Genomic DNA, 230,803 nt, shown 5'->3' with positions numbered 1-230,803 from the left:
CTGCCACTAGAACGGGGCCCCAAAGTGTGTGGTCTGCCTCCTGCAGCTTCACGCACCCCACCAGCGTCAGGTGACCCTGCATCCGTGCACCGGGACAGCCCTTGGGTTGGGACAACGGTCCCTCTAACACCTCCTCTTTCCCCAGTTCCATCTGACCCAGCCCTGGAGAGCAGCGCCTCCGTTGTAGCTCCACGGAGCCTCCCAGGCCAAGTTCAGGGTTGGAAGGGCCCCCCTCCCGGAGGGCTCTGCCTACTGGGACCCTGTCTTAGTTTCTGGGGGCTGCCGTAACAAAGTCCCACAGACCACAGGGCTTAAGCAACAGAAAGGTATTTGCTCCCAGTCCTGGAGGCTGGAAGTCGGAGATGGCGGTGTGAGCAGGGCCGGTTCCTGCTGCGGCTGTGGCGCAGAGTCTGCTCCAGGGCTCCTCCCAGCCCGCCTTGGGCGTTCCGTGTACGTGGTCGTGTCTTCTCATCATTCCCCTCTGTGCACGGTTTGTGGTGATCCTCGGCCCTCCCTGCCCTTAGACACATCACCTCGATCTGCCTCCATCTGCACGCGGCCTTCTCTCTGTGTGCCTGTCCATGTCCAAGTCCAAATTTCCCCTTCTCATAAGCACACAGTCATACCGGATTAGGGCCACCCTAATGACCTCATTTGAACTGAGTCATCCTATTTCCAATAAGGTCACCTTCACAATGCTGGGGGCCAGGACTTCAGCACCTTTAGAGAGGACACAATTCAACCCACCTTTCACAATTCACCTGCAATTCAACAGACACCTTCAGAAGGCCCCATGTGCCTTGTCCACCCCTACACAGCCCGGAGGTGGAGAGCCCACCATGTCACCCCCTGACTAGCCTGTTCCCCAACGATCTACTCTGTGCCCACCCCACCTGGCTCCTTCCTCAGAGCTGCCCTCGCATGTCACAGCCCCTCACAGGGGAACCGAAGCACAAGGACCTAGAGTGACATGCCCAGGTCACACAGCCAGCAGGTGACTTCAACCCTGGCTGTGGCCCCATGCCGGCACTCCCCACCACTCTGCTACTGGACACTGGTCACCCTGCGGGGCACCAATGGATGGCTGGAGGCCACCCCACCAAGCCACATGCACTCACACTCCTGACCTGGCCACCTCTCCGTTCTGGGGCTGCAGATGGTGACCCAGCCCCTGGGTGACTCCACAGAGGCCTGAGGGGACAGATAAGGGAGCATGGGCTAGGTGAGCACTACTGACCCCATTCTGCCCCTCCCCACTCCGACAGCCCAGAGAGCCTGTCCCACGGTGGGGGTGGGGTGCTTCTTAAACTGAACTCTGCTTGGCCCCCAATCCCATCTCTCAGAATCCCCACGGCTCGCAGGGCAGTGCCGCAAATGGAGACCGTTTTACTCCTCTCTTTCCAATCTTTGTGTCTATTGTTTTTCTTGCCTTATTGCAATAGCCAGGACCGTCAATATAATTTGAATGGAAGTGGTGAGACTAAGTCCTTCTGTCTTGTTTCTAATTGTAGGGAGGAAGTTCCAATAAATTGACCATTTCGTACGTTATTTAGTAGACAGAGGAAGTTCGTTCTCTTCTATTTTAGTTTGCTTACATTTAAAAAAAATTATCAGTGGTTACTAAATTTTGTCAAATGCTTATACTACATCTACTGTAAAACCATGTGGGTTTTCTTCTTTATTCTGTAAATACAGTGAGTTATATTAATTTCCAAATGTTCAGCCAACCTAGAATTCCTGGATAAACTCCACTTGGTCATTGTGTCATACCCCTTTATATTCCTTTATTTGGCTTGCTAATATTTGCTAAGTATTTTTATCTTTATGTTTAATGAGGGATATTGATCTATAGATATTTTTCTTTGCAATGTCTTTGTCAGACTGTGGTATTAAGCAAGCTGGAAAGTGTTCTCTACATTTTGAAAGAGCATCTTTATCTTTTTCAGAATTCACCAGTGAAGCTCTCTGGGCCAGGAGTTTTATTCGTGGGAAGTTATTTTTATTTAAAAATTTTAATGTACTTAATATACAGGGCTATTCAGATATTATATTTCATTTGTGTCGGTTTCAATTAATTTGAATTATTCAAGGAATCTTTCATCTCTACAACGAATTTTTGGCATAAAATTGTTTATAGTATTTTAAATTATCATTTTACTATCTGCAGACTCTAAAGCGACCATTGTTTTCTCGTTCTATTTTTTCCCTTCTTCTTCTCCCCACCGCCCCCCAGTACATAGTTGTATATTCTAGTTGTAGGTCCTTCTGCTTGTGCTGTGTGGGAGGCCACCTCAGTGTGGCTTGATGAGTGATGCTATGTCTGTGCCCAGGATCCGAGCCCATAAAACCCTGGGCCACTGAAGCGGAGCACGAGAACTTAACCACTCGGCCACGGGGTTGGCCCCTGTTTTTTCATTCTTAGTTTGTGGTTTCTTTTATTTTAATATGTCTAGCAAGGGGATGATGAATTTTATTTATCTTTTCAAAGAACTAACTTTTGACTTTGTTAATTTTCTCTATTCTTGTCTGTTTTTTGTTGTTTATTTCTGTTCTTTATTATTTCCTTCCTTCTACTGATTTGCATTTACTTTGCTCTATATCTATACCTATACGTATACATATATGTGTATCTATCTATATCTATGTCTATATACCAGATTGGCCCAGTAGGGTGAGGAGCTCACCCCTGGACCATCAGCTGTGGCCAGAGGGTGGAGTCAAATATATCTCTCGTTTCTTAAGGTGGAACATTAGTCATTGATTTAGACTGTTCTTTTCTATTTTTATTTATTTCTAACCTAAGCATCCAGGTACTACTTTAACTCTGTGTCCCAAATGGTGACATTTTGCATTAGTGTTCACCTCAAATTATTTCCTCCCTTCCATTATGATTTCTTCTCTGATACATGGATTATTTAGTAGTATGGCCCCTTTTTCTTTCTTTTTTTAAAACATTTTCATATATTTAGGTTTTTCCTAGATATGATCTTTATTGCTAATTTGATTTCATGGTAGTCTTCATGTGATTTCAATTCTTCTAAATTTATTGGGCTTTGTTTGACGCCCCAGAATCTGGTCTACATTGGTGACAGTATCATGCGCGCTTGCAAAGAACATGTATTCCCCTGCTGCCGGGTGTGGCACTCGGTAAAGGTTAATTAGGTCAAGGTGGTTGGTAGTGCCGTTCCGATTACCTGTGACTTCACCAACTCTTCGTCTGGTTGTTCTTTCAGTTGCTGCTGTAGGAGCCTAAAATCTCCAACTACGATCATGGGAACGTCTGTTTATCCCTTAAATCTGCCGCAGCCTTTTTTTTCTTCATGTATTTAAAGTTCTATTATTGGACGCATTCCCATTTATGATGGTTACGTCTTCTAAATAAACTGACCGTTTTATCATTACAAAAAGGCCATCCAGGCCTAGCGACACTCTTCGTCTCAAAGACGATTTTATCTGTGATTCATGTGGACACCTCGACTTCTGCTGCTTCCTGTGTGTGTGGCACACATTTTTGCATCCGCTCACCTGTGCCCCATCTTTGTACGTAAAGTGCACATGGTCACATCCTGCTTCTACATCCTTCGACAATATCTGCCTCTTAACTGTAGAGTTTGGTGCATCAACATCAGAGATAATTACAGTTGGATTTAGGTTTACCGCCTTATTATTTTTTCCTGTTTGCTTCCTCTGGTTTTTTGTTCTCTTATTTATTGCTTTCTTGCCTTATTTTAGATTTTTAAAATATTTTTCAGAATTAACTTTTACTGCATCTATTTTTTAAGCTCTATCTCATTGCATTATTTTTTAGTAGTTGTTCTAGGAATCATAATATACATCCTTTCCTTTTCCGTTTACTTAGGATAACTATCATACCACTGCATGTCACAGGTAGAAAACCTGAAACCACAGAAGTCCCCTTACATTGTACTTCATGCTATCATTGTCATATTCATTACATCTACATATATTATACTCTATAAGACAATATTATAATTTTTTTCTTTAAACAGCTCTGTTTCTTTTTTTCTTTTTTTTTTTTTGCTGAGGAAGATTAACCCTGAGCTAACATCTGTTGCTAATCTTCCTATTTTTTTTTTTTTTGCTCAAGGAAGATTAGCCCTGAGGTAACATCTGTATCAATCTTCCTCCACTTTATATGTGGGTCACCACCACAGCATGGCTGACGAGTGGCGTATGTCTGCACCTGGGATCCAAACCTGTGAATCTGGGCTGCCAAGGCAGAGCGCGCCAAGCTTAACCACTACACCATGGGGCCAGACCCCTTGCTTATTTCTTTAGAAGAGGAAAAAGTACTCCTTTATATAATTCAGATACTTACCATTTTCAGTGTTCTTCATTACCTCCTAAATATCCAAGTTTCAATCGTCAGTTCCCACCACCTTGAAGAAATTCCTTTGGCATTTTTTTGTAGTGCAGATCTGCTGGTGAAAAAATTCTTCAGTTTTCTTTTACTTAAAAAAAAAGCTTTTATTTAGCATTCACTCTTGAAGAGTATTTTTGGTTGATACAGGATTCTGTTTCAACACTTTGCCCTCCTTTGGGCACTTTGCTTTCTTGTCCCTTTATTGATGGAAGATAACGTTCCACCGTCTTTCAGCCTTCATAGTTCCGGCAGACAAGTCAGCTGACTTCAGTTGTTGGTCTATTGTGTGAAGCGTTTCATTTTTCTCTGCAGGGTTTCAGCATTTTCTCTTTACCTGTGGTTCCCAGAAGTTTCAGAATAGTGTCCCTAGGTGTAGTTTCCTTCGTATTTTATCCAGCGTGGGGTTTCCTGAGATTATTAAATCTGAAAATTTAAGTCTTTCACCAAATTTGGGATATTTTGGGTCATTAACTTTCAAATATTTTTTGTCCTGTTCTCTCTCTCCACCACATCCGGAGCTCTGGTTATGTGTATGTAAGATATTTTGATATTGCCCCACAGGTCTCTGAGGCTCAGACTTTTTCAATCCTTTCATTCTTTGTTCTTCAGATTGGGTCATTTCTGTTGGTCTGGCTTCAAGGTCACTGATTCTTCCCTGTCATCTCCATTCTCTTACTAAACACAGCCAGTTTGGGTTTTTTTTAAATTTCAGATATTGTCTTTTGCTTTTCCAGAATTCTTCTGTGTTTTTTATGATTTCTATTTTTATTTTTTATTTGGTTTCCTATCTTTCCATTTATCATAAGCATATTTTTCTTTATATATTTGAGGATGCCTGTAATAGCTACTTTAACATCCTTGACTGTCATTTCCAACATGTACATCATTTGAAGTTTGTTGTCCGTTGATTGTTTCACAGTGGGTTACATTTTCCTGGTTCTTCAAATGACAAATAATTTTTAATTGCCTCTTGGACATTGTGAATATTGTGTTGTAGAGATCTTACGTTCTGTTATATTCCTCTGAAGAGTGTTGGTTTTGGTTTTCTTCTTTAGCAGGTGTTTAACTTGGATAGACTAAGATTGCAAACTCTGTCTATGGGTAGCTCAAACCAGTTCAGCTCTTTTATCATAGCTGGTGTCTGTCCCACATGTGTGTGGCTCAGAGACCAGGCACAACTTTGGGCAGAGTTTATGCACAGAATTTGGCTTTCCTCTATGGCTTTTTCCTGTCTAGAATTCCCTGGAATTCCCACTTTCTAGAGCCTGTAGTTGTCCCAAACTCTGTCCTCTGTTCTTCAAGCCAAAAGGCCTGTGACTTTCTGTTGAAGACATGGCCACTCCAGCAGAAGTGCCGGCTTTGGCCTCGTTCAGGTCAAAAGCCACATAAAGGGAGCGCATCCTGTGCCATGCCCTTTTCCAGTGTGGACTTCCCTCCAGAATCTGTCCTTGTTCATGATCCAGTGCCTTCAGGTCACTGCTGAAGTTTTTGTTTATTTTTCTTCTTTCGTATTTTGTCCAGAGCTCATTGATGTTGTCCATGGGAAGATCCAGTCCTGTAGGATTTCTTCAGCTGTAGGGGAAGCAGAACACTTAAGTACATTTCTTACAGACATAAAACACTTCCAAAGTAGTTAAGGACCCTTTTGTCCCTCTTCTCTAGGAGGAATTTGGCATGTCTCCTTCCTATTCACTTAATTTTTTTTTCCACATATATTGTTCAAAAAGAATAATACTGCTTAATTCATGAACAAGGTACAGGACTGAGGAGTTTCAAAACATTGAAAACTTTCAAAAACTTTTTAAAAGTAATGAAACAATATCATTCTGCACTGTTTTTCCTTCTCAGTGTAATATTTTGAGATCTATCCATGTTGAAACATATGGACCCAGTTTATTCATTTTAACTGCAGGACACTATTCAATCATACGGATGTAACTCCAATTCATCTGCTATTTCTTCTGCTGATGGACACGTAGGCTGCATCTAATTATTTCCTCTGACGACACCAGCACATGATGCCCTTGTGCCTACCTTTGGGGTTATTCCCCTAGACAACTGCTGGACCAGTGTTAACTTCACCAGCTTGCCAACATCACATGGAAGCGCCCGTTCAAAATATTAACGATGGTCATCTATGGGTGTAAACGTGATTTTCATTTTCTTTTAAAATTTTTTTTCTTTGAAAATAAGCCCGCAGCTTCCCCAAATCAACCAATGTATGCATTTTTCTAAGTTCCCAACTGTAAACACACGCAATCTTTGACAAAGTACGCGGAAACTTTGTGGAAAGTGCCACATAATCTCCAAGGAGAATGTGTCAGCTGGGCGTAGAGAAGGCGGAAAACTCAAGAGAGAAACTGTTAAGAAAAACATAGCAATTCACACACAAAAAATGCTTTCACAAAATACTTTTTTTTAAATGGACAATTCAATTTTAAGTGATATTTTCAGTCACTGAATTTTTTTTCCCCACCAGCAGTTACTGTTCTTATAACAAAACAGTAATGCTTTTTGTTATCAAACCAACAGCAGACCTTGTCCTCTCCCGACCCCCCCATCTCAGAGGAGGGCACGACCCTCAGTTGCCCACATATCTCAAGCCAGAAAACCGGGAGGTGCCCGTGACTCTCTGCTCTGTCTCCCCTCTCCCTCCCGCACCTGCCTGTGTCCTGTAGCTCTGAAAACTCTTAAGCACCCTGCTCACCTCCATAACTGTGACTGGCAGCGGCTGGCACAAAGCACGTGGAATTGCCAAGTGGACACTGCCTTTCCCGTTATACAGATGAGAGAAGCTCGAGAAACTTACCCGGGTCACACACCCACCACGGAGGCCAGAAACCTAAGCTGAGCCTTCTGACTCTGAACTCTCCCAGCCGGGCGAAATGACTTGCCTACAGCCGCACAGCTGTGACTCTGAGCTGGTACCAGAAGCGGGGTGCCCAGCCCTGCTCCCCCAGCGATGGCTCTCTCCGGAGAGACCATGTGCTTTGCTTCTGACTTTTGTGTTCTGGACAGGACTCAGTAACTCACCGTAGATGTCAGCGACAAGTTCTGGGCAGCCCGCAAATCTCTGCAGTCACTTAAAACCTCTGTCATTTCTGCAGAAGTGAATGTTTGCACAATTTATTCCACACGTCCTGTCAACAGAGACACCCCGGAGTCCTCATTTCCGCATCACATTTCATTGTTTTAAGCTGAAATGCGCCGCGTGTGCTTCCAACACGTTAATATTACCATAATCGCTTTCTCTTGCTGGGGAGGCGATCAGGAAATTGTGCTTTGATACGAGGGAGGGTGACCAGGTCCCGCTGTGCTGAAGCCAGGATTCCACGATTACCGGTTGTGAAAGGGGGTCTGTTACCAAAGGCCCACAGGAGAGCATCTCGGGGCCACCTCTCGGAGCCAGAAAATTTGAAACATCTATTCCAGAAGCGTGCGTCACGCTGTAAACCTCGCTGCATAATGCATGAGGGCTGACGTAGTGTCGTCGTTAATTCTGGTGTTCACAGTGGTGTGCTCTTGAGGGGGCCGTCATTTCTTGCTCAGGTTTTTTTTTCCTTTTTTGCCCTGGCAACAGATCTCCGAGGCCGTTTTAGGGTTGTTCTGAATTGTGTGAGTACAAGACACCTTCCCCGGCGGGGGCAGAGGCCAGGCGGCCTTCTCAGAGGCCGTGGCTGGGGGGGGGCCAGTGGCAGGTTTGCCTCGGGCTCTAAACGGAGCCCCCTGGTCTGGGCTCCCTGTGCCTGCTGGGGTTAGTCAGAGATGGAGGGTTGCATTTTTTAAAAAAAGAAACAAGAATGAAAAAAACAAAAGAAAAAGGCTTTGGAGCAGGAAAGAAATGAACCAATAATTGCTTTTCAAGCTGCACAAGACACTCGTTCTGGTCCAGGTTAACTGGAGAAAGAGCAGGAAGGAACAGAAGAGACAAGTAAGGAGGAATGGTGACGGAGTGGGGAGGAAAACAAGAACTGGGGAGAGAGGGCGATGCGGAGACGAGGAAAGGGACCGTGAGGCAGGAGGAGCTGGGAGGAGACAGGTGAAGAGTCCAGAAGACTCAGCTCAGATCAGCAGGCCCTGACGGCCCCCTGCAATGCCCAGGGCTGGGGGCTGGAGCCCTGGGGCAGTGAGGGGGCCATGGCCGTCCAGCTCTGTGAGGCTGGCCTGGGGTGAGCCTCTTGAAGGCCACCCCAGCAGAAGGCTGCCCAGGGTCCAACGTCTGCGAGCTCCAGGGGCCCTTGCAACCGATGTCCTCTGCTCAGGGCAATTGCAGTTGCCGAAGAGGTGTGCCCGGGGAGCCGGACAGAGTCGAGGAGCGTGGACGGCCATCTAGGGGACCAAAACCTGCGCTAAACTCAAAGATCTGGACAGTTCCTGTACAACCAGGAAATGTTCTACTGTGTGGCGGCAGACAGATGACGTCCACGGTGGGTTGTTCAACTCTGTTCAGATGGGAACAGGCGCGTGGAGGCTGCACACGCTCCGACTGGGGTGGAGCCGATGAAGCTCAGCCTCCTGGCTTCCGGGCGGCGTGCTCAGAGCTGGACGGCAGCGCACAGCATGAGTCTCCCCACTGCAAAGGTGGGAGGACCGGGGCCCAGGTGGCCCCCTTGGCCCCCGCAGCTTCCTGAACAAAGGCGGAGGAGCAGAGGGATGCGCAGGGCTCACCCCAGCTCCGCCAGTAACCAGCTGTGTGACTCTGACAAGTTCCTTTACTTCTCTGGGCGTCCCTGGGTGGGGGTGTGTAGACCAGGAATGAGAACTTCAGAGAAGAGAAACGTCATCAGACGGGATGAAGACTCCGGTCGCTCCCCCGACCCCCACACCCCCTCCCTCAGGAAGAGGAGGAATATTCTGACTGGCGCATCTGGGAGAGGGAGCCGAGCATGGCCAGCTGCATCCCCAGGAGCCAGCTGCCTGCAAGACTCGTGAATTCCAGCCCCGACCTTGCCGGGGGCCAGGGACCAGGCGGGGAGTCTGGCTCAGTCAGAGCGACAGTCAGCAGACGCCCTCGGCCACAGATCTGAGGCTGTCTGTGGTCCGCTCCAGGGGGACATTTTGACCTCTCTCCATGGGCCTCCGGAGTCTGCCTCTCTCTGGATGTTCTGAGCTCTGGCGGGGACGAGGGGTGTCGCTGAAGCCCCCGCATGCCCCAACCGAGAATGCCTCCCCAGCGGGCTGCATGAGGCTTACGCGGCAGGCGGGGCAGGTCAGTCGGCACCACCCCGGGCCCACAGCAGGGACCCAGCGGAGGGGGCAGTTGTCCCCTCGCCAGCCTGTGGCCCCACATCGACCCTTGTTCATTGTCCACTGACCCCGCAGGAGGGACCCAGCTCGGCCCCCACCACGTCCACCCTGACGCCGCCGAGCCCTCCTCTCCAGGGAGGGCGTGTGCAGTCAGCAGCGGGGGCTCCCGCCCCAGCGCCCTGGCCCCAGCGCCAGCTCCTCTGCTCCAGAAATTTCAATAGGATCGGTGTCCTTACCACCCGAACGGCCAGGACTCAGGGACGCTGTGCTGCGACCCGGACACGGGAGAATCCGCATCAGAGAAGGACGCAGAACAGCCTCCTGCTCTCGGGGGACGGTCCTCGGGGCGAGGTGCCGTCTGTTCACTGACAGGCCTGGGAGATGGGTAAGCGGTCGCAAACCCTCCTTCAAAGACAGGGCGCAAGTCCGCACACCAGCAGATCAGGGAGTGGGCCCAATCACGGGGAGACGAGAAGCGAGGAGGTGAGCAGGGCGCCCATGCCCTCCAAGTCCAGGGAGGAGCCCCGGGCGGCCCCAAGGGTCCACACGGGCACCCGGGGTCACTGCCCAGTTGGGTGTAAGCGCCCCATGCCAGGCACGGAGAGGCCGGCGGGCTCCTGCAGTGGACTCTTGTCCTTTGCTCCCCTGCCCCCTGAGCAAGGCCTGGGGAGCTTGGCACGGCGTCTGACACACGGGAACCCGCGGAGGGTGCATGAGGCCCGTTATTAGGGCCTTATGAGTGTGGTGTCCTGGACTAAATGCTCGTGCCCCCCAAATCCATATGGCGAGGTCCTGAACCCCCAGAGTGGCTGTACTTGGAAAGGGGCCTCTATAGAGGTAATTAAGGCTAAATGAGGTCACTAGGCTGGGGCCCTGATCCCACAGGGTCAGTGTCCTTACAAGAAGAGACTCCAGAGAGCTCTCTGCCCCACCCCCTAACCACGTGAGGACAGAGCAAGAAGCCGGCCATCCGCAAGCCAGGAAGAGGGTCCTCGCCAGAAGCCGACGGTGCTGGCGCCCCATCTCCAACTTGCGGCTCCAGAACCATGTGACGTAAACGCCTGCTGTTTAAGGCCCGAGTCCGGTATTTGTTATGCGGCCCCAGCAAACCAACACACCTGGGGCGCCACCCCTCCCTCACTGCCAGGCCTGGGTGGGGCTTCACCCAGCCCCGGGGGCACGTGACTGACCCAAGCCAGGCAGCGCAGGCCCTGGCCACTGCGACTGGTCCAGGGTGGGCCTACACCCTAAGCTCGGCCAATCTGGGCGCATCTCTGGGCTTTTTGCAGAACGTGGAACCACGACTTCTCATCCTTACTCGCTGTGCTTGAAGCTGGAAACACGGGGCCCATCTTGCAACACTGCGGGTCGGCCCACCTGAGACCACAGGGCCACACACGTCCTGGAGCCCTCGGGCAGGCTGACTGCTTTAGGGCCCCAACTCTCCACCCACCCCACAGTCACACCCTTTGCCAAATGATGTTGCAGAGCCCTCCTGCTGTGACCCGGCCTTGGCTGTGAGAGTGGCTCTGACCAACGGGGCACAAGCACACGCACACCAGCCCAAAACTGTGCACACTTCAGCTGGCACCTCCATCTCCGTCTCCGTCGTGGGAACGTCCCCGTTCAGCCTATTAGAGGGACATGCGACCCGCAGGAGAGCCGAGTGCCCCCGCGGACCTCCAGTCAGCCCGGACACGTGGGCGGGCCCAGCCGAGACCAGGGCCGCCCCGCTGACCGACGGACCCGCGGACACTAACAAACAGCCGCTGCTGTACGTTCCGGGTTCGTCACACAGCATGAATAGCCGCAGGTCCCGGACACCAGCCCTGAGCCAACAAGCGCCCCGTGTCAGCTGAGCCACCCTGGGTTATGATCCTAACAGATCCATCATCTGATCTTGGCCCGCAGCTCAGGAACAACGGACAAGGGCCAAAGAACCAGAACCACGGAAGTTCCGCCCAAAGTTCACGAGAAGGTCATTTAATGGCAAGTGGACAAAACGCACAGGAGGCACAGATGGACAGACTTCAGTGTGGCACGTCCAGCACTAGAGGGGTCTCCTGGCCTCCGTCAGGGGACGCGGAGGCACGGCGGGTGCAGTGGGGCCTGCGGTGCGTCCGTCTCCGGCGCAGCCTCCAGCCAAGGGGCCGCCCCGCTCGCCGGCCTCAGCCGAGCCGGCGCCGAGCACCCCGCGCGCCTCCCGGGCGCTGAAGACCTGCCCGTAGTACTCGATCAGCAGCTCGGTGAACAGGTTCAGCGGCACGAGGGCACTGAGGGAGGACGCGCCCTGGGACGGCCAGATCAGGTTCAGCCCGAAGACACAGGCCAGCCTGGAGCTGTTCATTTTGTTAAAGATGCTCTCCTGGGACACCTGGAGAAGGACACACAGGAGACCATGGGGGCGACTGTGGGTTCCCAGTGGGAAGAGCCCTGGGCTGGAAGCCACCGGCCAGGGCCGTCACCTCGTGCAGCCCCTCCTGCTCTGGGCCTCCGTTCCCCGTCTGTCAAAGGAAGCACTCAGCCTCGGTGACTCGAGGGTGCCTCCGCGCCGACCCCCGATGATCTGTGATCCCAGTCTCCTCTTCCACTCCAGGGGACCCGGGAGCCCCCGGGGGGGGGAGGGGCACTCTGGCACAGCAAGTACGAGCATGGCCTTTGGCGTCGCCCAGCCACGTGCTTAGTGACGTCCCCCCAGCCGGATGACCGCTCTGACCTCCGCACTCCGGCCAGTGAGTCAGGACCGTCAAGACCACAAAGCACACGGGGGAGGCTGGAGGGCTGACGAGAGGGTGTGAGGAGCTTGCCTCCCCGAGGGGCTCCCCATCCTTCTCGACCAGCACCTACAGCACCCCAGGAAGAGGGATACAGCACCCCTGCTTCACAGATGAGGAAACTGAGGCCCAGAAGGTGCAAGAGACTTGTCCAAGGTCACATGGCCAGTGAGTGTCACGGGGGCCATGCGGGCCCATCTGAGCCAGGTCTGGTCTCTTCTCCTCACCTCCCGGGTCCCAGGGACCTCTCAGAATCAGAAGCAGGGACCATGTCAGGAGAGCAGAGAACTACAGCGGGGCATGGCGGGCCCCCCTACTAGAGCCAGTGAGGATGACTGGACATGCCCACGCCTGCCTCGGTGAGACAGCTGGGCCACCCCTGGGCACCACCACCACTGGCCCCCAGGCCCCCTGTGCTGTGCACCAGCTGGCAGGCCCGCTGAGGCCCCGAAGGCTGCGGAGCCAACACTTGGCAGCGCCGAGCCCCCCGACATGGTAACGTTGGTGCCGCGGAGGAGGCCAGGAAACAGCCCGTCCCCAGCTCAAGAAAAAGGAGAAGAAAGGAGGAGAGCCAGCAGCACAGCTTGCAGTCTTGACCTCTGAGAAATTGAATCAGGTGACAGGGAGGGAAAAGGAGAGTTTATTTTAAAACCAAGAGGTGGCATTATCTGACAGACACGTGCACGTGACACTGGCTCTGCCTGGAGGTCCTCTCCCTGCCCACTGGTCATGTCCTCAGGCCACTTGCCGTGGAGCAGGGTTCCTGTGCGGGCCCCTGAAGACCCCAGGGTGTGGCCCCACGGTGGGAGATTAGAAGCTCGGGGGCTGCGCCCAAGGCCAGGAGCCCCCCAGCCAGACCTCATCCACATGGCACCCCACATTCCACCTGCAAAGGGCCAGGAGAGGGGAGGCGACCCCAAAACGGTTATATGAGGGAGGACCATGGTCTGGAGGTGAGGGGAGACCCATTTGGGTTTGTTGACCCTGTTGTCCCGTTGACCTCACAGCTGCTGCTCCCTCCCCAGGAGGGGTGCCGAGCCCGGAGCCATGAGAGGTGCTCCTCACCAGCCATTCCTTCTCCCGGTGGAGGTGTCGAATGGGGCCCCACAAGAGGTCAGACACTGGAACCATGACAGTGACCTTATTTGGGAAAAGGCCTTAGCACATGAAATAATCAAGTTCAGGACCTCAAGATGAGATCAGCCTGGGGGAGGGCCCTAAATCCTACAATGAGGTCCCTATAAGAGAGACGATAGGGAGACACAGACCCACAGAGGAGCAGGGCACGTGGAGACGGAGGCGCGAGTGACGCAGCCCCAAGCCGAGGAATGTCTGGGGCCACCAGGAGCTGGAAGAGGCAGTGAGGGTCCTTCTCTCGAGCCGTGGAGGGAGCGTGGCCCTGAGACACCTGGGCTCTGGACTGCTGGCCTCCAGACTGAGAGAATGACTTTTGAGTGTTTGAGGCCCCCAGTTTGTGGTGCTCTGTTACGGCAGCCCCAGGACACCCATGGACCTGGTGATGTGTTCCTTTCACAGGAATGGCCTGTTCAGTCCACAAACTGGCAGGGAGCGCCTATGTGTGTCAGGCAGTGAGCACCTACTGTGCGTCAGGCTCAGTGCCCTCTGGGACTTAGCCTGTGCAGGAGATGCTGTGGGAGCAGAGACAGCCGATAAAGAAGGTCGTGGGCACTAACCGAGGGCAGCCCCTGGATGCGGGAGGGGCAGGGGCGGCCACGGTTGACCCCACCTGGCAGCCTGGAGGGCTCCTCAGCAGAGTCGTGGCCCGGCCAGGCCTTGGGCGAAGGACCAGATAATGGGGTTCCAAGGCCGAGGGAGAGTGACCCAGACCCTGGTCTGTGAGGCCCGGCCCGGAGCGGGCTGCCCTCCGCGGCCCTGCTCTGCCCACTCACCTCGTGCAGGAAGCCAATGAGGTAGCTGAGGACGGCATAGTTGTGTTCCGGAAGGCTCTGCAGAATCTGGCGGCAGCGGGTCACCCGCAGGCTGCTCTCCACGCCTGCAACGCACAAGTCCTTCCTGAGTCCTCCCGGGAGGACTCACACACGTGACCGACTCGACTAGACATGCTCGGCTCCGAGCGGCGCTCCGGGCCTCCCCGCCACACATCGGACGGTGTCCCAGCAGTAGTTTCCTTCTCCATGGACACCATGGGCCACCGGGAAGCCCATTTCCTCCAGAATGTTCCCGCAGGGGCCTCTGCATCAGCTCAAGGAGACGCACGTGGCGTCTGGGTGGGGTGCCAGATGAAATAGAGGACACCAGTTAAACCTGAATTTCAGATAAACAGCCAATACTTTCAGTATAGACACGTCCCAGGCAATATTTGGAAAGGACTTATACTGAAAGAGGATTCATTGCTTATCTGAAATTCAAGTTGAACCGGGTGTCCTGTATTTTTTATTGCTAACTCTGGCAACCCAGAGTCCTGAGCCCCCGGTGACACAGTGGTCTCAACACCTGGAACCGGAGAACCAGCTGAGTCTTAAAACGAGCAGGGAGCAAAACAAAACTGGAAATAGCCCCAAAAGTTACCCTTGAAACAAGGCAGCCGGTGGAATACTATGCGGCTGTCAAAAAGGATGAGCGGATGTGCACGGGACAGGGGAAGAACAAGGTCGAAAACGCCGAGGCCGGGAAGAGCGCGTGAGGAACATTCCTGGGAAGAACAGCAGACCCCACACAGACCACCGCCAGGGTTGGCACGGGCGAGGGTCTGCAGGCCTTGGCGGGCGCCTCCCCCGTCGTCACACAGCCTCCTGCACTGTAGTCTCTTTTTTACTATGTGCTTGTGCTGTTTCCATCATTTTAAAAAACCCTGTCTGCCCCCCGACAGCCCCACTCCCTGGTGCAAAAAGGCCACAGACTAAGCTTTGCCTCTGAGACACTGTGCTTTTCAGGGACGACAGTGGTGGCCTGGCTGAGGCGGGCGGGGGTCCAGGTGGGCGCAGCCCCCTCTCCCGGCCGGCAGTGCCAGATGAAAACGGCAGGAGGCGGGCGCCCCGGCCCAGCCCGGCCTCGGCTGCGCCCCGGGGGCAGGGACATACTGGTGATGCCCAGGATCTGCTCGTAGGCCTCGAAGGTCAGCAGCGGCTGCGGCAGCTCCCGCAGGAACGTCTTCAGGATGGCGGCAGGGATGTGGATGTCCCCGTAGTCGTCAAAGTCCACGGGCTTCCCTGGACACAGAGCATCGTCCGTTTGAGTTCTGACCCCGGGCCTGGGATTCCTGCTTCCAAATGGGCTCAGACACAAACTGGCTTTAAACGTGCTGAGAGGAGAGCCTAGTGCTGGAGCCACGGGGCTGGGGCGGGACTGTCCTCTCCTGGAAATGGGGGCGCTGGCCCCCCCACCCTCCTCTGCCTCTCTGGGGCGCCCGGCAGAGGCTGGGGCATGCCACTGGTTTCTCTGTGGGGTAGCCTGGTCCTGCCTCGGATGTGAGCACCCTGAGGTCAGGCCCTGGAGCACAGGGCAAGAGGGGCCGGCCCTCTCGCTTGACAAGTGAATGCATGACCGTGGAAATGACGTAGGTGCCTGGGAGTAGAGAGGACACTTCCAAAGCAGCGACTTAACAGCTTTATTAAGGTCATCGCAGCATGCTCGGCTCTGACACATGCCTCCTGACCCACAGGTTTACACGCGGGCGGTCGAGGAAGCCGGGCTAAGCGGGCTGGAGGAGCCAGCCAGTCCCTCATGGGGACTCCAGGGAACGCCCCCCTCCATTTCAACCCGCCCGTCCACCTGGTCCGAGCAGAGACCCTAATGGCCAAACGGCCTCGTGCGGCCACCTGCCCCGCAGGCTGGCGGTCTGCACACGGGACTCACCTGGGCCGCTGCCCTGGCCTATTCTGGGGGTTGATGGGGCGAGGGAGCCACACGGCCTCGGGTGCTGGGGTGCTGAGGCTCCAGGGGGCTGTGCGGGCGGCCGGGCGGGAGGCGCAGGGTGGGGGGCTCTGGGAGCCGACTCACCTTGGTTGTAGAGCCGCTGGACTTCGCGGACGGTCTGGACACTGGCCGACCTCCGGAACAGGCCCTCGGTGCGGAGCCCTGCAGGAAGAGATCCTCCGGACACCTCACAGGCCCTAGCATGTCGGGCTTCCAGAACGTTCTGTGACGCCCCCTACCCGTGCATCACTCCCCTGGGCCTGACAGGGAACGCCCTCCAGCCTGGCTTGTTTGCCCCCACTGTCCACTACCCACACCTGTATTTATTCCTCTCAAGTCAAACCCTCTCCATATGCCCCAATCCCCCTGGTTGCCCACCTCTGTGCCTCCAGGAAAGGGGACTGGAAGAGACCCACACCAAAGTCAGACAGAGCCAGGGTCCGTCCAACTCTGCCCTGTCCAGCTGTGTGACCTCGGAGAAAGCATTTAGCCTCTCTGAGCTCAGCTGCCTGATCTGCAGAGCCCCTGCCTCTGAACTGCAGAGAAGATGGACGGAACAATGCCCGGCACGTGCCTGGCACCTCCAACTGTGCCACCTTCCTTTCTTCCCACGAGGGTCTAGAGCTGACCCATCCGATACAACAGCCATTAGTTGCACGGGGAGATTTAAATTTCATTAACTAAAATTTAAAAATCCAGTCACCCGCCTCACAACCGCATATTCAGTGCTCTGCTGGGCCATTGGCACACGGGCTGGCGGCTACTGTTCCACGGGGCAGACAGAGAACATTCTCAAGCTCTACGGGACGGCGCCGGGCCCAGACCCCCGCTCTCCCCCGCCCCCGCCCCCACCTCCCCTCCATTCCGAAGCTGAGCGAGCTGATCAATGCATACGTCCAAACCCGCTCGGCTCCTGCACGGAGCCCTCCCCTCCTCATCGGCCAGGAGACAGCTTCCCGAGCACCCTCACCTCGGACCCGTGCGGGCCGGCTGCTGGTGACCAACTGTCCTGCCCCACTGCCCCTCCAGCTCCTCCCTCCAGCCTCCAATCAGCTCCATGCTCCTTCCTACCTCCAGCCTTTGCACGTGCTGTTCCCCCTGCTGGGGGGGGCTGGTCCCTCTCTCTTTTTGCTAAGTGACTCAAATAGGCAGAATTCGGAGATGGTCCTCAGATTCCTGGACCCTTGGGTACACACACCTTCTCCCAGGTATTCAATCAAACACTAATCTAGGTGCTACAGTGCAGGGACTTTGCAGACGGAATTCAGGCCCAAGGCAGTTGAACTTAAGATACAGAGATTATCATGGGTGGGCCTGACCTAATCAGGCAAACTTTTTTGTTTTTTGATGAGGAAGAGTCACCCTGAGCTAACGCCTGTGCCAATCTTCCTCTATTTTTTGTATGTGGGACGCCACCACAGCATGGCTTGATGAGTGGTGTGTAGGTCTGCATCCAGGATCTGAACCTGCAAACCCCAGGTTGCTGAAGCGAAGCATGTGAACTTAGCCCCTACGCCACTGGGCTGGCCCCCTCAGGCAAGCTGTTAATGGAACTAGGTTCTTGCTGGCAACAGAGGTTCAAAGCACGGGGGCATGGATTCAACATGCAGGAAGCTCTCCAGGGAGGGGCCACACGGCAGAGAAAGCGGGCAGCCTCCAGGAACAGAAAGAGGCCCCTGGCTGACGGCCAGCAAGGAAACAGGCGTCTCAGCTACAGCTGCCGAGAACTGAATTTGGCCAATGATCTGAACGATCGTGGATGTGGGCTCCTCCCCAGAGACCCTGAGCAGAGAGCCCAGCCCAGGGCCTGGACTTCTGACCCACAGAACCGTGGAAACAACACACACACGCTGAGTTTGCAGCGATTTCCTCAGTTACGCAGCATGGGGACTAACACGGTGCCCTCCTGCCTGGCTGTCGGAGCTCAGGGCCCCGACCTCTATGACCAGCTCGCCCCTGTCCGTGTCATTCTGTGGTTGTCACAGTTATGGCTTAATGGAGGAAAATGTAACAGAGAGACTCTCCCAGTCCTGACTGTGAGCCCCCGGGAGGCCGGGCTGTGTGTCACGGGCACCCTGGCAACCCCGGTGTCCAGACAGGGATGGGTGCAGGCGGGGTCCAAGGAGTGAATGCTTAACTCACATATTCATTCAACAAATACATACCAAGCTCCCACTGTGGGCTGCTTTTTTTTTTTTTTTTGCTTTATTTTTTAAATAAATAAAGGAATTGATACATTAGAAAAAGAAAGGCCCTCTGTACAGGTTCTGGCTTTCAGGCTGTACGCACGATCTTTGATCTGTTCCTGAAATACCCAACAGGACAGGAAGCGCTACAAACGACAAGGCAGAGACCAGCGACAGGCACGGAGCCTCCAGGGAGGGGTGCTGTCCCATAGAAGCTGTTACAATAGAGCACGCAGTTCCTGGGGCGCACGGGGACAGACCTCCAGACCAGCAGGGGCGGCTCCCCTCCCCGTGTGACGCGGCCCCGCTCTGCAGGACCTGCACCCACACGGCAGGCGGCCAGCGCCCCGGCAGGACCTTCCTCCCGTGAGGGCAAAACTGGCCTCCACGCACCTTCTCCGCGGATCTGAGCTCTGGCCCGAGGCGTCTTGGGGGAGCCCCAGGCTCACCCCCTCCCAGTCACTGAGTGCCCCCCCCCCCAGGTGATGGCATCTGCAGACGGAGCATATCCATCACGGCAGAGGGTCCCTTTTACGGAGGTCCTCCCACGGTCCAGCACTGTCCGACGCCTTACACGCATCACCTCATGCAGGCCCCCCCACAACCCTGTGAATCAAGTACTATCATTAACCCATTGGACAGACGAGGAGACAGAGGCCCAGAGAAGGTAAGTAACCGGCCCAAGTCCACACAGCTAGGACACTGGAGCCAGGATTCAGACCCAGACAGTCGGGGTCCAGAGCCCACAGCTGGAGCCTTGGTGCCTCAGCCTCGTCCCATCCCAGCCCCCCTCTCTGCATGGGGTCCACACCCGGCAGCCGTCACAGCCCTGGCAGGAGCCAGCTGTCACTCACCTTTCTGTCGCAGGTGCGTCACTGTGGCCCTCAGCACCGGGGGGATGAGTTCCCCTTGGTTTTTGTCCTTGAGGCTGGGGGAGAAAGGAAAGCCACAGTTTTTACCTGAGTATTAGGGTCATCAGGACGAGCACGGGGCTCTGGGCCTCTCTGCACCCCTGTGAAAACACAGGACTGAGGGGCCGTACAGGGAGGGAGCGATGCAGCCACGGTCCTCAGGGAGGAGGTGGTCTTGTATATTTTCATATTTTAAACATCAGTAAGATTTTCCTTTTTTAATCCAATCTGAGAATTTCTTTTAATTGGAAAATGTTTATGACACTTACATTTAATGTAATTATTATAAGGGAGCAGAATTTGCTACTCCAAAATGTGTCTCTTCGGCTTGATTATTTTTAAGAACAAAAGACTCTGGAAGAAGCTTTGACCTTCCCCCTAACTGCCTAAAAGAATGCAAGACGGAAGGCCTGTTCCAGGAAGGAGCTCTCACCATAGATACCAGAGTATAACATGAATGAGGTGTGGCAGAGAGGGAGGAACCTAGCAAGGCCCAGTAGGTCAAAGTCCTCTCCGTGTCCCATTGTCTTTGCAAACATTTGTTTATCAAACATTTGCTTGTCCATCTCCGTGTGGGTTGCTTTCATCCCCTTTGAAGTCCCAAACCACTGCCCTCGACATCCTCTTTCGTCTTTAGCTGAAGATGCTGTTTAGGTTGCTTTGGCCATTTTGGCAAGTTACTCGGTTCTCCTGGGTTTCTCCCAAGTCTGCATGTTATTAAACTCGTTTGATTTTCCCCTGTTGTTCTGTCTCATGTCAATTTAACTCTTACACCAGCCAGAAGGACCCAGAAGGACAGAGAGATATTTCTTCCTCCCCTACAACATCAGTATGGCTAGATTCAAACCTATCAACTTGGTATTTGTTCTTTCTTCCTTTTTCCCTCTTTCCTCGACTTTGTTTCGCTGATTGAGTATTTGTTAGGATTCCATTATACCCCCCATTAATATACTAGTCGTATCTCTATCTGTGGCAGCCTTAGTTTACAATACACTGTTTATTGCAGCGCAGCAGTCCACTTCCAAAACGACACTGCAACAGTATACTTCCACTCCCCGACCCCACGCTACTTTGTTACTATTTTTGTTTAAACAGTCAATTTACTTTCAAAGCTATTCTTAAAATGAGAAAATAAATTTATTTTCTATTTACTCATATATTTACCACGTCCAGCAATCTTCATTCCTTTGTGAGGATTCCCAATTTCCATTTGGCATCATTTTTCTTGTCTGACTAACCTCTCAACATTTCTCACAGCCTAGGTGTGCTGGAAAGCAATTCTCTCAGCTTTTGATTATCTGAAACAGTTTTCACTTTGCATTCATTTTTGAAAGATTTTTGCTGGGTAGAGAATTTTAGGTTGACAATTTTTTCCCTTAAAAAGATGAGAACTTTGAAAAATTTAAGAGATGTTGCTCCATTGCTGTCTAGCTTGCAACTCTCCAATTAGAATCTGCTGTCACTCTTCTCGCTTCTCTGTGTGGAAAGTGCCATTTTCCTCTATTTTTAAGATTTTCTCTTTGTCACTGTTTTAAGCAATTTGAATATAATGTGCCTTGGTGTTGTTTTCATGTTCCTTAAGTTGTGGTTCATTGAGCATCTTCGACCTGTGGGTTTATAGTTTTTTATCAAATTTAGAAAAAACTTGGCCATTTTTTCTTCAAATATTTGTCTGTCTTCTTTCTGGGACTCCAGTTACACTTACACTAGGCTGTAATGTTAATATGATGCCACCAGCTGTTTTTTTTGCCTTTGTGCTTCATTTTGGATCATTTCTACGGCTGTGTCTTCAAGTTCACTACCCTTTGATCGGAAGAACCTGATCTTCTGTTAACCCCATCCAGCATACTTTTTATATTAAAAATTGTATTTTTCATCTCCACAAGTTCCAATTGGATTCTTTTTAAAAATATCTCTTCCCCATGTTCACAATTTCTTCTACCTTCTTGAATGCACGGACCATCTTTGTAAAAGTGGTTTTGATGTTCTTGTCTGCTAATCCCTTCCTCTGTCGTTTCCCGATGTGATGGTTAATTTCACGTGTCACCTAGACTGGGCCACAAGGGTCCCAGCTATTTGGCTAAATGCTATTCTGGGCGTGTCTATGAGGGTGTTTTGGGATGATATTGACAACTGAGTAAAGCAGACGGCCCTTCCTAATGTGGGTGGGCCTCATCCAATCCGTGGAAGGCCTGAACAGAAGAGAGGCTGAGTAAGGGAGAATACACTCTCTCTGCCTGACTGTCTCTGAGCTGGGACATCGGTTTTCTCCTGCTTCTGGACTCGGACTCAGACCGGAATCCACACCATCGGCTCCCCTGGGTCTCCAGCTTGCCAACTGCAGACACTGGGACCTGGCCTCCATACCACTTGAGCCAACTCTTTACAGTTACTATCCTATTGCTCCTGTTTCTCTAGAGAACCTAGACTAACACCCTGGGTCTGCGTCTACCGACCGCTTCTCCTCCTGGTTATGGGAAGTGTTCCTGCTTCTGTGCACATGTTATAATTTTGAGGGGCGGGAAAGTTTAGATGGTTTTTTGCTGGATTTTTTGGTACTCCTTTGAATGGAAATGAACTTTGTGCATTAAGTCATTTGGGAACAGGTCTATCCCTTCATGGATCGCTTCTAATTCTGTTGGGGAGAGTCTAGAGCAGTTTGTAGCCTAAGATAGTTCAGCTCCACTGCTAAAATGACACCTTTCTGGGGACTCCACCCAACGCCTTGAGTATTAAAGTCTTTCCACTTTAGCTGGGGGACCCTTACCATCCCCAGCCCTGTGTGAGCTCTGAGGGTCTTCTGGCCTATTACTTTCCGGTGGTGCTTTTCATTTCCTCTCATATAGAAACAGTTCGAACACAACAGCACTCAGCCAAAGGCTTGAGGGGGATGGCACTGAGCACAGGAGAGAGTGTCTTCTAGGAGGTGAGGGAGGGTCTGATGGGGAGAAGGAGGTGTCCGCCTCCCTCCTGGAGCCTCTGAGTTCCAGGGTGAGAGGGGCCAGCCCAGAGGCGTGGCTGTGACCCCTAGCTTCAGGCTCTACGAAGCACACGACCTTTCTGGAGGGTAATTCCACAACATGTGCCCGAAACCTTAAAGATGGCCACATCCTTTGATCCTGTAAAGCTGTTCCTAGGAGTTCATCCCAAGGAAATGATGCAGGATGAATACGCAAGACCTGTGTCTGGTCTCTCTCTTCAAAGCCAGCGTCCCACACGGGCCCCGAGTCACAGTAAACAGTAGACATTTAGCAGATAATGGGAGGAGGAGATTCACGCTGGGTCCTCTGATGGCCTCCAGCCATCCCTGCCAAGCGCCAGGACAAGAGGCAGCACCTTGGACCGTCCTGACCAGCCAGGCTGCCAGCGGGACACCACCGAGTGACCTCTGCCAATGCCACAGAGCAAATTTGCCTGGCTGAGCTCCACCCAAATTCCAGGCCCACAGAAATCAAGAGACGTAATAAAATGGCTGTTGTCTGAAGCTGCCAAGTGTTGGGGAATTTGCGACACACAACAGTTATCCCCAGAAGACACGGTCATGAATGGACGGGGCCAGGACTCAGACCCACGAGTCCGAGCCTGGACTCTCCGCTCTAGTGTATCATCTATTTAATTTATGTTGCCATTTCAGTAGCCCAAATGAGAGACCGGAGGTGGACGCTGGGAGAGGCCAGGTGACCACATCAAGGTCCCGCAGCCCGGAGGTGACAGGGCTGGAGGCAAGGCGGGCCTTGATTTAAATCTGTGCTCTTTGCAGCAATTCGTCAGGTGTATATGATACTAATTCTGCTTTGCCTTTTCTTCCAAGATTTACAGAGGACTCAAACATTTGGTCCAGGTGAACAATACTTAAACCTTCACCAACAGCAACAATAGACCTTTGCATGTCCTGATCTCGATGGAAACTTGGGTTTTTTGGTGATTTCTCTTTTGCTGAAGCTGTGTGTCCGGGACACGGAACAACACTGCAGTTGGCAAAGGGCCCTGAGGACCATCACTGCCTTCACTGGGTCGTGCTGCCACGAGAACGTGGGTGAGACCCTCCCTGCCCCTGCCCTGTGTGTCCCCGTATTAGGGAGGAGGTGGCCTGGGGCCCAAGCAGTGTCCAGGTGGTCCCCTCTGCGTCCCTGGGGAGGGAGGAACATGATGGACGGTCTTCTCCCAGGATCCTCCAAGGCTGCAGGCTCTTCCCTCCTCCCTGCTTCCTCTGGGAGCCAGTCAGGCCCGGGCAAGTGCTGGCCTTGCCCTTAGGAGCTGGGTGACCCCTAGCCAGTCTTATCCTCTCCAGCCTCAGTTTCCCCATCTGGAAAGCTGAGATGCTGGCAGTCTCCCTCTGGGGTTTATATGCAAATAAACCATGAGGGATGTGAAAGGCTCTGTGCAGCTGTAAGTCAAAGGTACTAATAATTAAAATCATTAGGATGCCAGGGCTGATGGACTTGCCAGGCCAGAGACCGGTGGCCCATTTCACAGATGGGGAAACAGGTCCTGCAGGGTGTGGTGATGCCCAGAGTCACACAGCTCGAGAGCCTGGGTCTGCTGATTCCGAACTCAGGGTGGTTACTGTTTCTGGGGAGGGGGCCCAACCAAGGCCTACAGAACACGCCGGACACCGATGAGCTGTGATCGCGACAAGCTAATAAAAGACCCCTTTGCCTAGAGCTCAGCTGATATTTTGTTTCTTAAAAGCAGGAAGAGGCCTACAGGATCAAGAGAACCTGAGGTCTCAGCTGTGGGGGATCTGCCCGAAGTCCCAGGGCCCCCAGTCTGGCCTGCTTTCCTCTGCCCACGCATGTAAGGGGCACCAACACCCAGCCTGCGCCTCTCGCAGCTAACGCAGAACGGGGACCCTGGCATTAATTAAATTACCACTCTCGATAGAGCAGAAACCCACAATTTGGATTCCTCCTCCCCTCCCCATCCCCTACTTGCTGGCTTGCTCAACGGCCTGACAGAGGCACTGCAGAGAATGACAATTACCCCCGGGGACTTGGGACGAAAGATGCCGGCGCTTTCTGGCTGGGTGGGGATGCCCTGGGCAGCGGAGAACCCTAGCACACCATGTGCCTCCCCGTGCACCGCCATGTGCACGGGTCGGGGCCAGGTCTCCACGAGGATGTGTGGACTGGATTGACCCACATTTGGATCTAAAGTTCCAAGGTGCACCCAGGCGGGGGCTCTCGGAGGTCCAGGGTAACTTGCCGGTCAGTGGCTCCTGGCCAGCCACCTGCCTCCCTCGCGGCACTGGGGTTTCTCAGCACATAATTCTTCCCTGTAGCCACTCCCCTCAGGAGACACGCATAGAGTAATTCTGAGCATGTTTCTCCCTGGTTTTGTATGCAAGAATGCACAGATCAAGAGAGACTGTGGCTTTTTAAAAACAGCAGGGACGAGGAGAAGGGAGGGCAACCTGACTTTGCAGCGACAATGGGGAGTGTGGAGCAGGCCCGCCTCGCCGGGCACCAGGCCCTCCCCGCCCTGAGATGGTCACTCGTCTCTGTCCCCTCTCGATTTATGAAATGGGCTGGATGGCTGCAGCTCACATCACCGACCTGCAAAGGTCTCGGCCACAAAGTCAGCCAGGAGGGCCCAGGTGCTGACAGAACTGGGCAGTGTGTGTGAACATCACAGGAACCACGGTGCACTGGGGACCTACTGTGCGCCAGGCACGCTACTAGGCCTGTTGGCTTCACCATGCTGCCCCGTTTTTATAGAGAACAAAACTGAGAGTCAGAGAGGCAAATTATTTTATCTGAAGTCACACAGCCTAGAGTTCAGATCAAAGGCTGACTGCCAAGCCCTCGTACCTGGAGCAGACCACAGGCTTGTATTTTGAGTTGGGGGCTTGGTGTGAGGCAGGGGTGCGGGGAGGTGGTGACAAGGCCCCGGAAGGCTACGATCCCACTTCTGCACAGCTGGCCCTCTGTGGGAGGCGAATGAGGAACAAGGAACGGTTTTGTATCATCAGCCAGACCTGTCCCCCAAACTCTAATGGGGTACGAGGCTCTGGCAAGTCTGGCTGGCTCACATGACCTAGAACCAGAGCCTAAGGAAGCCCACTGCCCACCCCAAGGCCACTCCCAAATGTCAGCATCTAGGCTCTCTGGACGGCCACACAGCACAGGAGGCTAAGACAAGTGTATCCTGAGCACGCAGGGAAAGAGAAGAGAAAGCCAGGCGCTCAGCCTCTCTTCCTTGCCAAGTGGGTCCCGGCTCAGCTGAAACCTTCGGCTCTGGGAGAGAAGCAGAAGTTACAGGGCCACATGGTCCTGCTCCCTAGTAACAGCCCAAAGAGGGCCCTGAATCGCTCACCGTCGGATCACATTCCTCCAAATGGGGAACGGGGGGCAGTGGGGAGAGACACTCACCTCTCCCAAGAGTTTGAACATTCCACAATCCTTCTAGTTCTTTCTTCTCCCACCTACCCACCCTCTCACCTCTACACGAAGAAACAGGGAGCACAGGTAAAGGAAACTCCACAGGTAAATATAACAGACAGTGCACATGTGTTATTGTTTGCAATTATTTGCCCTCTCTCACCTGATTTAAAAGGCTGTTGCATAGAGCAAGAATTATAAATACGTGTTAGTGGGCATCAAATAAAGATGCAACTGGTATGACAATCACAGCACAAAAGAGGGGAGAAGGAACAAGCAATATGTTTAAATACTATGGAAATAAAGTGCTTATTAAGCAGAATGAGGCTGTTATGATTAAGACATTAATTCTAATCCCAACATCAGCTACTAAGAAAATGCTAAAAAAAATTTTTTTAAAGAAACAAGAGAGTTAAAATGGCGCACTAGGAAGTATCTGTTTAACACAAAATAGGGTAGTAGTGGAGGAACAGAGGGACAAAAAAGAGGTAAGACACATGGAAAACAAGCGGCAAATGGCAGGTCTAAGTCCTACCTTATCAGCAATACATTAAACGTAAATGGACGAAACACTCCAATCAAAGGCAGAATGTGGGAGAAACAGGAGCCAGTTGTATGCTGCCTACAAGAGACACTAAAAGACACCAGGCTGAAAGTAAAAGGATGAAAAAGGATACACCAGGCCAACAGTAACTAAGAAGAGCCGGAGTGACTATACCAACATCAGACAAAGTAGACTTCAGGACAAAAATTTCTACTAGTGACAAAGAAGGACATTTCAAAATGGCAAAAAGGGTCAACCCATCAAGAAAACCCAGGAGTTTTTAAAATGTATGCACCTAACAACAGAGCCCCAAAACATATAAAGCAAAAACTGATAGAAACGAAGGGAGAAATAAACAACTTAACAATAACAATAACAGTCGGAAATGTCAGTCCTCCCCTTTCAATAACGAGCAGAACAATCAGGAAGAAGATCAAGAGAAAAGACAGAAGACGGGAACCACACTATAAACCAGAGAGACCTGGCAGATATAGAACACTCCACCCAACAGCAAAACACACATTCTTCTCAAGCGCCCATGGAACATCCCCCAGGACAGCACATACGTTAGATCATACAGGTCTCCATAGATCTAAAAGGAATTAAATCACACAAAATAAGTTCTCCAACCACAACGAAATGAAATGAGAAGTCAATAACAAATACGTGAAAATTTAACAACAGACTTCTAAAAGCCAAGGGGTCAAGGATAAAAGCCCAAGGGAAATTGAAAAATACTTTAAGATTAATTAAAATGGAAATACAACATACTAGCACTTATGGGATGCATCTGGAGCAGGGCTTGGAGGGAAATTTATAGCTGTAAATGCCTAAATCGAAAAGAAGAAAGATCTCAAATCAATAAGCAAACCTCCCATCTTAAGAAACTAGAAACAGGAGAGTAAACTAAACCCGACACAAGCAGAAGGAAGGAAATAATCAGATCAGAGTGGAAATAAATGAGAATAGAAAAGCAATAGAGACAATCAACAAAACCAAAAGTTGGTCCCTTGAGAAGACCAACAAAATTAACAAGGCTTTAGCTAGACTGACTACGAAAAAAAGGAAGATTTACATTACTACAATGAGGAATGAAAGAGGGGGCATAACTAGTGATGCTACAGAAATAAAAGCCTGTAAGGGGGCACTGCAAATAACTGTCTGCCAACCAATTAGAAAACCTGAACAAAACGGACAAACTCCCAGAAAGACGCAAACTACCAAAACTGACTCAAGAGGAAACATAAAATCTGAATAGATAACGACAAGTAAAAAGGTTGAATTAGCAATCACAAACTTCCCACAAAGAAAAGCTCAGACCAGACGGCTCTGCCGGTGAATTCTCCCAAATGTTGAAAGGTTTAAGCTCTAACCCTGCACAGACTCTTCCAAAAAGCAGAAGACGGGGGACGTTTCCCAATCCTACGAGGCTAATGATACCAAGAGCAGACAGAGACGTCACAGGACAACAAAACCACAGATCCGTATTTCTAAAGAACACAGACACAAAAGCCTCAACCAAATACCAGTGAAACGAATCCAGCAACATATAAAAAAGATGACATACCGTGAACACGTGTGATTTATCCCAGGAATACAAGCTTCACGCAACATATGAAAATAATCAGTGCAATACGCCACACAAATAGGGTAAAGGGAAAAAAAGCCATGTGATCACCTCGACAGAGGCGAAAACAGCATCTGACAAAATCAAACACCCTTTCATGGGAAAAAAATAAAACCCACTCACAAACTAGGAGTAGAAGGGATTTTCCTCAACCGGACAAAGGACATCTACGAAAAACTCCCAGCTGACATCACACGTAATGTGCAAGACGAAACCACTCCCCAGTAAGATCAGGGAGAAGACAAGGACACCTGCTCTCATCACTTCTAGGCAACACTGCACTGGAGCTCTGGCCAGTGCCATCGGGCAAGAAAAAGAAATAAAAGCCATCCAGGTCTTTGAAAGGAAGACGTGAACTGTCTCTATTTGCAGATGACATGATCTTGCCTATAGAAAATACTAAAACATTTCACAAAAAAAATCTATTAGAACTAATAAATGAGTTCAGCCAGGTTGCGGGATATAAGATCAGTATACAAAAATCAACTCCATTTCTATACACTAGCAACAAACAAGCGAAGAGAGATATTAAGAAAAACAATTCCATTTACAACAGCATCACAAAACATAAAATACTTTGAAAATTAACAAAACAAGTGCAAAACTGGTATACTGAAAACTACAAAACATCATTGAAAGAAATTTAAAAGATCCAAATAAATGGAAAGACATCCCCTGTCGTGGATTGGAAGACAATCGTGCTAAGATGGCAATACTTCCCAAATTGATTTAGAGAGACAACAAAATCCTTATTGAAATCTCAGTGGCCTTTTTGCAGAAATCGACAAGCTAAAATCAACAGGGAAATTCAAGGGACCCAGAACAGCCAGAACAATCTTGAAAAAGAACGAAGTTGGAAGACTCACACTTCCCAATTTCAAAACTTACTACAAAACTACAGTAATAAAGATAGAATGGTGCCAGCACACACATCAATGGAATAGAATTGAGCTAGAAATAAACCCTCACGTTTAGGGTCAATTAGTTTTTGACAAGGGTGCCAAGGCAATTCAACGGGGAAAAGAATAGTGTTTTCAACAAACGATCCCCATCTGTGTGGAGTCATCAGGGAGAGCTTCCTGGAGGAGGGGACTATAAAGGAGGAATAAGGGTAGGGCAGCTGGGCAGCAGGAGCTGGCTCACATTGTCTGCACACCCTGTTCTTAAGGCCCTCTGGCCCTGGAGGGGGACAAGGGCAGAGTTTCCACTCCAGTTACAGGGAAAGAAACCAGGGCCAGAAGTTAAGTCACTAGCTTGACGTCCCAAAGCTCGGAAGTGCCAGAGCTGCGACTCGACCTGCGTCCCCCCCTCCGCTTGAGGAGGCCCCACCTCTGACTTTCCAATCCCCCACAGCTGCCCAGGGAGGGCGTGCAGAACGCACAGGCTGCTCCCACGCTCCCTCTTCAGGGACGGCAGGCAAGCGGGCATCTTGTGAATCTCTGACTCCCGCTCATCTATGAACCTCATTATCTCGTTCGGAGGTGACAGCTTCTGCTGCGCGCTTTTGAACTCCATGAATTAACATTTGTGAATAGATTTGCTTATGAATTTTAATGACTTTCATTCATTCACAGGCCAAACAAATTACGTATTTGGTGCTTTATTTAATACGTCTATTGCCATTTTATTACAGTCATTCGCTGTGAAACAGCACACAATGGTAATTTAAAGAGGCACAGACCAGCTCCCCAAGTGGCGCACACAGGAGCACACAGGACGTTGTCAAGGCTTGGCCAGTGACGCCCACCGTTCCCAAAGACGCGAGGAACCGGTTTGACAGGTACAACCAGCCTGAAGAACCACGGCCTTTCTAATGGACACTTCTAGTATCTGTCTTGATCTACTAACCAGCGGCTATGGACTTCAAATGCTGGACAGGTCACATCTTGAAAGACAGCTGCTCAAAATACAGGCCCAAGGGGCCCCTGGTGACTTCACAGAGTCAACAGAACTGACACATTACTAACAATTTCCCCCAAACTGTACTCAGGTAGATGGCTTTCGAATTTCATGAGTTGGCTTTTGTTCCTTCTTTTTTTTTGGTGAGGAAGATTGTCCCCGAGCTAACAACTGTGACAATCTTCCTCTATTTTATGTGGGACGCTGCCAAAGCATGGCTTGATGGGCGGTGCTAGGTCTGCACCCAGGATCTGAACCTGTGAACCCCGGGCCACTGCAGGCGAACTTAACCACTGTGCCACCAGGCCAGCCCGTTTTTCATCTTTAAAGCTTTATTAGACAATAATGAGACAGAACTGCTTCTGGACGGCAGGAATGCCAGCGGCCTCAGCCAGGGCCACCCAAGGACCCCTGTGCCTGAGAACACACCAAGAGCACGTCTGTGCAGCAGAACCTCAGGACGGGCCGAACAACGGGAGCCTCAGAAACTTTGGTAAAAGGGTCTCCTGGTGGCTGGAAAATCCTGGAGCCTCCGGTGGGGCCTCCTGGGACCCTCGTCTTTGAGCTTAGCTCTTAGTGGTGCCCCCAAAGGGGTCCACGGTCCCTGCAGGTGCATCCCCGCCCAGCCTTCCAGGCGGCGTAGGGGTGCTGGGTCACACCCACACACAGGGGTCAAACAGCATGGTTTTACGATGTTTTAAAAAGGAAAAGGAAGTGCCGTTGGTACCTTCGGCTCCCGGCACACTTGGGGGAACACTGTATTTGAACACACACTGCCCTGGCTGGGCGCTCACCCTTGAAGGGAACACCACCGTGTGTGCGTCCAGTGGTGAAATCCAAGAGCCTAGAGCTGTGCTTTTAAACAAAGTTAGAACCCCACCGCCTCCACTGCACTAGCCACGTTTCAAGTGCTCAGTAGCCACACACGGACAGTGCAGACCATGCCCATCACTGTGGAAAGTTCTGGAAAACGACGGTCCATCGTTGGCTGCTGTGACACAGCCAAGGCGCCCAGCCCCACCTCCATCCCTGCACGCCCCCCTCCTCGGCTCCACCACCCAGGCCCCCTCCCTCCGCTCTCATTGGGTTCACAGGCAGGAGACTCCAGAGGCTCCGGGAACAGGGTTTTTGCACATCTCCCGTCCCCACACAGCCACAGCCACGCACCCCTCACTGCCCGTGTCAGCTTCCTACGGCCGTATAGCGAATCATCATCAACTTAGCGGTTCAAACCACAGGATCTATTCTCTCACACTTCTGGCGCTGTCAGAAGTGTCAAGCGGGTCGGCGGGGCTGCGTTCTTCCCGGAGGCTCCGGGACGGAATCCATTCCTTGCCTCCCCCAGCTCCGAGAGGCCGCCCGCGCTCCTGGGCTCACGGCCCCACATCACTCCAACCTCTGCTTCCTGCTTCCACCCTCACGTCTCCTCTCACGCTGACCCTCCTCCCGCCTCTCATGAGGACCCCTCTGATGACACTGGGCCCCTCGGATAACCCAGGGTAATTCTCCCTACCAAGATCCTTAACTTAATCATATCACAAAGTCCCTTCCTGCATGCATGGTGACAGGTTCCAGGGATCAGGACGTGGACGCCCTTGGGGCCACCATTCTGCCTGCCATACCCTGCCCTGCTTCACTCCAGGTAAAGAAGAAAGAGGACCCCCCAGGGCCGTGTCTGTCTCCCCTGCAGCCCCAGAGCCCATGAGAGGGGACAATGAGGAGTCCCCGCACCCAGAGGCCTCAGGAAGGACAAGTGACAAGTCTGGGGTGTCAGGTCGGCGTCCCCAACCCCGTGGCCCCGGACACTCCCCAGAGCCTTCTCCATTCTCAGCCTTTCAAAGTGTTTCAAGGTCCACCATGGGTCTTAAAGGTCATCAGATTTTTACGTAAGAAAAGAAATCACATGCAAATTTCCAAAAGAAATGACGAACTTAAGTGGAACGGGGAAAATGGCTCTCCAGGCCCCGGTTTCCGGGTACACGGCTGGGGATAAAACACCTCCTGTGTCTTCCGATGTTCCCGGTGCCTCGGTGCCAGGCCTCCTCCCGGAAGCAGAGGATACACGGAGGGACAAGGAGCTCCCTGACAAGAGGGGAAACAGCTGGAGAGGCTCCCGTGGCAGCCTGCCCGGAAGGGGCTGCAATGGCGGAGGGCCCTGTATGCAGTCTAGAGCATCAAGGAAGGCTGCCTGGAGGAGGTGCCACTGAGATGGGTCTTAAAAGAGATGAAATTGGCCTGCATGGGTGGCCCTGAATCCATTACAAGAAGTCATTAAAGATTAAAGATCGTGTCACATAGCTCATCCATTTCAGAAATAAGGAAACAAGTCGAAGGGGGAGTGAGTTCAAGGTCATGTGGCTAATCAGGGGTGGGAGCAGTCAGGAAGGACAGAATGTGCTGCAGTGACAACAGCCCCTGAATCTCAGCCGCTGAGCCCAACAGATTCTTCCTCGCTTGTGCTCCACGCCCGGCGAGGGTGTCGGGGGCGGCACGCTGTGGTCACTCAGGGATGCAGGCTGGCGAGGCGCCATCGCCCGGCTCACGTCACCACGAGAGGCGAACTGCACACCGGCTCCCAGCCCCCTCCCCACGTCACCCGCCCCCAGCGGCTCCTGTGTCGTGGCCAGAGCAGGGCCCACGGCCACACTTCACTTCGAAGGCAGTGGGAGGTGTCCCGGCCGTGGCCTGGGGGTCAGGAGTCAGAACAGCCTGTGAGCAGCCGTGACAAAAGCTACGATGAGAACTCAGTCCCGGCCCTCTGCCCACCGTCAGGGCCCCCACACCCGGGCGCACAGACACACATGGAGCGGCAGGTGCTCCAGCCCGCGTGACCTTACTCACGCCTCAGACGCCCCGCAGGGTTAAGTGGGTGCTGAAGGCCCAGGTCTGGGGACACCTCTCTGGACACAGAAGCATCCTATGGCCCCACGGAGGAGACAGGAGCAGGCCACGTCCCAGCAGGTGTGTCCTGAGCAGGCCATGTCCTGGGTGGGCCACGTCTGAGCAGGCCACGTCCCGGCTCACTTACTATTGCAGGCTGACGCCGAACTGCTGGGTGGGCAGGGGGGGCCGCGGCGGTGGCGTCCTGGCGGGAGGGGGTGGCCGGCCCCTGTGTAGCTGCCGGAGCTCCTCGTCATACCTGCGGACACGGCAGAAGCATGGCCCTCACCGCACGGCCAGGGAAGCTTCGGGCCGGGGGGGCCGCCTCCAGGTGGGCCAGGCGCTGGACGCTCCATGACCATGTAGGATGCCCCAGTCTCACCCTTCTGGGCCCATGTGCCATGCCACCATCTCACACACACACGCGTGCACGCAGACACTCGCAGTCCCCTTTGCTGGGGGGTGCTCACACAAAGCCAGCAAGGGTAGTTGGGCCCCCCTCAAAGGTCCAGTCTCTGCTGTCAACTCCCAGCCAACACTTCCCCCATGTGTGTCTGCACAGGGGCTTCACTCTGTGGAAACACCCTTTCCCAGCCTCTCGATCCTGCCAAGTGTCCCTCTGCAGCTCAGGTCAGGAGCCACCTCCTCCTGGAAGCCTTCCCTACTGTCGCCTCTCCACTAGTCCCCTCCCCTGATCTTCACTGACTTGTGGCCCCGACGACCCAGGAGCATCCCGAGGGCAGGGCCACTCCCTACACAGCCCCATATCCTCAGCATCTGGTGTGTGACTTGGCACCCAGAGGCAGCTCACCATCTCTACTCCCCTTGGAAGGCTGCCGACCTCACCTACGCAGCTCAGCGAGGGCCCTGCTTCTTCTAAAGAGCCCCCAGGAAGGGAGACGCAAAGGGCAGAGGATGCCCAGGCAGGAGGTCAGGGACCAGGCTGGATTGGGCCCTGCCCATGGGCTGGCTGGGAGGCCAGGGCCGGCCACACGCCCTCCTGGGCCCCCTCTGCTCACCTGACCCCCCATGAGAGACTGTCGGACTGGGGACCCCCACTGCCGGATAAAATAAAGCAGCTGACACACTAACCAGACTCTCAGCAAAAGCCACCAGCTGGGGCGTTGCCCAGAGCACCTGTGGCGAGCCTGAGGACACTGCATTCCGTACGGTGTTATCCACACACCCGAGAAATTCCCCTAATTCTCTGCTCAAAAGCGAAAATGATAAACAGTAAGGCAGAGAACGGCGGTTACCATCACGGCTGATTTTGTTACTTCCGTTTTGCGACGGCGGGAGAGCAAACGTCCCGTCCGTGCACAGCCTTCCGGGCCCATCCCTGAGTCTACAGTTAGCAGCTTCCACTGCGGGTGTCGGTCCATGCCGCAGATTCGGATCTGGCCGGGCCCACGCCTGGAACGTAAGCCTTCCACATTGACGGGACCGGACCAGGACCCACAGCCACGCCAAGGGGTGGTCCCCGCATCCGGGAACAGGGTCTCACTCACCGCAGAACCTCGGGCGGGACGATCAGCTGGTCGTATTTGAGGTGTTCACGGAGCTCACTCAAATAGTTGAAATAGGTGACTTTTTTCCCAAACTTGTGACTAAAAAAGCAGAAGAAGATAAAAACGATTAGGTGGCAACAGAGAGGCCTGGGGCCCGGGGGAGGGGCGGGCAGCAGGCGAACTGGAGGAACAATGCCCGCATTTTTCATATTAAGAAACGTAAACGCTGACACAACTTAAAGCCAGAGAATAACGGAAGCAGCGCACGTCCGCAGACGTTCCGCTTTCCTGAGACCTCCACGCACCGAGCACTCTCGAGCCTCATTTGCATAAAAATAAATATCTGCCTCCAATTTGAATCCACTGTGAATTTGCATAGATAGAGGAGAGAGCGTGGGAGCAGGGAGCCCTTCCCGGGGCACAAGGAGGGGGCTCGGAAGGCCCGCGGCTCCCCATTTTGCCATCCCCTCTCTCTGCAAGGGTCCCAGGACCGTATCAATCCCTCGTTACTGCAGGGACCGAAGAAGACACTCAGCTTCTCTCCAGGAGGGTGTCACCCTGGGGACCATGATGGGGGAGCAGAGTGGAGCCAAGCCCTGGCCGAACCAATCCACCCACTCTTCAGGGCCTCAGGTCCCCCAGGAAAACAGGGTTCTCCCTCCCAAGCGGGACTATTTACATAAATCAGTCCACTGTCCAACCCCGGGAGACTAAACTACCTGAGACCATCACTGTTCATGAGCCTCAGTTTCCCCAACTGCATCAGAACACGAGGATCCGATGTGTGAGCAGTAAAACACGCGCTCAGCGCCCGCTCCCCCATAAACGGTCACCCCCTGTCTGCCCTGTGGTTGACAGGTTCGTTGAAGAGTAATCGATGTGCACAGAGCTGGGCGTGTTTCGTGCACACAGTTTGATGACCTCGGACGCACGTGTGCATTGTGACACCATCACAATCAGGGCGACAGCACAGCCACCACCTCCAGAGGCCTCCTCCTCGCGTCCTCTGCTTTTATGTGTGTGGTACGAACACTCAGCACGAGATGCAGCCTTAACGAACTCCCAAGGGCATGACGCCGTGTTGCAAGCGCAGGCTCTGAGCTGCCCCGCAGATCCCGAGGCCCCCAGGGCCTCGGACGACCGGACCCAAGCTGTTGATCCCAAGCCGCGAGCACCGGCTCCCTCTAGTGGATGAGGGCGGATCAGACCGGGTGCCAGGCCCCAGCCGCTGGCACTGAGCGGCTAGAGGGGTCTGGCCAGTAGGTATGAACCACCTGCGAGGACAGAGGCGGCAGCTCCAGAGCTGCAGGGGGCCCTCGTGCCAGCCCTGCCCACACAGGAGCCCCCTCAACTTCCTCTCTGCGTGTCTGCCGCCCCCTCCAGCCGGCCGTGCACCTGCTGGACACCAGACCCTGCAGAGGTGAGCGGGGACCTACCTGCTCCCACCTCTTCCAGCCCAGAAAGGGCCTCGGGGAGCCCGTCCAGGGGCTCCCAACCCAGGAGGGCAGCGGAACCGCCAGGCCTCCCTCCAGAGGGTCTGAGGCAGCAGGTGTGGGCTGGCCTGGGACCCTCATGTGTTGGCATTGGAGCCGCTGTGCTTGTCCACTGCGTCCACTTTCAAGGGAGGACTCCAGGGCTCACATGCGCAGCCATGTGACAGCCGACAAGTGGCAGTCCTCTCCCAGCACCCACTTACGCCCACGCCTGAGGCAGGATAAAGGGCAGAACCACACACGCTTGAGTTGGAATCCTAGCCCCAGTCCTCACCTGCTGTGTGACCTCAGGCAACTCTTTAACCTCTGTGAGCATCAACTCCTCTCTTTTGGAATAGGGAAAATACAGCTGACTCCACAGCATTGTTCTGGGGTGCCTGGCACATAAGGTGCATAAGATATTGCAATTAAATTAATCACAAAAGGAACATAATTTTTTTGAAAACAACACTAGCAGCTAACAGCGAGCATTTGCTAGTGCCGGGCAGGCCCTGTCCCAGACACGCTACACGTATCAAGTCAGCGAACTGTCATTACAAGAGAATGACTTAAGCAGCGTCATCAGCCACATGGGGAAATGAGGCAGAGAGAGGCTGCATCTCTTGCCCAGGGTAATGGATGGTCAGGGGCAGCAGAGAGTCAAGCCCAGGATGTCTGGCTCCAGAGCCACCACCTCATCCAGGCTGCAACACGGCAAGAACAGGTGGGTTTTTTCCAAGAAGAATTTTAGAGGCTTCTAGAATTCTTAGAGTTTTTCCAAGAAGGATGACAACGCCCATAACAGAGGACTATGCGAGCTGTCTGCTGGGGCAGCAGGCTAACCAGGACCGGCTTTCTCGCTGTGTCAAATACCCACGGGCACGCTGGTGCTGGTCAAACACAAGGAAACAGAGGAGTGAAGTCCCACCTTCCCGGCGCGGTCTGCAGCGCACGCACCAGGAGGCAGCACCACCGGCAGGGAGTCTCTGTGGCCGCAAGGTCTCTCCCGGATTAAATGGGAGCTGCCAAGGCCGCCGCTCCAGGGATCCTCGCGCGGGGCCCACAGGCCTGAGCATCGTATCTGACCCGACCCACTCTCGGCCGCCAGCTCAGGCTCTCGGGAATGAGTGTGGGCGACGGGGTGGGAGGAACGGCCGACCCCCAGACGGAGCAGCTCCGGGTCCGGGCTGCCCCCACTTCTCCAACAGCCTTCAGCCCTGGGAGGTGAGACTTAGGCCTCCCACGACTTCTCGCTCTGCTTGGGGGAGTCTCAGCAGGATTTATCAACAGGAAGGGTGTCCCAGAGCACCCCAGAAGAAGTCCGTCCCCAAAGGGGTGACCGCTCAGCCTGCCCGCGCCGAAGCACGCGGCTGCTGGCATCTGCAGAGTGCAGGGTTCCTCCAGGAGCCACGTCTCACACTGGCACGCCAGAAGTTCCTCGCCAAGTGCCAGAGCTGGCCCAGAGAACGAAGGCTAGGGAGGCGGGTTTGGGCCCCGGACAGCAACCTGGGAACCACAGACGGGGTGTGTGTGCATGTGAGCATGCATGGACATGTGTGTGTAAGTATGCATGTGCATGAACATGTGTGCGTGCATAAGCATGAGTGCATGTGTGCAGGTCCGTGCTCCCTAGGTGAGAGGAGAGGGTCAGGGCCCTGGAGACAGGCCGCAGGCTGAGCGAGGTGGAGGGCAGTCAGCACAGTGGCTGTTGGATTAGCTTCCTGCGGCTGCTGCAGCAAACGATCACAAACCTACCGGCTTAAAACCACACACACTCCCCTCACAGGGCTGCAGGTCCCACTGGGCTCAAATCAAAGGCCGGCAGGGCCGGGTTCCTTCTGGAAACTCTAAGGGAGAAGCCTTTCCTGGCTTTTCCCAGCTTCTGGAGGCTGCCTGCACTCCTAGGCACGCGGCCCCGCACTCCATCTGAGGTCAGCAACATCGCATCCCTCTGAGCCTACTCCCCTGTCACATCTCTTCCTCTGGCCACAGCCAGGAAAAGTCCTCTTCTTCTAAGGACCCTTGAGACGAAATTGGGCCACGCAGACACTCCAGGACAACCTCGTATCTCAAGGTCTGTACCTCGAGCCCCTCTGAAAAGGCCTTTTTGTCATGAAAGGTGACATGTTCACAGCTCAGAGGGTTATGGTGTGGACATCACCGGGGACCGTTACTCCGCCGACCACACCAGTGCAGAAGGGTCTCCAGGCCCCAGGGGCCAATGCTTGCCCTGAGAGCTGGATGCGGTGACAAACACAGGGACACAGGGACAAGGGTGAGATGTGGCGCTCAGCCCTCGGGGAGGCAGCCACCTGGTGGGGAGATGGGCAGGTGCCTGAGAACCCAGAGCTCTCGGTGCTCTCTGGGGGCCGGGGGGGGGGTGCTTCCCAGAGCAGGAGCAGCTCAGGGCACCAGCTGGGGAAATGGGAAGAAGCTGGGGCCAGGCTCTGCGGTCCGGGCTCGCACCCCGGCTCGGCCAGGGCTGTGACTCTGGGCACGGCTCTTGGCTTTTCTCTGCCCAGCTGCCCACCTGTAACCTGGGAGCATCACAACCCCCTCACACGATGGCCGTGGGGGTTGAAGAAGTGACGTGTGTCAGCACCACGCCCCAGAGCCACCGTGGGTGCATTTCAACAGGTGGAAGGAGGTGAGAAGGGGCAGGAGGAGGAGGTGACAGCAAAGGCCTGCGAGAGTCACTCATGGAGAGTCCAGGGAAGGACAACGGTCCCTTCCGGGGACGCACCTGCCCCCTCAGCCTTCGAGTGCCGCCTCCCTGCGCTCAAACGCTCCTCCCTGGGAAGCCTCCTGTCTTGGGTGCAACCACCCCACTTGAGTATTCTGACCTCCCTCGTGCACACCTGGGCCCCTCTGGACTGAGCCCGTCCCCCCGGCTGGCGCGGGGCCGAAGCCGCTGTGCAGTAACCGCGTCCGTGGGGCTCTTCACCGATTCATCCCCCATCATGTGGCACCGTGCACACAGTTAGTGCCTGATGCATGCGGCCAAAAGGGAGGCAAAGAGCAGATGCCCCTGCGGCCTCGCCACCCCCTGAACTCTCGCTGCCCGATGCTGAGGCAGAATCGTCCCGTGGGAAGGGCCAGCACGTGGGGGAGGCAGGCTGAGGACGCCACTTTTCCAGGCTGTAGCTTCGCCTCTTAGGACTTTTATGGGGATGCTGTGTAGTGTCGAGCTGACTCACCAGGCTCGGGGTGTCCACACCCCGCATGTTCCAAAGAAAAGACTGGCCCTTGACAAGCTCCTGGGAATCATCCTCTATGCCCTTGGGATGTCATACCTGACAAGTGTCTCTGTACCTGGTGCCCTGGGTCACACCACAGAATTTATGCCAACAATGTGATTGATGGCGGGGCCGTGGGCCACACTGTTTGACCTTGAGAGAGGCTGGGGACTGAGTAACTGAGGTCAGCCATGTGACTCTCCCAGTCTAAGTGACTGACCCCAAGAAAATCCCTGGACACCAGACTCAGGGCAGCCTCCCTGGTGAGCAAACTCTCTGCTTGTGTCACACATCACTGCTGGGAGAACTGAGCACTGTCTGCACGAATCCTCAGAGAGACAGCTGGAAGCTTGTGCCCACTCCTCCTGAACTCCACCTGTGTACCTGTGACCACTGCTGATTCTGTCTGGATCCTTCCTCTATAAAGACCGCAACCGTGAGTATAACAGCTGTTCTGACTCCCGTGAGCCCTTGCAGTGAATCCCTGAACCTGAGGGTGGTCTTGGGGACCCCGACACAGGTGCATAAGGTGGCTGCTCAGGCTGAGGGGGGATTTAAAATACCAGGTGCAAACCTCACCAGTGTCACGAGCCGGCGCTCCTGTTCACGACCACCAGTGGTCGCAGCCACCAACCCGGGCCAGCCTTGTTACCGCCACAGCCCACCGGATGAGCAGGGTACCCCAGACACACAGACGCCCCCGAGACCGGACCTCGCAGTGCCCGGAGGAGGATGGGGCCTCCCACCCCAGCAAGACGCTGGCCGGCGCCGCATACCTGATGAGGGGCTTGAAGAGCGTCCGCAGGACCTTGAGGAAGTTCGTGGGGTGCACGACGTACAGGGCCTTCAGGCTCTTCTTGTACCTGCCGAGGGAAGGCGGGGGGCGCTTTCAGAGCGTGAGACACGGAGACGCGGCCGAGCTCCGAGTCTCAGCACCTCCTGCTTCTCGACAGAGCCAGCTCGAGGACGCTGAGCCAGACACGGACAGGGAAAACCAGGGCCCCTCGGCCACCACCACCGCCAGGCGTGCACACCGCACTTTACAGTTTGCAAGCTTAGAGCCCCTGCTCACGTCAGGGCTGAGAAACACACTGGAGGGCAATTTGGGGACAGCTCTCAAACTAAAACTATGACACAGGACAGGAGACCACGACACTCTCCGAAGGCTCTAGAGACGACGACGGCAGGACCCCAAAGGCAGTCAGGGGGAGGGCGCCCAGGAAACGCAGCCCCTGCCTGTGCTGAGCCTGTGACGCCAACGTCCCTCGGGAACAGTCCATCGTGGGCTCGAAAGGACTCTGAAGAAGGAAAAGCGGAGGAAGCCAGGACACGGACAGGGCGCAAACAGGCTGCGAAGTCAACTGTATGCACATCTCTCAGGAAACAGTCTGGCCCTCGAGCCACTGCCTGTGGTGCTGGTGGAGCTCTGGGCAGGGGAGGGGGCTGGGCCCAGGGAGGGGTCCCAGTCCAGCCATGTCCCAGCTGGCTCTCCAGGCCTGAGTGTCATCATCTGTGAAACACGCCGCCCACCTCGCCCACTTGAGATGCCAGCAGCCTGTGCAAACTGTAAAGTGCTGCGCCCGCAGTGGGAAGGGCACAGCTGGGTGGACATATTTCTTTGTCAACAATTCACTAGACAAGTCAGCCGACCAGGGTACCCGGGCCGAACTGGGCCTGTGCCTGGCTTTGTACAGCCCAAGAGCGGAGACCAGCTTTACAGTTTTAAATGACTGAAAATACAGTAAAAGAGTAACAGTTCACAACAGGGAAATGACATGAAATTCACATTTCCGTGTCCGTAATAAAGTCCTGTGGGGACGCAGCTCCACCCACCCGCTGAGGTGTCGTCTGCGGCTGCGTCCACACCACATGGCGGAGTTGAGAGGTGTGACAGGGACCCGATGGCCAGCAAAGCCGAGACACGTGTCCCCTTGGACCATCCCCTGGGGGAGGTGACCCCACACTGCAGGCCGGCTCACCCCACGACCCCGCCAGGCCCCAGGCATCCCGCCCCCGCCCCCTGCACAGCCGTGACCCCTGTGTCGCCCGAGCCACCCCCACCCACCACCCCTCAGCTCCAGCCCACCGTCCACCCCCGGGGCCTGAGGCACGTACTTCCTGTCGAACTCCTTGTAGGCGCTCTGCAGCCAGCCCAGGGACGGCTTGTTCCGGCTGCTCAGCCCGTAGTGGAAGTAGACGACGGTGTAATCGCTCTCCACGTACTGGTCCAGCGTGTACTTGAGATACCTGGGCACAAAGCACAAGACTTGGTTACGAAAGTCTCCTTTCTGTCACCACTGAAACCAAAGACACTCTCCCCAGTGGGAGCCAGCACCAGGCCACACAGACACTCCACCCGCCAGGCGGCCCGGTCCTCATCTGTTAGATGACGACTGAGGCTCAGAGATGTTACTTAACTTACCTAAGGTCACACAGCTAGTGAGTGGATGTGGTAGAACAAAAATAGTCCCCAAAACACACCCTCATCAAATCCTCGGAACCCATGAATGTGGCCTTATTTGGGTAAAGGGTCTTGGCAGGTGTGATTAAGGTAAGGATTATGAGAGGAGGAGTTTATCCTGGATTATGCAGGTGGGCGCTAAATGCAGTCACCTGTATCCTGATAAGATGAGGATGGGAAGGCACAGAGAGGACGGCCATGTGAAGATGGGCAGAGCAGCGTGATGCGGCCACCGCCAGGATGGCAAAGGATCAGAGACAGCCATCAGAGGCCGGAGGAGGCAAGGAAGGTCCTCCCGGAGGGAGCACGGCCCTGCGGACGCTCTGATTTCAGACTTCCGGCCCCAGGACTGCGAGAAGATAAATGTGCGGTTTATGCCACCCAGGGCACCGTAACTTGTTATAACAGCCACAGGAAACTAACACGGAGGATGAGCCGGGAGTCGAACCCAGGACCAACCCAGCCCCCATCTCAGACTCTCTGCTGCTCTGTGCTTTTCTAGAAGCAGTAAGTCCTCCTTCCTGGATGTGCTCCCAACACGTCTTCTGGCTGTAAAGCAGAATCCTGACTCTGCTCTGTCATCTGGCCACACCCACAGCATCGGCTCTCCACGTCCCCAAGGTCCCTGCCAGGGGCTGCCGGGCCCCGACCCTTCCCTGCCACCCCTGGCGGCCCCCTGACAAGCCTGGTTGGCCTCCTGCAGGAGGTGAGCTGCAAAGCGACCACGCCCAGCCTCCAGCCTCACTGTGGCAGGGGCTCCTGACATCCGGCCAGCGGGGCCACGTTCTCGCACATCAGGTCGCAGGTCATGACCTACAGGCACGTCTCGTCATCCATCAGCCCGGCTGCTCGGAGGCTGTGCAGCGAGCACACCTGCAGTCACCAGGGGCCGAGGAAACGCAGCCTGTGGGAGCTCTGGGGCCTGCGGGGGGTGGGCTGGGTGCTCCCGGGGACGGCGTCCCAGAACCGCTTCAGGGGAAAATGCCAGCAGCCCTGGCCCATCTGCAAGGCTGCAGCCGGCCCCTTGCAGCTGAGACCTGGCCATGGGATCCGTGCCTTGCACGAAAGGGTGGCAGCCGTTCTCTGCCCATCTGATCCCTCAACAGCAGCAGAGCGCCCTCCACCCAGAGCACCGACACGGGCCTGCAGGCCTGGACGCGTACTTACTGGGTTAATCCTCACAATGACCGACCCTGTGAGCTGCGGCTGTTATACCCATTTTACAGAGAGGTCACCTGAGGCTGGCAGAGGACCAGCAAGGGGCAGAGCCAGGACGGGAATGGGGCCGCCGGGCTCCCGAGTCCTCTCTCACCACGCCGTGATGCCCCCGGGAGCACATGCGCCCACCGTCAACGCTTCGAGGCACAAAACGAGGCGAAGCTGACCTCACGCGCTGCACAGCAGGGCTCAGCGCTGGTGGAGGCAACTTCAAGGCCCAGATGCACATTGTCCCAAACCCCCTTGGGACTGAGCCATGGGGCAGAATTCACCGGGATCTTCCTTCCCGAGTTGCCTGCACCAGCAGGACGGAGACAGAGCTTCCAGCTTCACACGGAGTCCTGGGGCTGCTGAGAACCTCGTCATTTCCCTGAGACGGTCGCTTTTGCATGTTTCAACTCTTCCAAGAAAGGGGAAATCAGGAACATGTCTCTGCTCGGCTCACTTATCCACGCCGGACACTTCTAATAAGAGCAGGCACCTTTCAGGGCTGGCCTCATGGCTTAGTGGCTAAGTCCAGTGCTCTCTGCTTTGGTGGCCTGGGTTTGGATCCTGGGCATGGACCTACACCACTTGTCAGTGGCCATGCTGTGGCTGTGACCCACATACAAAATAGAGGAAGACTGGCACAGATATTATTAGCTCAGAGCCAATTTTCCTCAGGAAAAAAAAAAAAGGAGAGAGATTTAAAAAAAAAAAAAAAAGAGCAGGCACCTTTCCCTGGCCCTGTAAGCCCCCTGGTTCTCTCCATAAATGAGCCAACCTCCTCCCGGTGCCGGAACACATCTGCCACACGTGCTTGGCACAGGAAGTCATTAGCTAAATTACTGGCTTAGCTTCAAAGACATGGACTTATTTCTTCACCGTTTCAAGAACAGGAGCACACACCTGGCCACTGCACAGCCATCACTTGGATGGGGAGATAAGGAGGATGTACATGGTATCGATTTTTCTCTAAAAACCATGGAAAAGGCTAAGATTTAGGGCCCATCCCATTGAGGCCAAGAAGCCCACAGAGCGCTTTTGGGTAAATTAGAAAAAGAGGCTCCCTCCTCCAGGCAGATGCCTCCCAGCACTGGGTAAGAAGGGTACCAGCTGGATGGTAGCCCCTCATTTGGATGACCTTGTGTAGTGAACAACCTACACAACTGTTCACAGTGGCCACGTTTACCACCCCCATCCGGAAGTGAGGGTTTCCTGGGCGGGTGCATGGAGAGCACAATGTAACAATTGTCAGAGGCATTTTTTTTGGACTGAGATGAAATTCGTAACTTAACATTAACCATGTTAAAGTGAACAACTGTAGGGGCACTAGCCTATGTGCCCTTTAAACCATGTGTCCTTGAGGCTCCTTGTCTGGGCTGTGTGTCAGCACTCACGATGATAACAGTCCTGGGCTTGGCCAACCCACAAGTAAACGGGTGGGAGAGTTAGCACAAAGGCCCTCCAGCTGTGAGGGGTCACGGAGGCCCTCCGGAGGGGAGCCCTGGTCCGTGGAGCTCAGGTCATACAGGGACGGTCCCCCTCTGCAAGCACGCAGCCTTTGGTCCTCTGCCTACTTGACCCAGCTTCTCTCTGGGGGCAGGAGCAGGTGCACGTTTTTGTCCAGCTGGCGGTCCCTGGACCTTCCCTGTAAGGAACTCCCAGGAAATGCATACATCTCGTTCACCGTCTCCAGGTCTTTCTTTTGGTCTCTAAGCACCCTGTCCACACTGCTTCTCCAGCAGGACATGTGGTGGGACAACAGTTCAGTGGCGTTTAGTGCATTCACAGCGGTATACAACTACCACCTGCACCCAGTTCTAGAATGTTCTCATGGCCCCAGAGAAAGCCCGTTCCCATGCAGCCACCATTCCGTTCCCCCGCCCCCATCACCCTGCTCTCCATCTGTCGGGGGCACGTCAGGCTTTACAAGACAACAGGCCCTCCTGGCCAGCAGTGGCACCTCGGCGAGAGCTGACCCGCAGGCTGTGGATTACCCAATGCCACAGGAGGAATAATCTGGCAAGGGAGCGTGTTTCCCCTCAGAGGACCCCAGGATGCGAGCTCCCCGGGACCAGGCGCCCCTCTATCCCGTGGGCTCTGCAGGCACCGAGAGGGGGCTGCAGGTGGCGCCCGCTCCTCAGGGAGCCCAGCCCCTCACCACGCAGGAGCAGAGCGGGCTGGACTCTGTGGGGCGCCCACTCCTCAGGGCTCTGCTGTCCCCACTGTCTCTGCAGCTACTGCTGGAAGATTCTTTAAGGGATCAGATCGGACGCTCGGGTCAGGGGGAGGTTCATGAAGCAAGCAGCCCAAAGGCTTCCAGGTGCTTCCACGACCCGACTCTGCCTTCGTCCCTCTCCAGGGGGGGCCCCGGGTCACGGCCACCCCGCACTAGCCCTGGGTAGAACGTCGGTCGGAACTGGAATCTGGAAGCAGCGCTGGCCGCCTCCCGCGCTGCAGTGTCCAAGCCTCCCCAGAGCGAGCGAGTCCACTGCAGCTGGCCGGCCCTCCTCTCTGTCCCTCACAAGGGAACACAGGCGTCTCCAGGACGCCCAGAGATGGGCAGCAGTGTGGCCGCAGGAGCGAAGCACATTCAGCACATCGTCAGGCAACAGATCCGAGGCCCGGAGCACCCATGTGAGCCCACAGGCACGAGAAACGCCCCAAACGGGGTGGTCCATGCAGGTCACGGCGGTCCCTGGCCATGGCAGGCAGCCTGGGACCCGGTGCACAGGAGGCCACTTGGCTGGGACCCGTGGCCACAGCGGGCAGGAGCTGGCTCGGAACGTCGCTTCCCCTTCTGCAGCCGAGCTTGTCGCCAGGCCCCACCACCCGCCCACCCGGAGCGCGATGCCGGGCCGAGATGCTGTGGCCGGCACTTTGCGCGCTCCCTCCAGCTCCAGCGCCCAGGAAGCCCGCCAGTCCCGCCAGGAAGGGGGCCCTGGAGCAACGTGGCCAATGCCCAGAGCGAGCGGACGCCGGCAGGAAGGGATAAGACGGAGGAGGGGTGACGGTGGCCAAGGCCACAGGCAGGGAAGTGGACAGCGCCTCCTTCTGAGCAGCAGGAAAAGCAAGAAACGCAGAGCGTGCCCACCGATGTCTCTGAGAGGGAGGGTGCGAGGCTGGCCTAAAAGTGCCCCGAAGCCCAAGGCCAAAGCTCAAGACTGTGGGACCTGAAGCCACCCTGGCCTGGAGAAGGCGTCAGTCCTGGGGGTGGGTTTGGTGACCTGGCAGGTGATGTGACAACTGCCTGGGGACCCGCAAGTCAACCTATGAATGTTAGCCTCTGACCTCGAGCATCTCTGTGCTGAGAGTGATGGAGAAGGGTACCCATGCAGTTTAGGGGCTGGGAGGGCGGCCACGGAGGGCGTGTGCACAAGGAGGGGAGGTGGGGGACACGGGGGACAGCGTGCAAGGAGGGGCACAGGCAGGACAGGACTTACTCCAGCAGGCGCCTGTGGTTGAGCTCGTGCGAGGGGGGCATCCGGCAGCAGCTGAACGTGACGACGCGTCTTCCCAGGCGGTCCTCCCCTGCAGAGCAGACACCGTGGGCGTGAGCCTCGCTCATGCGCGGCCCCAGCCCCCGAGGCCGCCCCGCCAGGATCGCACGTGGGCGTGAGCAGAACCCAGCGGCCTCGCGACCAGCTGGCCGGGCTCCGCGGCCGCAGCACCTGCCTCCTGAGCATCCACCACAGGACGCCCCGCGCACATCACCCACGTGCACCTTCACCACCAGCCCACGTGCTGGGAACAACCCCCCCATTTTAGAAACGGAAATCGGGGGCCCAGCGGGGTTAAGTCCCCAGTGCAAAGCCACACAGCCGGCTGAGGGCGCCAGGACTGAAATGGAGACGCGTCTGGCTTGGAAGCTGGTGTCTGGCCACTCTGCTGTCTCCTCTGCAGAGATTAAGGCATCCCCCGGAGGCCCCCCAGGACTCTGGGCCTTGGAGAAGGCTCCCTGGCCTAGGGGACAGGACCTCATGGGGTACAGAAGTCCCGATGTCGGGTCCTGGCCCCCATCACAGCCCAGGGGACCCCATAATTGTCTCGATACAGCGGTGCTCGCCCCACATGGGACGGCCAGAGCGGGTATGAGGGCCAGCCCCTGGTCTAGTCGTCTGCAACCCCAGAACCAGGCCTGCTGCCCATGACTACAGCTCAGATGGTGTCCAAACGATCACTGATTGACAGGAGGACCGATGATGCAAAGACTGTTAGGAAGCTGAAGAAAATAAGGGGACTTTTCTAGAAACGACACATCTTTAAACTCACTTTCATTGTGCAGAAGTATTTCCACCTGTTTTCAGATGTTTCCTTGAAAGGAGAAAGGATGGCAGCAGGGCTTTCTTATCCCCCCCAGCCCTGAGAGGTAATGAACCAAGATTACGCACACGTGAGCACATACTCGCACGCACACGCACACCCCCACGTGCGCTCTGAGGTCCCGGCTGCCCGTCCGGGTCAGCTGTTTGTCATTTAGAACACGTCTGACCCTTCCCAGGAACCCGGAAGCCGCCCCGATGTTCAGAATTCTAGCGCTCTTTCTGTTTTCAAACACAGCAGCCTGATCATCGCACAGGGTCCTTAGGAATCCCGGCCCCGCTTCCCAGTTGTCCAGAAAGCTCCCGTGAAAGGGCTGCACTGGATCCCACGGGTTTATCTGCTTCCCTCGCCAAGCGGGAGCCTCCGGGCACGGCACACTCGCTGGCTCCGCCTGGAGACGCAGTGTTTCCCCACAACGCGTCCATCCTCGTGGAGGCCACCTGAGCCCGTGCTCGCCTGCGCAGCTGAAGGGCCAGCTTTGCTTCTGAAGTTGTGTGTCACGGATGCGGCCACTGAAGGAGCAGCAGTCACAGCCCCCTGGGGCTGAGGGAGAAAGTCAACATCTGTGTCGAAGGGTCAGAAAAACCCAGCAGCGTTATCATCCGCAGTTAGACCAAGCGCAAAGTCCTGGGATGCGCTACATAATCGGAGAACGGAAGATCAGGTTGGCCAGCCTCACAGAGGGCCCACTGTGCGCTCAGCTCTGGAGGGACCACACAAGGCCCCTGCCCAGCCCCACGGCCCAGGGCAGAGGGCAGTGATTGGGGGGGGCATCTCTGAGAACTGGGGCTCCCGGCAGCCACAGCTACTTCAGCAATGACTTCTACCAGGGGTGGGCCACACTTCACAGGTGAAGGGCAGTGGCGCCCACTTCAGACTCCAGCTGCCAGTCAGGGGTCCCCAGGCCACCCCCCTGCTGGCCAGTTGGCTACAGATTCGGAGGTGCCCACTGCCTCCTCACGATCGATAATTCACCAGCTCACAGAACTCGGGAAAGTGCTGTTACCACCATGGTGTTATTATAAAGGATACGGATCGGGACCAGCTGAGAGGGGATGGTGCTGGACACAGGGCCTCCGAGCCCTCTCCCCATGGGGTCAGGAACATCGGTGTGTCATCACCACCCACGGCAGGTCAACAGAGCCTCGGTGTCAGAGTTGTCATTGGGGTTTCGTTACGTAGGCATGACTGATGAATCGTGACTCGACACGCAGCTGTCGCTGGGTCGGTCCACAGGTATTGCTGGTTGAACACAGCACGCGCAAAGGCACCGGGGCAGGGATGTGGAGATGGGATTGGCAATTGCCTGATCCAGTGTCCAGCCCCGGAGCTCACACAGCCTCAGCCCTCTAACGACACAGCTGGTTTCTGGCACAACAGCCCGTCCTGAGTTGTCCTGTAGCCTCAACTCTCCAGGGGTCCCCCAAGGGTCACCTCTCTGCATAAACTATCAGCAAGCACAGAGCCCCTCCTATCACTCAGGAAAGTCCACGGGTTTGCAGGCCCCTCCCAGGAACCAGGGACAAAGGCCAGACACACTTTACCACAGGGTGTCCTGCAACCCTGCACGCCAGCACGTGGTCGACTGTGCCAGAGGGGTGACCACGGGGCGGTGGAGGGCCTCCCCCACCAGGCCGGAGCACAGAGGCCGAGCTCCAGAAAGAGAAGATGCAGCAGGAACCGGGGCCGCCGACGGGGTGCTGTGGAGGGCAGAGCTGCATCTGCTCAGGGGACCCCCAGTCGGTCGGCCGAGGAGCAGCATGGGCTCTGGGCAAAGCCGTCGTGTGTCTGATGCAGACACACCAGCCCAGGCGGTGGAGACCCAAATGGGAGATGATGGGGGAGGGGGTGTCGAGGACACGATCCAGTGGGGCATTGGGAAGACCCTTCCGGCCTCTGGGTGGAGGACGGCCTGAAGATGTCCCGAGTGGAGACCTCACGGTGGGAGGGAGTGAGGAGTGGGAGGACAGAGGCCTCCAGGACTGGGGAGGGGGCAGGGAGAAGGCCTCCACTGCTGGCTTGGTGGCCAGGCCACTTACTGGGGAGGAGCCAGTCTGGGCGTGGGGTGGCCGGGCCAAGTGGGGAGAGGCACTGGGGGAGCCATGGACAAGGGCTGGGGCTCCCCCGAGGACCAGAGTCCCCAGCATAGAAGTGATAATGGCCTGGGGTGGACGAGGGGCTGGGAGGCCTGTGGGCGTGAGGAGCAGCTGCCCAGGCCGGTGGACCTCAGGAAGCCACGCAGCATCCTGGGGGGCAGGGGGCAGGGCGGCCCCCCACAGGGTGGCAGCATCCACACCCCACAACAGCGAGAGTTCAGGAGCAGAGCCACGTGGTGCCCGAGGGAGGCGGGGAACTCAGGGAGAGGCACAGGGACGGGTGTGGGGGCCGGACGCCTCGCCATGGGGTGAGGGGGTGCAGTGAGGCCACCCCAGGGTCAAGGGAGCAGGAGGAAATTCCCAATGAGAAGCCTGAGGGACTCCCAGGAAGCCCGAGGGACTTGGTGACCAAGAAGGAGCACCCTCTGGGCAGCGCCAGGACAGCAGGTCCTCAGAGAGGGCAGCGCCCTCCTCACACACACACCCCCGTCCCTCGCGACGCTGGCACCCAGGTTTGCCGACGTTGGGTGAGGGGCTCGGGGCCTGGCAGGGCACAGACCTACTGCTGGTGACAGGGCCTCGTGCTGGCCGGCGAGGGGACGCGGCAGGCCTGGAGGGTGGAGCGGGTGTGGAGATAAGGGCAGAAGCGGCAGGGGAGCGTCAGAACAATGAAATCCCCCCTGCAAAGCTGGACTCAGTTCAGCCAGCAATAGGGTACGAGGATGCTGCCCAAGCCGTGAGCCCCTCCCACTGTGCCACCTGCACATGAGGGCACAGCACGCGCAAAGGCACCGGGGCAGGGATGTGGAGACGGGATGGGAGCCCCGTGCCCACATCGGGCCCAGTTCCTTTTCCCCCCAAGCCTCCCGCCTCTATTAAGCGCTGAATGATTTCACTCGTTTGCTCGATAAACGCTTATGGAGCACCCACTGTTTGCAGGGCCCATCGACTTGCGTAATGCTGCGCTGTGAAGTGAGCTGTTGAAGGCTTTGTCTCCCCCCAAAACCAAAAAATGGGGCACCTAACTGGGCGTTTTCTTTTCACATCGACAGGTTTTTAAATGTCCTGCTAAACCGATATCATGGCATTACTCAGATTCGACAAACTTTCACGAAGCTCAGAGCGAGTGTGGCGGTGGGTTAACTGGGGTCCTTAACCTATTCCCTCTACCTCTGATGCTTTTGACAATTTTCAAAATAAGAAGTGACACAGGAGGAGGGAGAGAGAAAGGAACGGCTCGGCACTCAGCCCACGGGGACAGCGCCCCTGCCCCACGCACCAGCCCGGGCGGCCTCTGCGCGCCTGAAGATGGAGAGAATAAGAAAGCCGGCTGGACAGCCCGGGAAGAATGACACCAACAACTTGAATAAAGTCTTGCCGTAGCTCAGGCACATAGTAGGTGTTCAATTAGTGTGACCTGTTACCACGTGCCAGGCAGGATGTTGGTGCTTCCAGGTGTGTCGTTTCATTGACAGTTGAGGAAACTGAGGCCCAGGGAGGCCAAGTGAGTGTAGAGCTGGGTTCATGACTACAAGGCGGTACCCCAGCCTCCTCTGTCCCGGGACACCCATGCCCCCAGCTCCCACAGCTGCCTGGGTACCGGCCTCCTCGGCAGCCGTGCAGAGTCCCTGGACATCCAGCCTCCCGCTTATCAAGCAGCCACCGCGCATCTGCACGGAGGCTTCCGTCCGTGTGAGTAGTAAACACCCCTTCTCCGTTCTCCGGTTACACAGGCCGGCATGTGGGAAGCCGGCTTCAACGTGACATAATATGGAAGGAAGTGAAAACTATCAATAAAATGCAAATTCTGCACGGCACCAGCTTAATCCCTGACCCCACATCCTCCCCTCGCTGCTTATGGCACAACCTCGTTCTCTGTCTCGGTGGCAGGAGACGCCTCGTGTATGCATGAAGAAGTGACTTCCTGAGCCGCAGGGGAACTCGCTCCAGACGGGCCGTCACCCGCTCCGAGAGAAGGAGGACGAGACACACGGTCCGGGTGGCCGCTCCTCGTGGGGAGGGAGCGCCGTGGGCGCTGGCTGTGGGGTCTGTCTGAAGGCTGCTACCCTCATTTGCAAAAGGGAAAGGAGGTCTGAAGACTCGTTTTGTCTGCGTCCTGCAGCAAAGCGCAGCTGGGGCCTGGCCGGGTGGTGAGAGATGGGGGCGTGGGGCAGTGACTTGTCATCCAGCAGGGCCAGACGCAGCGCGTCCCGCTGTTTCTCTTCTCCCTTCTCTGCCGCTCAGCCCCTCGGAGGCTCTCTGGATCGTGGGGGCCGGAACCTTCCCTCTGCCCGCCCTGCCTCCCGCCACCGAATCTGCCCTCTGAGCTCGCAGCCCCAGCCCCAGGCCGGAGCTGCAGACGATGACCACTTCTTAAAAGAGGGACATCAGTTTTATGTACAAAACACGACTTAGGAGTTAACATTCTACAAAGCTTCCGTTTGGCCAAATATACGAGCCCTGGAGTAACGACAGATCGTTCGCTCTTACTTTTGCTAAGAGTCTTTGATCCTGGCTGTGGGTCTAGCTGTCCCGCATGAGAAGTTAGGGGAGCCCCTTGGTGGGGAGTGACGTCTGCTCACCCCTGAAGCAGACCCCTCCGCAGGAGCCCTGGATGGCGCGTGCCGGGAGGGAGGGGAAAGGGAACAAAGCTGGACGCCAAGGTGAGGCCCGACCCTCAGTGAGGGAACCGGGGGCCTGCTCCCGCATGGAGCCCCACCTGGAAAAGCCACTGGCGACGTCAGGGACGGCGATCTTTGCTCTAATAATCTCCTCTGTCCTTAGCCACTGAGTCATCCAGGTCGGAATGTGTAGATTGCCCCTGCTTCAGCTCTTCACTACAAACTATCACACCCAAGTGTGCAGCTGGCTCCATTCAGCTTTTCTCCAGTTGTCTCCACCTTATTCTGATGACTTCTGGTGAAGGCTGGCATCTTTGAAGGATGACCTGAGACCATCAGATGTTCTTTTTCTTTTTTTGCGCTGAGGAAGATTGGCCCTGAGCTAACATCTGTGCCAATCTTCCTCTATTTTATGTGGGATGCCACCACAGCGAGGCTTAATGAGTAGTGTGTAGGTCCATGCCTAGATCTGAACCTGCAAACCCTGGGCCACTGAAGTGGAGCACACAAACTCAACCACTATGCCACCGCACTGGCCCCTGGATGTTCTTTTTAAGACAGTTAAACTTCTCAAAAAGCTGGTGTTAAAAACAGGGAGAACTCCGCTCCAAAAGAAGAGAACTATCTGGAACCTGAGAATTGCAGCCTGAGCCATCCTCCTCCAAAGGCATCTGTGAGGACACAACTCAACCGTTCCACTGTGATGGTTTCATACAATGTCTCCAGGAAGAGCCTGAGCACAACCCCGCGGCAGCCCGCCATCCCTTATCAGCGCTGAAGGACCCACCACAAACCGCGGGGACACCCACAGCCTCCCACCAGGAAGGAACCCCGTCCCGGCCCTGGGGTCCCCTGAGCACAGCAGGTGGAGACAAGGCCCAGAAAAGAACCAGCCCAGGTTACTTCCCAGGGCCCCCGGCTCTTAATTCAACCTTTCCGTCTGCGCCCCTGGAAACCTCGTCCCATGCTGCCAGGGCTCCTGCCCAGGTCGGTTTCCACTGGCCCTCCAGTGCAACAGTTTAAAATCCCTCAGATTCATCCCCACCTCTCCATGCCGCTGCCACGTCACTCAGACCCCGTTCTCTCTCCTCCCAGTCGCCCCGCCCCCCGCGGCCGCCATCAGCATCCTCCACGCCAGGGCAAGAAGGATCCTTCTAAATTGCAAACCCGATCACGTCGGTCCTCTGCTCAGGGTTCCCCGGAGCCTCCGTGACCAAGTGCCAACCCCTCAGCATGCCCTTCGAGGCCTGGAGCATGCGGTTCCCGCCATGAGCTGCCTCTCAACAAAAGTCGAGGACAATCCAGTGACAAGCTGTCTCTAAGAGCTGCATTTCACACGCAAAGAGTAAGCTGGTTAAAGGAAAGGATGGAGACAGTGTGTCCTCCCAACACCACCGAGAAAGCTGGGGCGGCTGTCGTACCGCACTCCATCAGAGAAATCAGGCAAGGAGCGCCACCAGACAGAAAGAAGGCCGCTTTAATAACGATGAAAGGTCAACACACCAAGGAGACATAACAATCCTAAGTGTGTATACCGCAAGAAACAAGCATCGAAACACACAAACAAGGGCCGGCTTCGGGGTGCAGCAGTTAAGTTCACACCTTCTGCTTTGGCAGCCCGGGATTTGCTGGTTCAGATCCCAGGTGCAGACCTACACACTGCTTGTCAAACCATGCTGTGGTAGGCATCCCACATACAAAGTAGAGGAAGATTGGCACAGATGTTAGCTCAGGGCCAATCTTCCTCACCAAAAAAAAAAAAAACACAGAAGGACAGAACCAAGGGAAGAAATGTACAAATTCAATTGTGGAGCTTGGAACAGCCCTCTGTCAGTAGAAGACACGAAATTACGAAGGATGTAGATTGGGACCACGCTATCAAGCAACTTAACCTCAGTGAAACGCACAGAACACTCCAGCCAACCAGGCAGAATATACATTGTTTTCCAGGGCACGTGGGCCATTCACCAGCTCAGATCATACACAAGGACACTGCTTCTCAAACTTCTAGGTCTCAGAAACTGTGAATATATTTAAAAATTACTGAAGACCTCAAAGAGCTTTTACAACAAAAATGTAAGTTATTTCTATAGAAATTTACCTGTATCAGAAACCTAAAACAGAAAATTTTTAAGTATTCAGTTATTCATTCATTTTAAAAGAATAATAAACCCATTGCCTGTTAACATAATGTATTTTTTATGTCTTATGAAAAATAACTATATTTTCTTTTCATGGGCACCTGATCTGTGGGTCCCTGTCCCCCACATCCGGTCCAGCATCCGTGCCCTCTACCTAAACCAAAAGGTTTTCTAAAAAGGCCATCTGGAGCTGAAAATGGCTGGGCGCCCGGCGCAGCCCCCTCCTCTCCTCACTCCTCCACGCTCGGCTGCACCAAAATGGTTACCGTTCGTGTCTCTGGGGCTCCCAGCTATTGAGGGCTGTTCCTCCTTTTGCTCATCACTTGGACAAGATTCTGGCTCCTTGGGGACAGGAGCTAATGGTCACAGAGCTTGGTGCGGGGGACAGAGAAGTCAGTGTGTTAGGGTCACTGCCTGTGACGGCTGATTCCACGTGTCAGCTTGCCTGGGCTGGGGGACACCCGGACGGCTGGTGAAACCCGACTTCTGGGTGCCTGTGGGGTGCGTCCCGAGGGGACTAGCCTTTGAATGCGTCCACCCTGTTGAGGCCTCAGTAGAACGAAAGGGCGGAGGAAGGGCGACTGCTCCCTCTGCCTGAGCCGGGATGTCCTCCTCCTGCCCATGGGCCTCAGTGCTCCTGTTCTCCAGGACTCGGACTGGAACCTCCACCCTCGGCTCTCCCGGGCCTCTGGCTTGCAGGGGGCAGATGACGGGACTTTTCAGCCTCCATAACCAGGTAGGAGCGGATTCCTCCAGTTAACCTCCTCTGATCTGTCTGTCTCCACCTCCTGTGGGTTCCGTTTCTCTGGAGAACCCCAATGAATACACCGCTTACAGGAGAAAGCACAGCGGGGCCCCAATCCCTCGGGCCTAACTAAAGAGAGGCCATCAACCCCCCCGAGAGCACCTGCTGGGCGGGGGCTGCCTGTCTTCCAAGTGTTGGCAGATGTTTGTCGCTTTTGAGGAGATGCAGCCTAACAGTATGCTGGGCTAATAAAGCAACCAGTTTCATTTCAGCCTCTGCTCTCTGACAAGCGGGAGGTCACTGCCTAGTGGCTTCTCGGAGCACCTGGGCAATGCTCTGACAGGCGTGTCACTCGTTTTTTCAAAACACTGGCAGGTACTTTTGTTTCTATCGTGGTTTTCATTCTGTGGGCACACCCCAGCTGGAGGGAGGCAGCACGAGCCAGACCACCCCATGCCACAGGGCCCCCAGGAAGGAGGGCACTGTCAACGGTCCTGGGGACCATCCAGCTAGGACCCACCTGCCACCTGCAGGATGCCGTGTCGGGCCACATCGTAGAATGGGTGATTCGTGCTCAGCGTGGGGTCCTGGCCAGCCGCGGGCGCCTCCGAAGGCCGTCTCGCTGTGCCTAGTGCAGCCGCCGCCTCCTCATCTCTCTGCAGCTCTACGGCAGACAATGAGGATTGGAGACAGTCAGCTGTGTTCTCAAGGCAAGGGAGGAATGAGGAAGCCTCCTGAGCTCTTGTTATAGGATGGTCACCATGCCTCAGCTGTGTACCCACTGTGCGCCTGCCTCTGCTGTGCACCCACTATGTGCCCAACTCTGCTGTGTACCCACCATGTGCCTGCCTCAGCTATGCATCCAACTATGCACTTGCCTCAGCTGTGCACCCACTATGTGCCTGACTCTGCTGCATACCCACTATGCACCTGCTCAGTGTGCTACACCATGAAGGGATAAAAACAAGACCTGAGGGAGGGATACTGTCCTCCACATTGACAGGAGTGAAAACTGAGGTTCAGAGATGGGCAACGACTTGCCCAAGGTCCCACTGCTAACTGGCAGCAGCGTGTGGACTTGAACTCCATTCCCAGCTCCAAATTCCAACTGGACCTTCCTGAACGATGCCGACACTGGCAGCCGGCAGGAAGCCGGGGCGGGGCCAAGGGCAGAAACTGGGGTCACTGCGTATGAGGGAGGAGGAGAGCGCTGTCTTCAAAGTTGAATTTCAGTAGGGGAGGCTCCTTCACAGGAAGCAAATCACGGCTCTTCAGAAAGGCTTTTAGCTGGAGAACGAGTGGAAACTTGAACATCAAGGTCAGGGGAGCCTTCGTCCCCAGGGGTATCGGGTTAAATAGTGTCCCTCCAAAATTCTGTCTCCCCAGAACCTCACAATGTGACTTTATTTAGAAATGATGTCTTTAGAGATGCAATTAGTTAAGATGAGGTCATACTGGAGTTGGGTGGGCCCTAAATGCAATGACTGGTGTCCTTATAAGAGGAGGGGACACTCAGGGAGAAGCCATGTGAAGACAGAGGTGGACTGGAGGGGCGCAGCCGAGAGCCCAGGAGCCACCAGGAGCCGGAAGAGGCAGAAGGGCCCTCCCCTGGGGGGAGCGCAGCCCCGTGACACCTTGACTTCAGCCTTCTGGCCTCCAGAGCTGGGAGAGAAGAAGCTGCATCGTTTTAAGCCTCGAAGTTAGTGGTCCTGCATTAGGGCAGTGCCCGGAGGCGCAGGCAGCAGACTCGTCCACCCAGAACCAGGGCCCGCTGCGTCGGCATTACCGGGGGCAGGATGGGCTGGGGTGGGGTCCAGAGAGGAAGCACGGACTTCTCCTAAGGAATTCTGGGGAGATGCTGATGCAAAGCCAGGTGGGAGACCCACTGACCCATGACAACGCCCCATCCCAAAGGGCGGCCACCCGTGACCGTGGGGGGCCCGTCTGTCCCTGGGGAGACAAGGTCTGGAGTGAGACCTCCTGCCCACCTGGTCCCAGTTCCACCCCCTTGCCGTGCAGCCTCCGGTTCACAGAGCCTCCGGGAAGCTGGGGGTGGGAGTGGCAAGCCCCTCGTTTATCACAGGGACAGGTCCCAGAGTGGAGCTAGCATGTGACACTGCAGGGCACCCCTCACGTACCCTGTCCTTCAGCAAATATGTGTCGAGTACCTGCTATGTCCTGGAGACAGTTTTACACAGTGGGGACACAGCACAAACACAGGCAGAGTCCCTGTGGTGGGCAGAATAAAGGCCGCCCAGTGACATCCACGTCCTGACCCCCAGAATCTGTGACTATGACCTCATGCAGCAAAGGAGACTCTGTGGATGTGAGTAAGTCAAGGACCCTGGGATGGGAGATGATCCTGGATTATCCGGGAGGGCCCTGGTGTCAGCACAAGGGTCCTTATGAATCGGAGGCAGGAGCGCCAGAGTCGGAGGAGGAGATGCGAGGACGGAAGCAGGAAGAAAGATGAAGGATGCTGGATGCTGGAAGATGGGCCACAAGCCAAGGAGGAGGCAACGAACCAGAATCTCTCCAGACCCCCTAGAGGGAGAACAGACCCGCCCTGATCTGACTTCAGCCCAGTGGGACGCATTTCGAACAGAACAGGTAAAAAAGGCGTGCTGTTTGGGGGCCAGCCCAGCGGTGTAGTGGTTAGATTGGCATGCTCTCCTTTGGCGGCCTGGGGTTCACAGGTTCGGATCTCGGGTGTGGACCTACACACAGCTCATCAAGCCATGCTGCGGCGGTGTCCCACATGCAAAATAGAGGAAGAAGGGCACAGGTGTTAGTTCAGGGCCAATATTCCTCACCAAAAAATAAAAATAAAAAAATAATGCATGTTGTTTTAAGCCACTAACTTTGTGGGACTCTGTGACAGCAGCCACAGGGAACTCATGTCGTCCCCGTCCTCAAGGACGGACATCTGGCAGGGTGAGGGTGAGCAGGGTCAGGAACAGACCAGGCAGAAAAGAGCCACATATCAGGCACGAGTGCTAAAGAAAAGTCAGGCAGGATAAGGGGCCCCGGGTGGGCGTGAGGCCTGGGCAGGAGGCCAAGGGGAGTGGAGCTGTGAAGCAGGGTAGCCCTGCTGGGACCTGCTGGGAGGGAATTCCAGGTGGAGGCCGAGGGGTGGCAGCAGCTGAGTCCTGGAGGAGAAGCGGCAGGAGCTGAGGGCAGGGAGGCCACAGGGACCTCGTGTCCTGCCGTGCCGCAGCCGCTGGGGGCCGAGGCAGTGAGGACATGCTCCACCCACTTGGGTCTTACTAGGATCCTCCGGCGGCTGAGTGGAGGGCAAGCTGGGGGCCCCAGGGAGGCAGAGTTCTTCAGTCAGAAGCCCCTGAGAGGGGGCCACGGGGCTGGCCCGCCCGTGCTGGGCAGCAGCAGAGACAAACAGCCCCAGGTGCCGACTGAGATAAGGGCTCTGAGCCCAGAACAGACCCCGGGCCCCTGGCGGCTGCAGCAGGCTTCCTGGAGTGGGCGCCGAGCGTCTGTGCCAGAGCCTGGCGATGGGCGGTGTAAAATGACGAGGAGGGGAGGGAGGGAGTGTTTCAGAGAGAGGAAAGGCCCCCCCGGGAGGGAGAAGGGAACAGGCTAGCGGGGCTGGAGGGAGAGCGAGGGCCAGGCGGCCCGCAAGGCCAGACCCTGGGGGCTGGAAGCCGTGCTGTGGGTCAGGGTTAGTCAGAGCCCAGGAGGCCACCGGAGGGTTGGCAGAGGAGGCTATAAGCAAAGGGCGGGGACAGCCTGACAGAGAGATGGGGGAGAGAATGTGGGTCAGGCCGGAGCTGGGCCGGCCCACGTCCACCGAGGGTAACCCACGTGGTCCTACAGGTACAGCCACGTGGACCCCCCAGGAACACTCCACTTCTGGAGGCATCCCGACGAGGAAGATGTGCACAGCGCTCACGCTCACGGGGCAAGACGCTGGGCTATTCCTCAGAGTTGAACACAGCATCACCGCGACCCGGCAACTCCGCCCCTACTGCAAACCCAAGAGAACTGAACAGACAGTCCGACAGACACAGGCTCGCGGCAGCACCGCTCACAACCGCCAAAAAGCGGACGTGGCCCAGATCTCCATCAACGCATGAACAGAAACACAAAACGTGGTCCATCCACCAACAGGAATGCCGCTCAGCACGGAAGGGGTGAGGTATGGACGTATGGGCGCCAGGAACGAGACCTGAAACATCACTCTAAGCGAAAGAGGCCAGACACAGAAGGCCGTATCACATATGACTCCGTTTATAAGAAATGCCCAAACAGGTAAGTCCACAGTGACGGAAAGCCGACGGATGGTTGCCAGGGGCTGGGGGAGGGAGGCGGGGGAGTGACAGCTTAACAGGCTGGGGTTTCCTTTTGGGGGCAATGACAATGTTCTGGAACTAGACAGAGGTGATGGCTGCACAGCACTGTGAAAGGACTGAATGCCAGTGAACCATTCACTTTACGGTGGCTAATTTTGTTGTGTGAATTTTGCCTCCATAAAAAGAAGAAAAGAAAGCACCGCTCCAGCAGGAAGGGCGCACAAGTGGGAAGAGACAGGAGGAGCCAGAACACTGGCCATCTTGAGGGACACAGAGAAGGAAGGGACCACAATGTTCCCGGGGACGGGGTGGCACCTCACAGCCCCCCAGCATCGGGAATGCTGTCACACTGCCACATCGACCCGAGCGAGAAACGGTTTCCTGCAGCCACATGCCGTGAGCCATAAGGAGAGGAAACTGGAGGCAAAATCAGGGGTTCTCGGAGCAAATCAGGCAGCTCGTGTAAAACCCAGCCAAGGCATCCCAGGTCGAGGTGTGAGACGCTGCTGCTAGAGGTAGAAGGGAAAACCGTTTGTTTCAGGGCTGCAGGCCCCCGGTGCGTTCTCCAGAGCTGCTCTGGTTACTGCAGACCTGGGCGAGGAAGCTGCCCCCGAGGGCAGAGAATCAAGAGTGGGGCCCCAGTGCACGTAGTGACGCACATGCATGGTCTCAACCAAATGCCAGGAGAAGACTCCACGGGAAGGGGCTCCCTGGGCACCTGGAAGCGAGGCCCTCCTCCCAGCTGGGCCCATCGCCAGGCCTCGGGCATGCTGTCCAGTCCCTCGGAGCCTTGCTTTGCTCGTCTGTAACATGGGGACGTGGAGCCTGCCCCCTGAAGGGCAGCTGTAAGCAGTGAATGAAGCTCACAACCACGCGGAGGGCGGCTCCTCCTCCACAGGGCTTGTGTGACTGCATAAAAGAACTCTGGAGGGGCCGGCCCGGTGGTGCAGTGATTAAGTTTGCACGTTCCGCTTCTCCGCAGCCCGGGGTTCGCTGGTTCGGATCCCTGGTGCGGACATGGCACCGCCTGGCAAGCCATGCTATGGTAGGCGTCCCACATATAAAGTAGAGGAAGATGGGCACGGATGTGAGCTCAGGGCCAGTCTTCCTCAGCAAAAAGAGGAGGATTGGCAGCAGTTAGCTCAGGGCTAATCTGCCTCAAAAAAAAAAAAGAACTCTGGAAAGAAAACGGCACTATTGATGGTTACCTGGGGTGTGGGTGGGGGTGGGACCCAGGGATGGAGTGGAAGGGCGACTTCACTGGCACTTCTCTATAGGGTTAGACTTTAAGCCATATGAACAGAACAGCTATTAAGAATGGGCACCAATGATCCCCTTCTCCCGGCTGAGGCTGGACGACAGCACACTCCTACCTATGTCGGCCAGCTCCTCCAGGGCCAGCCGGGACATGCTCTGCCGGTGGCCAGGGTGGTCCAGGCACGCTGCCCCGATGCCGCCTTTCCGGGGTCCAGGCGTGGGGTGCTCCCGACGTCCTGAGGGAGAAGCACATAGAACAGGCAGGATTTAAGGCCAGGGCCTCCGGAATAAAGGAAGGCCCTAAGGGGCCACCTGCTGCTCCAACTTCTCTCCTTAATGTGAAAAAGAACACCCGCTTCAATCCACAGAGACCTCGAACCACTTCGTGTTCCCGCCTCTGATGCCCAGCTCCCCACAACCACACGCGGGAGAACTCTCCCTCCCCGAACTCGAGGTCCAGAGAGCTGGGGCCCCAGAAAGGTGGCATCCACCCCACTCTGACTTCCCCCTCCTCCTCTGGGGCCCCAGACGGGGCTCTCGCCAACCATCCTCACGGCCCAGAAGAACAGGGCCGGGGTGGGGACACGTGGGCGGCAACAGCACTTCCAGGTCAGCACCCTTCGAGGACGCCACCGCTCCTGCGTCACCACCCCCTCAGAAACAGGCGTTCGCACTCCTGTACCCATTTTACAGACGGGGTCACTGAGGCCGGCAAAGGTCAAGCAGAACGGCTCATGGCTGCCGAGCTGGTGATCACAACCCCAGCTAAGAGTTACTGGACGACTGTTCCGTGTCTGGACCCGCTTCGATGCCTACGTAAAAACACCTCCGTTAAAATAAATAAATAACTAAAAACAGACAAAAAACGGGGCTGGCCCAGTGGCGCAGCAGGTAAGTTTGCACGTTCCACTTCGGTGGCCCGGGGTTTGTCGGTTCAGATCCCAGGTGCAGACATGGCACCGATTGACAAGCCATACCATGGCAGGCGTCCCACATATAAAGTAGAGGAAGATGGGCACAGATGTTAGCTCAGGGCCAGTCTTCCTCAGCAAAAAGAGGAGGATTGGCAGCAGATGTTAGCTCAGGTCTAATCTTCCTCAAAAAAAAAAAAACCTCCATTAGTAACCAACAACGGAATATTATTCGTCCAAGAAAAGGAATGAAATACCCACACTAGTCCGACCCGGACGAACCTTGAAAACACCACGCTCAGTGAAAGGAACCAGCAACCAAAGCTTCCACGGTTCCATTTATACAAAATGTCCAGAACGGGCAGGCAGATCCGCAGACACAGAAAGCAGACTCCTGGCTGCCAGGGGCTGGGGGGAACGGGGACCTAGGGAGGTGGCAGCCAAACGGCACGAGTCCTTTTTGAGGAGATGAAAATGCCCTAAAATTGACCGGGGTGAAGGTCGCACAACCCTGTGAACGCACTGGGACCCAGTCACCCGTGTGCTTCAAACGGCAGACCTGGGTGCTGCGTGAATTCTCTCTCGATCGAGGTGTTTTAAAAAGTCAACGAAGCAGAGTGAAGACAGCACATGCAGCCGGGTCCAGTTCTTAACAGAAAAGACACGCACAACATTGTTTCAAAAATGCTGTTTCCTGTGAGTTCTAGGATTAGGGTTTATAAATCCATTTATTTGGGCTTTTTCTCATTTTTTGCAAAAGCCTGTATTGCTCGTAATATAAAGTTATTTGAACCAAAAAAAATACGCGACTGACACATAATTTTAAAATGCTTGCCTTCTTCTTCCCCTAAAAACCTGTTAGCTTGGTGCTGCTTTCTATCTCCAGTTTACAGACGAGGAAACTGAGGCAGAGACCGAGGGTCACTTGCCCATCAAGAGGCAGCGCTGTGGGACGTCCTCACCCACGACACTGGACGGAGGTATGAAAGGGAAGAGAGTCGGGGAGGGCCCGGGGGATGGACTCTAACTGAACATGAAAACACGTGTGTGCCCGAGACTCCGCAGGCCCCGTCGGACTCACACCAGCAGAGTGTGCGCGTCGGTGCAGAGAATGACACGGCCCCCGAAATGGCCCCAAACTGGGAACAACCTAAGCACCCACAAGCCGTGGGGGAGAGCGAGGCCGGGCAGGGCGCTCTGCGGCTGTGCAGGGGCGTCCATGGCCACGCGTCCCCCACGGGGTCTCACCATCAGGGTGGGCAGAATCGCAGGCGCAGAGGATGATACACAGCAGGATCCCGAGTGTCCAAAGTTCAAAGCCGGGCAAAGTGAACCCGCCAGGGAAGAGTCAGCAAGGCACTCGCCTCGACACGGAGGGACACGGGGCGGGCGCCCTCTGCTCCTTGGTCTGGGTGCCGGTCCCGGCGTGTGTTCACGTGTGAAAATTCAGTGAACCTGCACGGGTTCTGATGGTGTCAGGGAGTCATCAGGGCGCCCAGGAAATGACGGCGGTGGGCCTGGAAAGGCCACGTGGAGTCTCCCGCAGGAAGCGGGGGCGAGAGTGGACGGGGGTGAGCGTGGCTGAAGCCAACCGCAGCGGAGGGCGGGGGAGAGGAGGCTGGCAGTGTAGACAGGGAGGGGGGAGAGGATGCCGGCTGTGTGGACAGGGAGGGGTGCATGCAGGCCTCACCCAGTCATTTGACAGCCATGTCTTAGGTGGAGCACCGGGGCCCTGGACACAGAGGGGAACCGATTTGTGCCTTCACCAGTGCTCAGGCTGAGAGAGGGGCCCAGACACGAAAGGATCAGCATGAGGAAGGGAGTTAACCTCTACTAGAAATGGGTAGAAACTGACAGAGGGCCCGGAGCTTGCTGAGGCCGCACACGGGCAGGGGAGGCCAGCTCCTGACACCAACGGGCGCCAGGGGCACAGCTTCCCCTGCCGGCGAGGCCCTCCCTGTGCCCACAGGATGATGCCATGTAGACACAGGCTGTGGCCAGAGTCCAGGCCTGCAGTCCCCAGGAAGGGGGCTCTTGGCTGGACAGAGTGGACAGCGGTCCTCTTGACCACCAGCATCCCCTCCCCACCCGCCAGTAACTCACGCACTGTCTCTCTCACACACACACATGCACACACAGCCCGTGCAATGTTGAGTGAAGCTCCACTCCAGGCACCAAGGATGGACCACAGGGCCTTTGCTTGGTCAATCGCAGCACCAAATTCCCTGAACCGCAGAGATCAGTTCAGAGTGATCACATGACTCCTGCTGGTCCGATCAGAGTGAATTTCTAAGATTTCTGTAAAAGCTACTGAGAAGACAAACGTTTTAAATTTCTTCTGCAGGACCTGAACCTGAGAGGACATGGGCCTGGAGCTACCAAAGGTCATCATACGAAACTGAGAAAAATGAAGCCAATGGCAGAAGACAGAGAGATGGAGAAAAAAATCCCTAAAACACTGTGTGCCTGCAGCCAGCTGTACCTGAAAGCAAAGATCCAATAAATTCTCTTTTCCACTTAAGCCAGTTTGGGTTACAGATGACCTGTCACTTCTAACAAAATGAGTGCTAATATTTTCTCTTCGAAAAATCTGTGCATATTGAAACACTTGATAAAATCTGCCTCAATATTCTTTACTTTAAAAGAATAAAACGATCAACGCCCACACTGTTTTTCTTTTTATTGTGGTACGAGCAAATGAATTTCATTTCCGAAAACTCTGAGGGGGAAATCCAGCTTAACCACAGAGAGATGACACGCCCCAGACGGCCTCACCCTGCCCCCGCCGCGGGTCCGGGGTCTCATCCTCAGGGCCCGAGGACGCTGCTTGCCTGGATCCAAGCTCCTCTGTGCCGGGCAGAGAACACAGTCTTTCCACCAACCTGGTCGGCTCCGTGTTGCCGAGATTGACCCCCAGACCTCTCTCTACCCCACGGCTCCTTTCTAAGTGGCAAAACGGCCTCACAGCATCAAGGAAGCTCGTTGAAGGGGGAGCCTCCCAGAACCCGGGCGCGAGTGCGATTTCTGCAGAGTCCCCTCCAGTCTTCCTCAGCTGCACGCACATTTTGTAATCGACTCTGTCTGCTCACACACACCCCATCAGCCCAGAGGACCCCAGACCCCAGAATACTCAGCCCACCGCCCTGGCCCCCAGGAGCATGGCCCAGCACCGGGGGGGGGGCGGGGGGGGGACGATCGGGGGAGCAGGAGAGGACGGTGGAGAACACAACTGTGTCCAGACAACACGTATGTGCTCCGGACAGAGACTCTGGCGGCCACCACCACAGGCACGCAACGTGGCCTAGCACCATGGCAGCGGGACCCCCGACCCAGTGCCCCCAGTGCGCTGCGGCAGGAAGGACATGCCTGTGAAGAACTCGCGCCCCCAGGGTGTAGCCTGAAACCGGTGAAGCTTCTGGCATTGCTGCTCCCAAGGAAACACCCCCAGGGATCAAAGGACAGAAAAATGACAGCACGACGGGGACGGAAATCAGACCGAACCGGAGAGAGACATCCCCCCAGACATTGTCATAAAAAGAGAGAGAGCGGGGGAGGGTGGGGCACCATTCCAGACTGAAAGACGCCCAAACACCTCACAACCTCACAAGCCAGAGCCGCAGGCGAACCCAGACGGGACTCCAGTCCACAAAAGGCAGTGACAACATTCCCGGGATAACCAGGCCAATGGACAGTGGACGAGGTTAAAGGAGTTCCTGTGGATTCTCAGGGGTGAGGATGGTGTCGGGTCACACGGCAGAAGGTGTCCTGTGCTGGGGGACGCCGGCTAATGTGGTAGGAGGGCTGGCAGGGGGCTGCCCCTTACTCTCCAACAGTTCAGCCAAGAGAGCCAGAGACACAGAGACACACAGAGACAGAGACACAGAGAGACACACAGAGACAGAGAGAGACATACAGAGACAGAGAGAGACAGAGACACAGAGAGATACACAGAGACAGAGAGAGACAGAGACACAAAGCGACACAGAGAGAGACAGAGACACAGAGAGGCAGAGACACAGAGAGAGACAGAGACACAGAGAGACAGAGAGGGAAAATCCAGAAGGAACGGTACCAACTTCTGGCTCAAGGTCGGCGTGTGCTCCGTGCGTTTTTCTGTAGTTGAACAATTTCTGTGAACAGCCGCAGAGGGAAGGGGGTGGGGAGGGAGAAAGGCCACCCTCGTGTGGCCCCGTGACCCTCATAAACTCTTAACCCGTCTATCAGGGAACAAAACTGAGTCATGAGGTGTGGACACCGGCTCAAGGTCGCACGGTGACTCCGCCCCAGGCCGCCCTTGCTCCCATCTCTGTGGCTTCTCTCCTGGGCACAGGGAAGCCGGGGTCTTCGTGTCACCCTTCTGACAGCTCTCCACTGTCCAGGAGCCATGGCAGCAGGGTCCAGTTTCAACCAGCCTCCCCTCCACCTCCTGGGCTCTCCCCCTCCTCCATCTTCCTTGAAGCCCAGGCCACCTGCTCCCTCAGGTGCACTCTGCTGCTTCAGTCGGCTGTGTGGCCCTGCTGAGGGTTGTGCCCTCTCTGGGCTGGGACGGAGCCAGAGCCCTGCCCTGCCTCTCTCACTGACTTGCTGCCAAGTCCCCAACGATGCTGGGGGAAGGCCCTGGGCAGGGGCAGGGAGGGGGGCGGGGCAGAGAGCCCAGGAGAAAGGCCCCAGGAAGACAGGCAGGCGAGGTCTAGGAGTGACGTGCACACCCTTCTATACACGTGCACACACGTGCCTGGCTCCTCTGTGGTGCAGCTCTGGGCCACCGCCTCCAGGAAGCCCCCCGCCGGGACACTCCTTCCTGCTCCAGTGTAGACGGTGATTCCAGATCAGCCCCTCACCAACCCCCATTTCATGCCAGCAACTGGACCTGCCGCACCCCCAACCCGCAGCCCCCGGGGTCACCTGACCCTGGAGGCCACGGTCTCTGAAGGCAGGGGAGGCAGCTGGGGTGGAGGCGCAGAGCAGCTGGCCAGGGCCGGGCGCACACACAGGATCGGGTTTGCTCCCTGGCAGCACACAGGGCACAGAGCGCCAGGCAGGGCAGGCCCCGCCACCTGCCTCCTCCATGGCTGAGCTCGGCACCCAAGCTGGGGGGCAGCTCCATGAGGGTCTGGGGGGCGGTGGGGGTGACAGCCGGCCTGCAGGGAGCCCCCACCACTGCAGTGAAGGTGAGAGGGGAAACGCCATCATCTACACCCCCAGCTCTCAACGCGGCCCAGGCAGCTGGTCTGCAAGGAGCGCCGGCCCAGCCTGCTGAGCCAAGAGCCGTGTGCACGTCCCTGGGCCACCCAACAAGCCTGGCTGCCGTGCACAGTGGGGCCGGGCGCTGTCACCACCCCGGGGGAGCACCCAGTCCTGTCGGGGGCCTGGCGGCCACATGTCATCACACTGACACCCACGGCCCTGTCCCCACAGCCTCCTGGAGCTTCTGGAGTCCTGGGCCCCACTTTGGTGGCCTGGCCTGGAACGCTCCGTCGGCCACCAGCCAGACAAACAGCTCGAAGGCCACCTCCGGAGGGCACCAGGGGTCCCCGACGGGAAATGCAGCGCTCCTGCTGGGGACCCGCCCGCCCCCGGGGAGGGGAACACGTCTGGAACATTCTTGCTTGAAAAGCTGGCAGGAAGCACTGACCACCAGGGTGGAAACCTGACAGACCAGTGTCACCCGCCCTCCCTCCGCACCGTGGCTCCGCCCAGGGGCCCGGCCAGGGACCCGCTCAGAGCCGCCAAGCCAGAAGGCGGTGCTTCTCCCCAGACTCTGCTTTAACCAAACAGAGAGATTCACACCTTTTCTCCTTCACAAGCTCCAGAGCTCGGCCCCCATCACCCACGTCCAGGAGCCCAGGCAGCGCTGTCTGTTGCAGTTTGCACACTCGGCCGTGAGTGTGTCACACAGAATGCGTCCTTGTGGTGGCAACAGCTGGTTGGGGGGTGTCTGTCGGGGCGAGCCCGGTGAGCCCCCCCCCGCAGAGCTCTCCCCACCGCACGGGGCTGCTCTATGCACCCGGACCAGAGCCCGGCGGCCTCCCCAACCCCTGCCACACGCGGTCAGCCAGACCCCATCCCATGCAGGGTGGAAGCCTGGCCAGGGCGGGAGGAAGCCCACCCTCCACGCTGGCACTAAGGGCTTGGGAGTTCCCGGGGGGCCAGTGTCCTGCTCCCCCAGGCCAGGAGCCCCAAGCAGTGCTGACGGGCTGGGAGGCACCCAACAGAGCAGTGGGCACCTGTGCCGGTGAGGCTGGTCCCACCGGCCTTGTGATGGCTGATTTTATGTGTCGGCTTGGCTGGGCTACAGTGCCCAGCTGTTCTGGTCAAGCCTAGATGTTGCTATGAAGGTATTTGTAGGTGTGATTAACATTTACTTGGTTCGATCCCAGGTTTCAGCACCAAAAGACCCCAAAAAACAAAACAAAACAAAACAAAACATTTACAGTGAGTTGACTCTGAGTAAAGCAGACCACCCTTGACGGTGTGGGTGGGCTTTGTCTAATCAGTTGAAGGCCTCAGAGGAAACACTGAGGTTTTCCAGAGAAGGAGCTCTGCCTCAAGACTGCAGCACAGAATTCCTGCCCAGGAATCCAGCCTGCAGGGCTGCCCTACAGATTCGAGACTTGCTGGTCCCCACAACTGCGTGAACCAAAGCCTTAAAACAACTCTCTTTATGTAAACATCTCCAACTGGTTCTCTTTCTCTGGAGAACCAGGGCTGACACAGGCCTCTTCCACACTTGGGCTTCTCTTTCCCACGAATTTTTGGGACCACAAGACAGTGGCACCGGGAAGGCTCCCAGGGGAACATCTGGTGCGGTCAACTCTCATTGTAGAGCAGGCAAACGGAGGCCCAGAGAGGGGAAGGGACTTGTCCAAAGCCACACAGCACATCAGCGGGATCTTGAAACCAGGTCTCCTGACTCCAGCGTAGAACCAGAACGACTCCAAATACGACAGGAAATGTCAAAGATATTTTTTTAAATGCAAGGAGGAAAACAACCATCGGCACATCCCACCACCCGGAACCACCACAGTTAACTCTTTCTCATCTTTGCTCCCAGGCAGCTCTTGGCGTGTCGTCCCACATGGCGCCAGGATGCAGCTGTGACCCCCAGGCAGGTCTCGGGTCTCCGCACTGGGACCCCCGCCTCATTGGGTGTCTCGAAGAACCCACGGAAAAGTCATGCTGGCAGTCAATCCGCCAGCATTGACCGCCAGTGCCCCAGGCACCTCCTGGTAACCGTGGGGCCCAAGGTGCGCCTCCGCGGACAGCGATGCCCCGTGTGGACCAGGACGCGCCCCGGGGGGGCCCACCCGGCCTCGGGAGCCGCTTCACACCGGGGGAGCTGTAGGTAAGTGACAGCAACCCCAGTCATCCTCGTCACACTCGCGGGAAGTCCGCCCTGTCCGGCAAACCTCGTCGGCTTCTCCCCTCCCCCATCTGCCCCCCCCAAAACCCCCAGCCGTGCCTCCATTCGCGCTCCCCTCTCAATATTCCTGATCTGCAGATGCCTCTGTCCTTCAGACTCTCTTCACCCAGCGACACCTCCGCCCGGCTCCCTCATGAGTGAAATTAACTCTTTCCCATGTGTTCACTTGTCACCCGTGTGACAGTCAGGATTTTATCCTTTCCCGAAAATTATCTTCTAAAGTAACTTTGCTCTGGGCACCCAGCCCCTTGCAGTGTGCAGGCACCGCAGGAAGGAAAGGCAGTTCTGTTCCCGCCTTACTGACAAGAAAAAGGGCTGGAGGGAGGTGACTCCATAGCCTGCGGCTCTCCAGCCTGTAACCTCCCACACGCCCTTGCCCTGGGCGTTCTGCCCTCCTGCACCTGTGGCCACAGCCACGCAACCCTGCCCATCAGAGCCTCTCCCAGACCACACACTGTTCCTGCCGGCCCCAGGACCTTTGCACAGACTCTTCTCTGTGACTTGTTAAGTTCCTTCTGTCCCTGTGTGGTATTTTCTTCTAACAAAAAAATATGTCATTTCAACACCAACTCTCATTCTCTGACACCAAGTCGGTGTCTGACAATTCAATCCTCTTCTGACACAAACTACCCAGAGTTAGCACAGACCCCACAGGATTAAGAGTCAGTCCCACAGACTGCCCCCACTTCAGACGCCAGTCGCAAGTTCCCAGTCCCCAGGCTAGCTGCACTTCTGTCTGACTTGGCTACAGATTTAGGGGTTCCCATGACACCCCTCAGGTTCAACAATTGGCTAGAACGACTCACAGAACTCGGGGAAGCGCTTCTCTTACGAGGACGGGGTTACTGCAGAGGATGCGACTCAGGAACAGCCAAACAGGAGATGCACAGGGCAGGGCGTGGGGGCGGGGTGGGCACAGCGCTCCTGCGGCTCGGGTGCCACCCTCCCAGCACAGGGTCACCACTGGGAGCTCTCAGCCCCACGGCCACATCACGCAGGCTCCATCGATTAATCCCCGCCATTGGCCACCGAGGTGGACATACAGCGCTCTCTCCTGCCCTGGGCGAGGGCGGGGCAGACAGTTCTGGGCCCTCTGGTGCCTACCGCCCATCCTGAAGCTCCGAGGGGTCTCCCCTGGAGCCCCCACGGGAGCCTGAACTCAGGGAAGGACAAGGGGGCTTGTTGTGACCAATGAGGACACGCCCAGCACTCAGGACACCCCGGGCTGTGGGATCGAGGGCCAGGGACCCGGGCAGAGACCAACAGATCTGTGTGACATCACAGCCGCCCCACCCAGCTCCGAGGATCCTCCCTCTCCATCCGGGGGCGCAGCAGTCCCCCCCCCCCCCGATGCCGTGTCCAAGCTCCCCACCGGGCACCAGTGCATCCTCGTTTTGCGATGCTTCAGTCAGTGTCACTGCGGGGCTCATGCGCCAGAGAAAGTTTCACGAGGATGGGGCTCCAGGCTGACCTGCTCACACAGGACCCCTCCCGCCCAGGACGGGCCTGGTGTGGGCGGGCCTCCAAGAATGCCGAGACCGAGGGCAAACACCCGGGCGGTACAGAAGGACCCTCTGTCTTCGCAAGGGCTTCACAGCCCCAGATCCACCCCACCTTCCCCGGCTTCAAGTCCACACCCTTAGTACCTTCCTGAGCCCACCGCCAGGCGCTTACCCTGGAGCCTCTGCCGGCCGGGGGTGGACACCAGGAGCCATCGGTGCCAGGAGGCCGCATGGCTGGAGTCACGGGCGGGAACGGGCGTGCCGCCACGGGGAGGTCATGCCAAAGAGACCTCAAATCACCCAACTCTTCCATCTACAATTCACGACAAAATGGTTTGTTGCCATAAAAATATACATGCACATGACACGGAGACCCTCACAGCGACCGTCTTGATGCCGCAGCTGCAAAAAACCTTTGACACCTGGGCAACAAGCACACATGTCACCAGGGTGGCGAGGTCCGTGCAGGGCGGACGAGGCAGAGCGTGCGCTGTGGGGTCTGCGCCACCTGGGTCGTCTCAGAAGGGGGCGTCTGACCAAGGCCTGGCGGGGTGGGGGGGCCGCCAGCGTCATCCAGGCCGAGCCTGTATTTGACAGGGAGGCCCCGAGACCAGAGAGAGGGCTGGCACGGTCACAGCAGAGGCAGGGACATGCAGTCCAGGTGTGGGAGACACACAGCTCTTGCCGATGCTGAGAAGGGGTCACACTGAGCTGGGATTTTCCTAACGGCACCTCATAAAAAGTAATCTTTGGGGCCAGCATGGTGGCGTAGTGGTTAAGTTTCAGCGCTCCACTTCTGCCGCCTGAGGTTTGTGGGTTCGAATCCCAGGTGTGGACCTACACACCACTCATGAAGCCATGCTGTGGCAGCATCCCACAGGTCTTAGCTCAGGGCCAATCTTCCTCACCAAAAAAAAAAAAAAGTAATTTTCACCCTTTCACCTCAGACAGGTGACAAATTTATTGACACAGGCCCCTACTACCCATTTGTCATCACAAACACCAGTGGGTCCCCGGCCCTGGTGAGAAGGTATGTGCAGACCATGCGTCCAGGAGGGAGGGCCGGAAGCCCCTGGAACCTGGGCACCACACCTGGGGGAGACGGCAGCAGCAAGCTGCAAACGAGCTGGGACCTGCCACGACCCTGTCAGTGGCCCACCCGCCCCAGGCCCGGGCGGCCAGGCCCTCCGAGAGGGATGGGGTCTGTGAGGAGCAGCCGAGGCAGCGCCCTCCTGTGGTTCTTGCAGACACTAACACCGAGACTCACTCAGGGCTGTCCCCACGGCCTTCTGGGCAGACGAGGCCGCTCCCTCCCAGAACCCTGGCTGCCCTGCGGGGGTCCCCTGTCCCATGGAGCTGTGCCCCTGTCACCTGCACAGCCCTGCAGCACAAGGAGCTGGCGCGCCCCACATCCCAGGGCCCACCTGATCTAGGGGTAACCCTAGCTCCCTTTGCCAAGGGTATTGGGGAGGCCAAGCTGAGCCAAGCAGCACATGGCAATTTCCCTGGCCACAGGGATGGGCTCATTTAGGCCCGGGAGGCACCAGGAAGAGCTTTCGCAGTGCTTCGGGGAAAGAAGATCCCTTGCTGTCAAGAGAGGGCCACTGAAGGGGTCTCTCTACACAGCTGTGTATAAAGACGAGGCCTGGAGTGGCTGTAGACAACTTGCTGCCCTCCTGAAGATCCAGCAGCCCACAAAAAGTGCAGGAAATGGCTAAGTCCTGATCAAGCCATACCTGACATCCGTCCCATCCCCAGGCCTTTTCGGCTGCATGGGCCAATAGATCCCCCTTGACTTTCGGTCCAGTTCAGAGTTGGGTTTTCTGTTAGTTATAGTCAAAAACGTCCTGATGCCTCCAGGAGGCCCTGCCCACCCCAGGCTAGGAGAGGGCTTCCTCTGGCTCCTGCAGCCTCAGCTCCGTCACAGCCTTCGTCAGCCATCACCACGGGTCTGTGTGTTCGTCCTGACCTATCGCCAAGGGCTCCCTGACAGCCAAGGCCATTTCTGACTCACGCCTGAGTCCCAGCCAGGCGAGGGCGGTGAGCAGGAGCTCAGCGGGCGTCTGTCGAATAAGAGAACAGACAAGGGGCACGCAGCAGAGCCCAGCACTGGAGGCCTTGCCGGCCGGGTCCCACCCACGCTCCCAGTCACTCCCACTGCCTGCCTCGCTCTCTCCCTTCTCCGCCACCCGAGCCTGCTCTGTCCCTGAAGAGGACACAGCTGGGGCCTCTGCCACAATCTGCAGCACCCACACTCAGACCTGCTGGCACGGGGACCCTGGGCCCTCTCCTCTCCTCCCTAAGGGACATGCAACCGTGTGCTCTCCACCCCAACTCTGCACTCCAATATCCCAGACACCTCCACACCTCCCATGAGCCCCTGAGTGCCAACAGCTTCCTGTGGTCCTTGGAATAAAATTCAACCCCCTACAAACCCCTGAAGGACTCTTTGTGGCCTGGCCATGCCGCCCCCCGGAACGCATCTCATACCACCTCCCCTCCACCCTATTCTCTCTGCTCTACGACACAGGTCTCTGGGTGCACCTCTAACACACCAAGCTGTTCCTGCCTCAGGGCCTTTGCACATGCTGTCCCTACTACCTGGAACGCACAGCTCCTGCAGGGAGTAACTGATCCATAAATAGTTTCTACTATGATCGTTGGCTCAAGTCCAATCCAGTCATTCAGTTGGATTCATGTCCACCTCCTCCCTGGCCTCGTTGGAAACTGCAGTGGGGTCCACAGGACCCAATAAACCCACCCTCTACCTTCAGATGCCTCTTTCCAGAGGGATCCTGTTATAGTCTAGCCAGGGCAAGGAGAGACTGTCCCTCAATGTGGCCGGAGAGAAAAGCACCCCAGGTCCCAGGGACGGTCAGGCCACTCTGTGCCTCCCAGAGCCGGATGGTTCTGATCCTCTCTGGGGCCCCACCCAGACCCCGGGACCTCTGCAGTGTGGGCCACCAGCCCCCAGGCAGCTGCCGTGAGAGAGCAAAGGATGCAGAGTCAGAGGACGGGTGCCAGCCCGGGTCACCCCGACTCACGGTGCCTCCCAGTGAGGCTGGTTGACCCCTCTCAGACCCACCCCCTCGTCTGCGAGATGGGCACAGCCCCACCGCCAGCACCAGATGAGGACAGGAGACAGTGACAGGCAGGACCTCACACTGCAAGGTGGGCCCACCCACAGACAAGGCAGGCAGGGGAGGGTCGAGGCGGACGGAGGCCAAGCACAAGCCTCTCCTACAGGGGAGTGGCCGCGGGGGCCTGGGGACCGACACGGGGAGTGGCCACGGGGGCCTGGGGACCGACACTGCGTACATAGACCATGTTTGGGTCCTGATGAAAAACAACCATTAAAGAAAAACCTAAAGGAAATTTTGATATTGGAGGCAACTGGGAATCCAAATACTCTTGGATGTCCAGGAGTTACTGTTACTTGTTTTAAGTGTGATAATAATATCGTGGTCACGTTATAAAGAGGGATTCACACAGCAACATCCGTGGAGCATGAGGGCTGCAAACTGCTTTAAAATAATGCGGGAGTAAGAAAGTGAGATGGGGCGAGAGGGTGGGGGTCAGCGGGGGGGAGGTTTGTGAGCAGATGGGGGCCTGGGGGTGAGCAAGTGGGGGTGAGCAGGTGGGGGCCTGGGGGTGAGCGGGAGTGGGCAGCAGGAGGGGGCAGCCGCAGGGCCAGCCAAGGCCGGGGGGCAGCTTGGCATGGCTGCCGCTGGGACATCCGCTTACTTTTGAACATCTGAAATTCTCCATAAGCAAAACCAGAAACGCAGAAAGCAGCCCCGCCCCGTAAAACGCACGGTGCCACAGCACAGAGCCTACGTGGTGGCCGGAAGCGTCAGGGCCATGGCTGGGGCAGGGAACCCCGAGAACCTGAGAGCCGCAGGCCTGGAGAGGGGCCCGCAGGGCGCGTGGCCAGCCGACCGGGCCTCCTGGCCTTCCTGCAGATAAGAACATGGGCGGCCCTCCCACCGCACCCCCCCCCCCCCCCCCCCGGGTTTCTTTTGCTTGTTTGAATTTTATGACCAGGTGGGGGAAGGGAGGGGACGGCTTCCCAGAAGTTTCTGGACTCCTGACCAGTCAAACCAGTTCCTTCTGACGGACAGTCATTGGCCTCCAACTGAAAAAGGACTTCCGGCTGCCCTGCCCCGTCGGGGATCATGAAGAAAGTGAAAGAAAGTAACTCATTTGATTTTCCCGATAACCCTATGAGAGGTAGTAACACTGTCCGGATCTTACAGATGGGGAAAGCAAGGCACTGAGTGCCTAGAAACTCAAGGTCACACGGCCAGGGGTTGGGAGTGGGGGGGGCTCCAGGGCCAGCTGTTGAGCACCGCCCGCCAGGTCCCTCCCCGGAGCCTCAGGTGCCCTCGTGAGAGGAGAGAGCACGGCCAGGCCTCAGTGGGGCTCCGCCTTCCAGGGACCCAGAAACCCGGCTGGTGGCCAGGGCGGTCGCAGAGCAGTGTGCTCGCGGGCGGCCGAGTCCCACATGGGCATCTTCAAGGACACCCCACTCCCACAGTGCCGGGCCGAAGGGCTCCCCTCAAATGTGCCCGGGGAGGCCGGAGCCTCTGGACACGCGTGGCGCATCTCCCCCAGCATCCATCCTCGTCCAAGGATGGAGGGAGAAGTTAGCTGCGTGTACCCCACGCCAACCCACACAGACCCAAGGGGCAGGCCCAGCAGGCTCCAGGCATCTCCACCCTCGGTGCCCAGGGAGGAGGCACAGCCAGTGGGGGCCTGCACGCTGCAGCCACAGCGCAGCTGGCGTTGAGGCCTGGCTCTCACTCGCTGGCCGCGTGACCTCGGGAAGTCAGCCAACCCTCCCCGTCTCAGGTTCCTCATCTGTAAAAGTAACAGTCTCGGCCTCACGGGCTGCGCGACGAGGAGGGAGACGTGCAAGCGTGAAGTTGGGGCTGGACAGCTGCTGGGGACAGCGACCTGGACCATTCTGGGGAAGGATGGCCGACAGGGTCATTTTACAGGTCAGTAGCTGAAGCCCCGAGAAGGAGAGTGACCTGCTCAAAAACTAGCTCTCTGACTCCTTTGATGGCTCTTTCTCACCCTCCTGCGGCCTCAGCGCCTCAGTTTCCCCACCAGTGAGAGAGGGCAAAATCAGGGAATGGGATGGGTTTTAAATGTGGTGAAAGATCTGCATGTGAGGCCCTCCTGGGTGGCCTGAGCTCTGGCTGTCCTCGACCGGAAGCCACCGCTGACGGCGTGCCCATGACCGGCTGGGCCTGGGACGAGCTTGTTAGACGCCGTACGTCCACGGATGTTTAGTTAAGGAAGTTTCCAGACCTTAGACCATCTCACTGAGGTCAAATTTCAATGACTCAATGACGTTATTCAAGTAAATTCCTATCCACTCCACCACAGGTCCCCGTGGCGACTTCCACCCCCGACACGTGAATTATCCCAGCCACCTGCAGTCCCCCAGCCTCCGTGTGACCTCAACATGCCAAGCCCTTCACTGCCTACCTCCTCTCACCCATTCCTTCAGCTCAACGGTCGTCTCCTCCAGGAAGCCCTCCTCCCATAAGCTCGGGCTTCCGTCTATCACACAGTCACCAGACTCTGTGGGCAGGGAGAGGGCAGGTGGCTGTCCACAAGGACGAGCGGGGCTCAGGCCGGTGTCCCGTGTCCCTCTGCACCCCCGTCCCTGCCCTGGTGCTGGTTTGAGGAGTGGTTATTCACTGCATCAACAGGGGAACTCACAAACAAGATCCTAAACCTGCCAACAGAGACGGAGGAAGGATGCTCACTCTGGAGTCTGGATTCTGAGTTCTGGCCTGGACAAATGGCAACATTGTGGCAACTCATAGACAAGGGGAAGCTGCAGCCCAGGGCTCTCTGGACCCCACACAGCCTCTGACTAGACCTCAAGGCCTGCTGCCCCCACAGCCAAGGCCATGTGCCGGCTGCCAACAAGCATCACAGGCACCCCTCCCCTCCGGCCAGATCCTTCGTCTGAGGCCCAGGCGGTGGGGACGCCCAGCCAGCACCCACACCTGGCTCCAGGATTCTCAGGGGCCCGGGCCAGCGTTGGAGGACAGGGAGAGCAGCCAGGGCCGCTCCCCTAACTGGCGATTCCGCGGGCTAATTAGCCCTGTAAGTTAAGTCTCCGGCCTACTAACCCTCGGGGCTTCCATCCCCTGTGCGCTGCAGGGGCCAGCAGCCCCGCTGAGCCCCCGAGTTTAAATTAGCGCAGCACCTGCCCTGCCTCAGTTTCTCATCTGCGAAGCAGGACCGATGCTTCCAAGCCCCCTCAGGTTCAGGGTGAGGGAGCTGATGTGCCCGTACCCTGGGTGACCCCGCATCGGAGACCCTGAATTAGGGGAAGAAAAGGGGGGACAAGCGAAAGTTTGATCTGAGACAGCCCAGCTCAACCAGACCAAAACAGGAAAACACAGGGAGAGAAGTCTGGGGGGAAGGAGGGGGTGCAGGGAGAGGGGGGAGGGAGGAGGCGGGAGGAGGGAGAGGAGGGGGATGCAGGGGGGGAGGGAGGGGGCGGGAGGAGGGAGAGACAGGGGTGCAGGGGGGAGGGAGAGAAGGGGGATGCAGGGACGGGGGAGGGAGGGGGTGGGAGGAGGGAGAGAAGGGGAAGGGGGTGCAGGGACAGAGGGCGGGGGGACCCAGGGAGGGGAGACGGGCGGGCGCAGTGGGAGAGGAGCGCGCCCTCGGGGAAAACCGGGTAGGCTGGGGCCGGGGAAGGGGACCCGGCCGGGCGGGCGGGAGCGGGGACCAGGACCGCGCCCGTCTCTGCCTCGCGTCACCCACCTGCCAAGGGGCCCGTCCGGCCCACGGCCTCGGAGCCCGCGCGGCGCCTCCCTCGGGCCCAGGCGGGCGCCCTCCCGTGGACACCAGCCTCACCTGGCCGCCGCTCACCTGAGGCTCACCTGGGCTCCGCTGGGCCCGCCTCCCCTGGCCCCGCCCCTGGCCCGCGCTACGTCCCGGGGGGCGGGGTCGCGGCGGGGACGGGGCGGGGCACCGGTGGCCCCGCCTGGTGGGCGGGGAGGGTGGAGCATGCGCGCTCGGAGGCCCTCGCCGAGCCCCTATCCGCACACCCACGGGGGCCGCCTCTCTCGTGTCCGCGTTTCCAGGCTGTGCGCGGTGAGGCTGGCGGGGGCGAGACTGGCGAGGCGTCGAGAGGAAACTTTCATTCAATAGGTTCCCCCAGAGCATCCTCTGGGCCGGGTGCTGACTTCGCAGGACTGTGGCGGGGCCCCCCCACCGTGGGCTGAGAACCCCACAGTCCCAGAAGCGGCCCTGACCCAGGCTGAGGAGCAAGGAGGGCTTCCTGGAGGAGGGGGTGTGACCAAGCCTGGGGTCATTCAGGGCCCAGCGCTGCATTTCTGTGCGTGGGCACAGTCACTGTCCCTGCCTTGAGGCAGGGGTCATATGATCAGGAAGACCCAGGCAGGGGGCTGGATACCCCTGGAGGTGCCGTTGTGGGACCCCGGCCCCAGGCAGGAGGATGACTGCTCCCCCAATATTGTCACATCGCAGTTCAGGGAGCAACTCAGTGAGGGGGAGTCCACGGATGGGCTTACATCAGCCCGGGATCCATGGCCCACCCTTCTGGCTGCGCCCCTCAGTGTCCTGGCTGCCTCCTGCCAGGATCACTTCCCTGATCCCCCTGATCCCTGAAGGTCCACACCGAGTGCCGGGTCTGCACCGCTTCCCTCCACACTCACTCCCCAGCCTCCTGCTGTCACTACGGCCCACACCCTGATGGTCCGCAACTAATACCTCCCCTCCTCCGGACCCCTGCCCCCGCTGCCCACATGGAGACCTCAGCAGGCAGCTCAAGCTCCATGCGTCCACACCGGGCCCTCCCCTGGGCTGCCCGTCCTGCTCTCCACCGGCCCCATCCACACCTTTGGGGTCATCCTTGGCTCCTGTCCTCTTGCATCCCATGTGTGGTCCCTCAGCCAGCCCTGACGGCTCTTCCTTCAAAATTCGTCACAATGCCACCGCTTCTCTCCAACCTGTTGACACGAATAATCCATAATCAATCCATAAATCAAAGTTAGGGTGCATTTATTATGAGCCAGGTCTGAGGACTAGCCCGGGGCCTTCACTCCCCAAGGAAGGAAGGGCCCCGAAGAAGCAGGGTGGACAGAGTGGTTACATATCGTCGTGGAACAAAGAGCATCCATCACATATGATAGGAATGTCCCTTTTACAACTGTCACGAGACGCTCAACTGGCACAGCAGGTCGGGGTCAGCAGGTCAGTGGTCACAAGGTGAGCACAGCAGGTGGGTAATCAATCCTTAGTTTCTAGGAAGAGATGCTTATCCTTAAGGGAATGCTGATACGGGGAAGCTGCATCCCTATCTTTAAGGGCATCATCTTGGCTTTGGGACATCGTGAATGTTTAAAGCAGATGTACGATGCATGTGGGGCCGGCCCCATGGCCGAGTAGTTAAGTTCGCTCGCTCCGCTTCAGTGGCCCAGGGTTTTGCTGGTTCGGATCCTGGGCGCGGACGTGGCACCACTCATCAGGCCACATTGAGGCAGCGTCCCACGTGCCACAAATAGAGGCACTCGCAACTAGAATATACAACTATGTATGGCGGGGAGGGGAGTGGCGCTTTGGGGAGAAGGAAGGAAAAAGGATTGACAACAGATATTAGCTCAGGTACCAATCTTGAAAGAAAGAAAAAAAAGATGTACGATGCCTGCCCAACAGGCCACGTCAGGCCCTTTTGGAGAAACAAGGTCAGGCCAGATTAGTTTAAACCAAGTGGCTTCCTCATACTCCAATATGTCCTATTGCTTGTCATTTGTTTATCAGTCCGCACTGGTCCGAGTGGTCCAGGCCACCAGCACCTCAGGCGGCTCAGCGCAGCAGCCTCCCAGCCATTCTCCCTGCGCTGCCCTCGGTCCCTTCAGTGTGTGTCCACACAGCGGCTGGGGGATGCTTTCACGAGATCCCTGCTCGAGTGTCCTTCTCCCTCCGGTTCTTCCGGGGGTGGAGGTGGAGGGGCGCGAGCATCTCCACGATCCCAGGCTGGGTTGTGTGGAAGGTGGCGTGGCTGCTGGCAGCTCTGGGGTCACGTGTGGCGGGCTCTGTGGTCCCCAGCAGCCAGTGCACAGATGCCAAGATAATCAGGTGTACTGACCCCTCTCCACCTCCAGAGAGGGGATCTGATTGCGAGGCCACTCGGCATAACATCACTGCTCTGCCACAGCAATTGGTTCAGGTTTTGGGAGTAACTGGGCCCAAGCCAACCACACAGGCCTTCACCAGGCCACGGTGAGCAGCTCAGGCCAAGCCAGTCAGCGCCACGTGCTGGACTTTGCCTGGAAGCTTGGGGAAGAGAAAATCCTGCTCCCTCCTTTTCTCTCCCCCAACCTAGATGGGGAAGCTTGGTGCGCCAGGGACACCAGGCAGCCATGCTGTGACCACAAAGAGATCTAGGCTTAGGACAAAGCAGAGATGGCAAGGAACTGGGTCCTTGGTGTCATTGCAGAGCCCCTGGATCAAACCCACCCTGAGGCTTGCCCTATTTCCAGACTTTCTCGTTAAATGTGCCAATGATTTCTCTTATTGTTTAAACTACTTTCAGTTTTCTATTTCTTACAACCAAAAGTATCCTCTGATAAAATATGCTTATACTTTTTAATCAAATTACAAAGCACTAGCAAAAAAAAAAAAAAAAAAACCCAGGGAAGGCCTCTGATTGGCTGAGCCTGAGATACATAACCATTCCAGAAATGGAAAGAGTTAGACCAAAACTTTGTTCTCCCCAAAGACAAGACAATAGCTCCCCCCTCCCACCCGTTTTGCTAATGATAACCATGAAATAGGCAAATATGGGGTAGTATTCATGGGGACCAGCCCCTGGCACTAGATGCTAGCTGTTACCATTCCGTGGCAGGCTGGCACCACGAGGCCCTGTCCTCCCCTCGGTGTCCCCAGGGCCTGGCCCTGCATCCAGCACATGGTAGGTACTATCCCCAGACATTGTGAATGGCTGGCTCACCTCGGTTTCATTCTCCTATTGCCCAAGCCGCTGCCTTTTTCTGTGCAGAGAACTGGTGCCCGTCCCAGCCCGGGGTCTCTTCAACTCACAAAGCTCGCTTGCACGTTGCGATTTTGTACCTTCCTTGCTCCCAAAGGGCTTGAGGTGGCGCGAAGGTGGAGGGAACCGTGGGGCCAGCTTCTAACACACGTGCACATCCCAGCGCCTGGGTGGGTCAGGACGGGGCCTTTTTCTAAGTGGAAACTCTTCCTTTTCCACACGAGACGGGGAGACCCGGGGATGCCTGAGGCCCGTGAAGCACACGCTTGCTCGGTTTGGCCAGTACTTCCAGCTGGTGTCTTTTCCTTTCGTGGAATGTGCAAACATCTTTTTTAATATCCGTGTAAGATCTGTCTCTCACGAAAGAGGACTTGCAGGTTTTCTGTTTTAAAAATGCGACTTTGGACAGAAGCAAGAGGAGCCCCCAGCTGGTGCACGGCTGGCAGCGTGATTTCACGGTGTGGAGAGATGGGGGAGCGCCACCCTCCTCGCATTCGTGTTTTGTGAAAACTCCTACAGGTTCCACGCCCACAGCCTAGTGACACTGAAGCACGGACCGCAGAGCCGTAAGGCAGGACGACTGTAGCAAAGGATGCGGGGCGTTTCCCATTCATAACAAAAGGCACGGAACGTAAAGGAACCGTAATCCTGGGCCGGCCACCCTCTTTGAGCTTTTTTCTCCTGTTTTCCCCAAGCTCCTCTAATCAGTAACCCACCAGTTTTCCTTTTGTTGCTGTAACAATAACTCCTTGCATTTCCAATGCTTTGCAATAGAAGAGAAAGAATAATAATGCAAAATGAAGGCATTAGTCGGGATGGCATTATTCCCAGCTTTATTAAATTTGCTCTTACAAATGTTGAAGTCGGAGAGTTGGTCCTCCCCACCAGCGCAAATTCCACATTAATAAGCCCTGGGGGAGGGAGAGCTGGAAGGAAGGAGGAAATAAAGATTCCGGTTCCCAGGTCTGGGACTTCCCATTTGTTTTTTCCTAAATTGATTTTCCCTGCCAGCAGCTTGAGCCAAGACTTGGTCTGCTTTGAACCTTATTAAACTGTGAAACCTGAATGTCCCCGCTGAGTGTGGGCGTGACAGCCAGGCTGAGCCGGAAAGAGATCACGTGCCAGGACCTGGGAGCCAGCGAGCCAGCGCGGTAAGGGGCTTGCTTTCTGCCGTGCAGCCAGCCAGGGCCCCCGGCCACACCTTCTGGTGCCCGCCCTCCCGTCATGTGCCCCGGACTGTGTTTTAGGGCAAAGGCATTCGGCTGTTGGCGCTGACTGCACACTGAGTACAACCGTGTGCGGACTCCGCGACGTTTTCTGGGATTGTTTGCACCTAATTATTGAAACCTTTTTGACTTGTGACTGAGCAGGCCATGCTCTTGATGCCCTATTTGACCTCGGGGTGGGACATTGGCCATGTACTCATGCACCTGCACCTTGCAAGCGCCCTTGCCAGACTGGGGTTCCCCGCCCTGCTAGTCTTTCAACCCAAAGTGGCCAGAAAACGGGTTTACCCAGCCTCTTCTGCAACCAGGGCCCAGACAGTGACTTAGGCGCCACCACTGTGACATGCACCCTAAGGGACGAGGTGGCCCTGGACTTTATTCTGCTGGAGAGGGCAGATGGACAATGTTCAGCTTGGGGGTGCAGGAGGCTGCAGTGGCAACAAAGCTAAGTGCCTGGGACGCAACTGGTATCCATGTTGGTGGCAGTTGTGGGTTCGGTTCAGTGCAATTGGAGCATGCCTGTGTGGTGGGAGCATCTCTGTACAACGGGAGTGTCCCTGTGCCATGGGAACATCTCTGTGCAGTGGGAGCACCTCCGTGTGGTGGGAGCATCTCAGTGCACTGGGAGCACCTCTGTGCAGTGGGAGCATCCTCATGAGGTGGGAGCATCTCCGTGCAGTGGAGCATCCTCATGAGGTGGGTGCATCTCTGTGTGATGGCAGCATCCTCATGAGGTGGGAGCATCTCCGTGCCGTGGAGCATCCTCATGAGGTGGGAGCATCTCCGTGCAGTGGAGCATCCTCGTGAGGTGGGAGCATCCCCATGAGGCGGGAACATCCCTGTGTGGTGGCTGCAGTAGTGGCTGTTTTTCCATCAGGCCTGTCCTGTGGGTGGTTGGAAGCACTGTTCCTGGAAGGATCTTCACCTCAACATTGGCTCTCCCACCTCCTGACAACTCTGGTCTCTCCCCAAATCCTCGAATAAACTCTTTCTCTGTAACCAGCCAGAATCTGCTCCCGTTGCTTGCAAATAAGAGCTGCGCCTGATCTTATATCCTCCCGTCTTACGTCTGCTCCGCCACAAACACAGGCTGACAGAAATCCCCACGGTGGGAAGAGAAATGTCAGCATGAGAAACTCTTCTTGTGCTGATGATATTTTACATTTTTAGAGCTTTTTACAGCCTGTTAAAGCAGTTCTGAGCTCTCTGCAAACACATGAGTCACTGAGAAGGGTTCTTGGGGGTAAGACCATCAGTTCATTATTAAGCCCTTATCACCTTTAGGTCAAAACCCGTTAAGTAGTTGTCAGAGCTTCTGCGTCAGGGAGCCGGGGTCTAGCAGTGCACAGCCTCGCAGCTCCTGCTCTGCGGGTCCACAGTGCACAGAAGCAAAGAAATATCACCAGTCAGAGTTCTGTATCTGGAAAGATCCTTGCTACAGATGGGGAAACTGAGGATGAGTGACTTGTCCAATATGACACAGCAAGGTAGTGACCAGTTCAGGATGAGAACCCAGGGTCCTGGCTCTGCCCGTGAGGGGTCCGCAATACACATACATATATGAACTGTGACATCCTGGTCGCACCCTCCCCCGCTCACGGACCGCCTTCCTCTAGAGCAGTCGGCAAAGAGCGCTGATGCTGCAGTAACAGACGCCCCCGGTCTCAGGGGCTCACAGGGACTTCGGTCTCCTTCTCCTTCACGCTGTGCGTCTGCAGCCCCCCCGAGGCCCTGCCTGCTGGAGAAATGCAGGGTCTCCACCTAGCAATGAAATGCTCCAGCCCCAAAGGGCCCCGTCCTTTCTGCTCCGAACTCATTGGCCAGAGCTGATCACAGCACCCCACCCAGCCACGAGGACCCAGGGGTGTGGGTCTGGCCTCAGCCCCGGCACCCCCCACCCTACTTTCTGTCTCTGTGGATTCAGCTCCTCTAGGGACCTCATGGGGTATTTGCCCTTTTGTGACTGGCTTGTTTCACTCAGCCTGATGTCCTCAAGATTCGTCCATGTAGCATGTGACAGGATTTCCATCCTTTTGAAGGTTGAATAATATCCCATTGTGTGGATAGACCACATTTTGTTTATCCATCCATCCGTCCATCGATGGACGTGTGAGTTGCTTCCCCTCTTTGGCTGTTGTGAATTGTGCCGCTCTGAACATGGGTGCACAAGTGTCTCTTGGCGTCCCTGCTTTCAGGTTTTTTAGGTATACACTCAGAAGTCTTTCTCTTTAAATTATAAGCCAAATATTATTTTCTTGCTCAAGTGGAAAATTACAAATGAGTCCAAACTTTAGTGGGCACACCCCTCGCACACCCCACGCTCTGGCCTTTCTCTCTTATTCTGGAGTCTCCCTTCTTTCCTCAGGGGACTGGAGGGACCTCCTCTGCCGCAGGCCCCTCCACCACCGGGCGGGAAGCCTTTTCTCCCTGCCCAGAGCACACGATCTCCTCCCACCTGGGATCCCGGGGCCTCAGCCTGCCCAGCGGAACCTTCCCGAAAACCACAGTTGGTCCTTCCAGAGACGAACACCACAGGCGGCAAAGTGGGTGCCCCAGAGGCCAAGGGCGTCTCCTCTGAGCTCTCCTGCCAGTGGGTGACTGTTATGGAGCGTGGGCACGTGCACACAGGACCCGAAATAAATGTTAATGCTCAGAAGGGGTGCAGTCAAGGCACCAGGAAGGCTGCAGTGACCACCCCGCTGGGTTTTCCTAAATGCCACCTCTCCAGCAGACCCCGCCCCAGTGGGGTGGAGGCTCCCGTGACCAGGCTGGGCTCCTGGCCCCCGTGGTGACCCTCCAGCTTCCAGGACGGGCCTGGGGTCTTGCTGCCTGAGGGAGGGGCCCATCGCCCAGCAGGCTGCTATGGAGTATGTTGTGAACCCAAATCCATATGGTGAAGCCCTGATGCCCCTGTAGCTGTGCTTGGAGATGGGGCCTCAAAGGAAGGAATTACGGTCAAATGAGGTCATAGGGGCGGGGCCCTGATCCTCCAGGACCAGCCCTACAGGCAGAGACATGAGAGAGTTCTCTCTCGGCCAGGTGAGGACACAGAGGGAAGCTGGCCATGTGCCAGCCGGAAGAGAGCCCTCTCCAGACCCCAAGGATGCTGGTACCCCCATCTTGGACTTCCGGCCTCCAGATCTGTGAGAAATAATGGCTGTCGCTTAAGCCCCTGTCTGTGGTATTTGTTACGGCGGCCTGAGCGGAGGGAGACACAGCGCCAGCAGAGGCAGAGGGTGCCTCCGAGGACCGCTCTCCACGTCCTCCGTCAGACAGTGTTTGGAGGAGGGCCCTCTGGGGACGGGAGGAGGCCAGAGGATTCATGACCCTCCTGTGCAAGAACCCGCCAGGGGTGGGACAGGGAGCCCCCTCTCCCAGGGCCGTGCATGTGTGTGAGTGTGTGTGTGGGGGAGGGATGAGCCTGAACAGCCCAGACCCTGGCAGATGCACCCAGGCCACATTGGGGATGAGCCGGTGGCCTTCCCTCCCCACTGCAAGGCTCCAGAACTGGAGCTGGCGGAGGGAAGGGCTGCCTCGGGCCTCCGGGCAGCGACGGCGAGGCAGGCGAGGGGAGCACGGTTTCTGCAGTGGGTGGACAGGCCCCGGCCGTGGAGGGGACGAGGGTGAGTGGCCCTCCTGGGGGGCCTCCAGCATTTCCTCTCCCTGTCATGGCAGCAGCAGCTGGGGCGGGGGTGGGGCCTCCCGTTCCAGGAGGTCACCTGAGTTCCAGCTCCCTGCGCCCCAGCAGCAGGTGGCCAGGGGGCCTGTCCTGACCCTTTGGACATGAGATCAGGGGCCTCCCACGGTCTCAAGGGATGGCTGCTTCCAGGCCCGGGGGTGATTGATTCTGGAACTCCTGCGGGGTGGGGGGAACTGGCTGTTGGGGTGTGTGTGTGTGTGTCTCTGGGACCCATATCCTTGGGAGCACAGGTTCTCAGTGACACGAAAGCGATGAAAATCGGGTGTAAGGCTGAGAGGGGAGGTTGCCCAGCCCCTGTGCGGGATGAGAGCTGGTGGCACCGGCCTTCTCCCACGGTTGGGCCACCAGGAGCAGCAGCGGCGGCGGCAGCTGAAGGGGAACTTGGCAGCCTGAGCACAGGATCCCCAAGTTTTGAACAGACTGAGAAGTAGACACCCACGGGGGCCTGAGACCTGAGGCTCCAAGGGCCACCTGCTCCTCCATGTCCCTGCCCTGCCCCCCCAGGTGCTGAGCTCCAGGAAGATGGGGGCGGGGGTGGGGGCACAGGGAGCCGAGCCCACCCACAGGCAGTGCTAGGGCTGGTGAACTAGGCCGGGGGCTCTTCCTGGGGGCAGGCAGGGAGACAGGGCAGCCCCCGAAGTGCTCCTGGATGCTGAGCGAGGCCGGGGGACAGGCAGCCCTCCCAGCATCAGCACCCAGGACAGATCCCGAGCACGGAGGAGGGCCCTTGGGGTGCTGGGGTGCTGGAGGAGGAAGGGGGACCCTGGGGGAGGAAGTCAGCCTCTGACAGCCGCTCAGGGGCGGGCAGCAGGCCAAGGACCGCAAGCAGATTCACGGACGTGCAGGCCAACGGTGTGCCCAGTTCACCTGCACAGCTTTGAGGACACGCCCGTTACAACTGTGCAAGTGGCCCCCGCCCACCACGTGTAGACGATGCGTTGGCAGCATTTCCTGTTATAAAATGAAGCCGCAGAGAATATCCATGTCATTTTAAACTGAAGTCTGGGGTCAGATAAACGAAATAGGAGATGAGGCAGGGCCTGGAGATGAGTTAAGATATTACATCATTTTTGCTTATCTTTTCCAAGAAGAAAACATAGGCTACACCCGGCCTGGCCTTCTTTTTTCTAGAAGCCTCCTCTGTGATTCAGCTCATCCTACAGACACCTGCCGGCCACCCTCTGAGCCAGGCCCCGGTGGGTTCAGGGCCCTAGCCACGAGTGCCATGTACCCCTGCCCTCAGTGCTCCCAGGCTGGCAGCCAACATTCGTCAGAGCGGAGCCCTCAAGAGCTCTGCAGCTGCACAGAATCCCAGCTCCCTGCTCACGGCTGTGGGAGCCTCAGCCTCGTCCTCTGTAAAACGGGATGCATGGTGGCAGCTAGCCCCGGGGACGGGAGGGTTAAATGAGGGGTCGCGTGGGGACCCAGCACAGGTGCCCGCCCAGAGCAGGAGCACAGATGTACCAGCGGGCGCACATGTGTGCATGCATGCATGCAAGTATGGGTGTGCACATGTGTGCATGTGCATGGAGGAGGGGCTCCAGTGGGAGAAGGCCAGCAGCCAGAGGCGAGCCTGGAAAGGCCAGCAGACCCCTCCCCACGAAGGGCCTTCAATACCAGGTTACCATGCACAACCTTCCCCCCAGGGCGCTGGGTGCCCCGAATGAGAGGTAAGCTCATGCGACCTGGGGCCCTCCCTCCAGCTGCCAGTGCTGACCTGGCCGGAGGCAGCCAGACGTGGAGCTGGGAGCCGCTCGGAAGCCACTGCAGTCTCTGGGGAGAGAGGCGGCCTAGCCAGGCGGGAGCAGCGGGCACAGGGAGGAGGGTGAGGCGGCCTCCAGGGTGACGGGCGGGGGCCTGTTTTCCACATGACCTGTCACCCCTGAAGCGCTGGGTCCCAGCTCCTTTGCTGGGAAGTGTGGCCGGGCCGCATCAACGAAACCGCACAGCGCCCCCATCAGACACCATGGGCTTCGATGCCCCACAGCGGGGGCTCCCAGGGCAGGGGGCTTTGAGTCCCTCCTGCCCCCAGAGGTGGCCTGCAGGCTCTGGAGGGAGTGCCGCTCCCCAGACTCCCGGAGCTGCCCGGGGCCGTGAACTTGATGGGAAAACAAGGACAGCTTTGTGTTCGATGACTCACCGACCTCTGAGGGCCAGTTCGCTTCCCTCCGGTAAAGAATGCAGTCAACAAACCCGGCCGGAGGCGCCGTCCCCAAGGCTTGTTCCAGAAGACCTGCTCAGGTCATACCCAGGGCTGCTGACGCCCCGAAATATCCTCTCCACTCATCACTGCTCCGAAAGCCCGGGCAGCACAGACCCGCGTGAGATCTGCTTATTAGTGAGTTAACACAGACGGACACGGGTTACACTCGCACGTTTTAAAGGCGCCTGAGAGTTGCATTCAGTACAGTTGGATTCCTTCGTAATCTTAAAGACATTACGCTGAGGAAGTGTCCCGGCTTCCCTGGATGCCGGAAGGGGGCCTAGAGAGCAAGTCAAGATCCCTGAGGGGCCGGCCCGGTGGCCCAGCGGTTAAGTGCACACGTTCTACTTCGGCGGCCCAGGGTTCGCTGGTTCAGATCCCAGGTGCGGACATGGCACCGCTTGGCCCACCATGCTGTGGTAGGCATCCCACATAGAAAGTAGGGGAAGATGGGCATGGATGTGAGCTCAGGGCCAGTCTTCCTCAGCAAAAAGAGGAGGATTGGCAGCAGGTGTTAGTTCAGGGCTAATCTTCCTCAAAAAAAAAAAAGACCCCCCGAGACGGAGATGGGGCCTCACTCAGCAGCAAGACTGACAGAGGGCTCCCCGATTGAATATTTGTCTATTTTAGGATAATTCTTTTCTCTTCTCGACGTGCCCCCTGCGTGGTCCTCGCACGCCCTCTTCACCTGCGCCCTGCCGAGGGCTGGACCGCACGGGGTCCTCCTCCCGCAACTCGGGACAGCTCATGATCCGCTTTGGGGCGTGTTTTTGCTGGAACATTGTTGACTTTATCTGTTGGGACTCGTCACTTCCGGCAGCTTTTGGAGCCCCGGCCTCGGAACCAGGGGGCGTCCAGTGTTCCGTGCAGGTCGCGGCAGGAGCCCCGGAGTCGGGCTGAGATGCAGATTCAGGATCCGCAGGTGCAGGCCAGCCTGGGACTCCGCATTTGAGAGGGGAGGAGGAGCGTGGTCGTGAGACTCCCCCGCAGAACCTGAACAAACAAAGACAAGAACAGTAGGTCAGCTTCTCGAACCCCAGCCCTGGAGACACAGAGGAAGCATCCGGAAGGGCCCCCACTGACGCCGAGGACCGGTGGCTCTCACAGACTAACCGATCACTGCAATCGGTCAGCAGACGTCAGGGCGCGGGGGCTGACCCCTGGCTGGGGGCTCAGTGGGACTAGGGCGGAGGAGGCCCTGGCCTCGCGGTGCTGGTCTTCTAGTGGGGGACACAGGCCGAGCGCTGCCTCGGCTCTCTGGGGCGGCCTCCCAGAGCCGAGACCTCGGGCTCACGCCCCTCCAGGGCCCAGCGGTCAGTCGGAGAAGCAGCAGATGGACGAGTTTCTCCTCAACTGGATGGAATCACGTCTCTTTCCACTATGCTTTCAAAGAGAACCCCACACTGTATCGGCTTCCGGCCCGCAGCCCGTCTCCACCCCGGAAACTCGCAGTGGCAGGCGCTGCTGTGGCGAGTGAGTGCGGAAACCAGAGGCGGGCCTGGGGCGGGCGGAGGGCTGGCCGCCGGTGGGACAGGCACAGGGTCACAGGCCTACGTTGGCCTCATCTGGCTTGGGGCTTGGCCTGAGCTCCCTGGTGGCCGAAGTGAGACCTGGTCAGTGACATGACCTTCGTTGTCAGGTCCGGTTCTTGGAGGGGCCACCAGTGCTTCACCTAAAACTAAGGCTCGGTGTGCATGTGGAAGGTTCTGGGTCTTGGGGCTGCAACGGCTGGTCTTCTATCCTAATTTACGTTCCCTGCCCCTGATTTCACGTATAACTTACCAGTTCATAACAAGCTGCTTTGATGTAGACCGCATCAAACATTTCGAACGAGGCCGGGGGTCACACATGGACGCGCTCCTTGCCCGCCCTGGTGAGCTGCTCCGTTACGGGGTGGGCAGCCCGGCTAGAGCCGCCCTTTCACTCCCTCAGGCCCCGGCCGGGCTGCAGCGGGACCCGGGCTCACCCCCACGGGCTTCAGTCTCCCCATTGCCGGTGAGGCTCCCCGGCTGGTGTCCTGGCCTCTCCCCCAGGCTGGGATTTGTCAGAGAGCTCGGGACCCACAAAAGCCGCCCCTGCCCGTGGGCCCACGTGCTGGCAGGTGCCAGCAGAGTCCCCAGGTATCAGAGCAGGCCCAGCAGCCCATGGAGGCCCGGGATGCTCAGACCTCCATGATGCAGCCCCCCCACTCAGGGGGTGGGGGCAGAACAGAGGGCCCAGCGCCCTGGTGTGGACACAGCCCAGCCAGCCCGCTCCCTGCCACAACTTCCACCCTTGGCCTGATCCTTCCATGTCGAGGACTCTGATGATAACAGCCATGCCCAACCTCTGCCGCCCCAACCCCGGGGCTTAGCAGGTCCCAGGCCTATCCTGGGTTCCATGAGGGAGCTGGGAGCCAAGGAGGGTGGTTCAGGGACCTCAGCCCATCATCTGAGACGAGTGGCCACCTTCTTGATGGTTCTCAGACCAGGGACAGGATTCTGGCCCGATCCTCGGCCCCCAAACCTGTTCCTCTGAAGCCAGGGCCACCCTTGCTCTCCCAGCCACCCACTGAGCCCTGCCTGGGGCCACCAGCCTGTCCCCGGGCACCTTCCAAGTGCCTTGTGGCCACTGAGCCCTGTGAAGCCCGTATGCTCCTATCACAGACCACAAAACTGAGGTCATCCCGGCTCTGCCCCCCACCCCGCCCCTGCACACTCCATCCCAGGCTCGTTCCTCCCACTGGATGGCTTCTGCAGCAGACCCGTGGGCTGGTGTCACCATGACTGGCAATGGGGGAGGAGCCCACCTCTCCTCCCTGCTGCCTGATTCACACCCGCTCATCTGCCAGGGTCCCTCCTTGCATTTGCTAACAGGGCGCTCCTTTCCGCCTCCAGCAGAAAACCAATCGCATGAGAAGTGAGCCCTTTGAACGGGGTGGTGGGTGGCAGCCCAACCGGGTGCAGAAATGTTCCCCCACGCGGCCCAGAAGAAACCCCCAGGGTCGTTCTTCCCCAGGGGCCATGCCGACCCCTGACCCTTTAACAGTGGGGCCCAGAGAAGCAGGTCCCTCGGGTGGCTTCTGCCAACAGGTCCCGTCCTGGGCATCTTTGCTGCCGGGCTGGCCGCGGCAATACTGCTGGCTCTCAGGAACGTTCTGGCCCCTGCCCTCCTCACTGGACAGTTTCCTGGGCCCAGACATCAGTCATCGGCGGCCCACAGGCTCCCCCAGTCCACTCACCGGTGGCCAGGGGAGCTGGCCCTCCCCAGCCACTGTCAGGAGGACCCAGGGATAACCTGTCTGGGGGTCCCACACCTGCTGGGGCAGCCAGGGCGGGGGTCACCTGCTCCTCCCCCCGATGTGCCTCCCTCCCTGCGAGGGTCCAGTGTTTCTACTCCTGCTGAGCAAACTGCCCGGGGGGGGGGACAAAGGCAGGGCCAGCGCTCTGTACCCAGCCCCCACCCGAGGGTCCCCGGTACCCTGGAGAGGCTGCTGGACCTTTCAGGGCTTCCTTCTGGGGTCTCCCGCCCCTCTGTCAGGGTGAGATGGAGAAACTGGCTAACAGGAAGCCGCTCCTCTGGGAGTGGGGAAGGTAGGCCCCCCGTGAGGCGAGGTCTCTGGGGGTGAGGACCCTGGGGGCCGTCCACGGGGCCTGGCGTCGCAGACACGAGCTCGGGAGCGGGCTAGACATGTTTTATTCCACCCTCTCCCTGCCACAGCCACCCCAGGCAGAATGAGCACAGGCCGCTTGGAGGGGCTGGGACAGCCACGCACAGGAGGTGGCACTGTGGCCTGAGGCGAGCGGGGAGGGGGACGGCAGGTCTGCTACTGACCCCCAATGCTCTGGGGGTCCGTCTGGGGGCCTGACCGAGCCCCGGGATTCACAGTCTCCGTGGGTGTGGATATTGGAGGGCCGGGGGTGGCGTGAGTGGCGACACCTGTTCCACGCACATGAGGTTGCCTCGTGCACCTGGTGACCTGCGCGAGGCAGGGGGAGCCTCAGACGCAGATGCCCCAGGACGGAGCCGTGCTGGGGAAGTCGGGGGTCAACGTTATCCCAACAAGGACTCGGGGATGCCCACGCGGCTGAGGCCACAGGGGACAGACAGGACGGAGTAAAAAACTCGCACACGCGCACCACACGGGCACACACACGGGGTCAGTAAAAACATGAGCCCTCACACGACGCTCTGCCGCCCCCCGGCCCCCCCAAACTCAGCTGTGCCCGAGCCGCCACCCCGGCCAAAGTCAATAAAGATGCCTTCGGAATCTGAGTCCACTGACTCCAGGATCTGGTCCACGAGGTTCTCGGGGCTGGAGGACGGCGGGGAGCTGCGGGCTGCACCTGAGCCGGGCTCGGGGGGCTGCGTGGGGGGGTACAGTCTGCTGGGGCAGGGCCCCAACTGCGGGGCCGGGGACGGTCTGAAGACCCCAGTGGGGCCCTGGCCGGGCGTGTCAGCAAAGCCCTGGGGCTCGGGGCAGGACGTCATCTCAGAGACCGAGTGCCTGCGGATGCCCGGGCCGCTGGCCGCCGCGCCCTCAGCCTCATGCTCGGCCACGGGGTTCAGCAGCGGCGTGTTGTAGCTCTTGGAGCGCACCACCGGGTTCTTGGCCAGGACGTCCCCCGAGCGGGAGCGGCGCAGAAAGTGCTTCTCTGCAGACAGACAGACAGACACACAGGGCATCAGACACCAGGGGACAGGGCAGTACTCAGCAAAGTTGCCGGTTTCGGGCTCTTCCTTTGGCCAGACACCAGGCAGCACCTACTATGTACACCTACTGTGTGCACCTACTGTGGGGTCAGCTCTGCGCCAAGGGGCAGCTACAGGGACAAGCCTGACTGGTGCAGATCCTGGCCCAGCACGACCACAGGCACTCCTGAGGGGGCAGCTGGGCCGGGCAGGGAGGGACATAGGTTCCCACCCCAGCTCTGTCCCCACGTCCCACCCTGTGTGCCCTCCTGCTGTCTCCTTGGTCCCAGCCTCTCAGACTGAATGGGCAGTGGCTGGGGGGCTGAAGCCAAGTGCTCAGGTTCAAAGGTGCACCCTGCCAGTGACCTGTGACGTGCCTCAGTCTCCCCACCTGTGGAAAGTCAACAAATCCTAGCACCTTCTTAGGCAGACACAGCCCCTGCCCTCAGAGCCGGGGTCCTAGTGCGTTGAGGGGACAAACCCACCGCGTGGGCCTCAGGTCGGGCGGTGCTAAGTCCACGGCAGGGGCAGATGACACGTGTGACCAGAGCTGGGGTTATTCTGAGTGTGGGGGGCCCTGGAGGGCAGGGGACGGCGGGCCGAGTCTGCGTGGGGCAGGCTAGCCTCCCACTCAGGACCCTGCGGTTCCGCACAGTGACTACCAGGTGGCAGGGCTGAGCGTGGCCAGCGGGTCCAGGGCCTTTCCTGGATCAGAAGGCTCCCTCCTTGCCAGGCCAGGGGTGCCCAGCGTGCAGGGCCACACAGACGGGGCCCTGGCGGCTCTTCTACCAGCACGCTGGGGGCACTCTGGATGAGGGGGGCCCTCTCGAGTGGTCCCCTCGGTCTGGGATGCTCTTTGAGCACCTCTCCCCAGGCCCAGCTTCTCCAGGCCCTTCAGCTCCGCAGTCCTCTCGGCCTGGCCTTCCCTGAGCTCCCAGCCCTGGTCCTCGTGTCACCTGGGTCACCTGGGGACTCATCTGGGCCTCATTTACTCATTGGTCGGCCTCCTCTGGTGGATGAGAGCCCATGAGGGTGGGGCTTGGTCTCTGCTGAACCCCCAAGACCAAGAACAGAGGCTGGTGCACAGCAGGTGCCGAATGAACCAATGGGGTGTCTGTTCAAGGAGCAATGTGCCTGGCTTCTGCCGGACGCGCCAGGCAGCCCCTGGACGCCCACCCTCCAACCTCATCCCTCCCCTGGGACTCCCCAAACTAGCTGGGATTTCTGGGGCTCTGGGCCTTTGCACGTGCTGTGTCGTCTGCCTAATTCCCCACTTTCAGGATTGAGCACGGATGTGACTTTCTCCAGAACACAGAGGCCTCTGCAGGGCTCTCAGGGGCGTCATCACATCACCACTTATGGTGTCTGTCCAGCGGGTCCCCTCAGCTCTTGAAGGAGGGACCCCAAGCGACCCATCTCCATGCATCCAGGGCCCAGCACATGGCAGGGCCAGTGGATGCTCAGGACGGGTTTGCTGGGACTGAAGAGCGAATCCCCAGTGGGATCCTGGTTCTGCTCGCCTTTTCACTGGGAGGCCTGGGCCCCCAGGGCAGAGGAGGACAGAGCCAGTGGCTACCCCACTCTCCGCCCAAGGCCCAGGGGACCCCTACCCAGGATGCAGGAGTGTGTGAAGGGGCCTTCGCTGGAATAGAGGCCGTAGGTGCCCAGGTAGGGCGACACCACCTTCTGGATCAGCGTCTCCAGGCGGAGGTAGTCCTTGGTCACGCCCCGGGACTCGTGCACCCCCTGCAAGAGACAGAGGGACTCGGGGGGGTCAGGTGCCCTCGCTCACGCTGTTCCATCCACCAGACAGCCTGTTCCCTGCCTCCCTAGCCCAGCCAGGTCACCATGAACAGCAGTCCCTCCTCCCTGTTCTGACAGGGTCCTGGGAGACCGTGCTGCCCGGCGGGAAAGGGCCTGGGGCCAAGTGAGGTTGGCCTTGAGCTCTGCCCCTCGGGAGAGTTTCCCGTGCGCTGGCTTCCTAGAGGCTCCAGGCAGTCCTGCAGGGCCGCGCTCATTCCCCAAGCGTCCCCGCCCTCACTCCTGACCCCGTGGAGGGGTGCAGGCCAGAAGAGGCTGCCCCACAGGCCAGGCAGGGCCCAAGCCTGGGCTGGGCAGCCAAGGCCCGTCCATCTAATGAACTGCCCCTCCCAACTGCTCCGCGCTGCCAGGTCTCATCTGCCTCCTCCAGCTTCACTGGAGCCAAAGCCTTGGAGGAAGGAAGCTGCCGAGAGGACAGCCTTGGTCTTGCTGACCGAGGGGCAACCTCTGCGCCCCCAGCACCCTCGGCAGAGCGCCGGCACACGGCAGGCACTCAGTGAGCGACTGTGAATGAATGAGGTCTGAACGGAGGGATGAATGAAAGACACGACTCCGCAGGGCCGCCAGCCGGTTAAGGAACAAGATACACTCGGGCAGAATGTGAAACAAGAGTTCAAGACGACAAGGGAACCCAACTGTGTGCTGCCCACAGAAACCCACTCGCCCCGTAAAGATGCACAGATGGAAAGCGCGAGCGGACGGAGATGCCAGGGGCACGCCGAGCAGCAGGGGCAGGGGCAGCTACGTCAACTTCAGGCAGGGCGGACTTGGACCAAGAACGTGACCAGGGAGAAAGGAGGTCACGACATGATGCCAGAGGCCACAGCAAACGTGGACATGTACGCGCCTCACAGCAGAGCGCCAAGCCACGTGGGCAAAGCTGACAGACCTGCAGGGAGAAACAGAGACCCCCTCACGGCAGAGACTTCTGCCCCCTCTCAGAAAGACGCAAAGAGCAACAAAAAAACAAACAACCCGATCAAAAAATGGGCAGAGGACACGAACAGACATTTCTCAAAAGAAGATATGAATATGGCCAATAGACACATGAAAAGATGTTCATCATCGCTAATCATCAGGGAAATGCAAATCAAAACTACACTAAGATATCACCTTACACCCGTTAGATTGGCAAAAACATCCAAAACCAAGAGTGACAAATGTTGGAGAGGATGTGGAGAAAGACGCAAAGAGGCCGGCCCCGTGGCCGAGTGGTTAAGTTCGCGCGCTCCGCTTGAGCGGCCCAGGGTTTCACTGGTTTGGATCCTGGGCGTGGACATGGCACCAGTTGTCAGGCCACGCTGAGGCGGTGTCCCACATACCACAATTAGAAAGTACCCACAACTAAAACATACAACTATGTACTGGGGGGCTTTGGGGAAAAAAAGCAGAGAAAAAAAAAGAAGATTGGCAACAGCTGTTAGCTCAGGTGCCAATCTTTGGAAAAAAAACAAAAAAAGAAACAGACGCAGAGCATCGGTATGGACACGCCGACTTCCGTACGGACACGCCGACTTCCGAACTCAACGGCACCATCGACCAACTGGATCTATCCGCCTTCTAGACGACGTCATCCGACCACCACGGAACACGCATGCCTCTCACGCTCACGGGAACATTCGCCAAGATAGACCCATCCTGGGCTGTGAAACGCACCTTAACAGAGTCGAGAGAACAGAAACCATACGACGCCTGCTCTCAGAGCACACGGGAACTAAGCAGGAGCCAGTGACGGAGCGATAGCTGGAAAATCCCCAGATACACGGAGACGAAATAACTCACTTCCAAATGACATGCGGGTCAAAGAAGAACCCTCCAGAGAGATTTTCAAGGATTTGAACTCGATGAAAATGAAACCACCACTTACCCAAGTTCACGGGAAAGATGTGCAGACACGGAATCTGACAGCACGAATGGATATATCAGAAAAGAGAGAGATCTACAATCAAAATAGAAGTTTCCACCAGAGGAGAGTAGGAAGAGAAGAGGAAATAAGTCCAAAGTAAGCAGAGAAAAAGAAACAAGCATCAGAGTGGAAATCAGCGAAACTGAAAACAGGAAACTGACTGAGAAAAATCAATGAAACCAGAGGCTGGTTTTTTGAAAAGATCAATAGAAGCAATAAGCCTCCAGCCAGGCTAAGAAACGGAGCGAGGGGACACGAGCCACTAATGTCAGAGATGAAAGGGGGGCAGCAGTACAGACTCTGTGAATCCAGCTGTGTTTGGATGGGGTGGAGGGGGTGGGACTCCATGGGTGCCCCCAAGTCATCCAGATGAACCCCAAGGACCCCACATCTCCCCGGGATCCTCTCCACCCCCAGCAACAGTGACACAGAGGAGGATGGCGCTCCCGCTGGGCTGTGCTGGGCATCTGGCAAACTTTATATTGTCCGTTCCCAGAACTTGTTTACTCGCGTGCACTCAGATGCACGGCCGTTACCCCGGCTTCCGGCACCCCGAGTGAGGGAACTGTGACTCTGTGGGGGACGCCCAGGGCACTCGGGAGGCCCTCAAGCCACCCTGACCAGCAGCTGTGACCTCAGATCCATCCGGGACTCGAAAACAGTGGGGACGAGTTCACTGCGGGGATGGGAGAGGTCACTTGAAGTGCGGGCCAGGTTGGGGGCAGGAGAACAGTCTGGGGGGCAAAGGGCTGAAGCCCAGGAAGCTGCAGGAGGCACAGTGGCCACCAGGGGGCAGCACCACCGCAGCCAGGAGGCCACCCGGTGCCGCTCCTGGGACCAAGGTGCCACTCTCCGCCTTCCTGCCTCTAAATCCCAGCCCGGCGCCCGCTCCCAGGAGCATCCAATTTCTCCTCATCATCCTCACACAGGCCAAGAGAGGCAACAAACCCCAACACCCCAGCTTCGAGGCAGCCAGGTCTGATCTAAGATCCGTCGAAACCCCAGGGCCAGGCCGGGCATCCTGCCTGGCCGCCAGGATGACCACCAGCTCCCGCCAGCACAGTCCCTTGACCCTTCAAACCTCCAAGCCCAGCAGCCCCTCCCTGCTCTGGAACCTTCACCGGCTGCCCTGGGCCCCAGGCCCCACCTCGAAGGCCCGAATCTAGAAGGATCTCCACATGACAGGGACTCAGGACACGGACCTGGGCTTTGAGATCATCCGACTGGGGCGAGCAAGGACTCGAGCTCCCCGCCTGCACGAGGGCTGTGGCGGTGCCCCCTCATCCTGCGACAGGAGACGAGTCGTACACTGCAGCGGGGGGCAGTGCCGGCAGGGGGCTCAAGACGCAGCCGTCCGCAGAAAGGCCCAGTTGGCAGTGGAGGCTGCTGGGGGCCCAGGAGACCCCGTCCTGGGCAGGCCGCTCGCCCCCAGATGCTGGCAGTGGGGCTACCCAGAGCACGCAGCTGCCCCCTCCCCAGAGTGACCTCGTGGATGACAGCCACCTGCACCAGAAACGTCTGGGACCACCACGGGGAGTCGGGGGCGGCTCAGAGCCCCAGTGGCTGCCTGAGGAGGGGGGTGAAGGCCCAGCCCCCTGCCCACGAGGGACGGCTCTGGTCCCATTCACACACCTGAGCTCCCCGTGGGGTGAGGCTGAGGCCAGCCTTCTCCTAACCCACACCTTTGTCCCCACCCCACACCCCTCCCACTTCATGCTCTCCCTTCTCGGTTTCTCCTGAGTGTCCCCACTGATAAGTCACGTGGACCCAAACCCTTGTCTCAGGCTCTGCCTCTGGGGAGCCCAGCCTGAGACACCACCTGCCCCTGAGCTTGGCCTCACACCCACAGATGCCCTGGCACGGGGCTAAGTGGTGGCCTCCCCAGGCCCCCACCCACCTGTAGCACCAGCAGCATCTGGACGATGGCGGGGGGCACGCGGGCGTGGGTGCGGGCCAGTGCATCCTCCAGCTTCACACTGAGGGTGATGGTGTTCCGGAAATGCAGCAGGGCCAGCTGGCGCACCGATGGCTCCTTGCCCTGCAGACACAGAACACAGCGCTCACCCTGGTGCTGTCATGTGAGACTGTCGCTTCCCCCCACATCCCCAGTCCTGGGGCCAGATACAGGCGAATGGACCCACTGACCCTCAGGCCCCCTCCCACCCGGTCGTGCTCCCCAGATGACCCTTGCCCTGAGAAGAGGGGCCCCCATCAGCTTTCTCAGGCAAGGAAAGGGTTCCTGTCGCACACAGAGCCCCTACTATGCGCTGGGCATGGCCTACTGTGTGCTGCTCAGGGCTTTATAGCGCCCTTAGGAGAGAGCTGTTCTTGTTGCCACTTTGTGGGTGGGAAACAGGTTCTAAGAGGTCCAGAGATGTGCCCAGGCGCAGACAGCCCATAACTGGCAGCAAGGGCAGAGGGTGTGCCCATCCCCAGGCCGCGCTGTCACTATGGCCCCGGGTCCCGCAGCCGCGGGGGCCGCTCACCTGCACCGGGTAGAAGACGGCCTGCAGGGTGGGCAGCACGTCGCTGAAGAAGAAGTCCCAGGTCTCCGCCAGCGAGTCCAGCAGCCTCTGCCCTGCGGGCACAGGAGGCCGTCACGCCCGTCCCCAACGGCTCCGCAGGCACTCCACTCCTCCAGGTCGGCAGCCGTCTCCACCATCCACAGGAGGACGCGGGAGCCGAGGGCCGGGCTCTGGGCCGCGGAGACAGCCCCCTCCCACTGCCCCACGCGAAAGGCACAGAACGCTCATCAGCTCTGTGGCCCGTGCCTCAGTGTCCCCATTTGTAAAACGGGACAGTGACAGGCTGACCTCTCAGAGCCAATGGGATGAAACGAGACCGACCAGGCCTGGGGCAGCAGAGTGCCAGCGACACTGGCGCTAAGTGCCTGGTCCCTCACCAGGCGCGCCCTGCGGAGCCCCACTTTCATCCCCGTCTCTCCCGATTCACCCGCCAAGCAGCTGAGGAGTCCACCCAGCCATTCTTCCCTCCCGTCTGTCCATCTGTCCACGTGCAGAGCACCCACACTGTGCCAGGCCCGACACGGACCAGCGAGGGCCCAGGCAGCCCGGGTTCCATCAAGAGACAGAAGGCAGGACACTGAACAGCAATTACGAGGACAAGGGCAAGGGGTGACCGCACTGGGCAGAGGAGGAAGCCGAGCCTCCAAGAGGTTCAGGTCTCTCCCTTGAGAGGCTGGGTCCCCGCCACCCTAGGTGGCCTGAGGTGGGATCTGGGGACTCAGGGAGACCCCGTCCAATAGCAGCAACATGTCTCAGGTAGGAGAGTGGAGAAGAAGAGAGGGTCAGGCTGGGAGGGCTTCCTGGAGGAGGTGCTATCCAAGCTGATTTGGGATGATGGCTTTGCCAGGCTGACTGACACCCTTGGCGTGTGAACCACGAAGGCAGATGTGTAGAAAGCAGACTTCTGGACAAGCTCTGCAGGAATTTCTGCCAGCCCTGGGGAAGGAGCCATCCTCGGGGGGATGGCCAGGGGACAAGGGCACAACTGAGGTGCCCAAGCTGGCTCTGGGCGCCCCCAGGAAAAGCGCAGTGCTGAATGGTCAGTCCCTCTGCCTGGACTGACAGAAAGCTGGGGGGAAGGGCGCCAGGGTCCGGGATCAGCAGCCCCAGTGCCTGTGGCCAAGGCCTCTGCTCCTGGGCGGGGTCCCCCTTGGAGCCAGACTAGCCATCAGCCGGAGAGAAACGGGGTGTGGTGGGTGTCTCCGGGCGCGGAGGGGAAAGCGCCACAGGCTGGCCGGCCTCCCAGACTGGCCTGCTCACGCCTCGAGGTTTCCACGGCAACGCGGAGGCTAGACAGAGGCCTCGGCCTCTCTCCTCGCCCCTCCCGGGCCCCAGAAAACCCCAGGGCCGTACAGGCGCCGGGCTCGGGGAGGGGGCCGGCCTCGTGCACAGCACAGCCCATCTGCTGGCACTGCGGCTCCCTGCCCTGCAGCCAGCGCCCATCCTCCCGGGGCCACACTTGGCTCTGGAGCCCAGGACGGGCGGGTGCTCAGCGCGCTGGGAGCTCTGTCTGCACAAAAAGGTCCCTTCAGGTCCCCGCCGTGTGGGCAGACGGGCGGCTCTGAGCACCAGCCCTCCTCCAGCCCGGGGGCGGAACCACCATGGGAAGCAGGGGCTGTAAAACCTGGGGCCGGCCCGCCAGACCCGCTGGCTGACTCATGGCGGCACCCACCAGCCAGGTCCCCACTGGGCACGGTGGTCTGGGGGGGCGGGGTCATCAGGGGTTGCAGAGTCAGGCGGCAGTGCACTGAGGCCCGCTCTGCGTGGCGGTGGGACCCCAGGGAGTCCCTCAAGCCGAGCCTCAGTGTGGCCCTCTGCAGAACGGGCGCCTCAGACGTGCTCCCAGGCCCGGGGCTGCCAGCTGCCACGCGGCCAGTCTCAGTGCTGGCCACTGATGGGTGACCGGCGGGCTCACAGGCGCTGCATCTGTGCCGAAGCTCAGGGGACCCAGGCTGTGGCAGGGACCCTGGGCTGGTTCTCCCCCAGGGGTGGGTCTGTCTGTCTGCCTGCCTTCATTTAGTCCGAGAGCCCTGAGGGCCCAGGTGCAGGCCCCGGAGGCCGGAGTGAGCCAGGCTGGTGTCAGCTCAGGTCTCAGCTCATCGTGGAAAGACCCCAGGGACAGCGATGACCACAGGGCCTGGCTGCAGCCAGAGCTCACTGCTGTTAGCTGTTGCGACATGACCACCAAACCTGGACTTTGGATGCCGTCCCGGGAGGGAGCCTTCACCTCAAGGCTGGCCCCCAGGCTTGCCACCCCCAGGAATTGCTCTGCTCCGGAGCTGATGTCCAGGGCCTCACTGGAGGCTGGAGGGAGGGGCAGGTGGTGAGGGTATGAGCTGCCCCATGTGGAACTACCCGCCCTGCCCCCAGCAGAGGCAGAGGCACAGGCGAGGCCATGGCCACTCATAGATAGCAGTCTCAAGGAAGAGCTCTCCCTGAGACCCAGAGCGGGTGGGAGTGGAAGGGGGAGGCGCTCACAGCTGCCCTCCCAGCGTGCGGCATCAGCTGCCGTTCCCACTGTACAGCTGAAGGGGACCAGATGGCCTCCTGCACAGACCACATTTTGAGGTCCTACTCCAGGACCACTGCCTCCATGCAGCCCTCCCTGACCGCCAAGGTGGAACTAGCGTATCCTTCCCCTTCCCCTGACATCCATGACACTGGACTGTCACCGTCTGGTCCCTGGTGGTGTCTCCCCTGCACTGTGGGCCTGGGTCTCCTCCATCTCTAGGTCCCCAGAGGCCACCAGGGGCCTCACAAGTACTGAGCACGTAGATGGGGCCAGTCCAACCCCACAGTGTTAACTAGGGATACTGAGGCCAAAGGGAAATGACGTGTCTGGGGCAGGATGGGAACTGGAGGCCGGGCCCTCTGGCCCCCACCCTGGGGCTCCGTGCCTGTCCCTGAGGCCTGGGGAGGTTGGCCGGGGCTAGCCCTCCCTGCTGGGTGGCCTGGCAGATACGGCCGCTACAGGCAGGACCCTGCTGGGCCACACAAAGCTCCCTTCTCCCAGGGTCCCGGCCGCCCTGGGCCAGGCTGGTGGGAGGTGCAGACACTGCTGGAATGCGGGAGGCAGGGGAGGGCGTGGGAGCCATCTCCACCAGGTGCCACACCCTCACCGCCCTGTCCAGCCGGCTTCCGGGCTGCCTCCTCCAGGAAGCCTGCCCAAAACCTGGCAGCCTGTGCTTCCCATTGTGAAAGGAACAGGGCACGGGCAGCTCGGGGTTCCTCCAGAGCCCACCAGGCTGCCAGGCCTCAGTCTCCCCCTCCGTGAAACGGGCTGACACCCCTTCCTTCGAGGTCCGGAGGGAAGACTTGAGAATGAATCTGGAGCAGAGCGAGAAGAGCACAGGCTGCCACATAGCAGCCACGTGGCCTGGGCAGGTTGCTGAATCCCTCTGTGCCTCGGTTTCCCCATATGTTCAGTGGCTCCTCCACAGGGTGGCTGGGGGAGCCAACGAGTTAGGAGACGGAGAGCACGCAGAACAGTGTCCAGCACACAGCAAGCACGTGCCCGAGGCCCGGTACACAGCAGGTGCTCAACAAACGCTCCTGGAACCTGACCCAGTGCAGGGCCTGAACCCAGACAGCAGGCCCTCAGCAAAGGCGCACACATTTGAGCCGGGTCCTCCTGTAACCTGACTTCCCCTGACGCCACTTCCCTCCGGCGAGGAGGCGCACCCTGCGGGTGTCGGTCCACGGACACGGGGGGCCCGAGGGAGCCGGGACCTGGCTTGTCCCGCCAGGACCGAGGGCCCGGAGGAGGGAGACGGCGGTGGGTGAGAACCCCGACTGCTGAGCCCCGACCCAGGCAGAGGCTCACTGGGACTCGGGGGCCTCCGAGGGCGAAGGTGTGTGCACTGCGGTCAGGCTGACCAGGGTCTGAGTGCCACCTCCACCTCTGCCTTGCAGTGCGGCCACGGACGAACAGCCTGTCACCACTCTATCGTCCCCCGGCTGTGACATGGGAACAAGGACCCAAGGCCTCACAGAATGGGTGGGAGCATTACAAGACAGACTTGCCCAGAACGCCCTGCGCGGCCCCAAACCCCGTGAGGCCGCTGCTCCCATCCAGGTGGCAGCTCCCTGCTTCGGCTGCTTCCCTGTGGAGAGTCAGGGCCGCCTCTGCCCTGGCCCCGCCCCCTCCAGTCCTTGGAGACCCTGACGGGGTTCCCTGCAGCCAGAAGGCCCGTGGGCGTCGAGTCGAAGCGGGGCATCTCCCTGACGTCTCTGGCCCCCCTGGGCCCCAGCAGACTGGAGGGCAGACGCTCTCCCCAACAAGGGCCCCTCCTGGGGCTGGATCCCAGCCCTGCCGCCCCGGAGCATCATTTCTGCCCCTTCTCGGCCCTCCAAGAGCCCTGGGGGCCCAGCAAGGCTGGCAGGGCCATGGTTCCAGCAGGCACGCCTGCAGAGCCACCATCCTGGGGCACCAGCCACGGTGCCCGGCAGCCACACCAGCAAGCAGGTGGCGCGGCACACGGTCCCGGGTGCAGGGCTGCCACTCACCCTCGTAGAAGCGGATCTTGTCCCGCAGGATGACCATGCCCTTCGTCAGCAGCTGGTTCTGGAAGACACACAAGAGATGCCGTGACTGCCCTGGGGCCTGGCGGGAAGGGCCCCTGAGTCTGCCAACAAGCAGCAGACGCCCAGGCGGGAAGGGACTCACGGAGGTCCCACAGCCCACCTGCGGAGGACACTGACAACTGAGCCCTGGGAGATGGGCCAGGCCTGGATCCCACGATGAGGGGGGACTTTCAAGGAGAGAGGCCCAATGACCGAAGGCCTGGCTTGAGAAAGGCCATCACTGACAACCACAGAGCTGCGCTCGCTGCCTGGGGCATCTCGGCTGAGGAGGACACCGTGTGGTCTCTGCTCCAGCCCCGACAGCTCACAGGGGGAAACAGCCCGTGTCCATGACAGATGGATGGATGGACAGACAAAATGGGGTATGTCCATACTGGGGAATACTACTCAGATGTGAAAAGGAATGCAGTGCTGACACAGCTAGGACATGAATGAACCTCTGAAACGCTGCTCGGTGACAGCAGCCGGACACAGAAGGCCACATGCTGTGGGTTCCACAGCTATGAAACACCCAGGACAGGCTGACCCAGGGCCAGGGCTGTGGGGTGAGGAGTGGGGACTGAGTGTGGCTACGTGGGGCTCCTTTTTGGGGAGATAAACACGTTCTGGAATCAGTGGTGATGGTTACACCACTCTGTGAACACACTAAAAACCACCGATCGTACACTTTAAAGGGGTGCGCCATGGGGTATGTAAATTACACCGCAATAAAGCTGTCAAATTAAAAAACCAACCCCAAACCCACGTGATGCGCCCGGGCAGGGCAGGCCCCCCGCTCTGAGCCTGCACAAGGACGTCCCTGCACGCCCCGGTGTCGCCCTCGCCCGTCCTGGCTGTGTGACCTTGGCAGGCCCTCACGTCCCTGAGCCCCAGCTTGCTGTGTGTTTGCCGACTCTGCAGGCCTGTTGGCCAGACGGGATGTGACGAACGTAAGGTGCTGCACGGCCTGGGACCGAGGGGCCTCGGGGACGCTGACATCTTGCTGACGTTGTCAACACGCAGCTCAGGGCACTGGGGGGTGGGGGTGGCAGATGACCCTACACTGATGTCCCAGGAGGTGGACAGCTAGTAACAAAACTAACCCTGAGGGCTTCCACATGCCAGGCACAGCGGAGAGACCTCCCCTGCATCTTGTCACTTAACCTTCACAACAATCCACATCGGGTGGATGAGGAAACCGAGTCACGGGGTGGGGGAGTCCTCGGATCCGAGTGCTCCATACACCCACCGAGAGAAGGTGACCCCCTGTCCTTTCCGGGCAGCTCGGGAGCAATTCCAGCCCAGCTGGAGAGCAAAGACCACCCACCTGTAGGTACTCGGTGAAGAAGGACCCCAGCTCTGTCTTCAGCAGCTGCCTGTGGGCGGGAGGGGAGATGAGAGTGAGGAAGGGTGCGAGTCACAGACCACGTGGGGGGCCCCAGGGCTGAGGGGGAGACCACCCGGCTCGGCCCAACATGGGGGGGGGGACGTCCCCGTCCCTGAGCTGCAGGGGGATGGCTGGCCTGCACACTCCCGTGGTCCACACTGTGGCTCGTCAGGTGCCCACCCCCATTTCGCACAGGAAGAAGCTGGAGTCCCCAGAAGGAACCGAGGGCCACAAGCATCTCACACATTCTCCGGGTGACACCCGGCAGGGCTGGGCCCCCAACGCCCAGCTCCCTCTGCCAGGTCCCGGAGCTGACAGCACATCACAGCCACCCTTCTCCCCCAGCAGGGCCTTTTCATGGAGTTTCCTCCTTCACTCTAAGCTCATTCCGTCTTCACCAACCCAGCAGCCGGTGCTGATGGTGGTTCCTTTTCACAGGGGAGGCGAGAGAGGCTCAGAGAGGTCAAGTGACTTGCCCAAAGCCACACAGTATGTACCAAGTTGGGGTCTGAAGCTTGTCCTTGGTACTTATGGTGACAATTCCTTGCCCCACACATCCACAGGCTGAGAGAACGGTGGGCGTCATATTCCAGACCAACAACAGCCTGAAAACACCTGGGCACTGTCAACGTCAGGCCCGACACAACCTCCCCAACAGTCCTTACGTTCTGAACCAAATATTTCAAAAACCTCAATCAGAAGCCGATCCTGAATGATAGGAGTCCTCGCTTGGCAAGGATCCCATAGACAAGAATTTCAGCGAGCACGATTTCACGATTTCATTAAGTAACACCTGCCCCCAACATGGCTCAGACGTCGGTTACTCTGGCACGTTATCTGCGAGCATCTGCACACAGCACAGTCTGCTGCCAGCTCTCCAGGCCACAGGTCACGACACAGGTGACAGACGTGCCGAGGGTCAGCGACCAACCCCGTCACTCCTTGCAAAGTTGGTCTGTCACTGGTCCCTGCGCATCTGTCACTCATTCACGCACGGGCAGCAAAGTGCATAGCTCTGTTGCCTCCTTGTCTCCCAGGAAAAACCCAGTGACATTTCCTAGAAATGCAAGAGCACAGAAGAAGAGCACACGAACATGCAGCGAACAAATGAGGAGTGGCAACGCCGACCGAGCAAACGTCGTTCAGACTGCTCATAAGTTTTTACAAAGAAATAAACACTTCTCCAATTTTCTTACGTTTTAAATTACAGTGTACTAGGTGAAATACTCACTTTACTATCTTTTTCATTCCCCCATACGTTTATAGCCAACAGTGACAGAGCCTTCAAGATTCTGACGGAAGTTTTTGAAGATCATGGAGCAACCGTCCTTTCCCAGTTGATTAATGAGATCGCTGTACACAGTTTCCGCACAGCTGTTCAGGCAGGGCCCTGCGACGCCGTGCAGAGGGACTAGCTGTATTGTTCAGAAGAAACACGTTGCAGAAAAAGCCGAAATAGCGCTTGCTTTCTGCGGGCCACCCACCTTTCCCGCCTGTCGTGCCCGGGAGTCAGAGGGTGACAGTCACTGGCTCCTGCCTCGATCAGCTCTCTCAGCCTTGGAGCTCTGTGTGTGTGTGTGTGTGTGTGTGCGCGTTTGGGGGGGGGGGGCCATGGAACTCACTCCCCCCACACCCCGAAAGCAGGTGCTCTGGTCCTCTAAGGCCTTTTTGGGGCGGCTGCATTTCATCTTCCTGGCGGAGCTGTAAGCTGCACCCCAGTTCAGGATGGGCTGCCCCCACCAGCCCTGTGGGGGTGGGGGTCTGGGAGCTAAGTGACTGCACAGGTCAGGTGGCCTGTGCAGGGTAACCAGCACCCCAGCTGCTGCGATGGGGTGGCTCCTGTGTCCTGACCATCAGTCATCCCTGGGGCTTGGGACTTCCGGCAGGACCTGCAGGTGCACAGGAGATGGGGTGGGGGTGCGAGGAGGGACCTGCTCCCTGAGTAGCTCTTAGTGGCCACAGCCAAGCCAGGCCGGTCACAGACCTCGGCTCACAATACCCCGACGGGAGGCACTGGTGCCCCTGTCCTATGGACGAGGGAACCGAGGTTCAGAGTAACAGCAGGTGACTGGCGGCAGCCCCACAGCCCTGCCGTGCCCATGGCTGGCAGCCTCAAAGCACAGGACTGACGTCATGTCACAGCCCACCGCCAGCCCTGCCCGACAGTGAAATTAACAGGGGCGTGCACCAGGCTGCACTCCGCCTGTGACAGCAGTGGGGAGGAAGAGGCGACCGGTGTGAAGTCAGGGACCCTCTGTGGTCAGCCCCCCCCCCCAGCAGCTCCTCCCTCCTCTCCCACTGTCCCCAGGGCCCAGCCATCTTAGGGCCTCCGAGGACCAAGCCATGAGTGACCTCGAGCTACTGTGGGATCCCCATGTCCAGGCTGAGTCTATCTCAAGATCAACACCTGCATGACAAAGAGGCCACTCTGGGCAAGGCCAGAGAGCAAGGAGCAAGGAGGGAGGGTCTTCTTAACATCCCAAGGCTGAGCCTGGGTAAGTCCGCTCCACATGCTGCAGGCCAGAGGGCAAACCCCTCCTGCGTCTGAGCCCCACACCCTCATTGTGGCCTGAGCCCCCCAGAAGGTGGAGCCGGAGCGTCCAGGGGGTCCACTGGGATCAGAGCTGACCCTCAGCGTATGCAGCTGGTACTCAATAAAGCCCTCCTTGCTCTCTCCCCTGCTCACAGTTAGTGACCATGAGTGTGAATAGTGATGAATGAATGAATGAATGAATGAAGGTCTCCGTCAGGGCCGAGCAGGCCCTCAGCTCCCTAGGGCTGGAAAACAAGGAGTGGTTCTGAGGGAGCCCGTCTGGGGCGGCTTTGCCCCACTGCTGCTGCCCGTGGGCACCCCACACCTCCTGACAGCTCCTCTCAGCTCACACGCCACGAGCCCTGGGCAGGGGGAGGGCTGGGCCGGCCGGGATAGTTCCTCCACCCGGGAAATCTATGATGCAAAGTCTGTCCGTTTCCGTATCTTAGAAGAAAGGTGGTCAAAGGCAGGAATGAAGAGAGAGGGCTGGACGGACGGACCAGAGTTCATCCAAATGAACACGAGCGAGACTGTGACAGACTCACAGGGTGGGAGAAGGATGTGCAAATTGGTACCCAGAGAGGGTCTAGATCCAGGATATATAAACTTATTACAACAGTAAAGACAAATAATCCTATTCAAAAAACGGGCAAAGGAGGGGAACAGACATTCTCCAAAGAAGATACATGAAGGGCAATAAGCACAGGAGAACACGCTCAACGTCCTTAGTCAAAAGGGAAGTGCAAGGTGAAACCACAAGACGGCACTTCACACCCACTAGGACTTTCAGAATTAAAAAACCGGAAAACAACAAGTGTTGCTGAGGACGTGGGGAGCTTGCTGGTGGGATGTACAATGGTGCCGCTGTGGTGGAAAACAGCTGGGCGGTTCCTCAAAAAGGTAAAGGCACAGTTGCGATATGAGCCAGCCATTCCAGGCCTGGGTACGGACCCGAGAGAGATGCAGATGCACGTCCACACAGAATCGCGGACACGGATGCTCACGGCAGCCACCTCACAACGGCCACAGGGAAACAACCTGAACGGCCATCAACAGAGGAACGCATCAAGAGAATGGCGGGTTTTCTGTGCAGTGGACTACGTGGCCTTGAAAGGACTGAATTCTGACACGCGCTCCCGCACAGATGAACCCCGAGTACGGAGTTCTCAGTGAAAGGAGCCAGACCCAAAAGGCCACACACAGGTTGGGTGGTTCCACTTATGAGAAATCTCCAGAACAGGTAAACCCACAGAGACGCAGGGTTGACTGGTGTTTGCCAGAGGCTGGGGAGGGGGATGGGCAGTGACCACGCAGGGGTACCGGCCTTTGGAGGGGCGACGAAATGTCCTGGCATTAGACAGTGGAGATGGCTGCACAATCTTGTGACTATACTAAAAACCAATGAACAGTACATCTCAAAAGGGTGAATTATATCTCAAAAAAGGAAAATAAACAAGATGGGGAAATAACAGCGTGATGGCTATCCATCAGTCCTGTCACTGTCCACCATCCCGGCCCTCCCCATGTTGGGGTACAGCCCACGGACCCCTCCCCTCAACCTCAGGGACCAGCCTGGAGAACCGAGGGAAACACTCAGACGACCATGCAGTCAGTGGCTCCAGTCACAAGGCTCTCTCGTGGGATCACAGCTAATGACCGATTATGGATTTAAAGCTTAATTAAATTCACTTAATTTAACGTGGCCACATGATGGAGAAGAGCTGGGGTTCAGGACTGGCCAGGGAGCCGTCCTGAAGGACCCCCAGGCCGAGTCCAGCTCCACCGACCGGCCCCACGATCGCAAGCAACCCACCGCCTCTCTGTGCCTCCGCTTCCCCATCTGTGAAATGGAGATAATACGGTACCCACTTCCCAGGGCCGCAGCGAAAGTGAAGGCACGGACAGCTCGCGGCACGGGGCTGGCACAGAGCAACCCCACCGGAAAGCCGGTTGCTACTACTTAACCATCCCCACATTTACTTGAACTGGCTAAAAGCAGCCGTCCCCAAAAACCTAACCGGCCAGGAGCTCCTCGTCTCATGTCACCCCCGGCCTCTGCCCGTTTCTTGGGGGAGGAGCCCAGGCCTGGCGAGAGGAGCCCGGGCCCAGGGCAGCTCCTCTGTCCCCCGCCCCCAGCACACACCCGGGGTTTCCCCGTGTTGCTGTTTAAAGCCCCAGCAACCCCTCAGGCTCGTCACAACGGCTGTTCCCTAAGCAGAGGCGTGTTAGGAAGATGGGGCTGCCAGGCCCCACCGAGAGCCCTGGCGGCCCCCAGGGCTGGAGGAGCTCGAGAAAAGCAGGACCCCTGGCAGGTCACATATCCAGGGCCTGGGAGAGGCAACAAGCCCCTGCTGTGTGGCTTCAGCCAGCCCCTTTCCCTCCCTGGGCCTCAGTTTACCGTCTGTAAGGGCCCCTTCAGCTCTGTTATACTTGGGTCGGGGTGGGAGTGCCACGTATGAGAATGTGGCCCCCTCCCGATGACCGTTTGCTCCCGCCCTGAGCTGACGCGGAGGTTTGCTGCCTGTGCTCCCAGCCGCTCTTTCCACACAGGGCCAGCGCAGCACAGGCCAGGGCGGGAGGGAAACAGCGCCCAGGTGGGGAAGGCCTCCCGGTACAACTGTGTGATCTGGGCAAGTCTCTCGACCTCTCTGAGCTTCAGCCTCCTCCACTACAGGGCAGGACTAACGCCGCCAGCCTTGCAGATTCTCTCGAAGCCCGTCGTCCTGGGCTCCTTCACAAGTGTTCGTTTCTCGGCCACGGACAGGAAAGGAGGGGCGTTCGGCCGGGCTGTGATGGCTTTTCCGGAATGACACTCCCGTCATTAGGCAGGTGGGTCCTTCCTCTTAACAGAGTAAATATCCTTCATGATACTGGACACCAGCGGGACAGGGGCATTATCTTGAGCCACTGTCAAGTCCCACCCTGCTTCCCCTGAAAATAAGTCCTGGGGGGGGAGGGGACGGGACCTGCCAGGTCTGAAAGCCACGTAACCAGGGCCTGCAGTGAAGGTTCCCACGGTGGCCCGGTGGTCACTGTCCACTGTGGCTCTAACGGTGGGCCCTCAAGTGTGGCTGGTGGATTGCCAGGCCCCCCACCCTGGCACAGCTCTCCCGTCACTCACGACCCAGGCCTGGGCCAGGACCGGCCAGGACAGTCACTCACCGGACGCCTTCGTTGAGGCTGAAGAGCTCCTGGTCGGGCAGCCCCTTGCGCTGGAAGACGGCAATCACCCCGTTGTGGATGCTGCGGGGAGAGAGGAGAGCTGCCGGCCCGAGGCTCGGGGACCCCGCCCCGTGCCCAGGCCTCCCTTCTGCCGCCCTCTCCCGCTCTGCTCCTGGAACAGAAGGGGGCCGCTCAGACACAGGGCGCCCAGTCTCTCTTAGAAGCAGGCACTGGAGCTCAGGGACCGGCCGTCCCTGGGGGACCCTGGCCACACCAGAGCCTCGGTTCCCATGTCGATCCCAAGATCCCACACCTCCAGCCCCAGCCTCCCCGGAGCCCCGGGCCTGAGTCACCTCCTGGCCCCTTTCCAGGATGTCCTGTGTACCCCGCACACACTCTGCTGCCAAACCTCGATGTGTCACCTTCCCTGCAAACTCGGCTTCCCTTCCCGTGCTCGTGAACTCTCCACACCTGGGCCAGAAACTAGGGGGCACCCTCTCACTGCCTCTCCCACCGCCGAACATAGCCAAGTCCAGCTGGCTTCCTCACCCTGTGCTTCAAGGTGCCTGTGAGCTGGCTCCTGCTGACCCTCGACCTCCCTGAGCACTGCACACCCCTGTTATCTGCACCCAGCCCCACTGGGGTAGCTGCCTCAGGCCACAGGGCCTTGGCACATGCCCTTTGTGCTGCCTGGTCCTTCCCCTCCCCCTCTTCCATCTACTTCCTTCAGATCACAGGTTGTCCTCGGCGTTTACAGCACTTGTCAGTGTGTAACCGCAGCTTTACGTCTTATCTGTCTGGTTATCTGGTTTCCACCATTGTCTAGAAACCTCGAGAGCACAGGGCTGTGTACTGCTCAGGACTCCGTGCCCAGCGCCTGGCTCAAAGGAGACCCTGAGAACCATTTGGTGGAAATTCATCCTGCTCTCTCTCGCCCTCCAGATCCAATCGACCCTGAAGTCCCACCGTTGTGGCCTCCTGGACCTCTGGGTTCACGCCCACCTCCCTGGGGAACTGCTCTCCGCTGCAGCCAGAGTCTGTCCTGCCTAGGCCCTGCGAGGCAGCCACTGCCCTGCAGACACAGCCCGAGGCCTGGATGCGGTATTCGAGGCTCGTAGGGAACGGCCCCTCCCTGGGCCCCTCCCTGCATTCCGGGACAGCCTACGTTCTAATCACACGGAGTGCTGGACACGGTGGGGGGGGGGGCGGCACCCCTCTGGGTCTTTGTGCCTCCTGCCTGGAGGGCCCTTCTCCTCCCTGTTTACTAGGCAAGCAGCTATTCATACTGAAATCTCAGCTCAGAGGTCACTGCCTCCAAGAAGCCCTCCTGACCCCTCCCTTCCCCCTGCAGACTCATGTTCTGGCACTTTGCTGATTCATTTTCCTGTTAGTGCCCCCGCCCCTTCCCAGTCACATGCACCCAAGGGGAAGAACCAACCAGAACCAGGTCTGGACAGTGGGACCCCTTCCACCTGGGACCCGGTCGCTGCTCTAAAGCGCGCCGCCACAGACCAGCAGCCACGATTCTTGGTGTGGAGGGGACAGCTGAACACGTGCTGCTGTTCCCATCACAGAGCAGGAAGCAGCCATGAGCTCCAGGTGCCCTTGTCTGCCTTCATCCAGCTCCACCCTCCCCAGCGACATGGACCGGCTGTCCACTCTGCAAATGGGGACACTGAGGCTCACAGAGGCCGAGTCCCCTAAGCCCTCGCCCGTGAGGCCTCCCACGTGGAGCCAGGGCTGGGCAGGGTTTGCAGGGCCCCAGCCCCAGCGGGTGAAGGAGGCTCTGAGCGGTGCGGGGGTGCGCGTGGCCTTCAGGGCCGGGCCCGGCCAAGAACCAGCTCTGCCCAGGAGTCAGCACCGGCCTCTCCGTTGGCCCTGGCCGCACCCGCGCTGGCCGCTCGTCTCCGGACCCAGGGTGCCTGATGACTGTGGGGCCTGCTGAGTCCAGGGGTGCGCGCCCTCTGTTTTCTGCCTGAAGTGGGGTCAAGAGCGCGCCCGCCCAAGAGCCGGAAGGATGAAATCCGGGGCCAGCCTGAGCCCGGGGTATGGTCACAGCCAGGGGCGTGCTCACCTGTTACAAGTCCCCTGTGGGCCCGGCCCCACGACGGTGTCACAGGAAGGCTGCTCTCCACTTACAGATTTGGCAAAGTGAAAGTCCGACAGGAAGTCTAACGGCCGCCAGGAAGCCAGCTGTCCCACAGCAGCCGCCACCCTGGAATCCCAACAGCTGGAAACCCACGCCTGGCCCTGTGGGGCCGCTGCTGGGGGATGTCCTGGACACAGTGCCGGGGGCTCAGCCCCATCAGCCCTGCCTGCTGGAGGAGTCAGTGGAGGGGCATTCTTGACCACTGGAGGCCCAGCCACTCCTGAGGCTCAGAGGGTCCTTGCCAAGGTCTCCTGGGGGCCCAGGCCTCCATGAGGCAGAGGGGACAGCATGGGCAAAGGCCCCGGGGCAGGAGGAAGCCAGTGTGGTGGAGCCCAGGGGCCTTCGTTGGAGGCCACAGCAGCCCCTGGCACAGTCCTCCTATGCTCGTGGGTTGCTTCTCCGGCCTCCCCGTGTCCTTTCTCCTCTTCCATTAAACCTCCCAGAGGAACCCCCCAAACTCGGGTCCCCCTGCCCAGAGGTGAACCTACGCCAAGTAACTTGGAATGGCAAAGCCAGCTCTCTGGACAACGTCGTCTCCGAGGCCCTCAGGGGGTCCGGTGCATTGTGGCCATTGTACCTCCCTCCCGCCTCTGGGCCTTCGTCCTTGCTGTTCCCTCTCCTGGAGGCCTGCCCTTCACCATCCTGGGAGCCCTGTCCCAGCCGCTCACACCTGTCGGGGAGGCTCTGATGCCCCGCCCCCTGCGTCATTTTGGTGGGGCTGGTCTCTCTGGTTTACCTGTTAGCCCCCACTCCGCCCACGCCCAGCCTTGCCCTGGGGCTGCTCAGAGCACCCCAAGCCACGGTTCTGAGCGTGAACTAAGTCTGATTCTCTCAGCACACGCCCGAGAGCAGCACCCAGCCGGGGTCACCCTGGAGCTCCAGCCACACTCCCCACCCCGCCCGACTCCTGCCCTGTGCACCCTGCCCCAGGCTGGTCCAGGGGCGGGCCTGGGTGTGACCCCTGCTCTGGGCTTCCTGGCTGTGGGCCTCGGCCCGGGGACCCGACCCCCTGTCCCTGGGCTGCCCACCCACATGACGGGATTCATCATCACAGCTCCTACAGGAGACACTGCAGGGGTGCAGATCGTGCCCGGGGGTCGTGTCTGCTGTGGGGTCGGTCGGCAGTGACTTCTGCGGGACGTGCTCCCCAGAAGCCTGCACCACAGCTCAACCACCTGCTGTCTGCGGTTTTCGCCATCTCTTCCTTCCAACCACTGCACGAGGCAGGGACGGTTCCACCCCAGGTCGCAGAAGGAAACACTGAGGCTCAGAGAAGCCAAGGGACTGCCCAGAGTCACACAGCTTCATACCCGGCAGGGCGAGAACAGAGCCCTGGGCCCCAGCCTCCCACCCCCACGTGGCTGCTCAGAAACGAGCCCTCCTTGCCCCCCACCCAAACCCGGGATGGGGGGGACAGGCAAGGCCCCACTCCTTCCCGTTTCCTCCAGTGGTGCAGGCTGAGGTCCCATGTTCTTTCCAAAGTCCAAGCTGGGTAAACAAGAAAGCCCTGCCGTGTGCCACCGGGGGAGAGAGGAAGGGTGGGGAGAGTGAGAGCTCCTCGTGTAACTTCTCATCCCCCAAAATAGAAGTGAAACCCCAGCCGTGCCAGCCCATGGCCTCCCAGACCAGAGACAGGCAGGCCCAGCTGGGGGCACTGGCTAAGGGTCCCGTGGAAACTGCAGGTGGCCTCCGGGGTGCTGCAGGGGGAGGCCCGAGTGGAAGCTGACCTGTCCCCCCTCCCCTCGCCGGGAAGTCCCTCACAGGAGCCTGTCCCTCTCCCCCTGCAGGAGGACCGGAGGGCGCGGCCGAGTCCCAGCATCGCTCACCTGAGCACTGGGCGGGCACGGGGAGAGGGGAGCCCTGCAGGGAGGGCTCCGGGGCGCCCGGGACAGGGTGGAGACCTGCGGCCACAGGGGCTGATGGGGACAGGATGGCAGGAGTGGGGGGGGGCCCTGTGCTCAGGCTGGGAGGGGAAGGGCTGACTGTGGGGCTCCTGGGGGCACCTGCCTATGGCCACCCTGGGACCAGGTGGGGCTAGGAGAAGGTGGGACCCCCGCGGGCAGGTCCCTGGCCACCACCACCTCTCTCAGTGTTACCCACCTGCCCATGCAGGAAGGCCCAGCAGAGGGTGGGTGGGGGCCACCCAGAGCCTGGCCTCTGGCAGGTCAGCCAATGCAGGGGACCCCCGGAGAGGCTAAGGCCTGGGCAAGTCCTTTTTCAGGCTCCGCTCTGGACCTGGCCTCAGAGGACAGAGCGGGGCAGGCCTCTGCCAGGTGCTCTCCTCGCGCTGCCTGTTTGGTGCCCCTAGAGGGCCACTGGGACCCCCAGTGCACTAGCACTTCCTGGGGGCCCTCCCACTGGTGTGGAGGCCCAGCTCATCTCAGGACCCGGCTCCTGGCCAGTGGCTCGAGGGCAGGGATGGATAAGCGGGTGCAAGAGACGCAGGGGTGCTGGGCTCCACAGGGTCCCCACGGGCCCCCTCAGGCTCCTAATGCCACTGGCTGCCACCTGGGCTCCCGGTGCCCGCCTCAGCTCCCACCCCCCCTCAGACAGCCCAGACCTCAGTCCTCGCTGTGCCCCGTCCATCCAAGGGTGACCAGAGCCCCACTGTCCTCATCGGGATCACAGGGGGTCACACCTGGCCCCAGGGGATGAAGTGAGGGGACCGCCTGCCTCTGCGCCGGCCGCCCCAGGAGCAGCGTCCACTGGCCTCCTCTTCACGCCCAGGGGACAGGCCCAACGAGGTGGGTGACTCGGAGCCCAATCCTGCCCCACATGGGGCCCCCGTCGGACGCTCTGGGCAGTGGGGGTGAGAACACCATGCAGGCCTGTGGGCAGGTGGCCTGCTCCTCAGCAGACAGGTGTCACTCTCACCCTCGTTTCAGTCCTCCTGGCTTAATTTCTCCCCCACCCCTGCGGGGTCCTGGCTGAGCTGGAGGGGCATTATGCTCTCCCCTCCTCACGGGGCACCAGGCGAGGGCCTGGGGCTCTCCTCCAGAGGCTCACCTGCCCAGGCAGGCACCCAATGCAGCTCAGACCCGCCCGTCCCGACTGGCTGTGGAGGGGACAGTGGAGGCCCACATCCTCCCACGGGGCCCGGGCTTCACCTCCCCGACCCCGGCAGCTGCGAGGCCAGGTTCTGGACGCCGTGGATGGGGAGGCACCTGCAGCGGGTCCTGAGCCCAGGCTGGCAGGCGGGGAAGGGGCGGCCCAGGGCACCCGGTGGGCAGCGAGGGAAGCCGGCGTCTTATGTCCTGTGGCTACCGTGACAAAGACCACGACTCGGCGGCTCAAACAGGCCGGAGCTCCTTCCTCGCGGCTCTGAAGGCTGGGGGTCCTCAGGCAGGTGTCGGGGGGCTGCTTCTCCCGGGGGTTCCAGGGGAGAGTCCACTCCCTGGCCTCTTCCAGCTTCGAGCGGCACCCACGGTCCTCGGCCTGGGCTCTTCCTGCCATTCCCAAAGCCGGCAGTGCAGCACCTCAGCCTCCCCCCTTCCACCCTCACCCCTCCTGACGCCTGGGCCTCCCCCTCACAGACCTGGTGACGACCCGCCCGTCCCGGGAGCCGTAACTTCATCACAGCCAGTTCCCGTGTGAGGGGCCACCTGCACAGGTTCCAGGGACTCGGGGTGTGGGCGTCTTCGGGGGCCCCCACTCTGCGGACCACACCACACTGTCTCACGGGGAGGGGGCGGTGGGGGGGAGCCGAGCACAGGTCCTACCAGCCTCCAACCCCCACTCCTGGCCCATCGATCATTCCAGAGGCTTTGGCCAACCTCCTCTGGCCCCTCAGAGACCCCCCAGGAGGTGGTGGCAGAAGCACAAGCATTGGAGTCAGACTTGGGCGGTCCCTGCACCACTCTGAGCCTCAGTGTCCACATCTGCACCACGGGGGTGATGAGTGCCCCTCGCAGATGCTGCAGGGACAAAGGGCACCTCCACACCCAGGCTTGGACGGGGCCTGGTGTGGGCCCGGGCGGGTGTGCACCACCGTCTGAGGGATGGGGCACTCCCGGCCGCTGGGCACTGCTGGCAGGAGATGTGGGGGGCAGAGAACTCCGGGGGCTGGGCCAGCGGCCCCGGCCAGGACTGGGGAGGGGGGTGCGCTGCAGCCTCCAAGCTCTTACACCGACACACCCCTCCCTGGCTGCAGCGGGACACAAACTCACGTGTCCCCAGGCAGTGGCTTCAAGTCAGACCCGGGTTCGGACTCCAGACCCCGACGGCAGCTGGGGATCCTGATCAAGTCCCTCAACCTCTCTGGCTTCAGTTTCCCTATCTGTAACCTGAGAAGTGTCGCATGCACAGTGTGGACTCACACTCTAACCTGCTCGCGGCCTCTGCTCTCACTTCTACAAGGTGGTGGGGGGTGGGCTCCGGGCTCTCCAAACCCCACGCGTTCGGGCAGGTCCAGGCCCATGACGGTTAACACCCTCCAGCACAAACGCAGTGATAGGGGACCTGTGCTGGGGTCTGGGGAGCTCCCTCCCACCCCCCGGGTGGCCCCTCAGCTCAAGGATGTGACCTGCCTGGAGCCGGAGGCCCCGCACACGCATGGGGTCCAGACCCAGCAAGGCGCTAACTGGGGCTTTCTCAGGGGGATGAAGGGACAGAGAGGCACAGGACGTGCCAAGCCTGGGTCCTCGAGGAAGGAGGGGATAAGGGACTCCGGCGGGAGCGGCAGGTAAGCCTTCTAAGGCCCCCGCCCCCTGCAGCCCAGCGTGCTCCACAGGGACACGGCTGCCTCTGGGGCCTGGCCCTCGGCGCTCGGCTCGCACTGGGGGCCAGCACTCGAGTGTGGCCCACTTTCTCTCCTCCCAGCGCTAAACACGACCTGCAAGGACCACGCTGGTGTACTGAGTCCCGGTTTCCTTCCTGACGTCCTCTGCCGACCCTCAGCTCCAGGACGCTGTTCTCGGCTCGCTTGATGTCCCAGGCCCAGCCGAGTGCCGGTGGGTGAGTGAGGAGTGAATGAATGAATGAAGGAATGAACGGCTGAGGGAGTGCATCGATTCCACTCCACGAGAGCAAGCTACGCGTTTCTGGCCCATGTCCAGATGAGGAAACAGAGGCACACGGGATTTAGGGGATGTGCCCAGGGTCACCTTAGCGGGTCGCTCTAGTGTCCCCCGGAAATTCATGTCACCTGAAACCTCAGCTTTTCTCTGGAAACAGGGTCTTTGCAGACGGAACTAGTTAAGGATCTGGCGGTGAAGTCACCCTGGATTTTGGGTGGCCCTACATCCCATGATTGGCGTCTTTATAAGAGAAAGGGGAGAGAGGTCTGGACATAGCGAAGGACACATGGAGAGGGAGGCAGAGACGGGAGCGATGCAGCCACAAGCCAAGGGGCCTCCAGGAGCTGGAAGAGGCAGGAAGGACCCTCCCCCGGAGCCTCTGGAGGAAGCATGGCCCCACCGACACCTTGATTTTGGACTTCTGGCCTCCAGAACCATGAGAGAATACATTTCTCTTGTTTTAAGCCAAGTGTGTGGCAATTTGTTAGGGCGGCGCTAGGAAACTACTGTGGGCACCTGGATGAAAGGCCTACATCTCGGACTCAAAACGAGGAGTCCACACTCAGCCAGGCAGGCCCCGCAGACTGTCTGACCCCAAGGCTGCCGTCCTGGGGGCCCAGCAGAGAGCACTGCAAGGACGGGGGGTGGGCAGGCGGGCTGGAGGCAGTTCCAGCTCAGGGACCTGGCAGGGCAAGGCACCTCGCCCCTCCCTGGCTCAGGCCCCACTGCCCAGGGAGGAGAGAGCAGGGCCCTGGCTCTCCATGTCCTACGTGGGCAGGTCTCCTGGTACTCTGCGTCCCCTTGCTACCTCTAAAGGCAGAGGGCTAGTGACATCTCCCTCCCCGGGCTATGACAGTAGCCAAGGGAGCCAAGGGACAGGAAGGGGCCTGGCACATAGTAGGAGTGGCAGGCGGGAGGTACCATGGGTCACAAGGGGCCCAGCACATAGGAGGAGTGGCAGGCAGGAGCGGCCACAGGTCATGAAGGGGCCTGGCACACAGTAGGAGTGGCAGGTGGGAGCTGCCATGGGCCACGAAGGGGCCCGCACATAGTAGGAGTGGCAGGTGGGAGCAACTGTGGGTCCACAGGCCCAGCACATAGTAGGAGCGGCAGGTGGGAACAGCCGTGGCTCATGAAGGGGCCTAGCAGATAGTAAGAGAGGCAGGCGGGAGCTGCCATGGGTCACAAAGGGGCCCGGCACATAGTAGAAGAGGCAGGCGGGAGGTACTGTGGGCCACGAAGGGGCCAGCACATAGGAGTGGCAGGTGGGAGGGACTGTGGGTCCACAGGCCTGGCACATAGTAGGAGGAGCAGGCAGGTGGGAGCTGCCATGGGTCACAAAGGGGCCCGGCACACAGTAGGAGTGGCAGGCGGGAGCAGCCATGGTCCTCAGTCGGGAGGCCTGTAGGGACGGCCATGGGAGGGGTGTGTTCCTCTGCAGCCGGCCAGGCCAGGCCGAGGCCCAGAACAGCGCTGCCATCCCCAAGTTCCTTTCAGTGAAAAGCAGTGGGGGACTCGGGTGGCTTCCCCCTCCACACGCCCCATGAGCTCTGAAGACTCAGAGCTGGCCCCAGGGTGCCCCCTCTTCCACCTGGGGAGCCGCGGCAGGACCGACCACAGCAAGAGACCTCAGCAGGGGTGGGGGTGGGGGGCTCACAAAGCTGCTGTCGCTGAAAGTTCAGGAACCAGCAGCCTCTCGAGGAGCCCCCCAAGCCCCCTCCCTAGAGGCCCAGCCAACACGAGTTTGGGCTTGAGTTACAGAGCCCCTAACAGCTGCCCCGCACTGTGCTGAGGGCTCTTAACACACATCTTCGCATTCGACCCCTGCCACAGCCCTGTGAGCTGGGCACTCTTATTAGCCCCTCTTATGGATAAAGGAATTGAAGACCAGAGAGGTTAAGTGACTTGCTTAAGGCCACGCAGCAGGGAAGAGGCAGAGCTGGGATTTGAACTAAGTCTGTCTGGCTCCTTCCACTAAACCATGGCAGAGGAAGGAGGAGGAACACTGCTTCTATCTCAATTCTCCGAGGAGAATAAGACTCAAGAGAGAGTGCAGTCAGGAGTCAATGAGATCCCCAACAGAGTCCCCCCCTCACTGTCCCCACATTAGTCCTGCAAGGAGGAATGTGCATGCCCACCGACCCATAGGGAAACTGAAGCAGACACGTGGCAGCCCTCAAGCAGTCTGCAACTTGGAAGGGGACAGAAGACAAGGATGTGGATGACCGTGTCCCGCCCGGTGCACAGGAGGGTCTCAAGCTGGCAGCCCCGTGTCCACCGGGATGCTCATGAAGCGACCGATTAACGGAATAAATGAGTGTCCATGTTGACAGCCCGGTTCCTGGTGGCCAGGACCACAGCTGGTGGAGCAGCTGGCAAGAGTCCACTGCCAGGTGTGTGTGGGGGTGGGGGGCAGCATGCGCAGCCCCCTGACCAGCCTGCCTCTGTCTCTTCCCCTCCCCTCCCACTCTCCTTTTGGTGGATATATCTGTTTTCTGAAAGGGCTCATGAGCAGACACGCTGGGGAATCCCACTAAATCAACCGTCTCTTTTCCGGATCCCAGCCCTGCTCTTCAAACAAAGCTGAGGGCGGGGGCCCTTCCCACGCCCCTGCTTGTCTGGGAACGGCCCCCGGGGGGAGGGTCGTGTAAGGAATGCCCGGCAGCTGCCGCACCCCCGCCGACAGCTGGGAGGACAGGGGGCCGCTCAAGGGGAAACCACCCGCCCACCGCCGACCAAAGGGACCTTAACAGCGAGACAGGAAGCGCAGCGGAGCCCCGGCCCCCGACTGCGCCGGCGAGGCTCGCTTGCTCATCCGCGAAATGGGAAGACTTCCTGCCCTCTGTACCTCCCAGGTTGCCAAGAGCGCCGGAGCGGAGACGGGGGAAGACCCCCAGGGCTGGGGGCGCGCGGGCTCCAGCCCACCCCGCACCCCCGCCGGGCGCTCTGGGACCAGCGCCGGGGCCGCGGCCCCATCCCTCTGTTTCAGGAACACGTTGCACCAAACTTCCCTCCCGGGCCGCACGACTCTGGCGGAGCAAGTTCTTCGCAAACTGTGAAGTGCCGCGCTGCCCAGGGCACTGTTCCTAGCTGGGGGCCGGCCCCCGCCCGCGGACCGGCTCGAGAGCTCCCCTCCCCCGGCTCTGGGGCCCCGGGCCCGCGGGCGGCCCGCGAGGGCGCGGCCTTACCTGTTCCAGGTGGCGTTGGCGCAGGCCCGGCGCTGCTGCGTGCCCCGCTCGTCCGCGGCGGCGGCGGCCGGCTCTCTCTTGCCCAGGTCACTGAGGCTGGGCGAACTCATGAACTTCAACCTGCGGAGAGTCCTCATGGTGACCCGGAGGCCCGCGCCGCGCCCACGCGCGCCCGGCGCCGCGCCCTACGCCACGCCGTGCCGCGGGCCCCTGCCGGCGCCGCGCCTCTACGAGGAAACTTGGGCGAGAGCAGGAAGCCGAGCGGCCCTGCGGGGTCCCGCCCCGGGCCCGCGCCTCCGCTCCGGGCCCCGCGCCGGCCGCCCCGCCGGGTTAATCATTGCTCCGAGCGGCCGCAGCGTGGAGCGCCAGGAGCGCGGCCGGCGCGCGGACCCGGCGCAATCGGAGGCCGGGGGGCGGGGCCCGGGGCGGCCCCGGGGGCGGAGCGGGGGCGGGGCTGGCGGGCCGAGGCGGGGCCTGGGGGGGCGGGCCCACGAGCTGGGGGCGGGGCCGCTGCCGCCTCCGCGACCCACAGTCCACTCTGCGGAGGGCGCGCTCCGCCCCCTCCGCTCTTCCGGGGGCCACGCGTGCCCACAGGACACCAACGCGCACGGCACGCACAACCCAACCCCGAGCGCCCGCCCCGCGCCGGCCGCTGCGGCCACACTCGCACGATGCTCAGCTTCGTGCCCGCTGCCAGGCTCCCCGCTCCTCAACGCCCCACCCACAGCCCCCCTCCTCGCCATCCCTCCCCACGGAGGCTGCACCCACACGGATCCCTCCAGACCGCGCCACGTGGACACAGACTCCTCCGTGGTTCTCATGAAGACTGAATGGAGGCCTTCAGCCTCGGCGCCTCGGGCCAGGACCCACCCCACCCGGTCCAGCCTGGCCTGGCTGCCCTGACCGCCCTCCTCTGACTTGGAGGAGCTGCCAGATTTTGCGGGGGGGAGGGCGAGAATCAGGAGTGGCCTCCCAGGGTAGAGCCCAGCCAGGTCTCTGGGACGGAGAACGGAGAAAGCGAGCGGGCCCCCTGAGGCCCTGTGGCTGGGGAGAGGGACCCCAGTGAAGGGAGGGCACGGCCTTGGAGCTCCCCGCCTGCTGCACACAGCGCTTCTCCATGCCTGACCTCAGGCCAGTCTCCCTCAGGGAGGTAGGAATTCTTCCTCCCATTTTCCACTTGAGTAAACTGAGGCTCAGAGAGTTGAACAGATTGCCCAACATCATCCAATCAACAAACGCAAAGCTAGGCCTAACCAACCGGCCTCCAGTTTCGGGGCTCCCCACAGGGCTGGCCTGCCCTGGCCCCCTGCCCCCTGCCCCCTCCACCTCCATCAGACAGGGCAAGATGGCCTTGCTGCCCTGTCTCACCTCCTGGGCCTCTCCTGAAGCAACGACCGGGCAGAGCAAGGTCAGGTGTCCCCAGAGCCCCGGCCCCATGTCCTCCCATAAATGCTTCCCCTGAGTCAGTGGGGGGAAGGGCGGGCTGACCCTGAATCTCAGCCTGGGAAGGGTGCTCAGAGACCCCCCAACGCTGTGCAGAAGAGAGAGCTGAGGCCGAGAGCCCATGGGGTCCCCGGGTCCCCTATACCAGGGTGTGTGCACCTTACACTCCCCTCAATGGCAGAACCGAAGCACATGTCCCCTGGGAAAGGGTCCCATCCCACGGGGTGAGGGTGGGCCCCAGCTGCCCACTGGCTGACTCAGTCAGAGGCAGTATAGGTCAACATTCTCATCCCCACGAGAGACAGGAATCTTCGACTCAGCGTGTAGGAGGCAGTGGGGGCTGGCTCAGCCCCCGGGCCGGGCTCTTTCTGCTGAATGACCCGGCTGGGATGGTGTGCCAAGGCCAGGCCGACCAGTAATGAGCTGCTTTTGTGGCTCCAGGAGCCAAGAGAGCCCCAAATAAGGTGTACAAGAGCCTTGCAAGGAGACGCCGTCCAGTTCAGATCAACCGGCGTTTCCCGAGCACCACTCTGCGCCAGACGCTCCCCTCGTCCTGGCAGGCAGAGTCAGGACGGACAAACTACGTGACTCTGAACTCAAAACCCAGGGAGGGGAGACCGACTCCCAGAGCCTGCCATCCCCAAGGCTGAGACCCGCATGGCCTGACAGGTCTCCCCTCCCTCGCCGGCACCCTGTCAAGCCCACGGTGGTTTCTCTGTCTTTAGAAACATCTCTGGACCCTGTCTGTTCCCTCCACCTCTACGGTCACCTCCCCAGGCCGGGACAACGGACACCTCCAAACTACTCTCCGCCAGGCCACACAGGTCACCAGACAAGCCCTCTTCCACGTGGTGGCCGGAGCGATCCCTGGCACACCCACGTGCTCCCCTGCTTGGAGCTTGTGGCTTCCCTCTGCCCTGAGGATGGAGTCCAGAGCCTGCAGTCCTCGGAGGGGCCCTCTCTGTCCCTCCCCTTGCTCCCCCAGCCCCCAGAATGTCTTTCAGCCATGGCCATCTCCCCTTTTGCTGACCGCCTTCACTCTGGGTTAGGCTCAGGAATTGCTCTCTGGCCATTTGGTGACCTTTCCCATCCTGTGCCGTAAGCCAGGAGGGCGGGGACCATAGAAGGGCCTCACTGCCGCTTCCCGTGCCCAGCACACGCGGGCCCGCGGTGAACATTTGGTTGAATGGATGGATAAGCGTCTGTCTCACAGTAGGGAACAGACTGAATTAGACCGTATCGGTGCAAACGCTTTAAAAAAGGTGCCACAGCGGAGAGACGGAGACGGAAGCATGGGAACTGCCACTGGTGTAATGCAGCAGAGCAGAGCCCTTGGGACCGGCCGGCACCCTGGGGGGATGGGGCGAAAGATGGTTTCCCACGGGCAGCAGGCTCTCTGGGGCGAGGGCGGCTCCGTTTGCTGAGCACACTCGGTGGGAAGAGCCTGGGCTGGCAGGGCCCGGCTGGAGGCGGGAGGGAGACTGGACAGCTCTGGATAAGAAATCGAGGGAAAACGGGAGGTGCGTGGTAAGGGCAGCCCAAGGCGGGAGGCAGGAGGAGGGGAGGAGAGGAGGGGCTGGGAGGGGGACTGGGTGGAAAGGGGGCTGCGGATGCAGCGGGGGTCTGGGAGAGGTGGCCAGCAAGAAATTCCAGAGGCGGGAATGGCCAAGGGACTTAAAAGCCCCATAGTCAGTGTTAAGGAATGAGCCGTCACCGCCCCCTGACCCCAGCCGCAGACCTTAGTAAGATCCGTCCACACCCACAGCCCAGCGCTGGGTGCAGTGCAGACTCGGAGGCGAAGATGCTGCCTTTGTGTTCGGGCTGGCGGCAGGCAGAGGGGGATGGGGATGCGGGCTTGAAGCCCAGGGGAGCAGCCAGCCCCCCGAGGCCAGCGTCTGAGGCAGAGGTCAGGAGGAGACAAAGCCATCACAATCCCCCAGGGCCGGGGGCAACTGACGGCCTAGGGCCAGGTCCAGCCCTGTGTCTGCCCCGCACAGCCTGCAGTGTCGGGGAAAGCCTGCATGTAGCCAAGGTTTTACAATGGAGAGATTGACAGAGAAATCCTGATTTCTGGCTTCCTGGGAAGCATCAGATGACGGGCCTCCCGGGTCTGAGGCCCCACGTGATGGCTCTGGGCTCTTGCTGAGCTGCCGCCCCCGCAGGCAGGCAGGAGGGCTCCAGGTGCCCACCGGGCCCTCCATTCACTTATGGGGCCTTCCAGACCCGTGGGGGTGGGGGATTGAGCGACTGTACTGGAGGGGGTGGCCCAGGGCAGGGCGCGTCTGTGCCTGGGACTCAGGGAAGGGAAATGCCCTCTGTCAAAGGGAACGGAGACCAGGGGGACCCATTCATGGGTCCCCAAAGCTGCCAGAGGGACCTCGCTCCGAGACCCGCACCTGGCCTGATGGTGTCAACCTTTCCTCTCCCACGACCCAAACTTCATTCCACACCTCCCCCGGCCAGCAGGGTGTCAGCAGCTGGTACAGGACCCTGGTCCCCAGGGGGGACCCTGCTATCCCCAGGGCTTGTCCTTCTGATGGAAGAGGGAGCTGTTGGCTTGGCAAGCGGAAGTGGGGTTCACCCAGCCCTGCTGCCAAGCAGGTGACCTCTATGGCCTCAGTGAGCCCATCTGGAACACGGATAAGGTCCAAGGTTGGGGGGCGCTGGCCTTCTCCCCCACCAGCAGCCATGGGTGAGTCTGAGGGGCAGGGGAAATGAGACCCCCCTAAAGTCCTTTAAAGGCTCTGTGCTCGCTGTAGACGTGGCCAGAGATGGTGACCCAGGAGTCTTTGATCCCTGAGGTTTGACTGTGCGAGGCGCTGGCCCCCAGGTTTCGTCTTCACGGCACAGCACTGAGTCCTGCAATAACCTTCAGGCTGGGCCTGGCCTGCTGGGAACCGGGAATCAGGGTCTTTGAGGGCGGGGCCTGAGGATTGCTATCGAGCATCTCAGGGGAGCTCGTGGTGCCCTGGGCTCTGCAAACCGAGCACGGCTCAGCCCCTCACCCCAGAGACAGACAGCCTGACCCCAGGGACGGAGGGGACTGCAGGACGTCAGGGCCGCACTGGACCCCAGGACTCGGGGCTTTCACCGGGACGTGTTCACCAGCTCCATGTCACCAGCCTGTACGGCGGGGGTGTCAGCCCACCCCTAAAGGGGCCAGGTGGGGAGGGGGCCCCGGGCCTGGGGAGCAACAGAGAGGCAGGACAGAGGGGCGGCCACTTCAGACATTCTGCCCCATCTAGTCCTCGCGAGGCTGCCAGGCAGGGGTTAGGGACAGAGAAACTGAGGCTCTGGGAGGCTGAGGCACCTGCCCGAAGTCAGAGTCAGCCAGCGGCAGGGCTGAAGCTGGAGCCAGGCCAGCTGAGCGGGAGACACAGCGAGCGGCCAGCCCTGCCCTTCCCGCTGGCCCTGACCACAGCCCTGGCGCTCCCAGCTCTGGGGGGCACTTCTGCCCCCTGGTGGCGAGGCTCGGTGTTCCCCCAAAGCTAACTGGGAAAGTCCCCACGGCTGGCTGGGGAAGCTGCGGGTCAGTGGGCTCTGCCCCCGGGGGGTCCTGGACACCCAGGGAGGGGCTTAGCGATGTGCCAGGCATGGGGAGCCACGGGGGGAGTGCTGGGCCCCTCCCATCCCTTCTCCGGGTGACACACCTGCCCCATGAGGGCACAGTTCACGAGGTCAGGAGGCGCAATGCCAAGGGCTTGGTAGCTGCTGGCTGTGATGTCCAGTGGCAGAAAGATTCCCGAGTCAGGGCTACCAGGTGAGCCCACATCCCCGTCAGTGACCCCAGCATTGATTGGGATGGGGCTGGTGACCTCCGACGGCTTTGCAATGCACCGGTTCTCAGTGACCGTACCAAGGCTGGACCACTGGTCATCGTCCAAGGCTGGAAAGGTATGCGGCCCATCAGAAGCGAAACCTGTTGTGTTTCATAACCATGGGGGCCTCACGGAGGCTGGTACTATGCCTTGGGGGGGGGGCACCAACACCAAATCCTCAAACTGCTCCAGAAGAAATGTCCCCTCCAGTGGCCTCAGAGCCAGCATCAACTATTATTATTCCCATTTCACAGATGAGAAGACTGAGGCAGAGTGGGGTTAAGCTGCTTGCTCAAGGGCTGTCAGCTAGAAAGGGCTGGGGCTGGGGTACTGCACTTCTGTGAGATAAAGCTCACCCCCGTGGGCTCCAGTACACACCACAGACACATTTATTGAGTACCTATTGTATGCAGGCACTGTTCTGGGGGTTGGGAACACAGCAGGAGACAAAAAAGACGGGGTTTCTCCATCCAGCACCTCCTAACACCGTCCTGTCCTCCTCGCCCTGGCACGGCCCGGAGGGGTGAAGACAGGCCATCTTCCCTTGAGTTTCCTCTCCAGCAACTGAGCCCACCCCACCCCACCCCCCGCCACTAGGACCCCATCAGGACCCTTCCCCACGCCGGTGGCCTCGGTCCTCTGCTCACGGGACGCCCTTCCTCTAGCTCTCGATCCCAGGTCTAGGGCACGTGAGGAGCTCCGATCAGCAGAGGTCCCTTGTCTTAGACACGATAACCCCGCAAATGCATCCACATGAGGCCCTCTCCCAGCCTCTGCTTCCCATCCCTAAGTGAGGTCTGGGACAACGAGCTCCCAAGGCCCGCACCTCACACGTGTCGTATCACCCTGATTCTGGTCTAGACATAGGTGCCCCCTGGCACAGTGAGGGCATTGGCAGAGCAGGAGCCTGGCATGGTGAGGGCATCGGCCGAGCACAGCCTGGCATGGTGAGGGCATCGGCAGAGCAGGCACCTGGCATGGCTGAGATGCCAGGCTTTCCGATCTCCCAAAGCTGGGGCTGCTGCTTCCCGCTCGGCCACCTCCCTGTCAAGCTCCGTGGCCTCCCTGGGCCTTTCTCGTCCTGGAGTGTCCCTCCCAGCATGAGCGTGAGCACTGAATGGGAGCAGAGGTCACGGCTGATGCTCGCGGAGCACTTACTATAGGCTGATACAGTGCAGCATCCGCCCTTTCGTTTCCATAGCAACTCTACAAGGAGGCAGCTGTTCCCCTCATCCCAGTTTACAGGTGAGCCAGTCAGGGCCCTGAAAGGTTAGGGGACTGGCCCAAGGTCACACAGCCAAGCCAGGATGGAAACCCAGGCCACCTGGCTTCAGCCTTGGTGCACTCACAACCTCCTACGCTGATGAGGACGGCGCGTCTGCCAGGAATGCAGCACAGAGCAGCCTCTGAATAAACAGCAGCTGTTTCTTTCCTTTAATCAACATGACGAACAGAGGTGACGTCGGCAGAGGGCAGGTGGGGAGAGCTGGCCACCACCCCCCAGGTGCACCACTCCTCCAGCCTCCTGTCCGGAGACAACCCCACCTGCCCCGTCCAGCAACGCACACTCGATCTGGATACAGAAAGAACGATCTGCCTGCTGGGCTGAGTCCTGGGGTGTCCAGATGGCTTGCCTCTTGTGGGTAGAGCTGTGTCCCCCAAAAAGACATGTTGAAGTCCCCACCCCTGGAACCTGTGAAGGGGACCTTATTTGGACATAGGATCTCTGCAGATATGATCGAGTTGAGATGAGAGCATCCTGGAGTCAGGTGAGCCCTAAATCCAATGACTGATGTCCTTACGAGAAGCCCATGCAAAGACACGGAGGTACAGAGACTCAGAGGGAAGATGGCAAGAAGGAGACGGAGGCAGAGACTGGAGCGATGTGGCTGCAAGCCAAGGAACGCGGGCAGCCCCCGAAAGCTGGAAGAGGCGAGGAAGGATCCTGGCCTGCCGACGCCTTGATTTCAGACTTCTCGCCTCCGGAACTTGAGAAATAAAGGTCTGTTTTAAGCCACCCCGTGTGTGCTAACTGGTCCAGGCGGCCCTAAGACACTAGTGCGTGGCCTCTCCCCACACAGGGCCTGCACCCCCCCAGGCCCCGGCTTGGCTCTCCATGTCCAGCAGACCCCATGCCAAAGGTGCAGAGGTCGGGCCCCGTCTCAGCAGACTGGAGACAGCTTCCTTCCCCTACTCCCGCTTTAGCCAGCAGGAACTCGCAGACCCCAGGAGATGGCAGGTGAGCAGTGGCCTCTGCCCCAGGCATCACGGCTCTGCCCCCACACCAACAGCCTGCCACGCTGCGCTGTGCAAGCCCACCCAGTGCCCACCCAGCACCCGCGCTCCCGATGCACATCCTGACCTGAATGCCTGCAGCAGCCCCGCGAGGCAGGCCCAGCACCACGCCCACTGTGCAGACACGTAGACTGAGGCCTCGCAGGACAGAGCTGGCTGGACTGGGCTGGACTTCAGCTTTCTTTCTCCCCAAGGACGCGCCTTGGCCAGCAGCCTTTCCTAGAAGGACCCTTGGAAACAAGGACCACTACTCAGGACAGCAGGATGCCCGCTGAGAAGGGAAGGCCCAGGGATGGGGGAGCCTGAGATAAGGAGCTCACACAATTGTGGGACGTGGGCCTCAGGACGCCTTTTCAGTCCTGCCTCCCCACTGTCCCACCGCCCGAGGCAGGAGTCACTCTTCCCGGTCGGGAATTCAGATCCAGCCGAACCTGGGAAACGGTGCGATCAACACGTGGCTCGCCTTCTCAACTCTGTACATAAAGCCCCAGGAGCCCAGTGAGGCGGTGACGTTGGGTGGACGGGACTCCGCCACGTCCAGGGCTTTGCTCCTGGAGCAGGGGTGTCCACCCTGGCCTTCCACTCGCCATCCACTCGCTCTTCTGCGACCGAGAAATCGTTATTTACAAAGAACGGGGTTCAAAGTCCACGAAGGGACGGGTTTAATGAAGGAGAAACTGTGGCCAAGGTTGCTTGGAGGGGCTAGGGGGTCCTGTCTCCCCATGGGGACAGGGCTACTCCTGACTGAGTGCCCGCCCCAGTGGGCCTGGCCCATGTCTTCCCACGGCAACAGGTGGACACTGAGGTCCCAGATCCAGAAGTCACCTGCGAGGTCACAGACTGGTGAGGGGCAGGGCCAGGATAGACACCACGGTCCCCATTCCAGTCCCCGGCTTCCACCCTGGCGGGTTGTGGACTGAATGCAGGCCCGTTCCTGGAGGAGGCAGGGCCTTCCCCACCTGAACCCCGCCCCCCACCACCACCCTGCCCTGCTGGCCCCATGCCTGCTCCGCAGCTTGCCCACCCCTCTGGGCCCCGAAGCCCCTGTGGGCTCAGGCCTCCTCCACCACTGCCCCCGAGCCTGCAGCCTGCCGGAGTCCACCTTGCTGCCAGCGCAGCCTCTGGTCCCTAGAGGTGACCTCCCTCCTGTTCCGAGGCTTCAGCCCAGGCCCTCCGCCTGCAGGATAAACTGCAAACTTCCAACTTGGCATCCAGGACCCTCCGCAGTCTGGCCCAGCCTTCCACTCCTTCTGCTTCTCCTTCATCTCTTGCTAAGCCCCTGCAGGCCCCTTTCTGCCCCCGCTCCCCCCGACCACGAGACAAAGCGACCGCTTGTTCTCCAGACCTCTGCCTGTCTCCCACCTCCCAGCCTTTACCCAGGCTCTGTCCTCAGCCTGGGGACCCCTCCTCCCTCCTCTCCTCTGGTTTCACTTTCAGTGACTATAATAATAATAACAGCGACAGGCAGCAGAGTGTCCTGACTTGTGGTGTGGGCTGTGGAGCCAACTGCCCGGGTTGGATGGTGGCTCCACCAGTTAACAGCTGATTGCCGTGGGCTGATGAGTTCTGCTAAACCGTGCCTCAGTTTCCTCATGTGTAAAGTGAGAATCATGACCCCACCTTCCTCCCTGGGGATCCCGAGGCTGTGAATGTATTCACAGATGTAACACCCTGGGTGCCCATCAGCATCATCACCAGCTGGCCCCCACTCCACATGCCCAGTCCTCCGGCTTTGCCCGGGCCCCCGACCTGGCCGTGCGTCCTTTCTGCTCTTGACCCCACTCGGCCGACAATGCCCAGGGGATCTTCCCTCTGCCTTGCGTTAGGATCTCGGGACTGGGCCCTCCTCCTCCGGGCCTGCCTCCTCCATCAGACTGCGCGCTGCCCGAGGCGCTGGCTCTTGTGTGCAGAGGCGCGAGGCAGATGTCCAGTGGACACCGAGAGAGGCTTTCTTCTTGGCCTAACTTCAATTGGGCTCCTTGGAGCTCTCTGCTGAATGAGGGCTGACCTTGGGCTTCCCTCTCTGTCCTTGTAGAATCCAGTTTGAGCAAGAATACTGCTGAGTCAGTTTAGTGGCACCCCCCGCCCCCATCCGCGGTATCTGACCGCACTGATGTGTTATCGCCCCGGCCTGCCTTCAGCAAGAATCCCCCTCAGCCCAGAAGTTTCCTCCTAGTCCTGTACGTGCAAGGCCCCCGCCCGGCTCCTTGCCTGTCATCCACCCCCTACCCCGACCCAGTCCTCGTCCTCACTGGAGCAGAGTTCAGTCCAATCTCCCTCCTCCACTGCAAGATCCCACCCGAAAATCAGAAATGCAAAGAGCTCTGAAAATTCAGGTTTTCTTCCAGGGCTCGTTGGGCCACAAAAGCCGATCAGAACTGAAGCGAGGCTATTCAGAGGCCTGTCCAACCCACTTCGTGCAGATCTTGTGCAAAACCTCCCCCGGGACGCGGCCCTGATCCCTCTGCCGGGATATGGACAGACTGCATTCTCCTGCACAAATCCAGCAGGAATTCCGGAATCCCATCCGGCCCGAGGGGCAGGGAGGGCCCGAGGTCTGCAGGATGGGGAGGCGAGTCACAGAGCTGGGGGGTGGCTGAAGGGGACTCCACCCAACTCCCAAGATGCCCTGGGACTCAGCGGGGACTTCGAGACGGGTCCATGGCAGGGTCCGAGCGCTGAAGCAGGAGTAACACGCACAGCAGTCGTATTATTTTGCACTGACCACTCAAAGGTCAGAGGCTGGATGACTGAGGAGACTACACAGCCTGAAAGCTCCTTTCCCACAAATCTCCTAGAAATGCTGGCTGAAAGAACAAGAAACGTCTTCTCAACGCACACCCGAGCTCGTCAGAAAGCGAGGAAAATCGCCAGGGGCCAGAACGAGAATATTATCATTAACATGATCTTATTACTATACTTACACCGTATTTAATACTGCTTTTACTGAAAGCCAGTATAATGCTCGAAACAGGCAATAATTCTGTACGGAGTGACGTTCTCAGTGCTGAATGTCGCAGGCCCGCTGGCCGCTGCAGCAGCCCCATGTGGTGGACACCACTGCTGACCCTTTCACAGATGAGGGACCGGAGCCCATCCCACACTGGTGGAGCTGGGATGCAGGCCCAGGCAGGCTGCCTCAAGAGTCTGGATTCCTAACCGTTACACTCCACCAGGTGCAGCCTAAATACAACAACAGTTCAGTGGCAGGACAACATTGTGAACTAAAAACCCAGGAGTTAAGGTGCAGGTGCGGTAACCTTGGGCTAAAGAGACGGGGTTGAGAGAGGGAGGTCAAGATTAGCATCAGGAGAAGACCCTGAGCAAGCAGGACGACGGAGACGCAGCTGAGCTCTTCACAGAATGCCGGGGTCTCGAGGGGCTGCACCCCCGATAAATGGGTGGCCGAGGAAAACATCTCCCTGCTGACAAAGACAAGAAAACTTGTCTGTGTCCACCTGAGCTCCAGGCCGGAAGAAGCACGCAAGGTTCCTGAAGACCTGAAGCCCTGGGTCCGCCCTCACTGGCGGTTTGAATAGGTTTGAACCTCACTAGGTTTGAATTGACAGCGCCTGGGGCCGGCCTGGTGGCGCAGCGGTTAAGTGTACACATTCTGCTTTGGCGGCCCAGGGTTCGCCGGTTCAGATCCCGGGTGCGGACATGGCACCACTTGGCAAGCCATGCTGTGGTAGGCATCCCACATAGAAAGTAGAGGAAGATGGGCATGGATGTTAGCTCAGGGCCAGTCTTCCTCAGCAAAAAGAGGAAGATTGGCAGCAGATGTTAGCTCAGGGCTAATCTTCCTCAAAAAAAAAAAATGTTGTTTGAATTGACATCACCTTCACGGGGTGGAGAAAGTCTAACTAATTAACATCAAAGTGGCCCCAGGCTGAGACAGCCCTAGGCTGCGCAGAGCCATCAGAAAGATGCTCTGGAGGAGCAGGTCCCTGAGCCAGGCCTCCTGGGATTTCCACAGAGAAAGCCTGGCAGGAAACAAACTATGATCTCGAATTACAGAACACACAAGGAAGCAGGCCACCAGGAGGGAAGGAGAGCAGATCCACAGGATGAAACAGCACGAAACTCCTGAGAACTTCGGCCAAAAAACTACTGGAAAGAGACTGTGAAATGAATTTCCTTAACATAGTCAGAGACATAAAAGGAAACAAAAATAGAACAAGAAGTATGAAAGCCAGCTGCCTCTCAGGAAGCCAGAGGCCTGGGCGTGGGTCACAGCGGTTCCAGCTTCCTGGGCACCTGCCTAGTTCTGAAAGGGGATGGGAGCTGGCAGAAGGGAGGGTCATGCAGTCCCAGTGTCGATGGCCCTGGCCTTCCCCGGTGTTCCGCAGTCTGTGTAAAGTCCCGACCAACTCAGGCAAGTGCCCGGGTGTGTCCAGAAGGGTGTGAGGCATCGAAGCCCACTCCTGTCTGAGTCACGGCAAAAACATCTGCTCCGCACAGATCAGATGCTCTTCACGGTAAACGTGAGCTTTCTGCTGCTCCACGCCCAACGAAAGCCCAGCTGGGAGAAATAACGTTCGCGGCGCGTGGTCCACAAGGTACACGGTTCCCCCGTCACCCTGGATCAGGGCCTGCCGAGCTGGGTCCCGGAGTCCCTGGAACCTTTCAGGACCTGGGAACCGCTGGAGTTGTGCGCACGGTTCCTGGGTGTGATGTGCTTTTTGTTAGGGAGAGGGGTGTGGCTTTCACGGGCTTCTCTGAAAGGGCTGGGAGCCCACCTCAAGGGGAAGCCGAGAATCAGCAGGGCCCGTCTCTGAGGAGCACCGTGGTACCCAAGGGTCTGGAGCAGAGGAGGGAGGTCATTATTTGTGTATTAGACACACACGGCTCTATTTCACTGAGGTGAACTCTGCATGGATTTTGATGATAACACACGGAACTTCAGTCAACTCAAGGTTATGGGGCCTCATTGGGTCCCCCTTGCAGACCTCCCTCCCACCCCCACAGTGAGAAAGCTTGAGGACCCTGCTCCAGACACTCGAGCCGGGCCACAGGGGCATTGAGGATGCTGCTTACCACCTCACATGGGGACCCCTCCCAAGGATTCCCAGGGGATCATCCCTCAGGTCTCCTTACCAGGAAAAGCTGTGCATTTGCCCTAAGGGCGTTATGAATCTAGTGAGTGATCCTCTTTCCCTCTTTGCTCTTGTTACTAGGAAGCTCAGGGCCAAAAATAAGTCCATATTTCACAGGTATCTAGGGCCTAGCATGCTTTTGTTTTTCTTAAGTCCAGGTACATCTTGATAATGATTATAGCAATAACATGACCACAGGTATTGCACTGTGAGCATTTTCTAACAGCCAAGCACAGCCTGAGGGATGCACGAGTACAACTGCAATACACTCTGATACACCTGTTGCCAGTCCTGCTCTGCAGACGGGGCTGCTGAAGCTGCGTGAGGTGAGGTGCTATTCCCACAGCCCACAGGGGAGCATCCAACAGGGCACGTCCCCTGGGGCCCGAGTAGCAGGACAGCAGCAGCAACCACACCCAGTGGCCGGGGGCGGGTGCAGGAGGGGAACAAGAGACAAGAGGATTCCACTCCCACAGTGTCTGGAAGGAACGAGGGGAGGGGCACTGCTCCCTCGCCCCCTGGGGGCCTGACCCCTCCAGCCCTCCTTCACACACCCCTCCTTACACACAGTGTCACGGTTCCTGCATCTTCCTGGTCCATGCACTTGGTTTGAGTTTGGGAACTGACCCAGGCTCGCTAAGAAGGGGCATCTAACCAAACCCTCCCGGCCCTCTTTTCCTACAAGAAAGACTGTTTCAACACCATAAAAGCAGGAGAAAGTAAGGGGCGGGGCTTCCCAAGGGAGGAGGCTGGGTGACCTTGTTCCGACCTTGCCTCCCAGGCCCTTCTCAGCCCGCTCTTCCCACAGGAAGCCAGGCCCAGGGGCCCACCTGCCTTAGGTGTCCATTCTATAGAGGGGAGACTGCACACAGGTCACCCCTGAGCAGGACTGTCCTGACCTGTGGGCCAAAGGAACAAATGCTAAGGTCCTACTGAGTGCTGGGCACCTTCTCGGGCAGCCCTACTAGTCAGAATTCCCCCGACAGGGAAACTGAGGCCCAGAGGAGGGAACAGACCAGATCTGGTTGCCCTGTGGGTCAGCAGAAGGGCTGAGGTCCAGCCCAGCCCTCGGAGGCCACACAGCTCACACTGTCACCCTAGCCCGCCATCGAGTCACCAGTAATCAGGAGCACCTACTGTGTGCCAGAGCCGTTCCCCAAGGGCTGCCATGCCCCCCTCCCTGGAGAGTCAGGGGAGGGCAATCATGGAGCACGCCACGGGCGGAGGGCTCCAGGAGCCTCAAGAAGGACACTGACCGCCAGGAGCCTCCAGAAGCAACATTTCAACCTGGGCTGGAGGGCTGACCTTACCCAGCAGGACCCAGGTGGGGCGCAGACAGGGAGGGGACCGACCCCCAGCGTCCATGAGGACACGGGCCAGGGATCAACAGGGGCAGCTACACGTCATCCCGATGGACTCTCACAACAGTCCACCGGGAGGGCCTCTGGGGGGGACGGTGCAAGCCCACACAGGCAGTCAGGTGACGCTGGGGCCTCTGGACCCCTCCTCGCTCCAGCGCTCTTGGTCCCACTGCTGCTGCTGTCCCCCCACCTGCCCGGGGGTGCTTACACTCAGACGGCTTACACTCAGACAGGCAGACTCTCCCTCTGGGACGGGCCAGGCACCCCCAGAGCCCGGCGAGCTGGATCTGGAATGAGGCCAAGTGAGGGCATTCCCGGGGGAGGGCAGACGCAGCTGGGGAGGCTGGGGCAGGGTCTCCGGGGGTGTGAAGGGCGTGAGGCCCAGGCAGAGGGCCCAGAAGGCTGGAAGCAGACTGGGTGCCGTGCTGCTGGCCTTGGGGAGCGCAAGGGGGTTTGGAGGGGAAGGTTTCAGGAAGACCACCGCTTGGGGTTCAGACCTCCCGACTCTGTGAGGCAACTCTGCTCCCCATCCCTTCCCTGCCCCCCAGGCCTCACCAGCCCCCAGGCCCGGCCCAGCTTGGGTCTCCCGCCTGGTTCCAAGAAGTGAGAACTTGGGGGCGTCACGTGGGGTGATGACATGACCTCACGAGGCTGTGGCAGTGGTGGAAAGGACCATGGATGTGAAATGAAAAGGGGGCCGCTGGGAAACCACTCTCCACCGGGATCCTAAGACAAGGCCCGGCCCGTAGCTCAGGCCCTGTGAGCAGAGGGGTGGGGGCACACGGGGCTTGTTTAGTTGAAAAGCCCCAGGCCCGGCCCCCAGTGTGCCCCTCTGACCCAGGCCCTCCTGGACCCACAGAAATGTAGGAACCCCTTGTCTGTGGCGGGTCAGCCCAGCTGGCCTCCTTCCAGGCCCTCTGGGGCCCCAAGAGCACTGGTGCAGTCACCCCGTCCTTGCCCCTCACTGCTCAGTCGCTGCATCCTTCCGAGCCTGTCTGTCCGTCTGTAAGACGGGAAACCCAGCTCACAGGGTTGCGAAAGGACAGCACGACTTCCGGGTGTGACAAGGCTCGTGCACCCCCTCACCTCTCATCGGCATGCACGGATCGCTCCACTGAAGAGGGCCACCCGTTCCACCTGCCCCGACTGCGTGTGGCGTGTGCCGGGCTGGGCGGGGGTCCTGGGCGCCGCGGGACGACGTGCCAGCCGATCAGGTGCGGTGCGCAGAGCTGAAGCTCAGGGAGACGAATCCCCGAGGCGCACAGTCGCCCAGTGACGGGGCCGGGGCCGGGGCCAGGAGTGGCGGCTGCACACGGGGCCGGGCGCCTGCTCTCCTTGTCGCTCAGATCTTCTCGGGAGTCTCTGGTTTTGAGAGACGGAGGCCTGGGCTCCCTCTCTGTGGTCCCTGGCACGGGGGGCAGACAAGGCGGGACGGAGGCAGGACCTCTCTGCCCAGGGAGCTGTAAGCTGTGTAGCTGCTCTTGCACTGGTCCAGCCCACAGGGACCTCCCCAGGCTTCGCCACAGGGATGAGACAAGAGGGTGACATGGGGTCCCAAGCTCCCAGCCCCCTGCAGGGAGCCCAGGCTGTCAGCCTCTCTGAGGCCTCCTGAGCAAATGAAAATGGAGGTCAACATCGTGGGGAAAGGCGCCGTCCTCGGAGGCCAGGCCTCGTCCATGTCCACATGCCTGCCCTTCACTCTGTCTGCCATGACCTTCCCTAAGCCTGGTCTGGTTAGCCAACTCCTGTTCATCCTGCAAAACCCTGCTCAGGGTAACTTCACCCACAAAGTCTTCTCCATGAGCCCTGCCCCACCACACACTCATCTGCGTTTGGATAACAGTACTGCCCAGGCCACCGGTGGCAGGAGGCACATTCCTCAGGAGGTTCAGAGAGTGAGGTCCCTCACTATTCAGGACATGCTCCTAAGTCTTTCCTTAGCTGGCTCCTGGAGTCATAACCTGGCTAGCAGCTACTTAGCACTCAACCAGGCACCGGGCCCGTCTCCACGACATTCCCAGGTGGGGCAGGCATTTGTAGCCCCCTTCACTGAGCACCCAGGGACTATGAGGGCAGAGCAACTCCCCAAGGGCCATTCGCATGACTCCTCCTTCTCATCCAATAAGCATTTCCTGAGAACCGAGCAGACGCCGGGCGCTGAGCTCAGAGCTGGGTTCGAATCCGACCTTGGCCCGTCTCCTACCCTGTGCCGGCTCCGTGTCCATTTGGCCCTCACAACTGCCCTGGGAGGAAGGCAGAAGGCAGGGGAGAAGAGGACGTCCTCATCTCACCAGTGGGGGACGGAGGCCACCCCAGGCACACATGGAGTCCAGAGCTCAGCGTCCCAGGCCACACCTGGTGTGCCCGGCCCAACTCGCCCGCCCAGCCGAAAACCCGCAGGGGGCGGGAGACCCTCACCCTCTCCCGGTGAAGCCAGGGAAGGGGGCCGGTGGGCCCCAGGTGGACCTCCTCTCCCCTTATCCCCTCGCCCACCCACCGCCTGCAGGGCCTGTCGGAGCCTCATTCTTGTCCTGAGCTCAGTGACCCCCATGCCCCGCCCACACCATGGCCTGTAGCCCCTGAGGCCCTCCTGGCCTTGGGCAGAGGGACCAAAGTAATGCCACTGACCTTGACCGTCCGCAGAGGCGTCTCCCACTCCTCGGCTGGTTCCTCCCCCCACCTCCAGATAAAGCAGAAGCTGCCTCTGCGCCGGCCGCCCCCGTGACTCAGTGGACGGGTGCGTGTCCAGCCGGCCTCTCCGACCACCCCCGGCCGCTGCCCGCCCCTCGGGGCTGCCCCTGGGCTGCTGCTCCCGGCTCCTCCCCGGGGATCTTGTGAAGTAAATGCATTTCCCGTTTCTGTGGATTCTCCTTCCCAGAGCCCCGTCCCCAAGGGGCCTCCAGTGCTGGTCTCGTCCCCCTAGCCACCCACCCTGGGCGATGGCCCAACCACAGACGACAGGACCACTGAGCCCAGTGGGGACTCAGGGCTGGGATCCACGGTTGGTTCTGTGAATGGCGCGCGTGTGGTCTGTGATGTCACGTTCTAACCTCTGCTCTACGAATGACAAAACAGGCCCCGGAGGCTCAGTGACGAGCAAGGGCTGCGGGAGAGGCCAGCCGGGCTCTGGGGACAGACTCGGACCCGACACACAGCTCCGTCACTCACTGCGGCTTGGCCTCAATGTCCACGTCTGCATAATGGGGACACGGCAGGGCCTGCCCCACAGGATTGGGGTAAGGGCCTCAGGGCCCCTTAGCGCACAGAGCCTCCCCAGAGGCCGCTGGTGGGTGGACGCCGTCGGCCGAGGCAGCTGTCAGAGTCTGCCAGGAACCCTCCCGCCAGTGACTCAGGACCACATCCAGCCCTCCCCCTGCAGGGTCTCTCGCCACCCCCCCCACCCTCCTCCAGCTCTCCATCCACACAACACTCTCCAGCCCCGGCACACCTGCCTCCCCAGCACACCAACCTCCAGCGAGGCGCCCCCTTCCCAAGCCCGCAGGCTGGACCACAGGCCTCCTCTGGGCTTCCCTCCGTGACAGCTCCGTCAGCCTCCGCCATCAGACTGCGTCAGGCCAGTCAGATGGAGAGGCAGACCCAGCGGGTAGGGGCTGTGTCCTCATGGCACTGGTCTCCCAGGGCTCGGCACAGGCTCTCACGCCCGTGCGAAGCCATCTGATGGACTCTAGAAAATGTGAAAACCACAGAACAGTGGGAAGAGGCAACGACCCCCAGAGAAAGCTTCCGCTGCCGTCCCGGGGCATCTCCTCCCCGCCCTCCTCCTGGGCCCCGCTGCGAGCGTCTGTCGGCCGCCACCGCGAGCGCCCCACGGACACGAGCCTGTCACCTGCCCGCTTCCCTCGAACGAACGAACGCTGGGCTCACAGGATGGATTGGGGTCTGAGAGCGGGTGGCCACCTAGGGCCACGCAGCTCGGCGCTCCTGACTGCCAGGGCTCTGCACACCCCTCCACGATGGTCTCTGGGGACCCCAAAACCTTCCTTCCCACTCCCTGTCCAGCTGGATGTCCACCGTCTCTGAAGGCAGGGGAGCGGTGGCCGGTCTACAGGGATGGGTCCCAGAGAGGCCGCCAGTCACACACGAGCACACCCTACAGATTCACTCCTGTCCCCTTCCACACGTGCCCCGAGCCCAGCCCAGCCCCGGACGTCCGACACTCACTCACTCTCCCGTTTACTCATCAGACGCTCCCGGGGTCCCGCTCTGTGCCAGCCCCGCGTGGAGCCCTGGGACACAGAGCCTGCCCGGGAGCCCCAGGCTGAGGGAAGAGACAGGCGCAGACCACACCAGCGCGAGGCACTGAGTGCTGGATCGCAGATCTGAGCAAAGCTGCCGGGGAGGACGCAGGGCAGCCAGGAGGGCTTCCTGGAGGAGGAGGGCCCCTTCCAGCAGGGGCTTGAAGAACCAACAAAAGCCCCCAGGGGACAAAGGGAGGAAAAGCGTTCCAGGCAGAGGAACAGCAGGAGGAGGCCCAGAGGAGGAAAAGTGGAGAGCCCGCGGGAATACGACATAAGAGGTGACCTGCGTGCAGGGGCAGGCAGTGGGGGAGTGACAGGAGAGGACCCCGGCTACCCCCAGGGTTCCCGCCAATGGCTCACAGGGGACCCAGCGCCCTCCCCCAGCTGCTGCGGCTCCAGCAACCAGTTCCCTTCAGAACTCAGCTTAGAGCAAACCTCCACCTTCAACCCTCAGATCCACAGGCCCCCAGGCGCCAGGTCGCGGTTACCTCCTGGGAGAGCCGACTGAAAGCCCGCGGGGGCCTCTCTGGAAACCAGACCCGTTCCAAAGGTCAGTCAATGCCGTCAGACCCACGTGAGGATGTGACAGAGAACAAGGACACAGGTACGATTCTCACTTGAGAAAGCTGAGTTTACTCCCAATTCACAATTTGGGGACCAAGACTCAGAGAGGCAGAGCAACCTGCCAGAGGTCACACAGCACCTCAGTAATCAGTAAGTGGGCCCAGGCACTGAGCCCAGCCCTCTCCGGTTCCAGGGGTTACCCCCACCACAGCGTGAGTGTCCCCCATGGGTCCCCTGGGGCCCAGAACGCTGGCCCCTGGCCAGTGCACCCAGAGTGTGTTTTATGAATGAGTGAACAAAAGAATCTGAACCCCCTGCTCTTCCTCCCACACGACACGGCAGTAGGAAGGCGCCATCTGCCACTGTTTTTTGTTGTTGCTGTGATTCTGAAAACCAAAAGCACAAAGCTGGAGCTGCGGCTCCATGTGGCCCCAGGGCGGACGGACACTCCGTGCCCTGACCACCAGGGCGGGCGTCAGACACATGAGGGCCGAATCTCTGCTCAGCCACCGGCAGACCCGACACCTGACCCGTCTCGCCCCTGCTCTGGGCCTCGGTGTCCCCACCGCTGCACGGAGGTGCGACAGGACCTACCTAGCGGGTGCCAGGTGCCGTGAGGACTGAAGAGGTGGGTCCTGCAGGGGTGGGGGCGGGGCTCCAGCCCGGGCCTCACTGCCCGTGACCTTGGCGGCCGAGTGAGCTCTGAAGCCGTCAGCACTAGCCTCGTGGGATGCCAAGGCCCCGGGGGCCGCCGACTGGCTCACACATTACGAGGCATCCAGGTGGCCAAAGGGCAGAGGTGCCGAGGGGAGCTGGGCAGGGGGCTCCCGGGCTCCCGTGACTCAGCGGGACGCAGCCCGGCCGCAGCTCCAGGGAGGGGGGAGTGGCCCCCGCGTGCCCCCGTGCAGGGAAGCCCAGCTGCGGTGTCTCTGATCAATATTTTATCAGCGCTCACAGAGCGGTCCCCAGGAAGGCGCTGCAGCTGCGAGCCCCACAGCACCCCTTCCTGCCCAGACAGAAGGAAGTGGCTGGGTGGGGTGCAGGGTGGGGTCAGGAGCCCCAGCAAGCTCATTCCTGCCCCACGGTGACTTCAGGTCAGCTCAGCTCAGCAAATGCCCCAGAGCCTCGCCCACACACTGCCCCGCCCTGTGCTGGGTGCTGGGTGCTGGGTGCTGCGCCCGGCCCTGCCCTTGGACAGCTCTCATCTTCCTCTTCACCACGCCCAGAGCACCGGCCCCTTGGCCCAGTCAAATGCCCATCCTGCTGGCCCAGTGCCACTGCCACCTCCTCCAGGAAGTATTCCTGGTTCTCCCCTTCCCACTGTGTGACCTTGGGCAGGACCATCACACTCCCTGAGCCTGTTTCTACAACAGAGCTGATGATCCCCACTCGCGGAGGACATGATGAGATTGTGTAAATGAGGGGTCTCCCAGGGCCTCGCCCACAATGGAGACGCACTCTAATTGGGGGAACCGGATGTCAGCAATCAAATCAGTAAATATTATTGAGGGTGTCTAGGGGTGGGACACAGGAGCATATAGGCCTGGCTCCTGCCTGCAGGAGCCACAATTTAACTGGGGAGATAGGACCCAAATAATGATAATAATGACAACAAAAACAGCAGTAACAATAGCGACCACGTTTCAAGCCCCTGCCATGTGCCAGATACTTGCCATCACATCCTCTCTTTTATTCCTCCAGCAGCCCCACGACGTGGGGTTCCTACCCCATCTCACAGCAGAGCAGGAACCTGAGACTCAGAGAGGGGCAGGGCACGACCCGAGGTCACACAGCCTGGTGGGGCTGACTGGCTATCCTGCTGGACCTTTGGGGCGTGACCTCGGGGTCCATACCTGCTTTCCACATCACTGCCCACGTGGAGGACCCACTGAAAGGGGGATGGTCCCAGATGACGAACATCCACAGGACAGGGTACGGTGCAGCCACTCGAAAACCATCCTCGCTATTTAGGAAGTACGGGACCATTCAGGAACAGGGAAAATGCTGGTAGCGTGACATCAGGTGACAAAAACAGGATACGAAACTTCCCATGTGGTGTGATGACCGTGCAAACATAGTTCTATGTCAAGATATAGTTATTGAAAGAAGACTGCAAACGACACACAAAAATGATGACATTCAGGAGCCGAGGGTGCAGGCAAGAGTGGGGTCTGTCTTCCAGACTTCACACAACATGGCTATGGCGGTTTTACGATTAAAATGTTTCCTTAGAAATAGGATGGGTCCGCCTCAAGGATTGACAGGGCACCTGCCGCCCGCCCTCCTCTGCTGAGAGCTCTCCCAGCTCCCAGCCTCAGACGCAGCCTGTGGGAGGGCGAGATGGACGTGACGGGGAGCGATGCAGAGCTGGGACCAGCCTCCCCGCCTCCGCACGGCGGCCTCCCAGCACCTCAGACCCAGCACGGACACAGCCAAGCGCAGGATCTTCTCCCCCCCGCCTCTCCACGTGGAGTCACTGTACCAGGGACCATCACCACCACCTACTGAAATCCTAGACTAACGATGATGGGGGCTCACAAGACAGTGAGCTCCCCATCACGGGGAATAATCAAACAGGGCGGTATGTCTATCCACCAAGAAGTGGCCTCAATGGCTGGCTTTCAGGCCATCTGAATCAGACCCAAACTCACGGGCCATGCGACCTTGGACAAGATGCTGACCTCTCTGTGCCTTACCTTCCTCATCTGCACAATAGGATCACACGGGGACCTCATAGGGCCTCGGAGGGTAAAATGAGGGCAAATACGTAAACTTCTAAGATGCCTTCTGGGTCGAGGGCATGTGGAGGGCTGCATATGCGCTGACAATGATTATTTCACAGCTTTACCTCATCCCCCCCAGCAGCTAAGAGGGCAGAAATCAAAATGCCCATTTTTCTTCTGAGCTCCAGGCTGATGGGTTTGCTGGAGAAACTGCTTTGCAGGATAAAGAAGGCCTTTAACCCTGCCAGCTGATGGCACAGAAAGCAAAACCTTAAAACTTTCCTGAAAATGAGCAGGACTTCCACTAGAGTCCAAGGAGTCTACCTGGGCAGCTCCTAATGGCCAGTGTCTTGGTGACGACCCCTCACCTTCAGGCTCGGGGAGGAGGGGGTTAAAAGTGGGTGGGCACACCTCGTGCCAGAGACCCTGGGTCTGAGCCCCAGCCCTGCCCCCCGCTGCCTGGGTCTCCAGGTAGCCACTTGGCCTCTCTGAGCCTCAGTTTGTCCGTCTGATAACTGGGCCTGCGTGACCACCTCCCAGGCCTGCTGCAAGGAGTAAGTGGGATGGAGCCTGGGAATTCTGCCAACAGGGCCCGGCATGCAGTAGGCGCTCAGGAAACATCCCTGTCCTTGTGGAGGTAAACCCGCCGTGGGGTCAGAACCGCGTGGAGCCGTTCTCCGTGCTGAAATGAACTGCGTGTGTTTTCTGGATAATCTTTTCAGAAGGGACCTGCCCTGGGCCCGCCCCCTTGCCCAGCATGTAGGTGTCACTCGTGAGGCAACAGCCTTTGCAGATGCTCCCTGGCCCCTGCTGGCTTCTCCTCCCAGCCACCTGGAGCTGAGGGTCCAAGGCTGCAGCCAAGTTCCCTGGGCAGCCCCAGCACTGAGGTTGCTCCCCCGAGATTTCGGGATTCCAGAGTCACTAGAACTGTGCTCACATGCAGATTTCAAAGCCCCATCCCACCAGGTGCTCCCCGACCAAGATGCGATTTTGAGACATGAAAGAGGGATATGGTTCAAAGAAAAAAGGAGGGTTATGTTGTCCCCAGGAAGTCACCTCCTTGTTCCACTAACCCAGGTTTTCCTAACAGCCCGAGGTTCCAGTTACCTCTCCCGACTCTAACCCGGGAGACGGCTGGTCCTCCTCGGCGCCGGATGCTGCCAGCCACTGCCAGCCACCCGGGTTTCAGGGCGAGTCTCGAAGCAGGACGTCCGACCCTGCAGCTTGACCCCGAGGACCACTGCACCGCAGCTGCCCTGACAGCTCCCCATCAGATCGCGTCTGTGGCCTCCCCGTTTCTGCACGGGTCTCTCTGCCTCGCTGGGGACCCCCTCGCCACCTGCCCAGCCCTGAGAGGGCCCGCATGAATGAGTGAGTGAGTGAGTGAAGGAACGCCTCTCCCTGTCCCTCTACGGGTGGCCGCCTCTCGAGATCTCTGTGCTCCTCGCAGACGTCCCGGAAGATGATCCTGTTCACGTCCCTGAGCGCCCACAACCTGGGGCACCTGGGAGGCCCCGGGCTTCCTCCTGCCTTCTCCTGGCCCGGCCCCTCCTGGGTCTCTGCTCTCCTGACTGCCGGGAGCCACCCGGGGCCTGGTGTCATCTCTGGGGCCTGGTCTCATCTCTGGGGCCTGGTGTCATCTCGGAGGCTGCCTCGAGCGACAGCCGGCTGCAGCAGCCCAGACAGATCCCATGAAGGGCGGCCGACTCCACTGGGCGATCCTGCTCGGTCATCCCAGGCCTTTTAAGCCATCCATTAGACACACAAAAACCCATTAGCCGGCAAATGTTTCTGCACAGACTACTTTTCCTGCTGGTGAGAGTGATCCATGCGACTGTCCCCAGCACCAAACAGTGAGACGGCTGAGACGCACAGAGTGCCAACCACCCTCACGGCTGGCTGTGGTGCCACAGTCATGGTGGGCTTCTGACGCGCCGGGCATGGAGCCTTTCTGGATCCCTGACTACCTATAAGGGTGGTTATAGGATGTTTCCAAGTTTTCCAAAGAGGAAACTGGGGCCCAGAGAAGCACAGTGCCTTGCCCAGGGCCACACAGCCAGCCAGTGGTGGGCCTGGGATGCTGACCCCGGTCTGCCCGCCTCTAGAGCAGTCCCCCTCCCCCCAACACACACACAATTTAAACAAAGGGCTCAGGATCCCAGACCTATTTGGCAGGAAAATCCCTTGGGAGTCCTAACCTCTCCTGAGGGATGGGGACTTGGGCTCCAAGAGGGGGAGTGGCTTGCCCAGGGACACAGCAGGGCCCTGGCCCCTAGGATGGGCCCCTCTTGGGTCCACTCCACTGTCCGCCAGCCAGAGGGAGCCACATGACCTTGTCCCACCATCCAATGCCACCTCCCAGCGGTGCTCACACCTGAATGTGCATGGGGGGAGGGAGGGGCGGGCAGGGTTGCAAAATGCAGATTCCTGATTCCTGTGGCCCCATCCGAGGTCAGGAGTCCAGGAGTCCAGGAATTGGCATTTTATCAAGCACTGTCATTAAACAGGACAATCGGGGGTCCCCAACCCCTCGCCCAGAGCTCCCCGCTTGCCTCCCCAGAAAGGGCCTCAGGTTGGGCCCAGCGCAGGAGGTCCAAGGGCCACAGGGAGCTGCCCTCCCCTCCAGATGCAGTCCAGTGAAGGGCCTTCGGGATCCCGGGGAACTCTGGCACCGCCACACTCTCGCCAAGAACCCCAGTGCTCATCACCTGGACCTCGACAGCCATGACACGCGGCCCTCACGGCAGCTCTCACTGCTGTCCCATGCCACGGACAGGAAGTGGAGGCCGCTTCCAGGAAGTGGCCTGCCCCCCCCAACCCGGGGTGGGGGTAGGGACCATCCCCCAGCCCTGCAAGTTCTCCCCTACCTTGGCTCCATGGGAAGAAATCTTAGAAAGCGTCGGGCCCTGCTCACGTGAATAGCGTCTAGTGTGTGACCTGATTTTGCTGGAGGCCCAGACCCCTGACCAGGCAGATCTGGCCAGGGTGCCACCTCTCAAGGAATGTGAGCAGGGCACCAGGTGCTGAGGGCACAGACCCATCTGCTCCAGCCCCGGGGCCTCTGCCCTCAGATGTGCCTGCTGCCCCAAACCCACTCTCATGCTCTGCAGGGCCAGTTTCCCGCAGGAAGGCAGCGGGAGGCCCAGGCCAGAGGCCAGAGGGGTGGGGCGCCCGCCGCGCCAGGACAGGGTTCCAAGAGGTGTCTCCCTTCCTCGATCATCCTTGTCTGCCCTATTAAGGGGGGCAATGGAAAGAGAGGGGAGACGACCGATGCGGAGCGGGCAGTGTCGGGGAAGGATCTGAAAGCCAGGCGGCTGGACAAGCGGCTGGATGGACACGCAGAGACCCACCCACAGAGACGCAGAGAAACTCAGAGACACAGAGGGGAGGCAGCGGGGGCGAGAGAGACATTGGAGAGAGGGTGGGCTCGGGTGGTCCCGGGAGACTGGGGGTGGGAGACGCTGGACCCCACCCAAGGGGGCCGCCCGACCCCTACCCCACCCCATGTCCCCGCACTGGGCGCGACACGCGCGCGCGCGCGCTCGCGCACACACACGCCACTCCGCCCGCGCCGCCCCGGGCCCCCGCCTTCCGAGGGGCGCGCGTGCCGCCCTCGGCCCTCCCTGTGCCCTGCCCCGGCGTGGCTACCGGGACCCGTCGCCGCCGCTCACCTTGGTCCCCGCGCCGCCACCGCCGCCGCTGCCACCACGCAGAGCTGGAGCCGGGACCGGGGGAGGGGGCCGCGGAGGCCCCGCCCCACCTCGCCCCGCCCCGCCCCGCCCCCGGGCCGCGCAGGGGCGCCCGCCGCCGCCACCGCCACCCCACCCCGGGCTGCCGGCGGACGCGCGAGGCGGCGACCAGGGCCGCGGGCACGCCCACCGCCCGGGCCTGCGGGGCTGCGCGCCCTCCCGGAGTCCCCGGGCCCTGTGCGCGGCGCAGGCCGTGGGCGGTACCCGCGAGCGGGGGCGCGTCGCGGCCACCCCGGCGGCCGGTATCGGCTCTCCGGCCGGTAACCCACCCCTCGGCGGTCCGCTGACGCCCACCGAGCGCCCGCTTCCCAAGCCCCGGCCTGTGCGAGCCGCCGAGCGCCGGGAGGAAGGCTCAGACCTTCAGGTTCAGGCTCTGCCCGGGGTTCGAGGCCTTGCGGCGGCAGCTGGGCCACTGGGGGTGGGGGAGCACGCGGACGCTGCAGCGTCCAATAGCCCAGCGCTGTGGTTCTCAAAGTGTGGCCGTCTCCCCGGGACTTAGAGAAGCAAATCCCCAGGCCCCACCCCAGACCCACAGCCTGGAAGCTCGGGAGCTGGGGGCTGGGTATCTGGGTGGGAGCAAGCCCCCCAGGTGATCCCCAAGCTCCGTGAACTTGGAGACGTACTGCCCTGGTGGAAATAGCCGACACCCCAAACCCGACTCCAGCCCCCCACATCTCATGCCCCAGAGTGTCTAGCAGGGGTTCTTTTCTCCCTTCATTTAAAATGACGGGCCTGTTTACACTGTACCTGTCCTTTGTACACTGTGTCGGGTGGGGGTGGGGGTCTTGGATCAGGAATTCTCTGGCAGCATTAAATCAGGGCTGGGTGGAAGCCAAGAAGTCTTTTGCTGTTGGTGGCCGGTTGGCCTGGCTGGGGCTTTCCAGTGGTGACGGTCACTGGTGCTTACGTGTTACGTGTCTTCTGTGTTACATGTGTAGTGATTGTTTTAAAGTTTTGAAATGCAATCGTGCAAATATTTGTATCCTTATTCAGTGCTGAAACATTTTTCCCTCCTGTCATGGTGCTTGTCTGAAGCTAAGCCGCTGACCCGCAGAGACAGCGGTAAAAAGGGACAGGTCGGGTGGCACGCCTTCCTGTGGCTGGGGTCCAGGAGGGGCAGTGTGCCGATGGGGACCACCAGGTCCTGAGGTAGGTGGCTCTGCCTGGGCTGCAGGCCGGGACGTCCCAGAAGATGGAAAGGGACACACAACAGTGAGTGTGTCCTTGGAGCTCCTCCCACATTCTCTAAGACAGGCTCCCCTTTGCTCTCTCTTCCCTTGCTCTGCTTCGTTTTTCTTGGAAAAACTTGGTATTATATTCTGCTGTTGGTTATTTCTTTATTGTTTCATTTGTATACTAGGATATAAATTCCCTGAGAGTGGCAACTTATCTTTTTTTCCCTCCAAAGTGTCCCTGGTGGTTAGGACAGTATTTGGCACCTAGAAGGTCCCCACTGGATGTTTGTTAAAAGAATGAGTGAATGAATGACCCCATCATGAGCAGTGCTGGTCACTTGACATTTGTGGCCCGCCCCCCCCCCCCCCCCCCCCGCCACCGCAGATTCATTCACTGCCTGACTCTGTGCCGACACTGGCCGACTGCATGCCCCATGGGTGCCTGGTTGGGTCTGACCGATGGCAGGTGGCAGCTGGTGATCAGAGGGAGAGAGGAGGGAGCATTTCTTCCCATTGTCCGTGTGCCACAGCGCCGCACTGGCTGTGCCTTTCTGTGACCGCAGATCCTGCCTGGAGGCCCCTGCGTGGCTGTGGCTCCCACTGGCTTCGGCTGGAGCCCCCATTTCCTCTGCTTGTTCCTGCAGCCCCAGCGGTGGTCTTGGCTCCCCGAGATTGCAGGTCTCGTGCCCCCTTCACCTGCCCATGCCTCTGGAAGTGGGCCCTCTGGTCACATCCCTTGTTTGAACCACCTGGAGTAAACTATCTTCTGCTGGGACTCTGACTAAAAGAGGTAGATATTATATCTTGCCACTTTACAGAATTGGAAACTGAGGCTCAGAGAGGTGATAAAACGTGCCGAGCCAAAGACCTTAACAGACACCTCACCAAAGAAGATGCACAAACAGCAAACAAGCGTATGAAAAGATGCTCCGCGTCATATGTCAGCAGGGAAATGCAAATTAAAACAATGGTGAGACCCCACTGCACACCTGTTAGAATGGTGGAGATCCAGAACGCCGGCCACCCCCGACGCTCGCGAGGACGTAGAGCAGCGGGAAGCCTCGTCCTTCCACCTCACGCCGTGAAAATGGTGCGGCCCCTCTGGAAGACAGTTTGGAGGTTTCTTACATAATTCAACATCTTCTAACCACACAATCCAGCAGTCACACTCCTTGGTCTTCACCCAAAGGAGCTGAAAACTTACGTCCACACAAAACCCTGCCCATGGATGTTTACAGCAGCTTTGTTCATAATTGCCCAGACTTGGAAGCAACCAGGGTATCCTTCGGTAGGTGGAATAGGCAAACTGTGGTCCGTCCAGACAGTGGAATACTACTCAGCACTAAAATGAGCTCTCCAGCCATGAGAAGACGCGGAGGAACCTCTATGCATGTTACTAAGTGAAAGAAGCCGGTCTGAAAAGGCCACACGCTGTATGATTCCAGCTGTACGACGTTCTGGAAAAGACAAAACTATGGAGACAGTGAAAGGATCAGTGGTTGCCAGGGGCTGGGGGAGGGGGTCTGAACAGGAGGAACACAGAGGATTTTTAGGGCAGTGCAACTTCTCTGTATGTCCCTATACTGGTGGATAGGTGTCATTACATTTGTCCAAACCCGTAGCATGTGCAACAGCGAGAGTGAGCGCCAGTGTAAACTGTGGACTCTGGGTGATCATGACATGATGTGTCAGTGTGGGCTCATCGACTGTATCGCATGTCCCACTTGGGGGGATGTTGATAGTGGGGGAGGCTGTGCCTGTTGGGGGACCGGGAGCTATATGGGAAATCTCTGTACCTTCCTGTCAATCTTGCTGTGAACCTAAAACTGCTCTGAAAAAATAGAGTCTGGGAAAAAAAGTGCCCAGGACTGTACAGCAAGTGATGACCGAGCCAGTATTGGCACCAGGGCCCCCTGGTCTAAAGCCCATATGTCTGGCTTTTGGGGGGCTTCAGTTCTCCTCTGAGGGGCGCAGGACTGGGGTAAGCACGAAGGTGACCTAGCTGGTCAAGAGGGCAGCTGACCCACGGGGTTCCTGGAGAGCACGCTGGTGGCTGGGCGCCACGTCACCCATCTGCCTCTTCCAGCGACCGGGTGAGAGCCGAGCGTGTCCCCGGCCTGGCAGGAACCGGTGCATGCGACGTGCCTCCTCAGAGCTGCTCGAGCATCACGTGAGGCTGCGGGAAACCACCGGGAGGCTCAGGTGAGGCCCCTGCCCCCAGCGCGGCTGCCGGCTGACCTTTCATTTCCTTCCCTTGCTCACAGAATGAGGGCGCGAGGCCGGCGCCCACGGTGTGGCAGGATGGTCCCGCTGCCGGAGGGCACAGCCTCTGCAGCTAGCCGGTCAAGGCTGAGTGCCTCCGAGCCTCAGGCTCCTTGTCCCTACAGTGGGGGTGGTCCTGTGTGCTAAGTTCACAAATTTGTTCTTCCATTTATTTCCTCACTGGTTGATTGAGGCATTCAAAAATATTTAATGAGGTTCTGCCCATTGCCTGGCCTGTAAGAAAAGTGCTTTGCAAATCTAAAGCCGTGTGCAAAATTTAGTCCTCCGATGGGTGGCTCTCTAGCTCCCAACACTGCCCCTGTGGAGCCTGGGCCCCTTCTGGGGGGTCTCCTAACACCGCACTTGGCCAAGAGGGCCTTCAGTGCTGTTGCAGGACTGGGCGAAGCCCAAAGACTCCGAGGACTGTCCACACAGGGAGGACACCTCTCCGGTCATGCAGACAGCGAGACAGAGGCCGGCAACGTGCAGTGACGTGTCCGGGGTCACACGGTTGCCAGGATTGTAATGGCTCCCCCAGAGATGTCCACGTCTTAGTCCCTGGAGCCTGCGAATATGTTACCTTTCACGGCAAAAGGAACTTTGCAGATGTGACAAAGGATCTTCTGGCGGGGAGGTGACCCTGGGTTGATGGGTGGGCCCGATGTCATCACAAGGGTCCTTATAAGAAGGAGGCAGGAGGGTCAGAGTGAGAAAAAGGTGATATGACAACGGAAACAGAGAGAACCTGGAAGATGCTGTGTCTGTGGCTTTGAAGATGGAGGATGCGGCCACAAGTCGAGGGGTGCAGGCAGCCTCTAGGAGCTAGAAAAGGCGATGAGACAGATTCTCCCTCGAGCTTCTAGAAAGGAGCCCTGTGGATTCCGGCTCCAGAACTGTAAGCGAAGAAACTGTGCTGTTGCACGCCTGTCAGCGTGTGGCCATCTGTGAGAATAGCTCGAGGAAACCAGAGCCCACAGTGAGGCCGGGACTGGGGCCTGGGGGTCCTGCAGCTCAGTCTCCCTCTGCTCCAGGCCCGTCCCTGCTCCGGGGCTTTCTATCCAGGGGCTCCAGGGGCTAGGAGATGGGTTGGTGGTTCAGAATAATTTTCCTTCTGTAGGGTGCTTAAAATGCTGCAAAAAATATTATACACATAAAACAAGTTAAATAATAAGGGAAAAAACAAAACAAGGCCACCAGTGCCTCGTGGAAGAACTAGATGCTGCCCAGGTTTTGAAGCCCCGCCCCCTGCCCCACTTTACTCCTCCCAGAGGCACCGACTTGCCTGGAGGCTGCACTTTCTGGTCTTACACGTGTTTGTGCCCCCGGGTTCTTTTCACAGGAGGTTCCAGCGAGCGCTGGGCACACAAGGAAGGTGGAGGCCCCCCCCCCCCAACCCCAGCGCTGCCGTGTCTCCCGAGACAGGCAGATGTTACCTGAGAAGCCAGGTGTGATGACAGGCAGGCAGGGAGCACCTGTCGCCTCGCCCGGAACACCCTCAACCCCGACTCTCCGCCCTGGAGGCCAGCTCAGGTCCGCCCCTGCTGCCTCCACCGCCCTGCCCCCTGGAAGCTTTGTGAGGGGACCCTCTTCTCGACTTGCAGATCTGACCAGTGATCACAGACTGAAAAGACAGCTGCTGTGCAGTATTTTGTGATCTGAAGGGATGATCAGGTTTTCTGAGTAATAATAACGTGACGTTTGCATGCCTTTCCCCAGGTGTCCTCCACTTTTCTTTCGCATTTTAGCTTCTCAGACTTGACCGTCTGTCCCAGGTGCTTTGATGACACGTTAAAACTGTGGGTCCCTCCTCAGCCATGGACAGGCACCTGTGAACGACGGCGTGGGTGTGGCCAGGAAGCCGTGATAAACGGGAGTGGATGTCAAGGTACCTTCCTCACCTCCTCCTTCTCTTCCCTGGAATGGAAAGTCCTTGAAAGCGGGGAGCCTGCCCTTCACCTCTGTGTCCTCAGGGTGCAGCACAGGGCTTGGCCCTCCGCAGGTGCTCAGTGAGTGGCCGATGTACCTTGCAGAGCCCTGCGCAAATGCCTGCACCTGAGATGTTTTGACAACTACATGGCTCACCCGTGCATCACACCTGTGCGCCACACCTGGGCATCTCACCTGTGTGCCAGGCACAGGTTGGCAGGTGGAGTGAGAGGGGGCTCTAGGAGCTGGAGGGGACTTGGACTCCAGCCAGTTCTGAGGACCCCACACTCCGCTCCCAGACTGGGCCAGTCGAAGTGGGGGAGCTGCACCCTCGACTGTGTGTCTTTTAGGAGGTTCTGGACAGAAGGGAGTTCTGAGCTCTGCCTTTGGACTCTGGAAGTGCCAGCTCCACCCTGGAGGTACTGTGTGAACAGCACCCACCCACCCACCCCAACAAGCTTGTTTCAAGGGCTATTTCCTTGTCAACCAGCCTTGATCCCCTCATCTTAGGAATGTCCGATCCTACCCCCCACCCTTCCACCCAGGATTCCTGGGGCTTCTGGATGGCCCCTGTGCTGCCCAGCAGCCCCTGCCTTGCCCCCGGCCCCACAGGAGATGCAGGGGCCCCCGGGAGACCTCGGTGCAGAGTTGGCCCCTCTCCCACGGCCACACCTGAGCACTCCCACCCCAGCATGTGGTGCATTGGGGAATTTTCCTGAACATTTGAGGGGCCGTGGGGAGGGCCCACATTGTGTCCTCACATGGCCCTCCGCCTTCCCTGGGGACCCTTGCCCCTTCCCTGGGGACTCCTCCCTCTCCAGAACACACAGCTTCTTCTCCCGTGGAACATAAGCAGTTGCACAGAACACCAACATATGACAAGGCGGCTTTGGGACTAGAATGAGACCCTCTGTATTCACGGCTGCACACGGACGACACATGGACATCGTCCACGCCATAAAACATCCAAACTTGCCCCTGTCCTGGCTACACAAGCGACTGCTGCTTCACCATCATGCCTGCACCTGCTCCAGGCTCCCCTCCCTGTGGACAAGGTTTATTAAGACACCCGATCATAGAAGCACCATCTCTTCCCCAGAGCTCCACTCCTCGGACCCAGCACATCACCCAGGACACGCCCAGCATCCCATAATAAGTCCTTTCCAAACCCTCTTCCTGAGCCCCCCACCGCTCCTGTGGTGGTCTCCTCTCTGCAGCTGAGCAGCCCTGTTCACTGCAGGGAGGCCCCTGGCCGTCTTTGCGGGCACAGCTTTGGCAACGGGGAGCCTCTCCCTGGGCCACCAGGAGACAGGCTCCTCCTTCGGACCCTTAGGCTGACGGGGAGAGAGGGGAGAGGAAGGGAGGGGGGCGAGCCTGGGGCTGGTGGCTGTGCCAGCTGACCAGCAGACCGTCTGCCGCTGATGTTCCTGTGGTAACAGGGCCCAGCCAGCTGGCTGGGGAGGTGACCTAGCTGGGGTGGTGGGCGGCCCCACAGGCAGGCTGGAGGGGAGGGGGTCTGGCAGAGAGCTGCCAGCCTCCTGACTCCCTACTCGCTGGTCTGGCTCCAGCATCAGATCCATCTGCTCCCAGCCTTTGTCCCAGCTGAAAACCGGGCGTCCCTCTGTCCTCAGCGCTGGTCTGGACGCAGGCCCACTGGTCACAGGAGGGCTGAGTCTGTTCAGTTCAAGTAGCGTTTTCCACGTGCCTCGTCCGTGCTAGGCTCTGAGTTTGAGGCCGGGACACAGATGGGAGCCCTGGGGAGCTAGGGGGCCGGGGTAGGGGGGGCCGGGGAGCCAGACCCGGAAACAAATTCTGCCACTTAGTGTGACAAGGGCTATAGTGCTGGATGCCCAGAAAGGGCTCTGGGGAGCTGGAGGTGGGGATCTTCGCCTCCTCCTGGGAGCTCCGTAGAAGCTCCCCACAGAGGGCAGACCCAGGCTTGGGACTCTGGGACCAGTGCTCATCCCACAGCCCTCGAACGCGGAGCCTCCGGGAAGTACTCCAGCCTGGTGCCCGCCTGTGAGGGGCTCGGGCTCGGGTCCTGGTGCTGAGCCAAGGCGGGGGTGCGTGGGAGGGTGTGCTCGGCAGGACCTGCCAGCCAGGTGGGCCCGATTCCCCGTGCTGAGACCACTCACTGACCCCTCCCCGTGTGAATGGCTGTGGCCGCACACCTGCCCCTCCCCTTCCGTGGTGGGTAAACCCGGGGATAAAAGGGGTCTGGACTGAGGCCTTTCACCCGCAGCCAGCCCCCCGCCCCCACCCCTGCAGTGCACTCTGTGAGGAACTGGCAGCCGGCCCCTGCGCTGGGCCAGCATCCGGGGCCAGGGAGCGGATTAGCGTGGCCGAAGTCCCGCCAAGAGTCTGTCTTCAATCGCTGCTTTCCGGTTTCCCACACAGAACAACCCGGCCTCCGCAGGAAACCCGGGCCCAATTTGCCTTAAAATAACTTGGCATCCTAGGGGGTCTTCCGGATGGAAGCAGACCCAACAGCCCTCTCCCCATGTTCAGCATTCCTGGGCCCGCATTCGATGCAAGGACTGTCTGTCCCCCAGGGGGGCCAGGCCTGGGGAGGGGGCGGTGCGTTTTGTAGATTCTGTAGGGTTTTCTGTTTGGATGATCATGATGCTGGCATACAGAGACTGGCTACGACCCCCAGGGCCAGGTGGGATGGAAATCGGGACTGTCGACATCCTGGTTCCTTCCTGGCCTCCGGGGACTGCCTGCAGTCTGTGATGTTAGCTGTAGGTTTTCTCGCCATTTCTTTATCCAATTGGTGAAGTTCCCTTTATTCCTAAATTGCTGAAAATAAAAAAAAATTTTATCATGAATGAATTTGATCACATGCTTTTTTTTGCATCTGTTAGAATTGTTATGATTTTCTTTCTTTCTTTTTTTTTTTTTGAGGAAGATTAGCCCTGAGCTAACTACTGCCAATCCCCCTCTTTTTGCTGAGAAAGACTGGCCCTGAGCTAACATCTGTGCCCATCTTCCTCTACTTTATAGGTGGGACGCCCACCACAGCATGGCGTGCCGAGTGGTGCCATGTCTGCACCCGGGATCCGAACCGGCAAACCCTGGGCCGCCGAGAAGCAGAACGTGGGAACTTTACCACTGCACCACCAGGCCAACCCCCTCGTTATGATTTTCTTATCCTTTATTCTGTTAATGAGGTAAATGACATTGATTGATTTTGAATATTAACCCAACCTTGCATTTCTGGATAAAAGCTCACTTTGTCACGATTCGTCATCTTCTGTATATGTTGCTGGATTCAATTCGTTAAAATCGTGTTGAGGATTTTACGTCTACAGTCATGAGTGATGCTGGTCTGTAATTTTCTGTCTCTCTCATTTCTAAACAATTTCCTTGCTAAGGTTTGGTAGCAGGGTAATTCTAACTTGTGAAAACAATTCGGAACATGCCCCTTCCTCCTCTAGCTTCTGAAGGGGCTTCTACAAGATTGGGATTATTTCTTCCTTAAACGTTGGACGCCTCCCTCCCCAGTACCAGGGAAGGAGGTCTCTTACTTCTTGTCAGTGGAGGAGGCACCTGCTTGACTCTGCACGGCTAACCTGACGAACACCCCTTGCGTATCAAACTCTTCATGGTCACCTTCCCATCACTTGCCTCCCCTGAGAAGCCCCAAACCCCTTTTCTTATTTTACCGTAACACGGCATATAAGCCCAAGTTCTAGCCACCCCTTTGGGTTTCTCATTGCTGGGTGTGCCCATGTGTCCATGCGTGATGCACGTGTTAATAAAATTACTGTCTGTTTTTCTCTTGCTAATCTGTCTCTTGCCAGTCTCATTGACAGGGCCCCAGCCAGAGAACCTAAGATGGCCAGAGGGAAAATGATTTTTTTCCTCCTCTATGTCGTCATCAGTGGCTCAGCAGTTTCTCCCCATTCCCGTGGTCTCTGGTTCTGCTCTTCTGCCCACAGACCAGGCGCTCACCCCAGACACGGAGCCTCTGTGGCTCTCTCTCAGCCTTCCCCAGAATTCAGTTAATCAACACTTTCCTACACCCAGCCCTCCTTGAAAGCCCCATAGAAACAGATCGTTTTGATTTTTCTCCAGCCTCTTCTTGTCATTGCCATCAGATCCTAATGGAAAGAAGTTTCCAGCCAGCTTTTACATTTGGCTGCCTCTCATCCTCCTGGCCCCTGGTTTGACTCAGTCTACTTCACGCTCTCCATGGAGCCTTCTGACATCCTCTGACTCCCTTCCTCCCTCTGGCCTCACCTCCTCCAGGCAGCCACAGTGATCCCCTTAAAACTGGCTCTTCATTCTCCAGCTCAAAGTCCACGAGTGGCTTCCCGTCGCCCAGGACAGAGCCCTCTGCTCCAACTGGCCAGTAAGGCCCCGCGTGCCTGCTGCTTACCTCCCTCCAGGCCGTCCCCTCCCCTACCTCCTACCTCAGGGATCCTGCAGGTGGCGGAGCACACGGGGCCCTTCCCGCCTCCGTGCCTCTGTTCACGCTCTTCCCTGCCTGCAGGTGTTGGCCCAGCTCCATGCCCACAGCGGAACCAGGATGGGTGGCAGACCCGCTGGACACATCCGAGACGATATTCCCCTCCTCACACAGGCAATTATGCTTTTGCTTTGTTTCTCTTCGAAAGCTGTGGAGCTCCTGTTGGGTTTATTCATGGTACACATTCATGGCGCCGACTCTCATCCTGGGGGGATTGGATTCCCGGGGCAAGTCTTCCGAAAGGGCAGATGAGCAAAACCAAAAACAGGTCAACAACTGACCCATGTCCCAAATCAAAGCCTAGACGGAGACCGTCTCCCTAAATGAGTCTCCGCCTTTGCTGATGGCATCTGGAACCCAACACGCTTCCCTGAGAGGCAGACATGATCTGTGAGCAACAGCGGCAACGTGAGGGGTCCTCTCCTGCTTCCGGTTTCTCATCGTCTCTTGAAGCCCCTCCCCCTTCACTGAATGTTAATGGGTCACGGGAAAAAAAGGCCTTATTTTGGTGCGGATTCCACCTGCTGTGGTCTGCGTGGTTTTGTTCTAACTCCCAAGTTTGAACATAAGAACCCTCATGCCGGGTGGAAGTTTCCAGATACTTCTGTGGGGAAAGGAGCGTTGATCTGATGCCAGGGGATTCGGCCACAGGGGGCTGCCACTCGCCAGCATGTGACCTTGGGTGAGCCCCTTCTCTCTGAGACTCAGTTAATTTATTTATTTTCGTAAAATGAGGGTAAGAATCTCTTGCTGTGAAATTTGAAAGAGAGAATATATGAAATTAATCATGATTATGCCAAAGGTTCAAAATGTGCTTGTTTTATTCAGCTACGCTATGGCTTAAACCACCTAACACCCACACCCCACTGTGCATTTGCACATACACACGTACACAGGGAAATGTATTAGCCATGTAATTAATACATGGAGAGGTGGCTTCAGGAACTGTTGGATCCAGGGCCTCCAAGGATGTCCTCGGGGCTTTCCTTCGTGACGACCTCGTTTTCAGGCAGACCTTTGCCTAGTGGAGACGGGGGCTGCCGGCAGCTCCATCCTCTCAGCCTAGCACCCCACTCGGGTTCCAGCAAGGATCCTGGGGTTGACTCTCATCGATTTGTGGGGGTCCCGTGCCCAGTCCTGGACCGCTGACTGTGCCTGTGGGCTATACCATGATGACTGGCCAGGCCGGGGCGCCTGGCCCATCCTGGAGCTGAGAGGTATTGTCAGCCCCCATCCCCATCTCCAAACCCACACGAACTGCAACTGGGAGATGAGTGGCTTCTCAGGAGGAAGCTGGGTGCTGCTGGCAGGAGGAGGCAAGGGTGTTGGGCAGGGACAGGTGCCTGGACGTCTCTACAGACTGGCCTCCTGACATTACAGGGAGAGCAAAACCAGACGACATGCGGGGGAGGTCTGCTTCACAGTGGACGCTAGCCAAGGTGTAGAATGAACGAATGAATGAATGAATGAATGGCTGCTGAATTAAGGGAGGAAGACATGGGCTTCTCACAGCTGAGCCGTCACAACCAAGGAGAGCTGGGGAGATGACAGACCAAGGATGGGGGACCTGAGGCTGCGGGACCGTGGAACCTTGTCAGCTGTCTCAGGTCTCACAAAGACTCGGGGAGTGGGGAGTGTTTAAGAGAAATTATTCTGACTCCTGTTAAATATTAAAAAATGGTAGAGAAGACTATTCAAGACAATTGCAATAGGGGAGAGAGACTGGACTTCACTCTGGATACAAGAGCCCAGGAGCAGAGCGAGGGGGTCCGAGGAGGCTGCAACCGTGGGGGCGGGGTTCCTGCTACGAGTGGGCTGGGCAGGCTGGGGACAGGGCTCAGGACGAGGCCGAGTGGAGGAGAGGACTCAAGGAGGCAGTCTTTGTCAGGAGTCTGTCCCGGCCGTGGAGCAGGCAAACCGCGGGGCTGGGGAGCCAGGACTGGCTGTGGGGTGGGGGGACCCAGAGAGACAGCCCAGCTGAGGGCCGGCCGCCCTGTTTTCTCAGGTGCCCACAATGGATGGGGAGGCGCTTGTGCTTTTTCAAGGTGGAGGTACCTTCCATTATGCAAGCCCAGCCAGCAGCATGTTTTGTGTTGTACTATTTTATTATGCTGTTTTAAATACCCGAGTAGAAGTTTACATATTCTTTTCCTAACTCAAGTAACCTTCATCTCCTTCTTTAGCGCTTGAAGGATGCGGCTTTCTGTGGGCAGCATGTCCCTCCAGGGGCCTTCCTTCCCTGCCTGGTCCCTGCCTGGCTCCTGTCTCTCCAAAGCCGTCCTGGCTCAGCTGCTGTCCCCAAGCAACCGACACATGTTCTCCTGGAGAAGGCAAGCTGAGCCGGCAGCTTTGTCTGGGTGCTCTGCGCTGGGCTGCATTGCACCTGTCTCTCTGCTGGCACGTGTCGCTGCAGCTCCTGCCACCCCCCCTGCCCCACCCACGCCTGGTTATCTACCGACAGAAGCCGTAGTCCAGAAGGAGGAGTCAGGAGCCTCCGGGAGCCCCTTCTTCTGCTGCCAGTCCCCTATGGTGCGGCCTGGAGCAAGTCCTCCACCTCTCTGGGCTGGGGCTTCCCTGACTGTGGGATGGGAGGAAACTGGGAGGACGGCTGAGGGAGTGGAGACCGACCGGGAAGCCCTGAGAAGAGAAGGCCACTCGCCATCCAGTCTGGGCCTGCGAGGCCTGGATCTTGGGGACCCCCGTGACCTTCCCTGGCGTGTCTGCTGGAAAAGTGGGCTCAGATGGCAACACCCTCATAGCCACCAGCAGAAGGCAATTTGGAGACCCTTAAGAGGGGGAATACAGCATGAGCTCTGGGGCCCAGACTCCCACATGTGGGCAGGGGGAGGGGCCTGCCCCAGCAAGCCAGTCCTGGGGGACAGTCAGGTTTGCAGGCTCAGGGAGCTGGAGGGGGGTCAACGCCATGGCGGGGCCATCGGAACAGCTGCAGGGACCTGAGACGGCAAGGACGGCAGCCGAGCCTCCTGCCCACTGGGTCCCGGCCCTGCCCTCCAAGGGCCTCCACCCTGGGACTCAGCCTGGGGAGGGCCCTGCCTTGGTCTCCCATCCCTGGACTGGAGCCCTGTCTGCCTCTTAACCTCGCCCCAAGGCCTTCCTCCTTCTTTTCCTCCCTCCCTCCCTCCCCCATGTACCTACACAGCCACTTTCAGCTCGAGACCTGCCTCTCTGAGCCTCAGGCTCCTTACAGGTACAGCACTTATAGGTCAACTAGGCTGATGTCACCTTGTCACCGGGATTAAGCCAGCCCCTGGCTGCAGAGCCCCTGGAGTAGCGTGTCTGGCACCTGACAGGGACGTGGGGGTGCCCGATGCACAGACATGGAGTGAGTGGGGGTGTCGGCGGCAGCACGGAGCGAGCAGCCCTGGCAGCAGCACAACCATCACAAATACACACTGTGTCGCACCTGTGCCAGTCTGGGGAGCAAGACGGATGAATGCCGGCCTCCCTGTTGAAGAGGCGGCCCTTTTTCAACAAGGGTTTTCAAGCACCGTGTTGGCCTGACAGCCCTTAAGACTAGGATGGAAATCTTGGAGGAAGTGATGTAGGTGGGAAGGTTGGGTGTGACAAATGCGGCTGAGTTTTCTGCCGTCAGACAGGAGAAGAGGGGAGGGGATGGTCAAAGGACGCTGCTCATAGGAATATACTTTATAGTTCCCGCCAGTGGAGGGGAGGCCTGACCTGCCTGGCTGGGCCCCAGGGCGCCCCAGGTCCCCCGCCCTGCCCCACGGCTGAGCCCTGCTTGGCCGCCTCCCCTCTAACCTCGCTTGGATGGAAGGAATCCGGGGCCTCACTAGGAGGCGGCCCTCGGGGCTGAGCCGGGGACCTGGAAGCGGCTCTGACGCACTCTCGGCCCTGGGCCGGCCCCTGCACTGTCTGAGCTTCCAGCTCAGACGTTGGCCCAGACGGTCCAGCTTTTAAGATTTTGAAATCCATGGAACCTCTTCCTTCAAACAATCTTGGGTGGAAGTTCAATGTGTAGCAATAACGTGGAAGCATGTTAAAATGTTTTTGTCAGCCGGCACAAAAATTTCTCTTACAAGGAGGGAAAAACACCACAGTGAGGCAACCGGGGCAGGGGGATACACCCCCAAGGGCAAGAAAAAGGCACAAAAGATGGGCAGGTTCCAGCATCCTTGCCAGGTCTTGGGTACAGAGGAGCAGACGCCTCTCCTGGGCCGGAGACGGTCCTCCGCGGGCCGGCGTCTCTGAGCGTGCTGTGAGCGAGGCCCCCTGCTCCGTGCTCAGACCGCCTTTCCAGGGGTTTTGCGAAGTGCTGCATTAGCTCCCATGGCGGCCATATCAAATTACCACAATCTAGGTGGTTTAAAACAATGGAAATTATTCTCTCCCAGTTCGGGAGGCCGGAAGTCTGACGCCAGGTGTGGGCAGGACGGTGCTCCCTCCGAAGGCTCTAGGGGAGGACCCTGCCTGCCCCCTTCCAGCTTCGGGTGATGGCTGACCATCCTCGGCGTTCCTTGGCTGGCGGCAGCATCCGTCCGCTTCTGCCTCCGTCTTCATGTGGCTGTCTTCTCTCTGTGCGTCTGTGTCCAAACCTCCTTCTTATAAGGACACCGGTCATATTGTGTTAGTGCCGCCCTAATTCAGGATGACCTTACTTTAGCTTGATACATCTGCAAAGACCCTATTTCCAAATAGGATCAAAATCACAGGCTCCGGGCGGACATGACCCTTTGGGGGATGCTGTTCAACACAGTGCACGTGCACGGGGGAAACGCAGAGCCCGCTCTCCCTCCGGAGCAGAGGGCAGGCCTGCCTACTGCGTCCTGTGAAAGATTCAGGCTCCCTGAGTCTGGGCTCCCTCTTCTGTAACACGACCCCTGGGTACGCAGGTGCATCCAGCCCTGTTTGTGCTACCGTGTGGGCATCCGGACTGGGCGAGCTGGTGCCTACGAATGCTGAGACTCAGCTCCTGCTGCCACCAGGAGTCGTAAACTGTCCTTCGTTTCTGACCCAGGTGTCTCGTGCCTTCTTCCGGCGTTCGTGGAACTGGGGCAGGCTGCCCTGTTAGCCCGCAGGCCAGGCGAATCTCCGACCTTCCCAGTTCCCGGTGGGGTGGGGCCGACGGCTAAGTGGATGGCTCAGGATAATACAGAGGCGGGGAGCATACAGATCGTGGGGTGAGAGTCAAGGAGGAAAGAGAAGCAAGGCAGGACCGTGAGGAGGAAGGAAGCAGAGGATGCCCTGCCGAGGAGGGCCTGGGGGAGGAGGTGTCCCGGGAGGCACGCCCCCTGGTGGCGGAGTGGCGGACAGTGCAAAGCCCTCGGGGCCCAGCAGGTCTTCCTGTCCCTGTCCCTCTGGGCAGGGGGACGAGGGGTAGGTGGAGGTGCTGGAGGAGGGTGGGCAGTGAGCCTGAGAAGGGGCTGGGATCTGTCTCCAGGGGAACGTGGGCACGGGCATGAGCCACCAGTGATGAAGGACCAGGGAGGAGCTGGCATCTGGCTCGCATCTGACGTGGCTCAGAGACGCTGTTCTGCTACAAGTGGGATGGGCCCCGGAGCCCCGCCTACTCCCTCCCTATTTGGGACCCCCCAGATCCAGGGGTAAGATTTGGACCCAGTGGCCTCGATTTGACTCTGATCTTCTGAGTTCCAGCAGAAGATCTCCTTGGGGCCGAGAATCACTGCTGTGGCTCCAGCCCCTGCCCAAGGCCTCCAACTCGCTTCCTCGCTGACTCCATGTAGGATTGGTGATGGAACCAGGGGAGCCCTGCAGAGGGGGCCTCCCTGGGTTGACAGTACCAGAACCTGAAGGTCCGGCCAGTGTTCTCTGGGATGCTGGGCCACCTGACTCTCTGAGCCTCACTTTTCCCAGCTACAGACTGGGGTAATGGCCTCTCCCACGTGGGCGTGGACCTCTGTGGGGCGCTGGGGTTTTATGAGGCTGCTGTGTCCCCAGCCTCAGCACTGGCCCCGTTGCTCTTTCTCAGGCCCCTCCTCACTGGAACCTGGTGTCATCTCCCTTCTGGGGCTGTGGTCCCCAGACTTAACTGCTCATAAACCCCCAGCCCCCACCCCTGGGCCAGGGTCAGAGAGGGGGCCGATGTACTTTAGCAAGGAGGAGAGAAATGGAGTGAATATTTGGGTCAAAGTTTGTTGAATAAAATAAAACGTAAAGACATAAGCCACCCCAACAACGTGTGAGTGCTCCCTCAGAAGCCAGGCGGGCAGAGAGCCTGGATCGCGGCAGGAGGCGGGTCCCTGTCTAGTCCTCCATGTCCCTGAGTCCCACCAGGACTCAGCACCAGGCGGCTGCTCTGTAAAGATTTCGCGAATGAAGGACGACTGAAGGGGAGGGCTCCATCCCGACTCTGGGTCAGCCAGCTCTGGGGCTGTATCCTGGCTCTGCCCCAGTGAGCTGTGCGACCTGGAGCAAGCCATGTACCTCCCTGGTCCTCAGTTTGCTCATCTGTTAAGTGGAGAGAGGAATCGATAATTTACAAGCGTTGCAATGGCTTGAGATAAATGAAAGCAAAGCTTCTGGCTGGCACAGCACCCAGTGTATGGCAGGTGCTCGCCCTTTGTTGCTCTTGTCCCCCCGGTCTGTCCAGAGGACTCAGGTGGCTCTGAGCCCCGGACGCAGCACTGCTCAGAGGGGGCCCCCTGATGAGGGGTCTCGGGCTGTATCTTGTTACAGCCCCTCTCCCCACTTATAGACTCCTTCCTGGGCTTGTTGGCCTCTGGGCATCCAGGAGCAGCTTGATTGTTTCTAGAGATGGTGGGCTCACTACTCCAAGTTATTGCCTGAGCTCTCAGCATGGGGTTCAGGTTGGAGAAAGATCTTTCTTGTCTACCTCCCTTGTCCTCTCTGCTGCCTCAGCTGGACGGTCCACCTTGGCGCTGGGTTCTTAGAGACTGGAGGCTGGGTGCATCAGTCTGGGACAGAATTAAGGAAGGAAGATGGATCTAGAACATACTGAAGTTGCTTAGGAAAGGAACCCTGCCAATTCTTAGGCCATTTTCTTTCAAAGCTGGCCTTGACATTTCCACGGTAGGGGGCTTTGTTTGTACCCCCACCCTGCCTCTGCCTGGACATCTCCATGTCATCATCCAGGACCAGCCGCAGGTGCATGGCCACCTCCAGAGGGGCTCACAGCCCCTGTGCCTGCCAGCTGCCACCTCACTGTGGCCATCCTGTTGGAGCAGGTCGGGAATGGAGCAACGACCGACAGCAGGGACTGACGGGCCCCGGAGCCCGGCTCCGCCTCGGCTGTTGTGGTTCCACGTGGCAGCAGCGTCCCCGCCCCGGCTTCTGTGGAGGGTGGGCTGTGGAGGTGACCACTGCCCACCACCCCCAGCTTCCCCCAGCTGCTTCCTGCCCAGGCTGCCTGCAGGAACCCAGCCCTCCCGCTCCCCCAGGACAGGTGCTGTCACGTGTCCCCTGCTGACCTGCCCCAGGGGCGCAGGGGCCTTGTGAGTGGCCCTGAGGGACGCCCGGAAGCAGGAACGTCCAGCCCCCCCATGCCTGCCCCATCGGAGGGTCGGTCGAGCCAGAGAGGCGGCACGTCTAGCTCCTGGATTCCTGCTGGCGGCTCGGCTGTGACCTTGGGTGGGCCCTGGCCCTCACTGCGCTTCTGTCTGCCTCGGCCAGCCAAGCCCCGGGACAAAGCCAGCCCCAGCTCACAGAAGTCTTATAGTGTGAGTGTCCTGGCACTGTCTGCGACCCGCAATAAGCGCTCAGAAAACATTTTGAACAACTGTGTGGCTGTAATTACATGTTGCGGGTGCCCACGTCTCCTCCGGAGCCTGACAGTAACTTGGCCAAAGGATTTTGTCTGATTTATTCCTTCGTCCTCAGCCCCAGCCCAGCCCCACACAGAATGTGAGGGACGCTGAGCCAGTGGGTGAGCGGATGAGTTAGTGAACGAATGAATGACTGGAGCCTCCCGGGCTGGGCCCCCGGCCCCCCAGCTAGGCCGGCGGGAGCTCTCGGCCCTGCCGCCCTCCTCCCTTCTGGAAGCGGAGCTGGGCATCCCCCAGACGGGGCCCTGAGCCTCCGAGATAGGAGGAGGTTCTGAGACACACGGATCTTGACAAAACTCCTCTCTCCTCAGCCTCCAAACCGCGAGGCTGGTGGAGGGGACGCGTAATTTAAAAAGGGTTTCTCCAGTTAAATGGAAACTTCTGGCGGGCGGAGAGAAATAAATAAGCCATTAATGAAGTCCAGGAGCCCAGCCCGTTTGATCTGTGCTGTTCTGGGAAGAGGAGGGAGTGGCTTTGGACCAGGGAACAGTGTGTCCCCCCAAAGAGGGCCTGCCCGGCGGGCCAGCCGGTGGGACTGGTTGTTGAGAGGCAGTAATGCGGGGGCCGGTCACCGCCTGTGCCTGCTGTCCACGTGTTCTTTTGTGACCCTCCTGTGTCCTCATTTACAGGTTAGGAAGCCACTGGCCGAGACCACGGACCTGGATGTGTGGAATCTGCGATTCCCAGGGCGGCAGGAACACCGGCCAGGAAACACACGGGCATCTCTTTTCCTCAGCACCCCTCCCGAGCAGGGCGAGCGCGTCAAGTTTCACGTCAGGGACATCATAGATGACAACGTGTGTCATGGGAGGTGGGACACAGGCTGGAGTGGAGCACCACCTCTGGGGGGAATGTAAACTTCTAGAAACTTGCTGGAGCCCCAGTTGGCTGCATATTTCAGGAAGTGAGCTGACTCAGTAACTCCAGGGCTGGAACCCCAGGCCGAGGAAGGATTCTGAAGTCCAGGAAACCCTCTCTCTGCTCAGCAGAGCGTCTGTGTGGTCAGAAAACAGCCTCCGCGTGAATAAATGCTCAACAGAGATGAGCCGGGCCGGGATTACGCATCCGTCCTCGGGAATATGACGCCTCCATTAGAATCAGGTTTACAGCTTTTAAAGATGCTGGAAAACGCCTATGGAATCATATGAAATAAAAACTACGTGGTATATCATCAAGATGACGTAAAATGCAGAGATTAAGAACAGACCCGAAGGAAACGCACTCAGTTATCCAGGACAATCTTTGGATCCGACAGTATGGAACATTTCTGTTCTTTCTGGGTTTCCAAAGCAGCATTTTCCAAGGTCCGTGATAAACGTGTGTTGTTTTGATAACAGGAGAACACGTCAGAGCGGTTACTCTGTGGACCGAGAGCGGCCACACATCAGATTAAGAGAACCAGTCTTGCGTCATATGCAGAATAACTGAACAGTGGGTTTCGTCTGCCGAGGTCTCCCGCCCAAGCACCGCCGTTGGGATGACAGGCACAGCCTGTGGCTAAATGTTTTCAGGCAATCTCCTGGGGGCTCAGGATGCTGCCCTCTTAGGCTCCCTTATCCTCTTCCTCCCCTGTTCCTAGCTCCCTAAACTGCCCGCCCCGCCCCCTGGTCCGGGCTCCTCCTGGGCTCCCCCTCCATCTGGCTCAGTTCACAGCAACCGAACCTCCCTGGCTTCTGTCTGTCTGCGCCCATTTCACAGACCCTGCTGCTGAAGGCAGCTCAGAGACCCTCGTGGGAAGGAGGGCAGATGGCAAACAATTATATTGTAATAGCTGTTTCTGTTTTGCTTTTAAACCTTGGTCACATTGAATCTCAAAAATAAAATCTCCAAGCCAGCCTTTACAGCGCGTGCCTTCTGGGCTCAGCATCCATTCAGATGCTGGGACCCACACCAGCTTGACTCGCCTCGACCTCCCCATGGATTCTCCACTTTCCTGGATGCTCCGCTTTCCTCACGCACGGCGGCTTTCCAGCGCGTGCTGTGGGCTCCGTGGGGAGCCCTCGCCCCTTCTCCCCGCCTCGCCCGCTCCCCGCTTGGCTGGATGCCTCCTTTTACCTCCTGGTTCCAGATGAAAAAGCATGTCCGCTCTCCATCCTGGGGGCATCAGCTGCCCTTCCCTCCAGGCCTCGTTGTGGGGAAGGAAGCGGTTTTCTGTAACTAAGCTGGGACCCAGCTCTGTGAGCCCACAGCTCGGGGTTTGTTGCTTGTTCTAACTTCTGTGTAGGATGCGATGCTGGACACACAGTAGGCACTCAAGAAACCTCTGCAGGACGAGGCCCGGGAACAAACTTAAAATGAGCTCTGCCCCCATGGATGGATCAGCGAGGATGTACCCGGGTGGGACGGGGACACCTGCAGGCTCCCTTTGACGGGATCCTTGGTTTTTGTAGATGAGTGAATGGGAGTCACGGTCGAGGGATCCCAGCTCCAGACCGAGGCCCTCACTTCCGGGGCCTCAGTGTGTCTTTCTGTGGAATGGGCACAGTGAACCCTGTCTCATCTAGAGAACAGAAAACCTACTCTCCTCCTCCTGTGTGTCTCCTCTACTCTCACCCGACCGACAGGCGAAGGGCTCAGTGCCGGAGACTGACCCCCACCACGGATGCCTCACAAGCAGTAGGTCCCCAGGTTAACCCCAACTTCTGTGGGACCCACTTGGCTACCAAGTGGACAGTCCCATGGCCTCCTCCCCCTTGGATGCGATTATTTGCTAGAGCAGCTCGCAGAGCTCAGGGAAACACTTACTCGGGTTGAGTAGTTTATTAAAGGACACGGTAAAGGGTACAGATGAGCAGCCAGGTGAAGGGGTGCATGAGGCGAGGTCTGGGAGCGTCCGGAGTGCAGAGGCGTCTGTCCTCGTGGAGCTGGGGTGCATCACCCTCCTGGCACATGCTCACCAGCCTGGAAGCTCCCAGAATCCCACAATACTGGGACCTTATGGAGGGTTCCTCGTGTGGGCTTGACCCATCGTGAACTCCATTTCCAGCCCCTCCCCCTTCTCTGGAGGATGAGGGATCGTGCTGAAAATTTCAAGCTTCTAACCATGGCTTTATCTCTCTGGTGCCAGCCCCCATCCAGGAGCCATCAAGGAGCCACCCAGAGTTGCCTTCTTTGAATAGAAGATGCTCCTAGAGCTCTTATCACATAGGACTTTACAAGGGTTTCAGGAACCCTGGGCCAGGAACTAGGGGCAGAGACCAAAATGTGCTTTCTGCTATCTCACACCTACCTCGGAAGGTGGTGGTGGGTCGACGCTGGGAGAAGGGGTGGGGGCGCTGTGGTCCAAACCAGCCAGTGTATGGTTTGGCTGGATGGGGTGTGTGTGTGTGCGTGTGTGTGTGTATGCACATGCATGCGTGCAGAGGGGGATGTTGTGTGTCTGTGAGGATCTAGCCAGCTAAAGTCCAAGCTGGGGAGTGTCTGTCTCCTCTCCTCCCCCAGTCTCTCTGAGTCCTCGCTTGTCCTGGGCTCAGCAGAGAGGCCAAGCTGGGCCCTCCCTCTGTCCCCCTTTCTAGGCCAGGACCCTTGGCATCACTTGGCTTAGGGCGGAGTTGGCCTGTCTGTTCTGAGGGCCTCCCATGGGTCCTGCTCTCACGGCCTGAGCCCTAGCAAGGAGGCTTGGCTGGGCTGTGAAATCCAGGGCAAGAGTCGTGCTGACACTTACCCTCCTTAACTCAGCCCATCTGGCCTGATCATCCCCTCCCTCCACTCTCTTCCAACCTGGAGCCAATGGAGCCAAAAGGCAAAGAGAGGATACAGGAGTGAATGGTGGTCCCCAAACAGGGCCACTGGATGGACTTTCTAGGCTCCTGAAAACCCATCCACCCATCCGCCCATCCGTCCATCCATCCATCTACCCATCCGTCCACCCACCCACCCATCCATCCATCCATCTATCTATCCATCCACCCACCCACCCATCCATCCACCCACCCGTCTATCCATCCATCCATCCACCCACCCATCTGTCCATCTGTCCATCCATCCATCCATCCATCTATCCACCCACCCACCCATCCATCCATCCATCCATCTATGCATTCATCCATCCATCCACTCGTTTATCCATCTGTCTATCCATCCATCCATCCATCCATCCATCTATCCACCCACCCACCCATCCATCCATCCATCTATCTATCCATCCACCCACCCACCCATCCATCCACCCACCCGTCTATCCATCCATCAGTCCACCCACCCATCTGTCCATCCGTCCATCCATCCATCCATCCATCTATCCACCCACCCACCCATCCATCCATCCATCCATCTATGCATTCATCCATCCATCCACTCGTTTATCCATCTGTCTATCCATCCATCCATCCATCCATCCATCTATCCACCCACCCACCCATCCATCCATCCATCCATCTATGCATTCATCCATCCATCCACTCGTTTATCCATCTGTCTATCCATCCATCCATCCATCCATCTATCCACCCACCCACCCATCCATCCATCCATCTATCTATCCATCCACCCACCCACCCATCCATCCACCCACCCGTCTATCCATCCATCAATCCACCCACCCATCCATCCATCCATCCATCTATGCATTCATCCATCCATCCACTCGTTTATCCATCTGTCTATCCATCCATAATCCACTGTCCATCCATTCATCCATCCACCCATCACCACTCCTTGTCTGATGCCTGCTCTATGGAGCCCCTACTGGGTGCTGTGGACACAGGGGTAGCCAGTCTGGTCCCTGACCTTAGGGAACTCATAGTGGGATGGGGAGACAGAGGCAGACAGGGACCACCTCAATGCCCGGTGATGAGGGCTGTGAGGAACGGTGCCCAGTGAGGCTGGGATGTGACTCCTGAACTTTCTAGGGTGGTGGAGAATGCAGCTGAGGGATTCGAGTGGGAGATGAGGCAGGAGAGCCTGCCCTGGAGGCTGCCAAATGCTGGCTAAGGAGTCTGGGGGCCTTCAGAAAAACCTGATATCAATTCACATACGACGAAATTCACCCTCTTGAAGTGTATGATGTGGTTTTTACCATATTCACAAAGATGTGCAACCCTCAACAACATCTAATTCTAGAACATCTTCATCTACCCAAAGAAACGCTGTACCCCCGGCAGTCACTCTCCGTCCTCTCTTCCCCTAGGCCCTGGCCACCACTGATCTGCTTTCTGTCCCTGTGGATTTGCCTATTCTGCACATTTCGTATCAATGGAAACACGGAATGTGTGGCCTTTGCATCTGGCTTCTTTCACTTAGCATAACGCTTTCAAGGTTCATCTATGACGTAGCTTGTGTCACTACTTCCTTCCTTTTTACGACTGAATGATATTCCGTCGGAGGGGTAGACCACATCTCACTTGTCGTTTCATCAGTTGGTGACATGTGGTTGTTTCCACCTTTGGCTGTTGTGAACAGAGCTGCCTCAGATCGCTGTGTGGACGTGTGTTTTCCAGTCTCTCGAGTACATACCTGGGGTGGCATTGCTGAGCCGCACTATAGCTCTAGTTAACTTTTTGAGGAACAGCCAGGCTGTTTTTGAAAACAGCTGTACCCAGCAACGTATGAGGCTTCCCATTTCTCCACATCCTTGCCCACACTTACTGTTGTCTGTTTTCTTTCTTTTTCTCTTTCGTATAGCCCTCCTAATGGGTGTGACGTGGTATCTCCTTGTGGTTTTGATTTGCACTTTCCTGTTGACTAACGATGCTGAGCATCTTTTCTGGGGTTTATCAGCCACCTGTATATGTTCTCAGGAGAAGTGTCAGCTCAAATCCTTTGATCGTTTTTTAATTGGGTTATTTCCTTTAACTGTTTGAGTTGTAGTATTCTTTATACACCTTGAAGCACAAAGGTTGGAATTTTGATGAAATCTAATACGGCTGTTTTTTCTTTGATTGCTTGTACTTTTGGTGTCATATCTGAGAAACCATTGTGTAATCCAAGGTCATGAAGATTTGTGGCCGTTTTCTTCTGAGTTTATCATTGCAGCTCTTTCCTTTAGGTCTGTGATCCATTTTGAGTTCACTTTTGTATACGGTGTGAGACAGGGGTCCAAATTCCTCTTTTTGCATGCGGAATTCCAATTGTCCCACCATCATTGGTTGAAAAGATTATTCTTTCCTCGTTGATTGCCTTGGTACCTTGTTGAACATCAATTGACTATAAATGTGTGGGTTTGTTTCTGGACTCTCATTCTATTCCACTGACCTCCATGTCCTTCCTTATGCCCACCTGGGGATCTAGGCAGTCCCTGCCACTCAGCAGTCACGTGAGTATCTTCACTTCCCTTGGTCCCTTGTCCAAGGGCGAGCAGACAGAGCAGTTACTTGGAGAACGGTGGTGGGGAGGGGACAGCAGTTTGGCTGTCCAGAGCATCCAGGAGCTCGCACTCCTACATTGGTGGCCCTAATGTCCCATCTCCACATCCACTGCAGGGCCTCCCCACGTGCGTGTTCCACCTTCTCCCCGTCAGCCACGAGGTGGCAGCAGAGCCCCGCAGATCTCATCTTGAGCTGCCCGGGCGGGGCTGGAGAGCTGACCGTTCATCCTGGGGCTCCTCAGGGAGCCCGGGTGGGCGCCCTCCAGGACAGGTCTGGAGGATGGAAGCCCCAGGTGTGGGCCCCGCGGGGGCAGAGCTGGAGCACCCTCATCTGCACCATCTCAGCATCCCCCCACGGCTCATCGTTCAGCACAGCAGCAAACCCTTCCTGCTGTGTGCTGGGCTCTGTGTGGGCAGTCGACCTGGTCCAGAGCGCAGCCCTGGGGGGTCCAGGCTGTGGGAGGGAGGCCAGGCGCGAGCGAGCCTGGGGAAGCATGTTGCCCTGCCCGGGGGTCAGGGACGGTTTCCCAGGTGCTCTGACGCAGTCCGGGAGGGGGAGGCAGTGAGGCAGCCACCCTGTGGGGAGCGTGGGAGGCACAGGGTCAGCCCCAGCTCACCAGGCAGCCTGGGCTGGAGGGCTGCGTCCGCCAGCTCAAGGGCTCCAAATGGCGGTGCCTACACTTGGGACCGGGACGCGATTGCAGGGCCCAGAGCAGAGTGAATCTGAGGGGCCCTTGTTCAAAAATGGTTAAATTTAAAGATGGTGATACTAGAGCATAAAACCATACTCGGGCGCCTGCTGTCTGCCCGGCTGCACACCCAGCTCCCGCCCCGTGTGTCATGAGGAGATGGTGCAGCACACGCCACCACGAAGCCCTTATCCGCTGCCCTCTGTGTGCTCGCCGTACCCCCTGATGAGGGGATGGGGAAAGATGGGGGGCTGTTCAGATGCCCATTTTACAGAAGGGGAAACTGAGGCTCAGAGAGGGGAAGCGACCTCCCTGGGAACCACCATCTCTTCCATCTCCTGGGGCTTACTCCCGAGAGCCATTATCACCACCCAGGAGCCTGGGCTGGGCCCTCAGAGTCCCAGGCTGCGTCCCACACACACTGTGTGGCTTGGGCTCCCTTCTCCTCTTGAAGCCCCGGTTCCCTTATAGGGGGTTGAGGGGACTCACAAGGCAAGTAGGGAGCCCACACTCAAATGTTCAACAAATAACCATGAGGAGGAACAATGATGACGTCAGCGAAACAAACGGTAACTGGCTTGTTCCCGTCACCCTGGGACCCTGGACCGCCCAGGATCCTGGCGGGCGGGTTTCCTGGCTGTCCCTGTGAACCTCGATCTCAAGTGTCACCCGGGCATGGAAAGGGCGCTGCGGCCAGCAGGGGGTGCCGCCGCCCCATCTGCACGCTGGGAGCCCACGAGCCAGCTCCAGGCGGCAGCCCCGGGCAGGGTGCTAGGTGCGGGAGTCGGGGTCCAGGTGCCCTCTGTGCCCCCACGTCCTGCTGCGCCCTGCCCTCCCTGGGCATCTGCTTCCACACAGTTGGACCCAGTGGGGCCGGGCCTGAAAGGGCCCTTGGAGGCGGCGAGTCCTGCTGGTTTGTGGGTTCCCCAGGGCCAGGCCTTCTGGGTGACACCCCTGGATGAGCTGGGGGTGTCATCCCTGGTGGTGGCCTCGTGCGATGGGATCAGGCAGCAGGAGTGTCTATGCAAGAGCAGTGTCAGCCCTCCTTGTCCCACTCCCCACCTCGGCTGGGCCACCCCTCCTGCCCTCCGTCACCTGCCAGCCCCTTCCTGCCACTCCCAGGGCCGGAGCTTGAGCAGGTGCTGGGCACGGGGCTGTGTCAGAGGCTCTGCCACCGTGGCCCGAGGTCCCCGTGTCACTGTCCTGGGGCTGCCATAATAAATTGCCACAAACTGGGGGCCTCAAACAGTAGAAAGTCATTCTCTCAGTCTGGAGGCCAGCAGTCCAGAGCCCAGGTGTCTCAGGGCCACGCTCCCTCCGAGGCTCGAGGGGAGGACCCTCCCTGCCTCTTCCAGCTCCTGGTGGCCCCGGGGGCTCCTGGGCTTGGGGCCGGATCTCCAGTCTCTGCTCCATCTTCACACAGCCCCTGTCTGTGTCTTCTCCTCTTACAAGGACACTTGTCATGGATTTAGACCAGGTAATCAAGGATGTAAACACCCTTTCTCCAAATAAGGTCACGTTCATGGGGTCCAGGGTTTAGGACTTGGACATTCAACCCACTGCAGCCCCCAAATCAGCCAGGGCAGAGCTGAGTCCGACCCGGGAACCCGGCCCAGCCCCATGCCCGTGCCATGTCCTCAGTGCTCCCGCCCGGCCTGAGGAGTACGGGCCTGTGTCCTGGGTCACCCCTCCACTGTCAGCATCGCAGCTTCCCATCCCAGCCGCTCTCTGGAGTGCCCCCCCCCCCCCCCCCGCCACATCCTGGGCTCTGCGTGGCCTCTGGCGCCCTTCACCAGCCCAGGCCTGGCAGCTGATGGCCTGTTCAGAATCCACAGGTAGAACATTGCCATCCTCCTCTTTGCCTGCTCCTGGCTGTCACAAAACCTCCGTGTCACACGCTGCCTCCTCCCAGAAGTCCTCTCAGGCCCCCAGGTGGGGTGGACCCCCTCTGTCCAGCCCAGCCCACTCCAGGCTGTGACCCTCAGACTGGGTGTGCGCGCAGGCAGGCGTGGGTCTAGCCCCGTGTCCCTGAACTTGGGGGGAGTCTCAGAGGATGCCGAAGGAGCGAGGGGCCAACCGAGGCCTGAGGAGGAGTGCCCATGGCCTGCCCCCACCTCCCCTTCTGGGCAGCCCGCTCCCCACCAGGCTGAAGGCCCCATTTCCCCATGGGGATCACAGTGGGTGACAGCCCTCCTGCTGCCTGAGGCCGCCCACAGTGAGGTTGGCAGCCTGCCCGGAGGGGAAGGAAGGGCCTCTGGGGCTGGAACAGAAAGTTCCCCACTGAATGCTTGATCGGGTGAGTGGGGTCTGCAGGCCGGCTGGGAGCTGGGAGACTCAGGGGCCGGGCCTCCCAGGGACCCTGCGTGGTTTTACACTTGTCCCCTGGTCACCCTGTGTGTGCGTGTTCCGGGCAGTGAGAGGGAGCCCTGGGCTCCTCCCCGGGAAGACCCAGCTCCTCACTGGTACTCAAGGCGCACCCCGAGGTGGACCTCTGACCCTCTGAGACACCCCAGGGGCATCTTCACGGGGCCAGCACGACCCAGGAACTCCTGGTCAGCCCTGCTCCCCACAGGCCCTGGGGCACACAGCGGGCTTCTCTTAGGACGTGGCCTGGGGTGGCTCTTGGTGCCTCCGTGTCGGCCCCCCGACCCCCAGTCTCCATCACAGACAAGCTCCAGGTTGGGGGGACATCTACTCATGGAACAAAACTGAGAAGACCACAAACTGTGACGGCCGGGCCAACGGGAAGAAGGCGCCTGTGGGGTGTGGGAGAGATGGGGAGGTCTCTGGACCCCTCTCTGACTCCCCCCCCAGTGCGTGCAGGCTGCGGGGGGGCAGGTGTCTTCCTCACGCTCCCACAGTCCCAGACCCCATCTGTCACGGTGTCACCCTGGAGTCCTGCCGAGGGGAGCTCGTGGCTCAGGGTGGGTGACCAGGAGGGGAAGAAAAAGCTGCCGGAAAGAGTCACACAGGTGGACGTGTGTCCAGATCCTGGCGCGGGCAGCGAGGGCGAGAGCAACTCTTCCTGGACAGGAGGAAGGAAGGTTCTGGAAGCCCTTCTTTGAAGAGAACTGAGCATACAGAGCCTGGAACGCAGAACATGCTCATTGAGTCGGGCGAAACTTAGGTGCTGGTTTAAGTTTAAGGGAGAGGAGGGAGGCGGCCCCCCCAGGTCTCACACCTGCTGTGGACGTCCATGCTCCAGGCTGCAGGGCCGGCTCGTGGCTCCGTCATGCTGAAGGGACTCGCGGGCAGAGGGCCCTCACCCTCGGTGTCCCCAGCCACCGCCTGGCCAGGCAGGTCCACACCGTCATATGTGTCCAGGGCGTCTGGCGGTCAGCACCGGACAGGACACAAACTGAACATCCCCGAGAGAGGTCTCAGGGGTCCCAGGCTGCACAGCACACCCCACCGAGAGAACCGGCATGCCGGGGGCCCTGGTAGCCGTATTTCTGGGATAAATGGCAGGGAGGGGGCAGGGCAGCCCTGAGCTGGTGGCCGGATGGGCTGCAGGGACTCAAGTCAGAGAGGTCTCTACGGGGCTGCCACCACTCCTTGGCCACTGTCTTTGGGAAGTTTTCCCGAGCGTCTTGGACCCTCAGTTGTCTGCGCTGTAAAACAGGGTGGCACGGGGCCTGGGTGAGCAGTGGTTTGAGTGGCAGCGGATCTGGCCCACGTCAGCACTCAGCTGTGTGCGCTGTCCCCATTTCTCCTCTGTCTCCCCCCCACCCCCTCGTCCCCAGCTTCTCCTCCCTTCCTCCTCTCTCCTGTCCTCCCTCCCAGGCCCTTATGATGCCCTCCTTCCAGCCTTCCCAGAGAGGGGCAGGTCAGGGCGCCCCGTGCCCCCACGGCACTCATAGGTGGGCAGCACAGTCCCACCTCTGTGGCTCTGCCCACCCAGTGTTTTCTACTTTGTGTTCCTTTCTTTTCCTTCTCTCCCTACTTTCTCGATTTCCGTCTCCCAATCCCTTCCATCTTTCTAATCTCAGTCAGAAAGGGGCCTCCTCCAGGAAGCCCGCCCTGATTTCCTGGCAGAGCGTGCTTTCTCTTCCCTTTGAACCCTGCACCGTGGGGCCTGCCCCTGCTGTTGGAGTGGGCCTCTCTCTTCCTTACATCGGGGTGGGGGGTGTGCTGGTCACTCAGACACAGGTTCTCAGGTCTCGGGAGCCCAGTGCCCAGCCTGGGCCCCGAGCAGGAGTTCTGGGCGTGCTCAGTGAGTCACCCCAGGCGCCCGGGTGGAGTGAAGTCCCTGACCCAGAACCACGACCACATGCAGCGCAAAGTGGGACCGCAGGGCGAGCTCTTGAGAAACCGCGTCCTCCTTTCCTCCTGTCACAGCCTGCAGAGAGGGACGACTGGGAGACGCCCCGAAACAGACGACGCGGAAGCCGGCCTTCGTTTGTACACTTTCCTGTATTGTTTAAAAATTTTTTTACAATGTTATTCTTATTATCCCATAAATCAATACAATTATTCCCAGTTGTGAAAACAACAAAAGCCTTGTGTGAGAAGGTTTCACTTCTCATTCTCGCAGACCCAGGAGGGTCTCTGTACAGCCCCTCCCACCCTGACCTGCCTGGCTCGTCCCCACAGGTGGGATTTTGAGACAAGGGGCTTCTAGACACATGTCCGTCCCCAGAGCCAGAGGAGAGACAGCAGGTGCCCAGGACGATGCAGCTCGGTTGCCAGGTAACGGTGGTCACCATGGCGACGCTGCCTCCTTGGAGGGAGCAGCAGCCTCAGCTCCCCCTGCAGACAAGCGGAGGGGTGGCGATGGTGGGGCTGTGCCCCGGCCACCTGGCCGTCCATCCCCTGGGGCTTTGGTTTTCCCTGGGCTCTCAGGGCAGCGGCTGTGGGATAGAGGCACAGGCTGCTGGGCCAGGGGCTACCACAGCCCAGGCAGGGACCTGGGATCTAGCCCCCTCCCTCCTCCACTGACTCCCTTGTGCCCCTGCCCTTGGGCCTCAGTTTCCCCACCTGCCAAACGCAGTGGTGACGGCTGCCCTTCTTTTTATTCACAAGTGTCTGCCCCGTGCCAGGCGCTGCATGCGGCCGGGCACCCCTCCTGCTGCCTGGCACGGCACTAGGCACCTGATCAGAGATTGTCGGGATAACTTACAAGGGTGCCAGTGGAAACTTGTGGGGCCAGGAAGCAGGAGAGCCTGGCTGGGGGACAGTTCTGCTGCTTGGAAGTTGGGTGTCCTTAGCCAGTCCCTTGACATCTCTGGGCCTCAGTTTCCCTGTGTGACAGGATACAGGCCTTCCTTACTTGCTCCCTCAAGGGCTGCTTGGAGACAGCAGAAAGATGGGCTGTGACCACGAGGGGGGCACCGGGGCACTGCCTGCACCCCAGGGCCCGGGGACAGGCTCAGCTCTCTCCGGCTGTTTCCACTCAGCAGCCGCCTCCCCCACACTTGGTTCCCCCGCCAATGTGTCCTCACCCAGCTCCGTCTCCTAGGCATTTAATTACACGACTTTCCAGCGCCTCCGTCTGTCAGCGAGTCCCCTGGGATGCACCTCCCCTGGCTGCGTCTAGGACCAGGTGTTTTGGCTGCAGCCCGATGGCTCCCCCACTCCCCGCAACTCGGCCTTCCCTATTGTGCTGTGTGACCTGAGACCAGACCCTTGGCCTCTCTGTGCCTGGGTCTCCTCGCTCTCAGATGGAGGTAGTTGGAGCACAGTCCTGGAGGACGAGTGGTCAGGATAAGGGGCTCCAGCCGAGCCAGCACTGGGCGCACCGATGACAAACCAAGGAGTTCTGCTTGGGGTCAGGCCACTTGGCCCCTCACAGCCTCAGTTTCCTCATCTGTGGCCCCAGGGAAAATCAGTCACCCGTCACAAGGCTAAGGGTGGCTGGATGAGCTGGTACCCAGTGCTGGCACTTAGCGACCCCTCTGTGGAGCAGGTGTTATCTTGGGGTGCTCTGCCCCCAGCCACTGCGCAGCATCCCACTCTCCCTGCTGCCCCCACCCCATTTTTGTCGGCTCTCCTTCCTCGGCCCCTTCCACTCCTCTTCATCCTGTGTTCCTGGTGTGTTGGCTTCTGGACTGGCCTGTGGGGGTCCAGGCACCCCGGGCTCCTGCGTGGGTGACCCTGCCAGGGCCCAGCTCCCACCGGAGGAGGGGGCGAGTGAAGCTGCCAGCCTCCCCTGCCCCTCACCGGTCGCCATGGAAATCTCCTAGCAACCACACAAACAGGCCGTGTGCCGGGCGCAGCAGCTGCACAGCACAGCGTCGCTGGGCCATCCGGGGTCGCTCTGGGCGGCCGAGGTCAGGCCAGGGACAGGGAGCCCAGGGTCACCTCCACCCCGGCCTCACCCCACCCCGGCTTCGCCTCCACCCTGGCCTCGCCCTGACTCAGCCTTACCCCAACCCCGGCCTCACCCCGACCTGACTCCATTTCCATGGACTTTCTTCCACTGGGTGTCCCGAGGAGACAGCACCTCTGTACACACACAGGACACACAGACACACTCTCAGAGGCCCCTTCTGCTTGGAATTCCACTGGATTCCGATATTTAAGCAGATTCGTGGGGGCTGCCTTGGAGGGGCAGCAGCCCCTTGAGGTCCCCACCCCTCCGGAACCACCCAGAGAGTGGCGCCTCCTTGGCCCCCTCCCTATGCATCCTCACCTCACTGCCATGTGGTCTGGCCCAGTCGGCCCCTCCGCAGCCCCAGTAATCACAGCCCCCCGGCTGTGGCTGCTCCCGCCCCAGCAGCAGGACACACGTCTCTGGCCTGTCCCTCCTCCCTGGGAAGCTGGGGGAGCCGGCAGGGAGGGGCCCGGGTCTTGGGCGGCTGGACCACCAGCCCGAGTGTACAGGTGGGAGGACCTGGATGCTAAGCCCGAGGACAGGCTGGGGCAGGTGCATGGGCCTCCCCGGGGACATTGGAGAAGGGGGCCAGCACCGCAACCTGGGGCTGGTCCCAGGCTGGCCAGCAGGACAAGGCTTCCTGTGCTCCTTCTGTAAAGAGCAGGATCATGCCACCTTCACTGTCAGTTGTCTGCTGGGGGTGGCGACGATGTCACCTCCTCACGGCCACAGCCACAAGCCTGGGTGAGGGTGTATGTGTTGTGTCTGCGCACATCTGGGGTGTGAGTATGTGTGAATGTGACCAGTATGGTGTGTGTGTGGTATGTGCATGTATATGTTGTGTGTGCATATCATGAGGGTATGTGTGCACCAATGCGTGTGCATGCGTGGTATATGTATGTGTATGCATATGTGGTGTGTGAGTACATGTGCACGTGTGTATAAGTAGTGCGCGCATATGTGCATGTGGTTCATGCATGTGTGTATATGTGCAGTGTGCACACACGTGCATGTGTATATGTGGTGGGTGCGTGTCCATGTTTATATGTGGTGTGTATGTGTGTGCATGTGTGTCTATATGTAGCATGTGTGGACGTATGTGTATGTATATGTGGTGTGTACACTCATGTAGTGCGTGTGCACGTATATGTGTATGTATATGTGGTGTGTGCTCATGCGTGCGTGCATGTGTGTGGAGCAGGGAGGCAGGACGAGAAGCGGGAGGGAGATGCAGAGGTCAAGGGGCCCGTGGTACAGGAAGTGGCCGTGTGGACAGAGCCCCCGGGAAGACTGCCTCCCCCACCCCATCTGAGCCTTGGGGACTCCTGTCCTGGGTTTTATTTCCCAGGTGGATGGATGCGTGTGTGTGGGGAATGGAAGGTTCCAGAATCTGAGGTCAGCCCTTCCTTCCCATTCTTTCCTCTTCCCCATTCCTTGGCCCAGGCGGAAGGGCCCAGCTGTGCCTGGTGGCTGGTGGGCGGGAGAAGTGGGGGCTCCATGTGCCCACCTGCATCTGCGCTTGGGGATGGGTCAGGCTCCTCGGGGGGCGTTCAGCCTCAGCGAACCACCTGCCTCCACTTTCAGCCCACCCCCCCCACTCCTCCAGCGAGTTGTCACACGCAGCCCTTGAACATGCCTTTCTCTCCCCTAGGCTGCCTTCTCCATCTCCCCTTTAATGATTCCCGACTCACCCTTCTAGACTCCACCGCAGCAGCCTGCAATGGCCTGGGTGGGGACTCGGGGACACGTAACCTTGGCCTGCTGGCGGAGAGCGGGCACAGAGCCACAGGAGGACTCGGGGACACATGGGGCACAGGGAGTCCTCCTGGGGATGGGGAGGCTGGAGGTTGGAGGGAGTTCACATCATAAGGAGAGACGCCCCGTCCCGTTCCCACTGGTGCAGATGCGGACAGGCCTGAGTGTCAGGGAGGTCCAGCCAGGTCTCCAGAGTCCCCTTCCCGGCCCGCCTGGCGCCCCTCACAGCCGACACGAGTCCAGAGAAGCCCCTGAGATGCCCATGTTGGGGTCAAGACTGCGTGTGATGTCTCCTGGTGAGCATCCCCCTGTCCCCAGGCAGCTCCGCCACCTCTCCCACACTCCCAGGTTTCCTTTTCGCTCTGGATTGTCTCCGGGGCGTCGAGACGTGTCTTTGCTCTGAGACGTTAGAGAGGCCTTTACAGAGGAAGTGACCTTGAGCGGCTGCTCTGGGGCGTGGTGTTGAGGCGGCTACACCAGTTTCTCCGAAGTGTCTGGGCTGGCGTGGGTGCTGCGCTTGCTGGCTGCCTGTCAGAAGCCGCCCTGCTTAGACGCGGCTCCAGGCCACGAGGCCCGGGTGCAGGGACGCAGAGTGATCCTGGCTCTGGACGCCAGCTCAGTAGCTGCAACTCTGCCCAGCTCGGCCCCATGTGGCTTAGCGGTGACGCTGGCCCGTGCACGGCTGGAGGGTTCAGGTGTCCCGCATGTGCTCTCCTGGGTGCCAGGCCCCGCCAAGCGCTCTCCAGGGGCGACGTCAGCTGAGCCGCCGGGCCACCCGCTAAGGATCGCCACGTCCTAACGGAGGGTGAAGTCACCTCCCCAGGGCCGCAAGCCTGGAAAGAGCCGGGCAGGGATGAACTTGGGCGCTGGGTGCCGGAGCCTCTGCTCTCAGCAAACCCCTGGGGCTGTGGCTCCATCATCTTGGACTCCCGTCCGCATCAAGCTGCGTTATTGATGTGTGCTGTCGTTACTGCTACTGTTACTCCCATCGTGGTCGTGATGATCAGGATTATTGTTTCCACAGTCACTGTTACTGTTGCATTATGAGCATTGCTTTCATTATTACTGGTCTTTGGCACTGACTACCCGGCTATGTGCCAACTTCCCGAACACTGCAGCGCTCAGTCTGGGCACTTTCGCCCCAGGGACACTTGACGATGTCTAGAGACGTTTTTGGGTGTCACGGTTGGGTGGGGGGTGGCTATGGGCATCACTGTGTCGTGGCCGAGGATGCTACTCGACCTCCCAGGACGCACAGGACAGCCCACGGCAAGCAATGATCTAGTGCAGAAAGTCAGTAGCGTGCTGGCTCACGGCAGGTCCTAGGGAAGCTTGGAGCCCACTGGGAGGCCTGGGCCCCTGTCTCCAGAATCCTCTTCCAGCACGTGAGAATGGGGCAGTCACGATTCAAGGCTCGGCTGCAGACCAGGTGGCTGGGTGCATGCTTGGCTTTGCCATTTTCCTGCTGGGCTGTGATGGTAATCATCAACTTGCCTGGGCTGGGGACACCCAGACGGCTGGTAAGACGTGATTTCTGGGTGTCTGTGCCAGTGTGTCCAGAGGAAATTAACATTTGAGTCTGCAGACTGAGTAAAGAACGTGGTTCTCACCAACGCAGGTGGGCATCTTCCCACCCGCTGAGGGCCCGAATAGAAGAAAAAGGCAGAGGGAGGGTGGTCCCCCTCTCAGCTTGAGCTGGGATCCGTCCTCTCCTGCTCGGACATTGACGCCCTGGTTCTCAGGCCCTCGGGCTTGATCCGGGACGACACCATAGGCTTTCCTGGGCCTCCAGCTCGCAGATCCTGGGACTCCTCAGCCTCCACAATCACCTGAGCCAATTCCTCACAGTACAGCACACATATGTGTGTATAGAGAGTCTCCTATTGGTTCTGTTTCCTTGGAAAACGCTGAGTAACATTGTCTTAGTCTATACCATACAGCAGGGGCTCACACAGCAGACGTTTATTTTCTCACAATTCTGGAGGCCGGAAGTCCGAGGTCAGGGGGCCGGCCTGGTGAGACTGGTGAGGATTCATTCCCCTCCTCGGGCGCAGGCAGCCGGCCGCCTTCTCACCTTGTCCTCACGTGGTGGAGAGAGCGCCCTGGCCTCCCCTTCTCTCCTTCTGAGGGCGCTAACCCCATCACGGGACCCCACCCTCATGACCGCATCATGTCCCAAAGGCCCCACCTCCTGACAGGTCAATTGGGGGGCAGGGGTTCAATGTATGAATTTTGGAGGGTCGAAACCATTCAGTCCATAGCAAGTGTAATCTTTTTCTTTTAAGTTCATTTTCCCTTATTTATTCATTTCTTATTTCATTATAACACAGACTGCGCAAATACCCCTCTCCCCTCACCCCCTTTCCTGCACAGGTGACATCCCACGGCTTCTCTCGCTGTAGATGGCTTTGCCCGTTCTTGAAATCCAGACAGCTGGAATCGTGCGGCCCAGACTCATTTCTACCCGAATTCTTTTGTTTAATGCTGTGTTCAAAAGATCCACCCTTTTTCTTTAATGTAGCATTGTTTTTTCTTTTCTGTTGTAGCGTTCTATTGCATGAATATATCATAATCACTTACCTCTCTCCTATTGTTTTCAGGTTTTGGCTATTTTGAAAGACAGATGCTATGGATCTTCTGTATGCCTGTTGGGGGGCATACGATCTCACCATTTGGGGGGAACTGCCAGGCCATAGAGTAGGAGTATGTTCAGCTTTAGTAGATAACTCCAAATTTACTTTTTGTAAAGTAGTCACTTGGCATTTAAAAAAAATTAAAACAATAGATTTTATTTGTTAGAGCAGTTTTAGATTTACAGTAAAATCAAGAAGATAGCACAGACAGTGCCCATGTACGGGGCCCAGTTCCCCATCACTGCATTTTCGTCAGCGTGGTGCATTTGTTACGATGCGCGAATCAGACTGACGACATTCTCGTAACAAAGTCCATCCTTCACTCTGATTTCCTTCGTTTCTCCTTCATGTCTGTTTTCTGTTCCAGGGTCCCATCCGGGAGATGACATCACAAGCAGCTGTCACATCTCTTTAAGCTCCTCTGGGCTGTGACGGCCTCATTTTTGGCCATCTTTTTTTTTCTTTTTAGTATGTTGCAGTAGTCAAAAAAATGGAGACAAGTGTAAATTCACATGCCGTCGTAAGAAACAACACTGAGCGAGCTTTGGTACATTATGCTGGTTTCTCCAGTGGTGACATTTTATATACAATAGTACAAGAGTGTCACAGTGAGGATGTTGACATTGGTACCATCCACTGATCTTACGTGGATGTCGCGTCTTACCTGCACTCACTGTGTGTGTAAGTTCTGCACAATTTTACCACCTGAGCAAGTGCCTGCACCATGGCCACAGCCGAGGTGCTGAACGTCGCCAACATCACGAGGATCCCAGGTTGCACGTTATAGCCACACCCACCCCCTCCTACATCCCTCACCCCTGGCAACCACTGATTTGTCCTCCGCTGCCAAAATCCTGCCATTTCAAAAACGCTGTATAAACGGAATCATACGGCATGTAACCTTTTTTCACTCACACAATTCCCTGGAGATTCTTCCCAGCCGTCTCCTGCATTGATAGTTCCTTCCTCCCTGCCCCTGAGCAGAATTCCCTGGTGTGGACGAACCCGTCTGTCTAACATTCATCTATCAAAGAACATCTGGGCTGATTCTGGCTTTTGGCCGTTATAAATAAAACTGTTATGAACATTTATGTACAGGTTTTTGCGTGAACATAAGTTTTCATTTCTCTGAGATAAATGCCAGGATCGCAAATGCTGAGTTGTAGGTAGTTGCATTTTAGATTTTTTTTCTTTATAATAAAATTTATTTTTTTTTATTCTCTACTAACGACACGAGCCTGTTGCCAGAGGGAAAGGGGTGGTGGGAGGGCGAAGGGGGTAAAGGGGCATGTATGTATGGTGAGAGATAAAAACTAGACTATCCGAGGTGAGCACGATGCAGTCTACACAGAAACTGGTGTGTAATAACCTACACTTGAAACGTACACAATGTTCTAAGCCAAAATGACCTCAATTTAAAAAAACCCTCAAAATTGATAATAGTGCATTTTAGATTTTTAAGAAATTGCCAAACTGTTTTCCAGAGCGGCTGTACCATGACATTCACACCAGCGATGTCTGGGTCACCCAGTTTCTTCCGTTCCTCACCAGCATTTGGCGGTGTCACTATTTTTAATTGGAGCCACCTGATGGGGTACATGAGCGGTGTGGTTAATGGAGTTAATTACGTTACTTCTCCAGGCCCAATTTCCTCACCAGAAGCCAGTTGATACCGGTGTCGTGAGTTCTAAATAAGGAAACACGTGCACAGAACTCAAAACAGTGCCTGGTAAGTTGTAAATGCCCAAAACACTTCCGTTATTATTATCAGATTGAACTATGTGAAATTGCTAACATACGATCATTTTTGCCCTACAAAATGGTACTTCAGTATGATTCACCTAATGTTGTTATTATCAGGGAACAGACGCCCACTTGGTCCCAGGCGCAGGGGCATGCGTGCCCTGCCAGCTTCGCCACCTGCCTGGGCCTCCTCCTTCCCCACCTGGAGGGACTCCTGCGGGGGAAGCAATTCAGGAGACAGGCAGGTGAGCATCTCCTGGGCACATCTTCCTCCTGCCCGAGGCCACCCGAAGCTCTCCTTTAGGTGGAAGCGGGGCGCGGGGGTGGGGTGGGTGAGGGCCAGGTCGTTCGTCGGCATTTGGGGGTCCAGGAACCCCACCACGGCTGCCCCTGCCCTGCTGGCCTCGAGGAACCAGGATGGGAGCTGCTTTTGGAAGCCGTCAGCAGAGGGATTTGTTCCCTCTGGTTGTCATGCAAGTCACTGGACTGTAGGATTACCATGCATGCACATTAATGTCCGGGCAGAGACGGGCAGGTCGTGAGAGCCTCAAGCAGGAGGCCGCTTGGGCTGGTCTGGGAGCACTGGAAAGGGCTGGAAAAGGAAGCTGCCTTTGTCTGGCCCTGCCTAAGCAACAGGGTGGGAGAGGGGTCCGTCTCTGGGGGCCCTGCTGGGGTGAGGGGCCAGTTGTTTTTGGGAGCCCAGGAGGATGGGGCGCAGGTAGCACACCTGGTAGGCTCTGAGATGGGGCATGGAGGGCGGAGATCTGCCCCCATGGGGTTCACAGGGTGGTGACTGGCATACACAGCTGACACAGGGGTAGGGGGGTCAGCAAGGGAGGGGACTGCGGCTAAATTGGAGCCCAGGACAGAAGGGACCGGTCTCGAGGGTGCTGTCACCACGCTGCTTTCCCAGTCTCAGCTGCAGGAGCCCCTGATCCACGACCCTGTGGAAGCAGGATGGCTTTTCTGTGTTTCATAGCTGAGGAGGCTCAGAGAGGTGAAGGGACTTCCCTGGGGCCACACAGCTGGGGAGGGCCAAACATGGAGCTCAGGCCTGTCTTACAAAGAGGTGCTGTTAGCACAGTTCTCTGTCATGGAGGGCAGAGGTGGCCTGGCCCACAGCCTCCTGCCTCCATTGTCCATCATCCTGGCCTCATCTTCCCTGATGCCTCTGTTAGTGTCCTGGGGCTGCCATAACCCAGCACCACAGACGGGGCGGCTGAAACAGTGGACCTCTGTTGTCGCACAGTCTGGCGGTTGGGAGTCCCAGATCAGGGTGTCGCAGGGCCGGTTCCTCCCGAGGTTTGAGGGAGAGTCTGTCATTCTTCTCTCCCAGAGTCTCGGCTCAGGCATCCGGCTGTCGTCTCCCTGTGTCTTCGCATCGTTTCCCCTCTGCGTCTGTCTCTGTGTCCAGAGTCCCCTTTTGTAAGGACACAGTCACATTGGAGCAGGGCCACCCTAACGAGCTCATTTTAACTTGACCATCAGAGAAGACCCTGTTTCCAAATAAGGCCCCATCCCCAGGTGCCGGGGTTAGGACCCCAGCGTCTTCTGGGGACTCGATTCAGGCACGACACCTCCTCTCTGCATCCCACCCCGGGCCCCTCTGCGGGCTGGAAGCCTCCTCCTCAGTCTGTCGGCAAGGCGCCTTCTCACCCAGCGCTCCCCATCCTGTGTGGCCGGTCCATCTAAGCCCCCTCTCGCCGAGCGCGTTTCAGGAGCGCATCCCGGCTGCTTCGGCTCTCTGCGCCTCTCCCTGGGCCGTCCTGGGCCTTCCGCTGCCTCCCGGCATCTCTGCCACAGCGACTCTAGTCTGGGACACGGCCTGGACCCCCCGTGACCCACGTCCATCCCATGGACCCTCAGCACATCCCAATGTGAGCTTGCCACCTTCCCCCAGTGTCACCATTTCAGCCACCCAGGCCGGACACCTGGGCGTCGTGTCTGACTCTCCCCTGACTCATCCTCCTCCCAGCCCTCCTCCCTCACCTCTCGCAGCCCCTCTGCCCCATCGCTGCCTCCGCGCGCTGCATCTCCCACCCTCTCGCCTAAGGCTGGGGCCTGGACAGTCTGCTGCGGGGGTGACGGGGCTACAGGCAGCCAGAGGAGTCTGCGGCCGCTGGGCGGGCAATCTCAGTTTTCCAACTCTTGCTTTTTAAAAGCTGGTGCCCACCTTCTGACCCTCTTGTGTTGTCACAAAGAAGTCCAATATTTGAATATGTTCCGTGAACCTAAAAGGGCAAGAGACACTTTAGTATGGTTCGATAAATGTATATTGAGTGGAAGGAGGAGGGGAGGGAGGGAGGGAGGGAGGGAAACCTGGGGGCACCAGCAGGGGTGAGGGAGGGCGGCGTGGCAGAGTGTCCGGGAGAGCTGGCTGGGAGGCCGGGCTGGGGGCCCAGCGGCGAGCTCTTGTGGGGGTAGGGGGTCCTATCACACTTGGTCCTTTCCCAGGGCACGAACGCCAGCCCCAGGACACTCTGCAGCCCATCTTAAAGGCATCCTATAGCCTCCTGCACCGTCCACAGCCCCTCGGGTTCTGCGTTTCTGTTTTCGGATGTCCCCAGTTTTCCAGAGGTCAGGATTAGAAAAAATAGGCCAAAACACCGAGGGAGCGTTTGGGAAGCAGAGCTCGTGTGGACCCAGGTTCAGAGAACCTTCCGGAGGCAGTGTGACACGATGCCTTTGGTGGGAAAGGGGGCACATCTCATTCTGACATTCCATTTTAATAATATTCAAAGTGTTCTAATTAAAGCCTCTGTGCTCCCTTTGAAATACTAGCAATTACAAAGATGAATAATTGCATAATAAATATTAATTTGCATCGTGGTAATGAGGCCCAGAAGCATCCTGCTGTTAAGTGAGGATTTAGCTCTTTCCATTCCCCATGGAGGAGGGGACGGGGTTCGGGGGTACTCTCCCCGCCACGGGGGACTTGGGAGGATCGGAGAGGCCTGGGGGGCTGGTGGCCTGGGCTGGGCAGCTGCGTCCCGTCTGCTTCTGCCATGATCTCGCCCTGTGATGAAGGGCACATGGCTTCCTCCTCCGGGCCTTTCCCAAAGTGACAATGACATAGTTGGGTGAGAGCATCTCTAAGGACTCAGGCAGTCCGGACGTGACCAGAACGTCCTGAGTTTGTTGTAAGAAGGTCAAGCCCTGACTGCCAGCGAAGCTGCCTGAGAGGCGGCTGAGTGTGGAACCCGCCCCAGCTAATGGCCCCTCCAACCCTGCCTTCCTGCCACTCACTCCTCCTGACACCGTATCGCATCCTCTGCTTCCCTGTCTGGGGTGTGAGCTCCCTGGGGCAGCGGCTGGACCCACGGCTGTGTCCCCAGCCCCAGGAACTAACAACACTCATTGTGAGACAAGGAACGTTTATTGAGTAAATCTCGAAGTCCCTGGGCCTGGGCACAGCATCCTGCGGCTTCCAGGGCTGGTTTTCCTCCTGGACCCTTGTGAAGCCACAACCAGCAACTCGCCTGCCTCCAGCCGGAGCGATGTAGTCCGCGCATCCAGCTGCCGGGACCAAGGGAAAATCGGAGGCTCGCGCTGAGACGACGCGTCACCAAACAACCAGCCCGACACAAGGGCCGCCCGGCCCCTGCGAATCTCCCAGGAAAACAAAACCGTGAACGTTTATGGGAAGTTGCTGCCACTCCTCGTGTCGCCCCTGACTTTGCGGATGCTGCCATCTGAAGGTCTGGGACGACCCTTGCAGACAGGGTGATCGTGGAAGGAAACTGCTGTTTTTCCATCGTAAACAGTGAACCCAGGACCCTTGGTCATCTGGGGTCCTGGTTTTCCTCTTAAATACCTGTCGTGGTTTTATTTGGTGGGCTGTCCTTCAGAAAAGTCGGGACTCTCCTGAGGCTGCCAACTTCTTTGGAAGTTGATAGTTTCTCAAATGCCTTTTGCTGTTGGAGTTTCCACCGAGACACCCCAAGACTTCTCCTGCCGGCGTTGACCAAATATGCGGCCTTGGAAGGGGTGTCACGGCTCTGCACAGCCCCTCTCCCTGCACGTCTAGCTCCGGAGGCAGGAGAAGAGCAGCAACTCCAGCTCTGTGTGTGTGTGTGTGTGTGCGTGTGTGTGACAGCTCTGATTCCCACATGGCTGCTGGACTTGGGTGCTGCGAAGCTGGTTTCCCTGGCCTGACTGGCTCTCTGTCGGGTGGCAGGTGATGGGAATCTGGCTATCTTTTACGCTTGTTACTATCGTTTGTCTGTTTGCCTTGAGGATTCTGCTATCTTCTGGTGTGAGTGACACCTGTCCCTCTGTCATTGGTCCTGTGACGTTGGTTTGGTTGGGCCGATGGCCAATCATGATGGTGGCCTGGGAGGGCACCCACGTCTTGTTCTACATGTGTTTATATATTGTCATCTTTTCCATCACGGGTGGAACCTTCTGTGTTGTGTATCCTGTTTTCATGTCCCCATGAGACAGTCACTCCAGAAGGAAACGGTGGTGCAAATGGGGATGGATGGCAGCCCTGCAAGGGCTCTGGGTCTTTCTGGTCTCCCTGCTGATGGAGCGGCTGCAGCCGACCGGCACGTTTTTGTGTTCTGTGTTACGTCTGACTCAAGGTCAAAGCTGTAAAACCTAGCCAGCAGGTTCTCTTTGTGCGAAAGCGAAGAAAAGATAGTTTTTCCTTGCTCACAAAGGGAAGGCCCCTGGTCTTCCTCGCTGGGTGGTTTGGATGGAAAATCCCCTCCTCATCTGGGTCTGCTCGGCAGCTCCCTCCTTCACGACTATGGGAGGCCAGTCGGTAATAGGAGTTGATCATTTATATGCACTTTGGGGATTTCTAACTCAGACAGACTTCTACAACAGCGGGGAGAGGCGTGTCACGTGTTGTAGTTGAATCGTGTCTTCCTCCCAGTTCCGTGTTGAAATCTCAGCTCCTGGAACCTCAGGATGTGACTGGATTCAGAGACAAGGTCTTTAAAGAGGTGATTAAGGTAAAAGGAGGTCGTACGGGTGGGTCCTAATCCGGTCTGACCGGGGTCCTTATAAGAAGAGGAGATGGGGACACAGACACACAAAGAGGGACGACCAGGTGAGGACACGGAGAAGACGCCATCTGCCAGCCACAGAGAGAAGCTTGCAAGGAACCCAGCAGCTGATGGAGGCCCTGGCTAACCACCAGGAAGGAAACAGGCTCTCTGTTCCACGGCTGCAAGGGTCTGAATTCTGCCATAACCTCATAGTAGTTAAGTTCACACGCTCCGCTTTGGCAGCCCAGGGTTCACGGGTTCAGATCCTGGATGTGGACCTATGCACCACTTATCAAGCCATGCTGTGGCGGGCGTCCCACATATAAACTAGAGGAAGGTGGGCACGGATGTTACCTCGGGGCCAATTTTCCTCAGCAAAAACAAAAATAAAAACACAACTTATGAAAGAAAATGAACTCTGCCACAACTGGCTGGGCTGGGCAATGGCTCCCCAGCTCCCAATAAGGACACAGCTGGCCAACACTTTGGGGTTAAACTTGTTAGGCCCTGAGCCAAGAACCTAGGCCTTGCTGGACTTCCAAGCTTCACAATTGAGCTCACGTGCATTGTTTCGAGCTGCTATTTGTGGTGACTCGTTACACGGCACAGGAAACCAGCACTGGGAGGTGACGGAGCCAAGGTTACCGGCACGGAGGTGCAGAGCCCAGCCCAGAACCCAGCCATCTCCACTCCCCAGGCTGTGGCCCTTCCTGTACAGCCGTGCTTCTGTTCTGACAGCACTGCTGCCCCGTTAGCTGGGAGGTGCTGGCGGGAGGGAGCAGCCGCTCAGCTCTGATTGAGATGCGAGACCTGGTCTGCCCCTTACACCCCAGGGTGCAAGGTCCAGTTCCTCTGTAGCCGGCCTGCCCAAGCATCATCCAGGCCGATGGGGAAAGTGGACATGGAGACGGGCAGTGACAAACCCGAGTGGTGGGCCATAAGAGGGCGGGATGTCCAGGGGTCTTCTGGGGTTTCGTTGCACCAGATCTGGAGGAGGGGGGGGGAGGACGAGAAGCACGTCAGGGTTTCCAGGGAAGCCTGGGGGTGAAGAGGCTCTGGGGAGCTGTGACGGGTTGGGGTGGGGCAGGAGGTGTGCATTAGAGGGTTACCCAACCTGACGTGCCAACGAAGGGACCGGCCCTGGTGGCTCCTGGGAGACAACCTCCGGATGCTTGGAATGTGCTGCCCGGATGCCCGAGGCCCTCGGGCAGCTGCAGCCCACAGACCCCGGGGCGGCTGGAGCCTGTGAGGCCGAGGGGAGTTCTGTGGGCACTGCAGGCCAGTGAGACTGGCCCCAGTAACCACCCTGGAGGCCACGGCTCCAGGGCGAACTTCCTCAGTGGGCAACGCTTCGCATGTGTGGTCACACGGTGTTGCCGGGAGAATCCCCCTGTCCGTGTGGCTCCAGCTGGAAGCTCGCGCCCGGTCTCTCTTGCACACTGCCCTCTGCCCTTTTACCCTTCGCTGATTCAAATCAGCATCTTTTCACCATCATAGACCAGAACTGAGACTGTAACAGCTTTGCTGGGTCCCAGGAGTCCTTCCAGGGAGTCATCGAGCCTGAGCGTGGTCTTGGGGACCCCGATACAAGGAGGAAGAAAGATTCAAAGAAGCATTGGTGACGTCTGATGTATCTGAAAGGTAGGGGTGGGAATTGGACGGCTCTGAAAGGACCATTTGTCACCGGCCTGTGCTCTGGAGACGCAGGGCCCCTAGGAGCCTGGGCTGCGTGAACCATTAGCATCACCGAGCAAAGGGGGATCATGTGGGGCTTTCCTGGGAGAGGACAGGCATGGGCGCACCTGCAGGGGTGAGAGCGGCTGGAAAGGGAGAGGGTTGGAGGGAGGGCCTCCCAGTCAGGCTACCCTGAGGGGAATGGGAGCCACAGAAGCTTCGAGAAGGATCTGATTTGTGCAGGAGAAAGAGCCCTGGAGCCACTCTAAGGATAATCCAGGAACGGACTGATGGCAGGGAGGGGCGCGAGCAGGCACGCGGTGTGGGGCCGGTGAGAGGCCTGCTGTGGTCATCCAGGAGAGAGAGGACAGTGGCCAACTGTGCCTGCCCTCTGGCCCTGGCTGGACAGAGCTGGTCCTTCTCCAAGTGGCCCCGGGAGAGGAAGACAAACTCCCTTCTAGGTCCCTAGAGACAGTGGGCCAGCTGGATGCAGACTGACCCAGTCCCGGGGGTGGGTCCCAGCTCTGAGGTGTGTGAGGGGCCCCTTCCCCTCCCGGAGCCTCGACTTCGCTTCTCTGTAAAGTGGGGTCAGAATTACAGTGCTCCCAGGCTCGCCCCGCGGAGACGGCAGGAAAGGGCTGTGCAAACTGTGAAGTGCTGACCCCGTGGGATCCGGCTCTGGGGCCGTTCTGGCCTGAGGCCTCCAAGTCCGCTCTGGGTCTCTGCGCCCCAGTCCCGCTGGCCTCGGCCCAGAGCCCTGGTGGCCCGCCGCCTAACGTCTTTCTGCCCGAGGCCGCCCGTCTTTGAGGCGTCCCTGCGACTGGCTTCACAGGTGCACTCGTGTGCCTCACTACCCGTCTGTTCCCCGGGTGACGAGCCCCGTGAGGCTGGGGCCGGGCTTGGCTTTACTGGCCAACATGCCGGGGACAGTCCTGGGCACAAAGCAGACTCTGGGTCAACATTTGTGGGAACAAAGGTACCGCCTGGGTCGGCAGGACTCTGCCTGTTTCAGCTCCCTTGTAGTTAAAAGGGCGAAAGTCGCACCGTTTCCCGCCAGTGGGTAGGCCGGGACCGGGGAGCTGGAGGCTGCTGGCCGAGGCAGGCCAAGCGAGCCCTGGAGGAGGCCCGAACCCTGGAGGAGGCCCGAGCCCCAGGAGCCGGCCGGGTGTCCCTGGAGCCAGGATTCTCTCTCCCTTCCTGCCCCATGTTGCAGCCACTTAGTGGTTTTCCACCAGCAGCAGGAACCCAATTGCCCAGGGTCTGCAGCACAGAGCTGATCGTTTCCTAGTGATTAAAACACGATTTGCAAACCAGGCTTCCAGGAGCATCCTTCACTCCACGGGGTTCGCAGCCTGGGGCCCACTCATCCGGAGATGAGCATCTAAGGCCCCAGCGTCTGCGGCTCTGCTGCTCGGGAGGGCACAACCCCCCCCCAACCCCCTTGGGACCTCAGTGTCCTTGGCCCATGGCCAGTCCTGTGAGTTCTGTCTTCTAAATACGCCCACAGTACAGCGATTGCTCAGCTTCTCCACGGTCAGAGCTAGTCTGTTCAAATACAAGACAGGCCCTGTCACGTTGCCCTCAATGCTCTCTAGATGCTCCCAGGGTCCTCACGGCAGCCTGCAGGGGCCTTTGTGGCCTGACCCCAGGCTCCTGGCCTCCTTTCCCTCCCTCATCCTCCCCTCGCCAGCTCTGCTCCAGCTCCTGCTGTTCGCTAGGCAGGCAGGCAGGCAGGCAGAGTGCTACCCCAGGGCCTTTGCACTGGCTGTGTCAGGGATTCACATCATGCTCTCCCACCAGACTAATGTCAAGGTGAGGGACCCCTTTGACTCCCCCATGGCCAGGGTTGGGGGAAATGCCTGAGTACCTGAACCCGCCACACTCAGGGACGTCCCCACTCAGGATTTTCACCTTCACCCTGGGGAGGTGGCTGTGTATGAGGGTCTCACAGTGGAAACTTTAGGGGGTCCTGGGACCCATGTTCTTCTCCTTATTGCTCAAGTTCTTGTTCTTGTTTCCTTTTTCTTTTTTCCCCAGGCCTTTGGGGCTTCTGATGATCTGAGCTGTACCGTTCCTTCCATCTCCGTCTTACAATAAATATTTGCAGCACGTTGCATCGTGAGGGTCCCTCTCATGTAGTCAGTTGGGCTCACCAGGGCTCTGTCTCCTCAAGGTGGGGCTGGGCCAGCCACTCCCTGCTGGGTCCCCGGGGGCAGACAGCAGGCGCCCAGGCAGGCAGCAAGGCTCAGTGGGCATTTCCAGAGGACGTGCATGATGAGCCTATGAAGCGGGCTCCCTGCTGCGTCCCCTCACCCCAGCCCGGCAGGCACTACAGGGCCCCGTTTATATGCTTCTGCTTGTTGAGCGTGGACGGGGCCAGGCGCCGCCGCCCCTGTACCCACGGCCCTTGCCCGCCCTCCCACAGCTCTTCGGACCATAAGCGTCCTCCCGCGTGGCCACTGAGGAGGCTGGAGAGGCCCATGTGGTCTGGGCGAGCGCGCTTCCCAGGATGGAATTTTCTCCTTCTGGGCGGTCGGCTATTTCCCGTAGACTCAGGGGCCGTTGGAAGGGGCCTCAGAGGGCCTGGGGTCTGCCCCCTGCCCCGTCCACCATGGCCCTGACCCCACTCTGAGGTAGTGTTCTCTGCTGGCCCATCCCCCACAAGGCTGTGCGCTCCTGGGGGACGGTCTGGGGCCTGGGTCACTTGGTGGCCCCAGGACAGTTCTGGGAACCCTTTGCTGCGGGGGCAGGTGTGGGGGTGGGTTGTGTCCGAGTTTAAACTTTGCTCAGCGGGCAGGGATGGTTCTGGTCGAGGGGGAGCTTCTGGAGGGAGAGGAAGCTCGCCGGGCTCTGGGGCAGGAGGAGCCAAGAGCCCTCCAGCCGGACAGCACAGGGAGGGCCTGGCAGCCCCGTGCGCCGCCGGCTACGCATCTCAGAGATGTTGGATGAGACGGGCCAGCTGCTCCAGTGGGCTGTGGATACTTATCTGCTAAACACAGAGCACCCGTCACCATGGCAACCGCCCAGCCACAGGAGCCATCCCCCACATCTGCGCAGCACCTGGCGCTCCCCCATGTGCTGTCTCGGGCGTCAACTCATCCTGGCCTCCCATCCTCCCGGAGTTCACTATCCCATCCCGCAGGTGGGGAAACCAAGGCAGGGAGAGGGGAGGGGACTCAGCCAGGGTCTCATGGTGGGGGAGTGGTCTCCTGACCCCCAGCAAGGACGACCCTTGCAGTGGGGCTTCCTGACGGTGGCCTGCCACCCCCTCGTGCTGGAGTCCGCCTGGAAGCTCACGTCCTGCTTCGGAAAGAGGCCTCTGCCTGTCGTCCTGATGGCCCAGAGAGGGCTGGTGTGGGACCTGCTGCGGTGCAGACGGCCCCACTAGCCAGAACCACACTCCCGATGACTGTGAGGAGGCACGAGCACTGGAGACGCCGTGTGGGGGCAGGGAGACCCGGCCGGCAGCCCTGGGCCTGGGGCTGGGGGTACATGTGGGGTCAGGGAAGGCGGTCCCTCAGACCAGACCTGGGGCCTGGGTGGAGCTTCCTCATCTGTGAAATGGGTATAGTAACATCAGCCTCTTAGGGCAAAGGTGAAGTTTAAATGAGCACATAGTAGGTACTCCCTCACCCTGGTCACTCTAGCCTCCTGTGCATTCACGCTCCCCACCCCCCTTTTCCAGCCACTCGTCCTGGTGCCCCGCCCAGCCCTGGAGCAGCCTGGCTGTGTGCCTGGGACCCAGGCCCCCTCAGTCCCAGGCCTGGGCTGCGCCCCAGGTCCCCAGACCTCTGCAGGGGGGCAGCCTGGCCGAGGCTGGAGCCCCCTGGGCCTAAGCTGACTCTTCTAGGTTTGGCCTCTTGGCTCAGGCGGGCCCTGGCCATCCCGCCCTCACCCTGTGCCATCTTCTTACTGGGTGGAGCTGGCAGAGGAGGGCCATCCACACCCGCCAGTCCTCACCCTCGTCCTGGAGGCCTTCCTGTCCGTGACCTCTGCTGGCCGCATTCCGAGCCAGCGGGTGGTCCTGGGGAGAAGGGGTGGACAGGGGAGAGGAGGGGGCACAGCCATTACCGAGAGCTCCTCTGTACTGCCGCTGCAGCTGTGGGACCCCTGAAGCCACAGGTGCCACTGCTGTGGCCCGAGGGGGCCACTGGCCCTGGTGCTGCCCACTGTCCACCAAGGCTGGTCAGAGTCCTCCTGGCCAATGCCAGCTTGAGGTCGCCATTGGACTGATGGCAGAGGCACCTTCTTCTGGGCATGGGGTTGGGGATGGGGCCCCTCCCCTGGGGTCCGACAGTGACAGAGGCTCACAAGGTCACAGGCCAGACGGGGTCGGGGGTCAACTTGATGAACCTGTGTCAGCTCGGCCGTGAGCCTTGGCCGCAGATCAAAGAGGGGAGGGCCAGTCTGCCGCCTCCAGGGGCAAGTCTGACCCCCATGCCTCCCAGTGGGTCACCGGCTGGCTTCCGGCTCCTGGGATGTGGGGGTCAGGACGTGGGCACTAGGAGTCCGCATCTCGGTTGGCCCTGGTTGGCTCGGGCTGTCAGTGTTCGTGTTTCTCCCAGCTTGTCCAGCAGTGGCCGGCCAGGTTCGGGGGGGAGGGGACAGTTTGCTCTGGGGACCGGCAACCCTGGCCACTAGTAAGTGGGGGCCACGCAGGGAAGGTGGGACCAGCCACACCTTCCCCCTTGATCCTTTAGGTGAATTCTTTCCCAGGTGCCTCCTGGTCTGTCATCTGAATGAGGCCCCCGGCAGGCTCCCCTTCAGCCCTCCCAAGGGGCCCAGGGACAGCTGGGTCCCTGCCACACACCGTCCTCTCTGTGATCATGTTAAAAGATAAATGCATGAGTGTATTTTAAACCACAAGGTGCTGCTTCAACGGGAGGAATGGATGAAAGTCCAGATGGCGGCCGGAATCCCAACCGCCGCCCAGAAGCCTCCCCCGCTCCCGCAGACACGCCGCCAGCCCGCGGGCCCCGCAGGCCCCCGCCCCCAACGCCTCCAGCTTCTGGCCGGAGCAATTACCGCTGCCCCCCCGAGCGACGCGCTAAGTGCCTTATAAATGTCAGGCCGGCTGTTAAATGACAGGGACAAGGGCCGCTCCATTAGGCACAGGGCAGAGTTACGGCTGCAGATAAGCACAAACGGCCCAGCGATTGCTTCCGCCCACCAACGGTGTGACATTTGCGTCATAATTTGGCGATCTCCTAGGATGACAACCGGGGAAAAAGTCTAAATATCAGCACAGGTGGGCATGATCCCTGGGCTCCATCTGAGGAGCCTTGGGGACGGGCCAAGGGTGGGGCTGGAGTGGCTCTTAGGGTCATTCGTCAGACTTTGTAGTTTCTTTGTCACACATTCATTCATTTACTCGCTAATTCAGCCAACATTTCAGATCATCATCGCTGTGGCCGACAGTGTGGGACAGCCCCTCACTGGGTGCAGAACAGCCCAGGCCCGAGGCTTGGCCCAGAGCCCCCTCCGGGGTTGGTGTGGCCCCCGCCTGGCCTGGGCCTGCGTGTCTGGAATCCACAGCTCTGGGGTGGGGAGGAGGAGGAGGTCTTGCTGGCCGGCCTCCCCAGGGCCTGCTGACACGCAGCATCTCAACGGGAGGCCCAGGTCTGAGGCCCTCTGCCTCCTGGAGACCCCACCCTCCCCGGGAAAATTCGTGGATGCAAATACCTCCTGGCGGGTAGTTGATGCCACTCTGCCTGCCTCCTGAGGGTGAGCCCAGGCCCTGGGACCCGGGATGCCCACTTCCATGTGCTGCCTCCAGCGTGAGTGCCCGGCATGGGGTGGGCTTCCAGCAGCTGTTATTATTATTGTTGCTATCTTTGTTGTTCAGGGGACAGAGGCCTGGGCCTGCCTCGGGGCCCTGTGAGGAGCCCTTGAGGGTTTGCATTGCAGCGACCTGGTTGCTGGGGGCACAGGCAGGAGTGGGGAGAAGCACACGGCTATCGGCTATCAGGGAATCTGGGAGCTCGGGGGCCGGGCAGGGGCTGCGTGGGGGGAGGAGATTCTGGAGGAGCTTTCGAGGGCTCCGGCGGGGGAGTGGGCGGGGAGAGGGTGTGCGTGGTCAGTTGTGGGGCAGGGGACGGTGCTTCCCAGGCTTCTGTGCACAGTGGGTGGGGCCAAAGGATTGATCGCCCACGTCCCCTCCCCCAGAGCTGGTCCACTCCTCCTCGCCTAGAACGTGGCGGCTGCTTTCCGATGCCTTTGGCTCAAGACCCAGACCCTTGAATTGGGCTCCGGGTCTTTTGCGGCCCTCCCTCCTTGCCAGCTCTGCTCACACCTCTCCTCTCCTGCCCCAGCCACCCTGGCCTCCTGGCAGTTCTGGAACATTCCATGTCCACAGCCCACGGTCTCCAAAGCATCAGACAAGGGACTCTGACTCTGTCTCTGGGCTGAAGATCCTCATGGCGAAAAGGGTGAGGAGGAGTGAGCTCCGAGCTGTTGGGGGAGTCAGGTGAGGTGACATATGTGATGGTGATGGCCCCTCAGGAGCTGTGGTTGTCACCTTGCCCCTACCTGAGAGGTCAGCCTTTGTGTCCCCAGAGTGAGACTGCTAGTATCTTCTTGGACTGCCAGGATGGCTGCGTAAATTGTAGAGAGTGGTACAAAATGAAAACGTGGGGCCCCTTGCACCAAAATCGTGAAGAATTTCATGCCGTCGACCACAGAGCGGGAAACGAAGTGGGGCTCTTCTGAGTGAGTGGCCCTGGGCGGCTGCACAGGTCACACGCCCGTGAGGTCCGTCCACTGGGGACTCTCAGGGCGTCTGGTGGGGTGGGGAGGGGCAGAGGGACAGCTCAGAGAAGCCAGCCTCGTGGATTCACGTCACCTTTGTGCTGGACCAAAGTCGTCCTCCATCCTTTCTGGCCTATTTTAGGCTTGGCCTGGCATAAAAATTTTATCAGGAAATCATTTTTCTCTGTTAAACTCCGGAGGCTGAGAACTCTGCTGCAGGAAGGGGCACAGGAGTCAGTGCGGCGTCCCCTGAGGGACGGTGGAGGGAGAGCAGGCTGGGGGCTGGGGCCGGCAGGAAAGTGATGCCCAATTCTCCAGGGCGGGGGCCCTGGGTCTGAGGCCCCCCGGGGTGGAGCTGGTCCTGATAGGGAGACCACAGGAGGCAGCTTCCAGCCAGCACCAGGGACCCTTCCCAAACAGGGTCGTGGGCTGGTCTCAGGGTGTGGGCTCCCTGTGCTGGAGTGTGGGCCGGGCAGGGGGCTCTGGGGGAGAGCCTCAGGATGGCGAGGTCGCCAGATGCCATTATGATCCCTTTTAGGGTGCTTCCTTTTACGACTGCCAGGACCTCATTGCGCGAAAACGACCCCGTAAGTGCCTTCTGCATGGGCACATTCTTCCAGGAGGACGCATTTGAGTCAGAGGTCAGGTGATACCCAAGGACCTCCTGGTAACGCCAACATTCCCCACATCAGTGGAAAAGAGGGGATTATTGGTCGAGACATCGAACAGACCCAGTGTCTGAGGGAGGGAGCCCTGCCCTGAGCTGGAGTCCCTTAGAGCCCACCTTCGCTGGAACCCCTCAGAGCCCACTTTTGCCTCTTCCTTCCCACCGGCCGGGGGCAGGCACTGCTTCTATCCCCAGTTTATCCATCTGATACCTGGCCCCCTGCCGTAGCAGACAGGGTCACTGCGCACTCAGGGTCGGCGTCCACGAGAGCCCAGCTGTCTCCCTGCCATCCCAGGGCCGCCTCCTACACCCTCCCTGTCTCACGGAGCCTCGGTTCTGGTGGCAGCAGTATTGCCCGGAATGCACTAGAGATGCAGATTCTCGCTGCACCCCAGACCCACTGAGTGGAGACACTCTGGCCTTTGGGAGCCACAGGGCCGGAGGTGAAGGGCACAGACCCGGGCGACGGGCTGTGTGGGAAGTCCGGCTCCATCACTTCCCGAGTGTAGTATCAGACGTCACTTCAGCACGTTCTACCTTAGTTTCCCCATCTGTAGGATGGAGCCAGTGGTGGCACCGCCTCGGGGTCGCTGTGAGGACTGAAGGAGCCTCGCACGCCCTCACCTTCACACCGGCGTTGGCTCTCGCCGTCTCCCTCCTGAGAAGTGTCGTTGGCTGAATAATGGTCCCCAAAGACGCCTGCGTCTGAAGTCCCAGAGCCTGTGAATACGTCATCTTACCTGGTCAGACGGACTTCACAGATCTGATTAAGCTAAGGATCTCAGGGTGCGGGATTGTCCTGGATTATTGGGGGCAGTGTCATCACGGGGTCCTCAGGAGAGGGAGGCAGAGGGTCCGAGTCGGAGAGGAGACGGGAGGATGGAAGCAGAGGCTGGAGAATGTCGGGTAGCCGAGGACGCAGGCACCTTGGGCGTGGAGGGGGCAGGAGCGGATCATGGCCCAGAGCCTCCAGGAGGGGCCTGTCCTGCCCGAGCCTCGAGCTCAGCTCCGGAAACCAATGCAGACGGCTGACCTCCAGGACTGAGAGAGAGGAAATTCAGGCTGTCTTAAGCCACTACATCACAGTGGCCACAGGACACTCACCCAGGACGTGCCCCATGTGTGGGGAGGAATGGCGAGACTCTCTCCCCACACCGCCCCCAGAAACCCTCCCCAGCCCCAACCCAGCTGGCTCAGGTCCTGTCTGCCGCTTACCAGCTGCACGGGCTGGGTCAGGCCACCTCTGAAAGACGGGGCATGGTAGCTTCCTCGCGGTGGTAGTTGGGGTACCCCGTGCTCAGCGCAGATGCGTAGTGGACCCTGATCAATGCTGGGCCTCTCCTCGCCCTCCTCTGAGAACCGAGGGGCTGGATTAGCTGCTTTTCTCGTCCCAGGGCAGGAGGGGTCTGCCCGGGGGGAGCACTGTGGCTATTGCCCAGAGAGATGCGAGTGTATGGCTCTGGGCCTCCCCTGCCCCCACCCCGGCGGTGTGGGCCCCGGGCCACTGCGCCAGTCAGCAGTGCACTCCGTCTGCGCAGCGAGAAGGCGGCTACCGCCCGGGGCGTGTGCAGCCAGGGGGAGAGCAGGGGCCACTGCCCCCCGCCTGGAGGCCCGCCGGCCTCCATAGTTTTAGCTGTGGGATCGCTAGCAAAAAAAATTAGCTCCAAAGGGTTGTAGTAACAGTTTGGGGGGCTGTCACCCAGGGGGCCTGGTTCGCAGTGTCTCCCACTGGGCAGCGAGGCTGGGGGCTGGGTGGGGCCTGCACAGGGCAGCATGGGGCAGGGGCTTGTTGGGGACCAGCTGGCACCAGGTGGAGGGACCTGGCAGGATGTGAAAAGGGACGAGTCCTATCTCCAGTCCTCGAGGCAGGTGGGTGGCTGGTGGGCAGAGGAGGGTGCTGACCCTGGTTTGGGGATGGATACCTCCAACCCGTGTGTGGTGGGCTCGTTTGGTCTTCTGGCAGGATCCCGAGGGCGGTCTGATAACTCAAGCCCTTCCGGGACTGGGACTCGGTGACTCAGGGTGGGTGACCTGCTGGGGGCTCAGCGGCTGACACCCAAGGGGATGGCAGCATAACAGGACCCGGCCAGTGAGGGAACTCCCGCTCACAGAGCAGGGCCCCTCCCAGCTGTACTCGGAGGGAAAGAGGGACCTCCACCAGGGCTCTGGTGGGCTTCAGACCCTTCCCACCCGCCTCCCTGGGGGACGAAAGCCCCCTTGAGGTTGGGTCCCCTCTTTGCCCCTTGCAGCTGCGTGACCTTGTGGAATCATGCTTCTCTCTGAGCCTCAGTTTCCCTTTGGGCACATGATATCTTTTTCCTCACCATGTTGGAGATGGAATGGATGAGGCTGGGACCAGGACAGCTGTCCCCAGCTCCTTCTTTGGTTTGCATTTGTGGACCCCGCTTCCTGGTCTCCCTCGCTCAGAATCCGGCTTCCTTGGAAGCTCTCCAGCTCCTAGACGCCCCCGAGGTCTCTTCCTGTCTCTCCTCCTGTCTTGACCCAAATGTGGGTCCCACCTGCTTCCAGCCCTTGATTTCCCCAAAGCACCATCTCTCCTCAGCCACTGTGTGCTTCAGACTCTGTGGAAGGTTCTAGATAACGGGAGGTGGGAGCAGGGAGCAGACCGTTGCCTCCACCAGCCTACTGGGGCGTCCCTGATCTTAAGGCTGGTCAGTAACTTCCACCACCAGGAGCTTCTCTGCTCCGAGGATCTCAGCCTGGGGCCCCTGTGGTCTGGATTCCCCCAAAGCCATGGTCCCTGCTGGACGGTCTGAGCAGATCCGCTCATTTCACCCTCTCTGGCGAAAACTTCAACCGACTAACAAATGGGCAGGTTTCCACCTCACAGAATTAATCACATTAACATTTTGGAATCTTTGCTTCTAATTTTCTTTCCTCCCTCCCTCTCTCCCCCTCTCTCCCTTCTTCCTCTCATTGAAAAGCCCACTCTGTTGTTTTTGTAAAACAGCACACTCTCATCGCCTCAGTGAGGACAACCCAGGTCACGCCGCGGGGACAGACAGCCCCCACATCTCAGTGACTTCCAGGCTCTCCTCTGAAGTGACAGCATTTGTTCTCTCGCATCCATGGGCAAGACACACGGTCACACCCAGCATCCAGGGGGCACGGGATCTCTGTCCTTCCAGGCGCCCGAGGGAGGGGTCTGGAACACGCTGCCTGCAGGACCACCACACTCACCAAGAGGACAAAATAGACCCAGAAAACTACAACGTGGAAGGAGTAAGAAGCCCCTCGATCTTGCTTCCCTGAGGTGACCCCCTCGAGGTCCGTGAACATCACGCTGCACGAGCGAGGAGGAAGGAGAGACTCTCACGAAAACCTTCTCCCACTGCACGAGATTTTTAATGAAAATATTATATTTAATTTGCACATCAAAATAAAATTAAGAAGAAATGGGAGGAATTGTTAAACTTCAAGTAAACTAGTATTTCTTAAAAGATCCCTTTAGGATAAAAAAGAGATTCTGAAGAACATTCGAAGATTAGAATGCTGGTAGATTTTTCTTTCCCTGCCCGTGCTGGTTTCAGGGCCCATCGCTGCCTGCGTGGAACGTGAGGTCGGCACCCACAGCCTCCCGTCTCCCTGCTTTCGGCTCGCGGGTTTTACAGTTAGACTATTATAATTCTGACATTATCTCAGGGTGTGACACTCACGTTCTTTTCTGTAACCGTAATTCCTATAATTGTTTCTATATTGTTTCTAATTGTTTAAATTGTATACAATTGTATACAATTTAATACAATGTATACAATTATACACATTGTAGAGTATTTACAATTGTTTAAATTGTTGCATATTTAAATTAGATGTTCACCAGTTCTTTAATTAGTGGATGTTATTGTCATTTATTTATAGTCTTTTCCTAAGAAGAGCTCAGGAGTGTGTGTTCTCTGAGTTCTTTCTGTCAGTCGGCTGTATTTACAAACAGCATCCTGGATGCAAATAATTTCCCTCAGTCGCACTTTTCTTCTTCAGGACCTGGTTCTTTATGGTCTCATCAAGTCTGGGCGGCTGTGGAGAAGCCTGAAGCAGCTGGCTCTTTTCCTCCTTGTAAACAATTTTCCTTTTCATCTTAAATGCGTGAAGGATTCGGTTTCCTTGAAATTCATAACTTTGCTAGGAAATCTGAGGAGCACTCTGCAGCCGCGCTTTCTGAAACGCCGAGCACTCCTTTGAATTTTGGATTCAGTTCCTTCTCCATTTCAAGGCTCTCGCTCACATCACGTCTGGACGTGGTTTGTAGCACTTATTCGGGCCACGAGTCAGGGCCCCCAGTTATCCTTGTGTTGTATTGCTTTCTACACCTATAAACTTTCCCCTAATTTTCCATCCTCCCTTTATCTTCTTCAACTTCAGTCCCTGTGTCTATCATTAATTCCACTGTCATTGGTGTCTCTTCTGCTCATTCATTCTTTCACCATGTATTTCTCGATTGCTTGCTATCGTCAGGCATCTTTCTCGGTGTTGAGGAAACAGCTGGGCAGGTAGACGTTTCCCTCTTGGAAACTGGGAGGGAAGAGAGAGAGGATCAGCCAGATAAATGCACGTGGAGAGTGTGAGAGGCTGTGAGGGCTGTGAGGGTCGGTTTGGGGGGCTCCATGTCCTCAGTGGGCTGTGCTGCGCGCCGTGCACAGCAGTCCGAGGACCCCGTCCCATGCCCTGGCCGACGTCATGTGGGTGGGCTGCCGGCCTCTCCCCAGCACATGCAAATGCCCCACTTTCTCTTCTGGATGCCGCTTGTTGGCACGGTTGCCATGGCATCCTTTATCCTGCTCGAGCTCCGGCGACCCCGTCCTGAGTCTGTTTGTTCTGGTGCATTGGCGTATTTGCTTCCAGTCTCTCTTTTGATTTTTCTCCTTTGTTTTCCTTTGAAAATCTCATCACGGGGTTTGCAAAATGATACACGCTCAGTGTGGTGACTGCAGGGTGCCCCTGTGACCGGCTCCCCTCCCTGTTCTCTCTCCTCTGGCTCTGGTCCCCTGTGGGTGTCTGCGTGTAGCCCGTGCCCTGGGGCAGGGCAGAGGTGATGCCATTCTGGTTGGGAAACCTGCTGTTTTCTCCCCTGAGGTGGTGTTGGATGTCTATACTGGGGCTCACTCACCCACGTAGGACCCTCCTGTAGGGGCGCAGCTCTGGAACCTTCACGTCCATCGACGAGACTCAGCCCCGTATGCACTGCCCTGCTGTTGGTGCCCCACCAGCCACGTCCAGTCCTCTCTGGTCAGGGCCACGGGGATGGAGCTCAGAACCCCACCCAGCTCGCTGTTTTCAAGATTCACTTTGCTCCAGATGCTCAGAATGAAGGGGCCGTGGGCGTGGGACAGCAGAGGGGGAGCTGGGGCGGTGGGAGGTGGTGGCTCTGTGTCGGGGATGACAGGGTGTGGGCAGAGCCGACGTGGGGTTGAGCCACGCCATCTGGTGGGTCACCGCTGTGCTGCGCTCGTTGTCAGGGATCTGAAGTCACTCCTGCCCCTGGGTGTGGGTGGCTGAGGCCGGGGCCGGGGGGAAGGTCACAGGAAGAGAGGGGCCCCATTGCCAGAAGGATCAAGTCTGTGGGTATCTCCATCCTCGGGAATTATATCAGGAAAGACAGTGACCCGGGAGCTGAAATCCTCCAGGAGCGGCAGAGAGAGACCTGGTGGGCAGTGACTGTGACAAGGAGGTGGTGGGTGATGGAATCTGACAGCCTGAGCTTGGGGGGGGGGGGGGGGTGGAGTTTAGGGAGGAGGGAGGAGAACGGCCTGGGAGCCACCATAAGGGGCAAGGAGGCCTTGGTGGTCAGTGGGGTGTGGAGAGGGGATGGCCCCCTGAGAGGGGCCCTTGGGGTGGCAGGGTCCCTGGGGGACAGACGGGCTTGGGTGCAGTTAGGAGATGAAAGTGACATTCGCCCAGAGTCTGAGGGTCTGGGGGTGTTGCACACGGTGCCCTTAGGTCCCAGGGCCGAGGTGGAGGGGAAGGGGGGCAGCAGAGGAGAGGAGGCTCCGAGGCCCCGGGCCACTGGCCATCTGCTGCCAGGAGCCGGCCACATGCTGCCGTTCACACTGCCAGCAGCTCTATGCGAACTTTTCTGGGAATTGCTCGTCCAGGCTGGAGGAGAATCTCCCGGCTCCCCAGAGACATGGGCACAAGGCCAGCGGTCGGCTCCGTGTGGATGGTCCTGCTCTCCGGTGAGCCTGTGTGGACGGCACTTGGCGGCGGGGAGGGCCCGGCACCTGGAGCCAGGTTGTGTGGCTTCAGATCCCAACCCCACACCATAGAGCAGGATGCTGGCCCACCTCAGCCTCCTCTTCTGTGAGAGGGGACGACGGGACCCCCAGGGGCGGCTGGACACCAGGGTCACGGGGGACGACGTGTGTGATGTGTGAGCGAGCCCCCGGCATGCAGTAGGTGCTCAGGAGAGGGGCTCACCCTCCTGGGAGAGCAGCACATGACCCGAATGAAAAGAGGGGTGAGGATCAATGGGGAAAGCACTGGGTCTGGGTTCCATCCCTTCTCTCTACTCACCCAGCAAGCCCTGGGGCCCTGGACGGGTCATCGAAGGTCCCTGGGCAGGTCTGAAACTGGGTCAGGGCAGCAGGCTTTTGAGATGGGAGATGAGACGTGGATCGATCTTGCAAACTATAAAGTGCTGTCCACTGTGTTTTATAAACAACAGTAGGGAAACCCCGCTTGCCACCCCCTGCCTGCCAGACCTTCTTGCTACCTGCATGGTTCTCAAAGTGGGGTTCCTGGGCCAGCAAGCATCGGCTGGGAAGCTGCTGGAAATGCACATTCCAGGGCCCTCCCTGGACCTACTGAATCAGACGCTCTGGGGCGGCCACAGTCCTCTAGGGGGTTCTGATGCCAAAGTTTGGGAACCGCTTCACGTGGGCTCCCCTTTCCTGCTCGGAGCCCCCCGAACATGATTGACTTCTTGTCTGTGCCTTAGCCCCTCTTCCGAACCTCTCCCGGAGCAGCCACCGCGGGGAACGGTCACTGCCCATCATGGGCCGGCTCGCGCACCCCCCAAACGGGGAGCCAGGCTGCCTCTCACAGCGCGGAGGAGTGGCCCTTCCCTTCCTCTCTGTAGAAATCCCCGCTACTTTTCCACGTGACAGCCAGTGTTCTCTGAAGGTTCTGTGATGGATTCCTCGCTTCACACGAGCAAAGAGGCTTTGTGGTTAGCGCAGTCGGGGTGCTGGGTTGCTGGAGGGACGTCCACGTCAGGTGGGTGAGTCACAGACCCTGGGAGGACCCAGACCGCGGGGTTCCCTGGCGGGGCTCGATGGCCAGCCCGCTATGGCTGGCAGGCGCCGGGGGCAAGTGTGGCTTCCCTGGAAGCAGACCCTGCAGCAAACACTCCAGGGCAGGAGGCTGCCTGCCTCACCTCGTGTCCCCGCAGGTGGCCAGGCACCCGCGGGAGCTGTGGGTGGTGGTTGAATGGGAGAGTGTGTTAGGGACTCGTGGGGGCCGTGCGAGCCCTGAGGGGGCCTTAGCCTCCTGGAGGGTTTCCTAGAGGAGGCGGGGCGGGAAGAGAGCTCTGAAGGCTCAGGTGGCTGAGGCTGCTAGATGTCCCCCCAGCATCCACCCTTCCATTCTCCAGGGACCAAACAGGACCAAGCTTTGGAGGGGCACATTACCTCTGGGAATAAAGCACTGCTTTGCCAGGCCCCCTGCAGATAGCCATGCCCTCAGGAGGAAGTTGTGGCCAATGAGACTTTTGATGCTTAAAGGGAACTGTCTCAGCTGGAGGAGGGGCCTTGTTATCTGTCTGCTTTTCCTCTTTCTTTCAGTCTGTGAGGAGAATGTGATGGCTGGCGCTCCAGCAGCCATCTTGGATTAAGAGGTGACCTTGAGGATGGAAGCCAAGTGTTGGGGACGGTGGAGCAGAAATGCAAATGCCAGTGTTTCCGTTGAGACCAGCCATCACGCTGCTTCTGGATGTCCTGCCTCTGGGTTTGAATGATGAGGAATGAGCTGCTGCCTTGTTTAAGCTCCCCTTGTTTCAGGTTTTCTTGTGTAGCTAGACCTAATCCGACGAACACCAGCAGTGGGGGCAGGACGAGGATCCCCCGGAAGACAGGGAGCCCAGGGCGGCAGCCAGCAGGGCCGAGCAGAGCCCTGGAGGGGTCCCCTTGGTGAGGGGCCTGGACGGACCTGGAGGCCTGTGGACCCGGCCGCTGACCTTCAGGTCCACACCCTGCTGTTGGGCCGGGGTACCCAGACACTTCCGGCTGCAATAAGCCACATGCAGCAGGTTCTGTGCCCCCTGGGCCTCTGGACCTCGGGGAATGACGCTGTCCTCTCAGCCACGTCAGAGCCAGCCTCTCGGTGTCTCCCTGACCCCCTGGAGGCCCCGACAGCCTGTGGGCTCCGGCGAGGCCGCCTCCTAGGGCAGGAGGGCTGGAGGATGTTCTCAGTCCCACAGCCTGAGTCAGGGAGCCAGGGGCCGTGGTGTCTGGACTCAGCTAGTGCAGGGGTGTGGCTTGCATGCTCCTGAGATGGGGAGCTCACTCCCACAAGGCAGTGTGTCCCTCGTGGGATCCCTCTGTCCCTCCTGAACTGAAGTCTGCCTCTGTGGAGCACCCCCCCGGGGATCTTATCTTCAACCTGCCTGAATTATTCACGGGACCCACCAGGGAACTGCTGATGCCTACCACCACCCGCAGCGCTTTGCTGGCTGTACCGTTGGTTCTGCATGCCGATAACAGTGGCCTCTGTTTACTGAGGCCTCGGGGACAGGCACAGGGCCGGGACCCCTCGTGTCTCAGGCTGCTAACTCCTCACAACAAATCCGAGAGCCAGAGATTTCCTTTCCATTCCATAGCTGACACCATGAAGCACAGAGAAGTGAAGTGACTCACCCAAGGTCACACAGCTGGCCTGCGGGGAGTGGGGTCTCAGCCCAGGTCGAGTGGCTCCACCGCCTGCTGTTAACTCTGCAATGACGATCTGGTGCCCAGGCGAGTGGCCCTCTCCCAGGCCTTCTGCGAGGACCGCCGTCTCCCCTCCGAGAGGCCCTGCTCAGACCCCCGGTCCCTGCGTGTCTCCAGGGAAAGTGGCCTCACTTCTGGGCAGCCTCGCCACTGCAGCTCGGGCCTGGTGCCTGTGGGTCTCTGAGGGCCCGGACTGTACCCCAGGAGGGCAGGCCCTCTTACGGGGGTGAAGGGGGACCCCTCAAATATTGCTCTCCTTTCTAACAGACCTCGAGGCCCTGCAGGACCAGCCAGGACTGCTTCCTCTGGCAGAGCCGGCCATGCGGGACCCACCTCACAGGCCAATCCTGTCCCTGGCCTCCCTCTCCCCAGGGCTGGGAGCCGGACCTCTGCCTTCACTCTGTTCTAGCCACCCCGCTTCCCTGTGGTTCCTCCTGTGGTTCCTCCGGCACAACGAGCTCATCCTGCCTCAGGGCCTTTGCACTAGCTCTGCCTTCTCCCTGGACTGCCACTGCCCTGGATCTTCCCGTGCCGGCTCCTCCTCATTCAGCATCATCCCAGTGGTGGAGTGCTGCTTTCCCTGGGCCCGCCAGTCACTGCCAAGATTTGCAAGGGCGGGGTTTCAGGGGGCTGCCTGTGGGGACCTCAGGATTTCACGACAAAAAGAAGTCACTGTGGGGTTGGCCTCGTGGCACAGTGGTTAAGTTCACGTGCTCTGCTTTGGTGGCCTGGGGTTTGCAGGTTTGGATCTCAGGTGCACACCCACACACTGCTTATCAAGCCATGCTGTGGCGGCATGCCACATAAAATGGAGGAAGACTGGCAACAGATGCTAGCTCAGGGCCAATCTTCCTCACCAAAAAGAAGAAGAAGAAGAAGAAGAAGAAGAAGAAGAAGAAGAGGAAGTCACTTTGTGACTGGGCCTTGGTGTTGTGGGCCTCGGGGGACAGCCATGGCCGCAGTGGTCTCACACTGGAGCCCCCCGGTGGTGAGGGTGGGCATCTCTTCTGGCCATAAGTGGTACCCTAGGCAGGTTCCCTGAGCTGGGGGGCTGCCTGACACCTCGTCCTGCATCCCGTCCTGCTTCTGTTAGCTGACCCTGGGCTGCCATCTGCAATGCGAAAGCATCTCCAGGGTCCCTTTGACCCTGTACGGTGACAGATCCACAGGCTCCAGGACTAGCAGGTGGGTATCTTTGGGGGCCATGGCTCAGCCGACCGCACCACTGAGGCCTCTCACCAGTGCTGGTGGCCCCCACTCTGCCTTCAGGCTCTGCCAGGTCCGAGGAGCAGCCCGGGTGTGTCCTGGCAGCCTCCATATGGCCTGTCACTCTGTCCCTTCCAGCCGGAGTGCCATCTTCACCCAAATGTTCTCTCGTCCTTTCAGACAACCCACCTCTTGGAGGGAATTTCTTCCAGGCCAAGCGGGAACGCCAGTGCAGGAAGCCCTCCAGGATGACTGGGCCCACGCCCGCGTCTTCTCGTTGACTCCCCTCGCCTTTGCCACGGGACTGCTCTCTGCTCCCCACATCCTGCTCCCCGAGAAGGAACATCCCAGGCGAGCACTGCCGGGCCCCCTCTCTGGGGCTCCCCACCGAGCCTGGCACAGGCCTGTCACAGCGGCCCTGTGACACAGCTGTGCAGTGACAAGCACACACTTCACATCTGGTAAGTCACCCTGCAGTCAGGCCGTGGTCGATCCCCGCTGGACAGGACCGGGAGCTCCCACATGTGCTCCTTGGGCAACAGTCAGGGAGAAGCCTTGGGGCAGCCTGGCACTTATTGCTGTGTGACCCCCAGCAGGCTGCTTGGCTTCTCTGAGCATTCATGTTACCCCTAGAAATGTGTTCTTCTGTCACGCATGATGGAAACTGACAGAAAAAGCCTTGAAACTGAAGCGTTCCCCCATTGAGGTCCCTGGCGCGGGCTCTGGAGGCCGGGACAGGGGGGTGGAGACAGACCTGGGTCTGCAACTGGCTCCCCTCTCTCTGGCCAGGGCCAGGTGGCCTCTCTGGGCCTTGGCCCATCTCTAGGGAGGGGCAGTGTGACGCCCTTGGAGGCCGTGGCGAGGGCGGGCGGTGGTGGGAGCCTGAGGTCCCGTTCTGCTTGTGTCCGGCGTTGATGGTTCGGGTCCTCACTGAGCACCAGCTGAGGGCCAGGCCGCGTACCGGCCCTGGGGACGAGGTGCTGGGGCAAGAGTGAGGGGACACCCTAAGGCGCCCTGTGTGCCCTCCTCCGGCCTCACCCCAAGGTCGACCCAGGTGCCACGGCCCCCAGCCAGGCCCACGTGTCAGTGACGCGGCCTCCATGAGGTCCTCAGTGTGCCCAGCGCTGACTTGGGGCCATAGGGAGCTTCCCAGTGAGGCCATAGGTCCCCTCCCAGGATGACTGCATCCTGGGGCAGCCTTTGCTCTTTGCTAACGCACAGACCCCTGGCCTCGTACGGCAGAGCTTTCCACGGTAGCCCAGGGCGGGATTGGGGTCCGGGGGCCGGGAACACTCAAGATGTCGGCCCCTGAACTGGGGCCTCCGAGGCTCGAAGCCAGACTGCGGCCCCCCCAGGGCTCCTCGTGCCCTGACCTCAGGACCACCCCCAACTCCTGCCCCGGGGACCAGGCCTGGCTGCCGGGGCTCCAGCAGCTGCAAGCACGAGGGCACGCGGTCTGAATATGCGGTATGTCCTCTGCTTTCGGTGTGGCCCCCTATCCTCAAGGGCTCCTGGGACCCCTGCTCTACCCCCGCTGTGGTCTGAACATCTGTGTCCCCCCAAATTCATATGTTGAAATCCTAACGCCCAACGTGAGGTGGAGGAGGCGGGGCCTCTGGGAGCCGGTGAGGTCCTGAGGGTGGAGCCCTTACAAAAGGTGTTGGTGCCCTTACAAAATGGACCCCGGAGAGCCCCCTTGCCCCTTCCACCCTGTGAGGACACAGCAGGAAAGCCCCGACTATGACGCAGGAAGAGGCCCCACCTGAACGCGGCCGTGACCCTGGGCCTCCAGTGCCAGCGCCGTAAGAAATGAAGTCCTGTTGTTTATTAGCCGCCCAGGCTGTGTTTTTAGTTATCGCAGCCTGAATGGACAAAGACAGGCCTGTCTCAGAAACAAAGCTCCAGTTTTCTGCAGGGCCCTGGAAGGGGCACTTGCTCAGCTGGGCGAGCAGAGGGGAAATAGCTCCTGTTCCCAATAATCCTCCTTCACTCCCCCTTCCAGAGCTGCTTGGTGTTGACAATTTCTGAGCCTTTTGTTACTTCTCAGCCTTCCAAGCTGCCAGCCGAGTTTCCGCTTTCTCGGGCCTGCCCAGTGGGTTGCCGTCCATCCCGTCAGACTTCCAGCTTCCAAAATGTGGCTTCAGTCTCCTCTGCTTTTCTCTTTGTACTGGAGAGTGGTGCCTTTAGAGTGATGTTTACCACCATTTTAGTGAAGTTTCAAGACGAGACAAATGTACCTGCACGTGTCTATGTCACCACTTCTTTTCCAGAAGGCCCAGCCTTTGCTCTGTTCTGCCATCGGTGATACAGCTTTCATCCTCATGGTTGCAACACGGCTGCTCCTGCTCTGGGCATCAAATACACAGTCCAGGCAGGAAGAAGAAGGGTTTGTGCTGACTGAGACCACCCCCTTTGCTGGAAAAGCAAGCCAGCAGAGCTCCTCTTACATCACATGACCACTCCTAGCTACAAGGGAGGCTGGTAACATCCATTTTTAGGTAGGCACTTGGACACTCCAAGAAAACGGGTTCTGTTAGAGGTGGAGAGTGGATATTTCAGATCCTGTCTGGCATGTGCCCGTCCCTGAGTCAGTCACTGAACCTGGAGGGGATGGAGCACCCAATTGGCTGGCCCAGATTAAACGCCCCTTCCCACAACAGGAGAGTGGCGCAGGGCCAGCATCCTCTGGGGGGAGAGCTGATACCCCAGTTAAACACAGAGCCGGCCCTGAAGTGGGGGGGAGGACTGCTGGGCGGACAGAGTCGTGTGTAAATCTGTGTCCAGCCCACAGTGGGTGCTCGTTGCTGATCTATCCCCTTCTGCTCCCGGTTCCCTATCCTGCCCCTGACTCCGTGCCGTCCCTGCCCTGGGCCCGGGGTGGGGCTGGGAGGGGAGGTCCCGCATCTGCTGAGCCCCTTGGAAGGGTGACCGTGCGGCTCTGGGCTGATGCTCTCACCCCGGGTGAAGGTGGTGGGGGGCCGGTTCCCGAGCGTCGGCCGAGGTCCTGACAGCAGCCAGCATGATGCCGGCCTGATGGAGACGCTAAAAACAGCAGCTCCTTCCCAAACCCCTTCAGGGGAGAAATGGCAATGAGTGCGGGTTTGCAGGGGCTGGGGGGAGGGGGAGAGGCGGAGAGGGTCTGACTGTGGGGCCGGAGCCTTGGGGACAGCTATGCCTGCCATGTGCCACCACCCCCAAGGATGCCACCATGCACTGGCGGCTGACCACAGGCCTTGCTGGGCCCCCCTCCAGTCCCCCCTCCCCACATCACGAGGTGATTGCTCCCGGAGTTTGGCCTGCCCAGGGAAGGAGGAGACAGTGGCCACAGGCCCCGAGGTCCCACGACACGCCTCACACCTTGGAACCCTGGCCAGTGCTGTGCACATTTTACAGATGAGAGAGTGGCGTCCCTGTCGTTTCGTGAGCCTCCTCCAAGCTGGGCAGGGCAGCCCAGAGGTCAGGCCCACGGCTCTGGAGCCAGCCTGCCCGGGTTCAGATCCTGCCTCTGCCCTGTCCTGGCTGCTGACCTCCGGCTGGTGCCAGGCCCTCTCTAGGCTCAGTGTCCTCACTGTGAAACAGGGATGCTAATGGTAGCCGCCCTGTAGGGTTACTGTGATGGTCGGAGTGAAGTGATTCCCCTCGAGAGCCTGGATCAGTGCCTGGCAGGCGGGCATGCTGTGTAAGGGGCAGCCGCTACTGTTACCATGGACACCACGGGCCCACGGCCACACGGCGGTGAGTGTGGGGCTGGGATTTGGATCCAGGCCTTTCCACACCAATCTGGGCATTTTCCTCTGGCCCCACAGCAGGATCTGGAGTTGGAGGGGGTCCTGAGATCAGGGCACGAGGAGCACTGGCGGGGGGGTCCGCAGTCTGGCTTCAAGCCTCAGAGGCCCCAGTCCAGGGGCCGACTTCCTGAGTGTTCCCGGCCCCAGGACCCCAATCCTGCACGAGCTGCCATGGGAAGCCCTGCCTCCCGGGGCCAGGGGTCTGCGCGTTAGCAAAGAGCAAAGGCTGCCCCAGGATGCAGTCGTCCCAGAGAGGAAAGGCCGAGTGGAAAGACCCAACTCTGACCCTGGATGGTCCTCAAGGACACGGCCTGGCCGTGAAGACCCCGTTGGCACACGCTACCCAGGGCTCGGTGCTTCCAATCGCCTTTTTCTCTTTTTTAAAATGAAGTTTCCATTGAACGATGTGCACGGATCTCGAGAGCAGCGTTTGATGAGTTTTGACAAACGTAGACACCTTCGTAACACGCACCTGTCTCCAGGTGTCAGACGTCCCCATCGACCTGGGAAGGCTTCCCCCAGCCCCCTGCACAGGTAATCCCCACATCAGGCACCGACCTTCTCCTGCTCAGCTGAACACAGCTCTCATCTCTCTCCCGCGGCGAGTTCTGTCTGTTCTGCAAGGTCACATAACTGGTCGCACAGCATATGCTCTTTTGCATCAGGCTCCCGTCACGCAGCTTCTGAGTCGACCGCGTTGTCACACGCGTCAGTGGTTTGCTGCTTTTAAAGTTGAACAGATTCCACTGTCTAGATAGAACACGCCTGACTTCCCCGCTCTCCTGTGACGGATGTTTCCGCCGTGGACAGTTTTTGGCTGTTGCAGACAAGGCTGCTGTGAACTTTCTTGCGTGTCTTCACATGGACACACGCTTCCACTTCTTAGCTGGACAAACGACTGACAGTAGAAGTGCGTGGTCACAGGCCGGGTGTTTTACGAGAAATTGCCGATGAAAAAATTAAAATTTCTACTGTGCCAAGACCGCTGAATGCCCAGAAAAACTGATGAAAATAGACCAACACGAGAACATGTTACCTTGAACTTTTAGAAAGCTAGGGACAAAGACGTACACCCAGGGAGGGAGAAAGCTGCAGGTGAAGGATCAGGACACGAATGTCTTTAAGGTCCCAGGAGCAACGCTGGGAGCGAGGGGACCGTGGAGTGATTGCTGCGGAATCTTGCGCCCCGTGTGGGAAATCACTCTGGTGTGACGTCGGTTAACAGAATCCCCTTCCCCGTGTAGTTTGAATTAGAATTGGCCAAAGGAGGATAACTTGTGCAGGTGGGAGGCAGAAGGAAGTGGCAGCGTTATTTTCTGAAAGTCTTTGTGGTCAAACACAATTGACAAATAAAAATGGCAAGCAATAGGGTATATTGGAGCATATGAGGAAGCCATTTGGTATAAACCTAATTCGGCCTGACTTTGTTTTTCCAAAAGGGCCTGACTGTGGCCATTGAGCATGCGCTGTATATCTGCCTAAACATTTTTAGATAAAGGTGCAACTTCCCTCCCCCTCCCAACATTGGCATCTCCTTAAAGATTAAGCATCTTTCTTTAGGCTGGGAACCGATTGCGGCGCTCATCTGTGACCGCCCAGCTCGAGGCAACAGACCTGCCAGCCTGAGGCGTTCACCGAGACAGGAGACCTATCTGCTGTGTCCATCAATCGCTGTGCTGACAGAGCAGCCTCGTGACTATTGTAAAAGGCACATTTCAATCATATGGGAAACATACTCTTTGAGGGTATGTAACCACCCTGTGTACCCCCATTTCTTTGGAGTGTTCTGTTCCTTTGTGGAAAGACTCTCCCGGGTTATAATCCTCAGAATTAAGCTCAGAATAAACTCACCTAAATTTTCATTTATAGTTTGGCTATGGATTATTTTCGTCGACACAATGATAGAGAGTTCCAGAAGCGCCCAGTGCATTCCAGCTTGTTTTCACTCTTTTCCTCCTTGTACACACTCTTCTTGCTCCCTGCCAGCTGCTGACCACCGGCAGTGCCAGGCCCACCCCGAGAGGCCACTGCCTCTCACAGACCTCCCCTCGAACCCCTCTGACATGCACCCACGTGGGTGGCTGGATGCACTTGGCCCCAGGGGTTCCCCGGCCAGCCCTGACTTGTCCTCCTGCTCCTGCTTCAGAAGATGGGTCAACGGCTCCTCTTCCGATCCTCCCCTCCTGCTCTGGACCTTCATATCCTCGGCCCCTCCCACAACGGTGCGGGGTCCCATTTCTACAGTAAATCCCCACAGCACCCCCGGTGGCCCTGCCTCCCTGACCGATCGCCGTCGGATACAATTTTTGGCACCTGAAGTGGTTCTAGGGAACAGAGACTCGGCATAGCGATCTGGACTCGGTTTTCTGATCTGAGCAGATTGAAAGGCATTACGGATCCCATCGCCAGTGGCAAACAGGAGCCTCGCCATCCGTCAGATACGTTGGCAAAGCGGTTACTTCAACGCTCACCTGGAGCCCCTTGGATCAGGCGCTTATAGAAAAGGCTTTGGGTGACCAAGGGCTGCTGCCCAAGAACATTCTAGTGGCCCTGAGCAGGATGTGGACTGTGGGTCGGGTTGATGACTTCTGAGCGGTCTGGAGAATTTGGAGAAAGAAAACGATGCATTCAGGATTATAAATTCCTAGCACGAGGTCAAAGCTGGGAACCTGACAGTACCCACAGCTCCCTCGGAAGATGCGTCTGGCCTCTTGCAGCCACAGGATCGAGAGACTTTTGAAAAGGAAACCCAGAGTCTAGCCCTGCAGGGGAGTGAAGGACAATGCAATTTAGACTCACAGGGTCTCTCACGTTTACACTGCGGCCTTGACTGGGAAGGAGGGAGACCCTCCGAAGTGGAATGGGTGGTGCACCGGCAGAGTCTGATGAAGCGGGCACCAGGCACCCCCAAGTCTGCCAAGCACCCCGGGCTCGGAGAAGCAGCCCCTCCTCCCTTCTGAGCGGCTGGTCTCACATTGCATCCAGAACCCGCAGAGACGTGTCCTGAGCTGGTCGTCCTGGGAGCCCTGCTGATGCCGCTCCGGAGCAACCCCGCCACCTCGAGGTGCTCCCAGACCTGCCACTGGGCTCACACCCGGCAGGCCCCAGGGGCCTGGGTGCAGACGGCAACCCTGAGGAGGCACCGTGTATCCTGAAGGCACCGTAAGACTTGTCAGCTTGTATCACAGAGCCTGGGAGTGTGCACGAAACGGATCCCAAGGGTGTAGGATTAAAACGGAAGGAACAGAACGCTGGGTCGGTGGACCGGTTGCTGTGGTGTGTGGAGCAGAGACTTGGGGCTCGTGCGTTATTTCAAACGGCCGGGAGGAGCTCTGACAGTTTACTTCTGAAACTTGGACTCAGACATGAGCCACACGGAGTGAAGTTGAGGCGCAAGAACGCCCTGAATTTCTGTGGAGGAATTCTGTGGGGCCCCCTAGAACCCCATCGGGATTAGGACGACGAGGCTTAGGACGGGCTTCAGGAAACGGGGGTGCTGGGGTGGGATCTCTGCCAGCCCGTCTCCTGGGATCAGAGTGGCGCGTGTCCCAGGCGTGACTTCCGTCACGGGCAGTGAAGCCACAGCCGACAGAAGGTTAGACGCTCCCAGACCTTCGCTGCCTCTCTTGTCAGGGTTGCCCTGGGCTGAAAGAGGCGGCTGGTCTGCTAAGATCTGTCTTCACACGTGTGGGAAAACTCCGGGTCTGAGTTGAATCACCAAACACCAGTACTCCCAGGTTCTCAGACAGTCTTCAGACTCAATCCAATCCTGTCCGAAGAGCCAGCACCCTTTGAATAGAGGGGGTCCCCTTGAGGGTGGATCCTTTTAGGACGCCCCAAGTGTCCACAGTGACCTTCCCTCTGGCTTTCCCCTGAGGACCTGCGGCCAGTGATCAGGGACTGACGCTGAGGCTGATGCTGCTCTACCACGCAGGCCGTGTGGCCCAGCAGACGCACTGGCGTGTGTGGGGTCCGGCAAGTAGAGACGCCAAAGGGACCTGGGCAGCCCCCTAAGGATAAGTCACAGGGGAGCCCTTTGGGATTTCAGAGCCAACCTGTGCAACCCTCTGCAGGTGACTGACTCCCTTTGAGAAGTAGCGTCTGGTTTGCTACGGGGCTTCCCAGCGACCGTGCAACCTGAGCTGCCCCTCACGGTGTTGTCTGACCTGCCAAGCTGTAAAGCCATCACGTGGGGCTTGAACAGGTCCCGAAGGTATGGGCAAGTTGTGTGAGCAAGTGGTCAGAGGCCCGTGGCTCCTGCTCCTGCTGTGCGGTCTCCTTTCTCTCCACTCACACCTACGCCCTCGGGGGGCGTTCCCTCCCAATTATCTGGGGAAGGAAAAGCGCATCTCTGGTCTGCAAGGGTCCTGAGCAACGTGGGAGCATCTCTGAAGAGGGCCACTGCGCCTCTCCGCCCGCTGAGGGAGGCCCCAGGACGGCGGCGAAGGAAAATTCCACCACGGCAGGACTCTGAGCCGTGCCCGGTGTCCTCTTTGCCGGAAGGAGAGGCGGTTAGAGTTACGCATCTCCACTGTCTCATTCAGCTCCGGCCGCTGTGACGAAAGTGCCACACACGGGGGTCTTCAACAGCACTTATCTCTCACATCTGTGGAGGACGAGAAGTGCAAGGTCAGGGTGCCGGCAGGTTCGGCGTCTGGCGAGTGTGATCAGGGCGCACTTTCTGGTTCTTAGACGTCCCCTTTCTCCCTGTCCTCACCTGGGGAAGGGGGCAAGGGGGCTCTGGGGTCCCTTTGATGAGGGCACTAACCCCACTAACTAATCCTGGGGGCTCCACCCTCTTGGCCTCAGCACCCCCACAGGCCCTGCCTCCTCACACCATCACGCTGGCAGTTAGGAGGTCCGCGCATGAATTTGGGGACACAAACACTCAGTCCACAGCACACGCTCCTTCCAGGGCAGCGGATAACGGCTGGACGGGGTGGTGAGGGCTGGAAGGAATGAGATGGGAAACTGGTGACAAGAAGGTTTGGGGAGAGGCATGTGGATGGACCACCCACGTTCTATGGGGGCCTTCGCCACAGAGCCGCCTCAGCCGGCGAGGGGCTCAGCCATCACAGATGGTTCCTTCTGCGCCTGTCGGGGTCGCCTGAGTGCCGACAGCTGGCTTTTCGGTTGTAGCGTCAGTGCCTGTGCTAGGCTGTGATTGCTGAGGCGTCCATTTCAGACGTCTGTCCATCTCGCAGAGGCCATGCCAGCCGCACAGGTAGGGGAAGCCGGCCGCCCCCAGGAAGCCCCTTAGGAAGCCCCGGGTGGCCGAGGTAACTGGCCTCGGAGTGACCGCTTCTCCCTCCCTGCACTTTGATTTCTGCTCTTATGTTGTAAATTCACCAATAAGGAGGGACCCTGAGAAACCCTAGCCACCCCTGCCCCGGCCCCAGGAGAGGCAGAGCCCCAAGTCCACGCTCTCTCTTTGTCTGTGACCTTGCTGTGTGGCCCGGGGTGGGTGGTGCCGTGTCCCCTCCAGGACCTGCGAGTATAAACCTTGTTTTTCCATTTTCCCCAATGGTCCTTGCTGAGGTGCATCTTGCAATCATAAAAAGAACCACAGGGCTGGTCCAGCTGCAACGCTGGCTCCGGTCGGGGAAATGTCTGTGGGGGCTGCCACAAGTAGGATGGGCCAGGTGAGGGCTGTCTGGCAAATAATCCATAATCAATCCATAATCAATCCATAATCAATCCATAAAGCAAAGTTAGGGTGCGTTTATTACGAGCCAGGTCTGAGGACTAGCCCGGGGCCTTCGCTCCCCAAGGAAGGAAGGGCCCCAAACAAGCGGGGTGGACAGAGTGATTATATACCGTCATGGAACAAAGAGCATCCATCAAATATGATAGGAATGTCCCTTTTACAACTGTCACAAGATGCTCAACTGGCACAGCAGGTCGGGGTCAGCAGGTCAGTGGTCACAAGGTGAGCAGAGCAGATGGGTAATCAATCCTTAGTTTCTAGGAAGAGATGCTTATCCTTAAGGGAATGCTGACACGGGGAAGCTGCATCCCTATCTTTAAGGGGATCATCTTGGCTTTGGGACATCATGAGTGTTTACAGCAGACGGACGATTCCTGCCCAGCAGGCCACGTCAGGCCCTTTTGGAAAAACAAGGTCAGGCCGGGTTAGTTATAAACCAAGTGGTTTCCTCATACTCCGATATATCCTGTTCCTTTTCGTTCATTTGTCAGGGGCCTGGGCACTCCTAGCCGACAGCGTCACTACCGATAGGCTGACACTCACACAAAGTAGGCAGCTTCTTCCCCCAGCCACCCCATCCTTGCCTAACGGGCTCAGGAGTCACGCGGTAAGGTTAGGGGTTATGCGTGGGCTCGGCACCGTGGACTTGCCCTGGCCAAGGCTGACCTGGCTACGGCCATCACAGAGGGCCCAATCAGCCAACAGCAGAGGCCAACGCTGGGCTCTCAATACGGCACCAACCCCCACGTTCATTGCAAATGCTGTGTGGTCTCATTTATACGTGGAGTCTGAGAAAAGTCGAACTAGAGAGACAGAGATGGGGGTGGAAGTTGCCAGGGACGCAGCTGGGGAACTGGGGAGAGTGGGTGAGAGGGCACTGCATCGTGGGGTGAGCAGGTTCTGGGACAGCGAGCAGTGTGGTGAGCGGAGTGAACAGTGCTCTGCACTGAGGACTTGAGATTTCCTGAGAGGGGATCTTAGTGTTCTCGCCACACACGCTCACATCCACACACTCACACACACAGACACACACTCACACACACACTCACTCACACACACACACGCTCACACACCCACACACTCACACACACAGACACACACTCACACACAGACACGCGCACACACTCACACACACACTCACACACAGACACGCGCACACACTCACACACACAGACACACACTCACACACACAGACACACACTCACACACACACTCACTCACACACACACACAGACACACACTCACACACACAGACGCTCACTCACACACAGACACGCGCACACACTCACACACACTCGCTCACATGCACATGCAAAGCAAAACTGTGTGAGGGGATCGATGCATTAATCAACTTGATTGTAATAATCATTTCATGATGTATATGTGTATCAAACCATCACATATATTGTATTAAATAAATACAATTTTATTTGTCAATTATACCTCAATAAATCTGAAGAAAAAGGGAATTTTTATTTCCCCTTTCTGCACCACGGGGCTCTGCTGGTCTGGGGGTGTCACCTTCCCAGGGAGGAATGCTCCATCAGGAGCCCAACAACGGTCCCACTGAGCTGGAAGCTGAGAATGTCACCTGCCGGTTGGGGATCCTCATGCCACCGAACCCAGAGGGAAAGAGAGACATTCCTGCCTGAGCGGGTGTGAGACCGTGGACCAGCAAACAGGATTTGGTTGTCTCACCCAGGGAGGGCGCATCTGGCACCAGGAGACCCTAGGTGACATATTTTGAGTGCCCAGGTCCTCTGATAAAGGTTAATGGAAACCAGAACCAGCTAACAGGAATGAGGGCGCCCGTCAGCCCCCAGCAAGGCAGCCAGCGCAGTGCTTGCTCCGGGCACGGGGACGTGGAAAGAGGGATGGAGGGAGGGCATTGTAAACAGCAGCCACAGCCTTGCGAGCGGCTGCAGAAATGAAGCTGCGATTGTCAGGAGCATTTATTGCTCACGTTGCTGTTACCATAACTTTCAAATATGTTGAGCAATTCTTTCTCTCTTTCCTTCTCCCATCCCTCCTAATGTCTAACATAAGGTGTGTTCACAGTGATTAGCCATGTATCTTGGTATTTAAGTTACAGGACACCAAAGAGGGCGTGTGGCTCAGCCGGGAGAGGAATCGACTTCCCCCAAAGACCAGACAGCATTGTTTGGAGGGAGACGTGGACGGTCGGCATGCTTTTGATTCGATAAGGATCATGTTAGGAAGAAGCCTGACTCTGCTGCTGTCTTTCCTCAGAAGTTAAACAGAGTTAAAGAGGTTTGTTTGGCTGCCGAGTTGACCTGTGGGATGTGTGGTCAGACACGGTGACCCACAGAAGCCAAGCGGCCCCGTGGGCTCCAGTTTGCCCTGGCTCACCTGACCCCACCTCCAGCTCACCCTCTGCAGCTGGCCCTGCTGACCCACAGCGGCCCAGGTCCATCCACGGAGGTGGTAGGAACGCAGGGCCTGCTGCTCCCTCGGCCTCTCCGGCAGCTCCCCGTGGGCGCCCCCACCGTGGCTGATGCGCAAGGCTCTGGTGAATCCCCGCCAGCTCTGACCTCCCCGCATCAGCGCTTCAGGGAGCCTGGCTGTTGATTCTCCATGAGCCTCCAGCCCCCATTCCCTGACTCACTTTCCAGCGCTTCCTGTGGTTGCGCCGGGCCCAGTTCCTAAAGCGAGTCCCTCTCCACGTGCTCATGGCACTCGCCTCCCTTCCTCAAGTCTGCCTGATGCACCCAGCCAGCCTGGCCAGCAAGTGTGACAGCGGAGTAAGGATATTTACAGTTTTGCAATATGTCAAACAGTATAACTCCTGGCGCTCTTTCTCAGGAAGCTACTGAAGGATATGTTCCATCAAAATGAGAGAGAAAAACCAAGAAAGAAGGAAGCTATCAGATACAAGTCACAGAAAATCCAACCCAGGAGAGGGGAGAAGGGGTTCCAGGCACCAGCTCTGCACCGAGGCACCGCGCCCGCCGGTTCCAGGAGAGAGCGTCTGAGACGTGGACTAAATCAGTAGGGAGTTGTGGGCAAACGGTAATAAAAACTTAGAAACCAACTAAGAACAAATAAATAAAGCAATTAATGTGAACTTCAGGAGAGCTGAAAGTTGCATAATGGCGGTGCATTCTTCAACTCTGCTCTCAACAGCGTTTCACGGTCCTCGCGATGGAGATGCTCATCATTGCTCTGTCGACAGTGTGGAAGAACTCTGATGGGAGCGTGGGGCCGGGGAGGGTGCATGTGCGTGTGGTGGTTCAGAGCAGGTGAAATAACTCATGGCCTCATCTTCCACCGCGGGAGGTCAAGAGATGACACCTATATCTACAAAACAGAACAGAACAGAAGAAAACCCCAAATGGATCAACACAGACGTTATCTAGAGATACGCGTGACAAAGACCAAAACAATTATCTAGAACACTTAAAATAGCTTGCCCTGGGGCCGGCCCGGTGGCACAGCGGTTAAGTGCGCACATTCCGCTTCGGCGGCCCGGGGTTCGCTGGTTCGGATCCAGGTGCAGACATGGCACCGCTTGGCACGCCACGCTGTGGTAGGCATCCCACGTATAAAGTAGAGGAAGATGGGCACGGATGTTAGCTCAGGGCCAGTCTTCCTCAGCAAAAAGAGGAGGATTAGCAGCAGATGTTAGCTCAGGGCCAATCTTCCTCAAAAAAAAAAAAGTTTGCCCTTAGCAAGGGGACTTGGAGGGGTGGTAAATGCAGGGTCTGCTGTTTTCGGGAGAGCAGTTGATACAATTCTTTGACTCTTCAGTTTCGTGTGTGTGTAACTTAGAAACAGCATCCGCCTCAGATGGACTCGGAATTCGTGTCCGTCAGGAAAGTGCGTCTCCTCCTCGCTGGGGCACCGGCCGTCAGGTTTTCGGCAAAGGCCTCTGAGCAGCTGCAGAAGAAGCTCTCTTGATGGTCTGACGTAGCTGACCCTGCAGGTGATCACTCCCGCTTTCCCTCGTGAAGCCCCCTGGCCTCGGGTAGCTGGCTGGGAGCTCGCTCACACCCACGCCCACCTGTCGCATCACAGTCTTGCGAATCCCGTGCTGGTTCCCAAACCCTTGTGCTTACCCCTGAGAAACGATGAACCGTGAAGGAGGAAAGCGTTCGTTGCTTTGAGAACTAAATTAGACTATTTGACTCTACAAAGGCAGGACACGCAGCTCTCGAGTTGGGAGGAAATTTAAGATCCGGAAGCGTTCGGCCGTCTGACTGCGGTGGTTGATTCTTTAAGTTTTCCTTCAGGAAGAACCTGAAACTGGAAGCAATGCACCAGGAGTGAGGTTTTTGCAACAAACACTCAAGGAAATACCAAGCTGAGGAACGACAGCTGCCCTCAGGGGAAAGGCCCACGTCACAGGGCGTACAATGAGATATTTCCAATTTGAAATGAGATGTGTCATTTTCTTTAAAAAAGTTAAGGTGGAATTCACATGCCATTTGAAAGTACACAGCTGAGCGGCGTTTCGTTCATCCTCGATGTGGTGCAGCCATTGCCTCCTTCTGGTTTCTCAACATTTCAGCACCAGAAGAATGTGTGTGTCGTTCACAAGCGATTCTCCACTTTGCAATACCTCTCTGAGCGACAGGCACATGTCTCACCCTGATGACGTTGGCTGGGAGGGTTGGCTGCCGTGGGGGGGGGGGTAGGGGGGGCTTTGGGCTTCTAGCTGCCACCTGTCCCTCCATGTGGTGAGTCTTCTGAAACATGAAGCCACCAGACACAGGGTGCAGAGCTGTGAGGCGGAAGGAGAGGCAGACCTTGTCAGCATCAGGAGAGCATCTGGGTCAAGCTATGCCTGAAGCCGGATCAACCCGGGGGCTTCTGCATTTTAGGAACCAATAGGATCTCCACTACTTGTCAGCATGAGTTGGGTTTTCTGACCTGACCCAAAACAGACATTTTCTCACTGAATCCTTGCAGCCACTTGGTGAGCAGCCCCTGATCTCTAGTTTACTGACCTGAGGGGTGACGGACAGAGAGGAGAGCTTCAGAGGCTGCTCCTGTCTGACTCCTCCTGCTCCCGCCTGTGAGGGCAGTGGGGGCTGGGCATGAGCCAGGCTCTCCCCTCTTCTTTCTGTGCTTTCTCTCCTTTCTCTAGGTGAGGAGCTGGCAGGCATCCTCATTCCGGTGGGACACCTGCGGAACCCTCAGCCTTGTCTACTGGTAGAGCCACCCAAGACACCCCCCACCCAGACATTTTCCTCGCCATCTGCATGGGCTGGTGGATTTTCTCCATGAGCTCACGAGGCAGCTCAGCTTCCCGACTCCAGACTCGTGTGCCTCTGTGTGACCGCGAGCAAGTTCATGAACCTCTCTGTGCTTCACTTTTCCTGTCTACAAAAGTTAGTGGTCCGGCTAGACCAGCGGCAGCCAATAGAAACATGACATAAGCGGCACGTGCAGTTTAAAGTTTCCTGGTAACCACATCTAAAAAGTGAAAAGAAATGGGTAGAGTATTTTAACAATAAATTCTATTTAACTCAATATATCCAAAATATTTTTACAACTTGTAATCCATACAAGTTACTAATGAGATATTTTGCTTTTTTTTGGTACAGAGTCTTCAAAATCTGGGTGTGAATTTCACACTTGAAGGACATCTCCATTCAGAGGAGCCCCGTGTCGGTCACCACAGCCGTGCACGTCGAGTGGTGACTGGACTGGACAGTGCTGAGCCAGACTTGCTCCAGACTTTAGATTTATGGTTTGAGCAACGGGACCACTTTTTCAAATGAGACTTTGTTTGAGGGACAAGGAATGTTTCCCTGTTTTTATCAGGATTTGTTCAACCTTCTCCTCCCCCCACTGAACCCTGTTCATCTAACAGGGGGGCTCCTAGAAATATCAGGTGGAAATCACTGTTCCAGGTGAACGGTGACCCTAGCAATGTGTGGTCCTAACTGACTTTTTTTTTTTTTTTTTTTTTTTTTTGCTGAGGAAGACTGGCCCTGAGCTAACATCCGTGCCCATCTTCCTCTACTTTATATGTGGGACATCTGCCACAGCATGGCTTGACAAGCGGTGCCATGTCTGCACCCGGGATCCAAACCGGTGAACCCCGGGCTGCAGAAGCAGAACATGAGAACTTAATTGCTGCCACCGGTCGGCCCCCCCAGCTGACATTTAAATGTGGAGGAAGGCTGTGATTTCTCCCTCCCGAGCTCCATGCTGCTCACCAAGGATCCATTTTTATTCATTTATTCACTGAATCAGTCAGTCTGGGTCAGCCTGTGTTGTAATAACAAATACATTCTCGCATCTCAGTGGCTTAACACAGTTTGTTTCTGTCTCATGGAAAGTTTAAGGTCAGCCCGCAGCTGTCCTGGGTGCTGTCCTCGCACAGTGACTCGGGTCCAGGCTGCTTCCGTCTTCCACGAGTGTTCTCCCCGGTCCCTGCAGTGGCGGGAGAGAGAGCTGGAGCCTGGCCCCGGATGTGCGGGTCCTCTCCCATTCCGCTGGCCGGGACGCAGGGACACGACCCCAGCTCAGAGCCAGGGTGGGCAGGCATGCGGCCTTCCTGGGAGCCCGAGGAGGACCCGACACTGTCCCCTGAGCAGACTCCTCCTGCGTCCGGGCCGGTGCCGCCTCCGTCCTCTGCTTGAACGGCTCTCTGCCTCCCTCTTCTCGGAGTTAAGTTCCAGGGACCTCAGCTCAAATGTCGCTTCCCCGGGGAGGGCAGAGAGCAGCTGCTGCGGGGCACGGGCTGGGGCGCGGCGGGGCCCGGTCCTGCAGACCCAGCCGCGCACGGCGCCAATGTCGCCCCACGACTGGGGACCAGCGTGCTGACACGGGTGGGTTTTCAGGGAGGCCGCGGGAGGCTCGGATTTGCATCTGAAAACGACCCCCCAGCCTCCTCGTGGATGGAGAGCCCATAATGCTGCTTCTATTTTCAAGAAAGGCCGACTCCCTTGGTAGCAGCCGAGGGGAGGGCGACCCTGCGGGATGCCGACTTTGATGAATAACGTCCACTCCGCTGAGACACTTGACCAACGCTCCATGCAAGAGGCTCATAAATTATTCAGCCTCGCAGACGCCTCGGCAGAGGGGGCCCTGGCTGTCCCCTAATGAGCAGCCTTCCACAAGGCCAACGGCAACGGGAGGTGTGGACTGGGGAGGGCAGTGGTTAGGGTCAGCCGCCTGGCAGCCTTTGAATCTTCTCAGCATCCCAGCCAAGGTTCTGAGCCCGGCCACTTCTGGAGCCACCTCCTTCACGTCTGTGGACCTTGGTGAATGTGACTGTGGGTGCCCGGTCCTTGCACTGGTCACTGGGGACACAGAGATGTGCTGGACACAATCCTGAGCTGTCCCCATGTGGTGGGGAGACTAACACCCAGACAGCTAGAAGGTGGGGTGCTTCTCTGGAACGAGGGGGCTGTGGGAGCCCAGGTCTGGAATGGCAGCCTGGGGTGACAGGAGAGATGATGTCCAAGCTGGGTTTTAAAGGATGAATAGGAGTTCACCGAGTGGACGAGGTGGCTGAAAGACGCCCCTGCCTCCGGAAGGTTCCAAGAGCACAGGGCGTGGGTGTGGGCAGGACAGGGCATGAGGCTGGAGGGGCAGGTGGGGCAGGTCAGGCCAAGGAGTTTGGCCTTGGCCCTGAAGTCCCCGGGAGCAGTGAAGGGGTTAAGCAGGGGAGTGACACAGACGGGTAACTTACAGAATGGATCACGCAACACGCACTCAGCACGCTCCGTGGGCTGGACTTCAGGGTGGAAGAAGACGCAGGCCTGCCCTCAGGGAGCTCCCAGTCTAGTGGGGGAGGACCAGCACGCCCTGGAAGTCGAGGGGTAGCACCCCCTTTACAGTCGAGGAGCTCCAGGCTCAGAGAGGGGAAGGGCTTGCCCAAGACAACACAGTGACAACACACAGTGTCACTGTCCCCTCCCAGCAGGGTCGGTCTGTGTGTCCCACAGCAGAAGGAATGGTGTGTGGTCTCCGAGATTCGGGCATAAAGACACCGCAGTTTCTGTCTGGGCCGCTCTCTCTCCTGGGTCCCCTGTTCTGGGGAGCCCCGCTGCACTGTGTGAGCAGCCCTGTAGGGCAGGCCACGTGACGAGGAACCGAGGCCCTGCCGACAGCCAGGGGCCAGAGCTAGAAGGAGGACCCGTGGCCAGGTCAGGCGGTCAGACCACAGCAGCTCCAGCCCTCGGCTGACGCAGACTCAGGGGACCCTGTGTCAGAGCCGCCCGGCCGAGCCAAGACCAGGCTCCCGACCTCAGACCCGCGTGAGGGAACGCACGCTCATTGCTCAGCTGTCCAGTGTGGGGTGATTGTCACACAGCGAGAGAGAGCTAGTACAGCCAGCTCTTCACGGGCCGAGCCGGGTTGGCTCCTCCCCATCCCGGCTTTGTCTCCATTGCTCAGCCCTCCCATCTCGCATCCTTGCCCGGGTCCCTCCTCCCCAAGTCTGCCAGTGACCCCCCATGGCCCCCACTTCCCTGTCAGTGACAGGAGCCTGGGCTGGCGGGTGGACACGCCCCCCAGTTACGGACCTCCTGTAACCGCGTGAGCTGCCTGCTGGGCGGCCCTCCATCTCGCCCTGCCCAGCCACTGGGTCTGTAACTGAGACCCCCTTACCCTCGTCTGGCTCCCAGCCTGACTCCTGGCAGAACCCTGAAGGGTGCCCCATGCTCAGCTGGCACCCCATTTTCCATCCTGGACCTCAGCTCCAGGAGGGAGGGGCCCTGTCCGCGTCACACACGGCTGCATCCCCAGTGCCTGGAACAGTGCCTGGCACAGAGCAGACGCTCCATGTAGACTGTTGAACAAATGGCTCATCCACGGAGGCTTCTGGCCCCGAGGTGTGAATGTGGCCCCAGGAGGCTCCCAGCACACGTGCCGGGCTCTCCCAGCCCACCCCTCGCTGACCGCGGCCCAGACCTGCTGCCTGGTCTGCCGGCTCAGAGATGGAGATGACAGGCATGGGGACATCTTGACCCAGACAGTGTGGGCTCGAGCTTGGACATGAGACTTCTCCTCTCTGTGCCTTAGTTTCCCCACTTGCAAGTGGGAAGGGAGCAGAGAGCAACACTACTTACCTGTTAGGGTTATTGGGAGAGTTAAGCAAGTGCTGTGTGTACAATGGTTTGAGCAGAGCCTGCAAGCGTTAGTCAAGATCAATATCCTGTGAAGCATCCGGGAAGCGCTCTCATATATTCAGCCCCCTCTCCCCCATTGGAGACCAGCTCGAGGAAGTAACAGCACGAATGCAAATTCTTGACAGCCAAACGTAGGTCTCAAACCCCGCTGGTGACGACCTTCTAATTGGCCTTGAAAAGGAGCGTTTCCACTGCCTGCTTAGACTCCAGCAGCCTCTGGGTGACGAGCGTTTGTCAGATGCTTTTAACAAGCCTGGCGGTTTAGCAGGCCAAGGTGCCAAGTTTGGGATAATTGGGTCCTTTGAAAAAGCCACCAGGAGGGACACTGATGAAACTTCCCCAACTTTGAGGCCAGCGACGGTGAGCACAGGTCTGGGCTCCCTCCCCGAGCGACACACTCTCTTTTCAGCCCCCAAAGTCTCCAGCACCTGGGGCCCCAGCACACCCACTGCCAGGTGATGCCATTGCCAGGTGGGCCCCCGGGGCAGGGACACGGGGAGCTCAGCTACCTTCTCCCCAGGAAGGCGCGTCCCCCCGAGGAGCGAGCTGTGGGCTCTGGCACTGCTGGAGCGACCCCGGCCACGCTTGCCGCTGGCTGTTGGGCTAATAACCAGCTGCTGGCTCCGTGTTCCACGTGGACCCCTGCGCCGTGTGCCCCTCTGCACCGTGTGCCCCTGAAGACTTCCGCAGATTACGATCAGCTTCGACACCTGGGGCTTTTTGCCGAAGCTGGGCGATCACGCGCGGCCGTCAGTGGTGAGCTGACCCGTCGGCTTCTGCCTGAGCGCGGGGCCCCAGACAGCTGGGCATCATGGCTCCAGACAACCTAAAGGTTTTATTTATTCATCGAACGCATTGGTCTTCTTCCCTACGTTCCCGAGAGGATTTGAAGCAGCTGTAAGAAGTTTGTCTTGAAACAGAAAAATAACCCCCTGACATGCATGTGTGCACACACATGATTTTCGGAGTCAGAAAGGACTGTGTATGAACCCTGCTCTGTCACTCTCCAGCTGTGTCCTCGGCCAAGTCACTGCACCTCTCTGAGCCTTGGTTTCCTCATCTGTATGATGGGCGCATGCAGCACCTTCATCAAAAGCCTCGTGTGAAGATGAACTTAGGTTATGAGATAAATACCTTTGCTGCTCCATGGACGTTTCCAAAATAGGCTTGTTTGAAACGGTTCACAGACTCAGAGCAGAAAAGCGAAGTCAAAGCAAAGAAGAGAGGCCAGGGTGCCTACTGTCGCCCAGCCTGGGAACGGCACCGCCCCTCCCCCTCCCGGATGGCGCTGCGGGGACCGCGGCCCGCGGCCCTGGGCAGGCCAGAGTGGTTCAGGGCTGGGCACGCTGTCCACACGACCTGGAGGCTGGGACACGAGAAATGGAGATCCAGGGGTCGGAGGCATGGCTCTCTCTTGCTCTCCTGCTGCAGGAGAGGCCTTCTGAGACCAGGCCCCGGAGGGAGGCCGAGGGCGAGGCTCTGTGGCCAGGAGGCCCGCTCTGCTTCCGGGCGCTCGTTAGGCTGTCCTGACCCTCCCCAGCATCTAAGCACAATGTCCCCACCGGCCCAGATGCAGGACAGCGGCCTCACGAGGGCTTCACGTGGGGCCCGTGTGGTCCCCTGGACGAGGCTCTCAGGCCACCAGGAGCAGTGTCTCAGTGTTAAGGCCAAGACAGGGCGCAGACTGGAGAAGGTGCGGATCCCGGCGGAGGCAGCAGGGCCAGGCCTGCAGGGAGCCGGCAGGGTGCGCAGCAGGTAGGTGGCCACAGAGTGAGGGAGCAGGGCGGTGGAGGGTTGGCCCCCTGTCCGGCCCACGCATAGCCGGGGCCATCGGGGATGCCGAGCTCCCACGGCAGCGCATGGCAGCCTAGACCTGGCGTTTCCAGCGCTTGCTGCTCCCGGCTCTGAGCCGCCCAGCTCTCATCCCACACAGGCTGTCTGGGGTCTCCCTTCTTCTGCCCTTGATGCCTGGGGGCTTCTTGGCACGGCAGCCGGAGGGTCTGTCGCACTCAGAGTGAAGGCCGGTCCTCAGGCGGCCCTCGGGCCCCTGGATCCCCTCCTGACCACCCTTGTCTGCGCCAGGAGCGCCAACCCCACGGCCTGGTCTGCAGGCTGCCCCTGGGCTGCTTCCCCAGGGGGTCCCTGACCACCCACTGGAGGGCTGCTCCCGCCCTGGGTGCCCCCCCCAACTCTGGCCTGTGCTGTCTTTTCTCATCTCTACCTGACGGTCAGCCCTGACTCACCGGTTCTTCGAGCTTTGCCGTCTCTCTCTTCCTGCTGGAGGACAAGCTCCGAGGACAGGGACCCGACTCCTCTGTTCACCATGTTGGGGGGGCCCACAGCGGTGCCTGGCCCAGAGCCCCAACTCCGGAAACCTGCGGGGGTGGAACCACGAGGACTGGTCCCTGACCTGTGAGGCGGGAGTGCGTGGCATCCATCCCCTGCGGGGGAAGCGGCCGGTGGGCCCTGGACGCCCAGTTATGACCCGTTGGTAGGAATGGGAGGGTCTTGCGTCTGCCCAGGACCCACCTCTGCAGGGACCTTCAGAGGTGTTCTCACTGAGTCTTCACATCTGTCTGCCTTCTTTACACAGGGGGAAACTGAGGCTCCCGGGGACGAGGGTGGGGGAAGGACCAGGTTTGCAGGAACTCTTCCCGGAAACGGTGCACGGAGTTCCCGGAAGGAAGGGACTCTGGGCTGACATAACAACGCACGTCTTCATCTGGGCGGGGGGACCCGGGCAGGGGGCATGTGACACCTCTCCCAGGGTCCCGTGGCTCCCAGCCCGGGTCCTCCCTGGGACCCAAAGGTGGGACTGGAGCCTGACACTCAGCAGTTACTGGGACATCTTCTAAAAAGCTCCTTTGAATGAATAATAGTCATTTAAAACCATTTAAAATACATGTTAATTATTTATTAACATACACAATTAGTATTTACTTATACATAATGTAATATGTAATTAATACCTATTCATTGAAGAAAATTTGGGGGCAAATCTCATCTTAACAAGCGCAGTTCCATGACCCTTCCCCCGAGAGACGGTGAGGACTAAGCATTTTGCTGTAGGTCCTTCCAGCCTTTCTTCTTGGGGCGCGAGTGTGAGCGGGGCCGGCCAGGAGTTTGGGGGAGGGGGCAGGAGTCCTGCGGGAGAAGCCACAGCCTGAGGGGGCCTTCCTGGGGGTCACCCTCTTGCTTGAACACTCGGTGACTCACACTGCCCTTAGAGCTGGACTCCGGCTGCCTCAGCCCGAGGGCCTGGCTGGCCCCGCCCCTCCTCTCCCAGTTCCACTCGCCCCGCGCTCTCTGCCGCCGGCTCTCCAGCCTGTCTGTCCTTGAATGTCCCAGTGTCTTCCCCTGCTGTTGCCAACACCCGGGGAACTTGTCAGCCTCCCCTCCCTCCTCGTCCCGACCTACTGACCGCACTAGGACGGATCTTCCCAGATGCCCCGGCTGAGGGAGGGCTCGCCTTCAGTCTCCTCTGTGCAGCACCCTGCCCTTTCAGAGCGCACGTCACATCCGTCCTTATGGATGTGCTCCTCCGGCCACTTGCTTATGATTTTTCTCTGCCACTAGCTTGTCCACCGTCCTGGGAGGGCAGCCCCTTGCCTCATGGGTGTGCCACTGTGTTCACAGAGCCTGGCACCAGCAGGTGATCAGTGAATGTTTGAATATTAAAGGACAAGGTGCCCACAATGGCTGCAGGACGTAGAGACATTTCATTCACATGTGCATATATATATATTTATGGAAATATTTTTCTAAAACATTTTATTGAAGTATAACATGCATATGGAAAAGCACACACACCCTAAGTGTACAGTTGGATGGATTTTCACGGGTTACACACCCATGGACCCAGCGCTCAGATCCAGAAATGAAACATCAGCGCCTCAAGGGCCTCCCCACACCCCCTCCCAGTCTCTGCCCTTCCCTGCAGCCGTCCCCGCCTCCGTCCTCCAGACACAGTGCTGCTGGGACTGCCACCGGCTCAGCCACTTTGCAAACTGCTTGGCAATATGTACTAGGCTGAACCCAAGTCCCTAAACGACCCAGGAATCCCGCTCCTCAGTGTAGATGCGATAGAAATGCCCACGGATGCTCAGCAAAGACGCAAAGAGACATTCTGGAAGGTTCGTGATCGCCTCAAACTGGAAACCACCCGTCTGTGCACCACAGTGATGGACAAATGAACGGGCTATTGGCGCAGTGGGCTCTGCACAGCAGCAAGAATGAGAGTTGGACAGACACAGGCGGCAGCGACGACCCTCACAAACAATGCTGAGCGGAAGGCGCCAGACGGAGGAACCAGGCTCTAGGGTGACATTTACGCGAGAGGAAAAGGCAGGCAGAGCAACCCCAAGGCGCCAGATGGTTGTTTTGTGTTTTTTTCTTGCTTTCCCTCCCTCCCACCCTCCCCCCTTCCTTCCTTCCAAATCTGGGATCTCTCTCTCTTTCTCTACACACACACACGCACACATGCACAGCACACACACACACACGCACAAACACATGCACACACACACATAGCTCCTTCTCTGCGTCAGGAAATAATGCCCTCAGTGGTGGGCGTCCCAGTTCAAGGATTTACGCTCTGGAGGACCCACGACCTTCTTCAGGAGTCAGAGAGCTTCAGGCCACTGTCAGACACAGGGACTAGGAGGGGCTCGTCTGGGTGGAGATGAAGGGTTGGTGGCAATCAGGTGACAGGAAGTGGGTACCACACCCCATGGGGGTGCTCCCGGGAGGGGAGGCAGGTGGAGGCCGCCCCCAAGCAGGTGTTCTGGGAGAGTGGAAGGGCAGTTCTGCTCGTTTAAACGAGGCGTCTGTGTCTTTGTAACAGTTGCACACAGTGGATTCCCTGGGTCCTTTTCGGCTGTGTAACTGAATCTCCGTTGTTGGTGTGGCCGCCACGTGGGCACCAGGCCAGGCTGCAGGGTTCCCATCCGGGCTCTCCCAGGTACGAGTGATTGATCAGGGGCAGGCTAACTAAGCTGCTGGGGCCCCAGGGTCCCCATCTGTAAGATGAGTTCAAGCACTGCACATGCCCGTCAGGCTGCTGTGGGCACGATGGGAGCTGTTATCTGTAAAGCTCCTGGTGAGAGTCCAGAACACAGGAAGCGTGTGATAAATGCTTCCCACTCTTGCTCAGTTGTTTAGAAATTTCCCCCGTTTTCTTAGTTGGCTTTTGCTGTGATGACTCTGAGTAACGAGCACCCCAGACCTCTCAGCGGCTCTCAGGACCAGGACCACACTCTGTTCAGGGCTGTGGCTCCACCTGCCTCTCCGAGCCAGCAGGAAGCAGCAGTGACCACCTGAGGCATTACTCCTGGGTACTGTCGCTCCGCGCACACTCCAGGGCGCAAAGACAGTCTCAGGACCAGGCCTGAAGCGAGCGGAGCAGAGGAGCTGACCGCCCGCACAGGGAACCCTGGCAAGGGTGGGCGAAGGAGGGGAGATGGGTAAAAACGATTCAACCTCCTCCCCACTCAGTTCAACCTGGCTCTAAGGTCCCCCGTGTGGAAACATGGTGCCCCTGTCTGATTAAATTCCTGGAAGGGCAGTCAATGCCCCATGAGTCATAG

At 58.5% G+C, this 230,803-nt stretch overlaps 2 protein-coding genes and 2 long non-coding RNA genes across 17 annotated transcripts; 2 read left to right on the top strand and 2 right to left on the bottom strand.

Moving 5' to 3' along the window:
• Positions 1–5,130: 5,130 nt before the first annotated feature.
• On the bottom strand, positions 5,131–76,990 carry ARHGAP8 (Rho GTPase activating protein 8). 12 transcript variants are annotated; one of them, XM_070600493.1, is made up of 13 exons: positions 76,836–76,900; positions 60,213–60,332; positions 55,053–55,196; positions 46,050–46,137; positions 41,061–41,192; positions 39,722–39,808; positions 34,238–34,336; positions 32,878–32,988; positions 19,343–19,416; positions 16,387–16,464; positions 15,468–15,596; positions 14,316–14,419; positions 5,131–5,956 (listed from the first exon to the last, which is right to left on the bottom strand). In XM_070600493.1, exons 2-13 carry the CDS (start codon positions 60,247–60,249, stop codon positions 5,909–5,911), a joined length of 1,131 nt encoding a protein of 376 aa, XP_070456594.1. In that variant the 5' UTR covers positions 60,250–60,332; positions 76,836–76,900; the 3' UTR covers positions 5,131–5,908. The 12 variants fall into 12 exon arrangements, with proteins under 12 accessions (XP_070456594.1, XP_070456592.1, XP_070456593.1 ...); XM_070600491.1 differs by having other exon boundaries at positions 76,728–76,885; XM_070600492.1 differs by lacking the exon at positions 76,836–76,900 and adding an exon at positions 69,237–69,591.
• Positions 76,991–90,767: 13,777 nt separating this feature from the next.
• Positions 90,768–145,416, bottom strand: PRR5 (proline rich 5). Of its 2 annotated transcripts, XM_070600498.1 has the most exons (9): positions 145,260–145,416; positions 120,030–120,149; positions 109,678–109,758; positions 103,923–103,971; positions 102,539–102,596; positions 97,994–98,085; positions 97,405–97,545; positions 93,391–93,526; positions 90,768–91,743 (listed from the first exon to the last, which is right to left on the bottom strand). In XM_070600498.1, exons 2-9 carry the CDS (start codon positions 120,137–120,139, stop codon positions 91,268–91,270), a joined length of 1,143 nt encoding a protein of 380 aa, XP_070456599.1. In that variant the 5' UTR covers positions 120,140–120,149; positions 145,260–145,416; the 3' UTR covers positions 90,768–91,267. The 2 variants fall into 2 exon arrangements, with proteins under 2 accessions (XP_070456599.1, XP_008506545.2); XM_008508323.2 differs by lacking the exon at positions 145,260–145,416 and having other exon boundaries at positions 120,030–120,319.
• A 645-nt stretch (positions 145,417–146,061) lies between these two features.
• LOC139080343 (uncharacterized) lies at positions 146,062–153,942 on the top strand. Of its 2 annotated transcripts, XR_011534791.1 has the most exons (3): positions 146,062–148,714; positions 150,491–150,659; positions 153,704–153,942. It is a non-coding gene; the product is annotated as an uncharacterized lncRNA (long non-coding RNA). The 2 variants fall into 2 exon arrangements; XR_011534790.1 differs by lacking the exons at positions 150,491–150,659; positions 153,704–153,942 and adding an exon at positions 150,114–150,484 and having other exon boundaries at positions 147,658–148,714.
• On the top strand, positions 150,989–153,528 carry LOC139080344 (uncharacterized). Its single transcript, XR_011534792.1, has 2 exons — positions 150,989–151,119; positions 151,522–153,528. It is a non-coding gene; the product is annotated as an uncharacterized lncRNA (long non-coding RNA).
• Positions 153,943–230,803: the final 76,861 nt, after the last annotated feature.

Source organism: Equus przewalskii, chromosome 29 (genome assembly GCF_037783145.1).
Source record: "Equus przewalskii isolate Varuska chromosome 29, EquPr2, whole genome shotgun sequence".
Taxonomy (NCBI): Eukaryota; Metazoa; Chordata; class Mammalia; order Perissodactyla; family Equidae; genus Equus; species Equus przewalskii.
The sequence above is the reverse complement of the archived record's forward strand: the minus strand, read 5'-3'. Positions and strand labels throughout refer to the sequence as shown.

What these genes read in the sequence shown, in the direction of transcription:
- ARHGAP8 (XM_070600482.1), bottom strand. Translation starts at nt 44,356, where the DNA reads ATGTCCTGCTGGAGAAGCAGTGTGGACAGGGTGCTTAGAGACCAAAAG. An exon ending in CTCATCTTATCAGGATACAG is followed by an intron (nt 41,193 to 41,558) that starts GTGACTGCATTT and finishes CTTTGTGCCCAG; the next exon opens with GTATCTCAAGTACACGCTGG. An exon ending in GCAGATCCTGGGCATCACCA is followed by an intron (nt 14,420 to 15,467) that starts GTATGTCCCTGC and finishes TGTGCGTTGCAG; the next exon opens with GCGTGGAGAGCAGCCTGCGG.
- PRR5 (XM_008508323.2), bottom strand. Translation starts at nt 120,166, where the DNA reads ATGAGGACTCTCCGCAGGTTGAAGTTCATGAGTTCGCCCAGCCTCAGT. An exon ending in TCTTCACCGAGTACCTACAG is followed by an intron (nt 102,597 to 103,922) that starts GTGGGTGGTCTT and finishes TGTGTCTTCCAG; the next exon opens with AACCAGCTGCTGACGAAGGG. An exon ending in CCGTCTTCTACCCGGTGCAG is followed by an intron (nt 97,546 to 97,993) that starts GTGAGCGGCCCC and finishes CTGTGTCTGCAG; the next exon opens with GGCAAGGAGCCATCGGTGCG.